The following is a 267,353-nucleotide window of genomic DNA, read 5'->3' as shown; positions in this document are numbered from 1 at the left end:
TGCCAAGAGCTTTCCGTCTCCGCAGCGCTATGGTGCTAGGCTGGGCCGTCGCGTCGGCTGCGTTGGTCGCCATCTTCTTCCGAGACCAGCCGACGCCCTACTTCCAGGACCGCAAACTGGTCGGTACGCCGCTTGTGGAGGTGTCAGCGCAGCAGATGAGCTCAATCAATTTGGATGCTCCGTCGCACGGCGCCTACTACGTCGTGCTCATGTGTGTGGCCTCCGTGGGTTATGTGCTAGCGGACGTAGCGGCGGACGAACTAAGTCGCGACGTGGCGACGCACCACTTTGGCGTGTCCGAGTCTCCGCAAGCTGAGGACGGCGTGTTTCAGCCAGTGATGACCAAGTATCGAGTCTTTGCAATGCTTTTCTGCTTTTTGCTCATGGGTGTTGGTATGAGCGGATGGGACTACGGTGGCGACTTCGACTTCTCGCTCGAGTACACGCAGGTGATGCTGCTGGTAGGGCTAGTGGCGCTTCTCCCCGTGCTGTTGCTGAGCTTTGGTGTGAGTGAGACAGCACGAGAGCGTCGGTCGCTGAGGCAGTCCCTGCGTGAGATCTGGTCGCTGGTGCACAAAGCGCGGCCTGAGCAACGTGCTCCTTTGCCGCTTTATGGGCGGCGTCTGTGCCGGCGTGAGCGCCACGGCAGTGAACCCCGTTGCGTTCTACTACGCTGGTGTGCAGCCTCTGAACGACACCGTCGTGTCCTTCGTGGCCATCTGCGTGGTACTGTGGGGCTTGAACTGGGTCGACAAGAAGGGTTGGGACGTGGACTACCGTACCGTGATCATCGTGGGCACAATCATCACGCTTGTACTGGATTGCGGCGCCACGCTGTTCACGATCTGGGGCCTCGTCCGCAGTCAATGGTTCTGGATCGGCTTGCCGGTCATGGAGGCCATCCCGTCGGCGCTGGACTACACCATTTCCACGGCGGTTTTGAGTGAGGTGGCAGACCCGAATGCACACACGACGATGAGCTCGTTGGTGACGAGTGTGTCCTTCTTGGCGGGCCCGCTCGGTCTCGCTGTGTCCAAGTGCATCGACGCGCAGTTTGACGTGACGAACGAGGACGTCATGACGGACACGACGCCCGTGCGAGAGCAGATTATGGCGACGTTTTTCATCGCGTACGGGATGCAGCTCGCATCGCTGCTGTGGTTGTTTGCGCTTCCGAAGCATGAAAAAGATGCACGGGAACTAAAGCTGCGCGATAGCACATCGGCTGCTCGTGGCGCGGGTCTATTGATTCTGCTAAGTGCAAGTCTGCTACTCGTGGTAGCAGTGCATTCACTCTCGGTGTTCGAGCCGACATCGTGTCTGGGCGTGTCCGGCGGCAAAGGGTGCTGAACAGTGACTCGGATGACCAGTGGAATATCCCGAATACTCGGTGGAGAGAGTGTGCACGGCTCCTGCGTTGCGGTGTCAGTGCTCCCCGTCCAATGCAGAACATTGCTGATAATACTCCGTCTTTCTTCACAGACGTTTCTAAGCGGTTCGTCATAGAAATCCAGCAAGACCGAGAAGAGGACGCTCATGAAGCTGCTAGCGGAGACCAACAGTACGCCCGTAGAGTGATTCCATTCAGCTTCTCATAACTTCCGATCCAATGCAATTTCGCCTGACGTCAGCGAGTATTTTACGCGGCCAACATCATACCCCAGTGACCACGAGGCGGACTTGCAGTAGAAGGTACTAGGTCGCGACAGGATGAAGTACAGCGGCAGCAGCCTTTGTTTGCGTCGTCTTGAGGCGTAGTCGGTCGCCCAGCGGCTCCGTCACCCGCCCGCGTGTCCGCCCTCACGTGCATGTAGCTGGCGATCAGCAGCTTGTTGCTTCCTTCAATAGGTCCGTTCGCACGGTAGCTGCCACGATGCACGAGCGCTTCTGTATCGTAGCTGTAGACCTTCTGCTTTCTTCCTTCAGCAAACTCGTTTTGGTGGTACCAGTTCAGCAGGTACAAAGCGCCGAGCGAACTCTTCATCACTGTGATCGCATCTCGTCGTTTCGTGAGTTCAGGCTGCGCCTCACGTTTGCTCAATGTGTGATCACCCACCAGGAACGGATCACTTGACCTTGCACTTGGTTTGAGAAGATCATGTGAGCGCGTTAGAGTAGCGAAAGCCGTCGCACAGTTGAAATTGCTCCCGCATCTTGTCATCTCGTGGAATGCGCTCAAATGTACCGACTCGGAAACCCAGGTCTCCTGCGTAGGCATCCACAAGTGCTGTGCCAAGCACCGACTCACGCAAATATGGCGTTGATGCAGCAACTCCCGCAGCTGCAAAACCTCCCGACGGTGACAAAAAGGCTCCAACAGCAGCATCGGCAATGTTCTGCATTAGACGGGTAACACTGACACCGCAACGCAGGAACCGTGCACACCACTCTCTCCACCGAGTATTCGGGATATTCCACTGGTCATCCGAGTCACTGTTCAGCACCCTTTGCCGCCGGACACGCCCAGACACGATGTCGGCTCGAACACCGAGAGTGAATGCACTGCTACCACGAGTAGCAGACTTGCACTTAGCAGAATCAATAGACCCGCGCCACGAGCAGCCGATGTGCTATCGCGCAGCTTTAGTTCCCGTGCATCTTTTTCATGCTTCGGAAGCGCAAACAACCACAGCAGCGATGCGAGCTGCATCCCGTACGCGATGAAAAACGTCGCCATAATCTGCTCTCGCACGGGCGTCGTGTCCGTCATGACGTCCTCGTTCGTCACGTCAAACTGCGCGTCGATGCACTTGGACACAGCGAGACCGAGCGGGCCCGCCAAGAAGGACACACTCGTCACCAACGAGCTCATCGTCGTGTGTGCATTCGGGTCTGCCACCTCACTCAAAACCGCCGTGGAAATGGTGTAGTCCAGCGCCGACGGGATGGCCTCCATGACCGGCAAGCCGATCCAGAACCATTGACTGCGGACGAGGCCCCAGATCGTGAACAGCGTGGCGCCGCAATCCAGTACAAGCGTGATGATTGTGCCCACGATGATCACGGTACGGTAGTCCACGTCCCAACCCTTCTTGTCGACCCAGTTCAAGCCCCACAGTACCACGCAGATGGCCACGAAGGACACGACGGTGTCGTTCAGAGGCTGCACACCAGCGTAGTAGAACGCAACGGGGTTCACTGCCGTGGCGCTCACGCCGGCACAGACGCCGCCCATAAAGCGGCAAAGGAGCACGTTGCTCAGGCCGCGCTTTGTGCACCAGCGACCAGATCTCACGCAGGGACTGCCTCAGCGACCGACGCTCTCGTGCTGTCTCACTCACACCAAAGCTCAGCAACAGCACGGGGAGAAGCGCCACTAGCCCTACCAGCAGCATCACCTGCGTGTACTCGAGCGAGAAGTCGAAGTCGCCACCGTAGTCCCATCCGCTCATACCAACACCCATGAGCAAAAAGCAGAAAAGCATTGCAAAGACTCGATACTTGGTCATCACTGGCTGAAACACGCCGTCCTCAGCTTGCGGAGACTCGGACACGCCAAAGTGGTGCGTCGCCACGTCGCGACTTAGTTCGTCCGCCGCTACGTCCGCTAGCACATAACCCACGGAGGCCACACACATGAGCACGACGTAGTAGGCGCCGTGCGACGGAGCATCCAAATTGATTGAGCTCATCTGCTGCGCTGACACCTCCACAAGCGGCGTACCGACCAGTTTGCGGTCCTGGAAGTAGGGCGTCGGCTGGTCTCGGAAGAAGATGGCGACCAACGCAGCCGACGCGACGGCCCAGCCTAGCACCATAGCGCTGCGGAGACGGAAAGCTCTTGGCAGCGGGGAGCAGTGGACGAACAACGCGAAGATCGGCTTGAGCGCCCACGGCAGTCCCAGTAGCGCGCGTGCCGAGAGTGTTTGGGTGCCTTCCATGTTGAGGTTGCATGTGAGGAAGGGGTAGACGCTTAGCGGCAGAACCGTGTCTTCGGCTAGATATGTAGTCGAAAAAGATTTATTTACAAATGCAACCACAGCTCGAGCATGTGATTGGATGGTTTAGATTCGACAGCTGCCACCCTCAACAGGCAGTTGTGTCGGTCGTAGGCCCGAGCTTGATGGGCTGCGATCACTCTGACGGCCATACTCAATTGGCATTCGCGGCGGAAGACACCATCGACCTGTGGACACCTCGACCCGACGCAGGTAATGCCTACAAGTCCCTCCGAGAGAAGCTCAAGCCTGCCATGTACGCGTGCGGACTGTAGCCATGTTTTGTGCATGTACAGCCAATTTGAGACGGGCCCTGCAACAATCAAGATCCGGTCAGCTCACGTGAGCAACCATCTCTGCGTGAGTAAAGAGTTCGCAGTCGCTGCTGGTTGCGGGATGAAGGGTGCGCGGCCACTTGTTCACGATGGCAGCCTTGAACGCTTCCAGAGGGACCTTGGGAGTTGGAATCGGCTGGCGCTCTCGTGCTCTCGTCCCTGTCCTATCCGAAGAGAAGGAGGGTCTGTGCCCGTAAGCTTCGGGCTCCGTAATCTGCTCCCTGAAAACCTCAGCTTTGGTGAGCCTGTGTGGTCTGAAGGAAGCAGCTGGACTCCATTCTATTCGCGGGTTACGCAGGCTATCGCAGCAGATTAGAGCCCATATGCGGCAGATATTCCTCTCACCATCTGGAGATTTATGGTTCATGGGCTGCGTTCGCAAAGGTTCCACCTGGCGTCGGCACTTGATAAAGCTTAACGCCTCTTTCATTTTGCGATTCATCGGCGGGAAGCGAAAACTGCCATTGCTGGCCAGTACTTCAAAGGCGCTACTGCAAACGTCATAGCAGGCCAAGCGCTCGGACAAGAACACGGAAGTCATGGGCCCATTTGTTGATCCGTCCGCGAAGGATCTCATGGAGAGAATATCGCCCTGGAGCCTGTCACAGCACGAACATACGAGGAGTTATCTCCACAATCCAGAGCAGGCGAAGCAAACACCTCCGGAGCAAGCCAAAATCACACCTGAAAGCGCATTCACTGTGTTAGGATCGCCACTCCATGCAGAGCAGCGTACTCGAAGCGAGCTTGATAAGTCCAAGAGCCTAGGAGACCAACCTGCCGTGAACATTTGGGACCGACGGTGGTGTGGACTTGCACTCCACAGCGTCGTCGTCGGTATTGTCAGCACCGCCTTGCCGCTAAGCGTCTACCCCTTCCTCACGTGCAACCTCAACATGGAAGGCACCCAAACACTCTCGGCACGCGCGCTACTGGGACTGCCGTGGGCGCTCAAGCCGATCTTCGCGTTGTTCGTCCACTGCTCCCCGCTGCCAAGAGCTTTCCGTCTCCGCAGCGCTATGGTGCTAGGCTGGGCCGTCGCGTCGGCTGCGTTGGATCGCCATCTTCTTCCGAGACCAGCCGACGCCCTACTTCCAGGACCGCAAACTGGTCGGTACGCCGCTTGTGGAGGTGTCAGCGCAGCAGATGAGCTCAATCAATTTGGATGCTCCGTCGCACGGCGCCTACTACGTCGTGCTCATGTGTGTGGCCTCCGTGGGTTATGTGCTAGCGGACGTAGCGGCGGACGAACTAAGTCGCGACGTGGCGACGCACCACTTTGGCGTGTCCGAGTCTCCGCAAGCTGAGGACGGCGTGTTTCAGCCAGTGATGACCAAGTATCGAGTCTTTGCAATGCTTTTCTGCTTTTTGCTCATGGGTGTTGGTATGAGCGGATGGGACTACGGTGGCGACTTCGACTTCTCGCTCGAGTACACGCAGGTGATGCTGCTGGTAGGGCTAGTGGCGCTTCTCCCCGTGCTGTTGCTGAGCTTTGGTGTGAGTGAGACAGCACGAGAGCGTCGGTCGCTGAGGCAGTCCCTGCGTGAGATCTGGTCGCTGGTGCACAAGCGCGGCCTGAGCAACGTGCTCCTTTGCCGCTTTATGGGCGGCGTCTGTGCCGGCGTGAGCGCCACGGCAGTGAACCCCGTTGCGTTCTACTACGCTGGTGTGCAGCCTCTGAACGACACCGTCGTGTCCTTCGTGGCCATCTGCGTGGTACTGTGGGGCTTGAACTGGGTCGACAAGAAGGGTTGGGACGTGGACTACCGTACCGTGATCATCGTGGGCACAATCATCACGCTTGTACTGGATTGCGGCGCCACGCTGTTCACGATCTGGGGCCTCGTCCGCAGTCAATGGTTCTGGATCGGCTTGCCGGTCATGGAGGCCATCCCGTCGGCGCTGGACTACACCATTTCCACGGCGGTTTTGAGTGAGGTGGCAGACCCGAATGCACACACGACGATGAGCTCGTTGGTGACGAGTGTGTCCTTCTTGGCGGGCCCGCTCGGTCTCGCTGTGTCCAAGTGCATCGACGCGCAGTTTGACGTGACGAACGAGGACGTCATGACGGACACGACGCCCGTGCGAGAGCAGATTATGGCGACGTTTTTCATCGCGTACGGGATGCAGCTCGCATCGCTGCTGTGGTTGTTTGCGCTTCCGAAGCATGAAAAAGATGCACGGGAACTAAAGCTGCGCGATAGCACATCGGCTGCTCGTGGCGCGGGTCTATTGATTCTGCTAAGTGCAAGTCTGCTACTCGTGGTAGCAGTGCATTCACTCTCGGTGTTCGAGCCGACATCGTGTCTGGGCGTGTCCGGCGGCAAAGGGTGCTGAACAGTGACTCGGATGACCAGTGGAATATCCCGAATACTCGGTGGAGAGAGTGTGCACGGCTCCTGCGTTGCGGTGTCAGTGCTCCCCGTCCAATGCAGAACATTGCTGATAATACTCCGTCTTTCTTCACAGACGTTTCTAAGCGGTTCGTCATAGAAATCCAGCAAGACCGAGAAGAGGACGCTCATGAAGCTGCTAGCGGAGACCAACAGTACGCCCGTAGAGTGATTCCATTCAGCTTCTCATAACTTCCGATCCAATGCAATTTCGCCTGACGTCAGCGAGTATTTTACGCGGCCAACATCATACCCCAGTGACCACGAGGCGGACTTGCAGTAGAAGGTACTAGGTCGCGACAGGATGAAGTACAGCGGCAGCAGCCTTTGTTTGCGTCGTCTTGAGGCGTAGTCGGTCGCCCAGCGGCTCCGTCACCCGCCCGCGTGTCCGCCCTCACGTGCATGTAGCTGGCGATCAGCAGCTTGTTGCTTCCTTCAATAGGTCCGTTCGCACGGTAGCTGCCACGATGCACGAGCGCTTCTGTATCGTAGCTGTAGACCTTCTGCTTTCTTCCTTCAGCAAACTCGTTTTGGTGGTACCAGTTCAGCAGGTACAAAGCGCCGAGCGAACTCTTCATCACTGTGATCGCATCTCGTCGTTTCGTGAGTTCAGGCTGCGCCTCACGTTTGCTCAATGTGTGATCACCCACCAGGAACGGATCACTTGACCTTGCACTTGGTTTGAGAAGATCATGTGAGCGCGTTAGAGTAGCGAAAGCCGTCGCACAGTTGAAATTGCTCCCGCATCTTGTCATCTCGTGGAATGCGCTCAAATGTACCGACTCGGAAACCCAGGTCTCCTGCGTAGGCATCCACAAGTGCTGTGCCAAGCACCGACTCACGCAAATATGGCGTTGATGCAGCAACTCCCGCAGCTGCAAACCCTCCCGACGGTGACGAAAAGGCTCCAATAGCAGCATCGGCAATACTCTGTATTGGACGGGGAGCACTGACACCGCAACGCAGGAGCCGTGCACACTCTCTCCACCGAGTATTCGGGATATTCCACTGGTCATCCGAGTCACTGTTCAGCACCCTTTGCCGCCGGACACGCCCAGACACGATGTCGGCTCGAACACCGAGAGTGAATGCACTGCTACCACGAGTAGCAGACTTGCACTTAGCAGAATCAATAGACCCGCGCCACGAGCAGCCGATGTGCTATCGCGCAGCTTTAGTTCCCGTGCATCTTTTTCATGCTTCGGAAGCGCAAACAACCACAGCAGCGATGCGAGCTGCATCCCGTACGCGATGAAAAACGTCGCCATAATCTGCTCTCGCACGGGCGTCGTGTCCGTCATGACGTCCTCGTTCGTCACGTCAAACTGCGCGTCGATGCACTTGGACACAGCGAGACCGAGCGGGCCCGCCAAGAAGGACACACTCGTCACCAACGAGCTCATCGTCGTGTGTGCATTCGGGTCTGCCACCTCACTCAAAACCGCCGTGGAAATGGTGTAGTCCAGCGCCGACGGGATGGCCTCCATGACCGGCAAGCCGATCCAGAACCATTGACTGCGGACGAGGCCCCAGATCGTGAACAGCGTGGCGCCGCAATCCAGTACAAGCGTGATGATTGTGCCCACGATGATCACGGTACGGTAGTCCACGTCCCAACCCTTCTTGTCGACCCAGTTCAAGCCCCACAGTACCACGCAGATGGCCACGAAGGACACGACGGTGTCGTTCAGAGGCTGCACACCAGCGTAGTAGAACGCAACGGGGTTCACTGCCGTGGCGCTCACGCCGGCACAGACGCCGCCCATAAAGCGGCAAAGGAGCACGTTGCTCAGGCCGCGCTTGTGCACCAGCGACCAGATCTCACGCAGGGACTGCCTCAGCGACCGACGCTCTCGTGCTGTCTCACTCACACCAAAGCTCAGCAACAGCACGGGGAGAAGCGCCACTAGCCCTACCAGCAGCATCACCTGCGTGTACTCGAGCGAGAAGTCGAAGTCGCCACCGTAGTCCCATCCGCTCATACCAACACCCATGAGCAAAAAGCAGAAAAGCATTGCAAAGACTCGATACTTGGTCATCACTGGCTGAAACACGCCGTCCTCAGCTTGCGGAGACTCGGACACGCCAAAGTGGTGCGTCGCCACGTCGCGACTTAGTTCGTCCGCCGCTACGTCCGCTAGCACATAACCCACGGAGGCCACACACATGAGCACGACGTAGTAGGCGCCGTGCGACGGAGCATCCAAATTGATTGAGCTCATCTGCTGCGCTGACACCTCCACAAGCGGCGTACCGACCAGTTTGCGGTCCTGGAAGTAGGGCGTCGGCTGGTCTCGGAAGAAGATGGCGATCAACTCAGCCGACGCGACGGCCCAGCCTAGCACCATAGCGCTGCGGAGACGGAAAGCTCTTGGCAGCGGGGAGCAGTGGACGAACAACGCGAAGATCGGCTTGAGCGCCCACGGCAGTCCCAGTAGCGCGCGTGCCGAGAGTGTTTGGGTGCCTTCCATGTTGAGGTTGCACGTGAGGAAGAGGTAGACGCATAGCGGCAGAACCGTGTCTTCGGCTAGATATGTAGTCGAAAAAGATTTATTTACAAATGCAACCACAGCTCGAGCATGTGATTGGATGGTTTAGATTCCACCCTCAACAGGCAGTTGTGTCGGTCGTAGGCCCGAGCTTGATGGGATCGACGCTGCTGCGATCACTCTGACGGTCATACTCAATTGGCATTCGCGGCGGAAGACACACATCGACCTGTAGACACCTCGACCCGACGCAGGTAATGCCTACAAGTCCCTCCGAGAGAAGCTCAAGCCTGCCATGTACGCGTGCGGACTGTAGCCATGTTTTGTGCATGTACAGCCAATTTGAGACGGGCCCTGCAACAATCAAGATCCGGTCAACTCACGTGAGCAACCATCTCTGCGTGAGTAAAGAGTTCGCAGTCGCTGCTGGTTGCGGGATGAAGGGTGCGCGGCCACTTGTTCACGATGGCAGCCTTGAACGCTTCCAGAGGGACCTTGGGAGTTGGAATCGGCTGGCGCTCTCGTGCTCTCGTCCCTGTCCTATCCGAAGAGAAGGAGGGTCTGTGCCCGTAAGCTTCGGGCTCCGTAATCTGCTCCCTGAAAACCTCAGCTTTGGTGAGCCTGTGTGGTCTGAAGGAAGCAGCTGGACTCCATTCTATTCGCGGGTTACGCAGGCTATCGCAGCAGATTAGAGCCCATATGCGGCAGATATTCCTCTCACCATCTGGAGATTTATGGTTCATGGGCTGCGTTCGCAAAGGTTCCACCTGGCGTCGGCACTTGATAAAGCTTAACGCCTCTTTCATTTTGCGATTCATCGGCGGGAAGCGAAAACTGCCATTGCTGGCCAATACTTCGAAGGCGCTACTGCAAACGTCATAGCAGGCCAAGCGCTCGGACAAGAACACGGAAGTCATGGGCCCATTTGTTGATCCGTCCGCGAAGGATCTCATGGAGAGAATATCGCACTGGAGCCTGTCACAGCACGAACATACGAGGAGTTATCTCCACAATCCAGAGCAGGCGAAGCAAACACCTCCGGAGCAAGCCAAAATCACACCTGAAAGCGCATTCACTGTGTTAGGATCGCCACTCCATGCAGAGCAGCGTACTCGAAGCGAGCTTGATAAGTCCAAGAGCCTAGGAGACCAACCTGCCGTGAACATTTGGGACCGACGGTGGTGTGGACTTGCACTCCACAGCGTCGTCGTCGGTATTGTCAGCACCGCCTTGCCGCTAAGCGTCTACCCCTTCCTCACGTGCAACCTCAACATGGAAGGCACCCAAACACTCTCGGCACGCGCGCTACTGGGACTGCCGTGGGCGCTCAAGCCGATCTTCGCGTTGTTCGTCCACTGCTCCCCGCTGCCAAGAGCTTTCCGTCTCCGCAGCGCTATGGTGCTAGGCTGGGCCGTCGCGTCGGCTGCGTTGATCGCCATCTTCTTCCGAGACCAGCCGACGCCCTACTTCCAGGACCGCAAACTGGTCGGTACGCCGCTTGTGGAGGTGTCAGCGCAGCAGATGAGCTCAATCAATTTGGATGCTCCGTCGCACGGCGCCTACTACGTCGTGCTCATGTGTGTGGCCTCCGTGGGTTATGTGCTAGCGGACGTAGCGGCGGACGAACTAAGTCGCGACGTGGCGACGCACCACTTTGGCGTGTCCGAGTCTCCGCAAGCTGAGGACGGCGTGTTTCAGCCAGTGATGACCAAGTATCGAGTCTTTGCAATGCTTTTCTGCTTTTTGCTCATGGGTGTTGGTATGAGCGGATGGGACTACGGTGGCGACTTCGACTTCTCGCTCGAGTACACGCAGGTGATGCTGCTGGTAGGGCTAGTGGCGCTTCTCCCCGTGCTGTTGCTGAGCTTTGGTGTGAGTGAGACAGCACGAGAGCGTCGGTCGCTGAGGCAGTCCCTGCGTGAGATCTGGTCGCTGGTGCACAAGCGCGGCCTGAGCAACGTGCTCCTTTGCCGCTTTATGGGCGGCGTCTGTGCCGGCGTGAGCGCCACGGCAGTGAACCCCGTTGCGTTCTACTACGCTGGTGTGCAGCCTCTGAACGACACCGTCGTGTCCTTCGTGGCCATCTGCGTGGTACTGTGGGGCTTGAACTGGGTCGACAAGAAGGGTTGGGACGTGGACTACCGTACCGTGATCATCGTGGGCACAATCATCACGCTTGTACTGGATTGCGGCGCCACGCTGTTCACGATCTGGGGCCTCGTCCGCAGTCAATGGTTCTGGATCGGCTTGCCGGTCATGGAGGCCATCCCGTCGGCGCTGGACTACACCATTTCCACGGCGGTTTTGAGTGAGGTGGCAGACCCGAATGCACACACGACGATGAGCTCGTTGGTGACGAGTGTGTCCTTCTTGGCGGGCCCGCTCGGTCTCGCTGTGTCCAAGTGCATCGACGCGCAGTTTGACGTGACGAACGAGGACGTCATGACGGACACGACGCCCGTGCGAGAGCAGATTATGGCGACGTTTTTCATCGCGTACGGGATGCAGCTCGCATCGCTGCTGTGGTTGCTAGCTCTGCCTAGGAATGCTAGCGAAACCCACGCCATCAGAGTTCGGAGCGACGCGTCGGTAGTACGGGGCATGGGTCTGCTAGCGTTGATGGCTTTGAGTATGCTGTTCGTAGTGGTAGTGCACACGTTGTCGGTCTACCAACCGACATCATGTCTTGCTGTGTCCGGCGGCAAAGGGTGCTAAGGTATGCAAATTGATATACTCGCGTTGAAATTGCCTTGAGGCTGCGGTACGCTGACGGGATCAAGTGCCGATCGCAACAGCTGAAGCCATGTCAACCTTAGAAACGCAGGCAATGGTCTTCAATATGGATCGTGCATTCAACTTTCAAAACACTGACGCTAATTACCACCGGAAAGAGCGAACGCAGCAACTGAGTCGACTCCCTCACGGTGTCGCTGTGCTGCGAACTACTGCAACGCAAGTCCTGAGCGCTTAGGGGTTGTACATGAACTCGCTCAGGAACTGGGTCAGGTTCTCCGGCTTGGGGACCGTGGCAAAGCCCTTCTCGTAGGCGTACTCGGCCACAGCCTCAGCAATCTTGAGCGAGACGTTGCGGATCGTGGAGAGCGGCGGGTAGACGCAGCCAGTCTCCAGGTCGGCGGGGGTGGTCAGGCTCGCGAGTGTCTTGGCGGCGATGATCATGATCTCATCGTCGACATGGGTCAGACCGGCCGCTACAATGCCGAGGCCAATGCCCGGGAACACGTACGAGTTGTTGCCTTGACCAGGCACGAAGCGCTTGCCGTTGTACACAACAGGGTCGAACGGGCTGCCACTGGCGAAGATGCACTTGCCGTCCGTGAACGTGTAAGCCTCCTCGGCCGTGCACTCGGCCTTGGACGTGGGGTTGCTCAGGGCGAAGATGATCGGGCGCTCGTTGATCTCGCACATCTTCTGGCAGACCTCCTTGCTGAAGGCCTTGGCGATGGTGCACACACCGATGAGGGCCGTGGGCTTGATCTGGTCAATAGCCGACGAGAGGTCCGGGCACGCGGGGGCGTCGTGGGCGAACAGCAGCTTGTGGTGCTGCAGGGACTCCTTACGGGACTCGACAATGAGACCGCGCGAGTCTACGAGCCAAATCTGCTTGCGAGACTCCTCCACGGTCTTGCCAGTCTCCTGGGCGATGGCCTGGGCGATCAGCTCAGCGATGCCCGTACCGGCCTCACCGGCGCCGAGGAACAGGAAGGTCTGCTCGGAGATGGGCTTGCCCGAGAGGGGCACAGCAGCCATTAGGCCACCGAGCACAACTGAGGCCGTGCCCTGGATGTCGTCGTTGAACGTGCAGTGCGTGTTCTGGTACTTGCGTAGCAGTTGGAAGGCGGTCGAGTTGCCGAAGTCCTCGAACTGCAGCAGCACCTTGTCGCCGTACTTGGCCTTGGCAGCGTTCATGAACTCGTCCACGAGTTGCTCGAACTTTTCTCCACGGACGCGCTTCTGGCGCAGTCCGATGTAGAACGGGTCGGCCAGGTACTCCTCGTTGTTGGTGCCGCAGTCCAGCACGACGGGGAGGCACATCTGGGGCGGAACACCGGCGCAGGCCGTGTACAGCGACAGCTTACCGACAGGAATGCCCATACCGTTGGCGCCCTGGTCACCGAGGCCAAGAATGCGCTCGCCGTCCGTGAAGCAAATGGCGCGGATGTCCTTCTCCGGCCAGTTGTCGAGGATCTCGGCGACGTGGCCGATGTCGTTCACTGAGATGAAGAGGCCACGCGGCTGCTGTGAGTAGTTGTGGCTGAACTCCTGGCAGCCCTGGCCGACCGTGGGTGTGTACACAATGGGCATGAGCTCGGGCGTGTGCTCGATGAGCATGCGGTAGTACACGTCCTCGTTGGCGTTCTGCATGTTCTGCATGAAGATGTACTTCTCGATGGGCGACGTCTTGCGGCGGATCTGGGCCATGGCGCGCTCCGTCTCGAACTCGATGGAGGAGACGGCGACCGGCACCAGGCCGCGCAGGCCAAGGGTCTTGCGCTCCTCCTCGGAGAAGGCCAGGCCCTTGTTGGCGATGGGCGTGCGCATGGCGGTGTATCCGGGCGTGGACATCTTGACGGCGGGAGGTGGTTGGAGCGGTGGTAGCTTGGTAGAGACGAAGTACGCGCGAGCCGGCAAATGCAAGAATGAAGCTGACCTCGAGGCCACGTCAGTTTGGCTCGCCGTGTGAAGGGGCGCGACAGGAACGACTTGGGCATTGTATGCCATAATATCGGTGAATCTCGACCTGTAATACCTTGTTTTAGCCGATGGCATGTAGCGGGTGTGCCGTGCACTTTCAGACGCTGACATACTGCCAGAGTTAATACCCTAACCCAACACCGTCACATGATTGCGCAAAGAAAGGATTTCCCCGTAAAACCCACGGTTTAGTCTGGGTTTTCACGTTCGAATTGTACATAGTCGCGCGGAGGGTTTTGGGACATGAACGGGGGCTGCTTGGTCTTGATAATCGTGCCGCGTTTCCAAGGCGCGCCGGCCACCATCCGTCCGCTCTTTTGCATGCTAGCCGCGTTCACGCGCGTCAAGCTGCTTGGCCTTGCATTCCCGCCTCACAGTGCCGGCAACGTCAGGGGTTCGCGCAGCGTAAACTAGACAGCCAACTCAGGTCTGCTGCCGGCATTGCCTCGCGGTTTTTGCTGCCGTTGCCGATTAAAACGCTCCGGAATGGTTGGCGCAGGGCCGGCTATCAGAACGGTGAGCCTTGATGGTCGCCACCTCGACGCCTACGCAGTGCAGCAAAGCAACTTGCCCCGGAGTGACGTCGAGGCTAGCATCTCTCCACGACACGTGGAGCTCCGTGGCAGCCGAAGCGCAAAAGACGGACAGCGGCATGCTGGCTGACTGCGCAAAGGAAGCTGGGCTCGGACTGCTTTGCTGCTTGGGCAGCTTTACTTCAACAAACAAGTCTTTTCACCCAGTCTGGGTGGCTTAAATAACCCGTATATGTACAGATTATGTGACTGTGTTGTTTCGCGAAACCACATTCGTGACACTGTCTACGTGGCAATGGCCCGCTTATGGTCCGAACAAAGAGAGCAGTGAACATGTCGTTTACGGGTTGGTTGGCCGGCCAGCAGTTTGCTCGCTCGGCTTGAGCCGCGCTGCCTGCCAATTCTGATGGCGCGAATGCAATGGTAAATTAGAATTCCCGGCGGAATGCGTCGTGCGGCCAGAATGGGGTTCCACCATGGTGCGTCTGCAAGTATCGAAACGCAAGCAGAACAAGACGCGCTCAGGGCTGTTTGCGTGTGTCATAGTTGAAGCGCTCGTCCGTAAAGCGCTCTTGCAGACGATATCCTCGAGTATTTTGTTAGTCGAGTGCAACAGCTCGAGACAGCAAACGTTCGAGCAGCATGAAGGCGCGCCGCAGCTAGCGCTCGATCTCGATGCAGGCTTTCATGGACGTTGGCATTACCGTCACAAAATAAGCGGCAGTACTTGACGCGAAGCAGAGATCGCTTTCCACACTGGGCCTGACTACAGTAGCTGAGTCTCGTACGTGGCAGGTTGAAGCACGTTGGTTTAACAAATGGGGCTGCTGGTTCCGCCCAAGACGTCGGCGTCAAACGCGAGTCACAACGGCAGCATTTTCATTGCTCTGCACCGCACCTCCATCGACGAGGCGTTGTCACGGAGCTCGCTTCGAGCAAAAGCCAAGCCGGTCCGCGTTGCACAGCAGCAGGTCATGGCCAAATCACGTGAGCAGTGTCGAAAGCTTTGAAGGAGCCTTCGGGTCGAAGTGCCCAAGCAGCCTGCTTACATGTAGCAGGTGCCGCTAGTTGCCTCTTGTGTGAATCGGGATGTCTTGCGCAACCCTCACGGCTTCATCGCCTTCGCCTACCAGCCGCACGAGTGTAAGATGTATGAGCTCCCAGCCTCATGAATTCGGTATACATATAGAACTGTAATGCCGCTGGGGCGCGGCAACTAAGCTGCCTGTTCAAAGGACACGAGAGCATCGGAGCGCGCTGTCCCGGAGGTGTTTTACTTCTGTGTTCGTTGCAAGTATTGACACCACCCAACGAAACTTTCCAGCTCGGTTATTCAAATCGAAAGTGGCCATTCACTTGATTAAATTATGGTGTCCGCAGCAGGCATTTTCGCCAATTTCGACAATGGTGCAGGTGTCCAAGGCGCTCGCCGGCACGGGTGCGGCGCTGTCGCCGCGGGTGTTGGTCAAACTGCAGGCGCAAGTACAGGCCATGGTGCGCTGCCTCAACTGCCCCGGAGGTCCCTGGTACGAGCAGCAACCGACAAGAATTGGCCGCGGTCTACGCTGGACATGCCCATTGACTGGCTGTGCTGCTCTCTGTGCTATGCCAATTGTTACCGTAGGGACGTGGGCGTGATGCTTACAACGGAAAACCACGTTCAGAAGCTCAATCGTCGGTACCGCAAGAAGGACAAACCCACCGACATTTTGTCCTTCCCGTTCCACAAAGTAGGCTCTAGCTTTCGTAGACTTCCGATCGACTGGCGAAGAGCTCACTGGAGTTTGGTTGTATGCTATGGGGGCTTTAGGTGATATCACCCGGACGATTTCCGCGTGTCAAGACGAGGGAGGAGCGCTACCTGGGCGACATCTACATCAGTCCGGCGTACGTGCGACGCCAGTGTGAAGACCCGCAGCTTGAAGAGATCACGACGCTGGAGGAGCGACTGCCAGTGCTCATGGCCCACGGACTCTGCCACTTGATGGGGTGAGAACACTTGGGTGTCGTGTTATCAAAGTGTTGCTATTCGACTGACAAAATACTTGTTGGAATGGCTGTAGATACGACCACGAGCAGGACGATGACTACGAGCGTATGCAGGAGGTCGAGACCTACATTCTCAGTCGCTACCCACAGTTTCTCCCGCCTGCATTTGCCCCCGACAGCACCTCAACGCCACCAACTGATGAAGAGCCATCGCAAAATTCATCGTAGGCAGGTGCAACTTCAATGCAGAACGCAACAATAGTTTGATTATTGGCAAGTAGTGGGGTCTCCTTCTATCGGGTGCACCAAGCTCTCGTGCCAGGGTAGAGCTCGGGCACTCGCTGGGATACGTAAGTTGATGACGCTCTAAGTCCGGTTCTCGATCATATCGTACACCACGCTCGTCCCCGTCTTCATGATCATGGTCGTGAAACTCGCATGGATGAGACGTGCCACGAAGCCCGTGGTGCCGAACGATAGCATCTGGTTCATTCCGCCGGCGCGGTACTGTTGTCGGAAGAGCTCCACCACCGACACCTTGACGCCGGCCTTGGACGCCTGCTGGATCTGCGCCACCATGACGTCCATGGGCAGCGTGAGCGCCGCGCTGAACACGCCGCCGAGCAGCGACGAAATGATCTGCTGGCCAGTCGTGAGCTTGCGGTCCGGATCCTTGCGCTTGTACACGATGTTCTCGGCCTGCACGGAGAAGAAGAAGCGCGTGGACCAGTCGGCCACCCGCTTGAGCGAGAACATGCCCGAGCCCTTCATGAGCGCGGACACGCCTTCCTTGTGGATGACCTTGACACCGATGCGCATGGAGCGCGACATGGTCTCGAGGGGCGTCATGTGCTGGCGGAAGACGGGGTCCGTCATCACGCGTGTCTTGAGCAGCAGCGTGGGGCTGAGCACGAAGCCCTGGAAGCCGCCACCGATGCCGCCGGCGATGACCTCGGACGTGCCTTTGCTGAGCCTTTTGCTCTCGACCATGGGGGTGAGCGCCGTGCGGGCGATGGAATGGCCCCAGGCGAAGACGGATCCCTTGGCCACGCCCTGCAGTGCGCCCCAGGGGAAGAATCCGTCCCAGATGCCCACGAGGCCCTTGGCGTGCATGATCTCCTTGGTCAGGTGCACGTACGAGAACTGCGGCTTGGTCTGCTTCATGATCTTGATGAACTCGAGGTAGTGGCCCAACGCGAACTCGTACGAGAGGCACACACCGGCGCCCACGAGCAGCTTGACGCCTGCCTTCTCGGGCTTGGACTCCTTCTTGGTGCTGAGCGCCAGCGCGGGGCTGCGGTACGCACTCAGCGCCAGCGGGTGGAACGTGGAGGTCGAGCGGTTCTTCGGCCACGCAGCGGAACCGGTCACGGCGCTGGTTAGCGAGGGAGAAAGCATGGGGCGAGGGGGGGCGAGAGGCTTCTGGGCAGGTTTGGCAATGGGGGTACGTAGCGCTTCGTTTGGATTCGTGCTGAAATCGAAGAGGATGGGGAAGCGATCCACAATAAGTGGGGTTGTCTTGCTTTATGTATGTAAAGTGGTGTACACGTGGTGTGGCAGGCCACGTGTGTTTCTCTGGTACGGTGCGAGTGAGCAATCGCTTGAAGTGCGTCTTTGGGACCAGGCAGATCTTTGCATTCCATCAGCGCCGGGTGCCGTCAACCTCGGGCTTTAGCCGCATGGAGAGAGCTGCTGCCAGCATCTCTCTCCATCTGCTGCTTGGCGCCGAGTGGTGCACTTATTGCGGGGCGCAGACTTTTGATTTGCGCAATGCTTCAGCTTCAAGTACCACGAGCTTGAACTCACGCGGGAGCTCCACGCACACTTGATGTCCTTCCAACAGCGCGCGGGGCTGGTGGTCGAACAAGGAGGCCATGCGCACGGTAACTTACATTTTGTAAGACACCACGTCTCAGTTGGAGAGCAGTCGGCGGTCTTGCATGTACATTGCAGAGAATCGGTGCATTATTCTGAAGGTCTGTCGACGGTTACGGCGCCCCAAGCAGAAAAAAAGATACGGAACGGATGGTCCTCCGCACGGCTGAAGGGCGCTGCTTCAAGCGGTTCTACATGTACTTCGTAGTCCAGTGTAGTGGCGTCTAGCAATTGCAGGCAAGACCGCTGGGGTTTGAGGTCCGCCACCACCGCAAAATCGTCGACACATGGCTTCTAGCCCACTTATTCCGGTCTTCGCCGCTGCAGATCGCGCCGGAGTTTGCAACGACGAGTGCAACGAGTGCCCCACATGCCCAAGCAGCGCGAGACGACCAAGCAACCGGTTCGTATCTTTGCTTCAAGTCGCCGAGCGCTCGGGGCGACGCAAATCCTGCGTGCAAGAACAGCACCCAAAAACGTCCCCAACGAGCAGTATGCAGCGGTCGAGGCTCGAGCGTCCATCGGACCAGTCTGGCTGCTATGAGCGCAGCAAATCCTGCCAAGCTAGGGAGTTGACCGTGATGACTCGGCACTTGATCGTGCTCGCTTGCGGTTGTCAACTTCACGAAGCTGCTGTGATCCGGATGTTCCTGCGTCGAAGCACTCGCATGCGAGACTTCCCCGCATTTCTCGCCTTCGCTATGGCAAATTGTGGCCCATCCATTGCCAAAATTGCCAGCCCGCCTGCGTGTCTCCGGTAAGTTCTTCCATTCACCCAAGCTGGTGCCACCAGCACGTTGCTTGCTTACGCCAGCCGCATCAAATCTAATCTAGTTCGGTACCCCGAATTGTACTGGAACCTGCAGCTAGAGGGGCAAATCTCGAGCTGCAGTGGCTCAGGGTTGGGCAGTCTCGGAACCCCCACAGTATAGAGCTGTTTAGCGGTGTTTGGCGAGGTTACCCCAAACGCGTTTAACGCAAGTGAAGGCAGCGTTCCAAACCGAAATAGCTTAGTGTGATTGTATCGTTAACGGCACCTCTTATACTGCAGTCGCTGTGGCGAATCTGCAAACCTGGTTGCATGACAAAGCGAGACCTCATTTTCCAGCGTGGTTGTTCTCCCAAGTGTCAGCAACGTCGTAGGGACAAGTTCTCGATGGGAGCTAAACAATGACACACAAACATCAATCGTATACTAAACACCGGAGTGTACTAAGTGAGCCAGGTCTACTTAGCACACACCGCTTGGCTCGTTGGAAGAGGTCCGACGCTAAAGTATTCAACGAGTCGGCAAAGACTTCGTCCTACTCGATGTACCGCAGCTGTCTACCACATCTCGGACGCTGGTCTGCGCCGTCGTTAAACAATTAAACAACCGAGTCAACAGCACGGGATCACAACGCTGTCTACATGCTCATGTTGAAGTTGACATGCTATTGTAGTGCGCTAGTCGCGAGATTTGGTTCGGAGATCTATCTGCAGCTCTCCGCTTTCAGAGTTGGACCGATACCAGGAAATACATGTCCATACCGGCATTCCGCACACGTGCGGAGTTGCTTAAGCAGCTGGGTCTCCTGGCAACCGGTCAATGCGATCTGGTACACCGGCATTGAGCCTTCCTGGCCGCACTGCTTCACACATATTACAAAAAAAGGATGCATATCGATACATTTTACGGTGATGAATGCCAGCAGAAACAACGCTACGACTGAAGCAGGCGCTGCGACTCGTCGCGCCAGAACGTTTTCGTGGCGACTGATGCTCGCGGGGAATCATGACGTTTGCTACGTGCATTGCTGACTGCTGCGTGACGAGAATATCACGCCAAGGTTCGGCGGTGCCGACGAGAACGATGGAAACGGACAAACGGTGATGACGAGCGGAATCCGCCGCCTCGCTTGAAGTCGGGGCTTCACTCCGCCACGCGGCCGGGTCACAGGCTCCGGATCGGGAACGACAGGTGGAGGCACGCCGGTGTCCGTGGACGGTTGGCGTTCTGTCCCCATGGCGATCGCTTCAACGGGCTGCCTACCACGAGCTTTTTCCCCTGATGCCGCGGGCGAACGCGCAAACAGCGCGGCACCGCCAAAGCCCGGGCTGTGCGCCTCCCCACCAAGCAGAAGTCGTCCTTGTTTCTGCCGCTGCACTTTCGATGGCGCGTGCCGATCATCGAAAGAGCACGAGCACGAGTCCATGCCGCAGAGATTGGTCCCCAACGAGTCTGTCTCACGTCGCTCGGCACGTCGAAGCCGGGATCCGCCTCGGCGATTTCTGTACGTTGCGCCGACTCGGGGCCCAACACACCGCTCACTTTTCGATTCGACCCGCGCCAGCCACGATGATCTCCACCCTCCGCTCCTTCGTCTTCCGGCGAAATCAAGCGCTCGCCGCCCGCGCTGCCATCTCGTACATCACATCCGAAAGACCGTCGACGGCGCTCAAGAAGCTCACCAACAAGCGGCCAGCGAGCTCCGCGGCGGCCGAAGCTGCGTTGGCGCACGACGATGTCGAAGCTGAAGATCTATCCGTGGTACGTCACGATGACGGTCTCACCTCTCTGTCGGATCGACTAACGTGGTCTAATCAATGCAGTCGCAGCCTGGCTTCGCGCTCATGCGAACGCCCATCACTAACAAGGGCCAAGCCTTCTCCGAGGAAGAGCGCACGGCGTTCAAACTTCGGGGACTTCTGCCTGTGGCCATCACCTCCATCGAGCTCGAGACGGAGCGCGCCATGATGCAGCTGCGTCGCAAGACGTCGCCCATCGAGAAGTACATCTTCCTACAAAACATGCAGGACACCAACGAGGACGTGTACTACCGCATGCTCATCGAGCACACGCCCGAGCTCATGCCCATTGTGTACACGCCCACGGTCGGCCAAGCCTGCCAGGAGTTCAGCCACATCTACCGCCAGACCCCGCGCGGCTTGTACATTTCCATCAACGACATCGGCCACGTCGCCGAGATCCTCGACAACTGGCCGGAGAAGGACATCCGCGCCATTTGCTTCACGGACGGCGAGCGCATTCTTGGCCTCGGTGACCAGGGCGCCAACGGTATGGGCATTCCTGTCGGTAAGCTGTCGCTGTACACGGCCTGCGCCGGTGTTCCGCCCCAGATGTGCCTCCCCGTCGTGCTGGACTGCGGCACCAACAACGAGGAGTACCTGGCCGACCCGTTCTACATCGGACTGCGCCAGAAGCGCGTCCGTGGAGAAAAGTTCGAGCAACTCGTGGACGAGTTCATGAACGCCGCCAAGGCCAAGTACGGCGACAAGGTGCTGCTGCAGTTCGAGGACTTCGGCAACTCGACCGCCTTCCAACTGCTACGCAAGTACCAGAACACGCACTGCACGTTCAACGACGACATCCAGGGCACGGCCTCAGTTGTGCTTGCCGGTCTGCTGGCGGCCGTCCCGCTCTCGGGCAAGCCCATCTCTGAGCAGAAGTTCGTTTTCCTGGGTGCTGGTACTGCCGGCACGGGCATCGCCGACCTTATTGCGATGGCTATCTCGCGCGAGACTGGCAAGACGGTCGAGGAATCCCGCAAGCAGATTTGGCTCGTAGACTCGCGCGGTCTGGTTGTGGAGTCCCGTAAGGACTCACTGCAGTCGCATAAGCTTCCGTACGCGCATGATGCCCCTGCAAGCCCGAATCTTGTGGAGACTCTCGACCGTATCAAGCCCACGGCCCTCATCGGTGTGTGCACCATCGCCAAGGCCTTCAACGAGGAGGTCTGCCAGAAGATGTGCGAGATCAACGAGCGCCCGATCATCTTCGCCCTGAGCAACCCCACGTCCAAGGCCGAGTGCACGGCCGAGGAGGCTTACACGTTCACGGACGGCAAGTGCATCTTCGCCAGTGGCAGCCCGTTCGACCCTTTGGAGATCAATGGCAAGCTCTGCGTTCCTGGCCAGGGCAACAACTCGTACATCTTCCCCGGTGTTGGCCTGGGTGTAGTCGCCGCTGGCCTGGCCCACGTGAACGATGACATCATGATTATCGCTGCCAAGACGCTCGCGAGCCTGACCACCCCCGCCGACCTGGAGACTGGCTGCGTCTACCCGCCACTGTCTAACATCCGGGAAGTATCGCTCAAGATTGCTGAGGCTGTGGCTGAGTACGGCTATGAGCAGGGCTTTGCCACCGTCCCTAAGCCGGAGGACCTGACCCAGTACCTTCGCGACTTCATGTACAACCCGTGAGCACTTTGCCAAGGGAGCGGAAGTACTGCACGTAAAGTCAAGTTGAAGCTGCTGCTAAAAGTGCAGCGTGTATTGTATCCTAAAAAAATGCACTCGTACAACACTTGGTATAATATCAACTTGCTCCCTTTTCGCTTTCGCTCTTGCTAGGGGATCTCCACGTAGCTGCGATTTATGTTATCGTGTTGTAATAAGCATATTTGCAAACTGATTTACCCTCGAACTTTACTCGGCAGTCATTGCTACCCCAGTAAACTCTGGTGCACCGCCTGCATCCGAGATCCGCACCTGAATGTCCAGGAAATAGGAAGGTACCTGACAGAACTCTGCAAAGCGAGCAACGATTGCTTTCACGTCTTCAAGCCCGGCATTTTGACGTAACCGAGCCATCGCAGTTCGAACGGAGACATAATAGGTTTCTTCCGAAAGTCCTTTGACGGCACTCAATTGCACTTCTTCGCTTCTTCCGCTGGATCCCAGCACTATTAGTGGTGGCACTGTCGTCGAGTGCCCAGGTTTGTCATTGAGGTTAGTGTGGGCTTCTGCGTCCTCGCCTTGACTCGCTGTCATGTATCGCAGCTTTCGTGCTCGTAATTCTTCTTGCGCATTCTGAGCCGCTGCTAGCAAGAACACCATAGCATTACGTCGAGATACGATGTGTGCTCTAGCTCGTGTCGCAATGTCTCGTAGAGATTTCATACAGTGCTGCTGCCTCCTAGCGAGGACTCGAGCCTTTTCTGCCGTAAAGATCCATTCCTCACGCGCTCGATCCTTCCTACCGCGTGTGCGGGGCGTGACAATGTCCTCCTCGGTGTTAAGTACATCTGAAGCGCTGCAAGTTCCTGCGCTACTTTCCAGCGTGAATTGCTTATGGGAATCAGGTGTTCCAGTAGCTTCACGTCCACAAGAGCTAAGCCCCCCAGACGAAGAAGAGGTTCTGAGCAGTTCTACAGCAGCTCGGTCAGTTCCTATGCACACCCACTCGGAGACGCTGTGATGCGAAAAATGTGCCAAATCGTGTCGAATAAGGTCACCGATCAGTTGTTTTACCCGTACGACTTCGCCTGAGCTCAGAAGTGTTGCTTCGACTTGATGCTGCTCACTGTACGCCTCCACGAATCCACTATACCTCAAAAAGACTTGGTTCTCGCTCGATATCCAGTCGGCTGGGGAAATGTTGAGAGTCACTTGGGCATCATCGTCTAAATCCATAACGCCGGTGACAATATGAAGAAAGTTGATGAAACTCTCCCTGTGGACCAAACCGTGCTGTTGAGGGTCTAGTTGTTGCAGCACTTCCAGCATGTTAATACGAGCCTCATGGCAACGCCTTGCCAGTAGCTCCAGCAGACTCAGTGGCGAAAAATGATCGTCTGTCAGTGTGGCAATAGTAGCTGTCTTGTGAGGAAGCACTATTTCAGTTGGGGTGGTAACAACACAGGGTTCTTCCCCATCATCCTTTTCAGTCGGACGAATTCTTGACGTGGCTCGCTCCTGTCTTGTTGCGGGGGCTTTCGTTCGATGTGGAGCTGGAGGTTGCACTACCGGTGTGGATGGAGCAACAGGTTCTCGGGGAGTCATATATCTTGGAGATACAAATTTTGATGGAGAGCGACGTTCTTTAGCAGCGGCAATCACAGCCTTTCTCACCTCTTCTCCTTGCTTGTGAGCCTCGATCAATTTCTCGAGATTGCTCAAGCCATCAGCAGCTAGAGGGTATTCGTTCAGAATCGATTCAAAACGCATTCGTGCTTCATCAAACGCACCAACCAAGGTGAGCACGCATCCAAGCTTGTAATTTGCGTAGAGATCGTTGGGGTTTAGCTCCAGCGCGAGGCTAAACTCGTCTATACTCGACTGGAGGTCTTCGGCTGCTTCATAGGCGCAAGCAAGATTGATTCGTAACCTGAAGCTCACCTCGTCATTTGTCTCGGACGACAATGCCAGCAAATACAACTCGATAGCACGCTGCAGTTCTCCTTTCGAGTGTAAGCGTACGGCAGCCTTCGTGACCATTTTCAGCTTCTGGGTTGGTTCTAGATTAGCGTGGTTTTGCGGAAGTGAGCGCCACCACCACTCGAATCCGCTCACAGAGTTGATACATTCCGGATTCCACGAGTATTTCTCGGAGACGATACCCCGAGGTTTGCTGGGACTGTTGGCGCTTGGGCTTTGCGGGGGTGACCCGAAAAGTGGGTCCAGAGTTCGGCTGGTTTCGATGCCAATACTTCGCTCAATTCGAGATTGCGGAGCGTTGGGTGTGTTGCAGCGGTACTGCCGCTGCCCTTCAACAGCAGCAAGCTTTGGCATGCTAAAAACCTTTGAACGCCGACTCTGCTCAACTGGAGAAGTCGGTGGACGTGTCAATGGAAGCCTCATAGTTGAGCAGTAAGGAGAAGGTGCTTCCTGGTACAGCGTGGATATCGTCGTTGTTGGTGAAAAGAGTGGACGATGCGGGCTTCGCATTCGGTGATTCCTTGTCAACAGCGGAAGTGCCGAGCTATCAGTGCCCCGCAACGGCGACGTGGCAATTCGTAGAGGACTGGTTTCTCCTGCAAGACCCGCATACAGTTGCCGGTTTCCTTCATACGATTGATCCAGAACGACCGGCGGCGGGATTGGCATTTCCTCCGAAAAGCACTCCAGCAATCTCGTGGCAAGCTCACATAGCGTCGAATTGTGTTGGTGGCGCTTCTGTAGAGAAAACACAAACATATTGGGCTGCCAAAATTGCCCTTGAGCAGCAAGTTTGCATGCATTCACCACCGCGGAGCTGTTCTCTTCAGCGAGCAGCACCAGGAGACGTAAACACGGGATCTACAGACGAACAACAAACAGGTATCGCGACTTGTCAGTGGTAAGTAAGTATGCACCTCGACAGACGGTGTAGCATCATACACGCTTCTGAGTCTCCGTGAACCCTGTCAGGAACCGAAAAATGCAACTGGCAAAGCCTGCCAAAAAGCGCGTCAGCCACGCGTGTAGCGGCACAAAGCAGGGAGAGACTCGTACCTGACCGAAGTGCGTGGGTGCGGATCGACGCACACTGCAGCAGCTCCCAGGCTTCAGCTAGCAGATCCTCCTACCGAAACACAACAATGAGTAACAGGATCTTTAATGTTTTTGACCCTCTGACTGACCCGTACCAGGTTGTTGTGTGGGCATCGGTCGACGGACGCGGCGAACATGAGCGCGGCCATGGGGTCCACAACGCACGTGGAGAAGGGCGACTCGGAGTGGGGCAGTGGGGCCGAGCGTAGCCTCTCCACGATCGTCTCTCGGTGCTTTTTGACGAGGTCCTTGGCCTGTGGAGACGCGGCCGACGTGGTCATGCGGCTCTTCTGGAAGAAGGCGTTCATCCAGAGACTGTTGCGCTCCAGCAGCGCCAGCTCCACGCTGAAGCTCGGGTGCAGCCGCGCGTAGCGGCCCAGCCAGCGGTGGTTTACGGCAACCAGCGCCTCGAACGCGCCGTCCCCTTCGACCTCCGCGTCCGGCAACTCCAGTTGCAGCAGGGCGTCCATGTTTGGCGCTCCACCAACGTGAGAGTGAATGTGTCAACGGCCCACTTCAATGACGGCTGGCGTAGGTGAGCTAAAAATAAAGAGCGAGTAGGGTTATTAGCTGAATTACGGGTTTATGCATTTGCGGATAGATGAGACACCATATGCCACATTGAAGCGACTATATGTGGCGGAAGTCGCCACAAACTACACCTTGGTAAGACGCATTTGATCTATGACACATCAACATTAGCTGGCGAGCGTGTGATAAGAGCTATTTCCAGCTGCAATACCGTCAGGAAGGATGTTCGAGCCTCGATTCCGCACACACCAACTGACCTCGTGGAGCTCCCTTCACACAACAAAAATAAGAGCTACCCCGATTGTCTTTGTCAGAGTTCCGTGGCCTCGACTCAGCTACAACATATCAGCTATCAAGCCGACTCGCTACGGTCGATTCGATCGGCGCCGCACCGCCGCAGCACATGTACTAGTAATACATGCTGGTCGGGTGCGCTCAAAAGCGCGCATTGTGGCAAAGTGGCGGCGCTCACACACGCCTTTTGGTCATTTCTGTTTCCCTTGCGTTCTACCGCCATAGTGAATGCCAGTCATGCGCGCTGGAAAGACAGCACCTTTCGGGATTGTGGCGTCGTGAGCTATTTATAGCACGGCAGTCCACAGCCGGGAAGAAACGGGGAGGAGTTCGATTCAGTCCGTCAGTCAAGCAGGCGAGCGAGCGAGGAGGAAGCCCTCGACGCTGCCCGACAATCCCTCTCACCCGCACGCGATGGAGGGTTCCGCATCCTCCGTGTCCGCGGTGGAGCTTCCAGCGCAAGGGCGCGACCTGCTGCTCGGAGCTCTCTCGAGCGGCAGCAGCAACGGCCACAGCCACACCCACAATATGGACGACCTGCTCGTGGACTCGTCGGCGTCAACGCCCGCCGCCATCGCCCATGAGGTCCACTGGGAGGGCTATGTGCGCAAGAAAGGCGACTGGCTGCCGCGCTGGGAGGAGCGCTACCTCATCCTGGACGGGGCCACGCTCACGTACTACAACTCGAAGGAGGAGGCTCGCAGTGCGCGCAACCTGCGCGGCCGCATGATCATCAGCAAAGTGCGGCCCGAGAACTACGGCAAAGCCCACGGATTCCTCCTCGAGACGCAGGGCCACAAGCACTTCCACCTGTGCTGCGCCACGGAACTGGAGAAGGACATGTGGGTGGAGATGATGCAGGCCGCCATCGAGGAGGGCGTGCGCCACACGCAGAGCAGCATGTCTATGGAGGGTATGGAGGCGCTGCAGATGCAGTCATCGCCCACGCAGGTGGATCTCCGAGGCTTCTACTTGGCCTTCCGCCAGCTGCTCATCTCGCACTCATCGTCGCCCCAGTTCTTCCCCAAGCTATCGAGGGATGTGGTGCTCACGTCCAACTACGCACCCACAGTGCCCTTCTGGGGCGAGTATCACGGCTTGGATGGTGTGCTGCACTTCTTCTCCATCCTGTACGAGACGGTAGAGATCACGGCCTTCTTCGTGACGGACATCGCGCAGGCCAAGGAGGGGTGCACCGCCGTCGTAGCTGGGAGAGAGACTATGAAGAACCGAGACAACGGACGCAAGTTCACGCAGCAGTGGCAGCACACGATCGAGTTCGCGCCCGACGGCCGAGTCAAGAGTCTCACGATTTGTGCCGACCCGATCGCTGCTTCCGCGGTGTTTGGCTGCAGCGCCACGTCCAGTTTGTCCCTCCCTATGGCCGCCGTTGTGGGCAACACTGTTCACGACAACCCGGCAGGAAAACTTCATGTTGTGGTGTTCCGCGGCGAACAGATTTCGGACCAGGGCTTCATCGACGAAGAACAGGAAGGATCGGAAGGAGACGATGAAAAGCGACCGTCGAACCGGCGTGTGTTTTTGGGGCTGCGCTTGGTCACGGACGGGAAGACGAATGTGTATGCGCCTACGTCGTCCACAAACTGCGTGGCACGGACTCGCACCTGCGATCCAGATGAGGCGCGGGACCCCAAGTGGAACTCAAAGCATGAGATTCCGTTTGCTGGGTCGTCGCGAGGCAAGCCGTGTTTTATCCTCATTGAAGCGTGGGAAGTCAAGGACAACGACGGCACTGGCGAGGCCTCGGAGCGTGTTGTTGGTGTGGCCAAGGTCAACCTTGCGCCTTTCCTGGCTCTGGCCAGTACATCACGAACGGTCCGAGAGAGTGTTATCCACTCTGACATCGCTCGTGGTGCCGTGCCGCAGTGGTACACGCTGCTGTCTGCTAGCGAGACAAAGTTTACGTGCGGACGAGTGCAGCTCAGCATCAGTTTCGAAGCCTCAATGTCCTCGTTCACTGCGATGTCGCGGTCTAACCTTGCAAGTGCCAGAAATGGCATCGATGAAAATTCGCCCAGCCTCGACCCCAACGCTCCGACACCGCAGGTCCGCCCGTCGGGAGCAATGGTGCAGTCGATGAGCCATCGTGTGGCATTGGCTCGTGGTTGCTCGTTCCGCGATACTAAGCGGGATAACCACCAGTTCCGCGTTGGGAACACTAACTTCGACGTTCCGAAGCGCTACCAGATGATCAAGGCTGTCGGGCAAGGTGCATACGGCTGCGTGATTGCTGCTAGCGACACTGAGACGGGCCAAGCTCTTGCCATCAAGAATATCCCGAACGCTTTCAACGATCTCATTGATGCCAAGCGCATTCTTCGTGAAATCCGCCTCATGCGCCACCTGAATCACCCGAACTTGGTGAATCTGCTGGACTTGCTTCGCCCACCAACTCTGCAAGAGTTTAATGACGTGTACATTGTGACGGATCTCATGGAGACTGACCTTCATCGTGTCATTCACTCGAACCAATCGATCAGCGATGATCACGTGCAATACTTCTTGTATCAGATGCTGGTGGCTATCAACTACGTGCATTCCGCTGAAGTGTTGCACCGCGACTTAAAGCCGTCCAACATTCTGGTGAACTCGGACTGCGATTTGAAGCTGTGCGATTTTGGCCTTGCGCGTGGTATCCAGGGCATGGACTCGGGCCTAACTGAGTACGTCGTCACACGGTGGTACCGCGCTCCGGAGCTGCTGCTTTCGTCCAAATATGACAAGCAAATGGACGTGTGGGCCATTGGATGCATTCTTGCTGAGATGCTGGGACGGCGACCACTTTTCCCAGGACACGACTACTTGCACCAACTGAAGATTATTATGGACGTTGTGGGGTCGCCGTCAGAGGACTCGCTGGATTTCATTACCAATCCGAAGGCGAAGCGGTTCATTTTGCGTCAGCCCAAGAAGCCGAAGGTGCCGCTTTCGTCGGTGTACCCTCGCGCGACGCCACAGTGCCTGGATTTGCTAGAGAAGATGCTGGTGTTTGATCCGCGTAAGCGAATCACGATTCAAGAGGCTCTCGCACACCCATACCTGAGCCTGGTGCGTGACCGATCTGTGGAGAAGACTTGTCCTACGCCGTTCGACTTTGCATTTGAGAATACCGATCTGACGAAGCAAAAGCTGCAGGAGCTCATATTCGAGGATGTATGTGCGTTCCACCCGGACGCGCGCATTCCCGACCCGGTAGCACCGACTGCTTCTGCTGTCGTGAATAGTGCTCCGAGCCGATCTCATGGCCTGTCTAGAGCTGATTCCGCTTCGACATCAACTTTCAGTAGAATCAACGCACCAGTCTCGGCCCCTGCGTCAGCACCGTCTGCTACAGCTGCATCGGTGGCCGTACCCCCTGCGCCAGTTTCTCTTGTTGCCCCGGCCAGTCTGGCACCCTCAACACAGAAGGCTCCAGTTGTTGACGAGCCCATCCACGCTCAGCAGCCCCCAGTCCAAGCAAGACCCTCGCCGGTTGTATTGTTACCCCCGAGTGCAGTAGCGCGTCTTTCAGAGACAATTCCCAACGACTTGCCATCCCCAATGACTCCGGAAGCAAGAGCAGCTCCAATGACGGCGCCGGCGTCATTGCTTGTTGCAATGCCACCGATGCCAAGCGTATCGGTTGAACCGATGGAACAAGTGCCGACGTCAGCGCCTGTGCACGAACGAAGTGCCCAAGCGGAATTTGCTATCGAGATCATGCAGACGCCTGCACACACTGCGGAGGAACCAGCAGCTGAGGTATCTCTCGACGACATCGGAAGCACTCCCATTCACAATGTATCAGTAACAGAAGCCGCACCGGTCGATGAAAATGGTGCCACCGACCGTGACGCGCCAGACAGCACAAGCACCAGCAGTAGTGGCAGCGATGGTGAGCGTGAGATCGCAGATGCAGAGGAGTCGGAGAGAGAAATTGATCTGTCGAGTTCACCGAAGAAGCAATCGTTGCAGCAGCCCAAGTCTCTCCTTACGCCATCGTCCGTGGTGTGAGAGTCCAAGTCCAAGCAGGTGAAACCGCTGCCGTAGTCGAAGTAAGAGCGCTGCTCTTACTTTGCCATCCTTTCCACGCGTGGGATGGCGTTGGCCACTAGAGCATGAAGTACACGGAACCGCGCCAACTACGGGTTGTTTCACCACGCGCACCTCCGTACATGCACGACCTTGACCTTCGGGCTTGTGAGACGATGTGTTAAGAGCGCACGCTCGACGATGGCGATAAGAAGCCTTAGTGGAAGTCGGGAGAACTGAATAAACTGAACTGAATGCTTGCGAACGTAGTTTCAAGACGAACTTGCACATTGACATTTGCTGAAGTCCGTCGTATACAGATCTGATTAGTCCGTCAGTGGTTTACGATCGCAAGCTTCGTCGACTGTTGTCGCCAGCAGCACAAACTACAACTCGCCGTTTATCAATTCGATGTGGTCGAGACAAGGCGAGTCGTCTGCACTTCGGGCAAGGCTATACTAGCTCACTGAGCCCATGAGACAGCACAAAGTTGAGACTGCGCTAAGCGGTGCAATCCCGCAGACGGAGGCACGCTTCAAGCTCGTCGCTCTCTCAACATACCTGGTCACTCTGGTGGAGAAGGATGAAAAGAAGACCAACTCGCAGAAGACTGTCACGTCCCAGTTGTCCAATAGAACTCCCCACGTTGGCCGGTTCACTCGGACGTAAAACAAACTATAATGTTTGTACTGCGATCTATCTGTCCGCCGTACAAGACGCCCTAAAGGTTCTGGTGGTTCTTCACACGATCATAAATGCATTGATGGCTTAATGTGCTCAAGCGTCGACTCGTGGTTCCTGGCCGACTTTATGGATGCTGCCACAAGTCCCCATGGACCGCAAGGAGGATGCAACTGACCTAAAGCGACTGAAAGGATCAGAGCAAGGCTCTAGTTACAAGTATCCTGGAGATCTTTCGCGAAAATGCCCGCAGTTCTCCCGTTGCTGTGATTATTACGTGCTTGATCGATCGCACTGATGCTGTAGGTCACAGAGACGTATCATCGCAACGAACTACATGTTTATTTGACGAAACACAAGACGGCATTCGTTTATGAACTAGTGTTTCGCTTACTCATCGTTTTCGACCTAGTGCCCCACAGATTAACTGCGACTACAACGCCAACCTGCGCAGAGCCTTCGCAGTGCCAGCAGCATTCACACGGGGCACAAGATGCGCCTGTCGAATGATGTCAGCATACAAGTGAATAAGCTTGAGGCTCGTCGGGATCCGCTGCAGCCCTTGCATGAGCACGATTTCCTGTCGGATCTGAGCTTCTCGAGGTCGAAGGAGCACCGTGCAGACCTTCTGGTGGTAAACGTGTAGCACGTCGCTCTCCTGCAGTGTCACAGTCGCCAGTGCCGACGAATCCTCCCAAGATGCAACAAACACCGCTTCCCATCTGATACTCGGCGTCTCGGCTTTCTCCTTGTTGTCACTGTTGCTTCCAGTCCGTCGGGTCAACGGTGGCTTGTTCACGTAGCCGAAGTGCCTGGTCACCAGCGCCTCCCACAGCTCCGAGCACTGGGGGATTTCCTTCTGCAGACAGTGATTAACCAGACTGAGTTGTATAACACTCACCACGTCCAGATACTGACACACTCGATGCTCCAGCAGCTCCGACGGCAGCTCCAGCAACGATGACATTCTCGGCTGCAATTCTGACACTGGGAACGCATTCAGACACTCAATTGACCTGGCAGAGTCGACCAAGGAATAGGAAGTACCCACCCACCACATGACAAAAGCTAAAACCAAACGAGGCGGACGTCTATTCCGACCGCCGACTCTTGTCAGCCTGCTGTCAATAAGGCATCTAGGCGTGCGGGTTCCGCATGACGATGATGACCGAGTCTCCGCGCAGGAACATTTTGCTCACGAAACGGTCCTTGTTGACGGGCTTGGCCGCCTTCTTGCCCTTTCCGGACTTGGGCACCTCGGTCCACATCTCCTTGACGTTCTCCAGCACCATGTTGCAGTGGCGGTCGAAGGCCTTGACGCGGGCCAGCAGCTTGTGGTTGTTGCGCACGTTGATGAGCACCTGCGAGTTGTTCTTGACGCTGTGCATGAGCACCGACAGCGGGCCCTTTTGGAACTCCTCCTCGTCCTCCTGCACGCGCTTGAACTCGCCCTCTCCAGTGCTGCACAAGGCGGTTACAAGGCAAACATACACGGTTGCATAGATCAGTCAAGTGGCCATCAGGCCGGCACGACGGCCGCCTACAGCAGTGTTCTATACAGACAGCAGCAGCGACGCAAGACGGCGTACCTGGCCATGGTGTCCGTCCTATAGAATGTATTGAGCTCCCCGCTTTATGAATGGAGCTTTGAATTCGTACTTACAAGGAAATACGGACCTCGACGATAACGACATGATGGAGCTGCTGTGACAGCTGCCTCGAGATAGTGTCAACGAAAAAGATTGTGTTTGTATGGATGGTTCTACCGGAAGGACTACGCGGTGCTGCCTGCCTAACTTGCTGGGCTCCGTGCGCGTCTACTTCGAGCGCAAGGCCACGAGCAGCACCTGTCATATGCAAAATGCCTGTTTCTCTGCTGTCTCCGTCGCTCGACGGACCGCTTAGTCCAGGTCCATCTTCTCGGCCTCGTCCTTCTCGTCAGCAGGGGCGGTCTCAGCCTGAGCCGGCTCAGGCGTCTCCACCTTGGGGAGCGGCTTGGGCTTCGTCGTGATTGGCAGAGCCACGGCGCGCACGGCCACTATCTTGGCGCGGATGGAGGCCGAGGTGATCACCGGGGCGTCCGTCGGGCTCAGGTCCGCCTGCTTCGTCAGGCCGTCAAACAACCATGTCTCGCCGTCCACGCACGCCTGGCGGAGCTTGGTCTTCTCCTCCTCAGTCCAGTGCGAGTACGCGTCGTCGCCAGAGTTCACCATGCGCTTGTACTCCTCGAGCACGGCCGTCAGTTCAGCCTGGGCCACGCCACGCTCCGTGTTCTCCGTCAGACGGAACTCCACGGGCGAAGACAGCTTGCGCATGTCGTCCAGCTTCTGCTGGTACACCGACTTGGTGCTGTCGAAGCCCTCGTCCGTGTACAGCCAGTCCTCCGTATCGTTGAGCTTGGTCTCAAGGTTTCCCTTCTCCTCGCTTGTGATGAAACCAGCCAGCTTGTCCGAAATCTGGTTGCGCATCTCGTACACGAAGCTCTCCAGCTCGTTACGCTTGTTGAACGTTTCCTCGATCACGCGGTCCTGCTGGGCCATCTTCAGCTCCTGCTCCGAGGCCGTAGACACGTCAGCGGTCGACAAACCGCCAACCTGCGACTGCACCGTTAGCTCGATCTTGCGGAAACGCTTCTTCTTGGGCTCGACGGGCTTGTCCTCCTTCTTCTCCTCGCCCTCCTTCTTCTCCTCGCCCTCGGTCTCAGCGGGCTTCTCCTCTTCCTTAATCTCCTGCATCAGCTGCGACGACGCCACCGAGAACAAGCCGTTCATGTCCTGCTGCACGTTCACGCGGATCTTAGGCACCTCCGCGCCGGCCTCCTGGGCGGGCATGCCCGAGATCGTGTACTTGCCGACCTCCATCACGTAGTCAGGCGGCAGATAGGCCTTAGCAGACTCGTCGTACACGGCGTCGATCGAGAACGCCTTGTCACGACGGAAGGTGATGCGCTTAGTCTTCGGGTACTCGTCCTTGCGCTTGAAGATCACCAGCGAACTGTCCTCCGAGGCGGGCGCCTCCATGTTGACATCCTCGTCGTCGTCAGCGGCGTCCGTAGCCGTCGAGGCGCTGCCGTCCCACGACACACGCACAGGCAGGTGCACGCTGTCCGTGACGCTGAACTCCTTCACCTTGAACATGGGCGATAGGATAGCGCAGTTCAGGGCGCAACCGCGAGCCACCGACTCGTCGGCGTTCAGCGTCGAGCTCAGGCCGAAGTTCTGCTGCTCCTTGTCCAGGCCCAGCACCTCCGCGAGGTGGCGCTTGACGCTGGTGACGCGAGTGCCGCCGCCAACAATCTCGACGTTCGTGAGCTGGGACTTGTCAATGCCAGCGTCCTTGAGGGCTCGCTCAACGGGGTCGTCCAGGCGCTCCAGAAGCGGCGCAATGAGCGTCTCGAACTCCTCCAGCGTCACCTGCGCGTTGTAGTCGCGGTCGTCGGCCAGGCACTCGATGTTGAGGTGCGTGGCAGTCACGCCGTACGGGCTGAGGTTCTTCTTGGCCTTCTCGCAGGCCGAGAGCAGCTTAATGCGCGACTTGGGGTTCTCGAGCGGGTTCGTCTTGTATTTGTCGGCGAACTTGGTGGCCACGTCCTTGGCGATGACCATGTCGAAGTCGCGGCCGCCGAGGAAGCGGTCGAAGGCGGCCGACTTGACCGTGAGGCGGCCCTGCACGAAGGCCACGACGGACACCGTGTAGCTGGCGTGGCCCAGGTCGATGAACATGACGTGCTGGGGCTCCGTCTCGTGGAAGAGGTTGCGCGCCGACTTGTAGATGCCGAAGGCCAGCGCGATGGCCGTGTGCTCGTTGATGAGTCGCAGGCAGTTGAGGCCCGCGATCTTGGTGGCGTTGAGCAGGGCACGGCGCTGCACGTCCGTGTAGAAGCCGGGGCACGAGAGCACGCAGTAGGCGGGGTTCACGCCCTCGTTGGCGGCGGCCGCGATGTTCTGCATCTTGTTGAGGATCATGGCCACCACCTGCTCGCACGAAAAGGTCACGGGCTCGTCGTTGTAGTTGAGCACGACGCCCACGTCACCGCTGGCCAGCTCCACGCACTTGTACGCGAGCTGCGCGAGCTCCTGCTGCACCTCCGGGTGCTTGAACTTGCGGCCGATGAGGCGCTTGATGTCCGTGGCCGTGTTCTTGTAGTGCATGCGGGCCATGCTGATGGCCGCCTCGCCGATGAAGCGCTGCTTGCCCTGGACGCACACCATGTTGCTGCAGCGTACAGAGTTAGTCCAGACATGCATACACTGCTGCCAAACGACTAGCCGACACGTACGGGTTCTTTCTGTTGGAGTTCTCATTGAGGATGATGTCGATGCCGCCGCGCTTGGCCTGGCCGATGACGCAATCCACGTTGCCAAAGTCCACGCCGATCACCGACATGGTCAACTACAAAAAGGGGAGGAAGAGAGGAGGCTTGCTTCTGCCGGAGCCGACGAAACGAAAGTGGCTCGCGTTTGGGCTGGGGGGGGAGCCATACAACGACCAGGCGATTCGAGAGCGCACCTAGTCGGAGTCACTGTCAGTTCGCATACACTGTTACATGGCATGCTATTCTATTGACTTGTTGGTGCACAAATGACCTGTTATAACTAATATACTTATCATACGTAAACCTCAGGCGCCAGCCCGATCTTACCGATTGGCAGCCACTCAATCTCTCCGACGATGGAGGCTTCCCGTTTATTCGGCGGGGCGGGTCTAAGCATGCCCAGGTGCTGGGGCCGAAGAGCGTGTGCGTTGTGGACGGCTGCATGAGGCTCAAGGAGGTTGAGACTCTGCTGCAGCAGTCGCAAGCAGTGTGCTGCGAGGAGGTGGCTACGTGTCGAGAAGGTTCTCGAACGGAGTCTGCGGGTCGCCGTTACTGGTTCAGAGCCCCAATCGCGATGACGTCGCCTTTCGTGCACAAGACGGGGCGTCGATCTATTGCCGTCCAAAGAGCTTCTTGGCCCAGGCCTCTGTGGACACGTCTCGGTGGTGGAGCTGCTCGTCCAGCTGCTTGTTCTCGGCGTGCAGCTTCTCCACCACCGCCCTGAGCTGCTCTACACGCTGCTTGAGACGCTGCGTCTGCCGCTTGAGCGAGACCTCCGTGGTCTTCTGTAGCTCCAGACGCGTCCGCAGATTCTGAACTAGCGTCTGCAACAGGCGGGGGTTAGAACAGCAACAAGTGCGTCCCACCTCGCAATGGGGTGCCGTTACCTGGTGCTGGAGCTGCGTCTTGTCCATCCGAGCGCAAGCGTCTTTGGCTGTCTGCGTCTCCTGCTGCAGAGCCTTCTGCAGCGTCTCCACCTCTTTGTGAAGCTGCTTGCGCTCAGTTGCGTGGTGTTCGGCGCTCAGTGTTCCCTTGGCTGTGAGCTCCACCTCGGTGCACTGCTGCCGTTGCACTTGCTCGCGCAGGTCAACAACCTCGCTCTAGAGCACGAAAGCACTAGTCGTCAGTCCTTTTACTAACGTTACTTGACAGCAGAGCTTGCTCACCTGGAGTTTACAGGTGTTGACCTTCTCATCTGCCACTGTGCGCTGCGCGTGGGCCAGCTCCTTGTCCAGACTGGATATGTCGCCCTTGAGTTCTGCGTACGCTAACTTGCACCTCATGACCTCGTCGCGCGTTTCGATCGTTTTCTCTCGCTGCGACTCCAAGTCGCGCGCGTGGTGACGCACGCGGGTCTTCAAAGCGATTATGATGCGGCAGGCGTCTCCAAGGCGCTTCTTCCCGTCTTCAACTCGTTTCTCCACAACTTCTTTCGCTCTTCCAGCCGCCTCCAGTTTCTCGCTCCACCGCAGCTCCGACAGCTCGCGCTCCTTCGCTCCCGCTGCTGCTTCGCTCTTTTGCAGCGCGAGCTGTTCGATCCGTTGCAACAGGGCGGACTTGTCCTGCTCGCGCTGCTCCTTCACTGCAGTCTCCCTGGCCTCCCACTTTTGCTCGCACCGCTGTTCGAGTTCGCGCACCTCGGACTGATGCCGTCGTCCGATCTCCTCAAGCTGGCGCTGCTGCTCCTTCGCTGTCATAGCTAGAATCTGCTCGTGCTCCGCGAGGGACACACAGGAACCCACCACTTCTCGCAGTTGACGTTGCAGGCTCTGTACTTTCCGCTCGTGCTGCGCTTCCTGGCGCTCGATCTTCTGCTCGTACTGCTCGCGCGTCTCGTCACAGAGCTCTTGCGTCTTGCGCTTGAAGGCGTTCAGCAGGTCGTCGCTGTAGGATGCCGTGGTGTCCGTGGCTCGAGTATTGTTGTCTTGAACAGGGTCGTCGGCATCGTCGTCGAGCTTCCGAAACTCCCTAGTGCCATTTGCCAACGCCGTCGCCCGAGACTGCGACTGCTTCAGGGTAGAGGGGTATACTGCCGACGAAGGCGCGGGGGTATGCCGTACTGCTGTCGGCCGACTTCTGCGCTTCATCGCTGGACGGGGACAGATGAAGTGACGATGCCGGCGGTTGCACACTCAACGACCAACATTCCAAAAAAAGGCAACTTTGCTAGCAAACACTAACACGCGTTGTTCACATTTTGATTTGACTGCTACATGTACTACATTGAATGGTAGGAAACGTATCGCTGGTAGCGATTGGGAAAGCATTGTGGCTCTCTAGTTGACAGCAGCAGAGTATGACGACACAGTCATCTTGGCGTTCGAGCCTGTGAACGGTTCCGTGCCGGCCTCCAGGGTGGTCAGGTACTGGCTGGAAGGCAGCCCCTGATTCTTGACAAGGTAGCTCAGGAACTTCTGCAGGTCGGCCGAGAAATTGGTGATGGTCTTGGAGGCGACGAACGAGAAGACGGTCGTGCTGCCGTTCGGGCCCTTGTACAGCTTGAAGCTGTTACTGCCGATGGTGACCGTGGCGATGGCCTTGCCGGTGCTGGAGATGGGGCCGGCGCCACCGTAGGCTGCCAGCCAGATCATGATCTCGTACTCGTTGCTGCCGGTGGCGCTGGAGCTCGTGAACAGGTCGTACGACACGTCAGCGACGGCCGTGTCCGAGTACGAGTACGAGTATTTCATCTTGGTCGGGATGGTCGAAATGCTGCCGACCTTCTTCGGAGTGAAGATCAACGCGGCGTTCGAGTAAGACTTGACCTGGGTGGGGGCGCCGGCCCAGTTCCACGAGGTGTGCCAGGCGATGGTGGAGCCGCTGATCTTGTCAACGCCCGTGCACTGGCTGCCAGAGGTGGCCGAGTTCTTGTTCCACATGTTGTTGTAGATGATGTAGTTGGTGCTCTTGGCCCAGTCCCACTGGCCGCAGTACTCTCCGGCAGAAGCAACCGCGAAGGCAGCAGCAGCGATGACACCAGCGAAGAGGCCCTTCATGGTCGAAGACTTGAAATTGGACGGAGGTGGAGGAGTTCTTGAGCTTGGCGAAGCAAGTTGCAGAATGAATCGTCTAGCCATTGGTATGACTGCGAGCAGAACGGCGTCGTGAAAGCTCCCTCGCGGCCTGTCACGCACTTAGTTGTCCAGCCGCTTGAGTCGGTGTTGCAACAGAAACACACGTTTCCCCACAGAGTGTCCTTGCGTGCAGCGACGACGTCGTCGATTGCAGGATTCCAGGACGCACAGAAGGCAGGGTCAACGAGTTGACGGGCAGCATATGGTGGTGCGGCAATGGTGGCGGACGGCAGCATTTTCCATCTGCAGCGAGCAGAGCAAGCACGCTTCGCTACATCACGTCACCATCCGATCGAGATCCGATAACGTCGTTCGATGCAAGCTTGGATAGGCGCGACCGACTCAAGCTTTCGCAAGAAGATACTTGCAGTACTGTATCCCCGTGCGACGTTGTTGGGAAGGTAACCGGAGTGAAAAAGCTTCTCTACTCGCCGCTTTGCTGTCGTCCGAGGACGGCGTATACTTGAGCGTTCGTTGAGCTCCGTTCAAGCTTCCAGCCAGCAGGGTGGTGTCGTGGCTTTGGCAGGACGCGAACTTCGGGCTCGAGTGGAGATCTCGGCGTCGATTTTGCAATGTGTGACCCCTCTCAAAGGAGACGGACAACCAGGAACACCACCAGCAATGACGACATTTGAGGACACTCCGAGAAACCAAACTATTCCATGCGTACGAGTCGTGTCGATTGCTTGCGCGGTCGAACCGATGCCGGACAAGCGAGGCCATGTCTCTCATTGGCCGCGGAAAAATATGAAGCCCATACAAATCGGGTGTCTTCTACATGTACCAGTCCAATCTTCACTGCATCGTTGCCATCTCTGTGCAATTGTTTGTGTCGTCCTGAAGACAGCCGTCGAGCGCGTTTCCGCCAATCTCTATGCTGTTGACCATGTAATATGGTCCATGTTGCAGTGGAATTGCACGTCAAGATGTCATGGAGCAGGTTACACACGTTAGTTCCCTGCAACTTACAGGATGTGCCAAGCAGATGGCAGGACGGACCAAGTGATGCGGGTACTCTAAGCTTTGTTTGATTGAGCTGGGCGCGCTGAGCTGGGCTGCGGTGTTGCTGGCCGAGCTGGCAGCAGAGCAGAGCTAGGCAGAGCTAATTGAACGATGAGATCTCACGACAGACTAACCGATGCCGTGCTGTTGAGGTAGCGCTGAGAGGAGGCAACAGCGCCCTCAGCTCGGGCATCACTCTAACCAAGTGTACATCTTACCTGAGCCCTGCAATACATGCAGACAAGGAACGGCGGCGACGACCCCCACAACTTTTCTGTGCCCGACAAGCCAGGCTGCGTTCCAAACCCACGATCGATGCAACTCGCGCACGAAATGTTGCCTTCCGGTAACGCCGCTGGGTGAGGCCACCATAGGGCAGTGCTACGAGCATCTGAAAGCGTCAAGCGATCCGTCACGTCGAGCGATGAAAAGGATGCGCGTCTGCTGCGCCATGCTCGACTCATGAAACCAGCTGGGTGTAGACGTATGAGTCACCGTAAAGGACCTAGAGTATCAGGCCACCGTCGTGTCAATGGCCCATACCGCGGCCGTCACTGCAGCCCAGCGAGGATGCACCTGGTCTCATCGATGCAAGGCCTGCCTCCTTCGCGCTTGAACAGCTCATTCCGCCATTTCCCTTGAGCTCAACAAGTCTTCTAGTCGCGCCTTCGAACACCAAAACATGAGGGGTTTCCTCGCGGTCGTCATGGCCACCTTGCTATCCGTGTCCTCCGCCGACTTCTGCAGTCAATGGCGTCTGTCCAAGGCTGGCAACTACATCATCTACAACAACCTTTGGAACAAGAACTCGGCCACCTCTGGCAGCCAGTGCACGGGCGTCGACAAGGTAAGCGGCTCCACTGTCGCCTGGCACACCTCGTACAGTTGGGCGGGTGCTCCCACCGAGGTCAAGTCCTACTCGAACGCTGCGCTGGTCTTCTCCAAGAAGCAGATCAAGAGCATCAAGTCGATCCCGACCACCATCGAGTACTCGTACTCGTACTCCGGTACCCTCATCGCTGACGTGTCGTACGACCTGTTCACGAGCTCCAGCGCCACCGGCAGCAACGAGTACGAGATCATGATCTGGCTGGCAGCCTACGGTGGCGCCGGCCCCATCTCCAGCACCGGCAAGGCCATCGCCACGGTCACCATCGGCAGTAACAGCTTCAAGCTGTACAAGGGCCCGAACGGCAGCACGACCGTCTTCTCGTTCGTCGCCACCAAGACCATCACCAGTTTCTCGGCCGACCTGCTCAGCTTCTTCACCTACTTGGTCAACAGCCAGGGCTTCCCTTCCAGCCAGTACCTGACCACCCTGGAGGCCGGCACGGAACCGTTCACAGGCTCGAACGCCAAGATGACTGTGTCGTCATACTCTGCTGCTGTCAACTAGAGGCCGCACCCAGATCAAAGTGTAAATGGAATTGCTTAATGAATGGACAAATTGGATCAGTTCAACGACTACATTTGCCCAACCAAGCCTTATGGCGTCTATCCTGCGGCCTTCCTCGCGCTATGGCTTAAATGCTGAGAGTGCTGGTCGTGGCGCAACTACGACGCAGCAACTCAGCTACAAGCTCAGAGCGCGGCACAGTCACTTCGTCCTTCGACGCCATTTCCTTCACCTTCACGACGCCCTTGGCCAGCTCGTCCTCGCCGATCACGACCATGTACGGCGTGCCACGCTCCAGAGCGTAGTGCAGCTGCTTAATGAACTTGGGGTTTTCCGTCTGCATCACCTCAGCTGAGATGTTGGCGAGCCACAGCTGCTTGCACAGCTCCAGGCGCGGCATCATCAAGTCGCTACTGGTGGAGGCAACCAGAACCTGCGATGGAGGTGCAGCATTCGCTGAATCCTTCTCGGCGTGGGTCTGAAGGATACCGAAGATGCGCTCGATACCAAGACTGACACCCACGCACGGGATCTGCTGGTCTGTGGCGGAGAACATGCCCACGAGGTTGTCGTAGCGACCACCAGCGGCGATGGAGCCTACGTGGTGCTCCGGGCTCGTCAGCACGAACTCGTAAATAAGGCCCGTGTAGTAGTCCAGTCCGCGAGCGAGACTCAGGTCGAACGAAATGAAGTCCAGGACACCCATAGCTTCCAGGTAGTTGAAGAGCAGAGCCAAGTCGTTCATGGCGCGACCCGCGTTGGCATTGTCGCCGAACATGTCCTCCTTCACGAGCTGCGCGTGCAGCTCGCGTGGTGATCCCACCTTGCATACGAACGGCTCGATGCGGTCGGCCACTTCCTCGGGAATGTCCTTCTCCTCCACCATCTCGCGACGCACCTCACTCCACGGTTCCTTGTCGAGCTTGTCAATAGCACTGCACGTCGTGCGGAATTTGTCAGCAGGCACGCCACAGATAGCGAGGATGGCATCCAGCAAGAGTCGATGGCTGAGTTTTACCTTCACGGGGCCAAGCTCCGGGAATTGCTGCAGCACTTCAATGCCGATGGACAACACCTCGGCGTCTGGAAGCATGGGCGCGTACGTACCGGCGATATCAAAGTCGCACTGGTAGAACTCGCGGAAACGACCGCGCGCCATCTGCGGGTTGTCACGGCGGTACACACGTGCAATATGGTAGCGCTTAATGTTGCCGGGGCTGTGAAGGGCCATAAATCGAGCGAACGGCACTGTCAGGTCGTAACGCAGGGCCAGCAGCTCACCACCCTGGTCGGCAAGGTCGTAGATGAGCTTGCTGTCCTCACCGTATTTGCCGGTAAGCGTTTCCTTCAGCTCGAAGACGGGGGTCTCGATCTCGACACCAGCGTGGCGCTTGAACACCATGCGGATCTTATTGAAAATCTTCTCGCGGAGTGCCATTTGGTGCGGCAGGAAGTCCTGCGAACCCTTGGCGATCTTGGGCTTGCGACGAGCACCGCCGCTGCCGAGACGCACGAACAGCTCCTCCAAGAAGAGTGAGAAGCTGGAGGCACGCAGGTCAAACGCTGACTTCTCCACACCAGCCTGCCAGCCGTCTCCGAGGGCCAGAAAGTGCTGGCGCACCGCCTGACTACCCAGACCAATCTTCAGTTCATCCTTGGAGCTCTTCTTGGCGCTCTCCTTGTCCTTTTGCTTCTCGAGTTTCTTGCGACGCTTCTCCAGGATCTTGTTGCGCTGCGCCTCCGACATAGCGGCGAGCTTCTCGTCCTCCTTCGCAGCCGCGGCCGCAGCCTTGGCAGCCGCCTCCTGGGCCTTGGCGTTCTTCTCCGCCATGCGGGCCTTGAGCTGGGCCTCCTCATCCTCGAAGAATTGGAAGGACGGCACAAGCTCACGCGAGAGCGCCGCCGCCGTGGCCTCCACCAGCTTCACAGCGTCCGTGGTCTTGGGCGCGTCCGTCGCCTTGCTGTCAAGCACGTGGAGACGGTCGACGCTTCCCTGCAGCAGCACGTAGAGCGCCTCCTTCGTAGCCGACAGCGCCGTCTTGAGCGCCTGCGGGTGAATTCCCGCTCCCGCACGCTTGGCGGCGGCGCTGTCCCCGACGGCGCCGTTGATTTCGGCCTCCACGGCCTTGTAGGCCACTAGCACGGCGTCGCGCGCAGGACCGTGGTACTGCGGGATGCAGCGCACGGCCGCCACGTCAGTGGCCTCCTCCTTCTGGCTGTTGATGAACTTGGATCCGTCCAGCATGAGGCGCAGGTTCTGCGCGGACGTGACGATGCCGCGGTGCGGGCGGGTCGCGTCCACGAACTCGGCCTCGAACGCGGCCGCGTCGGCGCGCAGCGTCTCGCACGTGACGGCGGCCACGGCGTCGGCCACAGGTAGCAGCGCGCGGGCGCCGCCCACGGTCAGCGTCGTCTCAGCCAGGAGCTCGAGCGGCGCGCCGGCGATGGCTGCGTGCTCGACTGGCGAGAGAGTCACGGGGAGATCAATGGAGGACGCTAGGGCGGACGTTTGGTCCTGCTGGTTGAGCAGCGCCGCCACGTGGTGGGCGTTCTCGAGCGAGCGGAGACGCAGCAGACGGTGCAGCAGCACCACGAGGACGGCGCGGCGCACGGCCAACGAGGAGGCGGAGAGCTGCAGCGTAAAGGACGCAGCGGCGGAGGACGTCTCGGCCGCCGCGTCCACGACGACAGACGCGCCCAGCGCAGCCACAGAACACACGTCCACCACCGAGAGACGGCCGGCACCGATCGTCACGCGCGCAGACGCCATGGCCACTACAGAAATGAAGGAGCTTGGGGCGGATTTTCTAGTGGCCAACGTCACGTATCATTTCTAGCAGGTCCGTCGACCTTTCATATTTTATACGACACTACTGGCATCATGGCGAGCGTCCGCCGGCGGCTGGCGTCGCGCGTGCTGTACGTGGTGTCGTTCCTGGACATGCTGGGCGTTTCCATGATCATCCCTTCGCTGCCGCAGTACGTCAAGAGTCTGGACGGGGGTGCGCTGGTCTTCGGTCTGCTCATGTCGCTCTACGGCTTCATCCAGTTCTTCGCTGCGCCCGTCGTGGGCAGCCTGAGCGACCATTACGGCCGCAAGCGCGTGCTGCTCGCGTGCTTCGTGGGCTCTTCGGCTGGCTACCTGCTGCTTGGGCTCTCGTGGAACATCTACGTGGTTCTACTCTCGCGCGTGCCGGCCGCGCTCTTCAAGCACACACTGGACATCATCAAGGTGGCCGCCACAGACGGAGAACAGGCCGATAGACGCTCGGCTGCCATCGGACGCCTCAATGCGGCGGCCAATGCAGGTTTCATTGTGGGCCCCATAGTCGGAGGCTACGTGAGCTCCATCCCCAATGGTTTCAACTACACGACGCTGCTGACCACGGCGCTCTTCGGAGTCAACTACTGCCTCGTGTCGCTCTTCTATCAAGACCCGCTCATCCCCATGGTGGCCACTGCAGAGGACAAGAGAGAGCACCATCAGGTGGACTGGAGACACTTGCTGCACAACGCGTGGACCAAACTGATCGGCTTCAGGGACATCGTCAACGAGTCCAAGCCGGCGCAGACGCTACTGGTGGCCAGGTTGCTGCTGTCCATGGCGGCGATTCTGTACCGGACGCACTTTTCGGTGCTGCTGGAGGACAAGTTTGCCATGGACTCGAAAGACCGCGGGTTCGTACTGAGCTACATGGGGCTGCTGGGGTTCTGCGGGAGCTTTTCCGTGGGCTTTGTGACCAAACACATGAAGTCGGAGAGACTCGTGCTGCAGTTGGCGGCTGTCATCTACGTGATGACCTTCTTCGCGCTTTCGGGCGCCACGACCATCACGACAGTCTACGTGACGCTTGTACCGCAAGTCCTCGCCATTAGGTGAGATGAAAGGCTGTCAGGTGTTGCAATTGTTGGAGCTAACTCGCGTGTCCATTGCTTTGCAGCATCATTCGTGCGAGCTCTGTGGCGCTGCAGACGACGTTCGTGTCGCAGGAGCACGTCGGCGCCTTCATGGGTATCTCCTCCTCTTTGACGGTGAGTCCGCATCATGAGCGACATAGTACACGTTATCTTGCTCGCTCACCATCGTGTCTTGTTCTGCATCTACTGATACTACAGTCCATTTCCAGAACTGTCGGGCCAAGTACGTGCTTAGGCTGTTTTCCTTTCAATTTACCAGCCAGCTCCTTATTCGGTGTGACTTTCAGTTTTGTCGGGATGGACGTACATTGCATCGATCGACGGACCAGCGTACGGCGCAGCGTGCCTTGCTGCTGTCAGTGCAGGACTCTTCTTCTCGCCGCACTTCGCGGAAGTGGGCGATTCGCATGCTGCTGACGTCGAAGGCAAGAGCACCAGGAGATCGATGAAGAAGAAAGCCATTGATTAGAGGGAGATTACCGAGCACCCGCCGCACGTGTCAGTACCGCTGGCGTTGCCGTCTGGAAGCTGTGACTCCACTCGCCTTTCCCCGCGGCGTTCCAGGACCGGAGCATAAATTCATAGATTGTGTTGAACTGCAGCCCTTCTATCAGAGCACCTTGCTGCCGTGACTTGCGGTTGTGCGCTACCCGCTCTGAATGCCACGTGACGGTATCTGCCGTTGCTTTCTTCTCACTTACTCCTTCCTTGTCTCGATCCTGGTCCGTGCTCGCCTCGCCTTCATCCTCTGTAACGAGCCGCCGATATCGCAGCTCGTACTTGTCGATGATAGCGCCGTTGGACAGCGGAGTCTGCCACGATGCGCGCAGAAGACACTTGTACACGGTCTGCTGGATCGAGCTCGAATTGAACCCGGTGCGAGCGATGACAACCTCTGACGAGTAGCTACTGGAAAAGGCAACGTCCTTCGTCGGTGGCAGCGGAAGCGTTGGAGGTTCATCCAGCAGCCTCACGCAGTTTGCACTGTCAGCGACAATTCTTTTGCCATCGCGATTCCTGTCCGGCAGTGCTGCATGTGCACAGCACTCGCCAACAACTTTGAGTGGGGGCTGCTTCAGGTAGCAAGGAGTCAATCGATCCGCGCCATTGATTAGCAACCAGTTCACAATCTCCGGTCGTGAGTACGCGCTTGCAACGAACAAGGGAGTCGCGTCTTGCAGCATCCACCAGTGCATCCCCTCCCACTGAAGTGCCCAAGGCGGCATGGCAGTCGTAAATGGAGCTGAGATCACCTCGATATGCGCAAGAATCACACGCTCCACATCTACAAGGGGACGTCATGAAAACTTCGCATTTGAATCGAGGAGTACATTTCAAAACGACTTACTGGCCAAGTCCGCAGTGATCAATGCTCTCAGGAGCTCCACACGCCACGCGAGATCAATGCTTTCTTCCTCTGCGACATCGTCTGCCTTCACCATCGTTCACGCTGTGAGCTCGAGAAACGAATGCGCTGTAACGCATGGACTATTGTCGGATACAGACTTGAACAGCGCTCTAGCTGGGCCCAGCTTGCAACTCTGCTTCCAACTCGGCCAGGCCATCACTATCACTGTCGAAAGCAACTGAGCTGGATCGGGTAGATCGTCGAGAACTGGACAAATGAACTGGTGCAACCGGTGGAGGCTTTGTCGCTGATGCCGAACGATTCGTAGTTGCTTGTATTCGCCGAGTTGTACGGGGTGTACGAGTGACATGTGAGGTAGCGGAGCCAACAGGCACCTTCGTCTTCGTGCTTTCCGTCACTTGATTCGGCTTTCCCTTCGCTTTCGTCTCCGTTGCTTGTGAACGAGCAGGCTGTTGTTTAGCTGCCACCACCCGTGCCCTTGGCTTCTTGGTACTTACCGCAGGTGGTTTGAAAGCTGTCGCGGAGCCAGGAGCGGTATCAAGTTCTGCCATTAGATCATCCAAGCCATCGCTCTCAGTGTCTGACGCCAGTGAACTCAAGCGAGCAGACCGTCGAGCTACAACGGGTGCTGCTACACGAGACGGAGCTTTCGCGTGGATCAAGGCTAGATGTGGTGTCTCGACCGTGGACGAAGCAGGCAATTTCCTCCGAGCTGCAGGACGTGTGCTAGCTTTCTTAGACGGTGCGTTCCGCTTTTTCTGCATCGCGGTGGAAGTGTTCGCCGTGACAGGAGCCTCGAGCTCTGCCACCAGTTCTGCCAAGCCGTCACTCTCAGTACCCGACGACACGGAGCTTATCCGAGACGATTCTCGTGCAACAATCGGACTAGGTGCCGCTACTTGCTGCTTGCCACTTGGGTTGGAGGATGTCTGCTCTGCTAGCGGCCGATGCACAGCAGTCACAGCAGGAGAGCCTCCACGGTTGAGACGTGCCTTCTTCACACTACTCCGAGCAGTGGTCGTACGTTGGACAGGCCCCTTTGAAGTCACTGCTCCTCTTTTTCTAGGCGGCTTGATTGGTTCTGCTTGAGGTTGGACTGGCGCTAATGTTGCAGCAGTAGCTTGTAGTTCCTTCTCCAGCTCTTCGAGCGCATTACTGTCAGCTTCGGACGCCACAGAACTAAACCGAGACGATCGTCGCAGTCTGGGCTGGACTGCTTGGATAGATGTTCGGGCGCTAGCCGTCCTGGGCGTTGTCTTTCCTAGAGGGGCAGCAGAAAAATCAAGTTCTGCTTGGAGCTGAGCCATCAAGTCACTGCTATCGGACACGACCGACAAGGTTCTTGGTCTGCTTTCTTTGTGCTGGACGGGGATATGAGCTTGGTGTTTGTGATTGTCACGCTCAACGACACCTGGGGCGGCTTTCCGCTTTCTACTCGCAGCCTGCCGAGTTGGTTGTTTTGCTTTTGCTGTCGGGAGGTTTGATAAACTTCTTCTGACCTCGAACGGTTGCGGCTGATTAGTGCTTACACGGGAAATGGACTCGGGGGCAGCTTGCGCTGGGCCCCCCAGAGAGGGAATCGAGTCCAGCTCAGCTTGTATCTCGGCAAGTCCATCACTGTCAGCGACTGAAGAAGTAGCCCACGACTCAGCAAACGAAATACGGCTCGCCACCGAGCCACTCCTTGCTCGGTTTGCTGCTGGGCGAGGCTTTTCAATCTTAGAAGTGTCAACAGGCTTTTGTGTTGAAGCTTGTGTTGTGCGAGAGGCCTTATTCGCGGTTGTAGGAGGGTTTCGGCCACGCTTGCGCTGGGCAGGAGGTGATACCTTCGTTTGGCCCTTTGTTGTTGGCCGAGGTGGAGCGATCCTCACACTGTGCTCCAATTCTCGCTCGAGATCTGCGAGAGCATCGCTGTCTACCTCGCTAATTTCACTGAATGCTGACGATTGCTTGTCTCGGTGTTCTGTTGGAGCTCGTTGAGGAGTCTGAGTCGTTGCTGGTTCAACTTGATCGGTCGAGATGTCCGCATGCAGTTCGGACTCGAGCTCTGCGAGGAATGCGTCGCTACCCCCACTATCGATTCGTCGGCGAGATTCACTGCGACGAGAGGCGACAGATCTAGCCATTGGACTAGTTGGCACAGAGATGGCACTGCCTCGATCAGTCAGAGCCACGGTACTGCTGCCATCGTCACGCTCACTCTTGTCCGTTTCGACCATGCTTCTGCTTTCATACTCACGAGCAGCAGCTGCTCGCGCAACACGATCAATCTTACGAGCATCATCATTCGCCTTATACTCCATGAAAGTAGTCAAAGCGCGAGCGAGCTCTTGCCCGTCAGTTCCTGTTCCAGGAGACGGCACGCTGGACAGAAGTGACGCAGACACTGCGGGTTGAGTTCGACGACCACCTAATCGGGCACTCGAGGCAGACACGGACGGACCAGCAGAGCGAGTTCGGTTCATTAGCTCCTGGTAGCGATCGTTGAGCGCCTTGAGTTGGTCCACTTTGCTCTGCTTGACCTAAAATGGCAATTGCCATGCAACAATCAAGTAAGTACAAGCTGTTTCAAACCAATACGAGAGTCGAAGCATCGCCACTGACCGGTGCGTCCTCCTCAGACCTAGAGCGTGAATCCAGCAATGAGTCTTGGCGAGCATCTCCGCCCTGGGATCTCGGCGCACGCTCCTGAAGACGAATACTCGGCCCAAATCCCTGCAAACACCGAAGAAATGCACTCTCCTGAATCACAAGTCGGTGCATCATCGCTCTCACTTCCCGCGCTGCCGACGGGAACAGCGCAGCGCCCACGCCGCACATGACGCAGTTGATCGTAAGCAACGCGGTCCAAGCCTGCGGGTCCACGTCAATTTTGTGCTTCGGAGAGCTCAGTTGCACGGAATATGCGCAGTACATTGCAAACACGCGACCAGTAAGGGCCGCAACGTCCGCAGCGTTGTCAAACTCGCCGTTGCGCTCTTCGATGCACCAGACCAGTCCATCTGCCACGTTAATCACAGCGTCAGTGAAGCTCAATTGTCCCAGCCATCCAGTGCATCCTCCTACACACCCAGAGCTTGCTGCAGTATCGTCTTGTGTGTGCTCGTGGGCGAACTCTCCCAGAATTCCACGTGGAAGGCGGCGCTCATCTTGGCATCAGTCCACAGCCGCTTCCAGGCAGCGAAAGAGATGGCGTTCTGCTCCATGAAGCGCCTGTGCAGCGCGTCCAGTTCGGCGCTGATGCACGCGGCGAAGTGCTGCAGAGAGTGCTCCCAGTCCACGTGTGGAACCTCTCGCTCGCGCTGCTTGAGGTTGCGACTCGAGCCGGGCGGCCGGTGCGGCAGCGGCGGCTTCGAAGCGGCGCCATTCATCAGCTCACTTTGAAAAGTACCAACAATTGTCTCTATGGGTTTATGTGACAAAATGCCAAATTGTGGTACTTACTTAATCAACATGTTCAACTGCCTCGTCACATTTGCCTAGAAGTCGACGCACTCGCCTCCGTCCATGGCCTCCTCCTCGTCGAAGCACACGAACTGGCCGTACTCGGACGGCTGCCGCATGAGCGGCACGCGTTTCTTTTTCTGGCACAGCAGCTCGGCGGTGGCTTCGCTCGTGGGCAAGTGGCCGGCCACGAAGGCGAAGAGACCGAGCGTCAGGAGCGAGTACACGGTGAAGGCCCAGGGCAAGGACGAGTCGCACGAGACGATGGTGCTCAGCGGGTTGTCTTGGGTCGAGGTGCAGTTGAGCGAGTGCGTGGCCGGCAGAATCTGCATGAGGATGAACGACACGAACGGACCGAGCGCCTGACCGAGGTAGATGGCCGCTGCGAACAGGCCGATGACGAGGTTCGACCCGTGCGCCCCCTTGTCCTGCACGCTTGCGAGGGCCAACGGGAGACCTGGTGCAATGGCCAACGCAGCGCCGCATCCTGTCAGCATCAGGGACACGTACTGGGCGAGCCACAAACTGTTGGTGTGCTGGAAGACGCCGTTCAGGAACGGCGGCGGCCCGAGGAAGAAAAAGCCGACGGAAAGCAGCATCAGGCCTAGCAATGTCACTTGCTTTGAGCCGCAGTTGCGACTGAGCCATGCATACGCCAGTCCACCAAGGAAGTAGACGAACGCGCTCAGAGCGAAGCCCAGACCAATCGCCACATGCTCGGCGCCCAAGACCTTGTGCAGGTGCATGCCCAGATACGGCTCGATGAACCCGAACGACGCCATGGCGAAGCTTGTCACCACGAGGCAGATTACACAGGTGGGTGTTAGCACATCCTTATATCGCACGATGCTGAATGACGGCGTTCTGTACAGCGATCTGGATGCTGACCGTGTCCTCGGTGTGGCGTAGATGCCGTCTGGGAGCGAGTACTCGATAAAGACGAATGGTAGGATGATCACGACCACAATCTGCGCAACTCCCGACAGCAAGAACGGCATCTCGAATCCTTGCGTCTCGTATAGGTAGCTCCCAAGCGGTGGCGCAGTGACGAACGCCGCCGCGACGACAAATTCCTGGATGGCCAGAATCTGTCCGACGTGGGAAGAAAACTCCTCCGAGATCATGGAGAACGACCCGACTACTGCAACAACAATACAATAACACAGTCAGCACCCAAGAACGAGCAACGCGAAGGTGCTCAAAAGATCCTGGCCACCTGCTGCGCCCGAGCCAAAGCCCTGGATTATCCGCAGCAGAAACGCCGCCGCCGTCCCCGTGGCGTATCCGAACGCGATGGTGCTAGAGCCGCTGAGCATCAGGCCCATACACATGAGCATCTGCCGTCCGACTGTGGGGCTCACGGACGCCGCCAAGGGGCTGCTGAGCATGATGCAGAGCGGATAGACGGAGAAGAAGACGCTGAGCTCTGCGGGCGTCATGAGGCCTCTCTTGGTGGCGTAGGACGGGTAGAAGCCCACGGGGAGCGTCGTGAGTTGGTTGGTGAGGAACAAGACGCAGGACGTCACGAGCCAGATGGCCAGCGACCGGATCTTGGCGTGCTGCAGCGGGTTGAGCGGCTGCGAGAGGTGCATCATGGCGTCGTACGCGTCGCTGTCGGCGCTGTGGACGCTCTTGTCGATGTTGTCCACGCTCTGTTCGAAGATCTGCGGGCTTTGCGCCACCGAGGCCGCGGAAGGCCGGCGGTCATGCCGCGGCGGCAGCAGCGGGCGTCTCTCCTCCATACGCGAGCACTTGGTCGTTATGAGATGAACATTCATCTGAGAATAGGACCAGCGAAATAAGCGCTGCAATTGGTCGAAAAAAGGGTCTGATATTGGCTCTGGTTGGTGGAAAACATTATGCAAGTTGAAGCTGTCCAAATCTGCTGCAATGCTGCAAACCGCTCGTCAAGCGTCGCTGCTCGCCACACGTGCCGCCATCTGACGAAATTGCTCCATGCGCCCATTGCTGCCATTGCTGGCCCTGCGTTCTCTTAGGAAGCCTCCTCTAGTCCGCGGCATGAAGGTGTACACCAAGACTGGCGACAAAGGCACGTCGCAGCTCTTCTCGGGCGAGCGCCGCCCCAAGAATGACGCCGTGTTCCAGGCGCTGGGCGACACGGACGAGCTGAACGCGCACGTGGGGGTGGCTGTGGAGCAGGCGCGCGTGGCGGCCAACACTTTCCTGCCGCCCCGACTGGAGCAGATCCAGAGCCGCCTCTTCGACCTCGGGGCCTGCGTGGCCACACCGCTCACGTCCGCGTCGCAGCCCAAACAGCGCCGCGCGGGTGTCTTCGACGAGGCAAACGTGGCGCAACTGGAGCGCTGGATCGATGAGATGGACGAGCAGCTGCCGCCTCTCACGAGCTTCATCCTGCCGTCCGGGGGCGGCCTGGCCTCCACGCAGCTGCACGTGGCCCGTGCCGTGTGTCGCCGCGCTGAGCGGAGCGTCGTGCCGCTCGTGGCCGCTGGGGACGTGGACGGCGTCGTGCAGAGATTCCTCAACCGCCTGAGCGACTTTTTGTTCGTGGCCGCCCGCTTTGCGGCCTTGAAAGAAGGCAAAGAGGAGACCAAGTGGGTGAACCAGAACCTCAAGTCGAACAAGGAGAAGGACAACGAGTAGGGAGTTGGCAACTGGCATAACTTTTTTACTCTGCTCCTTCGGCTGCACCGTCAGTGTCGCCCTCGGCTCTGCTGTACTTTGCCCCATACTCTTTCAACTCCTCGCAGAGACCTGACAGCCACGTGGCGTGGCTTGTGGCGGCGTGTTGCACCTTCTCGCGGCCTTTTGCCCAGCGCGAAATCTTCTGCTGAAACACTTGCTCCGTGCGACTGGCGCTGCTTGGGGTGACAGCGAACCGATCACCGCTGCAATGTGAGGACCGCATCGTTAGTTTCCAATCCCTGGACAGGAGCTCAAGTACCGACGCAGTCTTACCGTAGCCCAAAGGCAGTGCGCTGGGAACGGACCCACCGCGTGTCGTCTGCACTGTGAAGCGCTCGTCGAGGTGCAAAAGACGACGACGGCAGCGGATACCGATAGGCTGCTTCACGTTGAAGTGCATGCGACTGAGGCATTTGATATACTGCACGGAACTCGTTGCCATGCACAGCATCAACGTCGCGGGGAAACGCGTCCACGAAGCTCCCAGCGTCAGACGCAAGCTCGTCTTCCAGCCTCTCCAACTTTTCCAGCGTCGATGCAAGCTCAGATTCATTCGAGTAATCGGACCAGACAGTGCGGGTTTCTTGGTCGGCATCATCGCTGCTGCTTTCGCTTCGGCTCGATAGGTTGTTGTCGCGCTCGTAGGCGTCTTTGTGTCTTCGCTTCAACCGGCCCACTACAGCATCAAGTGAGTACGCGCAGGGGTCAATCGTAGACTAGAGATGTCTTCGTACCGGTGCGTTTCATTTTTGATAGTTTCTGCTCTCGCTGCTTGATCCACGCTTCCTGCTTGCGCAACTTCCTCATGCCTTCCCCCCAGTTCGCCAGGTTCTACATGCAGTCATCCACAATTCGCAAACGTCAGCAAATGTGCATCACCAATACCTTGTGGCAATTGGACAGAAATTACCTCGTCAAGCATGCGCTTCACCTCGCGCTGGATAGGATTTGTTTGCGACGAACGCGAGTTTCGCTTCCACTCGTTCTTGCTTGCTTTCAGTTGATGCGCTTGCTTCGTGAGGCCTTGTCGTTGGTTAGCCACTAGAGTTCGCGCATTGACAAGTAGCTTAACCTCCTCTTGGAGTCGCTGCTTCCACTTTTGATACGTTTTCGTGCTTCTCTTCTGACGACGACCAGGGCGCTCCTGCTGGTTACTCGACTTCGTTCGCTTCCCTGCAGCTGGGGCGTGAAAGCCGTCGTCAACGTCTTCATCGAGGCTCTCAGGTCCACCTCGTAAGGTACTTCGCCGGTGAAGAGGTTGACCTGGAGATGCAAGTGCCAGCCGATCACGTGACGTCTCAGCTTCACCCTCATGACCAGGCAATTTGTGCTGCTTCGCAAGCTCCTCTTCACGCGACACCTGACGAATCTCGCGCAACCTCGCGCCTAATTCGTCCTCTTCCTTTTCGATAGCTTTCGAGATGATCTCGATATCGCGGGCTTTGCGCTCATGCAGCTCTTGCTCAAACTGCTTCATTTCTTCTCGTACCTGCCGTTTAGCCTCCGTTCGCTTCACAGTCCGCTCCTGTCGTATTTGCTCAATCGTTTGCACTGACAATGCTTCCTCTTGTTCCACACGCTGCTGCCGCACCTTCTCCAGTTCAGCCACTAGATCCTCCAGGTGCCTCTCGTATTGAGCCCGCAGCCGAGCTTTATGCCGAACAAGTGCTTGCTCTTCTCTCTCCTGGAAGTCTCGCAGCTGGTTCAGGAAGTCACTCCGCAGGGTGCGTTTCTTGTGTTCGTATTCGAGTCTCTCCACAAGAGCCAGAGATTCTAGCGCGGACAGGTGCATTTTCTGAGATGCCGAGCGAAGCGATGCCACTTCGACGTGCAGCGACTCGATGTCGACCGATTGGGCTCGGCATCGCGCTTCCAGAGCAGCGCACCGACGAGTTGAGTTTTCAAGCTGCGAAGAAATGTCAGCCAGATGAAGCTCCAGTTCGTTCCTGTTGGCGTCTGCAAGCTGGAGCTTCACAAGCATCACGTCGGTGCTAGCACTGACAGACTCGGCTGATTCACGATTTGCAGAAGCTGACGCTGCGTTCGCCATATTGGCACTCAGCAGAGCAGCTTGGACTTCTTCCTTGTCACTCAGTAGAGACTTGACGCGGGCTTGTAGTGACTCAATTTCATTCTCCCTCCTGGTAATTTCGTCTTTCGCAGAAGCCAGCTCCTTCTCCCTTGTTTGTAGCTGCAGCTCAGCTCTCTCCTTCGCGTGAAGACTGTTTTCGTGCTTCACTTGAGCCTGCTGCAGCTTCATTTTCGCTGCGAAGTCGTCGCGTTCTTTCTGCTGCTCTATCTGACGAACCTTCTGGGTAATCTGTTCTACCTTGCTTGAGGAGGCTTGCTCGTTTGCCTTTGCCTTGCTGAGCAGACCCTGTAGCTCCGAGACTTCGGTGCTGAGTGTACGGGATTTGCGCTGACTCGTTTCGAGCTCATCAACCAAACTTTGTTGCTTCTGCGACGCTGCATCTCGTTCTTTCTCGATCGTTCGGCATCGAGCATGCTCGCTTTCATACTCCGCCTCCAGTCGATGTGTCTTTGCAAGCAGTTGCTCGAGATCTTGGTTCAGCACTTTCAAACGAGCTTCGAAGTGTTCCTTATCCGATTCCACAACCTTCAAGTTTGCTCGCAACTGTTCTGCCTCCATCTTCTTGTCTGCCAGAGCCTCCTCCACAGACACAACTGACTTCTCGTCGCGCTTGCGAGACATGCTCATTTCATCTAAGCGCATGGTTAGTATTGCCTTTTCCGACTCCAGATGACGCTTGTCACTCTCCAGCTGACCCAATTCTGCATCGCCTTTGCGTTTTGCTTGCTCCAACGCGTTGACTTCTTTGCGCAGTGCATCACACGCGTCCTCCCGTTCTTTTCGCGCCTGAGACTCGTCCTCAAGTTGTTGCTGCAATGACAGTATCTGCTGCTGGTGCTTGTCAGCTCTAGTCGTGAGGCGCTGTACGGCTTCCGCTGCTTTGGCATCCAATTGCTCACGAAGTAGCTTCTTGTCATTGGACTCTGTCGTGAGCTGATCCTTCATCTGTGTATTTGCCGCCAGTATCGTTGCATGTTGGTTTTGCAGATCATTGAGCTCAACCTTCGCTCTGGCGACCTCAGCTTGCGCAGCTGCGAGTTGGCACTCTAGCGATTTCAATTGGTCTTGTGCTGCAGATGCTGAAGAAGACAAATCCGATTGACGTCGATCGGCAGTATCCTTTTCGCTTTGAAGAGAACCACATGTCGCTCGCAGCGTGCTAGTGTCTGTCTCAAGTGCAACGATTTTTTCCTGTAGGACCGCAATCTCTCGTTTCGAAAGCGATTCTTGGTCATGTAAAGCTTCTAACGCGTCATTCTTCTCTCTTTGTAAGATAGAGGCGACTGCGCTGGCACTTTCATGATCCGCTGCAACTCGAGCGTCAGCGTCTTCCTTTATTGTCACGAGCTCCTTTCGCAGTTTTTCCACTTCACTTTGAGCCGCGGCATTCTCGCTCTCCAGTGAGGATACCCGGTCCGCCCGAGCAGAACACTTTGTACACTCTTGAGAAAATGCTACCGACGAGTCTGACCGGTTAGCTTCTGATAGCTGTTGTCGAAGTTCCCCTACGTCACGTTGGGCTTTAATAAGCTCCGTCTCCGCAGCACTTCTATTCTGTTGAAGGGCGTCCTTCTCACTGCGAATCGTATTCATTTCTTCTTCCAGGCTTCGCCGCTGGTCATGTAGTCGGCCAACCTCCTTTTCAAGGCGCGTTTTCTCTTCATTGCTGCCGTCTAATAGCTCGGAATTGGGATTACGCCTCTCACTTTCCAGCTCACCCAGTTTGGTTTCAACCTTCGCCTTTGCTTGCTCTAAGTCATGGACAGCTTTCCGCAGTGCAGCGCAAGAGTCCTCCTGCTCTCGTCGCCTTCTCAACTCGCTCTCGAGTTGCTGCTGACACTTTGCCATTTCTGCAGTAAGCTGTGTGACGTCTTCAGCTTTCGAATCCAATTGTTCCCGAAGAGCCTTCCCTTCGTTTAGTTCTTTCATCAACTGCTCTTTGATCTGAGCATTGGTCGTTTGTATCACCGCGTGCTGATCTTGCAGATCACTGAGCTCGCTCTTCGTATTGGCTACGTCAGCCCGGGCAGATGATAGTTGCTTCTGTAGTGCTTCGAATTGTTGACTTTCACCTGCTGCTAAAGAAATCTGGAGTTGACCCACCGTATCCTTTCCAGATTGAAGAGCAGCACACTTGAATCTCAATTCATTCGTCTCCGCTTCAAGTGAAGCTAGCTGTTGCTTCTGGATGACGATCTCCTGCTTCAGAATGCCTTCTTGGTTTCGGAAAGTTTTTACTGCGTCGTTCTTCTCTCCTTCTGAAGCAGCTCGGGATTCGAGCTCTTGCTTTAGCACCGCAAGCTCTTTACGTACGTTTTCCAGCTGCCCTTGGGACTCCTTGCACTCAGTCTTGAGAGATGATGCCTGATACGTCCATGCACTGCACATAGCGCACTCTTGCGAAGCAGCTGCGGACACTTCCAAGCATTTCGCTTCTGAGAGCTGCCTTCGAAGGTCTTCAGCATCGCAGTGAGCCTTGTCGCGTTCTTTCTCCGCAACCTCCTTATTTTGAAGAAGAGTATTCTTTTCAGCACGAATATCACTCAGCTCTTGGGCGAGGCTTTTCTGGTGATCGTGCAGTCGCTCAACTTCCGCTTTCAATTCCGTGGCGAGCTGCGCGGCTTCTTTCTTGACTCCAAACATGGCTTTCATTTTTTCTGTCAGCTTTACTGCTTCCTGATCATAGTCCTGTTGGACCTCCCGCTGCTGTGCCTCGTGCTTGAGCCGCAGCTTCTCGATTTCTGACTTGAACTCCCGATCCAGATCCTGCTTCTTGCGACTGAGAGCATTTTCAGTCTCTGTTTCGAGCCGTTTCAGCTGGTCTTTGCGATTGCGTTGCTGCGCATTTTCGTCTCGATCAAATTGGTTCTCCAAATCATTTTTCTTCTTGTCGAGCTCGCGCTTTAGCTGTTTGAGCTTCACCTCCTCTGCATCTTGAACATCTTCCATTTGCGCTTTCAACTTCTTTCGCAGAGACTCGAGTTCGCTTTCATGTGCCTCCTGAGTCTCTCGGAGTTTTTCAACATGATTCTGGGCAAGCCTTTCACGCTTTTCTTCAAAATCGGATGTCATGTCAGCATTCGACTTGGTCTCACTCATTGCCACCGACGTGGCCGAAGGTGACGACCGCAGAGGCTTTTTACCCAGCACGGTGCCGAGAGGGCCTCTCGGCATTGGTTTGGACAGATCGTCGCTCTTAAAATCATCGGCACTATCCAAACCAATACCAGACCCTCCAAGCTCTTTTGCCTCGCTCTTCAGAGGCTGCACCAAACCATTCACCATAGCATGAATGAGCAAGTATACTGCACCTCAATAACACACAAACGCACTCACCCCAAGGCCTGCAACAGGTTTGAGCCCGCCGCTGAAGCCACTTGAGCCAAGAGACCCCAACCTCCCGGACAATCCAGGGAGTGGTTTCTTCTCCAACGCGTTTGTCTTCCCAAGTGAAGGGCCTCCCAGCAGCTCGGCCTTCGCTAGAGAACCTTTTTTCTTCTTGCCGCTCTTCCGGCCCAACAGCTCTGCCACGTCCTCTTTCACTTTCTTTTTCTTCTCGTCCGTTTCCTGTTATGGTTTCCACGGCGAGTACGAGGTCACTTAGTTCCAGCTAAAACGGCACTGAAAGCAAGAGCCACCATCTACCTGCACATCGTTCGTCTGTTGCTTCTTCTTGTGCTCCTCGTACAGGTTGCGATAAAACTGAAGCGGCGAGTTAGTATTTAACAACTTAGCAAAGCCACGTATCGCTTGCATCGCACCTCGTCGCAGGGGTGATCCCAAGTGCTTTGGCCAGTACCAAAGTTGAAATAGTAGATCTCTTCCGTGTCGGTCGTCTTGCACGGTTTCCAGTTCTCTGGTAATGGCGCCTGTGAATTGAACAACCCGACGCCTCGTCAGCATTTCCCACGAAGGAGAAGAGAATGCAAGAGGCACTCGCCTTGAGCCCCTCTCGAGCGATCCAGAACAGATCACGTTCAGCCTCTAAATCCATCCCAAGCCACGTGGCGTACTCCAGTACTTCCTTCTCCGTCGGCTCATAGTTCGGGTCGATCTCCTCCTCCAGCACGATGCTGTCGCTCTGTCCCTCCATCGCTGCCGCCGCGCCTTCTTCTCAGCTCCAGCAACTGAGAAGTCGCTACAGTAGCAGGAGGATTTTGCTAAGGGCGCGCACCCCTTCGCTGCGTGTTACACATTTCTGTCAGCGAAACAGTCTCCCGCCGCTCAAGCTCGAGTTTAAAGCAGGCAAGTTAGCTTGTGGAGGGCCTCGGTGGAGTCTTTTGGGCCATGGCCTTGTAGTAGTGCAACGTCTCCACCCAATAGCGCAGCGATTCTTCGTCCTCACAGCGCAACTCGTACGTACGCGAGCCTTGAGGATTCAAGCGCGTGCTCAGGTCCACCACCACATCAAAGTGGAAGTGGCTACCACGTGCGTGACGCTGGACAAGAATGTTTGAAATTCGAGAGACTGCGAAACCTCCGCGAGGCGTAAACCCTCGTGCGTAGTCGTCCTTGCTGAAGTGGTAGCTCAGGATGAACGTCTTCGGGTCCACCTTGAACCATCTTTTCTCCCAACCACGGAAGATCGATGCACTCTTCTTCTCCAGCATCCCTTCCAATACGGGCAATTGCTGCTGCGTCAGGTCTGTGCGTATACAAAGTCTGTTCATCTCGCGGACCAGCGTGACCATTGTTGAGCCCACTTCCCGTAGCTCTCGTGCTTTGATGCGGCCCACGTCTGCTGCTAGTCGTGCAACGTCGGCATTTACATCCGGGTACCCAGCCAAGATGCGGCGCTTTAATGACTCTACGCGTTGCTGCAACGTTGGGAAATCGCGAATGCTCTGTGAAATGGACATCGCCGACGACAAACGCAAGGAGACACCGTCATCCATAGGAGGTAGCACGGCACTGTTACTGACTGACGCATCTCGACGCTGTCGGAGTGCTCGTGAACTTTGACTCAAGGGTAAGTTGATCCTTGACTGGGTTAGAGGATCGGAGTCGGCGTCTTGAACGTCATCGATGACCCCAGCAGCACTGTCCGTGTTGGATAGAGGAAACCGGTCACTGGTGGCACTGGTATGCAAGCCACGTGTGGCATTCATCGTTGACTCTGAGTGAGATCGCAGGACGCGTCTTCGATCCGCGTCCACCCCACACACACTACCCACCTTTGATCCAAGTGGTTTCTCCTTCAAGCCACTAGTCTCCCCCTTATCGATTTTTCCCGACTCCTCAGTTGGACTCAGCGCGCCGGAAGACTTGTAGACAACGTCCATGACACTCTTGCGCATATTACCCTTCAGTAGCGTGATGCTGTTGGCAGCAGTAGACGGGCCGCGTTGCTGCTTGAGCCGCTTGTAGACCTCCCACGGGATGTCCTCGCTCTCGATGTCTTCCGGCTCGGCGCTGTCGTACAGGACTTGAAGACTGCGCAGTTGGTATTTCTCCGCCTGCTCCAGCTCCCCTTGTCTACAACGAAAGTCTCCTGTTAAAAACAGACTCCACCTCCGTCATCAGCTCAGATGCTCTCACATTTGACTCACGAGCGCGAGGCTGTTGAGTGTCTCCGCCACTTTGAGGCTGTTCTGTCCGTGGCACTTTTCACGCAGCGTCAGAGACCGCAGCAGGTGCTGCACCGCGATGTCCGCCATCCCGTGGAGTCTGTAGACCGTCCCCAGCTCCTGCAGCACCTCCGCCGTCAAATCGTCTGCAGTGCACAGCAACCAGTGAGTGAGAATGTCAGTCACTTGTTCATTGGCTGGGCAATGGACGTCTCCGTACCAGGCCCGAACTTCTCGTGGATGACGAGGCGCCGGTGCAGCAGAGGAAGCGCCTTGTCGTGTTCGCCGTTCATAACGAAGAGCAGCGCCAGCTGCTTCAGGTCATCCGACACCTTCGCGTGGACTGGCAGATGCCATACATGTGTCAGTTTAGAGTTTAACAGGCAAAATGCTAGTGGAGAAGATGACGCCGAGAGGCAGCTCACACTCTCCGTGGGTCCGTTGCGCCGCTCGCAGTCGCTCCGCCTGTTCCGTGATGGCCTGTGGGTGATGCAAGTGAGAGGGCGACACAGAAGATTATAATAGGGACCTAGCGACACGGGACCTTGAGCAGCACGTTGACGTCGCCGCCGCCTGTGGACGGGCCGCTGGCAGTTGACATGGCGGTCGATCAATGTTGCCAAATAAAATCGCATTTAAGCGCGACTTCCCGCTCTCAAATTGTCAGCATGCCGCCCAAGGCTGTGGCGAGCAGCGAACGAATGGGCCGCTTCAACGTCACCCAGTCGCGGTGGTGATGGCGACGTTACCGTTATCTCTCTAGCACGGTGAAAATGTTGCAAAGCCCGCTAAAGTCATTCTTGGCATCTTGTGCCACCATTTTTTTCAATCCAATGAAGTTGTCCTAATGGCCATGTCCGTTTACCAGGACAGCTCGGGACCTTGGAAGTCGTAGAACTTGGCGGTGTCCTGGAGCGTGACGCCGGAGAGGACCTTGGTCGGAGTCCTCGGGCTCCACGGCGCCGCGGCCATGGTTCAGGTCGGTTGACATCTCTCTTCGCACCCATCGTCACCTGCGCCTGTCTTCAATGGCGCAAGGATGACTTAGGTGCAAATCAGAAGTCTAGTGAAGGTCGGAGGGTACGTAGGTACACAGACTCCTAAAGGCGGCCTCCTTCAGATCACTACGTGTTAGATTGCTAAGCCAGGATCAATCTCAGTTCGCATTTTACCTCTTACTACACAAGCGGGCTTGGCACATTGAAATATTTCAAATCAGCATCATCGACCTGGAACACCCGTCGGCCGCCAACCCTCAACAATGAGCCGCCCCGCGCTCAAGGATGACAAGGAACGCTACCTCACGTATTCGATCACCTTACGTGCAGCGAACAAGGAACAAGGGATCGAAGAAGAAGTGGTGACGAAGAAAATGCCGAAGTTCATCGACGGAGGACCAAAGGACTTCTTGGAATGGGTGTATCATTTCAACCAACTCGCCACGCTCAAGTCCTGGAATGTCGAGGACAAGTTTCTGAACACCACCATCTTGCTGGAAGGCGACCTGCATGAGGCCTTCGTTGACGCCTCTCTCACAGATGATGACACTCGCATGGACGAAGAATTCACACGCTCGCTCCGCAAGGCGTCGATCTTGGTCCTGCCCGCGGACTACAGCGAGAAAATACAAGAAGAACTCTGGGAGATCAGGAAGGCTCGCAGTGAGTCGCTCACCGAATACAGCAAGCGGTTCCGGGCGTTAGTGCGCATGGAGAACACACTGGCCCGTCTCAACGAGAACTCACCGATGTGCGAGGACGCGCTGTGTCGACTTTACAAGCGCGGACTACCCTACGAGTGGCAGAACAAGTATGACGCCAGCGGCCAAGTCTACTCCACCGTGGCTGCCCTTGTGACCTTTTTCGAGCGGATTGAACAGGGAGAGCAGCGCCTTCATCGTCAAGACAAGAAGAACAACAACCACGAAAGCTCGCGAGGTCAGGGACATCGCAGCAGCAACAATTATCGTAATCGTGGTGGCAACAATAACAGCAGCTGTGGTCGTCAGCCGCTCAACAGAGGTGCTCATGCTGGCCGAGGCAACAACAACGCCAATAGCAACCACACTACCAGCAACAAGTACTGCATCTTTCACCGAACGACCACTCACAACACAGCAGACTGTCGCGCCCTTCGCCACGACAACCATCAAGAAGAACACCAGCAAGCTGATCAGAGACGTGGGTATCGCACAGGCCAACCGCGCCAACAACGACAGCAAACGCGAGTAGAGCACCGACAGCAGGGAGCTGGGAGCTCTAGCGACGAAGAGTACATGTTCGTCGGGCTCAACGCGCCACCGACCGCTACAACACCACCAATGAGAGTCATGATCAAGTTGGAATCGGGCAAAGAGCGCTACCAATCCCTCCTGGACAGTGGCTGTTCACGCAGCGTGATCAGCAATGCGTTCTTGCAGCAATTGCAGCAGCAGGGAGCCCAGCTCAAAGGCTCCGCAGTTTCCTTCAAGTTGGTCAAGGGAAACACAAAAAGTGAAGGCTCAATGATGGTGCGCTTTCGGATTCCCAAGCTGAAGCGAGACTCGATTATCATTCATGAATTTGAAGTATTGGCTTCGCTTCCGGATGATATGGCCATCGGCCATGATTTAATGAGTGCTCTCGGACTTGCCATTGACTTCAAGAACGGTCGTGTCACTTGGGATGGAAGCGAGTTGACTGTTCGCACCACAGAGAGCGGTTCCGCAGCGCAGGAAACAGCAGAAGACGAGGTCACACTCGATGCCAGTGACGAAATGTATGCCGGAGAGGATTGTGCTGTAACTATGGCGAAGCGGGATCACGAAATTGCTGTCGTGACCTCCGGCTTACCAGCGGTACGCCCGGACTGCCGACTATCGGAGGGGTACTCCGTTGATCTGGCGTGATCGGAACCTTGTATTCACCTTGTGTACCCGACGGCGGGGCGGGTTACGCTCTTCCGGTGTTCACTGAAGGCGTCGGTGGTTACCAGGATGGGGTGGGGAGCTGGACGGCTCCTTCCGGGGAACTGGGTGGTGACGGCCACGCGGGTATTCTTCACGCGGTCGTCGGTGGTCTGCCGATCGGGGCCTGGTGGGGCTTGATCGGCGTGGGGGGTGTCCTTGGGTGTGTTCCTTTACGTGCTTGCCGCCTCCTATGGCGGGGTCTTCTGGGGGGGGGGGGGGGGGGGGGGTTAAGTGGTTGCGCACCTGGCCAAGCGATCCAGGGGCTCCCGTGTAGTTACCGTGCGCGACGAGGTGAGTCCGAAGTCGTCAGGAGGGCCAATATACTTCCCAGCCTGGAATGAACGAACGCCACTTGTGTTGCAAGGGAAAGCTTCTTCTTAACAAATTAAACAATGACCTCAGCTTCCTATCCCCCCCCCTTACTGGATTCTTTCACCCATCTTCCGAGGTACCTTCCACAGATCTTTACTCCGGAATGATTGCGGGTGTACCACCAAAGTGGTACGCCCCGATCGCCATTTGCGATCGGGATCGCGATCGCAGTTGTGGCCACGATCGCATATCGAAATGATCGCACCATACCGCATACCGGTATACACCGATGACTGATGGCGCCACTGTACCCATTGGGTCTCCATACCCCTACCCCTCAGGTCCAACCTAATCCCTCCAAAGTCGGTCTTCATCAACCTCCGATCGTACGTCCGGTCCCGTCCGATCCTAGCCCATCGTTGGTCCATCACGAAATTTCCAACATCCACTTCACCACAATCGCCCCCTGTACATGCCGGGGCTGCCCAACAGTCTTGGCGTGCACACTCGTCACTTCTTCTTCTTCTCGCTCCTCGCCACCACACCTCCACAGCACCATGTCAGGCAACTCCTCGCCGGATCAGAGTGATCCCACAAGCGATCCTTCTCCTCATTCGCCCACGTCAGCTTCCTCTCGATCTCCTTCGTCGCAGCAGAGGGCTACGACCTCGGATTCGTCCGCCGCAGTACCTGTGTCTTCCGAAGCCACCGTCCCAACTCTCGCAGCTTTCTCCGGACCTGTACGACGAATCGAAGGTCAACCTGGCGATCTCCCGACCGAGTCGTTGCCTCAAGCTGGTTCCTCGTTGCCGCCCTTAGACCAGACCACCATCCGGAGATCGCTGGCTGCGGTAGAAGCCGCTCTGGATCACGAGGATGCGTTTCAAGCACTCCAGCGCAGCTACGACGATCTGTTACGATCTTACTTCGCTTTGCGACAGCGTGTGGCGGACCTGGAGCACACAATTCGATCAGCAGCTCAGTCGGCGTCTCCATTCGTCTGCTTCGTCCAGCAGAAGTACGACCAGCTATCTCATCGTCTCGCGCAGTCCACCCTGGACTTAGCGGAAATGTGGTGAAGTGCTCTCCGGAAATGTGAGCGGAAAAGAGTGAAGTGGCCACAGTTCCGGAACAGTGACAGAAGAACGGGTCCGATTGACGGATCCGAACTAAGAAGACGATACGACCAAGAAAGGTGACAGAAAGTGCGAGATGAGAGATGGGTCCCGCCAGGGACGCCAGATCCAACAGATAGCCCAGACGAGCACCCATGTCCAGATCAAGATCGGAATCTGTGGAGTGTAGATTGGGGGAGTGACGGCGCACCTGGATCAGGCGTCACCGAGATAGCGGATGCCTTGGAAACCGAGCCGACCAGATCGGGATCTGGCCCCACAGTAAGTTTTGCCCAGATCACGATCTGACTCCGTGGGGAAGCAGAAACGGATTCCGGATCCTGGATCTCGGATCCTGCCCAGATCATGATCTGGCTCGGCAGATCCCGGATCTCGGATCCCGGATCTCGGATCTTGGATCTCGGATCTTGGATCTTGGATCCGGCCCAATAGTGGAGCATGGGATGGTGAGGTATCGCAATCAGGTGATTACATCAAGGTACCCCGTACAGAGGACGACGGAAAGGATGGGGAGATGGTAGAAAAGACGCATAGTCAGTCGTACACCGTGGATGAGTGGATGCAGGATAGGATCAAGGATGTGATAGGACTTAACCATAAATCAGAATCGAATTTGCCCTGAACTACAAGAGTGCTTCGCCTCCGCCAAGAAACGGGAACTACATTGGCCCTACAAGGTGTTGGCAAGTCAAGGAGTAGCTGATCTAGTGGTTGTGTAAGTCTGGATAATATATTGGCCAGATCTTACCTACTCTAGTGATCTATTATCAAGTGCAGATCCCAGATCCGACGGAGTTATTACTTGGCCCGAAGATCTCTCGATTTCTCAAACCCCCAGAGCCCCCGCTATAGGAAGCGGCAAGTAACGCAAAGGAAGGAGACATCCACACCCCAAAGGCAACCCCCGGCCCCGGATCAAGTCCAGGCCGCCAGATCAGAGCTTGATTGAATCGCTCTGGATCTGGATCCATAACCGGCAGCAGAGCGAAGACTTCCGCGCTGCTCCACCCCATCCCCGCGTCCCGCCAGGACGGTCAAGAGACACATAACCACATCTCTTCGGAGCGCCGAGAGAGCAGATCCAGCCCACCAACGGGTACACAAGGTGAGAAGTTCAGCAGATCACGGATCATCGGGGGACCCCCTCCGTTAGTTGGTGTCTGGGCATTGTTGGGAAGCCGGATCCAGTCTTAACCAGATTTTGACGGATCCCGCTACACCACAATGGTGCGCGTGCCCGGATCTCTTGGCGACTCAGGATTTCACCGTGAGTTCGCAGAAGAAGATGTTCAAGTGAAGAAAGAACCAGGGGACCAAGCGTCATCGGAGATCGGATCGACGACGACGCTGCTGAATGAAGCAAGATCCGCAGATCGACAGAGCCCTGGGAGGAGCTCTGCCGACAGACAAGAAGAGGGAGATCCGGACCCGGATCTAGAAGAAAAACCTCGATTTCCTCCCCAGGTCCCTTCGGGGACCCCCGCAGATCTCGATGCGAATCGAGATCTGCCGAACGATGAGGTGAAGGCAAAGCCTGAACCATATTCGTTCACAAACCCGCCAGCACCAAGATCCACCACGAAGAAGAAAAAGAGCAAGGCTACGCGGAAGAAACTGAAAGCTCCAGAGTCGGATGCCGAAGATCGTGGTGCATCTGCGCTACTATGGAACGAAGACTCACTGGAATATGCATACCATCGCAAGAACCTAGGTGAGTTCTTACGCCGGGATCCGATGATGAAGATCCTGATCCCGAAGCAGATCGGAGTTCTGAAAGGACCGGTGTCAGTACCACGAGTCCGCTCCAACAAGCTGGACGCTGTGAAGGAGCAGTTTCGGTTACTGGACGACTCAGGCTTGGTGGCGGGAGCGTTCGAAGCGAACGAGCTGTTCGATCTGGATCTAGACACGATTCACTATGCGAACCGAGGCCTCTTTGATTGCCTGAAGTTTCTGGTAGGCGAAAGACCTCAGATCCAAGATCCCGAGCCATCGCCTCAGGTCAGCACTGCAGAGTGCCAGACTGGGTCTTCGCACTACGCATCAGCTACTTCGGAGCCAGACTCGGACAGCTCTGCAGATCCACGACGTATGCCTCTTGGCCCATCCGGAATGGCCCTGATCGGATCCCGCGCGAAGATGGCGGATATAAAACCACTAGATCCGTGGGACCAGCCGGCCACGTCGGCTATCCCGATCTCAAAGCCACGTTCGAGAAACGAGCCAAGGATGCCCGTGGCTACGATCGCAGCGCAAAGCCCATGGACAAAACCAACGATGCCCACAGCTACGATCCCGATCACCTCTACGACAGATTCAACGACAAGCAGTTTGGAATCCTACTTCCAAGCTGCGATGAGTCGCTTCCTCAAAGAACAACAGGTGATCAATACACCTCGAGTGCCCGCGGAACCTAAGTACGAAGATGTGGACATGGAGTCAGTCGGATCCCACCATCCCTCACCATGGGATTATGATCCCGACGATCTCGAAGCTCCATGCTCAGGACGGGTCACCGTGGCCACCGCAGCCGCCGGATCCAATGGAACTTCCATGATTCAGAGGGTTCGGATCTCGGCGATCTCGGATCTGAAGGAATTCTTGGGTAAAGATCAGGATGAAGATCGCGCTCGATCTTGGATCAGCAAGGTCAAGTCAGCATTTCTCCGAGACCAAGCTTCGGATGAAGAGAAGTGTCTGACCTTTGCGGATCTACTTGCTGGCCCAGCCAAGAATTGGTACCGCCAGCTAAGCCGAACCACTCGAAGCAAGTGGAGTGATCTGCTGCGCTGTTTCCAGGTGCAATACTGTGGATTAGGTGTTTCGGTTGCCTGGCAGTATTATCACGCACGTAAGCGGTCGGATGAATCACCACTAGAGTATCTCCACCGTCTGAACGTTGCTGCTCTACGTACCCGCCTCAAGATCAAGGACGGGGAACCGAAAGATCGCCGGAAACATGTGGATCACTTTATCGAGACCCTCGGAGATCAAGATCTGGCTGATCAATTGACGCTACTACGGCTCCCAGATGCCGATGCACTAGAAGAAGTCCTCCGAGCGAGGGAACGTGCGAAAAGCCGGCAGAAGCGGTCAGCATTTGGGTCGAAATACCGACAGAAGGCGGCAGCGACAGCTCCGGCAGCTCCAGCCAAGCGAGCGGTACATGCGATCCAGATCCAGGGCTCAGATCCGGAATCCGACCTCGGATCAGATGGATCGGATGCAGAAGGCGATCTGCGCCGGATCTACTTGGCCTCGGGCGAGGAGAAGTCACGCGAGGTAACGAATGCCCCGCCCCCGACAGACCCACTACGGACGAATTCGAATTCGCCGGAGAAATCACCACGTGATCCAAGATCTCAAGGTAGATTCGACGGATCGGATCACAACCGGTGTTCGCATTGTGGATCCCGTAAGCATACGGATCTCGGTTGTTGGAGACGCCTTACGTGCCAGAAGTGTGGCAAGCGAGGGCACCCTGCGGATCATTGCCTGTTTGTCTGCCGTGGATGTGGCGAGCTTCATGATATGGGCAAATGTCCGATGGAGGAGTTCTACAACCAGATCCGCCAGTGGTACAACCCGACCAAGCATGCCGGGATGTTACCAGCGATGGCAGAGAAGATGTTAAACTAGGACGCTCGTCGGTTTGGAAAGCGATACGAGCCGAGCGTTCTAGGTATTGCATTTATGCATTTGTGAACAAGCTATCGCTAGATCAAGGTAGTCAACGACCAGATCTATGCGGTAATACATGTGATCTGCACGAGGAACAAGTTGCCAAGATCTCCAGCCTGCGATCAGATGAATTTGACCGATCGGAGATTGAAGTGTCGCTAGATCTACAGTCTGGGGAATTTCGCGGATATTGGGGCCAGCGTGACCAAGAGGAATGGTTTCGACCAACCGATGGAGAAGCTGTCACTGCGACCTCAGATCTGGATCTACCCCACGTCAGTGAATTCCGCAGATCTGGCGCCAGACCCTCTATGGACCTCCTACCCGGGGAGTCGAGGGGGTATTGGAAACACCATGCGCCGGGGAAATGGTTTCGCCAAGCGAAGCTGACTGGCAAGATCAACAATGAGAAGGCGATCTTACTCCTAGATACAGGTGCCGAGGTGTCCATTGTGGACACCACCTTTGCTCGTAAGGTTGGGTGCTATATCGACACGAGTAAGAGCCAAGAATGCGTTGGAATTGGCGAGAACGTATACACTACGGAGGGGAGAACTCGGATCAAGATCACGTTAGCCGGAGTGTTCGTGTACTTTTTCGACATCTGGGTTGGAGATTTGTCCGGACAAGAAGCCATTCTAGGCATGGATTTCATGGTCCCAGCCGGGATCAGACTGGATCTGGCCGACGGATCGATTTGTCTGCCAGATGAGGTCCAGATCCAGCTTAGCGGACGACGCCAGCTCTATAATGACAAGGTAAAGATGCTACGGCTGGATCAGCACATGCAGATCGGAGTAGGAGAAACAGTGGAGCTGCCTATACGACTGCGACTGTCCGATCGAGAGAAGCTATGGATCACTCGCGGAGATCGCTGGGTTCCGACCGTGGTCAAAGGACCAGGAAGGACACGGTACTTGCAGATCACCAACATCAGTGAAAAGGTCCTAATTCTACAAGGCGATGAGAAGGTCGGCATGTGGCTGGCTGGAGACCGCGTTCACCGCCTGCCAGGTTTCGTTTCGATCGGATCTCGTCGTTACATGGAGTGGCAGAATCTAGTACTCGAGTCTACCGTGGAGTCGAAACCGATGCAAGCAGATTCACCGGAACTCGATCAGGGGCCCGCCGTGGAGCGTCCAACATATGTGACCCCACGAGCGATACTTCGGAGGAACCCGATCGCCCAGGTCACCCTTGATCTGAGCAAGTCCGCCACTAGAGACTCGGATCCGGATGTTATAAGATCGCAGGAAGGAGTGGAGATTGCCCAGGATAGTGCGGCAGGACATGATCAAGAAGACCCAGGTGCAGAGCATGCAACGGAGTCGACATCGGAAAGGCCAGATCAAGATCAAAGTACCCCTGATCCGGATCTAACCGCTGACCCAGCTCAAGAGGAGGAGGACAGGATAATTGATGTGGATGCACAACTAGGCATGGTTGGCCAAGATAAAGGTAGACGCAATCCCGCCGATCAACCGGATCCTGAGCGCCGAACCGAGCGACATGGTTTACCTGCTCCACCAAAACTGCCGGAGCAACAGGACGTCGAGATCCCCGCCGAAACCGACCAGATGCGGAATGTCCCGTCTGGTTGCGTTTCCAGCGATTGTGCCGATCCGACGGCGCCCATCCCGACAGATCAGCTGGACACATCAAGTGTCGGCCAGAGACGGCACGAAGATCTAGATCCAGATCGGTCGATTCCGGTGGTGGAGTCGGAACGGAGCCAAAAACAGGTCGCGGAGCCGCTGGAAGATGAACATATTTATCACCACGAAGCTGGTGATCTGCTTGCTGAAGATGTGGAAGGCGAGATGGCAGTATTGCCAGAGATCACGGCTATGACGAGCGAAGTGACCATTGACGATATCCAGGTGGGTGATCCAGGTCGCAGCACTCCAGATGAGATCGATCGTCTGCGGCAGATCATCTGGCGGAAACGACACTTGCTGATAGGCAAAGGTAATGCCTTACCGCCAGCTGCCCGAGGAGTCGTGTGTGATATCGATGTAGGAGGTGCGAAGCCGATCGTGCAGCGGGTGCGGAAGATAGCACCGCAGTTCCGGGAGAAGGTGTCAGATCTGATCAAGGGGTTGCTGTCAGCAAAGATGATTCGACATTCGACATCGCCGTGGGCATCACCGATCGTGGTGATCATCAAAAAGAACGGGATCGACATCAGGCTATGTATAGACTACCGACTGGTGAACGGTCTCACTCGACTAATGATCTACCCCATGCCTCTGATCAATGATCTATTAGAGGATCTGAACAAGGTGTTATGGTACTGTTCGCTGGACATGGCAAGCGGATTTTGGGTCGTGTCGATGACGGACCGAGCTCGCGCGATCTCGGCTTTTATAACTCCATTCGGCTTGTTCGAGTGGAACCGGATGCCTTTCGGACTCAAGAACGCGCCTCAGATCTATCAGCGGCTTTTGGATAATGCGTTATATGGGTTTACACGGATTCCGCCTACTGACGAGCCAGGACTTGCTCCAGATCCCTTTGAGGCTGGAGAACCGGAAGATCCAGGTCGTCCGTCAGTGTTAGGACGCAGATCCTACATCGATGACATCTTGGTAACAGCTGGATCTTGGGATCAACTGTGCCACCGAGTGGAGAATCTGCTCGAAGCGTGTGATAAATGGAACCTATCTATAAGTGTGGTGAAGAGTTTCTGGGGTCTTCCCCGGGTGGAATACCTGGGACACCGAGTGTCCGACGATGGCATCGAAGCTAATCCGAAGGACTTGAAGACTTTGACGGATCTACCTTTTCCGGGATCACTCAGATCCATGCAGTCGTTTTTGGGCAGCCTGAACTATTACAGCCGATTTATCGAGGACTATGCGATCTATGCTGCCGTTCTATATGAATTACGCGAAATGGAGTTCGCTGAGTTGAAGAAGCGCCCAGATCTTCGTCGGATCCTGGATCACAATTCGTCTGAACCCGATCCCGAGATCTCCCACTCAACTACTGCAATCCCGGTAATGTCAGGTGTGGATGCAGCGGACGAGAGATGGATCAGAGCATATAGGTCGTTTGCAGCGTTGAAGGACAAGATCGCCACCGCTCCAATTCTGCGCCACTTCGATCCCGATTTACTCCCAGTAGTAGTTGTCTTCGCTAGCGAATGGGCTATTTCCGCCGCCTTGATGCAAAGTCACGATCAGATCTACTATCCGGTCACTTTCGCCAGTCGGACACTGAAATCGAACGAGCTGAATTATAATGTGGTCGAGAAGGAAGTGCTGGCGTTGCTACGGATCTTGGATCTGAATTACAACCTTCTGGTAGGACGTGAGATCCGGATCCTGACTCGACATTCGACGTTAGCATGGTTGTTCCGATCACCGGGGCTACAGGGACGTCTGGGTCAATGGGCAGCTCTTCTGTCGCCATGGACACTTGAAATTATGAAGTGCACCAAAGGTGAAGACGAAATCCTAGGGGCGATGGCTGCCAGTATTACACCTAGGTCCGATGTGGAAGAGGCGTTGATCGCGATCGCGCCTAAGAAAGAGCCCCGACGGCAGATCCAAGCTCCTGTACCCACGGTGAAAGCTGATGAAGAATTGTACGTGGTAAGCTTTGACGGATCGGCCCGAGTAAAACGAGGAGGAGGCGCGTACAGCGCGATCCTGTGGAAACTACCAGAATGGACCGTGCTGAAAGCCCGATCGGGTTATGCAGAAGGAATGACGGTGAATGAAGCGGAGTATAATGGTCTCTTGTTGTGTTTCGACCTCCTGGCTGAAGTGAGGCGTGGACGTCTAGTGATCTGTGGGGATTCCAACTTGGTGATCCGGCAAGTGAGAGGAGAAATTGATTGTAAGGCCCCAGGTTTGGTTCTGTTGAAACAGAAAGCTCTAGATCGAGTGCGAGAGTGGCCAGATCACGAACTGCTACATGTTAAGCGAGACTGGAATGGTTCCGCTGACAGCCTCGCCGGAGCTGCCCTTCAGCGACAGGCGGGGATCCTAGTGGACGAGGAAGACTATCCGGATTTGGTGACCCTAAACCGGTTGGACGAGATTCTAACCGTACAGTCCGAAGAATCCGTGGTCCGGGTTTCGCCGGTGATCACCCGATCTGGAGTCAGATCCGGATCTAGTCCGAAGGTAATGCAGGAAGAATTGGTGAGGGAGCTCAGGATAGAGCGAATTCGTCGGGCCCAAGATGAAGAGTCATGGATCGCCGGAATGAAGAAGTGTCTGGCTGGCGATGTAGCTACGTTGGCCCAGGAAGAAGCTCGATCCTACAGCAATCTGGCAATGGATTACGAGATGGATCTGGACGGATTACTCTTCTACTGTCCACCAAACCGGAAGTCTGACGAAGATCGAGATCTCGCGATGCGGTTGGTTGCGCCCGAAACCCTCCATCAGGATATCCTGTACCACTACCATGCTAGTGTAGAGGGAGGCCACCAAGGGATCGGCCGCACTTACCAGCGGATCCGAGATCACTTCCACTGGAGAGGCCTGTACCGGAGTGTCCAACGGTATGTTGGGGAATGTGTAGACTGCGAGACCGGAAAAGGTCGGCCAACTATCCGAGGCGAGTCGCCAGGGAATATCCAAGCCACCTATCCGTTCCAGATCATAGCCATGGATCACATACCTTCGCTGCCGAAATCGCATAGAGGCAACACGGAGTTGCTGATCTGGGTTGATCTGTTCACTGGCTATGTGATGGCCAAGGCCAGCTCATCCAGGACGGCTCAAACGATAGCGGAATCCTACGAAGAATGTGTGTTCCGCCGATTTGGCGCAAGCGAGGTAATTCGGCACGATCGGGAGCCAGGATTTATGTCCGACTTCTTCCGAGCGTTCAACAAGATCCTAGGACAGCGTCAGAGGGCCACTATGGCTTACCGACCGCAAGCGAATGGGACGGCGGAGCGCATGGTTCAGACGATCACGCGCGCACTCAAGATGCATGTCCAGGATCTGGATCAACAGGATTGGGACGAGTACGCCGAGCGACTTACGTTTGCCCTTAACACATCCCAAGATCGGATCCGAGGTGACACGCCTTTCTATTTGGTACATGGGTGGGATCCTAGATCTACATTAGAGGCCACGATCCCGGTGGGTAGTACCCGACGTCAAGATCGTGATCCACGCCGATGGCGCTACCGGATCCAGCGTTATTACACGCGGGTCCGAGAACAAGTCAACGAAAAGCTCCGTGAGGCGATCGCAGATCGAGCAGATTCGCATAATGACGACGTCCGACCCCACCCGATAGAAGCTGGATCTCGCGTCTGGCTATACCTGGATCGCGTGAAAGAAGGTTACACCCGTAAGTTGGCGCACTTGTGGCACGGGCCATTTCGAGTGGCAGAGAAAATCCATGAGTACGCGGTCAAGCTCGAAACTGCCGGAACGGATTACCGTTTGTTCCCGGTGGTACATGTATCGAAATTGAAGTTGGTGAAGGAATTCCCAGATCGCCCGCTCGTTCAGCTGGTTGTGGACAATGTAGATCGGCTAGATTTCGATGAAGCGCTATTACCGGAAGATAGTTGGATCTCGGATCTCGGATCCGATGAATACGAAGTCGAGAAGATCACGGATCTGAGGTCCGGTAAACGTACGAGATATGGACGGATCTATCGTGAATTCTTAGTACACTGGCGTGGATATGAGGAGCCCAGCTGGATCGACGAAGCGGATCTCAACTGTGGTGCGTTGTTGCACGAGTTCCTACGGGATCGCGTGAATCACAACCGATTTGGTGTGATGCAGTCTCACGAGGAATAGTGAGGCGGGACCCGTTGGTGTGGGTTGGCCACGCCAGCGGGAAATTGAAGAAGGAACTGCAGGAAGGCTGCAGTTTTGGAGGAGTGGAATGTATATGGGTCAATGAGTATGCAATCGAAGAAGAACAAACTGGTGAGCCCCAGATCTGGATCCGGAATAATCCACCCGGGAGATCCAATGTCCTGTCGCCGAGTGAATATGTGTACGAACGTGCAAGTGTAACCAAGAGACGCGACGTGTTAAAAAGGAGTGGCTTATTACGGACCGGAAAATTACGTGGCGATGGTGGAGGACTAGATCCGATTTTCTGCAGAGATCATGGAGTAGCGGCCGGAGCTGGCTGCACGCCGAAAAATTTGCCTGCGAGGCGGGGAAGGCGATGCGCCGGATGAGCCGCCGGCGAATCACGGTAATGGTTGCGCCAAGGGTCTGCCTCATTACATTCGTCGAGCGCCTCTAAGAGGGTGGTGGGCTCGACGCTTGGTCGGAGAGGGTTTGCCAAATTCGCGAGACGCGAGACTACGCCGGGATACCACGTAACCTTCTCGGATCTTGTGGGAAAGTGAAGAAAATAGAGATCCAGCAGGATATCCAGATCGCACCAACCATCTCGCATAGCCAAGATCAGGATCCAGAGTAGTTGTTTCCAACGATTCCCCGCATGGCCGCGGCGATTACTACGGCTCTTGCGGTAACGAGCCAACCATGGGCTAGCCAAGCATTTGGCTCGAGAAATCGGAAACGGATGCGTACTTTCCCAGTAGGCCTGCAGATCCCGTGTCTCGTGAACGAGATACTGTCGGGCGAACTCACCCAACCGACCTGCCGTAGCCGGATCAAAACTGATCGCATCTCCAGGATTTTCCAGAACCTCCCAGGGACGAGTGTCCAACAAGTCGCGGACGTTCGTCTCCGTGATCAGATCCTCACAATATTGGTTCTCACGTAACGCTGGCATCGCGGTTTCATCCGTCGGAAACATCCACCCAGGCGTGATGGGGAGTGTCGGGAACAACGCGGAAATCGCTATGTTCATGATCGAGATCTGATTGAGACCTCGAACAATCCAGGGTTCAACATCTTGCATGTACATAACTCGAGGTTGAGTACGGCCCGGGATGCAAACGGAGTCCGGCCCGAAAGGTGCCGCCGGCAAGGTGGTGTCTGCCGAGCGTGGGGGACGCGGAGTGGCTGGATCAGCGTCACGATTTGGATCCGGGGATCTAGGGGGAGGAGAACTTCCTCCGTGAGATGATCCACCCGGCGAGCCAGACGGATCCCCAGATCCACCAGTTGTCCGGCCCGAGGATGGTCGGTGAGGAGGCGTGGCATGTTTTTGACGACGGTCCTCCGAACGTGACCGAGCCAACGCTCGCAAAGTGTCTTGATCGAAAGCGTCGTCCGCAGCCTCCGCCTCTGCCGAATCCTCTTCCTCCTCCTCCTCTTCTCCTTCCTCGCCAGTCTCTGGAGGCGAACTGTGCCCCCCAGATCCTGATGCACCGGATAAAGGGGACCGCGAAGGGCTTCGAGTGGAATGGGCGGAGTGGGACTCAGATCCAGGATCCGGAGATCCCCCAGGGACCTCGAAGGCGTTCTCGGACGGATCCCCATCAGGATCCCCATGGTTATCGGCGTCAAGGAGATCTCCGTCTTGACCACCGTCGTCGTCGATCTCGGAGAGGTCACCAGGCGCTTCATTGTCCTCGATCTCGATTGGACGATTGCGCTTTGGCGGACGTTGGGGGGAAGATCCACGGGAAGAAGATGGGCTACGAAGACGTTTCGAAGAGTCGCAGTTTGGAGAATCGAGAGGACTCCTCGCCCCGCCTCCGAGGTCATCAGCATGACCACTAGAACCCGGAGATATCGGCGATCCCGACGGGGGAGGACTATGGCGGTCGTGCTCTGACGCCGGATGCTCTTCAAGGGAGCCCGGATCCGGCCCCTCCTGACCCTCATTGGGCCCCCCAGGAGGGAGATCAGCTGCTGACCCATCGGATTCCGCCGGCGGTTGCTGATCTGGGATTGGAGACAAAGTCGCGTGCGCCCGCGCGAGACGCGGAAGCGATGCCCCCACCGCGGTAGCCACTATGGCAAGGCGCTGAAGGGCAACATCGCGTTCGATTGTCACCGCATTATTGTCGCGCGCGAGAACTGCTTGTCGGGTCTCCAGATCCGCCATCTCCCGTTGTAGTCGCGCCACAGTATCACGAGCGACATTGAGGTTGCCTCCTGCGGAAGCAAGTTGTGTGAGTTCATGGTCAACCAGCCGCAAACTGAGACGGCTGAACGTACCAAGATCTGCCAGGTGGCTTTGGAGCCCGACGATTTCATTTTGGGCACGTGTAAGATCTTGAGTTTTCTGATCCAACTCCGCCCGCAGTCGAGCCCGATCGTCCGATGCGACAGACAGATCCGCCTGTGCCAGATCCCGATCCGCGTCGACCCGTGCCAGTGCGTCACGGAGGCGTTGAAGCTCCCCATCAGCGGAAGTGTGCGCCGCCGCCGCGGCTAGCGCATGGTCTCGCTCGGCTGTCAAGGCCATCAGAGCGGCGGACGGGGAGGACGCACTGCGAACAGCCAGCTGGTTTTCGACGTCGTGCAGGTCGTCTCGCAGACGTTCCAGAGTGTCTCCAGTAACTCGCAGATCATGATATGCGCTCTCAAGGGCGATCTCAGCCTCACGGCGATCGTCCTGAGCCGCCTCGGTCTCATCACCGGCCAGCTGTGCCTCCCTTGCGAGCCGATCACTGTTTTCCAACTGTTCGTCGCGCTGGCGGGATACGCAGTCGAGTTGACATTCGAGACGGTAGATCTCAGCAGCTTGCCGATCGGTGAACTGGCGAAGCTGTCGGATCGGATCCGATGGTGCCCCACCCGGATCGGAGTGCACTTGCAGGCGGACGACTTCATCGTGGAGACGGGATATCTCTTCCTGTTGGCGGTCGCAGACTCGTTCGCAGGCTCGGAGGTCTTGAGTAGAGCGGAGAAGGGCCGTCTGCACGTGCTCCTCGTTACGGAGAGCCGCATCCCGAGCCTCCCTAGCATCGCGAAGCTGAGACGACAACCGGGAAATGCGGTCGGCGAGACCACCAATCTGACGACGGAGTTGATCTGGGGTCGGAGCAGCGGCCGCCGGGGAGGTCGGCCGAGAAAGGATGATCGAGGTCGGTGGGGACCGATCCCCGTCAGGACTGCCAGGCGAGGCCTGATCGGGAGCAGACATCAGGACCACCCTAGTCCACACCGGAGTCAGCGGAGAACACTGGGAGCTTGCTCGCAGTGATGCCGTTGGGCGGCAACGACTACGCGCAGGAGGCGGTTGTGGTGAAGTGCTCTCCGGAAATGTGAGCGGAAAAGAGTGAAGTGGCCACAGTTCCGGAACAGTGACAGAAGAACGGGTCCGATTGACGGATCCGAACTAAGAAGACGATACGACCAAGAAAGGTGACAGAAAGTGCGAGATGAGAGATGGGTCCCGCCAGGGACGCCAGATCCAACAGATAGCCCAGACGAGCACCCATGTCCAGATCAAGATCGGAATCTGTGGAGTGTAGATTGGGGGAGTGACGGCGCACCTGGATCAGGCGTCACCGAGATAGCGGATGCCTTGGAAACCGAGCCGACCAGATCGGGATCTGGCCCCACAGTAAGTTTTGCCCAGATCACGATCTGACTCCGTGGGGAAGCAGAAACGGATTCCGGATCCTGGATCTCGGATCCTGCCCAGATCATGATCTGGCTCGGCAGATCCCGGATCTCGGATCCCGGATCTCGGATCTTGGATCTCGGATCTTGGATCTTGGATCCGGCCCAATAGTGGAGCATGGGATGGTGAGGTATCGCAATCAGGTGATTACATCAAGGTACCCCGTACAGAGGACGACGGAAAGGATGGGGAGATGGTAGAAAAGACGCATAGTCAGTCGTACACCGTGGATGAGTGGATGCAGGATAGGATCAAGGATGTGATAGGACTTAACCATAAATCAGAATCGAATTTGCCCTGAACTACAAGAGTGCTTCGCCTCCGCCAAGAAACGGGAACTACATTGGCCCTACAAGGTGTTGGCAAGTCAAGGAGTAGCTGATCTAGTGGTTGTGTAAGTCTGGATAATATATTGGCCAGATCTTACCTACTCTAGTGATCTATTATCAAGTGCAGATCCCAGATCCGACGGAGTTATTACTTGGCCCGAAGATCTCTCGATTTCTCAAACCCCCAGAGCCCCCGCTATAGGAAGCGGCAAGTAACGCAAAGGAAGGAGACATCCACACCCCAAAGGCAACCCCCGGCCCCGGATCAAGTCCAGGCCGCCAGATCAGAGCTTGATTGAATCGCTCTGGATCTGGATCCATAACCGGCAGCAGAGCGAAGACTTCCGCGCTGCTCCACCCCATCCCCGCGTCCCGCCAGGACGGTCAAGAGACACATAACCACATCTCTTCGGAGCGCCGAGAGAGCAGATCCAGCCCACCAACGGGTACACAAGGTGAGAAGTTCAGCAGATCACGGATCATCGGGGGACCCCCTCCGTTAGTTGGTGTCTGGGCATTGTTGGGAAGCCGGATCCAGTCTTAACCAGATTTTGACGGATCCCGCTACACCACAGAAACCCGAGAAGCTCTGGCCCAGAGGCTCGACAATGCAACTGATCTCACCAACCTCCGTGATCGTACGCGCTTCCAAGATCGTGTACACGCAGAAGCTGTCGCTGACTTCCAAAGGGAAATCGACGATTTGGAGCGGCGTCTAACAGCCGCACTGGCAGTCACCAGCACGACTTCCGGTGGCACCGCTCTACCTTCGCCCGGGGCCAACCCGAACACCCTTCAACTCCAATCACAGCTGAACGTGGCGATCGCAGCCCAAGGCATAGCAAACCGCGATCTGGATCAGGCCCGCGACTCAATTCGCGATCTCGAGACCTCCCAGAAGGCTCTCGAGGGATCGGCGCAGATCCTCCGGCAACAGGTGGCGCTACCCGAGCGTCGTGCGTCCGAATTGCGCGACCAGTTGGCGCAAGCCCGACACGGTTCCCGGCGTGCCCTCGACCAGAGTCTTCAGGAACGACAACGGCTGCAGGACCTACTGGACAAGTCCGACCAAGATCTGCACGATCAAGCGGCGAAACTACAACGGGTGACCCAAGAACGTGATCGCGCTCGGAACGAGCTTTCACAAGCACGTACGTAATCGTGTCGATCCTTCAGTGTCCATTGATCTAATCGCGTTCTCTTTCTTGCAGGTAACCAAGTCACGTCCGCCCGGCTCTCCATCGCTCGGCTGGAGCAGCGAGCAAGCAACCTCCAGTCTTCGGTAGCCGCCAACCACCAGCTGAGCAGCACCAATGCCGTGTTGCGTACCGACCTCGCGACCGCCCGTAAATCCCAACAAGATCTGGAGAGCGTGCGTGATCAGCTGATCACAGAGCGAGACGGTGCTTTGCGGCGCCTTTCGGACATCACCAGCATACTTCAACCTGGCTCGATCGTTCCTCCGGCGACTCCTGTTCCCACGCCAGCCAGCGATCCTTCCCTGCTCAAAAAGACTCCATCACGGAAACGTCTCGCCAGCCGCTCTCCATCCCGTCGCTCTCCATCAAGTCCGTCGTCTCGTCGCAAGCGGCCTCACAAGTCTCGACGTCGCCGATCTCCTTCACCCGGCGACAGCGACGATAATGACGCTCTGAACGCCGGTCTCGCTCGATCGCGTTCTTCTGGTAGACGATCACATTTGTCCCGATCGAAGCGTCGCGCAGCAGGTACCCCCAGCAAGCCGATCAACGTCGACTCCTCTAGCGATCGTGGATCGGATGGCCAAGCCAGCGACGACGGCGATAACGACGATGGCGGTAATGACGGTGACGGCGACCGCAATGATGACGGTAACGACGGCGACGGCGACCGCAATGATGACGGTAACGACGGCGATGATGACGGTAACGACGGCGACGGCGACGGCGACCGCAATGATGACGGTAACGACGGCGATAACAAAGACAGCGACCACGACGGCGACAACGACGATGACGGCGGCGGTGACGGCGGCGGTGATGGCGGTGACTCGTCCGGAGGCAGCTCCGCTGGCGACCACCACTCGGACGATTCCGATAGCAGCGATTCAGCGAACTCTGTCTTGTCCGATGCCGAGCTCGATCAGCTCGATCCCACCACCATCTCCCGGGACTGTTGGATCCCAGGGTACCGGAGTCCTGTAAGGTTCGCAGGTACGGACGTGGACCCTTGGCCTCTTTCTCCGGTTCGTCAACTCAGCGTCCGCCATTTGACGGTCGCCATGTTATTTCGTCAGTGGAGTCGTCCGCCATCTTGGCTATTCCCGCGCCGGACCCGCACTCCTTCTGCTGGCACCTGGAACCCCGACCTGATCACCCAGGCTAATATCCTGGCGTTGTATAAACTGCGACCATGGATTGTGTTGGGTCGGGCAGTTCCGCCGCGATCGTTTGACGCGACAGGATGGTTCGCGGAGTTCGTACAGCTGTACGCGGCATTCGAAGAGGAGTTTCGTCAAGCGTGCTGGGAGTCTACCCACAAGCTACCGATCACCAAGGCCATGAAGTTGGCCAACCCTTTTCTGGCTAAGTTTTGACTCGGGTGCAAACAGCGTCGATCTCGAGCTGGCCCCCGGTGGCAGACCATCCTCAAGCATTTACTGGCTGGGATGATCGCCGGACACTGCGATCTCGACCTGCTTCTGGATCCCTTCTTCCTTCATTTTCCGCGCCAAAACGAACGGTGCTTTTGGTACCCTGGTTTTGGAGCCACGCGGGCGCCCCCTGACTTAATCAACGCTCTTCCTACCGCCGATTCTGCCGACCCGTGGCGCAACCAATATCGCACACAACTGAGCGATCATCCCGGGTCCCGCATCGCACGCCTAGACGGTAAGTTTCGGTCCATCGTCGATTCTGAGCGAAGTAACCCTCTCCGAGGTCTTGATAAGCTTCTGCAATACATTCTTTCTCCTCTCTTTCCCTCTTTATTGGGTCACACGACCCCGATCGGCCTCTTCCCTCCCCGATCGCAAACTCACAATTCACAAATTACCCCTTCCTCCGATGTGCGGCCATCCCGCACATCCTTCATTCTCCTCCTCCCCTACAGTGCCTGTTACTGCAGGGGGTCTTCCGCTTCCCCTTCATGGGACTGCATCACCTCAAATCTGTTCCGGCTGGCCAGTCCTCGTTCAAAATCGCGCAACATAGCGCCGCAATTAAGGTCCGCCTCATCGACCCAAGTTGGATCGTCGTAACCCTTCCAGAACACCAGAAAATCTCGGTGGACTCGTCCGTAGCGCGTCCGGCGGCCGGTTCTTACATCCGCGATCTTCTCCACTTCAAACTCGCCTTCGTCGAGTAGCTGTCCTCCGGCAGGAGGGCTTCATCGAAATCCAGGCGATCGCTCTCGGCCACAAGCAACGACGCGTCAGGACGATCGGGAAACCTCCGGACCAACTTCAATTTGGGCACATGCACGATCGGGAAGATCCTATACTCCGAACCCGCGATCTCAAGACGTGCGGCGTGATCGTCGATCATCTCGGCGACACGAAAAGGTCCATGCCACAGGTGTGCGAGCTTCCGTGCATACCCCTCCTTGACTCGATCGAGGTGTAGCCATACCTGAGCGCCTACCGCGATGTTGTGGGACCGTAGATCTTCGTTGTGCCGGTTGGCTCTACCTCTAATCGCCTCGCGCAGTCGCTCGCGAACCTGTTCCCGCGCTCGCTGGTAGTGTTCTTGTACGTGGTACCTCCATCGACGGGGCTCCTGATCGCGTCGGCGCGTGCTGCCTAACGGTAGCGCTGCCTCCAGTGTCGATCGTGGGTCCCACCCATGGGCCAGGTAGAATGGCGTGTCACCACGAACTCGATCCTGGGCCGTGTTTAGAGCGAACGTGAGTCGCTCCGCGTACTCGTCCCAGTCTCTCTGGTTCACGTCTGACACGTACATCTTCAGCGATCGCGTGAGAGTCTGCACCATTCGTTCGGCAGTTCCGTTGGCTTGCGGCCGGTACGCCATCGTAGCTCTCTGTTTCTGACCCACTATCCGGCTAAAAGCACGGAAGAAATCTGACATAAAACCGGGCTCTCGATCATGGCGGATGACCTCACTTGCGCCGAAACGTCGAAAGACGCATTCTTCGTAACTCTCGGCGATCGTTTGGGCAGTGCGAGAGGCGCTAGCCTTCGCGATCACGTATCCGGTGAAAAGGTCAACCCAGATTAACAGCTCTGTGTTTCCTTTGTACGACTTCGGTAGAGACGGAATGTGGTCCATGGCGATCATTTGGAATGGGTACGTAGCTTGTACATTCCCTGGCGATTCTCCCTGAATGAGGGGGCGCCCTTTCCCAGTTTCACAATCCACACATTCTCCCACGAACCGCTGAACACTCCTGAACAGCCCTCTCCAGTGGAAGTGCGCCTTGACACGCTGGTAAGTCCTCCCGATCCCTTGGTGCCCGCCTTCCAGGCTAGCGTGGTAATGATGCAGAACGTCTTGTTGTAGCGTCTCCGGGATGACCAGCCGCGCGAGGGAGTCTCGGTCTTCGTCCGATTGAGGTTTTGTCGGGCAGTACAGCAGGAGTCCGCTCTCGTCCAGCTCGTAATCGCAAGCGGTCTTGGCGCAGGCCTTAGCATCGTTCGACGACAGGTCGGTCACCTCGCCCCGCAGGTACGATTTCATGTTCGCGATCCACTGCTCTTCGTCTTGGGCTTGCGTGATCCGTTCACTTCTGATGCGTTGCACGATCGCTTCTTGCAGAACTTCCGGCGTTCGTCTCGACCGTCGTGCCGATCGCGTCACCGCTGATACACGAGTTACAGCGTTATTATCCTTCGGCTTCAGGAGCTCGTCCAGCCGATTGAGTGTGATCAGGTCCTGCCGATCAGCTTCCAAGGTAACTACGGTTCCTTCGCCCCGTTGAAGAGCTTCGCTAGCTAACTTGTCTGCGCTCTGGTTCCAATCTCGTTTCATATGTAGGAACTCGTGTCTTGGCCACGATCGGAGCCGATCCATCGCTTTCTCGCGCAATAACAACAGGCCAGGGGCCTTGCATGCGATCTCACCACGCATTTGCCGGATCACTAAATTGGAGTCACCGCAGATCACGACCCGCCCCCTGTCCATAGTGGACAGGAGATCGAAACACAACAACAGTCCGCGGTATTCAGCTTCGTTCAGGCATGTACTCCGATGTGGCCGTGACGATCGTCCATTCCGGCAGCTTCCACACGATCGCGCTATAAGCGCCACCACTGCGTTTGACACGCGCTGATCCGTCGAAACTCGCGACCAGCAAGGTTTCATCCGCCTCGACCGTAGGGGGTGGCATGGTGATCGTCTGTCGGGGCTGCTTCACTGGGGCAATCGCGATCAACGCCTCGTCTACTTCTGCGCGAGGTGTGATGCTTGCTGCGATCGCTCCCAGAATTTCATCCTCCCCTTTCGTGCACTTCCTGATCTCTAACGTCCATTCTGACAACAAAGCTGCCCAATTACCCAGTCTCCCCTGAAGCCAGCCGAGTTGACCAGCCACGCCAGCGTCGATTGTCTGGACAGCACCAAGATCGACCTCGTCGCCAACAGTGTGTAATTCACGTCTAGCATCCGCAGGAGTGCCAAGACTTCCTTGTCGACCATCCCGTAGTTGATCTCGTTGGGCTTCAGAGTACGACTGGTGAAGGTTACTGGCCAGTACACGCCATCATGCTCTTGTACGAGTGCCGCGGAGATCGCCCACTGGCTCGCATAGACTACGATCACCGGGGTGCGATCTGGATCGAAATGTTTCAGTACCGGGGTAGACACGATCTTGGCCTTCAGCATCGTGAATGCGATTTTCGCTCGGGCCCAACGGTCAGCATCTGCTGCTCGCGTGACAACGCCCCCAGCTACTTGTTCGCCGGGGATGGACCTGTTCTGCTGAATCATCTCGTGGAAATCCGCTTCGCGCAGCTCGTACAGGACAGCGGCGTAGACCGCGAAGTCTTCGATGAAACGACTGTAGTAGTTCAAACTTCCAAGGAAGGATTGCATCGATCGCAGAGTCTGCGGGAAGGGAAGGTTGCCTAACACTTCAAGATATTTCGGATGGGCTTCCAAACCGTCGACGGACACTCGGTGTCCCAAGTAGTCTACTTTTCGTCGGCCCCAGAAACTTTTGACCACACTGATGGACAAATTCCATCGTTCGCAAGCATCGAGCAGTGCTTCAACCTTCTCACACAGCATATCCCACGTGATCGCAGTCACCAGAATATCATCGATGTACGATCGCCTTCCCAACACTGACGATCTCGGCTCTGGTTCTGGCTCGCCTGAATCGAACACGTCGATCGGTTCCGACGGATCGTGACCGGCGCAGATTCGGAAATGTCCATACAGCGCGTTATCAATCAATCGCTGGTAGATCTGTGGCGCATTCTTTAACCCGAACGGCATACGCGTCCACTCGAACAACCCGAACGGTGTGATGAACGCAGAGATCCTCCGTGCGCGTTCTGTCATGGAGACTACCCAGAAGCCACTTGCCATATCGAGTGAGCAATACCAGAGCACTTTGTCCAAGTCTTCCAAGAGATCGCTAATCAGCGGCATGGGATACACCATCAGTCTCGTCAAACTATTCACCAGCCTGTAGTCGATACAGAGCCGGATGTCAACGCCGTTCGTCTTGATGATGATTACGATCGGAGAGGCCCACGGTGAAGTCGACGGCGTGATCATCTTCGCCGATAACAGGCTCTTGATCAGATCCGACAGCTTCTCACGGAACTGTGGAGCGACTTTTCGGACACGTTGTGCAACAGGAGCTGCTCCTCCCACATCGATGTCGCAGACTGCGCCAACGGCAGCTGGTGGTAACGCGTTTCCTTTCCCGATCAGGAGATGTTTCCGCCTCCAAATTATCTGTCGCAGGCGATCGATTTCTTCCGGGGTGTTTGACTCAGGATCGCCCACCTGGATATCCTCGATCGTGACTTCATCGGTGGTGGTCACTACTTCCGGCAAGATTGCCATCTGTCTCTCCACATCTTCCGCGAACAGGTCGCCACCTTCGTGGTAACATACTTCTTCGTCATCCAGCGGTTCCGGATCAACGATCGGAGGCGTTTCGGCCTGGGGCATAGACTCCTTCTGGTCCGCAGTCATCTCGTTTCGTGTGGCCTGCTCCATTCGCGGAGACTCTCTCGCGTCCTGATCGCCGGTGCCACCTTCCTGATCCCTTGGAGACCCCTCCGTTTCTGGTTTCATCTCGGCGGGTCGAGGCACGGTTAGTTGTGCGACGACCGATCTCGAGGTTCCGCGGTCACGACGCAGGATTTTCATCGGTGTGTCGTACTGAGGTCGATCTACCATGGGTCCGGTAGGAGCGAGTTCATGCTCTTCTACCTCCACACGGTCTGTAGTAGACTGGAAAGCTAGATTCTGCCACTCGGCATACCTGCGCGATCCAAGTAACACGAAACCGGGAGTGCGAGGTACGCGTCCTCCTTCAAGCCACATGCCGACGTGGGTGTCGTCTTGCAATACTAACTTTCGATCGCTGATGTTCGTGATCTTCAGATAGCGAGTTTTCCCCAACCCGGTCACCAGACTCGGCACCCATCTATCTCCTCGAGTAACCCAAAGCTTCCGGTGGTTCGACAAGATGAAACCCTTCCGAATCTCGATCGACTCTCCGACTTCCAACTGGCAATGTTCTTCGAGCTTAACCTGCGTGACCTTCTCTCCGTAGAGCTGACGTCGGCCGGCTAGCTGAATCCGCACCTCGTCTGGAAGATTTATCGATCCGTCAGCCAGATCAAGGCGAATGCCAGCTGGCACCATGAAGTCCATTCCCAGGATCAGGTCTTGGCCGCCTGTGGGCGGACCGACCCACGCGTCGAAGTAGTACACCAGCGATCCAGCGAGCGTGATCTTGATTCTGGTACGCCCATCTACCATATAGGGATTCTTACCAACTCCTTCACATTCCAACTCTTGACTGTTGTCTATGTAGCACCCAACCTTACGAGCAAAGGCGGCATCCAGAATGGACACCTCGGCGCCGCTGTCGAACAGCAATGTGGCTCTTTCGTTGTTGATCTTCCCCATGGCTTTCGCCTGCCGGAATTTCTTGTCTGGCACATGGTACTTCCAATATCCTCGCGACTCTCCGTGCAGGAGATCCAGAGCCATCGTCACTTCTGATCGCGAATACTCGTCGACTTGGTGGAGGCTGGAGATCGCCATGGTACGTTTGTCATGAAGGTCACCTGTATTGTCCGTCGGCCGAATCAGCTTACTCACCTCTGACTTCGACTGTTTTTCGACATATGCATAGATGCAGAACTGAGAACGCTCGTCTCGTACCGGATTCAAACCCGGCGAGCGTTCTAGTTTAACATCTTCTCGGCCGCTTGCGAGAGCATTCCACCGTGCTTGGTGGGGTTGTACCATTGACGGATCAAGTTATAGAACTCCTCCATCGGGCATTCTCCGGCTCCGTGGATCTCGCCGCAGGCCTTGCAGATGAAGAGGCAGCGATCGGTCGGGTGGCCCTTTTTGCCACGTCAGACGCTTCCAGCAACCAAGATCGGTGTGCTTCGACGATCCACAGTGGGAACATGGCTTCCGCGGGACTTCCCCCTCGAGAGGTCCGGCTGGACGATCGAGGCGACGGTCGTTGGAGTCTCGACTAGGACGGCGTTGCTCCTGATCCGAATGCGATCTGGTCGGCTGATCGGACGTTGCCGCGAAGTACACCTTGCATAGGTCTCCTTCTCCCTCCGATCTGCTGGTTTCCAATTCGGAGTCGCTCGAGTTGACTGTTGCGCGGATTGCGCGGATTGCGCGGACTGCGCGAGCATTAGCGGATGGGGTGATCCCCGTGGGTGATTTCTGCTTGGGTTTGATGGACCCATACACCGTCTTTCCTTGTCTCGCCTTCGCACGTTGTCGGGATCGCAGTGTCTCTTCGAGAGTGTCTGCGTCCGGGATTCTTAGCAGTGCCAGTTGGCTGGCTAGATCGCGATCGTCGAGCGTTTCGATGAAGTGATCGACATGTTCACGGCGGACCTCAATCGATCCATCCTTGATCGATAGCTGAGCTCGCAGACCGGCGACATTCAGACGGTGCAGATATTCCAGCGGCGATTCATCCGATCGCTTTCGCGCATGGTAGTATTGTCTCGCGACAGACACGCCACGTCCGCAGTATTGAGTCTGGAAGTTCTTAGACAAGCTCTTCCAGTTGCCGCGCGTCGTTCGACTCAGCTGTCGGTACCAATTACGTGCGGGCCCAGTGAGCAGATCTCCAAACACCAGACACTTCTCGCCATCAGGAGCTTGATCGCGGACAAAAGTAGACTTCAGTTTGCCGAACCAGCTTCTGGCACGATCTTCGTCGTTGTCCTTCCCCGAAAATTCCTTCAGTTCTGAGATCGCGGAGACTCGGATCCTTGTGGCTGAGAGTGTTCCGCCGCCTGTAGTCCCAGCAGATGCGACTGCGGCACGAGGGGCAGCATCGACACCCAGGTCATCCGGATCGTATTCGCTCGGGTGCGAATGGTCCCGGCGATTCGACTCCACGGACTCCATGTCAACGTCTTGCGCTCCAGGTGGCTTGGCTTGGTCGACGACTGGCGTGGTCGAGACCGCTTGCTGTTCCTTCAGGAAACACTCCATTGCTGCATTGAAGAACGATTGCATGCGTTCAGGGGGAGCTTGGGCTGGATCGCTCGACGCGATCACTGTCGGCTTGGTTTCCGATCTCTCCTTTCGCGACTGTAGCGTGGCTGCTCCGGCCGGCCCAAGTGTCATCCGCTGCAGCTCGATCGAGCTGTCCGATCTCGCTTCGGACGTGGCTGAGGCATATTGCGACGATCCAGTTTGGCTGCGAGTCGGTGTTGGTCTTTCACGTTGAACCGGGACGACGCTGCCGACAAGGGCGTCAGCTTCGCGAACAGGCTCAGCGTTGATTCCCTGATGATTGGCAATTCCAAGTCGAATAGCTCGTTCGCGTCGAAGGAGCCGAGCACGATTCCCGCTTCTTTCAGCATGCGCATCAGCAGTTTCACCGCCTCGAGTTGGCTGGTTACTTCCTTCGGTGCCTTCACTGGACCTTGCAGTTCCCCAATTGGCTTCGGGCGCACGATCTTCATTACGGAATCTGTAATGGGTCTGCTTAGACCCACTACTTAAGCTTACACGTGTGCGCACGTGTATGAGGAAGCGTAGGAGTAATTTACTTAAGTTCAGTATACTGGTATCCGCAATTATACTGAAACCTAGATAAAGGAACCGAACGATAGCTTTGGTGCCAAATGAGACTGTATTGATTGTAAATGGGGTTTCCTCCTAAAACTGATATTTCTAATGAGAGGTTCTGCCATTGGATGGCTGGCAGAACCCCTATCTATTGAATGACTCTCATTGGTAGAAAGGTGTTACTTTCTACCAGTCATATGCCTTTTGCTATGAATGTGGACCACCCTGTGGTGGTCACCTGAATGTATTCCTTAGTGCATGTTGCACTAAGGTAGGAGGTGAACCGAATGTGTAGCCCCGCTACACCATCCCCCCGTTAGGATTTGACGTGCCGGTCTCGACACGTCAATCCGTATTTTCTTCGGGAGAACACGTGCTCATTCCCAATGAGCACGCCAACGACGTCTTCGTCTAAGTTGCCGGCCGCTTCGGCAACAGCTAGTGCTGTTGTCGCCTCCAAGGCGACGACGGCCGCTGCCTCAGCCACGACCGCTACTGACATCGCCTCGACGGCGATGTCGACAAGCGTGGCAACAGAGAGTCGCCTCTCTGTTGCTGGATACCACTCGAGATGGCATGAGAAACATGCCATCCGAAACAAGACAGGCAAGATCATTGCTGTCGAAACCGGAGTGGGTATCTACTCTCCGGGAGGAGAGGGGGTTCCCCTCGACTACGGAAGCGAAGTCGAGGAGGGGGAACTCGAAGGAGACAAGGACACCTTGTCTCCGGGTCATACTGACCCCAATGTGGGTCTGCGTCGTCCACACGAGGACGACTCGAACGCTTCGAGCCCGAAGCGTTCGCGCAGCGGCAGTGGAACACCGCTCGCTACCGCTGGAGCCTTGACGACTCCGCGGGATGGAGATGACTCTGCTCCATCCGCTGTTGTTGCGGCCTCGCGCACTGAGCCAGTGCGCGAGCCGTGGATGCCGTCTCAGTTTGAGATCAGCAGCCGATTCGGTGCGACCGCGCCACCGAATCTGTACGCGCTGTATTCGTGCAACGCCATCGTTGACGATGACGTCGCGAAGCGATTGCACTTTGATCCGCTGACGAATCAAAGGCGCAACTATTACATCGGGCTCTTCCATGAGCTCCGATGGTTTGCGAGCAAGAAGACTTCTCGCAGAAGCAAAGTGCCCGAGTGGCAGGCACTTTGTCAAAGTTGGAGTGCCTTTGTTGAAAACTTCAACAAGAACCCCGCTGGCTATCGTGACCGGATTAGCCAGGCGCGGGAGCGCTACGAGAAGTTCTCGAAGCGTGGTAAACTTGAACGACTGCACCATGGTGCAGTCGGTATCGGACTTCCTTGCGCAGTGCCTTACGACACTGCTTGTGAGTACTGCTACCCCGGAGCAGTACGCATCACCGAGCGGGACGTCAACGGGTACACGTCCATGTGTGTACCTGACGACCTCAAGACCCTGCGCGCCAGTTTTCAGGCGCAGGCGTCTTCTAGTGCTGCGGATAATCGCAGCACTTATCCGAGTGCTGTAGGCGACTACAGCGCTCGTCCAAGTTTTACGCCCTTCGGCGGAGGTGGTGGTGGCGGCCTTCGTACGCCGTCACCATTTCCGGAATGTCCTCCGTCAGGACATTCCGTGATTCCCACGTATCGTGTTGGGGAGGAAATCCTCTCCAACGAATTCGAAAATGAACCGGACCTTGGGTCTGGTTCCGATGACAAACAATTCGCTGGACGATCCAGCGAGTTGCCCCGCGTGCGTCTCGCAACGGGGGTGGGGGGTGGGCGGGAAGACGCCCCGGGTTTGGTGAAACAAACCTTGAGTCTCGCTTGGAGGCTGTTGAGCGTCTCCAAGCGTCGCAGTTCGCTGCTCTGCGTCAGGAGCTGAGCTTGTTGAAGGCTCAGCTCGCGGAGGTTGCGCAGACGACCTCGAACGTAAAGGTCGAGGTCGGGACGAGGCTCTCTGGCGCCTTGAAGCGCGTTGCCGCGCTCGAGAGCGCTTTGGCGAGTCACCAGACATAGGTGACTCGTGCTGCACGTACGGCTTCAGTCGCCCAACGTAAAACGTTGGGTGCAAGCGCATGCTGGACGGTATGTCCAGTGTGTACGCGTTGCCATGCTTCGCCAACACGGTGAATGGCCCAATGAAGCGTGGAGCAAGCTTGCTTGCTCCGAAATCGGAAACTGCATGTTTAGCTAGGTTCTGCGTAGCTAACAGAACTAATGAACCAATTTTGAATTCATTTGTGTTTTCCCTGCCGGTGTTATCGGCATTCAGCTTCTGTCGATCGACAGAAGCTGCTATTGCATCTTGGACAAACCGAATTACGGCTTGTCGGCGCTGGACAAAGTCCATTGCATCCGAGCTGAACCCCTGGTTCAGTTCGTGCTCCTTGTTCGCAGCAGGCCCGGCCTGCGCGTGATGTTCGTTGTCGTTTGAAGTGTCTACGCCCGTCGTAGACACTGTCTTGTCGTCGCCATGACTGCGCGCAGTACGTGCGCGAGTCGTCACAGCTGATACATTGCTCGTATCAGCGTGCTTATCCGGTTGTTTTGAATTAATCGGATATCCTCCCCCACTTAAGGAAGGAGCTACCGCACCGAGTACGCTCGGTACGCGTGGGTGCCTCATGGCATTCACGTAGAACGGTGTGTGTCCTGTCGAGACATGCACCGAGTTGTTGATGGCGAACTCCGCCATCGGCAAGCAGTCGCTCCATTGATGGAACGAGTGCGCGTAGCTCTTCATGGTGTCAACCAACACGCGGTTGACACGCTCTGTTTGTCCGTCGGTCTGCGGGTGATCCGCAGTCGACATGGACAACTGCGTCCCAAGAAGTGTAAACACTTCTTGCCAGAATCGCGCTGTAAAGCGCGGATCCCGATCCGACACGATGTCGAGTGGCATGCCATGGTGTCTAAACACCATGTCGACAAACAGACATGCCGTCTGTTTGGCTGTCACCTCGGCTGGTACTGCAGCAAGATGCACCATCTTGCTGAAGCGGTCAACAAAGACCACAATACCAGTCCTCCGCTTGTTGTCTTGCGGAAGACCAAAAACAAAGTCCATTGAAATGGACTGCCAGCACTCCGACGGAGTCGGTAGTGATTGAAGCGGAGCCTGCGAGTTGGGCGCAGGCTTCACGCGCTGGCATACCTCGCAAGCACGAACGTACTTGCGTACCCACTTGTACTGGTGACTCCAATAGAAGTCACGCGTGAGAAGCAAGTATGTCTTCTCACGGCCAGGATGTCCCGATGTCGGGACATCGTGGTACTCATACGTGATCTTGAGCTTCAGCTCATGATCATCCGGCACGACAATGCGATCTGCGTTGTCGTCGACTGCGCTGTAAAGCAGCAGACCATTGTGTACACGATAACGGTGTACACGGGCACGAAGGTGTTTGGCCAGCTTCTGACGAGACTTGTCAGAAGGTGTGGAGAAGTACTCCAACAATTGCTTCGCATCCGCATCATGTGCGTATGCGGCCTTCACTTCGTCCAGCAAGGACGACGAGGGTGTAGTCGTCCTGACGACGCCAACTGCGTTGGCGTCGGCCTCTTGCACCGCATAATCTGGTCGACGCGAAAGCGCGTCGGCCACGACATTCAACCTTCCAGGTTTGTACTCAACCTGGAAGTTGTATTCAGCAAAGAATGACAGCCACCGTGCCATTCTTTGCGATATGTGCGGCGACTTGATCGCCGTACGCAACGATGCGTGGTCGGTGTAGACCACGAATGGTCTACTCTCAAGTAGATACACTCGAAACTTTGCGAGTGCATACTTCATGGCAAGGAGTTCCTTGTCATGTACCGGGTAATTGCTCTCAGCTGGCTTCAGCTGACGCGATTGGTAGTAAACCACACGATCACGACCTTCGTGATCGAGTTGCATCAGTGCGCATCCGATCGCGAAATCGGATGCATCGCACACAACGTGGAATGGGCGATCTTGGTCGGTCACCGCCAAGATCGGCGCCTCAGTCAAGCCCTGCTTGACTGCTTCGAAGGCCTGCTGACAATCAGCAGTCCATTCCCATGCAGCCTCTTTCTTTAAGAGCTGCGACAGCGGGCGAATCTCGCCCGCGTAGTTGCTCACGTACTTGCACAAGTACGTGGCGAGTCCAAGGAACTGCCGCAGTTCCTTTACGTTTGAAGGCGTAGGCCATTCATTGATTACTCTGACCTTTCCTGGGTCAGGGCGTACGCCGTTCTTCCCCACGAGACACCCAAATACGGGTATCTCGGTCGCCCCGAAGATACACTTCTTCAGGTTCGCGTAGAGCTTGTGCTTTCGCATGAGCTCAAGCAACTTGCGGAGATGCTCTGTATGCATCTCCACATCCGATTTCCCATTCACAGCCCGGCTGTGAATGAACACGTCGTCGAAATAGCTCGGTGCGAAGTCGCGCACCGAGCGCAACAAGTGCGTGACGCACCTGTTGAACGTCGCTGGGGCGTTCTTTAGCCCCTGTGGCATTACGAGCCACTCCCAGAGCATGCCGCTCGGAGTGCTTACCGCTGTGAGAGGGATATCACTCTCACGCATGAGGATCTGATAGAACCCGTCTCTCAGATCCAGAGTACTGAAGATAGTACTCGAGGTCATCGAATCGATGATCACATCTTTTCGAGGTATCGGCGTTTGCGCCGGCACCGTCGCATCGTTCAGCTTGTTGTACGCATGAACGATGCGCCACCCGCCCTGTGGTTTCTTCACACAGAACGTAGGTGCGCTATGCGGGGACTTCGATTCCCGCACTTGTCCTGCATTGCGACGACTTTCAAAGAAGTCGTCGATTGCCTTGACTTGCTCACGCGGCAGTGGCCACTGTCGCGTGACGCAATACTTCGTTCCCGGCACGAGATCAATCTCGTGCTGACAACCCTTGTCCTGCGGTAACTCCGCAGGAATGTTGTAGCGGGGCTACACATTCGGTTCACCTCCTACCTTAGTGCAACATGCACTAAGGCATACATTCAGGTGACCACCACAGGGTGGTCCACATTCATAGCAAAAGGCATATGACTGGTAGAAAGTAACACCTTTCTACCAATGAGAGTCATTCAATAGATAGGGGTTCTGCCAGCCATCCAATGGTAGAACCTCTCATTAGAAATATCAGTTTTAGGAGGAAACCCCATTTACAATCAATACAGTTCTCATTTACCACCAAAGCTTTCGTTTGGTTCATTTATCTAGGTTTCAGTATACTTGCGGATACAAGTATACTAAACTTAAGTAAATTACTCCTACGCTTCCTCCTACACGTGCGCACACGTGTAAGCTTAAGTAGTGGGTCTAAGCAGACCCATTACACCTGGTAGCACTTTGTAGTCCGTCCAACGACCGACTAACACGTTCGTATGGAATACGAACGCGGGGCTGAGAACCTGCCCTCGGACAGTAACATGTCCGTGGGTAGCCCAAACACGTCTGCAACGCATGTTGCGCGTGCAGACTGCCCCCACCTGTCGGAACCAGAGTGGGAGGCCCTCCAACGACTGTCAACAGTCATTAGGGAAGCGGCGGTAGCAACGATGTTGCGAACGCTATCACCGACGGAGCAACACGGTGTTGCTCTGGGTTTCATCGTGAAGGAACAGCGTGAAACCGCTGCTCGAACTTCGGTGTCGCCATCGGCCACACCGCGCGTGGAGTCATTGAAACTCCACGTAAGCAGCTACGTTGGAAGAGAGGGCGAGCCTCTCCTCCGTTGGCTTGTCGAGGTCGACACTGCCATTACGGCTCGACGTATCGTCGACCCGTTGTCGAAGGTTGCGTTCGCCATGTCATGTCTTGGCGGACGAGCGAGGAGTTGGGCGTACGGACGCCGACTCACAGATCCTACGTGCTTTAGCACGCACGAAGAGTTCAAGGAGGAGCTCAAACTAGCGTTTGAGCCCCCGCAAAACGAGTTCCGATCGAGGGCGGAGTTCCTCGATCTGCAACAGGGCAAGCATGACGTGCATGCTTACGCCCAAAGAGCACGGTACTTGGTCTCGAACATCGTGACCAACCCGATTGACGAGGCGACAAAGGTCGTCACGTTCATGAAGGGCCTTAGAGATGGGCCTGTGAAGACCTATCTCTTCCGAGAGTATCCAAATACTCTCGAGGCTGCAATTGCGCTTGCAATGCAAGAAGAGTTTAGCCTGCGGCAGGCTAAACTGCATGTGAACGCCCCACGGCTAATGCCACGACCGGTGGCAAGGCCGTCGGGAGGTCCCGAACCAATGGACCTCTCGAGTGCGACCGCTGCTGGTTCCCAGCAGCGTCGTGGATCAACGAATGTGCGTTGTTTCCGCTGCGGAAACATCGGTCACTATGCTCGCGGGTGCACAGCACCAGTGCACGCGGCGAAGAGCCGTCGTGGCGATACTGAGTATCGTCACGGGCTAACAAAAAATTAGAGGGACCAGCAGGCGCGGGGCGCCCTGCTGGTGATGCGATCGAGCGTGTCGACATCGGACACGCTGCAATGAAGATCGCTGCCCCCAGTGAGAGTCAATCTCACTGCAAGAAGCAAGATGACAAGCCGAACCTTGTCATCCTGAAGGTAAGCTCGAAGAGAGAGAAGTCTCTTCGTGCTCTAGTGGACTGTGGTGCGTCGAACAACTTTGTTCGACTGCAAAGCCTTCCAAGGCTTGACTTCAAGGAGGTGGAAACACCTCGAAGTCTATTGGAAGTGAGGCTAGCAACGGCTGTCGTTGTTAGAACCGAGAAGCGTATCGTACGCGTACGCTTCTCTTATCAAGAGAAGGAGTTCGTCGACGAGCTTATCGTCCTGGAACTGGACGATAAGTTCGATATGGTGTTGGGCATGCCGTGGCTTGCACGGCATGATCCGGTGATCGACTGGATGAAGCGCACGATCGTGCGCTTCGGGAGCAGCAGCAGCGCGACAGAGAGCGATGGCCCTGTCAGCGCAGCACATGCACCACGTGGTGCATGCGGCCCTCCATCAGAGACAGCGCGGAATGCGGCTGTCTCCGGTCACCGCAAGCGAACGCCAACGACTGCGAGAGTCGTTGGGAGAAGATGTGAACCGAATCAGCAGGGCCTGGTTCAATTCGATTCGAGAGGGTCTCGAAGCGTCCGGGGCGACGCGGTAATGTCGACAGGTAATGTCGACACACAATTGGTCGAAAGACACTCCGCCGTTAGGCGTAGAGGTAAAGAAGACGCGTCGGCTCTGGGAGCCGACGCTGCAAGCAGTGCGGACGGTTGCAAACGTCCCGCACCGGAAATGCTTGCGAGCTCGCGTGCAGCCGGGATGCACGACGAAGCGGTGCGCGATCAAGCCGGGCTTGAACGCGTTCGCCCGCGGGTAAAACCCGCCGGCGAATACAAGGAACAACTGTCCACGGCCGGGCCTGGACAAGAAGAAACTCGCGGAGCCGGCCTCCGCACGAGAAGTGAACGGCGCAAGCGAGAAAAGCTGCGCAAGTCTCGGTCAGGGACCGAGACGCTACAAGCAGTGTCTGCCGGGCAGACACAGGAATTGGAGACGACCGTCGAGACATTGAGTGTCTTGACGCGTACGAGTATTGGTCTCCAATACAAGAAGATGAGGCTGGATAATCCTCCGACGTCAGCGTCGGAGTTGATGTCGCTCCCAGTCACAAGCTGGAAGCGTTTCGCTCGCGACCTGCACGATGGACGCATCGAGCAGATCTGCATCCTCTCGGACGTCGAGAGGATGACGTGTGAAGCAGAAGAGCTGAATCAGCTCATCTCTGAGGGCGCGGACGCCCTCAGCGCGAAGTCGAAGAAGGAACGCTTCGACGAGCAAGGCTGGGACTCGCTCAAGGCGAGCCCCTTTTACAAGGTCTTGCGTGAGTACAAGGATGTACTCCCGGACGGCATTCCTGCGGAGTTACCGCAGGACAAGGGTTGTCAGCACGAGATTGATCTCGTGCCGGGAACGAAGTATTGCGTCACGCGACAGTGGCCACTGCCGCGTGAGCAAGTCAAGGCAATCGACGACTTCTTTGAAAGTCGTCGCAATGCAGGACAAGTGCGGGAATCTAAGTCCCCGCACAGCGCACCTACGTTCTGTGTGAAGAAACCACAGGGCGGGTGGCGCATCGTTCATGCGTACAACAAGCTGAACGATGCGACGGTACCGGCACAGACGCCGATACCTCGAAAAGATGTGATCATCGATTCGATGACCTCGAGTACTATCTTCAGTACTCTGGATCTGAGAGACGGGTTCTATCAGATCCTCATGCGTGAGAGTGATATCCCTCTCACAGCGGTAAGCACTCCGAGCGGCATGCTCTGGGAGTGGCTCGTAATGCCACAGGGGCTAAAGAACGCCCCAGCGACGTTCAACAGGTGCGTCACGCACTTGTTGCGCTCGGTGCGCGACTTCGCACCGAGCTATTTCGACGACGTGTTCATTCACAGCCGGGCTGTGAATGGGAAATCGGATGTGGAGATGCATACAGAGCATCTCCGCAAGTTGCTTGAGCTCATGCGAAAGCACAAGCTCTACGCGAACCTGAAGAAGTGTATCTTCGGGGCGACCGAGATACCCGTATTTGGGTGTCTCGTGGGGAAGAACGGCGTACGCCCTGACCCAGGAAAGGTCAGAGTAATCAATGAATGGCCTACGCCTTCAAACGTAAAGGAACTGCGGCAGTTCCTTGGACTCGCCACGTACTTGTGCAAGTACGTGAGCAACTACGCGGGCGAGATTCGCCCGCTGTCGCAGCTCTTAAAGAAAGAGGCTGCATGGGAATGGACTGCTGATTGTCAGCAGGCCTTCGAAGCAGTCAAGCAGGGCTTGACTGAGGCGCCGATCTTGGCGGTGACCGACCAAGATCGCCCATTCCACGTTGTGTGCGATGCATCCGATTTCGCGATCGGATGCGCACTGATGCAACTCGATCACGAAGGTCGTGATCGTGTGGTTTACTACCAATCGCGTCAGCTGAAGCCAGCTGAGAGCAATTACCCGGTACATGACAAGGAACTCCTTGCCATGAAGTATGCACTCGCAAAGTTTCGAGTGTATCTACTTGAGAGTAGACCATTCGTGGTCTACACCGACCACGCATCGTTGCGTACGGCGATCAAGTCGCCGCACATATCGCAAAGAATGGCACGGTGGCTGTCATTCTTTGCTGAATACAACTTCCAGGTTGAGTACAAACCTGGAAGGTTGAATGTCGTGGCCGACGCGCTTTCGCGTCGACCAGATTATGCGGTGCAAGAGGCCGACGCCAACGCAGTTGGCGTCGTCAGGACGACTACACCCTCGTCGTCCTTGCTGGACGAAGTGAAGGCCGCATACGCACATGATGCGGATGCGAAGCAATTGTTGGAGTACTTCTCCACACCTTCTGACAAGTCTCGTCAGAAGCTGGCCAAACACCTTCGTGCCCGTGTACACCGTTATCGTGTACACAATGGTCTGCTGCTTTACAGCGCAGTCGACGACAACGCAGATCGCATTGTCGTGCCGGATGATCATGAGCTGAAGCTCAAGATCACGTATGAGTACCACGATGTCCCGACATCGGGACATCCTGGCCGTGAGAAGACATACTTGCTTCTCACGCGTGACTTCTATTGGAGTCACCAGTACAAGTGGGTACGCAAGTACGTTCGTGCTTGCGAGGTATGCCAGCGCGTGAAGCCTGCGCCCAACTCGCAGGCTCCGCTTCAATCACTACCGACTCCGTCGGAGTGCTGGCAGTCCATTTCAATGGACTTTGTTTTTGGTCTTCCGCAAGACAACAAGCGGAGGACTGGTATTGTGGTCTTTGTTGACCGCTTCAGCAAGATGGTGCATCTTGCTGCAGTACCAGCCGAGGTGACAGCCAAACAGACGGCATGTCTGTTTGTCGACATGGTGTTTAGACACCATGGCATGCCACTCGACATCGTGTCGGATCGGGATCCGCGCTTTACAGCGCGATTCTGGCAAGAAGTGTTTACACTTCTTGGGACGCAGTTGTCCATGTCGACTGCGGATCACCCGCAGACCGACGGACAAACAGAGCGTGTCAACCGCGTGTTGGTTGACACCATGAAGAGCTACGCGCACTCGTTCCATCAATGGAGCGACTGCTTGCCGATGGCGGAGTTCGCCATCAACAACTCGGTGCATGTCTCGACAGGACACACACCGTTCTACGTGAATGCCATGAGGCACCCACGCGTACCGAGCGTACTCGGTGCGGTAGCTCCTTCCTTAAGTGGGGGAGGATATCCGATTAATTCAAAACAACCGGATAAGCACGCTGATACGAGCAATGTATCAGCTGTGACGACTCGCGCACGTACTGCGCGCAGTCATGGCGACGACAAGACAGTGTCTACGACGGGCGTAGACACTTCAAACGACAACGAACATCACGCGCAGGCCGGGCCTGCTGCGAACAAGGAGCACGAACTGAACCAGGGGTTCAGCTCGGATGCAATGGACTTTGTCCAGCGCCGACAAGCCGTAATTCGGTTTGTCCAAGATGCAATAGCAGCTTCTGTCGATCGACAGAAGCTGAATGCCGATAACACCGGCAGGGAAAACACAAATGAATTCAAAATTGGTTCATTAGTTCTGTTAGCTACGCAGAACCTAGCTAAACATGCAGTTTCCGATTTCGGAGCAAGCAAGCTTGCTCCACGCTTCATTGGGCCATTCACCGTGTTGGCGAAGCATGGCAACGCGTACACACTGGACATACCGTCCAGCATGCGCTTGCACCCAACGTTTTACGTTGGGCGACTGAAGCCGTACGTGCAGCACGAGTCACCTATGTCTGGTGACTCGCCAAAGCGCTCTCGAGCGCGGCAACGCGCTTCAAGGCGCCAGAGAGCCTCGTCCCGACCTCGACCTTTACGTTCGAGGTCGTCTGCGCAACCTCCGCGAGCTGAGCCTTCAACAAGCTCAGCTCCTGACGCAGAGCAGCGAACTGCGACGCTTGGAGACGCTCAACAGCCTCCAAGCGAGACTCAAGGTTTGTTTCACCAAACCCGGGGCGTCTTCCCGCCCACCCCCCACCCCCGTTGCGAGACGCACGCGGGGCAACTCGCTGGATCGTCCAGCGAATTGTTTGTCATCGGAACCAGACCCAAGGTCCGGTTCATTTTCGAATTCGTTGGAGAGGATTTCCTCCCCAACACGATACGTGGGAATCACGGAATGTCCTGACGGAGGACATTCCGGAAATGGTGACGGCGTACGAAGGCCGCCACCACCACCTCCGCCGAAGGGCGTAAAACTTGGACGAGCGCTGTAGTCGCCTACAGCACTCGGATAAGTGCTGCGATTATCCGCAGCACTAGAAGACGCCTGCGCCTGAAAACTGGCGCGCAGGGTCTTGAGGTCGTCAGGTACACACATGGACGTGTACCCGTTGACGTCCCGCTCGGTGATGCGTACTGCTCCGGGGTAGCAGTACTCACAAGCAGTGTCGTAAGGCACTGCGCAAGGAAGTCCGATACCGACTGCACCATGGTGCAGTCGTTCAAGTTTACCACGCTTCGAGAACTTCTCGTAGCGCTCCCGCGCCTGGCTAATCCGGTCACGATAGCCAGCGGGGTTCTTGTTGAAGTTTTCAACAAAGGCACTCCAACTTTGACAAAGTGCCTGCCACTCGGGCACTTTGCTTCTGCGAGAAGTCTTCTTGCTCGCAAACCATCGGAGCTCATGGAAGAGCCCGATGTAATAGTTGCGCCTTTGATTCGTCAGCGGATCAAAGTGCAATCGCTTCGCGACGTCATCGTCAACGATGGCGTTGCACGAGTACAGCGCGTACAGATTCGGTGGCGCGGTCGCACCGAATCGGCTGCCGATCTCAGACTGAGACGGCATCCACGGCTCGCGCACTGGCTCAGTGCGCGAGGCCGCAACAACAGCGGATGGAGCGGAGTCATCTCCATCCCGCGGAGTCGTCAAGGCTCCAGCGGCAGCGAGCGGTGTTCCACTGCCGCTGCGCGAACGCTTCGAGCTCGAAGCGTTCGAGTCGTCCTCGTGTGGACGACGTAGACCCACATTGGGGTCAGTATGACCCGGAGACAAGATGTCCTTGTCTCCTTCGAGTTCCCCCTCCTCGACTTCGCTTCCGTAGTCGAGGGGAACTCCCTCTCCACCCGGAGAGTAGATGCCCACTCCGGTTTCGACAGCAATGATCTTGCCTGTCTTGTTTCGGATGGCATGTTTCTCATGCCATCTCGAGTGGTATCCAGCAACAGAGAGGCGACTCTCTGTTGCCGCGCTTGTCGGCATCGCCGTCGAGGCGATGCCAGTAGCGGTCGTGGCTGAGGCAGCGGCCGTCGTCGCCTTGGAGGCGACAACAGCACTTGCTGTTGCCGAAGCGGCCGGCGTCTTGGACGAAGACGTCGTTGGCGTGCTCATTGGGAATGAGCACGTGTTCTCCCGAAGAAAATACGGATTGACGTGTCGAGACCGGCACGTCAAATCCTAACGGGGGGATGGTGTAGCGGGGCTACACATTCGGTTCACCTCCTACCTTAGTGCAACATGCACTAAGGCATACATTCAGGTGACCACCACAGGGTGGTCCACATTCATAGCAAAAGGCATATGACTGGTAGAAAGTAACACCTTTCTACCAATGAGAGTCATTCAATAGATAGGGGTTCTGCCAGCCATCCAATGGTAGAACCTCTCATTAGAAATATCAGTTTTAGGAGGAAACCCCATTTACAATCAATACAGTTCTCATTTACCACCAAAGCTTTCGTTTGGTTCATTTATCTAGGTTTCAGTATACTTGCGGATACAAGTATACTAAACTTAAGTAAATTACTCCTACGCTTCCTCCTACACGTGCGCACACGTGTAAGCTTAAGTAGTGGGTCTAAGCAGACCCATTACAAATGTCGTCCGGGAGTACATCCTTGTACTCACGCAAGACCTTGTAAAAGGGGCTCGCCTTGAGCGAGTCCCAGCCTTGCTCGTCGAAGCGTTCCTTCTTCGACTTCGCGCTGAGGGCGTCCGCGCCCTCAGAGATGAGCTGATTCAGCTCTTCTGCTTCACACGTCATCCTCTCGACGTCCGAGAGGATGCAGATCTGCTCGATGCGTCCATCGTGCAGGTCGCGAGCGAAACGCTTCCAGCTTGTGACTGGGAGCGACATCAACTCCGACGCTGACGTCGGAGGATTATCCAGCCTCATCTTCTTGTATTGGAGACCAATACTCGTACGCGTCAAGACACTCAATGTCTCGACGGTCGTCTCCAATTCCTGTGTCTGCCCGGCAGACACTGCTTGTAGCGTCTCGGTCCCTGACCGAGACTTGCGCAGCTTTTCTCGCTTGCGCCGTTCACTTCTCGTGCGGAGGCCGGCTCCGCGAGTTTCTTCTTGTCCAGGCCCGGCCGTGGACAGTTGTTCCTTGTATTCGCCGGCGGGTTTTACCCGCGGGCGAACGCGTTCAAGCCCGGCTTGATCGCGCACCGCTTCGTCGTGCATCCCGGCTGCACGCGAGCTCGCAAGCATTTCCGGTGCGGGACGTTTGCAACCGTCCGCACTGCTTGCAGCGTCGGCTCCCAGAGCCGACGCGTCTTCTTTACCTCTACGCCTAACGGCGGAGTGTCTTTCGACAAATTGTGTGTCGACATTATCTGTCGACACGACCGCGTCGCCTGATGGAAGGTATGGATCTCGGACACCGAAGCTTGACGGAGCGGAGGGAGGGCAGCACTCTGGGCGAGACCGGAGTGGAGACTGGAAACCACTTGAGGGGTAGAACGAAGATTCGAAAGTGATTGATTGAGGTCTTTAGCTCGCTAGCCTTCTCGCTACTCTAGACCTACTGGATACACACTACTTGATTCTTTACTGGATACTGAGTTACTTCAGCCAATGAGAGAGCGCCACGTCGAAGCCCATCTTGTACCTACAATCTTGTACCCACAGGTGGCGTAATCGACAGTGGCGTAATCCTTGGTGGCGTAATCGGCGTGGGTTCGGATTGAACCGGTTCGGGTTAACCGGTTCACGGTCAACAACCGATACCAAACCGGTAACCCTCCATACCCTCAATACCCTCAATACGCCCCCTCAATGCGAAGTCCCATGAATGCCGAGAGCCGCCGTCAGCTCCGTGTGGCGTGGTCCCGCAAGCGCCTTGGTCATGATGTCCGCCAGCATCACAGAAGTCTCGCAATACTCGAGCTTCACTTCACCGCGTTTCACTTCGTCGCGGATGTGGTGGTACTTGATGTCGATGTGCTTGGCGCGGCCGTGGTTCACCGGGTTCTTGGTCATCTTGATGCACGACTGGTTGTCTTCGCGGATCATGAGCTCGGGTCCCGTGTCGTTGGCAGCCGCCAGAATCTCGCACAGCAGGCGATGGATCCACTTGCCCTCTTGGATAGCCAGACTGAGCGCGATGTACTCCGCTTCGCTCGTGGACAGCGACACACTTGACTGCTTCTTGCTTCCCCAGCTCACAGGCGCACTCATCAGCATGAACGTGTAGCCTGAAGTGGACTTGCGGTCCGCGAGGTCGCCAGCCCAGTCCGCGTCCGAGTAGCCACGAAAGTCGATCTTGTCGCCCGGCTTGAAGCAGATGCCATGCGTCTTGGTGCCTTGCAGGTAGCGAAAGATGCGCTTGACCGCAACCCAGTGTTCCTCTTGGGGGTTCTCCATGAAGCGCGACACATAGCCAACGGCGTACGCGATGTCCGGGCGCGTGGCGGTCATCAGGTGCATCAGCGCACCAACAGCTTCGCGAAACGGAGCGTTCACCTTGGTCGCCGCGTCGCTTGGAACCAGTCGAGTGCTCATGTCCACCGGACTCACCACAGCCTTGCAGTCGTCCATGGCGAAGCGTTTCAGGATGTCGTCCACGTAGCGACGCTGGCACATGGTCACGCTGCCGTCCGGGCCGTCTACCAGCTCGATCCCAAGAACAAACGTGCACTTGCCGCTGTCGGTCATCTCGAAGCGCGTCTTCAGGTCCGTCTTCGTGCGCGAGATCAGCTCGGGCGAACTCCCGGTAATCAGCACGTCGTCCACGTACACCAGCACGAGCACGCAGTGACCGTCCACTGTTGTCAAGAAGGCGCCTCGGGCAGCTGCCGTATACCGGTAGGATACCGGTATGACCTTCACTCAGTGGGACCGCAATCATTCCTGTGTTGACGGGACACTGATGATGGGACGCGGGACACTGATGATGGGACGCTGTTTACGCTACGGGGATTACGGGACACGTGGGTACAAGATTGTGGGTACAAGATGGGCATCCACGTGGCAGTCGCTGATTGGCTGAAGCAACTCAGTATCCGGTAAGGAATCCAGTAGAGTGTATCCAGTAGAGAATCCAGTAGGCTTAGAGGTAGCAAGGGAGTTTGCGAACTAAGGACCTAAATCAATCACTTTGCATTTTCCCATCAAGCGACCAAAGCCTTTTGGTTATGAGCCCAAGCCCCGTCTTCCCTGCCCAAGACCCCGACTACGCCTTCGCCATGAACGCCACCCCGACCACGACCGCCCGCATCAACAAGTTCAACGGAACCAACTTCCACACGTGGAAGTTCAAGATGCAGATGGTGCTCGAGGAGCGCGAACTGTGGGAAGTGACGAGTGGGGAAGTGAAGCTGGAGCACTGCACGACCACGGCGGATCAAGCGACGTTCAAGAGGAAGTCGCGTAAGGCGCTGGCGATCATCTGTCTCGCGATGGAGGACTCGCAGCTGCCGCTGGTTCGCTCGGCCAAGGACGCGCATGATGCATGGTCAAGACTGGAAGGACACTTCGAGAAGAAGAGTTTGGCCAACAAGCTCTTTCTTCGTCGGCGTTTCTTCACGACGATGATGGACGAAGGTGATGATGTGCTGGAGCACATCAACAAGCTCAAGACGCTGGCGGAGCAGCTTGACGCGGTTGGCGCTCCGGTCAGCGAGGACGACTTGGTGATCACGCTTCTGGGCAGTCTGAGCGAGTCGTACCAGTTCCTGATCACGGCGTTGGAGTCGAGAGCCGACTCGCTGTCGTGGGAACTCGTGACGTCTCGACTGCTGCATAAGGACATGAAGCGCAAGGAACAAGGTGGCGGCGGCGTCGACGGAGCCGCGCACGGCCAAGGTCAAGCGTTCATGACGAGAGACAACAAGCGCAAGGGCCGACCGGTGAAGAAGACCGGGGCGTGCCACAACTGCGGCAAACAAGGACATTGGATCGCGGAGTGTCCCTCGCGGGTCCAGAACGACGCTGAGCGATATCGGTCGCAGCGTGCGAACGTCGCGCAGGACGAAGAAGATCCTGGCGACTACCTTTTCTCGGTTGGTCGTACGAGCAGTACCGCCAAGCCGAGTGACATGTGGCTGGTCGACTCGGGTGCGACGCAGCACATGACGAGTTCCAAGACGTACATGAGGAACTACAAGACGATGGCTCCGGTGGACGTGCATCTCGCGGACGACGGTGTGGTTCAGGCGGTGGGGACCGGCGACATTGTCATGTCGATGAAGACGCCGCGCGGCATGAAGAAGGGTGTGCTCACGAATGTGTGGCATATCCCGAAGCTGTCGCGCAACCTGTTTTCGGTCGGCCGCTTCACCAAGGACGTCGGGCCAGTGACCTTCGAGAGCGACGGGTGCTTCGCGGACAACAAGGGTCTCAAGTGGCAGCTCGGCGCTCGTGAGGGCAAAGGGCTGTTCAAGCTGTGCATGACTCCGATGATGCCTGACGAGGCCAATGCGGCAAGTTCGAAGGATCGCCAAGGGGACACCACGTCGTACCTCTGGCACCTCCGACTTGGTCACATTGGCCATGGCGGTCTAGACGCCATCGTCAAGAAGAGCTACGGTGTTGGCATCGACATGACGTCGGTGAAGCAGTGGGAGCTGTGCGACGGGTGTGCACTCGGCAAGCAAACGCGAGTGAGCTACATGAAGTCGTCGCCGAACCGTGCGAAGCACGTGCTGGAGGTGGTTCACAGCGATGTGTGCGGCCCCATGCAGACGCCAACGTTTGGGGGCAAGCGCTACTTCGTCACGTTCATCGACGACAAGTCGCATTTCTGCGTGGTGTACTTGCTGAGGAACAAGTCCGAGGTGGCTGCCAAGTTCGCGGAGTTTGTGGCGTTTGCTGAAACTCAGACCGGCAAGTGCGTGAAGACACTCCGGAGCGACAACGGTGGCGAGTACACTTCCGGTGCGATGGCCAAGTTCTGTGCGGACCGTGGTATCGTCCAGAAGTTCACTCCGCCGTACACGCCTCAGCTGAACGGAGTGGCCGAGCGGATGAACCGGACGTTGGTGGAGTGTGCGCGCTGCATGCTGGAACATGCCGGATTGCCCAAGACGTATTGGGGTGAAGCGGTGATGACGGCTACGTTCCTCCGTAATCGGTGTCCGACACGCGCCATCAGCCACGACAAGTCTCCGCACCAAGTTTGGACGGGCAAGAAGCCGCTGCTGGCGAACCTGAAAGTGTTCGGTTGCCACGCGTATGTGCACGTGCCGAAGGCGAAGCGCACCAAGTTCGACGCTCGGTCGGTGCGCTGTCGGTTCCTGGGGTACTCGGAGCACGAGAAAGCGTATCGATTCGAAGAACTGGAGAGCAGTCGCGTGCTGGTGAGCCGCGACGCGCAGTTCATGGAAGACATCTTCGACAGTGGGAGACGTGACTACCACCAGAGGGAGGTGGTGGTCATTCAAGATGAAGAGACGACGGATCAAAAGGCTTGGTCGCTTGATGGGAAAATGCAAAGTGATTGATTTAGGTCCTTAGTTCGCAAACTCCCTTGCTACCTCTAAGCCTACTGGATTCTCTACTGGATACACTCTACTGGATTCCTTACCGGATACTGAGTTGCTTCAGCCAGTCAGCGACTGCCACGTGGATGCCCATCTTGTACCCACAATCTTGTACCCACGTGTCCCGTAATCCCCGTAGCGTAAACAGCGTCCCATCATCAGTGTCCCGCGTCCCATCATCAGCGTCCCGTCAACACAGGAATGATTGCGGTCCCACTGAGTGAAGGTCATACCGGTATCCTACCGGTATACGGCAGCTGCCCGAGGCGCCTTCTTGACAACACTCCCACTCGACTCGACAGCGATTGCACCTTGGATCCCGAGCTTGCTCCGAAGAACTTGGAACTGCACCGCAGTGATCGCCTTCGTCATCATGTCCGCCAGCATGTCGGTTGTCGATACATACTGCAGGACCACTTGACCGTCTTCCACCTTCTCGCGCACGAAGTGGTAGCGAATGTCGATGTGCTTGGTGCGCTTGTGGAACTGCGGGTTCCTGGCCAACGCGATGGAGCCTTGGTTGTCCTCGTAGATCTTGACCGCTTCATCGCTTGCCATCTCGCCGAGCTCACACAGGAACACCTTGAGCCACACTGCCTCTTGTGTCGCCTCCGATAGCGCCATGTACTCTGCTTCCGTTGAAGACAGCGCCACGGTCCGCTGCTTCTTGCTCCTCCAGCTGATGCATCCGCCGTTCATCATGAACGCGTAGCCGCTTGTGCTCCGTCTTGACTCGATGTCGCCGGCCCAGTCCGCATCCGAATATCCACACATACCAAGGCTGTCTTCCCGTGAGAACTCGAGTCCATGCGTAGGCGTGGCTTGGAGGTACCGCAGCACACGCTTGAGGGCTTGCCAATGCGTCGGACACGGGTCGGCAGAGAACTGGCTCAGCACTCCCACTGCAGCAGCCAGGTCCGGACGCGTTGCCACCATCAAGTACATGAGAGCACCGACGGCACTCCGATACGGCACGTTCTTCATCGTGTCTTCATGCTGGCAGCCACCCTCACACATGTTCTTGGTCAGCTTGAGTCCGGGGTCTTGCGGCGTCTGATGGAAGGTATGGATCTTGGACACCGAAGCTTGACGGAGCGGAGGGAGGGCAGCACTCTGGGCGAGACCGGAGCGGAGACTGGAAACCACTTGAGGGGTAGAATGAAGATTCGAAAGTGATTGATTGAGGTCTTTAGCTCGCTAGCCTTCTCGCTACTCTAGACCTACTGGATACACACTACTTGATTCTTTACTGGATACTGAGTTACTTCAGCCAATGAGAGAGCGCCACGTCGAAGCCCATCTTGTACCTACAATCTTGTACCCACAGGTGGCGTAATCGACAGTGGCGTAATCCTTGGTGGCGTAATCGGCGTGGGTTCGGATTGGACCGGTTCGGGTTAACCGGTTCACGGTCAACAACCGATACCAAACCGGTAACCCTCCATACCCTCAATACCCTCAATACGCCCCCTCAATGCGAAGTCCCATGAATGCCGAGAGCCGCCGTCAGCTCCGTGTGGCGTGGTCCCGCAAGCGCCTTGGTCATGATGTCCGCCAGCATCACAGAAGTCTCGCAATACTCGAGCTTCACTTCACCGCGTTTCACTTCGTCGCGGATGTGGTGGTACTTGATGTCGATGTGCTTGGCGCGGCCGTGGTTCACCGGGTTCTTGGTCATCTTGATGCACGACTGGTTGTCTTCGCGGATCATGAGCTCGGGTCCCGTGTCGTTGGCAGCCGCCAGAATCTCGCACAGCAGGCGATGGATCCACTTGCCCTCTTGGATAGCCAGACTGAGCGCGATGTACTCCGCTTCGCTCGTGGACAGCGACACACTTGACTGCTTCTTGCTTCCCCAGCTCACAGGCGCACTCATCAGCATGAACGTGTAGCCTGAAGTGGACTTGCGGTCCGCGAGGTCGCCGGCCCAGTCCGCGTCCGAGTAGCCACGAAAGTCGATCTTGTCGCCCGGCTTGAAGCAGATGCCATGCGTCTTGGTGCCTTGCAGGTAGCGAAAGATGCGCTTGACCGCAACCCAGTGTTCCTCTTGGGGGTTCTCCATGAAGCGCGACACATAGCCAACGGCGTACGCGATGTCCGGGCGCGTGGCGGTCATCAGGTGCATCAGCGCACCAACAGCTTCGCGAAACGGAGTGTTCACCTTGGTCGCCGCGTCGCTTGGAACCAGTCGAGTGCTCATGTCCACCGGACTCACCACAGCCTTGCAGTCGTCCATGGCGAAGCGTTTCAGGATGTCGTCCACGTAGCGACGCTGGCACATGGTCACGCTGCCGTCCGGGCCGTCCACCAGCTCGATCCCAAGAACAAACGTGCACTTGCCGCTGTCGGTCATCTCGAAGCGCGTCTTCAGGTCCGTCAAAAGGCTTGGTCGCTTGATGGGAAAATGCAAAGTGATGGATTTAGGTCCTTAGTTCGCAAACTCCCTTGCTACCTCTAAGCCTACTGGATTCTCTACTGGATACACTCTACTGGATTCCTTACCGGATACTGAGTTGCTTCAGCCAGTCAGCGACTGCCACGTGGATGCCCATCTTGTACCCACAATCTTGTACCCACGTGTCCCGTAATCCCCGTAGCGTAAACAGCGTCCCATCATCAGTGTCCCGCGTCCCATCATCAGCGTCCCGTCAACACAGGAATGATTGCGGTCCCACTGAGTGAAGGTCATACCGGTATCCTACCGGTATACGGCAGCTGCCCGAGGCGCCTTCTTGACAACACTCCCACTCGACTCGACAGCGATTGCACCTTGGATCCCGAGCTTGCTCCGAAGAACTTGGAACTGCACCGCAGTGATCGCCTTCGTCATCATGTCCGCCAGCATGTCGGTTGTCGATACATACTGCAGGACCACTTGACCGTCTTCCACCTTCTCGCGCACGAAGTGGTAGCGAATGTCGATGTGCTTGGTGCGCTTGTGGAACTGCGGGTTCCTGGCCAACGCGATGGAGCCTTGGTTGTCCTCGTAGATCTTGACCGCTTCATCGCTTGCCATCTCGCCGAGCTCACACAGGAACACCTTGAGCCACACTGCCTCTTGTGTCGCCTCCGATAGCGCCATGTACTCTGCTTCCGTTGAAGACAGCGCCACGGTCCGCTGCTTCTTGCTCCTCCAGCTGATGCATCCGCCGTTCATCATGAACGCGTAGCCGCTTGTGCTCCGTCTTGACTCGATGTCGCCGGCCCAGTCCGCATCCGAATATCCACACATACCAAGGCTGTCTTCCCGTGAGAACTCGAGTCCATGCGTAGGCGTGGCTTGGAGGTACCGCAGCACACGCTTGAGGGCTTGCCAATGCGTCGGACACGGGTCGGCAGAGAACTGGCTCAGCACTCCCACTGCAGCAGCCAGGTCCGGACGCGTTGCCACCATCAAGTACATGAGAGCACCGACGGCACTCCGATACGGCACGTTCTTCATCGTGTCTTCATGCTGGCAGCCACCCTCACACATGTTCTTGGTCAGCTTGAGTCCGGGGTCTTGCGGCGTCTTCACAGGCTTGCTGTCTTGCATGCCGAACTTGGTCAGGATGGACTTGAGAAACTTGGTCTGCCGCACCGTCACTTTTCCGGAGTCGCGGTCGTTCTTGATCTCCATCCCGAGGAAGTACTCCAGCTCGCCGAGGTCCGTCATCTCAAACCGCTTGCTCAACGCGTGCTTGGTCGATTCCAACAGCTCGTCGTTGCTGCTAGCGAGGACCAAGTCGTCGACGTACAGCGCCACGAAGATCATGTCTTGGCCGTCACGCTTCAGGTAGACGCAGTGGTCGGACTCGCACTTCTTGAACCCCAGCTTGAGCATGAAGTCGTCGATGGTCTGGTTCCACATGCGCGGCGACTGCTTCAGTCCGTATAGCGACCGCTTGAGCTTGCACACGTGGTCCGGGTGGTCTTCGTCCACATAGCCATCCGGCTGTGCCATGTAGATGTCTTCGTCCAGCACACCGTTGAGGAACGCAGTCTTGACATCCATCTGGTGCAGCTTGAGACCATACTTGGCAGCCAGACTCAGTACGATCCGGATGGACGTGAACTTGGCCACGGGTGCGAAGGTCTCGTCGTAGTCGATGCCGTACTTCTGCGAAAACCCCTTGGCCACCAGTCGCGCCTTGAACCGCTCAATCTCTCCAGCTTGGTTCTCCTTCACGCGAAACACCCATCTGCAGCCGATCGCCTTGCGTCCCTTCGGCAGTGGTACGACATCCCACGTGTCGTTCTTGAGCAGCGAGTCACACTCCGAGTTGTTGTCAAGAAGGCGCCTCGGGCAGCTGCCGTATACCGGTAGGATACCGGTATGACCTTCACTCAGTGGGACCGCAATCATTCCTGTGTTGACGGGACGCTGATGATGGGACGCGGGACACTGATGATGGGACGCTGTTTACGCTGCGGGGATTACGGGACTCGTGGGTACAAGATTGTGGGTACAAGATGGGAATCCACGTGGCAGTCGCTGATTGGCTGAAGCAACTCAGTATCCGGTAAGGAATCCAGTAGAGTGTATCCAGTAGAGAATCCAGTAGGCTTAGAGGTAGCAAGGGAGTTTGCGAACTAAGGACCTAAATCAATCACTTTGCATTTTGCCATCAAGCGACCAATGACACGAAGTGTTCCTGGTTTTTCTGTGACGCACCGCCGTCGCGACTCTGGTCTAAAATTTCGAGCACGGATATTATTGGATGAAATGGAGGATGTGACTCGGCTGTACCCGTGCGACACGGGTGACGTATGGAGTGCGACTGATTTATGGAAAGATCTTACGCCTAACCACAGATGGGCCCAACTGGCTGGAAGTGTGTATCCTGGATGTGTACAAATCCACGATTGCAAACCCGCATTATGTCCAGCCCCCGGACTTTCCCTCACGATGAGTGCCTAAAGCCTGGCGGAAAGTGCAGTTGAGAACGTATCTCAGATTGTACCTCATCTTGCTGTGGTTCAGAGCGACTACTAAAGATACTGAACCAAGATCATCCACTACCAACACCCAAGTCGTGCGCTGGAAGCCCAAAGAGTCTGGATGTCAAGTACATCCTGAATCCTGAATCCTGACTCCAAAATCCTGACTCCAGAATACCAGAATCTTGACGGTTGACCACTGACTATTTGACTTCGAAGACAGTGGTACGTCATCAAGTGAAACGCAATTGAACTACCGCCAACGAACCCAACAGAACTGTCGAGTCGACACTTTTGAAGCTACGAAGACAATGTACCCAGACCATACTGAAGCGAAGACAATTTGACCCAAGACATAGTGAAATCAAGATAAATCACCCAGAGCCGAGATCTAGAAAGAATTGATAGCTTAAGGCTTACAGCCAACAACAGAGTTTGTTTTACCCCGTACTGCGCAAGTGAATTCGGCCAAGCCTGCCGACGGAAATCCGGAGGACCCGAGACTACGACCGCGGTACAACAAGGGGCGCTGCGACCATTAAGGACGGGTCGTCTGTGGCATCTCCACCTCATAACATCAAGTCCAGTTAGGTGGTGACCAGAGGCGCTCCGGCACCCTGGGTTGACCCACCTATTTCATATCCTAGTTGGGTCGCTAGCGTGCTGGTGTTTGCCCATTTCATATTCCCTTGCTATTCGAGGTGACTGACTAGCAGTTGTCCCCCGAAGTGATAGTTTAACTGCTGTGTGTATCGACTGACTATAGTATTTGATAGTTTCTCTCTTAATTGAGAGTGGTGCGCGTTTTATACGAGTGTTCAGACTGACTAGGTGTCTGAATTGTAAGACTCGAGTGAGCCTAGCGAGTGACCCACCGTCCAAGGGTCGAAAAGAATAAGTGACGGCTATTTGTATTGTATATAACTCTGTATTTGTTGGCTATTGGTGTTTGGGGTGCATCCTGGGTAAAGGTGCATCCTGAATTTCCGATACTCTGGGTGTGAAATCCAGACTACACTCTGCCATTCTGTCGTTGAGAGTGCATCCTGAAGTGGACGTACGCTCGGCACAACTTCAAGGCCACAAGCTCGGTGAAGTGCCGTTTCGTCAAAGACAAACGAGCCGACAGGGATTCCGCAAGGTACCCACGCCACCAAGAACCCAAGGTTTCGCTTCGCGGTGAGATCTTGGATACTTGTTGACTCCTACAAGTCTTCCCCCTTCAATCCTGGAGGAGGAATTCCTGGAGCGCGCTATACGAACCCCCCTGGGCGGTAAAGGTTTCATCGACCTCGCCACAGCTGGTGCGCGTGCCCGGATTTGATTATCGAGGATTTCAACGAGCCCAAGTGTTGAAGAACTGCTGAGTGCCCATCAACGTCTGGATTCATTCAGAATGCCGGAAGGACGAGGGCCGAAGAAGGCTGGACGCGGAGGTAGCGGACGCGGTGAGGCGTCACGTCAGTCGCGTCGTGTGCAAGGATTGCCGGCGGAGGAGCACAAGGATCTGGACACCATTTCCAGAGAGGCTCGGGCTGCGCGGAAGGCTGCTCGCGAGAGCGAGGCAGCGCAAGGTGGGGACGCCGCGGTGTTTCCAGTTCAAGATCAACCGGTTGCTGAACCGCAAACCCAGGATGACCAAGATTCGTCCAGGATGCGAGGTTCGACAAACGTGAGTCGAGGATTGGGGATGCCTGGCGTCCCGGAGGAGCACACCCGCGAGGGTGGTGCTCAGGCGTCTGAGGGAGGCGTCGAATTGGTTGAGCCCCCGGAGGTGGTTGACTTGGCTTCTGAGTCGTCAGCTTCGGATGATGTCGTGGAAGTGAAGCGGGAGTCCGTACGCGTGAAGGAGAAGGAGAAGACCCAGGATGCAGCTGTGTATCCTGACTCGCCACCACTCGCATCGGAGGCTCCTGCGCCAAATCCTGACGTCTTGCCCAAGTTGGAGTCGCGGACTGATGCTCAAGGTGTGAGTTCTGGAGCTCTGGCGGCCGTGGCAGAAGACGTGGTGCTGGATGGCGAGCGCGCAGTGATGTACGTTCGCCGGGAAGTTCGACGTTGGGAGGAGTTGCATTCTGGACGAATTGCACCTCCGAATGTGGATTTTGCGTGGCCAACACCGAGGCCGGATGTCAACACGTACTTCGAGGCGGCGTTCGCGACGGGAGACTACTTCAAGTGGCGTTCTTCGATGGAAAGTCAAGATGACGCCTGGATCTCCGAAGTGAATCCTGTCCGCTGGGGTGTTGGCACGGCCCAAGATCTCACCGCGATCCAGATCCCGCCGACGATGTTGACGTCACGCGAATGTGTCGTTGTCCTGCAGACACTGCTCTTTGAAGCCGGTTTCGAGTTCTCTAACTTGATTCCTGAATGGTCCAAGACGCATGTGTCCAGGATTCCGGATGACTTGGTACGCAGTGTGACGAGTGAAGTTCAGGCGTGCCTTGCTGTTGAACTCATGGAATGGAGGCAAGTCATCGCTGGAGTGCGCTTCAAGGTGATTCCCTTTCTTGAGGAGAAACCTGTATCCAGGATTCAAGAGCAATCGCCAAGACTGGAGTATCACACTCAAGATGCACAAGGCGATCTATTGATGACTGACTACGACACGGATGTGCTTGGACAAGAGTTTGTCTTGAGATTCAGGGCAACCGGACTCAGGGTAACCAGGAGTCCTCGGGGATCAAGCGACAGCGAACCTCGGTTGAAGCGCTCCCAGCATCGACCACCGCGACCGCTGGTACCTTCGACTCCGTCCGCACTGTCCACTCCGTCGCTGTCTTCATTGCCAGTGTACCAATCTTCGACGAGTCAATCGCGTCAAGATTCGAGTGTCCAGGATGTCGTAACCCAGGACGCCGAGAGTCAGGATGCTGAGGCCATGGACACAGTCTCTGCCACGCTACCTAGCGTCATTGGCACCTCAAGATCTTCGGATGAGAGTGTAACGTCAGGGGCGCAAACTTCACGAGGGAGTTCATCGTCTTCATCATTGATGTCGACCGGTCGGAGCGCGTCGTCACACATGCCGTACGCTGGAGGTGGTGCTTTAGCACTCGTAGCTCAAGATGGAGGCGGCGTTGCTGCTGCTGACGCTTCGATGGGGTTCTACGTAACCAGAACAGTGCTTCCACCTCGCCCCGCTCTTGTTAACCAGGATGACGTCGTGATGGCTGAGCCTGAGCAAGCTATCCAGCCTGCCATGTCCAAGCCGCACGTTGAATCCAGGATACCATCAGTGACATCCAGAGGTGCGGCAGTGAATCCTGATGAAGAAGACTCTGGCAGTGAGCGGCGAAGCAGACATCGGAGCTCGAAGGGCGACACGCGTTCACGACACTCGTCGAGATCCAAGTTACCGTCGGTATCCAGTCGTTCCTCCAGGAAATCATCTCGGCATTCCAGATCAGCGTCGTCCGTCAGCTCTGGGCCAGCCCAAATCGAGTTGAACGTCTTGCGACATCAGCAAGAGTGGCAGGCCCGAATGGAGAATGAGCAGAAGGAATTTCTCGCCAGAGAATGCTTGGAAGCCATGGAGCGAGAGCGACGTAGAGACCAGCGCGATCTGGATGCACGCCGACATGTCCAAGAACTCACAGACCGACTTGTACGTGCTGAGACTGCTCGTCTCGAAGCTGAACGCCGTGCGCAGGACTTGGAAGCGCGTCAGACCCAGGATGAACGACGAGCTCAGGAATCCGCCCAGGATGCAGCGCGAGCTGATGTCCTGGAGCAGGAACGTCTGGGTGCTGCCTACGCTGAGCGCATGCAGGCGGAGATTGACGCGGAACGCGCGCGTTGGGATGAAGGTGTGCAGCGGGAGCAAATGTCGGAAATGGAGAGCCTGAGGCAGAAAGTCCAGGATGCAGAGGCTGCACTGGGACAAGAACGTGAGACTTCCAAAAATATGCAGAAGTTTCAAGCTGGGCAGTTGCGCGACCTTCGTGCAACATTGGCCCAAGTTCAAGCGTTTCGTGCAACTCATCCCCCTCATTCAGCAACCCAAGTCAAGATTGAAGGGTCTCCTCCCCCTGATTCAGCAACGGTGTATCCAGAAATCAGTGGCGTCATCAGACATGTCGCAAATGTCGCAAATCAGGGAGATGGAAATCTGGGTTCAAAGAACATGACCGAAGTCGCAGCCGCACAATTGCTCGCGACTGTCCAGCGGCCATTCCCGCAGAATCAAGAGAAGCATGTGAAGAGGGATAATGGTGCTGAAGACGCCGCGGCGGCGCAAAGTGTCCAGGCGACGCAAGGGGCGACAACAAGGACGTCCGTATCCAGGGCGCAGTCCGCATCCAGGACACAGGGGACATCCAGGGCGCAAGGTGCATCCAGTGCAGAGCAAACTCCGCATTCTGGCTCCAGGCGCCCCGACGACAAGAGGAAGCCGCCCAAGAAGGAGAAGCGTCAGGACGCTAGCTCACCAGCGGATCCGGACCCAAGTGGCGACTCGAGCAGCGAGGATTCTAGCTCAAGTGAGTCCGACTACGACTTCGGACAAGATGCGGATAATAACTTGACCGCGGCGAAGACACCAGAAGGGACTACGTTGCTGACATTCCGGCCGTATATCAACTCGCACACGTTGAGCGAGTTCTGTTGTCAAGAAGGCGCCTCGGGCAGCTGCCGTATACCGGTAGGATACCGGTATGACCTTCACTCAGTGGGACCGCAATCATTCCTGTGTTGACGGGACGCTGATGATGGGACGCGGGACACTGATGATGGGACGCTGTTTACGCTACGGGGATTACGGGACACGTGGGTACAAGATTGTGGGTACAAGATGGGCATCCACGTGGGAGTCGCTGATTGGCTGAAGCAACTCAGTATCCGGTAAGGAATCCAGTAGAGTGTATCCAGTAGAGAATCCAGTAGGCTTAGAGGTAGCAAGGGAGTTTGCGAACTAAGGACCTAAATCAATCACTTTGCATTTTGCCATCAAGCGACCAAGCCTTTTGGTTATGAGCCCAAGCCCCGTCTTCCCTGCCCAAGACCCCGACTACGCCTTCGCCATGGACGCCACCCCGACCACGACCGCCCGCATCAACAAGTTCAACGGAACCAACTTCCACACGTGGAAGTTCAAGATGCAGATGGTGCTCGAGGAGCGCGAACTGTGGGAAGTGACGAGTGGGGAAGTGAAGCTGGAGCACTGCACGACCACGGCGGATCAAACGACGTTCAAGAGGAAGTCGCGTAAGGCGCTGGCGATCATCTGTCTCGCGATGGAGGACTCGCAGCTGCCGCTGGTTCGCTCGGCCAAGGACGCGCATGATGCATGGTCAAGACTGGAAGGACACTTCGAGAAGAAGAGTTTGGCCAACAAGCTCTTTCTTCGTCGGCGTTTCTTCACGACGATGATGGACGAAGGTGATGATGTGCTGGAGCACATCAACAAGCTCAAGACGCTGGCGGAGCAGCTCGACGCGGTTGGCGCTCCGGTCAGCGAGGACGACTTGGTGATCACGCTTCTGGGCAGTCTGAGCGAGTCGTACCAGTTCCTGATCACGGCGTTGGAGTCGAGAGCCGACTCGCTGTCGTGGGAACTCGTGACGTCTCGGCTGCTGCATGAGGACATGAAGCGCAAGGAACAAGGTGGCGGCGGCGTCGACGGAGCCGCGCACGGCCAAGGTCAAGCGTTCATGACGAGAGACAACAAGCGCAAGGGCCGACCGGTGAAGAAGACCGGGGCGTGCCACAACTGCGGCAAACAAGGACATTGGATCGCGGAGTGTCCCTCGCGGGTCCAGAACGACGCTGAGCGATATCGGTCGCAGCGTGCGAACGTCGCGCAGGACGAAGAAGATCCTGGCGACTACCTTTTCTCGGTTGGTCGTACGAGCAGTACCGCCAAGCCGAGTGACATGTGGATGGTTGACTCGGGTGCGACGCAGCACATGACGAGTTCCAACAAGTACATGAGGAACTACAAGAAGATGGCTCCGGTGGACGTGCATCTCGCGGACGACGGTGTGGTTCAGGCGGTGGGGACCGGCGACATTGTCATGTCGATGAAGACGCCGCGCGGCATGAAGAAGGGTGTGCTCACGAATGTGTGGCATATCCCGAAGCTGTCGCGCAACCTGTTTTCGGTCGGCCGCTTCACCAAGGACGTCGGGCCAGTGACCTTCGAGAGCGACGGGTGCTTCGCGGACAACAAGGGTCTCAAGTGGCAGCTCGGCGCTCGTGAGGGCAAAGGGCTGTTCAAGCTGTGCATGACTCCGATGATGCCTGACGAGGCCAATGCGGCAAGTTCGAAGGATCGCCAAGGGGACACCACGTCGTACCTCTGGCACCTCCGACTTGGTCACATTGGCCATGGCGGTCTAGACGCCATCGTCAAGAAGAGCTACGGTGTTGGCATCGACATGACGTCGGTGAAGCAGTGGGAGCTGTGCGACGGGTGTGCACTCGGCAAGCAAACGCGAGTGAGCTACATGAAGTCGTCCCCGAACCGTGCCAAGCACGTGCTGGAGGTGGTTCACAGCGATGTGTGCGGCCCCATGCAGACGCCAACGTTTGGGGGCAAGCGCTACTTCGTCACGTTCATCGACGACAAGTCGCACTTCTGCGTGGTGTACTTGCTGAGGAACAAGTCCGAGGTGGCTGCCAAGTTTGCGGAGTTTGTGGCGTTTGCTGAAACTCAGACCGGCAAGCGCGTGCAGACACTCCGGAGCGACAACGGTGGCGAGTACACTTCCGGCGCGATGGCCAAGTTCTGTGCGGACCGTGGTATCGTCCAGAAGTTCACTCCGCCGTACACGCCTCAGCTGAACGGAGTGGCCGAGCGGATGAACCGGACGTTGGTGGAGTGTGCGCGCTGCATGCTGGAACATGCCGGATTGCCCAAGACGTATTGGGGTGAAGCGGTGATGACGGCTACGTTCCTCCGCAATCGGTGTCCGACACGCGCCGTCAGCCACGACAAGTCTCCGCACCAAGTTTGGACGGGCAAGAAGCCGCTGCTGGCGAACCTGAAAGTGTTCGGTTGCCACGCGTATGTGCACGTGCCGAAGGCGAAGCGCACCAAGTTCGACGCTCGGTCGGTGCGCTGTCGGTTCCTGGGGTACTCGGAGCACGAGAAAGCGTATCGATTCGAAGAACTGGAGAGCAGTCGCGTGCTGGTGAGCCGCGACGCGCAGTTCATGGAAGACGTTTTCGACGGTGGGAGACGTGACTACCATCAGAGGGAGGTGGTGGTCATTCAAGATGAAGACAGGACGGATCAAGATTCGTCGCAGTCGGATGAAGACGACAACGAAGAAGAGGAAGAAGAGGAAGCTGCGCGGGACGAAGACTTCGGGCCCGGCAACAAGCGACACCCGCGGACGCAGTCACTGGAGGAAGCCACGGAGGTTCCAAGTGCCAAGCGGTATGCGTCGCAGAGTCGACACCAGACTCTGGACGAGATGTCTGCTGCGGCTCAAGAAAGTCAAGACTTCGAAGCTGCGTACGTCGTGGATTCAGTGGGAGAAATGCCGACCACGTTCAAGTCGGCGATGGAATCCAGCGACGCAGTCAAGTGGAAGGAGGCGTGCGACTCGGAGTGTGACTCGCTGCTCAAGAACGACACGTGGGATGTCGTACCACTGCCGAAGGGACGCAAGGCGATCGGCTGCAGATGGGTGTTTCGCGTGAAGGAGAACCAAGCTGGAGAGATTGAGCGGTTCAAGGCGCGATTGGTGGCCAAGGGGTTTTCACAGAAGTACGGCATCGACTACGACGAGACCTTCGCACCAGTGGCCAAGTTCACGTCCATCCGGATCGTACTGAGTCTAGCTGCCAAGTATGTGTTGTCAAGAAGGCGCCTCGGGCAGCTGCCATATACCGGTAGGATACCGGTATGACCTTCACTCAGTGGGACCGCAATCATTCCTGTGTTGACGGGACGCTGATGATGGGACGCGGGACACTGATGATGGGACGCTGTTTACGCTGCGGGGATTACGGGACTCGTGGGTACAAGATTGTGGGTACAAGATGGGAATCCACGTGGCAGTCGCTGATTGGCTGAAGCAACTCAGTATCCGGTAAGGAATCCAGTAGAGTGTATCCAGTAGAGAATCCAGTAGGCTTAGAGGTAGCAAGGGAGTTTGCGAACTAAGGACCTAAATCAATCACTTTGCATTTTGCCATCAAGCGACCAAAGCCTTTTGGTTATGAGCCCAAGCCCCGTCTTCCCTGCCCAAGACCCCGACTACGCCTTCGCCATGGACGCCACCCCGACCACGACCGCCCGCATCAACAAGTTCAACGGACACGTGGAAGTTCAAGATGCAGATGGTGCTCGAGGAGCGCGAACTGTGGGAAGTGACGAGTGGGGAAGTGAAGCTGGAGCACTGCACGACCACGGCGGATCAAGCGACGTTCAAGAGGAAGTCGCGTAAGGCGCTGGCGATCATCTGTCTCGCGATGGAGGACTCGCAGCTGCCGCTGGTTCGCTCGGCCAAGGACGCGCATGATGCATGGTCAAGACTGGAAGGACACTTCGAGAAGAAGAGTTTGGCCAACAAGCTCTTTCTTCGTCGGCGTTTCTTCACGACGATGATGGACGAAGGTGATGATGTGCTGGAGCACATCAACAAGCTCAAGACGCTGGCGGAGCAGCTCGACGCGGTTGGCGCTCCGGTCAGCGAGGATGTGGTGGAGCGGGATCACGAAATTGCTGACGCGATCGCAACTCACCAACGGTTGCCCGGACTGCCGACTGTCGGAGGGGGTACTCCGTTGATCCGGCGGATCTTGACCTTACAGCTCACCTTGTGTACCCGACGGCTTGGGCGGGTTACGCTCTTCCGGTAATCACGCGAGGGAAGTCAGTGGTGAGCAGGGCAGAACTGGGGCTTGAGGGCCCTTCAGGTATGGGGGGTGGTTGGCTGCCACGCGGATATGCTTCACGCAGCAGTCGGTTCGGGTGACGATCGTGTGTGATCGATCACGGGGTGTGTCCTTTACGGGGTCCTTTTCGATGCTTGCCGCCTCCTATGGCGGGGTCTTGATGAGTTGGAGGGAGAAGGGGAGCGCACCTGGCCAAGCTATCCAGGGGCTGCCGCGTTCTCGCTTGAGTCACTTCAGGTGGTTGTCCGGTCGTCGGGTAGGCCAATATACTTCCTTCCCCGGAATTCGGAAGACCACTTGCGTGCTACAAGGAAAATCTCTCTCTGTTTATCCATTTAGAACTACGTGCCTATCCCCCATCTCTCTTGCGTATCTCATGATTGCTGACCTTCTTGGACCTCCGATGTGCCAGTATTTGTGGTACGTGCTGATCTGATCGGCTGATTTGTACCCATGTCAATCTGGTCGGTCGATCGGAACCCATGTTGATCCGATCGGTTGATCTGAACTCATGTACCCAACTTGTGGTACCGCGACCAAATCTGCCAAGATCGGAATGATGGTCTTCACATTCACCGTCCGGTCGTCCGACCGTTGATGCCGCCCATCCCAGGTCCAAAGCCATCCATCCGTACCCATCAACCAATCACCTGGTCGGACACGATCAATCCATCTCCCGAAACTTCTGGTCACTTCTCCACAACCGCCCCCTGTGCGAGAGGCGATTGTACAGCACTCAACTCTCGCCACAGTCCCCAACTTGCCGCAGTGCACCTACTCCTCCGACCGGGTCTGCTCGTGCGCCGTTCACGGCCATCTGCCATCTGCCTCCGCCATGCCATCCAGCGACCGATCGTCGGCAACCCCTTCGCCTTCATCCGCTTCAAACACTGCTTCTCCTGATGTAATCGACGCCGAACCTGCGTTGCCTCCCGTCGTCCCCGACATTACGCGCGCTATCCCCCAGGCATTGCGCCATGGCACGCTGCGTGGGCTCAGTGCGTATGCTGCATCGCCTCCAGCCGGTATTACACCGGCTGCGCAAGCTCCGACAACCGCCCCCGTCCCGATGTCGATCACCACGTTGTCCCAAGCGGATCGCGACACACTGCAGGCGTCGCGCGCCACATTGGACCGGATACTCGGCCACCTGAGCGATCAAGATGCGGTCCAAGGAATATACGCCGATTTGGCGCAAGATCACGTCGCCCTGCAGGCCCGAGCCCACGAACTAGAGCAAGAGCTGGATCGTGTGTACTCGTCGTCGACGACCTTCGTGCAATCTGCTCAGGAGCAGTATTCGGCGCTGTTTCGCGATCATCAGGGTACGCGTCTCGCGTTAGCTGACGCTCACAATGCCTTGGCAAACCGACTCGACAACAGCCGCGCTCTCGACACGGCTCGCACGTTACTCGCCGCAGAACGTCGATCGCACGACGAGGATGTGGTATTCCTCCACGACCGGATCGGTGCTCTCGAGCGACAGGTCTCCGATCTGCAGGCGCGGGTCAACGCTCCATCGCCCCGAGCGCGATCAAATCGATCTTCTCGTCTCAGCCGTCACATAGTGGTCCAGCAGCGAAACTTGGTGGAGTTGGGTGCGTGTCGCGATCGGGTGCTTGCTGACCTACAGCGTTCCCGTGGCGATCTGCAAACATCCGAGTCGACTCGCCGCCAACTCGAGACGAGCGTACGAGACTATGAGACCCAAGTCAAGAGCCTCGAAGACCGCCTTGGTGACCTTCAACGCGACATGGACCGCCAACTTTCGGCCACGCATCGCCATGTGGCGCGTAGTAACACTGAACGCGACCAGTTTCGCCGTCAGGCCTCCGACGCCTCCACTCAGCTCCAAGCGGTCAGAGATCAACTCCAACGGACGATCACCGAACGCGACCAGGCCGCGACTTTGCTGTTGTCCTCCCGTACGTATGCGTTGCCTGCCTATGTCAACTTCCGTGCTAACTGTATGTCGTTTCGTTCTTTTCCAGGTTCCACTGTGGCTTCTCTGAGGGCTGCCATCGCTCGCTTGGAAGGTGAAGTGACTCGCCTCCAGGGCGATCGCAATCGCGTGCAAGTTTTACAGCGGGAGAATGTCACCCTGGCTGGAGATTTGACCGCTTCCCGTGCTGATCGCGCGGCACTGATTGATTCGCGTGATCGAGCTGTCCGTGAGTGTGATGCCATCCGCCAACGCGTGGCAGGGCTGATCTCCTTTGTCCAGCCCAGTGGCAATCCCCAAGATGAGAGTGCAGACAGACGCGAGGCCGACGACGGGGATGGTGCAGTCGATGAAGACGGCGATTATGACGGTGATGCCGACGACGATGAAGCCAGCATCGAGGATGGAAACGGTTCGCGGCGTTTGAATCTGCAACCTTCTCGTCGGCGGCGTACACGATCGTTTTCACAATCACCTCCTCCGCCATTACGGCGTTCTCGCCATGCGTCTTCTGGTCGTCACTCGCGATCTCCATCACACACTTCCTCACGCCATTCTGGACAGCGACTTCGGGGAGGCAGCGGTAGCAGAGCCACTTCCCCACAGGCTACTCCCGATCTGAGTGATGATGAAGAAGACACATTGGCTGCGCTTTCTCGATCTCGTGCATCTGATCGTCGGCGTCGACAATCCCGCGACTCTTCGCCCCGAGGGTCACCCCATCGGCCGATTAACGTTGGTTCTTCTGGTTCCGACACCGAGGGTTCGGCAGACGGCGCTGGTGGACCTCCTGGTGGTTCACCTGACTCTCCGGGTAGCCCTGCCGATTCTCCATCTGGTGGTGGCTCACCTGATTCTTCAAGTAGTGACGGCAGCGTACCCCGTCGCGATCGTACGCATCGGAATACTATACTGGGGCGTCAGGAGTACGATCGCTTGGAAGGCACAGCTGTGCCTCGTGATCAATGGATTCCTGGATATCGCGAGCGCGTGCGACGCCCCGCTGCGGATGTCGCCCCGTGGGACGCTCGATACATGCGTCGTATCAGTGTCCTCGAGTTGGATTTGGACTTGCTGTTCCATCACTTCTGTCGGCCACGTAATTGGTTGATTCCTGAGCGTGCAGCTCGTGCTCCACGTGATCATGCTTGGCGGTCAGATCTGATCACCGCGGCTCACGTCCGGGCGTTGTACGCGACGCGCCCCTGGGAGACTCTCCACACTGCCGTCACCCCGATTTCGTTCGTGCTCGTGGGTTGGTTTGCAACCATGGCTCGTCAATATGCGGACCTGATATACGAGCATGCACAGGCCGTGTGGGAGTCGTTGCACTACTTCTCCATCAGCACCAGCAGTCGTCGCGGGGACGTTTACCTGGATACTCTCGCCGCTACCCGAAAACAGCGGCAATCACGATTCGGTGCTCGCTGGAAGTTTTTTCTTCGGACGATCTTGCGTGGACTGGTCGAGGGTCGGTGTGATTTGGACATTCTGCTCGATCCTTTCTTCATGCACCGACCTCGGCCGGGTGAGGAGAAGATGTGGTATCCAGGGCAGCACGGCAACTCGCAGGCGACGAATCTGATCACCGCAGTCCAAGAGGCGGACTTGGCTGAGCCCTGGCGAGTCCAATACCGCCACGACATCCGATCGCATCCCGCGCAACGCATTGCGCGTCTTCGTAGCAAATTCGTCATCCCAGCTTCCCCTTAAGCGTACACTTGAGTGTTAGTCTGCATGTAATTCCATTTTCACCTCTTTTTCTCCAGTTGTCTTCCTTGATCGGGTCGATCGAACCTCGTAATCGGTTCTCTCCCCTTTCACGCCACTTGTTTTTGTACATATACCTCCCCCTTCTTTCTGAGTGCAGCCGCCCTGCACCCCATTCACTCTCAACTCGCAGCGATCGCCACGAGTTGCCCTCCTTCTTCCTAAGTGCAGCCACCCTGCACCCATTTCACTCCCAACTCGCAGCAATCACTACGAGTTGTCCTCCTCCGCCTCGTGCGATTGCATCACTCCGAAGCGATTCCGTCTAGTGCGCTCGCGCTCAAACTCGTGCATCAAAGCCCCGCAGTTGAGGTCAGCCTCGTCGACCCAAGACGGTTCGGTGTATCCCTTCCAGAAGACCTGGAATTCCCGATGGACGCGTCCATATCTGGTCTTACGGCCCGATCGGACATCTGTGATCCGCTCCACTTCAAACTCGTCATCACTCCGATCACCTTCCCAGCTGTCCTCCGGCAACAACGCCTCATCAAAATCAAATCGACCATCCTCGTCCGTTGCTAGCGTCACGTCAGGACGATCAGAGAAAACCTTCACGGCCTTAAGCTTCGAAACGTGTACAATTGGAAAAAGACGATACTCGGTGCCGGCCACCTCTAGCCGGGCCGCGTAGGGGCCAATCATCTCGCGCACCCGGAACGGTCCGTGCCACATGTGTGCCAGCTTTCGGGCATAGCCCTCCTTAACTCGATCCAAATATAGCCACACTTGTGACCCGGCCTCAATCTGGTGCGGCCTTATCCCGTCGTTGTGGCGATCGGCTCTCGTTTGGATCGCCTCCTTCAGGCGCGCGTTGACCTCCTCGCGAGCTCGCTGGTACTGTTGCTGGATACGATATCTCCATCTGCGCGGCTCGCGATCGCGACGTCGCGTGCTGCCTAACGGTAGCGACGCTTCCAAGGTCGATCGTGGGTCCCAGCCATGGACAAGGTAAAACGGCGTCTCTCCTCGTACTCGATCGTGAGCCGTGTTGATCGCGAAAGTCAGGCGTTCCGCGTATTCGTCCCAGTCTTGTTGGTTCACATCGGCGACATACATCTTCAAAGCGCGAGTAAGCGTTTGCACCATCCGCTCAGCGGTACCGTTTGCCTGTGGTCGATAGGCCATGGTGGCTCGTTGTCGTTGTCCCACTATACGGCTGAATGCGCGGAAGAAATCAGACATAAAACCGGGCTCCCGATCATGTCGGATCGCTTCGCTGGCTCCGAAGCGGCGGAAAACGCATTCCTCGTAGTTCTCCGCGATGGTCTGCGCTGTCCGAGACGCGCCGGCCTTAGCGATCACGTACCCTGAGAACAGGTCGACCCACACAAGAAGCTCCGTGTTGCCCTTGAACGATTTTGGCAGAGATGGGATGTGGTCCATCGCGATGATTTGGAAGGGGTAGGTGGCCCGTACATTCCCAGGTGATTCTCCTTGAACCACGGGGCGCCCCTTCCCTGTCTCGCAATCCACGCATTCACCCACAAACTGCTGGACACTCTTGAACAGGCCCCGCCAGTGAAAGTGCGCTTTGATCCGTTGGTACGTCCTCCCGATTCCCTGGTGCCCTCCTTCAAGGCTGGCGTGATAATGGTGAAGGAAATCTTGGTGCAACGTTGCAGGTACCACCAGCCGCGCGATCGAATCTCGGTCCTCGTCTAATCGGGCGGTGTTTACACAGTAGAACAGCAGGCCGTCTTCCCCCACTTCGTAATCTCCAGCGATCTTGGCGCACGCTTTTGCATCTCGGGCAGTCAAGGCTGCTGCGTCGCCCCGCAGGTACGACTTCAGGTCCACGATCCACTTCTAACCTCTCACTCCTCATGCGTTGGACGATCTCTTCTTGCATAGCTGCCGGCACTTGACGGTGCCGTCGGGCTGATCGGGTCACTGCTGATACTTGAACGACGGGGTCGTCATTACTCGGGCGGAGCAACTCGCCCAGGCGGTTGATCGTGACGAGATCGCCAATTTCGCCCTCATCAGTTATGATTACGCCTGCTTCTCGTTGCAGTGCAGCGCTTGCCAACCGATCGGCGCTCTGATTCCAATCGCGCTTCACATGAAGGAATTCGTGCTTCGGCCAGGCTTTCACTTGGTCCATCGCTTTCTGACGTAGCATCTGGAGACCCGGTGCCTTGCAATCGATTTCACCACGCATCTGTCGGATGATCAGGTTGGAATCTCCACAGATCACAACTCGTCCTCTGTTCTGATCGGACAGTAACTTGAAGCCTAGCAGCAGTCCGCGATATTCGGCTTCGTTGACAGTCAGATCATCGGCGAATTCGGATGCGGCAGATATGATCGACCACTCCGGGAGCTTCCAAACAATTGCACTATACGCTCCGGCGCTCCGCTTGACGCGTGCTGACCCATCAAAACTGACGACGAGCAGCTCTTCATCCAGCTCTACCGTCGGCGGGGCCATCACGATCGTTCGTTTGGGCTCTTTCACCGGTGCAATCGCGATCAAGGCCTCGTCCACTTCCGCTCGGGGTGTAATGCTGGCGGCGATCGCGCCCAGGATTTCGTCCTCTCCTTTCAAGCACTTCCTGATTTCCAAGGTCCACTCGGACAGCAGAGCTGCCCATCGTCCCAATCGTCCCTGGAAGCCCGACGAATTCAGCAACCAGGCGAGCGTCGAGTACCTCGACAGCACCTTGATCGATCGGTTGGTCAGGAGCGTGTAACACACATCCAAGATCCGGAGGAGCGCCAAAACTTCCTTGTCCACTATGCCGTAATTCAGTTCGTTCGACTTCAGCGTACGACTGGTGAAGATCACAGGCCAATACATGCCATCATGTTCCTGAACCAACGCAGCTGAAATAGCCCACTTGTTGGCGTAGACCACGATCACAGGCTGGCAATCGGAATCGAAGTGTCGCAAAATCGGGGTGGTCGCAAGCTTGGCCTTCAGTAGGTCGAACGCCGTCCTCGCTCTAGTCCACCGATCATCGGACTCCGTTGCTCGGTCCTCATGCTTCCCGTGGTGCATCTCGTAGAAGTCCACCTCTCGCAGTTCGTATAAGATTGCGGCGTAAACGGCGAAGTCTTCAATGAAGCGACTGTAATAATTCAGGCTTCCTAAGAAGGACTGCATCGATCGCAACGTCTTCGGAAACGGCAGCTTCTCCAGCGATTCCAGATCTTTCGGATTGGCTTCCAAACCATCGGCCGATACCCGATGACCCAAGTACTCTACCTTCCGATGTCCCCAGAAACTCTTGACCACGCTGATCGACAGGTTCCATCGTTCACAAGCGTCAAGCAGTGCCTCGACCTTCTCGCAGATCGAGTCCCAGGTGTCAGCGGTGATCAGGATATCGTCGATGTATGATCGCCTGCCCAGCACCGAAGGTCCCGGGTTTGCCTCGGGTTCCCCTTTCTCGAACACGTCGGTTGGTTCCGTGTGGTCTCGATCAGGGCTTATCCGGAGGTATCCGTACAGAGCATTATCGATGAGCCTCTGGTAGATTTGTGGGGCGTTCTTCAGCCCAAAAGGCATACGCGTCCACTCGAAGAGTCCGAAAGGCGTAACGAACGCGGAGATCTTTCGCGCACGTTCCGTCATTGAGACCACCCAAAACCCACTAGCCATATCCAAAGAGCAGTACCAGAGTACTTTGTCCAAGTCCTCCAAGAGATCGTTGATCAGCGGCATGGGATATACCATCAACCTGGTCAGGCTATTCACCAAACGGTAGTCGATGCACAGCCGGATGTCGACTCCATTCTTCTTAATGATGATCACGATTGGGGATGCCCATGGTGAGGTTGATGGCTCAATCATTTTCGCGGACAACAAACTCTTGATCAGTTCAGACAGTTTCTCTCGGAATTGAGGGGCCACCCTCCGCACGCGTTGGGCGATGGGAGCGGCTCCTCCAACGTCGATGTCGCACACCGCACCAATCGCAGCGGGTGGAAGGGCGTTCCCTTTACCGATCAGCAAGTGTCGTCGCCGCCAGATGATCTGGCGAAGTCGATCAATCTCCTCAGGTGTATTCGTTTCCGGATCACCTACTTGAATGTCTTCGATCGTGACTTCGTCGGTAGTGATCGGCACTTCGGGTAGGATAGCCATCTGGCTTTCCACGTCTTCCGCAAACAAGGCACCACCTTCATGGAAACACACCTCTTCGTCTTCTGGAGTCCTAGGCTCACCAATCTGCACTTCCCCAGCTGAGTCCGTACCAGTGATCGCCCCCGTTGAGGAGGACGGGATCACTGAAGCCACCACGGGTCTTGATCCTTCATGATCACGTCGCAGGATTTTGGTCGGCAGGTCATACCGAGGTCGATCCACCATTGGTCCTTCTGGCAAAGGTTCAGGTTCTTCGTTGCTGACCTGATCGGTTGTCGCTTGGAACGCTAAATTCTGCCATTCATTGTATCGACGTGAGCCGATCAGGACAAATCCTGGAATGCGAGGTACTTGACCACCAGAGAGCCACATGCCAATACGCGTATCGTCTTGGAGTATCAGCTTCTGATCGCTGACGTTCGTGACCTTCAAATAACGCGTCTTCCCTAGCCCAGCCACCAGGCTCGGCACCCAACGATCACCACGGGTGACCCAGAGTTTCCGATGGTCCGAGAGAATGAGTCCCTTCCGGAGCTCGACCGACCGTCCAACTTCGATCACACTGTGTTCGCCCAGATCGATCGGTTGCACCTTCTCTCCGAAGAGTTGCCGCCGTCCAGCTAACTGGATTCGCACCTCATCCGGGAGATTGATCGATCCGTCAGCTAGGTCAAGACGAATGCCTGCTGGCACCATGAAGTCCATACCAAGTATCAAATCCTGACCACCAGTGGGTGGTCCAACCCAAACATCGAAGTAATACACCAGCGATCCCGCGAGCGTGATCTTGATTCTGGTACGTCCTTCCGCCATATAGGGATTCTTGCCAACACCCTCACACTCCAACTCCTGATTGTTATCTATGTAGCACCCAACCTTACGAGCAAAGGCGGCATCCAAAATGGACACCTCGGCGCCACTGTCAAACAGCAGAGTGGCTTTTTCGTTGTTGATCTTCCCCACGGCTTTCGCCTGGCGAAACTTCTTGTCTGGCACGTGATACTTCCAATATCCTCTGGATTCTCCATGCAAGAGATCCAAGGCCATCGTCACTTCCGATCGCGAATATTCGTCGACTTGGTGGATGCTGGAGATCGCCACGGTACGCTTGTCATGAAGATCACGTGTATTGTCAGTCGGCCGAATCAGCTTACTCACCTCTGACTTCGACTGATTTTCGACATATGCATAGATGCAGAACTGAGAACGCTCGTCTCGTACCGGATTCAAACCCGGCGAGCGATCTAGTTTAACATCTTCTCAGCTGCTTGAGGGAGCATCCCGCCGTGCTTGTTCGGGTTATACCACTGACGGATCAAGTTGTAAAACTCTTCCATCGGGCACTCTCCGGCTCCGTGGATCTCGCCGCAGGCTTTGCAGGTGAAAAGACAGCGATCGGTCGGATGACCCTTCTTGCCACACTTCTCGCACGTCAATCGTTGCCAACAACCCAAGTCCGTATGCTTGGTCGACCCGCAGTGGGAACACGGCTTCCTCGGCAACTCTCCTTCCGGTACCCCAGTTGGCTTGTCGTGTCTGCGGCTATTCGCATCTCGGTTCGGGCGTCGCTGATCTTGCTCCTGCGTCGATCGCACCCCTTGATCAGCCGTAGCGGCCAGGTGGATCTTGCACAGATCGCTTTCTCCATCTGATCCGCTGACTTCTGGCTCGGAATCACTCGAACTCGCTGCTTTTCTGATCGTGCGAACTGCACGAGCATTTGCAGATGGAGCGACACCGGTTGGCGCCTTCGTTTTCGGCTTGATTGATCCATATACCGCTTTTCCTTGTCGGGCTTTGGCTCTCTGTCGCGCCCGTAGCGTCTCCTCCAAGGTGTCTGCGTCGGGAACCCTCAGCAGGGCTAGTTGGTTAGCCAAGTCGCGATCGTCGAGAGTCTCGATGAAGTGATCAACGTGTTCACGTCGAACTTCGATCGACCCATCCTTGATCGGAAGATGCGCTCTTAGACCGGCGACGTTCAGACGGTGCAGATATTCCAGCGGCGATTCTTCCGATCGCTTCCGTGCATGGTAGTATTGTCTCGCGACAGATACTCCCCTGCCACAGTATTGCGTCTGGAACGTTTGAGATAAACTCTTCCAGTCACTCCGTGTAGTCCTGCTTAGCTGTCGGTACCAGTTACGCGCTGGTCCCTTGAGCAGATCGCCGAACACCAAACATTTTTCGCTATCGGGTGCTTGGTCGCGGATGAAAGCAGACTTCATCTTGCTAAGCCAACCCCTGGCGCGGTCCTCGTCATTGTCCTTTCCGGAAAACTCCTTTAGTTCAGAGATCGCCGACACTTTGATTCGAGTAGCAGAGAGCGATCCGCCACCAGAATTTTCGGCGGACGCGACCGCTGCGCGAGTAGGAGTTCCTACGCTCAGATCATCCGGATCGTATTCGCTTGGATGAGAGTGGACCACGTGGTTTGATTCCACTGATTCCATCTCGACGTCTTGAGCTCCGGGCGATTTGGTCCGATCGATAACAGGACGATCGGCCGTCTGCGGGACTGCCGGCGTCTGTTGCTCCTTCAGGAAACGCTCCATCGCTGCATTGAAAAAGGTTTGCATGCGATCGGGTGTTGCCTGGGCTTGGCCAGATCTTGGGTCAGCTGATGTCTTGACTTCCGATCTATCTTTGTGTGATCGTAACATGGCTACTCCAGCTGGCCCGAGTGTCATTCGTTGCAGTTCAACCGAGCTGTCTGACCCCGCCTCTGACGTGGCAGACGCATATTGGGAAGATCCCGTCTGGCTGCGGACCGTAGGCAATCTTGCTTGCTGGATCGGGACCACGCTGCCCACCATAGGTGTCAGTTTGGCGAAGAGAGTTAGAGTTGCCTCTCTGATCGTTTCCAGTTCCAGATCAAACAGTTCGTTCGCATCGAACGCACCAAGAACTATTCCAGCCTCCTTGAGCATTCGCATCAGGGCTTTGACTGCGTCCAACTTATTCGACACTTCTCTGGGTGCCTTCACCGGACCTTGGAGATCGCCGATCAGCTTCAGCTGCATGATCTTCATCGTTCGATCTTCGGTCAGGAACTTGTACAGGTCTTTCCGATAGAAAACAGATTCCAACTGCTCTTCTGTCCAGCCGTCATTGTCCGTCTGGTCCTCAGCATCCGATTCTGGCGCTTTCATCTTCATGCGCGATGTCTTCGACTTCTTCTTCGGTGCCGATCGAGAGGTTGGAGGAGTAGTTGTGGATGAAAGTCCTTCGGTTTTCACCGTCGGACCTTCATCCGGCGGATCACGATTCGCATCGTGATCCGCGGGGGCCCCCGTAGGGGCCTGGGGAGGGGGGTAAGGCTTCTCTTCTAGGTCCATTTCTGAACCCGCCTCCTTCGCATCGTCAGAGCTCCTCCCGGCACTCTGTCGATCAGATGATCCTGGCGCTTTCAGCGCCGTCGACGGCGATCCATCTTCCGTCGACGACTCCATTCCTGGTTCTATCTTGCTCTTGACATCCTCTTGAGTAGACTCACGGTGAAATCCCTGTGAGTTACCAGAAGATCCGGGCACGCGCACCATTGTGGTGGAGCGGGATCACGAAATTGCTGACGCGATCGCAACTCACCAACGGTTGCCCGGACTGCCGACTGTCGGAGGGGGTACTCCGTTGATCCGGCGGATCTTGACCTTACAGCTCACCTTGTGTACCCGACGGCTTGGGCGGGTTACGCTCTTCCGGTAATCACGCGAGGGAAGTCAGTGGTGAGCAGGGCAGAACTGGGGCTTGAGGGCCCTTCAGGTATGGGGGGTGGTTGGCTGCCACGCGGATATGCTTCACGCAGCAGTCGGTTCGGGTGACGATCGTGTGTGATCGATCACGGGGTGTGTCCTTTACGGGGTCCTTTTCGATGCTTGCCGCCTCCTATGGCGGGGTCTTGATGAGTTGGAGGGAGAAGGGGAGCGCACCTGGCCAAGCTATCCAGGGGCTGCCGCGTTCTCGCTTGAGTCACTTCAGGTGGTTGTCCGGTCGTCGGGTAGGCCAATATACTTCCTTCCCCGGAATTCGGAAGACCACTTGCGTGCTACAAGGAAAATCTCTCTCTGTTTATCCATTTAGAACTACGTGCCTATCCCCCATCTCTCTTGCGTATCTCATGATTGCTGACCTTCTTGGACCTCCGATGTGCCAGTATTTGTGGTACGTGCTGATCTGATCGGCTGATTTGTACCCATGTCAATCTGGTCGGTCGATCGGAACCCATGTTGATCCGATCGGTTGATCTGAACTCATGTACCCAACTTGTGGTACCGCGACCAAATCTGCCAAGATCGGAATGATGGTCTTCACATTCACCGTCCGGTCGTCCGACCGTTGATGCCGCCCATCCCAGGTCCAAAGCCATCCATCCGTACCCATCAACCAATCACCTGGTCGGACACGATCAATCCATCTCCCGAAACTTCTGGTCACTTCTCCACAAGGACGACTTGGTGATCACGCTTCTGGGCAGTCTGAGCGAGTCGTACCAGTTCCTGATCACGGCGTTGGAGTCGAGAGCCGACTCGCTGTCGTGGGAACTCGTGACGTCTCGGCTGCTGCATGAGGACATGAAGCGCAAGGAACAAGGTGGCGGCGGCGTCGACGGAGCCGCGCACGGCCAAGGTCAAGCGTTCATGACGAGAGACAACAAGCGCAAGGGCCGACCGGTGAAGAAGACCGGCGCGTGCCACAACTGCGGCAAACAAGGACATTGGATCGCGGAGTGTCCCTCGCGGGTCCAGAACGACGCTGAGCGATATCGGTCGCAGCGTGCGAACGTCGCGCAGGACGAAGAAGATCCTGGCGACTACCTTTTCTCGGTTGGTCGTACGAGCAGTACCGCCAAGCCGAGTGACATGTGGCAAAAGGCTTGGTCGCTTGATGGCAAAATGCAAAGTGATTGATTTAGGTCCTTAGTTCGCAAACTCCCTTGCTACCTCTAAGCCTACTGGATTCTCTACTGGATACACTCTACTGGATTCCTTACCGGATACTGAGTTGCTTCAGCCAATCAGCGACTGCCACGTGGATGCCCATCTTGTACCCACAATCTTGTACCCACGTGTCCCGTAATCCCCGTAGCGTAAACAGCGTCCCATCATCAGCGTCCCGTCAACACAGGAATGATTGCGGTCCCACTGAGTGAAGGTCATACCGGTATCCTACCGGTATACGGCAGCTGCCCGAGGCGCCTTCTTGACAACACTCCCACTCGACTCGACAGCGATTGCACCTTGGATCCCGAGCTTGCTCCGAAGCACACTGAACTGCGTTGCAGGAATTGCCTTCGTCATCATGTCCGCCAGCATGTCCGTTGTCGAAACATACTGCAGCACCACTTGACCGTCTTCCACCTTCTCGCGCACGAAGTGGTAGCGAATGTCGATGTGCTTGGTGCGCTTGTGGAACTGCGGGTTCTTGGCCAACGCGATGGAGCCTTGGTTGTCCTCGTAGATCTTGACCGCTTCATCGCTTGCCATCTCGCCGAGCTCGCACAGGAACACCTTGAGCCACACTGCCTCTTGTGTCGCCTCCGATAGCGCCATGTACTCTGCTTCCGTCGAAGACAGCGCCACCGTCCGCTGCTTCTTGCTCCTCCAGCTGATGCATCCGCCGTTCATCATGAACGCGTAGCCGCTTGTGCTCCGTCGAGACTCGATGTCGCCGGCCCAGTCCGCATCCGAATAGCCTTGAAGTCCATCGTTGCAGCTTGCTTGAAATTCGATGCCGTGCGTCTTAGTGCCTTGAATGTACCTGAACACCCTCTTGAGCGCCTGCCAGTGCGTCGGACACGGGTCCGCTGCAAACTGGCTCAGCACTCCCACTGCAGCTGCCAGGTCCGGACGAGTGCCTACCATGAGGTACATGAGGCATCCCACCGCGTTCCGGTATGGCACGTTGACCATGGTCTCGTCGTGTTTGCAGCCGCCCTCGCACATGGCCTTCGTCAGCTTGAGACCCGGATCCTGTGGCGTCTTGACAGGGTTGCTCTTGTCCATGCTGAACTTCTGCAGGATGTCTTTGGCGAACTTGGTCTGCCGCATCGACATCTTCCCAGTCACCACGTCTTGCTCGATCTCCATCCCGAGGAAGTACTTGAGCTGACCCATGTCCGTCATCTCGAAGCGGTGACTGAGCGCCTGCTTGGTGTCGAGGAGCATCTTGTCGCTGCTGCTGGCGAGGACCAAGTCGTCGACGTACAGCGCCACGAAGATCATGTCTTGGCCGTCACGCTTCAGGTAGATGCAGTGGTCCGACTCGCACTTCTTGAACCCCAGCTTGAGCATGAAGTCGTCGATGGTCTGGTTCCACATGCGCGGCGACTGCTTCAGTCCGTACAGCGACCGCTTGAGCTTGCACACGTGGTCCGGGTGGTCTTCGTCCACATAGCCATCGGGCTGTGCCATGTAGATGTCTTCGTCCAGCACACCGTTGAGGAACGCAGTCTTGACATCCATCTGGTGCAGCTTGAGACCATACTTGGCAGCCAGACTCAGTACGATCCGGATGGACGTGAACTTGGCCACTGGTGCGAAGGTCTCGTCGTAGTCGATGCCGTACTTCTGCGAAAACCCCTTGGCCACCAGTCGCGCCTTGAACCGCTCAATCTCTCCAGCTTGGTTCTCCTTCACGCGAAACACCCATCTGCAGCCGATCGCCTTGCGTCCCTTCGGCAGTGGTACGACATCCCACGTGTCGTTCTTGAGCAGCGAGTCACACTCCGAGTCGCACGCCTCCTTCCACTTGACTGCGTCGCTGGATTCCATCGCCGACTTGAACGTGGTCGGCATTTCTCCCACTGAATCCACGACGTACGCAGCTTCGAAGTCTTGGCTTTCTTGAGCCGCAGCAGACATCTCGTCCAGCGTCTGGTGTCGACTCTGCGACGCATACCGCTTGGCACTTGGAACCTCCGTGGCTTCCTCCAGCGACTGCGTCCGCGGGTGTCGCTTGTTGCCGGGCCCGAAGTCTTCATCCCGCGCAGCTTCCTCTTCTTCCTCTTCTTCGTTGTCGTCTTCATCCGACTGCGACGAATCTTGATCCGTCGTCTCTTCATCTTGAATGACCACCACCTCCCTCTGATGGTAGTCGCGTCTCCCACTGTCGAAGACGTCTTCCATGAACTGCGCGTCGCGGCTCACCAGCACGCGACTGCTCTCCAGTTCTTCGAATCGATACGCTTTCTCGTGCTCCGAGTACCCCAGGAACCGACAGCGCACCGACCGAGCGTCGAACTTGGTGCGCTTCGCCTTCGGCACGTGCACATACGCGTGGCAACCGAACACTTTCAGGTTCGCCAGCAGCGGCTTCTTGCCCGTCCAAACTTGGTGCGGAGACTTGTCGTGGCTGACGGCGCGTGTCGGACACCGATTGCGGAGGAACGTAGCCGTCATCACCGCTTCGCCCCAATACGTCTTGGGCAAACCGGCATGTTCCAGCATGCAGCGCGCACACTCCACCAACGTCCGGTTCATCCGCTCGGCCACTCCGTTCAGCTGAGGCGTGTACGGCGGAGTGAACTTCTGCACGATACCGCGGTCCGCACAAAACTTGGCCATCGCACCGGAGGTGTACTCACCACCGTTGTCGCTCCGGAGTGTCTTCACGCGCTTGCCGGTCTGAGTTTCAGCAAACGCCACAAACTCCGCGAACTTGGCAGCCACCTCGGACTTGTTCCTCAGCAAATACACCACGCAGAAGTGCGACTTGTCGTCGATGAACGTGACGAAGTAGCGCTTGCCCCCAAACGTTGGCGTCTGCATGGGGCCGCACACATCGCTGTGAACCACCTCCAGCACGTGCTTGGCACGGTTCGGGGACGACTTCATGTAGCTCACTCGCGTTTGCTTGCCGAGTGCACACCCGTCGCACAGCTCCCACTGCTTCACCGACGTCATGTCGATGCCAACACCGTAGCTCTTCTTGACGATGGCGTCTAGACCGCCATGGCCAATGTGACCAAGTCGGAGGTGCCAGAGGTACGACGTGGTGTCCCCTTGGCGATCCTTCGAACTTGCCGCATTGGCCTCGTCAGGCATCATCGGAGTCATGCACAGCTTGAACAGCCCTTTGCCCTCACGAGCGCCGAGCTGCCACTTGAGACCCTTGTTGTCCGCGAAGCACCCGTCGCTCTCGAAGGTCACTGGCCCGACGTCCTTGGTGAAGCGGCCGACCGAAAACAGGTTGCTGTTGTCAAGAAGGCGCCTCGGGCAGCTGCCGTATACCGGTAGGATACCGGTATGACCTTCACTCAGTGGGACCGCAATCATTCCTGTGTTGACGGGACGCTGATGATGGGACGCGGGACACTGATGATGGGACGCTGTTTACGCTACGGGGATTACGGGACACGTGGGTACAAGATTGTGGGTACAAGATGGGCATCCACGTGGCAGTCGCTGACTGGCTGAAGCAACTCAGTATCCGGTAAGGAATCCAGTAGAGTGTATCCAGTAGAGAATCCAGTAGGCTTAGAGGTAGCAAGGGAGTTTGCGAACTAAGGACCTAAATCAATCACTTTGCATTTTGCCATCAAGCGACCAAGCCTTTTGGTTATGAGCCCAAGCCCCGTCTTCCCTGCCCAAGACCCCGACTACGCCTTCGCCATGGACGCCACCCCGACCGCGACCGCCCGCATCAACAAGTTCAACGGAACCAACTTCCACACGTGGAAGTTCAAGATGCAGATGGTGCTCGAGGAGCGCGAACTGTGGGAAGTGACGAGTGGGGAAGTGAAGCTGGAGCACTGCACGACCACGGCGGATCAAGCGACGTTCAAGAGGAAGTCGCGTAAGGCGCTGGCGATCATCTGTCTCGCGATGGAGGACTCGCAGCTGCCGCTGGTTCGCTCGGCCAAGGACGCGCATGATGCATGGTCAAGACTGGAAGGACACTTCGAGAAGAAGAGTTTGGCCAACAAGCTCTTTCTTCGTCGGCGTTTCTTCACGACGATGATGGACGAAGGTGATGATGTGCTGGAGCACATCAACAAGCTCAAGACGCTGGCGGAGCAGCTCGACGCGGTTGGCGCTCCGGTCAGCGAGGACGACTTGGTGATCACGCTTCTGGGCAGTCTGAGCGAGTCGTACCAGTTCCTGATCACGGCGTTGGAGTCGAGAGCCGACTCGCTGTCGTGGGAACTCGTGACGTCTCGGCTGCTGCATGAGGACATGAAGCGCAAGGAACAAGGTGGCGGCGGCGTCGACGGAGCCGCGCACGGTCAAGGTCAAGCGTTCATGACGAGAGACAGCAAGCGTAAGGGTCGACCGGTGAAGAAGACCGGGGCGTGCCACAACTGCGGCAAACAAGGACATTGGATCGCGGAGTGTCCCTCGCGGGTCCAGAATGACGCTGAGCGATATCGGTCGCAGCGTGCGAACGTCGCGCAGGACGAAGAAGATCCTGGCGACTACCTTTTCTCGGTTGGTCGTACGAGCAGTACCGCCAAGCCGAGTGACATGTGGCAAAAGGCTTGGTCGCTTGATGGCAAAATGCAAAGTGATTGATTTAGGTCCTTAGTTCGCAAACTCCCTTGCTACCTCTAAGCGTACTGGATTCTCTACTGGATACACTCTACTGGATTCCTTACCGGATACTGAGTTGCTTCAGCCAGTCAGCGACTGCCACGTGGATGCCCATCTTGTACCCACAATCTTGTACCCACGTGTCCCGTAATCCCCGTAGCGTAAACAGCGTCCCATCATCAGCGTCCCGTCAACACAGGAATGATTGCGGTCCCACTGAGTGAAGGTCATACCGGTATCCTACCGGTATACGGCAGCTGCCCGAGGCGCCTTCTTGACAACACTCCCACTCGACTCGACAGCGATTGCACCTTGGATCCCGAGCTTGCTCCGAAGCACACTGAACTGCGTTGCAGGAATTGCCTTCGTCATCATGTCCGCCAGCATGTCCGTTGTCGAAACATACTGCAGCACCACTTGACCGTCTTCCACCTTCTCGCGCACGAAGTGGTAGCGAATGTCGATGTGCTTGGTGCGCTTGTGGAACTGCGGGTTCTTGGCCAACGCGATGGAGCCTTGGTTGTCCTCGTAGATCTTGACCGCTTCATCGCTTGCCATCTCGCCGAGCTCGCACAGGAACACCTTGAGCCACACTGCCTCTTGTGTCGCCTCCGATAGCGCCATGTACTCGGCCTCCGTTGAAGACAGCGCCACCGTCCGCTGCTTCTTGCTCTTCCAGCTGATGCATCCGCCGTTCATCATGAACGCGTAGCCGCTTGTGCTCCGTCTTGACTCGATGTCGCCGGCCCAGTCCGCATCCGAATAGCCGCACATACCAAGGCTGTCTTCCCGTGAGAACTCGAGTCCATGCGTAGGCGTCGCTTGGAGGTACCGCAGCACACGCTTGAGGGCCTGCCAATGCGTCGGACACGGGTCGGCAGAGAACTGGCTCAGCACTCCCACTGCAGCAGCGAGGTCCGGACGCGTTGCCACCATCAAGTACATGAGAGCACCGACGGCACTCCGATACGGCACGTTCTTCATCGTGTCTTCATGCTGGCAGCCACCCTCACACATGTTCTTGGTCAGCTTGAGTCCGGGGTCTTGCGGCGTCTTCACAGGCTTGCTGTCTTGCATGCCGAACTTGGTCAGGATGGACTTGAGAAACTTGGTCTGCCGCACCGTCACTTTTCCGGAGTCGCGGTCGTTCTTGATCTCCATCCCGAGGAAGTACTCCAGCTCGCCGAGGTCCGTCATCTCAAACCGCTTGCTCAACGCGTGCTTGGTCGATTCCAACAGCTCGTCGTTGCTGCTAGCGAGGACCAAGTCGTCGACGTACAGCGCCACGAAGATCATGTCTTGGCCGTCACGCTTCAGGTAGACGCAGTGGTCGGACTCGCACTTCTTGAACCCCAGCTTGAGCATGAAGTCGTCGATGGTCTGGTTCCACATGCGCGGCGACTGCTTCAGTCCGTACAGCGACCGCTTGAGCTTGCACACGTGGTCCGGGTGGTCCTCGTCCACATAGCCATCGGCTGTGCCATGTAGATGTCTTCGTCCAGCACACCGTTGAGGAACGCAGTCTTGACATCCATCTGGTGCAGCTTGAGACCATACTTGGCAGCCAGACTCAGTACGATCCGGATGGACGTGAACTTGGCCACGGGTGCGAAGGTCTCGTCGTAGTCGATGCCGTACTTCTGCGAAAACCCCTTGGCCACCAGTCGCGCCTTGAACCGCTCAATCTCTCCAGCTTGGTTCTCCTTCACGCGAAACACCCATCTGCAGCCGATCGCCTTGCGTCCCTTCGGCAGTGGTACGACATCCCACGTGTCGTTCTTGAGCAGCGAGTCACACTCCGAGTCGCACGCCTCCTTCCACTTGACTGCGTCGCTGGATTCCATCGCCGACTTGAACGTGGTCGGCATTTCTCCCACTGAATCCACGACGTACGCAGCTTCGAAGTCTTGACTTTCTTGAGCCGCAGCAGACATCTCGTCCAGAGTCTGGTGTCGACTCTGCGACGCATACCGCTTGGCACTTGGAACCTCCGTGGCTTCCTCCAGTGACTGCGTCCGCGGGTGTCGCTTGTTGCCGGGCCCGAAGTCTTCGTCCCGCGCAGCTTCCTCTTCTTCCTCTTCTTCGTTGTCGTCTTCATCCGACTGCGACGAATCTTGATCCGTCCTGTCTTCATCTTGAATGACCACCACCTCCCTCTGATGGTAGTCACGTCTCCCACCGTCGAAAACGTCTTCCATGAACTGCGCGTCGCGGCTCACCAGCACGCGACTGCTCTCCAGTTCTTCGAATCGATACGCTTTCTCGTGCTCCGAGTACCCCAGGAACCGACAGCGCACCGACCGAGCGTCGAACTTGGTGCGCTTCGCCTTCGGCACGTGCACATACGCGTGGCAACCGAACACTTTCAGGTTCGCCAGCAGCGGCTTCTTGCCCGTCCAAACTTGGTGCGGAGACTTGTCGTGGCTGACGGCGCGTGTCGGACACCGATTGCGGAGGAACGTAGCCGTCATCACCGCTTCACCCCAATACGTCTTGGGCAATCCGGCATGTTCCAGCATGCAGCGCGCACACTCCACCAACGTCCGGTTCATCCGCTCGGCCACTCCGTTCAGCTGAGGCGTGTACGGCGGAGTGAATTTCTGCACGATACCACGGTCCGCACAGAACTTGGCCATCGCGCCGGAAGTGTACTCGCCACCGTTGTCGCTCCGGAGTGTCTGCACGCGCTTGCCGGTCTGAGTTTCAGCAAACGCCACAAACTCCGCGAACTTGGCAGCCACCTCGGACTTGTTCCTCAGCAAGTACACGACGCAGAAGTGCGACTTGTCGTCGATGAACGTGACGAAGTAGCGCTTGCCCCCAAACGTTGGCGTCTGCATGGGGCCGCACACATCGCTGTGAACCACCTCCAGCACGTGCTTGGCACGGTTCGGGGACGACTTCATGTAGCTCACTCGCGTTTGCTTGCCGAGTGCACACCCGTCGCACAGCTCCCACTGCTTCACCGACGTCATGTCGATGCCAACACCGTAGCTCTTCTTGACGATGGCGTCTAGACCGCCATGGCCAATGTGACCAAGTCGGAGGTGCCAGAGGTACGACGTGGTGTCCCCTTGGCGATCCTTCGAACTTGCCGCATTGGCCTCGTCAGGCATCATCGGAGTCATGCACAGCTTGAACAGCCCTTTGCCCTCACGAGCGCCGAGCTGCCACTTGAGACCCTTGTTGTCCGCGAAGCACCCGTCGCTCTCGAAGGTCACTGGCCCGACGTCCTTGGTGAAGCGGCCGACCGAAAACAGGTTGCGCGACAGCTTCGGGATATGCCACACATTCGTGAGCACACCCTTCTTCATGCCGCGCGGCGTCTTCATCGACATGACAATGTCGCCGGTCCCCACCGCCTGAACCACACCGTCGTCCGCGAGATGCACGTCCACCGGAGCCATCGTCTTGTAGTTCCTCATGTACGTCTTGGAACTCGTCATGTGCTGCGTCGCACCCGAGTCGACCAGCCACATGTCACTCGGCTTGGCGGTACTGCTCGTACGACCAACCGAGAAAAGGTAGTCGCCAGGATCTTCTTCGTCCTGCGCGACGTTCGCACGCTGCGACCGATATCGCTCAGCGTCGTTCTGGACCCGCGAGGGACACTCCGCGATCCAATGTCCTTGTTTGCCGCAGTTGTGGCACGCGCCGGTCTTCTTCACCGGTCGGCCCTTGCGCTTGTTGTCTCTCGTCATGAACGCTTGACCTTGGCCGTGCGCGGCTCCGTCGACGCCGCCGCCACCTTGTTCCTTGCGCTTCATGTCCTCATGCAGCAGCCGAGACGTCACGAGTTCCCACGACAGCGAGTCGGCTCTCGACTCCAACGCCGTGATCAGGAACTGGTACGACTCGCTCAGACTGCCCAGAAGCGTGATCACCAAGTCGTCCTCGCTGACCGGAGCGCCAACCGCGTCGAGCTGCTCCGCCAGTGTCTTGAGCTTGTTGATGTGCTCCAGCACATCATCACCTTCGTCCATCATCGTCGTGAAGAAACGCCGACGAAGAAAGAGCTTGTTGGCCAAACTCTTCTTCTCGAAGTGTCCTTCCAGTCTTGACCATGCATCATGCGCGTCCTTGGCCGAGCGAACCAGCGGCAGCTGCGAGTCCTCCATCGCGAGACAGATGATCGCCAGCGCCTTACGCGACTTCCTCTTGAACGTCGCTTGATCCGCCGTGGTCGTGCAGTGCTCCAGCTTCACTTCCCCACTCGTCACTTCCCACAGTTCGCGCTCCTCGAGCACCATCTGCATCTTGAACTTCCACGTGTGGAAGTTGGTTCCGTTGAACTTGTTGATGCGGGCGGTCGTGGTCGGGGTGGCGTCCATGGCGAAGGCGTAGTCGGGGTCTTGGGCAGGGAAGACGGGGCTTGGGCTCATAACCAAAAGGCTTGGTCGCTTGATGGCAAAATGCAAAGTGATTGATTTAGGTCCTTAGTTCGCAAACTCCCTTGCTACCTCTAAGCCTACTGGATTCTCTACTGGATACACTCTACTGGATTCCTTACCGGATACTGAGTTGCTTCAGCCAGTCAGCGACTGCCACGTGGATGCCCATCTTGTACCCACAATCTTGTACCCACGTGTCCCGTAATCCCCGTAGCGTAAACAGCGTCCCATCATCAGTGTCCCGCGTCCCATCATCAGCGTCCCGTCAACACAGGAATGATTGCGGTCCCACTGAGTGAAGGTCATACCGGTATCCTACCGGTATCCCGCAGCTGCCCGAGGCGCCTTCTTGACAACACGGCAGTGGTACGACATCCCACGTGTCGTTCTTGAGCAGCGAGTCACACTCCGAGTCGCACGCCTCCTTCCACTTGACTGCGTCGCTGGATTCCATCGCCGACTTGAACGTGGTCGGCATTTCTCCCACTGAATCCACGACGTACGCAGCTTCGAAGTCTTGACTTTCTTGAGCCGCAGCAGACATCTCGTCCAGAGTCTGGTGTCGACTCTGCGACGCATACCGCTTGGCACTTGGAACCTCCGTGGCTTCCTCCAGTGACTGCGTCCGCGGGTGTCGCTTGTTGCCGGGCCCGAAGTCTTCGTCCCGCGCAGCTTCCTCTTCTTCCTCTTCTTCGTTGTCGTCTTCATCCGACTGCGACGAATCTTGATCCGTCGTCTCTTCATCTTGAATGACCACCACCTCCCTCTGATGGTAGTCGCGTCTCCCACCGTCGAAGACGTCTTCCATGAACTGCGCGTCGCGGCTCACCAGCACGCGACTGCTCTCCAGTTCTTCGAATCGATACGCTTTCTCGTGCTCCGAGTACCCCAGGAACCGACAGCGCACCGACCGAGCGTCGAACTTGGTGCGCTTCGCCTTCGGCACGTGCACATACGCGTGGCAACCGAACACTTTCAGGTTCGCCAGCAGCGGCTTCTTGCCCGTCCAAACTTGGTGCGGAGACTTGTCGTGGCTGACGGCGCGTGTCGGACACCGATTACGGAGGAACGCAGCCGTCATCACCGCTTCACCCCAATACGTCTTGGGCAATCCGGCATGTTCCAGCATGCAGCGCGCACACTCCACCAACGTTCGGTTCATCCGCTCGGCGACTCTGTTCAGCTGAGGCGTGTACGGCGGAGTGAACTTCTGCACGATACCGCGGTCCGCACAGAACTTGGCCATCGCACCGGAGGTGTACTCGCCACCGTTGTCGCTTCGGAGTGTCTGCACGCGCTTGCCGGTCTGAGTTTCAGCAAACGCCACAAACTCCGCGAATTTGGCAGCCACCTCGGACTTGTTCCTCAGCAAGTACACGACGCAGAAGTGCGACTTGTCGTCGATGAACGTGACGAAGTAGCGCTTGCCCCCAAACGTTGGCGTCTGCATGGGGCCGCACACATCGCTGTGAACCACCTCCAGCACGTGCTTGGCACGGTTCGGGGACGACTTCATGTAGCTCACTCGCGTTTGCTTGCCGAGTGCACACCCGTCGCACAGCTCCCACTGCTTCACCGACGTCATGTCGATGCCAACACCGTAGCTCTTCTTGACGATGGCGTCTAGACCGCCATGGCCAATGTGACCAAGTCGGAGGTGCCAGAGGTACGACGTGGTGTCCCCTTGGCGATCCTTCGAACTTGCCGCATTGGCCTCGTCAGGCATCATCGGAGTCATGCACAGCTTGAACAGCCCTTTGCCCTCACGAGCGCCGAGCTGCCACTTGAGACCCTTGTTGTCCGCGAAGCACCCGTCGCTCTCGAAGGTCACTGGCCCGACGTCCTTGGTGAAGCGGCCGACCGAAAACAGGTTGCGCGACAGCTTCGGGATATGCCACACATTCGTGAGCACACCCTTCTTCATGCCGCGCGGCGTCTTCATCGACATGACAATGTCGCCGGTCCCCACCGCCTGAACCACACCGTCGTCCGCGAGATGCACGTCCACCGGAGCCATCGTCTTGTAGTTCCTCATGTACGTCTTGGAACTCGTCATGTGCTGCGTCGCACCCGAGTCGACCAGCCACATGTCACTCGGCTTGGCGGTACTGCTCGTACGACCAACCGAGAAAAGGTAGTCGCCAGGATCTTCTTCGTCCTGCGCGACGTTCGCACGCTGCGACCGATATCGCTCAGCGTCGTTCTGGACCCGCGAGGGACACTCCGCGATCCAATGTCCTTGTTTGCCGCAGTTGTGGCACGCGCCGGTCTTCTTCACCGGTCGGCCCTTGCGCTTGTTGTCTCTCGTCATGAACGCTTGACCTTGGCCGTGCGCGGCTCCGTCGACGCCGCCGCCACCTTGTTCCTTGCGCTTCATGTCCTCATGCAGCAGCCGAGACGTCACGAGTTCCCACGACAGCGAGTCGGCTCTCGACTCCAACGCCGTGATCAGGAACTGGTACGACTCGCTCAGACTGCCCAGAAGCGTGATCACCAAGTCGTCCTCGCTGACCGGAGCGCCAACCGCGTCGAGCTGCTCCGCCAGCGTCTTGAGCTTGTTGATGTGCTCCAGCACATCATCACCTTCGTCCATCATCGTCGTGAAGAAACGCCGACGAAGAAAGAGCTTGTTGGCCAAACTCTTCTTCTCGAAGTGTCCTTCCAGTCTTGACCATGCATCATGCGCGTCCTTGGCCGAGCGAACCAGCGGCAGCTGCGAGTCCTCCATCGCGAGACAGATGATCGCCAGCGCCTTACGCGACTTCCTCTTGAACGTCGCTTGATCCGCCGTGGTCGTGCAGTGCTCCAGCTTCACTTCCCCACTCGTCACTTCCCACAGTTCGCGCTCCTCGAGCACCATCTGCATCTTGAACTTCCACGTGTGGAAGTTGGTTCCGTTGAACTTGTTGATGCGGGCGGTCGTGGTCGGGGTGGCGTCCATGGCGAAGGCGTAGTCGGGGTCTTGGGCAGGGAAGACGGGGCTTGGGCTCATAACCAAAAGGCTTGGTCGCTTGATGGCAAAATGCAAAGTGATTGATTTAGGTCCTTAGTTCGCAAACTCCCTTGCTACCTCTAAGCCTACTGGATTCTCTACTGGATACACTCTACTGGATTCCTTACCGGATACTGAGTTGCTTCAGCCAATCAGCGACTGCCACGTGGATGCCCATCTTGTACCCACAATCTTGTACCCACGTGTCCCGTAATCCCCGTAGCGTAAACAGCGTCCCATCATCAGTGTCCCGCGTCCCATCATCAGCGTCCCGTCAACACAGGAATGATTGCGGTCCCACTGAGTGAAGGTCATACCGGTATCCTACCGGTATACGGCAGCTGCCCGAGGCGCCTTCTTGACAACAGTGGCTGGTCGACTCGGGTGCGACGCAGCACATGACGAGTTCCAAGACGTACATGAGGAACTACAAGACGATGGCTCCGGTGGACGTGCATCTCGCGGACGACGGTGTGGTTCAGGCGGTGGGGACCGGCGACATTGTCATGTCGATGAAGACGCCGCGCGGCATGAAGAAGGGTGTGCTCACGAATGTGTGGCATATCCCGAAGCTGTCGCGCAACCTGTTTTCGGTCGGCCGCTTCACCAAGGACGTCGGGCCAGTGACCTTCGAGAGCGACGGGTGCTTCGCGGACAACAAGGGTCTCAAGTGGCAGCTCGGCGCTCGTGAGGGCAAAGGGCTGTTCAAGCTGTGCATGACTCCGATGATGCCTGACGAGGCCAATGCGGCAAGTTCGAAGGATCGCCAAGGGGACACCACGTCATACCTCTGGCACCTCCGACTTGGTCACATTGGCCATGGCGGTCTAGACGCCATCGTCAAGAAGAGCTACGGTGTTGGCATCGACATGACGTCGGTGAAGCAGTGGGAGCTGTGCGACGGGTGTGCACTCGGCAAGCAAACGCGAGTGAGCTACATGAAGTCGTCCCCGAACCGTGCGAAGCACGTGCTGGAGGTGGTTCACAGCGATGTGTGCGGCCCCATGCAGACGCCAACGTTTGGGGGCAAGCGCTACTTCGTCACGTTCATCGACGACAAGTCGCACTTTTGCGTGGTGTACTTGCTGAGGAACAAGTCCGAGGTGGCTGCCAAGTTCGCGGAGTTTGTGGCGTTTGCTGAAACTCAGACCGGCAAGCGCGTGCAGACACTCCGGAGCGACAACGGTGGCGAGTACACTTCCGGCGCGATGGCCAAGTTCTGTGCGGACCGTGGTATCGTGCAGAAGTTCACTCCGCCGTACACGCCTCAGCTGAACGGAGTCGCCGAGCGGATGAACCGGACGTTGGTGGAGTGTGCGCGCTGCATGCTGGAACATGCCGGATTGCCCAAGACGTATTGGGGTGAAGCGGTGATGACGGCTACGTTCCTCCGTAATCGGTGTCCGACACGCGCCGTCAGCCACGACAAGTCTCCGCACCAAGTTTGGACGGGCAAGAAGCCGCTGCTGGCCAATCTCAAGGTGTTCGGTTGCCACGCGTATGTGCACGTGCCGAAGGCGAAGCGCACCAAGTTCGACGCTCGGTCGGTGCGCTGTCGGTTCCTGGGGTACTCGGAGCACGAGAAAGCGTATCGATTCGAAGAACTGGAGAGCAGTCGCGTGCTGGTGAGCCGCGACGCGCAGTTCATGGAAGACGTCTTCGACGGTGGGAGACGCGACTACCATCAGAGGGAGGTGGTGGTCATTCAAGATGAAGAGACGACGGATCAAGATTCGTCGCAGTCGGATGAAGACGACAACGAAGAAGAGGAAGAAGAGGAAGCTGCGCGGGACGAAGACTTCGGGCCCGGCAACAAGCGACACCCGCGGACGCAGTCACTGGAGGAAGCCACGGAGGTTCCAAGTGCCAAGCGGTATGCGTCGCAGAGTCGACACCAGACTCTGGACGAGATGTCTGCTGCGGCTCAAGAAAGTCAAGACTTCGAAGCTGCGTACGTCGTGGATTCAGTGGGAGAAATGCCGACCACGTTCAAGTCGGCGATGGAATCCAGCGACGCAGTCAAGTGGAAGGAGGCGTGCGACTCGGAGTGTGACTCGCTGCTCAAGAACGACACGTGGGATGTCGTACCACTACCGAAGGGACGCAAGGCGATCGGCTGCAGATGGGTGTTTCGCGTGAAGGAGAACCAAGCTGGAGAGATTGAGCGGTTCAAGGCGCGACTGGTGGCCAAGGGGTTTTCGCAGAAGTACGGCATCGACTACGACGAGACCTTCGCACCAGTGGCCAAGTTCACGTCCATCCGGATCGTACTGAGTCTAGCTGCCAAGTATGGTCTCAAGCTGCACCAGATGGATGTCAAGACTGCGTTCCTCAACGGTGTGCTGGACGAAGACATCTACATGGCACAGCCGGATGGCTATGTGGACGAAGACCACCCGGACCACGTGTGCAAGCTCAAGCGGTCGCTGTACGGACTGAAGCAGTCGCCGCGCATGTGGAACCAGACCATCGACGACTTCATGCTCAAGCTGGGGTTCAAGAAGTGCGAGTCCGACCACTGCGTCTACTTGAAGCGTGACGGCCAAGACATGATCTTCGTGGCGCTGTACGTCGACGACTTGGTCCTCGCTAGCAGCAACGACGAGCTGTTGGAATCGACCAAGCACGCGTTGAGCAAGCGGTTTGAGATGACGGACCTCGGCGAGCTGGAGTACTTCCTCGGGATGGAGATCAAGAACGACCGCGACTCCGGAAAAGTGACGGTGCGGCAGACCAAGTTTCTCAAGTCCATCCTGACCAAGTTTGGCATGCAAGACAGCAAGCCTGTGAAGACGCCGCAAGACCCCGGACTCAAGCTGACCAAGAACATGTGTGAGGGTGGCTGCCAGCATGAAGACACGATGAAGAACGTGCCGTATCGGAGTGCCGTCGGTGCTCTCATGTACTTGATGGTGGCAACGCGTCCGGACCTCGCTGCTGCAGTGGGAGTGCTGAGCCAGTTCTCTGCCGACCCGTGTCCGACGCATTGGCAGGCCCTCAAGCGTGTGCTGCGGTACCTCCAAGCGACGCCTACGCATGGACTCGAGTTCTCACGGGAAGACAGCCTTGGTATGTGCGGCTATTCGGATGCGGACTGGGCCGGCGACATCGAGTCAAGACGGAGCACAAGCGGCTACGCGTTCATGATGAACGGCGGATGCATCAGCTGGAGGAGCAAGAAGCAGCGGACGGTGGCGCTGTCTTCAACGGAGGCCGAGTACATGGCGCTATCGGAGGCGACACAAGAGGCAGTGTGGCTCAAGGTGTTCCTGTGCGAGCTCGGCGAGATGGCAAGCGATGAAGCGGTCAAGATCTACGAGGACAACCAAGGCTCCATCGCGTTGGCCAAGAACCCGCAGTTCCACAAGCGCACCAAGCACATCGACATTCGCTACCACTTCGTGCGCGAGAAGGTGGAAGACGGTCAAGTGGTGCTGCAGTATGTGTCGACAACGGACATGCTGGCGGACATGATGACGAAGGCGATCACTGCAGTGCAGTTCCAAGTTCTTCGGAGCAAGCTCGGGATCCAAGGTGCAATCGCTGTCGAGTCGAGTGGGAGTGTTGTCAAGAAGGCGCCTCGGGCAGCTGCCGTATACCGGTAGGATACCGGTATGACCTTCACTCAGTGGGACCGCAATCATTCCTGTGTTGACGGGACGCTGATGATGGGACGCGGGACACTGATGATGGGACGCTGTTTACGCTACGGGGATTACGGGACACGTGGGTACAAGATTGTGGGTACAAGATGGGCATCCACGTGGCAGTCGCTGATTGGCTGAAGCAACTCAGTATCCGGTAAGGAATCCAGTAGAGTGTATCCAGTAGAGAATCCAGTAGGCTTAGAGGTAGCAAGGGAGTTTGCGAACTAAGGACCTAAATCAATCACTTTGCATTTTGCCATCAAGCGACCAAGCCTTTTGTTGCGCGACAGCTTCGGGATATGCCACACATTCGTGAGCACACCCTTCTTCATGCCGCGCGGCGTCTTCATCGACATGACAATGTCGCCGGTCCCCACCGCCTGAACCACACCGTCGTCCGCGAGATGCACGTCCACCGGAGCCATCGTCTTGTAGTTCCTCATGTACGTCTTGGAACTCGTCATGTGCTGCGTCGCACCCGAGTCGACCAGCCACATGTCACTCGGCTTGGCGGTACTGCTCGTACGACCAACCGAGAAAAGGTAGTCGTCAGGATCTTCTTCGTCCTGCGCGACGTTCGCACGCTGCGACCGATATCGCTCAGCGTCGTTCTGGACCCGCGAGGGACACTCCGCGATCCAATGTCCTTGTTTGCCGCAGTTGTGGCACGCCCCGGTCTTCTTCACCGGTCGACCCTTACGCTTGCTGTCTCTCGTCATGAACGCTTGACCTTGACCGTGCGCGGCTCCGTCGACGCCGCCGCCACCTTGTTCCTTGCGCTTCATGTCCTCATGCAGCAGCCGAGACGTCACGAGTTCCCACGACAGCGAGTCGGCTCTCGACTCCAACGCCGTGATCAGGAACTGGTACGACTCGCTCAGACTGCCCAGAAGCGTGATCACCAAGTCGTCCTCGCTGACCGGAGCGCCAACCGCGTCGAGCTGCTCCGCCAGCGTCTTGAGCTTGTTGATGTGCTCCAGCACATCATCACCTTCGTCCATCATCGTCGTGAAGAAACGCCGACGAAGAAAGAGCTTGTTGGCCAAACTCTTCTTCTCGAAGTGTCCTTCCAGTCTTGACCATGCATCATGCGCGTCCTTGGCCGAGCGAACCAGCGGCAGCTGCGAGTCCTCCATCGCGAGACAGATGATCGCCAGCGCCTTACGCGACTTCCTCTTGAACGTCGCTTGATCCGCCGTGGTCGTGCAGTGCTCCAGCTTCACTTCCCCACTCGTCACTTCCCACAGTTCGCGCTCCTCGAGCACCATCTGCATCTTGAACTTCCACGTGTGGAAGTTGGTTCCGTTGAACTTGTTGATGCGGGCGGTCGTGGTCGGGGTGGCGTCCATGGCGAAGGCGTAGTCGGGGTCTTGGGCAGGGAAGACGGGGCTTGGGCTCATAACCAAAAGGCTTGGTCGCTTGATGGCAAAATGCAAAGTGATTGATTTAGGTCCTTAGTTCGCAAACTCCCTTGCTACCTCTAAGCCTACTGGATTCTCTACTGGATACACTCTACTGGATTCCTTACCGGATACTGAGTTGCTTCAGCCAATCAGCGACTGCCACGTGGATGCCCATCTTGTACCCACAATCTTGTACCCACGTGTCCCGTAATCCCCGTAGCGTAAACAGCGTCACATCATCAGTGTCCCGCGTCCCATCATCAGCGTCCCGTCAACACAGGAATGATTGCGGTCCCACTGAGTGAAGGTCATACCGGTATCCTACCGGTATACGGCAGCGGCCCGAGGCGCCTTCTTGACAACAGTTCAAGCTGTGCATGACTCCGATGATGCCTGACGAGGCCAATGCGGCAAGTTCGAAGGATCGCCAAGGGGACACCACGTCGTACCTCTGGCACCTCCGACTTGGTCACATTGGCCATGGCGGTCTAGACGCCATCGTCAAGAAGAGCTACGGTGTTGGCATCGACATGACGTCGGTGAAGCAGTGGGAGCTGTGCGACGGGTGTGCACTCGGCAAGCAAACGCGAGTGAGCTACATGAAGTCGTCCCCGAACCGTGCCAAGCAAGTGCTGGAGGTGGTTCACAGCGATGTGTGCGGCCCCATGCAGACGCCAACGTTTGGGGGCAAGCGCTACTTCGTCACGTTCATCGACGACAAGTCGCACTTCTGCGTCGTGTACTTGCTGAGGAACAAGTCCGAGGTGGCTGCCAAGTTCGCGGAGTTTGTGGCGTTTGCTGAAACTCAGACCGGCAAGCGCGTGAAGACACTCCGGAGCGACAACGGTGGTGAGTACACCTCCGGTGCGATGGCCAAGTTCTGTGCGGACCATGGTATCGTGCAGAAGTTCACTCCGCCGTACACGCCTCAGCTGAACGGAGTGGCCGAGCGGATGAACCGGACGTTGGTGGAGTGTGCGCGCTGCATGCTGGAACATGCCGGTTTGCCCAAGACGTATTGGGGCGAAGCGGTGATGACGGCTACGTTCCTCCGCAATCGGTGTCCGACACGCGCCGTCAGCCACGACAAGTCTCCGCACCAAGTTTGGACGGGCAAGAAGCCGCTGCTGGCCAATCTCAAGGTGTTCGGTTGCCACGCGTATGTGCACGTGCCGAAGGCGAAGCGCACCAAGTTCGACGCTCGGTCGGTGCGCTGTCGGTTCCTGGGGTACTCGGAGCACGAGAAAGCGTATCGATTCGAAGAACTCGAGAGCAGTCGCGTGCTGGTGAGCCGCGACGCGCAGTTCATGGAAGACGTCTTCGACAGTGGGAGACGCGACTACCATCAGAGGGAGGTGGTGGTCATTCAAGATGAAGAGACGACGGATCAAGATTCGTCGCAGTCGGATGAAGACGACAACGAAGAAGAGGAAGAGGAAGAAACTGCGCGGGACGAAGACCTCGGGCCCGGCAACAAGCGACACCCGCGGACGCAGTCACTGGAGGAAGCCACGGAGGTTCCAAGTGCCAAGCGGTATGCGTCGCAGAGTCGACACCAGACTCTGGACGAGATGTCTGCTGCGGCTCAAGAAAGTCAAGACTTCGAAGCTGCGTACGTCGTGGATTCAGTGGGAGAAATGCCGACCACGTTCAAGTCGGCGATGGAATCCAGCGACGCAGTCAAGTGGAAGGAGGCGTGCGACTCGGAGTGTGACTCGCTGCTCAAGAACGACACGTGGGATGTCGTACCACTGCCGAAGGGACGCAAGGCGATCGGCTGCAGATGGGTGTTTCGCGTGAAGGAGAACCAAGCTGGAGAGATTGAGCGGTTCAAGGCGCGACTGGTGGCCAAGGGGTTTTCGCAGAAGTACGGCATCGACTACGACGAGACCTTCGCACCCGTGGCCAAGTTCACGTCCATCCGGATCGTACTGAGTCTGGCTGCCAAGTATGGTCTCAAGCTGCACCAGATGGATGTCAAGACTGCGTTCCTCAACGGTGTGCTGGACGAAGACATCTACATGGCACAGCCCGATGGCTATGTGGACGAGGACCACCCGGACCACGTGTGCAAGCTCAAGCGGTCGCTGTACGGACTGAAGCAGTCGCCGCGCATGTGGAACCAGACCATCGACGACTTCATGCTCAAGCTGGGGTTCAAGAAGTGCGAGTCCGACCACTGCGTCTACCTGAAGCGTGACGGCCAAGACATGATCTTCGTGGCGCTGTACGTCGACGACTTGGTCCTCGCTAGCAGCAACGACGAGCTGTTGGAATCGACCAAGCACGCGTTGAGCAAGCGGTTTGAGATGACGGACCTCGGCGAGCTGGAGTACTTCCTCGGGATGGAGATCAAGAACGACCGCGACTCCGGAAAAGTGACGGTGCGGCAGACCAAGTTTCTCAAGTCCATCCTGACCAAGTTTGGCATGCAAGACAGCAAGCCTGTGAAGACGCCGCAAGACCCCGGACTCAAGCTGACCAAGAACATGTGTGAGGGTGGCTGCCAGCATGAAGACACGATGAAGAACGTGCCGTATCGGAGTGCCGTCGGTGCTCTCATGTACTTGATGGTGGCAACGCGTCCGGACCTCGCTGCTACAGTAGGAGTGCTGAGCCAGTTCTCTGCCGACCCGTGTCCGACGCATTGGCAAGCCCTCAAGCGTGTGCTGCGGTACCTCCAAGCGACGCCTACGCATGGACTCGAGTTCTCACGGGAAGACAGCCTTGGTATGTGCGGCTATTCGGATGCGGACTGGGCAGGCGACATCGAGTCAAGACGGAGTACAAGTGGCTACGCGTTCATGATGAACGGCGGATGCATCAGCTGGAGGAGCAAGAAGCAGCGGACGGTGGCGCTGTCTTCGACGGAAGCAGAGTACATGGCGCTATCGGAGGCGACACAAGAGGCAGTGTGGCTCAAGGTGTTCCTGTGCGAGCTCGGCGAGATGGCAAGCGATGAAGCGGTCAAGATCTACGAGGACAACCAAGGCTCCATCGCGTTGGCCAAGAACCCGCAGTTCCACAAGCGCACCAAGCACATCGACATTCGCTACCACTTCGTGCGCGAGAAGGTGGAAGACGGTCAAGTGGTGCTGCAGAATGTGTCGACAACGGACATGCTGGCGGACATGATGACGAAGGCGATCACTGCGGTGCAGTTCGGTGTGCTTCGGAGCAAGCTCGGGATCCAAGGTGCAATCGCTGTCGAGTCGAGTGGGAGTGTTGTCAAGAAGGCGCCTCGGGCAGCTGCCATATACCGGTAGGATACCGGTATGACCTTCACTCAGTGGGACCGCAATCATTCCTGTGTTGACGGGACGCTGATGATGGGACGCGGGACACTGATGATGGGACGCTGTTTACGCTACGGGGATTACGGGACACGTGGGTACAAGATTGTGGGTACAAGATGGGCATCCACGTGGCAGTCGCTGATTGGCTGAAGCAACTCAGTATCTGGTAAGGAATCCAGTAGAGTGTATCCAGTAGAGAATCCAGTAGGCTTAGAGGTAGCAAGGGAGTTTGCGAACTAAGGACCTAAATCAATCACTTTGCATTTTGCCATCAAGCGACCAAAGCCTTTTGTATGGTCTCAAGCTGCACCAGATGGATGTCAAGACTGCATTCCTCAACGGTGTGCTGGACGAAGACATCTACATGGCACAGCCCGATGGCTATGTGGACGAAGACCACCCGGACCACGTGTGCAAGCTCAAGCGGTCGCTGTACGGACTGAAGCAGTCGCCGCGCATGTGGAACCAGACCATCGACGACTTCATGCTCAAGCTGGGGTTCAAGAAGTGCGAGTCCGACCACTGCATCTACCTGAAGCGTGACGGCCAAGACATGATCTTCGTGGCGCTGTACGTTGACGACTTGGTCCTCGCCAGCAGCAACGACAAGATGCTCCTCGACACCAAGCAGGCGCTCAGTCACCGCTTCGAGATGACGGACATGGGTCAGCTCAAGTACTTCCTCGGGATGGAGATCGAGCAAGACGTGGTGACTGGGAAGATGTCGATGCGGCAGACCAAGTTCGCCAAAGACATCCTGCAGAAGTTCAGCATGGACAAGAGCAACCCTGTCAAGACGCCACAGGATCCGGGTCTCAAGCTGACGAAGGCCATGTGCGAGGGCGGCTGCAAGCACGACGAGACCATGGTCAACGTGCCATACCGGAACGCGGTGGGATGCCTCATGTACCTCATGGTAGGCACTCGTCCGGACCTGGCAGCTGCAGTGGGAGTGCTGAGCCAGTTTGCAGCGGACCCGTGCCCGACGCACTGGCAGGCGCTCAAGAGGGTGTTCAGGTACATTCAAGGCACCAAGACGCACGGCATCGAATTTCAAGCAAGCTGCAACGATGGACTTCAAGGCTATTCGGATGCGGACTGGGCCGGCGACATCGAGTCAAGACGGAGCACAAGCGGCTACGCGTTCATCATGAACGGCGGATGCATCAGCTGGAGGAGCAAGAAGCAGCGGACCGTGGCGCTGTCTTCAACGGAGGCCGAGTACATGGCGCTATCGGAGGCGACACAAGAGGCAGTGTGGCTCAAGGTGTTCCTGTGCGAGCTCGGCGAGATGGCAAGCGATGAAGCGGTCAAGATCTACGAGGACAACCAAGGCTCCATCGCGTTGGCCAAGAACCCGCAGTTCCACAAGCGCACCAAGCACATCGACATTCGCTACCACTTCGTGCGCGAGAAGGTGGAAGACGGTCAAGTGCTGCTGCAGTATATTTCGACAACGGACATGCTGGCGGACATGATGACGAAGGCAATTCCTGCAACGCAGTTCAGTGTGCTTCGGACCAAGCTCGGGATCCAAGGTGCAATCGCTGTCGAGTCGAGTAGGAGTGTTGTCAAGAAGGCGCCTCGGGCAGCTGCCGTATACCGGTAGGATACCGGTATGACCTTCACTCAGTGGGACCGCAATCATTCCTGTGTTGACGGGACGCTGATGATGGGACGCGGGACACTGATGATGGGACGCTGTTTACGCTACGGGGATTACGGGACACGTGGGTACAAGATTGTGGGTACAAGATGGGCATCCACGTGGCAGTCGCTGATTGGCTGAAGCAACTCAGTATCCGGTAAGGAATCCAGTAGAGTGTATCCAGTAGAGAATCCAGTAGGCTTAGAGGTAGCAAGGGAGTTTGCGAACTAAGGACCTAAATCAATCACTTTGCATTTTGCCATCAAGCGACCAAAGCCTTTTAGTTCGACACTAAGGCCGCGATCAGGGAGCGTGTGCACTGGTGGGAGCAGTTTGCTAACCTGGCTACCCAAGGTGCCTGGTCGAACAAGATGCGAATCCAGGAACTCAAGCTGAAGCTGTCCGGAGCAGCGCGTGACTGGTTCAACCAACTGCCGAAACACACGCAGCGAGATTGGAAGGAGCTGGCGACGGCATTCCGGAAGAAGTATTGCAAGGCCCGCGCGTCGTACTCTGAACGGTATTACACGATGGAGATGCGATCTTCTGAAAGTGCCCTAGATTTCTTCTATCGCCTGAATTCTGCTGCAGGCAAGGCTGACATTGATTTCAGGAAGTCAACCAAGCGTCTGGAGAAGCACATCCGCCGGTTCATCACTAAGCTGAAGGAGACACGCCTGAAGACGTCCCTGCAAGGCCAACGTTTCAAGAGTATTTCTGACTTGGAGTATGCTTTGGAGCAGGATGAAGAGGTGTGGACCCAGAACGAGCGTGATGCTGCTACGTCCAGGAATCGTGACTTCCGTGCTGGAAATCTTCCGAATCCAGGACGGCCTCGCCCCAAGCGCTTTGAGCGTGCGTACCTCACCCAGAACGCCGACTTTGGCGTGAAGATGAGTGAGTATCCAGAAGAGTATTGAGGGTATGGAGGGTTACCGGTTTGGTATCGGTTGTTGACCGTGAACCGGTTAACCCGAACCGGTCCAATCCGAACCCACGCCGATTACGCCACCGACGATTACGCCACTGTCGATTACGCCACCTGTGGGTACAAGATTGTAGGTACAAGATGGGCTTCGACGTGGCGCTCTCTCATTGGCTGAAGTAACTCAGTATCCAGTAAAGAATCAAGTAGTGTGTATCCAGTAGGTCTAGAGTAGCGAGAAGGCTAGCGAGCTAAAGACCTCAATCAATCACTTTCGAATCTTCGTTCTACCCCTCAAGTGGTTTCCAGTCTCCGCTCCGGTCTCGCCCAGAGTGCTGCCCTCCCTCCGCTCCGTCAAGCTTCCGGTGTCCAAGATCCATACCTTCCATCAGGTTATGAGCCCAAGCACCATGTCCTCTGCCCACGACGCCTCCACCAAGGTCTCCATCGACAAGTTCAACGGAGACAACTACGCGACGTGGAACCGCTACATGCGTGGCGTGTTCCTGACCAAGTCGGTGTGGCATGTCGTGAACCGAGAGACGACGCCGAGCTTCACGGACTCGCGGCCCAAGGACGAGTACGTCAAGTCGAGCAACATCGCGTTCGGACTGANCGAGGTCCTCAACATCAGCGCCAAGCTCAGCAGCATCGGCGCCAAGATGGAGGACGAGGACGTGGCGATCTGCCTGTTGCGCAGTCTCCCCAAGAGCTACGAGAACGTCGTGCTGAACTTGGAGATGAGCAGCGCGGAGCTGCGATCGCAAGACGTCGTGAAGGTGCTGACGAATGAGCACATCAAGCGGCAAGGCGAGAAGACGGCGACGGTGAAGACGGAGGACGCGGCCAAGGCGTTCAACACCGACCGAGAGTCTCGCCAGTGTACGTACTGCGGGAAATTGGGGCACACGGTTGACAAGTGCTGGACCAAGCAGAAGGACGAGAATCGGGGCCCAAGACGCGGCGGCAATGGCAATGGCAATGGCCGTGGACGCGGGGCCAACAATGCCCAGTGGAGGAACGACGACGCCAGCTACGACTACGGCTACGGCTACGATCGAGTGGCGTTCGCGGTCTCACTGGAGTGTGGCATTTCGACGGGCAAGGATATGCTCGGCATGTGGGCGGTCGACAGCGGCGCAACGCACCACATCTGCAACGACAAGGCCAAGTTCGCCCATTTGATTGAGCGAAACGAGGGCGAACTTTCGGTAGCCGACGGCAACAAGACGGCCATCATGGGTGTGGGGACCATCGTGGAACGAGTGGTTCTGCCCAACGGCGACGAGCGCGACATCGAGATCAAGAACGCGCTGTACGTGCCGAGCATGAGCAAGAATCTGCTCTCCGTGCCACAGATCAACAAGAGTGGTCTGTTCCAAGTCGTGTTCGACGGCACCCAGATGCGCGTTGCGCACAAGGCCTCCAAGCAAGTGGTGGCGGCGGCGAACCTCGTGGATGGCCTCTACTGGCTCCAGACGCCTCAGCGATCGGCGAATGCGGCGACCAGTGGGAAGACGGTCGACCTGCACGCGCGTATGGGTCACGCTCCGGTGGAGGTGCTTCGTGTTGTCAAGAAGGCGCCTCGGGCAGCTGCCGTATACCGGTAGGATACCGGTATGACCTTCACTCAGTGGGACCGCAATCATTCCTGTGTTGACGGGACGCTGATGATGGGACGCGGGACACTGATGATGGGACGCTGTTTACGCTACGGGGATTACGGGACACGTGGGTACAAGATTGTGGGTACAAGATGGGCATCCACGTGGCAGTCGCTGATTGGCTGAAGCAACTCAGTATCCGGTAAGGAATCCAGTAGAGTGTATCCAGTAGAGAATCCAGTAGGCTTAGAGGTAGCAAGGGAGTTTGCGAACTAAGGACCTAAATCAATCACTTTGCATTTTGCCATCAAGCGACCAAGCCTTTTGGTTATGAGCCCAAGCCCCGTCTTCCCTGCCCAAGACCCCGACTACGACTACGCCTTCGCCATGGACGCCACCCCGACCGCGACCGCCCGCATCAACAAGTTCAACGGAACCAACTTCCACACGTGGAAGTTCAAGATGCAGATGGTGCTCGAGGAGCGCGAACTGTGGGAAGTGACGAGTGGGGAAGTGAAGCTGGAGCACTGCACGACCACGGCGGATCAAGCGACGTTCAAGAGGAAGTCGCGTAAGGCGCTGGCGATCATCTGTCTCGCGATGGAGGACTCGCAAAAAGGCTTGGTCGCTTGATAGCAAAATGCAAAGTGATTGATTTAGGTCCTTAGTTCGCAAACTCCCTTGCTACCTCTAAGCCTACTGGATTCTCTAATGGATACACTCTACTGGATTCCTTACCGGATACTGAGTTGCTTCAGCCAATCAGCGACTGCCACGTGGATCCCATCTTGTACCCACAATCTTGTACCCACGTGTCCCGTAATCCCCGTAGCGTAAACAGCGTCCCATCATCAGTGTCCCGCGTCCCATCATCAGCGTCCCGTCAACACAGGAATGATTGCGGTCCCACTGAGTGAAGGTCATACCGGTATCCTACCGGTATACGGCAGCTGCCCGAGGCGCCTTCTTGACAACACTCCCACTCGACTCGACAGCGATTGCACCTTGGATCCCGAGCTTGCTCCGGAGCACATGGAACTGCGTTGCAGTGATCGCCTTCGTCATCATGTCCGCCAGCATGTCGGTTGTCGATACATACTGCAGCACCACTTGACCGTCTTCCACCTTCTCGCGCACGAAGTGGTAGCGAATGTCGATGTGCTTGGTGCGCTTGTGGAACTGCGGGTTCTTGGCCAACGCGATGGAGCCTTGGTTGTCCTCGTAGATCTTGACCGCTTCATCGCTTGCCATCTCGCCGAGCTCGCACAGGAACACCTTGAGCCACACTGCCTCTTGTGTCGCCTCCGATAGCGCCATGTACTCTGCCTCCGTTGAAGACAGCGCCACGGTCCGCTGCTTCTTGCTCCTCCAGCTGATGCATCCGCCGTTCATCATGAACGCGTAGCCGCTTGTGCTCCGTCGAGACTCGATGTCGCCGGCCCAGTCCGCATCCGAATATCCGCACATACCAAGGCTGTCTTCCCGTGAGAACTCGAGTCCATGCGTAGGCGTCGCTTGGAGGTACCGCAGCACACGCTTGAGGGCTTGCCAATGCGTCGGACACGGGTCGGCAGAGAACTGGCTCAGCACTCCCACTGCAGCAGCCAGGTCCGGACGCGTTGCCACCATCAAGTACATGAGAGCACCGACGGCACTCCGATACGGCACGTTCTTCATCGTGTCTTCATGCTGGCAGCCACCCTCACACATGTTCTTGGTCAGCTTGAGTCCGGGGTCTTGCGGCGTCTTCACAGGCTTGCTGTCTTGCATGCCGAACTTGGTCAGGATGGACTTGAGAAACTTGGTCTGCCGCACCGTCACTTTTCCGGAGTCGTGGCCGTTCTTGATCTCCATCCCGAGGAAGTACTCCAGCTCGCCGAGGTCCGTCATCTCAAACCGCTTGCTCAACGCGTGCTTGGTCGATTCCAACAGCTCGTCGTTGCTGCTGGCGAGGACCAAGTCGTCAACGTACAGCGCCACGAAGATCATGTCTTGGCCGTCACGCTTCAGGTAGACGCAGTGGTCGGACTCGCACTTCTTGAACCCTAGCTTGAGCATGAAGTCGTCGATGGTCTGGTTCCACATGCGCGGCGACTGCTTCAGTCCGTACAGCGACCGCTTGAGCTTGCATACGTGGTCCGGGTGGCCTTCGTCCACATAGCCATCCGGCTGTGCCATGTAGATGTCTTCGTCCAGCACACCGTTGAGGAACGCAGTCTTGACATCCATCTGGTGCAGCTTGAGACCATACTTGGCAGCTAGACTCAGTACGATCCGGATGGACGTGAACTTGGCCACTGGCGCGAAGGTCTCGTCGTAGTCGATGCCGTACTTCTGCGAAAACCCCTTGGCCACCAGTCGCGCCTTGAACCGCTCAATCTCTCCAGCTTGGTTCTCCTTCACGCGAAACACCCATCTGCAGCCGATCGCCTTGCGTCCCTTCGGCAGTGGTACGACATCCCACGTGTCGTTCTTGAGCAGCGAGTCACACTCCGAGTCGCACGCCTCCTTCCACTTGACTGCGTCGCTGGATTCCATCGCCGACTTGAACGTGGTCGGCATTTCTCCCACTGAATCCACGACGTACGCAGCTTCGAAGTCTTGACTTTCTTGAGCCGCAGCAGACATCTCGTCCAGAGTCTGGTGTCGACTCTGCGACGCATACCGCTTGGCACTTGGAACCTCCGTGACTTCCTCCAGCGACTGCGTCCGCGGGTGTCGCTTGTTGCCGGGCCCGAAGTCTTCGTCCCGCGCAGCTTCCTCTTCTTCTTCTTCTTCGTTGTCGTCGTCATCCGACTGCGACGAATCTTGATCCGTCGTCTCTTCATCTTGAATGACCACCACCTCCCTCTGATGGTAGTCGCGTCTCCCACTGTCGAAGACGTCTTCCATGAACTGCGCGTCGCGGCTCACCAGCACGCGACTGCTCTCCAGTTCTTCGAATCGATACGCTTTCTCGTGCTCCGAGTACCCCAGGAACCGACAGCGCACCGACCGAGCGTCGAACTTGGTGCGCTTCGCCTTCGGCACGTGCACATACGCGTGGCAACCGAACACTTTCAGGTTGGCCAGCAGCGGCTTCTTGCCCGTCCAAACTTGGTGCGGAGACTTGTCGTGGCTGACGGCGCGTGTCGGACACCGATTACGGAGGAACGTAGCCGTCATCACCGCTTCGCCCCAATACGTCTTGGGCAATCCGGCATGTTCCAGCATGCAGCGCGCACACTCCACCAACGTCCGGTTCATCCGCTCGGCCACTCCGTTCAGTTGAGGCGTGTACGGGGGAGTGAACTTCTGCACGATACCGCGGTCCGCACAGAACTTGGCCATCGCGCCGGAAGTGTACTCGCCACCGTTGTCGCTCCGGAGTGTCTGCACGCGCTTGCCGGTCTGAGTTTCAGCAAACGCCACAAACTCCGCGAACTTGGCAGCCACCTCGGACTTGTTCCTCAGCAAGTACACGACGCAGAAGTGCGACTTGTCGTCGATGAACGTGACGAAGTAGCGCTTGCCCCCAAACGTTGGCGTTTGCATGGGGCCGCACACATCGCTGTGAACCACCTCCAGCACTCGCTTCGCACGGTTCGGGGACGACTTCATGTAGCTCACTCGCGTTTGCTTGCCGAGTGCACACCCGTCGCACAGCTCCCACTGCTTCACCGACGTCATGTCGATGCCAACACCGTAGCTCTTCTTGACGATGGCGTCTAGACCGCCATGACCAATGTGACCAAGTCGGAGGTGCCAGAGGTACGACGTGGTGTCCCCTTGGCGATCCTTCGAACTTGCCGCATTGGCCTCGTCAGGCATCATCGGAGTCATGCACAGCTTGAACAGCCCTTTGCCCTCACGAGCACCGAGCTGCCACTTGAGACCCTTGTTGTCCGCGAAGCACCCGTCGCTCTCGAAGGTCACTGGCCCGACGTCCTTGGTGAAGCGGCCGACCGAAAACAGGTTGCGCGACAGCTTCGGGATATGCCACACATTCGTGAGCACACCCTTCTTCATGCCGCGCGGCGTCTTCATCGACATGACAATGTCGCCGGTCCCCACCGCCTGAACCACACCGTCGTCCGCGAGATGCACGTCCACCGGAGCCATCTTCTTGTAGTTCCTCATGTACTTGTTGGAACTCGTCATGTGCTGCGTCGCACCCGAGTCGACCAGCCACATGTCACTCGGCTTGGCGGCACTGCTCGTACGACCAACCGAGAAAAGGTAGTCGCCAGGATCTTCTTCGTCCTGCGCGACGTTCGCACGCTGCGACCGATATCGCTCAGCGTCGTTCTGGACCCGCGAGGGACACTCCGCGATCCAATGTCCTTGTTTGCCGCAGTTGTGGCACGCGCCGGTCTTCTTCACCGGTCGGCCCTTGCGCTTGTTGTCTCTCGTCATGAACGCTTGACCTTGGCCGTGCGCGGCTCCGTCGACGCCGCCGCCACCTTGTTCCTTGCGCTTCATGTCCTCATGCAGCAGCCGAGACGTCACGAGTTCCCACGACAGCGAGTCGGCTCTCGACTCCAACGCCGTGATCAGGAACTGGTACGACTCGCTCAGACTGCCCAGAAGCGTGATCACCAAGTCGTCCTCGCTGACCGGAGCGCCAACCGCGTCGAGCTGCTCCGCCAGCGTCTTGAGCTTGTTGATGTGCTCCAGCACATCATCATCTTCGTCCATCATCGTCGTGAAGAAACGCCGACGAAGAAAGAGCTTGTTGGCCAAACTCTTCTTCTCGAAGTGTCCTTCCAGTCTTGACCATGCATCATGCGCGTCCTTGGCCGAGCGAACCAGCGGCAGCTGCGAGTCCTCCATCGCGAGACAGATGATCGCCAGCGCCTTACGCGACTTCCTCTTGAACGTCGCTTGATCCGCCGTGGTCGTGCAGTGCTCCAGCTTCACTTCCCCACTCGTCACTTCCCACAGTTCGCGCTCCTCGAGCACCATCTGCATCTTGAACTTCCACGTGTGGAAGTTGGTTCCGTTGAACTTGTTGATGCGGGCGGTCGTGGTCGGGGTGGCGTCCATGGCGAAGGCGTAGTCGGGGTCTTGGGCAGGGAAGACGGGGCTTGGGCTCATAATCAAAAGGCTTGGTCGCTTGATAGCAAAATGCAAAGTGATTGATTTAGGTCCTTAGTTCGCAAACTCCCTTGCTACCTCTAAGCCTACTGGATTCTCTAATGGATACACTCTACTGGATTCCTTACCGGATACTGAGTTGCTTCAGCCAATCAGCGACTGCCACGTGGATCCCATCTTGTACCCACAATCTTGTACCCACGTGTCCCGTAATCCCCGTAGCGTAAACAGCGTCCCATCATCAGTGTCCCGCGTCCCATCATCAGTGTCCCGTCAACACAGGAATGATTGCGGTCCCACTGAGTGAAGGTCATACCGGTATCCTACCGGTATACGGCAGCTGCCCGAGGCGCCTTCTTGACAACATCGCAGCTGCCGCTGGTTCGCTCGGCCAAGGACGCGCATGATGCATGGTCAAGACTGGAAGGACACTTCGAGAAGAAGAGTTTGGCCAACAAGCTCTTTCTTCGTCGGCGTTTCTTCACCACGATGATGGACGAAGGTGATGATGTGCTGGAGCACATCAACAAGCTCAAGACGCTGGCGGAGCAGCTCGACGCGGTTGGCGCTCCGGTCAGCGAGGACAAAAGGCTTGGTCGCTTGATGGCAAAATGCAAAAGTGATTGATTTAGGTCCTTAGTTCGCAAACTCCTTTGCTACCTCTAAGCCTACTGGATTCTCTACTGGATACACTCTACTGGATTCCTTACCGGATACTGAGTTGCTTCAGCCAATCAGCGACTGCCACGTGGATCCCATCTTGTACCCACAATCTTGTACCCACGTGTCCCGTAATCCCCGTAGCGTAAACAGCGTCCCATCATCAGTGTCCCGCGTCCCATCATCAGTGTCCCGTCAACACAGGAATGATTGCGGTCCCACTGAGTGAAGGTCATACCGGTATCCTACCGGTATACGGCAGCTGCCCGAGGCGCCTTCTTGACAACATCGCAGCTGCCGCTGGTTCGCTCGGCCAAGGACGCGCATGATGCATGGTCAAGACTGGAAGGACACTTCGAGAAGAAGAGTTTGGCCAACAAGCTCTTTCTTCGTCGGCGTTTCTTCACCACGATGATGGACGAAGGTGATGATGTGCTGGAGCACATCAACAAGCTCAAGACGCTGGCGGAGCAGCTCGACGCGGTTGGCGCTCCGGTCAGCGAGGACAAAAGGCTTGGTCGCTTGATGGCAAAATGCAAAGTGATTGATTTAGGTCCTTAGTTCGCAAACTCCCTTGCTACCTCTAAGCCTACTGGATTCTCTACTGGATACACTCTACTGGATTCCTTACCGGATACTGAGTTGCTTCAGCCAATCAGCGACTGCCACGTGGATGCCCATCTTGTACCCACAATCTTGTACCCACGTGTCCCGTAATCCCCGTAGCGTAAACAGCGTCCCATCATCAGTGTCCCGCGTCCCATCATCAGCGTCCCGTCAACACAGGAATGATTGCGGTCCCACTGAGTGAAGGTCATACCGGTATCCTACCGGTATACGGCAGCTGCCCGAGGCGCCTTCTTGACAACACTCCCACTCGACTCGACAGCGATTGCACCTTGGATCCCGAGCTTGCTCCGAAGCACACTGAACTGCACTGCAGTGATCGCCTTCGTCATCATGTCCGCCAGCATGTCCGTTGTCGAAACATACTGCAGCACCACTTGACCGTCTTCCACCTTCTCGCGCACGAAGTGGTAGCGAATGTCGATGTGCTTGGTGCGCTTGTGGAACTGCGGGTTCTTGGCCAACGCGATGGAGCCTTGGTTGTCCTCGTAGATCTTGACCGCTTCATCGCTTGCCATCTCGCCGAGCTCGCACAGGAACACCTTGAGCCACACTGCTTCTTGTGTCGCCTCCGATAGCGCCATGTACTCTGCTTCCGTTGAGGACAGCGCCACCGTCCGCTGCTTCTTGCTCCTCCAGCTGATGCATCCGCCGTTCATCATGAACGCGTAGCCGCTTGTGCTCCGTCTTGACTCGATGTCGCCGGCCCAGTCCGCATCCGAATATCCGCACATACCAAGGCTGTCTTCCCGTGAGAACTCGAGTCCATGCGTAGGCGTCGCTTGGAGGTACCGCAGCACACGCTTGAGGGCTTGCCAATGCGTCGGACACGGGTCGGCAGAGAACTGGCTCAGCACTCCCACTGCAGCAGCCAGGTCCGGACGCGTTGCCACCATCAAGTACATGAGAGCACCGACGGCACTCCGATACGGCACGTTCTTCATCGTGTCTTCATGCTGGCAGCCACCCTCACACATGTTCTTGGTCAGCTTGAGTCCGGGGTCTTGCGGCGTCTTCACAGGCTTGCTGTCTTGCATGCCGAACTTGGTCAGGATGGACTTGAGAAACTTGGTCTGCCGCACCGTCACTTTTCCGGAGTCGCGGTCGTTCTTGATCTCCATCCCGAGGAAGTACTCAAGCTCGCCGAGGTCCGTCATCTCAAACCGCTTGCTCAACGCGTGCTTGGTCGATTCCAACAGCTCGTCGTTGCTGCTAGCGAGGACCAAGTCGTCGACGTAGAGCGCCACGAAGATCATGTCTTGGCCGTCACGCTTCAGGTAGACGCAGTGGTCGGACTCGCACTTCTTGAAAAAGGCTTGGTCGCTTGATGGCAAAATGCAAAGTGATTGATTTAGGTCCTTAGTTCGCAAACTCCCTTGCTACCTCTAAGCCTACTGGATTCTCTACTGGATACACTCTACTGAATTCCTTACCGGATACTGAGTTGCTTCAGCCAATCAGCGACTGCCACGTGGATGCCCATCTTGTACCCACAATCTTGTACCCACGTGTCCCGTAATCCCCGTAGCGTAAACAGCGTCCCATCATCAGTGTCCCGCGTCCCATCATCAGCGTCCCGTCAACACAGGAATGATTGCGGTCCCACTGAGTGAAGGTCATACCGGTATCCTACCGGTATACGGCAGCTGCCCGAGGCGCCTTCTTGACAACACTCCCACTCGACTCGACAGCGATTGCACCTTGGATCCCGAGCTTGCTCCGAAGCACACTGAACTGCACTGCAGTGATCGCCTTCGTCATCATGTCCGCCAGCATGTCCGTTGTCGAAACATACTGCAGCACCACTTGACCGTCTTCCACCTTCTCGCGCACGAAGTGGTAGCGAATGTCGATGTGCTTGGTGCGCTTGTGGAACTGCGGGTTCTTGGCCAACGCGATGGAGCCTTGGTTGTCCTCGTAGATCTTGACCGCTTCATCGCTTGCCATCTCGCCGAGCTCGCACAGGAACACCTTGAGCCACACTGCTTCTTGTGTCGCCTCCGATAGCGCCATGTACTCTGCTTCCGTTGAGGACAGCGCCACCGTCCGCTGCTTCTTGCTCCTCCAGCTGATGCATCCGCCGTTCATCATGAACGCGTAGCCGCTTGTGCTCCGTCTTGACTCGATGTCGCCGGCCCAGTCCGCATCCGAATATCCGCACATACCAAGGCTGTCTTCCCGTGAGAACTCGAGTCCATGCGTAGGCGTCGCTTGGAGGTACCGCAGCACACGCTTGAGGGCTTGCCAATGCGTCGGACACGGGTCGGCAGAGAACTGGCTCAGTACTCCCACTGCAGCAGCCAGGTCCGGACGCGTTGCCACCATCAAGTACATGAGAGCACCGACGGCACTCCGATACGGCACGTTCTTCATCGTGTCTTCATGCTGGCAGCCACCCTCACACATGTTCTTGGTCAGCTTGAGTCCGGGGTCTTGCGGCGTCTTCACAGGCTTGCTGTCTTGCATGCCGAACTTGGTCAGGATGGACTTGAGAAACTTGGTCTGCCGCACCGTCACTTTTCCGGAGTCGCGGTCGTTCTTGATCTCCATCCCGAGGAAGTACTCAAGCTCGCCGAGGTCCGTCATCTCAAACCGCTTGCTCAACGCGTGCTTGGTCGATTCCAACAGCTCGTCGTTGCTGCTAGCGAGGACCAAGTCGTCGACGTAGAGCGCCACGAAGATCATGTCTTGGCCGTCACGCTTCAGGTAGACGCAGTGGTCGGACTCGCACTTCTTGAAAAAGGCTTGGTCGCTTGATGGCAAAATGCAAAGTGATTGATTTAGGTCCTTAGTTCGCAAACTCCCTTGCTACCTCTAAGCCTACTGGATTCTCTACTGGATACACTCTACTGGATTCCTTACCGGATACTGAGTTGCTTCAGCCAATCAGCGACTGCCACGTGGATGCCCATCTTGTACCCACAATCTTGTACCCACGTGTCCCGTAATCCCCGTAGCGTAAACAGCGTCCCATCATCAGTGTCCCGCGTCCCATCATCAGCGTCCCGTCAACACAGGAATGATTGCGGTCCCACTGAGTGAAGGTCATACCGGTATCCTACCGGTATACGGCAGCTGCCCGAGGCGCCTTCTTGACAACACTCCCACTCGACTCGACAGCGATTGCACCTTGGATCCCGAGCTTGCTCCGAAGCACACTGAACTGCACTGCAGTGATCGCCTTCGTCATCATGTCCGCCAGCATGTCGGTTGTCGAAACATACTGCAGCACCACTTGACCGTCTTCCACCTTCTCGCGCACGAAGTGGTAGCGAATGTCGATGTGCTTGGTGCGCTTGTGGAACTGCGGGTTCTTGGCCAACGCGATGGAGCCTTGGTTGTCCTCGTAGATCTTGACCGCTTCATCGCTTGCCATCTCGCCGAGCTCGCACAGGAACACCTTGAGCCACACTGCTTCTTGTGTCGCCTCCGATAGCGCCATGTACTCTGCTTCCGTTGAGGACAGCGCCACCGTCCGCTGCTTCTTGCTCCTCCAGCTGATGCATCCGCCGTTCATCATGAACGCGTAGCCGCTTGTGCTCCGTCTTGACTCGATGTCGCCGGCCCAGTCCGCATCCGAATATCCGCACATACCAAGGCTGTCTTCCCGTGAGAACTCGAGTCCATGCGTAGGCGTCGCTTGGAGGTACCGCAGCACACGCTTGAGGGCTTGCCAATGCGTCGGACACGGGTCGGCAGAGAACTGGCTCAGTACTCCCACTGCAGCAGCCAGGTCCGGACGCGTTGCCACCATCAAGTACATGAGAGCACCGACGGCACTCCGATACGGCACGTTCTTCATCGTGTCTTCATGCTGGCAGCCACCCTCACACATGTTCTTGGTCAGCTTGAGTCCGGGGTCTTGCGGCGTCTTCACAGGCTTGCTGTCTTGCATGCCGAACTTGGTCAGGATGGACTTGAGAAACTTGGTCTGCCGCACCGTCACTTTTCCGGAGTCGCGGTTGTTCCTGATCTCCATCCCGAGGAAGTACTCCAGCTCGCCGAGGTCCGTCATCTCAAACCGCTTGCTCAACGCGTGCTTGGTCGATTCCAACAGCTCGTCGTTGCTGCTAGCGAGGACCAAGTCGTCAACGTACAGCGCCACGAAGATCATGTCTTGGCCGTCACGCTTGAGGTAGACGCAGTGGTCGGACTCGCACTTCTTGAACCCCAGCTTGAGCATGAAGTCGTCGATGGTCTGGTTCCACATGCGCGGCGACTGCTTCAGTCCGTACAGCGACCGCTTGAGCTTGCACACGTGGTCCGGGTGGTCTTCGTCCACATAGCCATCCGGCTGTGTCATGTAGATGTCTTCGTCCAGCACACCGTTGAGGAACGCAGTCTTGACATCCATCTGGTGCAGCTTGAGACCATACTTGGCAGCCAGACTCAGTACGATCCGGATGGACGTGAACTTGGCCACTGGTGCGAAGGTCTCGTCGTAGTCGATGCCGTACTTCTGCGAAAACCCCTTGGCAACCAGTCGCGCCTTGAACCGCTCAATCTCTCCAGCTTGGTTCTCCTTCACGCGAAATACCCATCTGCAGCCGATCGCCTTGCGTCCCTTCGGCAGTGGTACGACATCCCACGTGTCGTTCTTGAGCAGCGAGTCACACTCCGAGTCGCACGCCTCCTTCCACTTGACTGCGTCGCTGGATTCCATCGCCGACTTGAACGTGGTCGGCATTTCTCCCACTGAATCCACGACGTACGCAGCTTCGAAGTCTTGACTTTCTTGAGCCGCAGCCGACATCTCGTCCAGCGTCTGGTGTCGACTCTGCGATGCATACCGCTTGGCACTTGGAACGTCCGTGACTTCCTCCAGCGACTGCGTCCGCGGGTGTCGCTTGTTGCCGGGCCCGAAGTCTTCGTCCCGCGCAGCTTCTTCTTCTTCCTCTTCTTCGTTGTCGTCTTCATCCGACTGCGACGAATCTTGATCCGTCGTCTCTTCATCTTGAATGACCACCACCTCCCTCTGATGGTAGTCACGTCTCCCACTGTCGAAGACGTCTTCCATGAACTGCGCGTCGCGGCTCACCAGCACGCGACTGCTCTCCAGTTCTTCGAATCGATACGCTTTCTCGTGCTCCGAGTACCCCAGGAACCGACAGCGCACCGACCGAGCGTCGAACTTGGTGCGCTTCGCCTTCGGCACGTGCACATACGCGTGGCAACCGAACACTTTCAGGTTGGCCAGCAGCGGCTTCTTGCCCGTCCAAACTTGGTGCGGAGACTTGTCGTGGCTGACGGCGCGTGTCGGACACCGATTACGGAGGAACGTAGCCGTCATCACTGCTTCACCCCAATACGTCTTGGGCAATCCGGCATGTTCCAGCATGCAGCGCGCACACTCCACCAACGTCCGGTTCATCCGCTCGGCCACTCCGTTCAGTTGAGGCGTGTACGGCGGAGTGAACTTCTGCACGATACCGCGGTCCGCACAGAACTTGGCCATCGCGCCGGAAGTGTACTCGCCACCGTTGTCGCTCCGGAGTGTCTGCACGCGCTTGCCGGTCTGAGTTTCAGCAAACGCCACAAACTCCGCGAACTTGGCAGCCACCTCGGACTTGTTCCTCAGCAAATACACGACGCAGAAGTGCGACTTGTCGTCGATGAACGTGACGAAGTAGCGCTTGTTGTCAAGAAGGCGCCTCGGGCAGCTGCCGTATACCGGTAGGATACCGGTATGACCTTCACTCAGTGGGACCGCAATCATTCCTGTGTTGACGGGACGCTGATGATGGGACGCGGGACACTGATGATGGGACGCTGTTTACGCTATGGGGATTACGGGACACGTGGGTACAAGATTGTGGGTACAAGATGGGCATCCACGTGGCAGTCGCTGATTGGCTGAAGCAACTCAGTATCCGGTAAGGAATCCAGTAGAGTGTATCCAGTAGAGAATCCAGTAGGCTTAGAGGTAGCAAGGGAGTTTGCGAACTAAGGACCTAAATCAATCACTTTGCATTTTGCCATCAAGCGACCAAGCCTTTTGGTTATGAGCCCAAGCCCCGTCTTCCCTGCCCAAGACCCCGACTACGACTACGCCTTCGCCATGGACGCCACCCCGACCACGACCGCCCGCATCAACAAGTTCAACGGAACCAACTTCCACACGTGGAAGTTCAAGATGCAGATGGTGCTCGAGGAGCGCGAACTGTGGGAAGTGACGAGTGGGGAAGTGAAGCTGGAGCACTGCACGACCACGGCGGATCAAGCGACGTTCAAGAGGAAGTCGCGTAAGGCGCTGGCGATCATCTGTCTCGCGATGGAGGACTCGCAGCTGCCGCTGGTTCGCTCGGCCAAGGACGCGCATGATGCATGGTCAAGACTGGAAGGACACTTCGAGAAGAAGAGTTTGGCCAACAAGCTCTTTCTTCGTCGGCGTTTCTTCACGACGATGATGGACGAAGGTGATGATGTGCTGGAGCACATCAACAAGCTCAAGACGCTGGCGGAGCAGCTCGACGCGGTTGGCGCTCCGGTCAGCGAGGACGACTTGGTGATCACGCTTCTGGGCAGCCTGAGCGAGTCGTACCAGTTCCTGATCACGGCGTTGGAGTCGAGAGCCGACTCGCTGTCGTGGGAACTCGTGACGTCTCGGCTGCTGCATGAGGACATGAAGCGCAAGGAACAAGGTGGCGGCGGCGTCGACGGAGCCGCGCACGGCCAAGGTCAAGCGTTCATGGTCAACAACAACAAGCGCAAAGGACGTCCGGTGAAGAAGACCGGGGCGTGCCACAACTGCGGCAAACAAGGACATTGGATCGCGGAGTGTCCCTCGCGGGTCCAGAACGACGCTGAGCGATATCGGTCGCAGCGTGCGAACGTCGCGCAGGACGAAGAAGATCCTGGCGACTACCTTTTCTCGGTTGGTCGTACGAGCAGTGCCGCCAAGCCGAGTGACATGTGGCTGGTCGACTCGGGTGCGACGCAGCACATGACGAGTTCCAACAAGTACATGAGGAACTACAAGACGATGGCTCCGGTGGACGTGCATCTCGCGGACGACGGTGTGGTTCAGGCGGTGGGGACCGGCGACATTGTCATGTCGATGAAGACGCCGCGCGGCATGAAGAAGGGTGTGCTCACGAATGTGTGGCATATCCCGAAGCTGTCGCGCAACCTGTTTTCGGTCGGCCGCTTCACCAAGGACGTCGGGCCAGTGACCTTCGAGAGCGACGGGTGCTTCGCGGACAACAAGGGTCTCAAGTGGCAGCTCGGCGCTCGTGAGGGCAAAGGGCTGTTCAAGCTGTGCATGACTCCGATGATGCCTGACGAGGCCAATGCGGCAAGTTCGAAGGATCGCCAAGGGGACACCACGTCGTACCTCTGGCACCTCCGACTTGGTCACATTGGCCATGGCGGTCTAGACGCCATCGTCAAGAAGAGCTACGGTGTTGGCATCGACATGACGTCGGTGAAGCAGTGGGAGCTGTGCGACGGGTGTGCACTCGGCAAGCAAACGCGAGTGAGCTACATGAAGTCGTCCCCGAACCGTGCCAAGCACGTGCTGGAGGTGGTTCACAGCGATGTGTGCGGCCCCATGCAGACGCCAACGTTTGGGGGCAAGCGCTACTTCGTCACGTTCATCGACGACAAGTCGCACTTCTGCGTCGTGTATTTGCTGAGGAACAAGTCCGAGGTGGAAAAGGCTTTGGTCGGTTGATGGCAAAATGCAAAGTGATTGATTTAGGTCCTTAGTTCGCAAACTCCCTTGCTACCTCTAAGCCTACTGGATTCTCTACTGGATACACTCTACTGGATTCCTTACCGGATACTGAGTTGCTTCAGCCAATCAGCGACTGCCGCGTGGATGCCCATCTTGTACCCACAATCTTGTACCCACGTGTCCCGTAATCCCCGTAGCGTAAACAGCGTCCCATCATCAGTGTCCCGCGTCCCATCATCAGCGTCCCGTCAACACAGGAATGATTGCGGTCCCACTGAGTGAAGGTCATACAAAAGGCTTGGTCGCTTGATGGCAAAATGCAAAGTGATTGATTTAGGTCCTTAGTTCGCAAACTCCCTTGCTACCTCTAAGCCTACTGGATTCTCTACTGGATACACTCTACTGGATTCCTTACCGGATACTGAGTTGCTTCAGCCAATCAGCGACTGCCGCGTGGATGCCCATCTTGTACCCACAATCTTGTACCCACGTGTCCCGTAATCCCCGTAGCGTAAACAGCGTCCCATCATCAGCGTCCCGTCAACACAGGAATGATTGCGGTCCCACTGAGTGAAGGTCATACCGGTATCCTACCGGTATACGGCAGCTGCCCGAGGCGCCTTCTTGACAACACTCCCACTCGACTCGACAGCGATTGCACCTTGGATCCCGAGCTTGCTCCGAAGAACTTGGAACTGCACCGCAGTGATCGCCTTCGTCATCATGTCCGCCAGCATGTCGGTTGTCGAAACATACTGCAGCACCACTTGACCGTCTTCCACCTTCTCGCGCACGAAGTGGTAGCGAATGTCGATGTGCTTGGTGCGCTTGTGGAACTGCGGGTTCTTGGCCAACGCGATGGAGCCTTGGTTGTCCTCGTAGATCTTGACCGCTTCATCGCTTGCCATCTCGCCGAGCTCGCACAGGAACACCTTGAGCCACACTGCCTCTTGTGTCGCCTCCGATAGCGCCATGTACTCTGCTTCCGTTGAAGACAGCGCCACCGTCCGCTGCTTCTTGCTCCTCCAGCTGATGCATCCGCCGTTCATCATGAACGCGTAGCCGCTTGTGCTCCGTCTTGACTCGGTGTCGCCGGCCCAGTCCGCATCCGAATATCCGCACATACCAAGGCTGTCTTCCCGTGAGAACTCGAGTCCGTGCGTAGGCGTCGCTTGGAGGTACCGCAGCACACGCTTGAGGGCTTGCCAATGCGTCGGACACGGGTCGGCAGAGAACTGGCTCAGCACTCCCACTGCAGCAGCCAGGTCCGGACGCGTTGCCACCATCAAGTACATGAGAGCACCGACGGCACTCCGATACGGCACGTTCTTCATCGTGTCTTCATGCTGGCAGCCACCCTCACACATGTTCTTGGTCAGCTTGAGTCCGGGGTCTTGCGGCGTCTTCACAGGCTTGCTGTCTTGCATGCCGAACTTGGTCAGGATGGACTTGAGAAACTTGGTCTGCCGCACCGTCACTTTTCCGGAGCCGTGGTCGTTCTTGATCTCCATCCCGAGGAAGTACTCCAGCTCGCCGAGGTCCGTCATCTCAAACCGCTTGCTCAACGCGTGCTTGGTCGATTCCAACAGCTCGTCGTTGCTGCTGGCGAGGACCAAGTCGTCAACGTAGAGCGCCACGAAGATCATGTCTTGGCCGTCACGCTTCAGGTAGACACAGTGGTCCGACTCGCACTTCTTGAACCCCAGCTTGAGCATGAAGTCGTCGATGGTCTGGTTCCACATGCGCGGCGACTGCTTCAGTCCGTACAGCGACCGCTTGAGCTTGCATACGTGGTCCGGGTGGTCTTCGTCCACATAGCCATCGGGCTGTGCCATGTAGATGTCTTCGTCCAGCACACCGTTGAGGAACGCAGTCTTGACATCCATCTGGTGCAGCTTGAGACCATACTTGGCAGCCAGACTCAGTACGATCCGGATGGACGTGAACTTGGCCACTGGTGCGAAGGTCTCGTCGTAGTCGATGCCGTACTTCTGCGAAAACCCCTTGGCCACCAGTCGCGCCTTGAACCGCTCAATCTCTCCAGCTTGGTTCTCCTTCACGCGAAACACCCATCTGCAGCCGATCGCCTTGCGTCCCTTCGGCAGTGGTACGACATCCCACGTGTCGTTCTTGAGCAGCGAGTCACACTCCGAGTCGCACGCCTCCTTCCACTTGACTGCGTCGCTGGATTCCATCGCCGACTTGAACGTGGTCGGCATTTCTCCCACTGAATCCACGACGTACGCAGCTTCGAAGTCTTGACTTTCTTGAGCCGCAGCCGACATCTCGTCCAGCGTCTGGTGTCGACTCTGCGACGCATACCGCTTGGCACTTGGAACCTCCGTGACTTCCTCCAGCGACTGCGTCCGCGGGTGTCGCTTGTTGCCGGGCCCGAAGTCTTCGTCCCGCGCAGCTCCTTCTTCTTCCTCTTCTTCGTTGTCGTCATCCGACTGCGACGAATCTTGATCCGTCGTCTCTTCATCTTGAATGACCACCACCTCCCTCTGATGGTAGTCGCGTCTCCCACTGTCGAAGACGTCTTCCATGAACTGCGCGTCGCGGCTCACCAGCACGCGACTGCTCTCGAGTTCTTCGAATCGATACGCTTTCTCGTGCTCCGAGTACCCCAGGAACCGACAGCGCACCGACCGAGCGTCGAACTTGGTGCGCTTCGCCTTCGGCACGTGCACATACGCGTGGCAACCGAACACTTTCAGGTTCGCCAGCAGCGGCTTCTTGCCAGTCCAAACTTGGTGCGGAGACTTGTCGTGGCTGACGGCGCGTGTCGGACACCGATTGCGGAGAAACGTAGCCGTCATCACCGCTTCACCCCAATACGTCTTGGGCAATCCGGCATGTTCCAGCATGCAGCGCGCACACTCCACCAACGTCCGGTTCATCCGCTCGGCCACTCCATTCAGCTGAGGCGTGTACGGCGGAGTGAACTTCTGCACGATACCGCGGTCCGCGCAGAACTTGGCCATCGCGCCGGAAGTGTACTCGCCACCGTTGTCGCTCCGGAGTGTCTGCACGCGCTTGCCGGTCTGAGTTTCAGCAAACGCCACAAACTCCGCGAACTTGGCAGCCACCTCGGACTTGTTCCTCAGCAAATACACGACGCAGAAGTGCGACTTGTCATCGATGAACGTGACGAAGTAGCGCTTGCCCCCAAACGTTGGCGTCTGCATGGGGCCGCACACATCGCTGTGAACCACCTCCAGCACGTGCTTGGCACGGTTCGGGGACGACTTCATGTAGCTCACTCGCGTTTGCTTGCCGAGTGCACACCCGTCGCACAGCTCCCACTGCTTCACCGACGTCATGTCGATGCCAACACCGTAGCTCTTCTTGACGATGGCGTCTAGACCGCCATGGCCAATGTGACCAAGTCGGAGGTGCCAGAGGTACGACGTGGTGTCCCCTTGGCGATCCTTCGAACTTGCCGCATTGGCCTCGTCAGGCATCATCGGAGCCATGCACAGCTTGAACAGCCCTTTGCCCTCACGAGCGCCGAGCTGCCACTTGAGACCCTTGTTGTCCGCGAAGCACCCGTCGCTCTCGAAGGTCACTGGCCCGACGTCCTTGGTGAAGCGGCCGACCGAAAACAGGTTGCGCGACAGCTTCGGGATATGCCACACATTCGTGAGCACACCCTTCTTCATGCCGCGCGGCGTCTTCATCGACATGACAATGTCGCCGGTCCCCACCGCCTGAACCACTCCGTCGTCCGCGAGATGCACGTCCACCGGAGCCATCGTCTTGTAGTTCCGCATGTACTTGTTGGAACTCGTCATGTGCTGCGTCGCACCCGAGTCGACCAGCCACATGTCACTCGGCTTGGCGGCACTGCTCGTACGACCAACCGAGAAAAGGTAGTCGCCAGGATCTTCTTCGTCCTGCGCGACGTTCGCACGCTGCGACCGGTATCGCTCAGCGTCGTTCTGGACCCGCGAGGGACACTCCGCGATCCAATGTCCTTGTTTGCCGCAGTTGTGGCACGCGCCGGTCTTCTTCACCGGTCGGCCCTTGCGCTTGTTGTTGTTGACCATGAACGCTTGACCTTGGCCGTGCGCGGCTCCGTCGACGCCGCCGCCACCTTGTTCCTTGCGCTTCATGTCCTCATGCAGCAGCCGAGACGTCACGAGTTCCCACGACAGCGAGTCGGCTCTCGACTCCAACGCCGTGATCAGGAACTGGTACGACTCGCTCAGACTGCCCAGAAGCGTGATCACCAAGTCGTCCTCGCTGACCGGAGCGCCAACCGCGTCGAGCTGCTCCGCCAGCGTCTTGAGCTTGTTGATGTGCTCCAGCACATCATCACCTTCGTCCATCATCGTCGTGAAGAAACGCCGACGAAGAAAGAGCTTGTTGGCCAAACTCTTCTTCTCGAAGTGTCCTTCCAGTCTTGACCATGCATCATGCGCGTCCTTGGCCGAGCGAACCAGCGGCAGCTGCGAGTCCTCCATCGCGAGACAGATGATCGCCAGCGCCTTACGCGACTTCCTCTTGAACGTCGCTTGATCCGCCGTGGTCGTGCAGTGCTCCAGCTTCACTTCCCCACTCGTCACTTCCCACAGTTCGCGCTCCTCGAGCACCATCTGCATCTTGAACTTCCACGTGTGGAAGTTGGTTCCGTTGAACTTGTTGATGCGGGCGGTCGTGGTCGGGGTGGCGTCCATGGCGAAGGCGTAGTCGGGGTCTTGGGCAGGGAAGACGGGGCTTGGGCTCATAACCAAAAGGCTTGGTCGCTTGATGGCAAAATGCAAAGTGATTGATTTAGGTCCTTAGTTCGCAAACTCCCTTGCTACCTCTAAGCCTACTGGATTCTCTACTGGATACACTCTACTGGATTCCTTACCGGATACTGAGTTGCTTCAGCCAATCAGCGACTGCCGCGTGGATGCCCATCTTGTACCCACAATCTTGTACCCACGTGTCCCGTAATCCCCGTAGCGTAAACAGCGTCCCATCATCAGTGTCCCGCGTCCCATCATCAGCGTCCCGTCAACACAGGAATGATTGCGGTCCCACTGAGTGAAGGTCATACCGGTATCCTACCGGTATACGGCAGCTGCCCGAGGCGCCTTCTTGACAACACATACCGGTATCCTACCGGTATACGGCAGCTGCCCGAGGCGCCTTCTTGACAACACTCCCACTCGACTCGACAGCGATTGCACCTTGGATCCCGAGCTTGGTCCGAAGAACTTGGAACTGCACCGCAGTGATCGCCTTCGTCATCATGTCCGCCAGCATGTCCGTTGTCGAAACATACTGCAGCACCACTTGACCGTCTTCCACCTTCTCGCGCACGAAGTGGTAGCGAATGTCGATGTGCTTGGTGCGCTTGTGGAACTGCGGGTTCTTGGCCAACGCGATGGAGCCTTGGTTGTCCTCGTAGATCTTGACCGCTTCATCGCTTGCCATCTCGCCGAGCTCGCACAGGAACACCTTGAGCCACACTGCCTCTTGTGTCGCCTCCGATAGCGCCATGTACTCGGCCTCCGTTGAAGACAGCGCCACCGTCCGCTGCTTCTTGCTCCTCCAGCTGATGCATCCGCCGTTCATCATGAACGCGTAGCCGCTTGTGCTCCGTCTTGACTCGATGTCGCCGGCCCAGTCCGCATCCGAATATCCGCACATACCAACGCTGTCTTCCCGTGAGAACTCGAGTCCATGCGTAGGCGTCGCTTGGAGGTACCGCAGCACACGCTTGAGGGCTTGCCAATGCGTCGGACACGGGTCGGCAGAGAACTGGCTCAGTACTCCCACTGCAGCAGCCAGGTCCGGACGCGTTGCCACCATCAAGTACATGAGAGCACCGACGGCACTCCGATACGGCACGTTCTTCATCGTGTCTTCATGCTGGCAGCCACCCTCACACATGTTCTTGGTCAGCTTGAGTCCGGGGTCTTGCGGCGTCTTCACAGGCTTGCTGTCTTGCATGCCGAACTTGGTCAGGATGGACTTGAGAAACTTGGTCTGCCGCACCGTCACTTTTCCGGAGTCGCGGTCGTTCTTGATCTCCATCCCGAGGAAGTACTCCAGCTCGCCGAGGTCCGTCATCTCAAACCGCTTGCTCAACGCGTGCTTGGTCGATTCCAACAGCTCGTCGTTGCTGCTGGCGAGGATCAGGTCGTCGACGTAGAGCGCCACGAAGATCATGTCTTGGCCGTCACGCTTCAGGTAGATGCAGTGGTCGGACTCGCACTTCTTGAACCCCAGCTTGAGCATGAAGTCGTCGATGGTCTGGTTCCACATGCGCGGCGACTGCTTCAGTCCGTACAGCGACCGCTTGAGCTTGCACACGTGGTCCGGGTGGTCTTCGTCCACATAGCCATCCGGTTGTGCCATGTAGATGTCTTCGTCCAGCACACCGTTGAGGAACGCAGTCTTGACATCCATCTGGTGCAGCTTGAGACCATACTTGGCAGCCAGACTCAGTACGATCCGGATGGACGTGAACTTGGCCACTGGTGCGAAGGTCTCGTCGTAGTCGATGCCGTACTTCTGCGAAAACCCCTTGGCCACCAGTCGCGCCTTGAACCGCTCGATCTCTCCAGCTTGGTTCTCCTTCACGCGAAACACCCATCTGCAGCCGATCGCCTTGCGTCCCTTCGGCAGTGGTACGACATCCCACGTGTCGTTCTTGTTGTCAAGAAGGCGCCTCGGGCAGCTGCCGTATACCGGTAGGATACCGGTATGACCTTCACTCAGTGGGACCGCAATCATTCCTGTGTTGACGGGACGCTGATGATGGGACGCGGGACACTGATGATGGGACGCTGTTTACGCTACGGGGATTACGGGACGCGTGGGTACAAGATTGTGGGTACAAGATGGGCATCCACGCGGCAGTCGCTGATTGGCTGAAGCAACTCAGTATTCGGTAAGGAATCCAGTAGAGTGTATCCAGTAGAGAATCCAGTAGGCTTAGAGGTAGCAAGGGAGTTTGCGAACTAAGGACCTAAATCAATCACTTTGCATTTTGCCATCAAGCGACCAAGCCTTTTGGTTATGAGCCCAAGCCCCGTCTTCCCTGCCCAAGACCCCGACTACGCCTTCGCCATGGACGCCACCCCGACCACGACCGCCCGCATCAACAAGTTCAACGGAACCAACTTCCACACGTGGAAGTTCAAGATGCAGATGGTGCTCGAGGAGCGCGAACTGTGGGAAGTGACGAGTGGGGAAGTGAAGCTGGAGCACTGCACGACCACGGCGGATCAAGCGACGTTCAAGAGGAAGTCGCGTAAGGCGCTGGCGATCATCTGTCTCGCGATGGAGGACTCGCAGCTGCCGCTGGTTCGCTCGGCCAAGGACGCGCATGATGCATGGTCAAGACTGGAAGGACACTTCGAGAAGAAGAGTTTGGCCAACAAGCTCTTTCTTCGTCGGCGTTTCTTCACGACGATGATGGACGAAGGTGATGATGTGCTGGAGCACATCAACAAGCTCAAGACGCTGGCGGAGCAGCTCGACGCGGTTGGCGCTCCGGTCAGCGAGGACGACTTGGTGATCACGCTTCTGGGCAGTCTGAGCGAGTCGTACCAGTTCCTGATCACGGCGTTGGAGTCGAGAGCCGACTCGCTGTCGTGGGAACTCGTGACGTCTCGGCTGCTGCATGAGGACATGAAGCGCAAGGAACAAGGTGGCGGCGGCGTCGACGGAGCCGCGCACGGCCAAGGTCAAGCGTTCATGACGAGAGACAACAAGCGCAAGGGCCGACCGGTGAAGAAGACCGGCGCGTGCCACAACTGCGGCAAACAAGGACATTGGATCGCGGAGTGTCCCTCGCGGGTCCAGAACGACGCTGAGCGATATCGGTCGCAGCGTGCGAACGTCGCGCAGGACGAAGAAGATCCTGGCGACTACCTTTTCTCGGTTGGTCGTACGAGCAGTACCGCCAAGCCGAGTGACATGTGGCTGGTCGACTCGGGTGCGACGCAGCACATGACGAGTTCCAACAAGTACATGAGGAACTACAAGACGATGGCTCCGGTGGACGTGCATCTCGCGGACGACGGTGTGGTTCAGGCGGTGGGGACCGGCGACATTGTCATGTCGATGAAGACGCCGCGCGGCATGAAGAAGGGTGTGCTCACGAATGTGTGGCATATCCCGAAGCTGTCGCGCAACCTGTTTTCGGTCGGCCGCTTCACCAAGGACGTCGGGCCAGTGACCTTCGAGAGCGACGGGTGCTTCGCGGACAACAAGGGTCTCAAGTGGCAGCTCGGCGCTCGTGAGGGCAAAGGGCTGTTCAAGCTGTGCATGACTCCGATGATGCCTGACGAGGCCAATGCGGCAAGTTCGAAGGATCGCCAAGGGGACACCACGTCGTACCTCTGGCACCTCCGACTTGGTCACATTGGCCATGGCGGTCTAGACGCCATCGTCAAGAAGAGCTACGGTGTTGGCATCGACATGACGTCGGTGAAGCAGTGGGAGCTGTGCGACGGGTGTGCACTCGGCAAGCAAACGCGAGTGAGCTACATGAAGTCGTCCCCGAACTGTGCGAAGCAAGTGCTGGAGGTGGTTCACAGCGATGTGTGCGGCCCCATGCAGACGCCAACGTTTGGGGGCAAACGCTACTTCGTCACGTTCATCGATGACAAGTCGCACTTCTGCGTCGTGTACTTGCTGAGGAACAAGTCCGAGGTGGCTGCCAAGTTCGCGGAGTTTGTGGCGTTTGCTGAAACTCAGACCGGCAAGCGCGTGCAGACACTCCGGAGCGACAACGGTGGCGAGTACACTTCCGGCGCGATGGCCAAGTTCTGTGCGGACCGCGGTATCGTGCAGAAGTTCACTCCGCCGTACACGCCTCAACTGAACGGAGTGGCCGAGCGGATGAACCGGACGTTGGTGGAGTGTGCGCGCTGCATGCTGGAACATGCCGGATTGCCCAAGACGTATTGGGGCGAAGCGGTGATGACAGCTGCGTTTCTCCGTAATCGGTGTCCGACACGCGCCATCAGCCACGACAAGTCTCCGCACCAAGTTTGGACTGGCAAGAAGCCGCTGCTGGCGAACCTGAAAGTGTTCGGTTGCCACGCGTATGTGCACGTGCCGAAGGCGAAGCGCACCAAGTTCGACGCTCGGTCGGTGCGCTGTCGGTTCCTGGGGTACTCGGAGCACGAGAAAGCGTATCGATTCGAAGAACTGGAGAGCAGTCGCGTGCTGGTGAGCCGCGATGCGCAGTTCATGGAAGACGTCTTCGACAGTGGGAGACGCGACTACCATCAGAGGGAGGTGGTGGTCATTCAAGATGAAGAGACGACGGATCAAGATTCGTCGCAGTCGGATGAAGACGACAACGAAGAAGAGGAAGAAGAGGAAGCTGCGCGGGACGAAGACTTCGGGCCCGGCAACAAGCGACACCCGCGGACGCAGTCACTGGAGGAAGCTACGGAGGTTCCAAGTGCCAAGCGGTATGCGTCGCAGAGTCGACACCAGACTCTGGACGAGATGTCGGCTGCGGCTCAGGAAAGTCAGGACTTCGAAGCTGCGTACGTCGTGGATTCAGTGGGAGAAATGCCGACCACGTTCAAGTCGGCGATGGAATCCAGCGACGCAGTCAAGTGGAAGGAGGCGTGCGACTCGGAGTGTGACTCGCTGCTCAAGAACGACACGTGGGATGTCGTACCACTGCCGAAGGGACGCAAGGCGATCGGCTGCAGATGGGTGTTTCGCGTGAAGGAGAACCAAGCTGGAGAGATTGAGCGGTTCAAGGCGCGACTGGTGGCCAAGGGGTTTTCGCAGAAGTACGGCATCGACTACGACGAGACCTTCGCACCCGTGGCCAAGTTCACGTCCATCCGGATCGTACTGAGTCTGGCTGCCAAGTATGGTCTCAAGCTGCACCAGATGGATGTCAAGACTGCGTTCCTCAACGGTGTGCTGGACGAAGACATCTACATGGCACAGCCGGATGGCTATGTGGACGAAGACCACCCGGACCACGTGTGCAAGCTCAAGCGGTCGCTGTACGGACTGAAGCAGTCGCCGCGCATGTGGAACCAGACCATCGACGACTTCATGCTCAAGCTGGGGTTCAAGAAGTGCGAGTCCGACCACTGCGTCTACCTGAAGCGTGACGGCCAAGACATGATCTTCGTGGCGCTGTACGTTGACGACTTGGTCCTCGCTAGCAGCAGCGACGAGCTGTTGGAATCGACCAAGCACGCGTTGAGCAAGCGGTTTGAGATGACGGACCTCGGCGAGCTGGAGTACTTCCTCGGGATGGAGATCAAGAACGACCACGACTCCGGAAAAGTGACGGTGCGGCAGACTAAGTTTCTCAAGTCCATCCTGACCAAGTTCGGCATGCAAGACAGCAAGCCTGTGAAGACGCCGCAAGACCCCGGACTCAAGCTGACCAAGAACATGTGTGAGGGTGGCTGCCAGCATGAAGACACGATGAAGAACGTGCCGTATCGGAGTGCCGTCGGTGCTCTCATGTACTTGATGGTGGCAACGCGTCCGGACCTCGCTGCTGCAGTGGGAGTGCTGAGCCAGTTCTCTGCCGACCCGTGTCCGACGCATTGGCAAGCCCTCAAGCGTGTGCTGCGGTACCTCCAAGCGACGCCTACGCATGGACTCGAGTTCTCACGGGAAGACAGCCTTGGTATGTGCGGCTATTCGGATGCGGACTGGGCCGGCGACATCGAGTCAAGACGGAGCACAAGCGGCTACGCGTTCATGATGAACGGCGGATGCATCAGCTGGAGGAGCAAGAAGCAGCGGACGGTGGCGCTGTCTTCAACGGAGGCCGAGTACATGGCGCTATCGGAGGCGACACAAGAGGCAGTGTGGCTCAAGGTGTTCCTGTGCGAGCTCGGCGAGATGGCAAGCGATGAAGCAGTCAAGATCTACGAGGACAACCAAGGCTCCATCGCGTTGGCCAAGAACCCGCAGTTCCACAAGCGCACCAAGCACATCGACATTCGCTACCACTTCGTGCGCGAGAAGGTGGAAGACGGTCAAGTGGTGCTGCAGTATGTGTCGACAACGGACATGCTGGCGGACATGATGACGAAGGCAATTCCTGCAACGCAGTTCAGTGTGCTTCGGACCAAGCTCGGGATCCAAGGTGCAATCGCTGTCGAGTCGAGTGGGAGTGTTGTCAAGAAGGCGCCTCGGGCAGCTGCCGTATACCGGTAGGATACCGGTATGACCTTCACTCAGTGGGACCGCAATCATTCCTGTGTTGACGGGACGCTGATGATGGGACGCGGGACACTGATGATGGGACGCTGTTTACGCTACGGGGATTACGGGACACGTGGGTACAAGATTGTGGGTACAAGATGGGCATCCACGTGGCAGTCGCTGATTGGCTGAAGCAACTCAGTATCCGGTAAGGAATCCAGTAGAGTGTATCCAGTAGAGAATCCAGTAGGCTTAGAGGTAGCAAGGGAGTTTGCGAACTAAGGACCTAAATCAATCACTTTGCATTTTGCCATCAAGCGACCAAGCCTTTTGTTCTTGAGCAGCGAGTCACACTCCGAGTCGCACGCCTCCTTCCACTTGACTGCGTCGCTGGATTCCATCGCCGACTTGAACGTGGTCGGCATTTCTCCCACTGAATCCACGACGTACGCAGCTTCGAAGTCTTGGCTTTCTTGAGCCGCAGCAGACATCTCGTCCAGCGTCTGGTGTCGACTCTGCGACGCATACCGCTTGGCACTTGGAACCTCCGTAGCTTCCTCCAGTGACTGCGTCCGCGGGTGTCGCTTGTTGCCGGGCCCGAAGTCTTCGTCCCGCGCAGCTTCCTCTTCTTCCTCTTCTTCGTTGTCGTCTTCATCCGACTGCGACGAATCTTGATCCGTCGTCTCTTCATCTTGAATGACCACCACCTCCCTCTGGTGGTAGTCGCGTCTCCCACTGTCGAAGACGTCTTCCATGAACTGCGCGTCGCGGCTCACCAGCACGCAACTGCTCTCCAGTTCTTCGAATCGATACGCTTTCTCGTGCTCCGAGTACCCCAGGAACCGACAGCGCACCGACCGAGCGTCGAACTTGGTGCGCTTCGCCTTCGGCACGTGCACATACGCGTGGCAACCGAAAACTTTCAGGTTGGCCAGCAGCGGTTTCTTGCCAGTCCAAACTTGGTGCGGAGACTTGTCGTGGCTGACGGCGCGTGTCGGACACCGATTACGGAGGAACGTAGCCGTCATCACTGCTTCACCCCAATACGTCTTGGGCAATCCGGCATGTTCCAGCATGCAGCGCGCACACTCCACCAACGTCCGGTTCATCCGCTCGGCCACTCCGTTCAGCTGAGGCGTGTACGGCGGAGTGAACTTCTGCACGATACCGCGGTCCGCACAGAACTTGGCCATCGCGCCGGAAGTGTACTCGCCACCGTTGTCGCTCCGGAGTGTCTTCACGCGCTTGCCGGTCTGAGTTTCAGCAAACGCCACAAACTCCGCGAACTTGGCAGCCACCTCGGACTTGTTCCTCAGTAAGTACACGACGCAGAAGTGCGACTTGTCGTCGATGAACGTGACGAAGTAGCGCTTGCCCCCAAACGTTGGCGTCTGCATGGGGCCGCACACATCGCTGTGAACCACCTCCAGCACGTGCTTCGCACGGTTCGGGGACGACTTCATGTAGCTCACTCGCGTTTGCTTGCCGAGTGCACACCCGTCGCACAGCTCCCACTGCTTCACCGACGTCATGTCGATGCCAACACCGTAGCTCTTCTTGACGATGGCGTCTAGACCGCCATGGCCAATGTGACCAAGTCGGAGGTGCCAGAGGTACGACGTGGTGTCCCCTTGGCGATCCTTCGAACTTGCCGCATTGGCCTCGTCAGGCATCATCGGAGTCATGCACAGCTTGAACAGCCCTTTGCCCTCACGAGCGCCGAGCTGCCACTTGAGACCCTTGTTGTCCGCGAAGCACCCGTCGCTCTCGAAGGTCACTGGCCCCACGTCCTTGGTGAAGCGGCCGACCGAAAACAGGTTGCGCGACAGCTTCGGGATATGCCACACATTCGTGAGCACACCCTTCTTCATGCCGCGCGGCGTCTTCATCGACATGACAATAAAAGGCTTGGTCGCTTGATGGCAAAATGCAAAGTGATTGATTTAGGTCCTTAGTTCGCAAACTCCTTTGCTACCTCTAAGCCTACTGGATTCTCTACTGGATACACTCTACTGGATTCCTTACCGGATACTGAGTTGCTTCAGCCAATCAGCGACTCCCACGTGGATGCCCATCTTGTACCCACAATCTTGTACCCACGTGTCCCGTAATCCCCGTAGCGTAAACAGCGTCCCATCATCAGTGTCCCGCGTCCCATCATCAGCGTCCCGTCAACACAGGAATGATTGCGGTCCCACTGAGTGAAGGTCATACCGGTATCCTACCGGTATACGGCAGCTGCCCGAGGCGCCTTCTTGACAACACTCCCACTCGACTCGACAGCGATTGCACCTTGGATCCCGAGCTTGCTCCGAAGCACTTGGAACTGCACTGCAGTGATCGCCTTCGTCATCATGTCCGCCAGCATGTCGGTTGTCGAAACATACTGCAGCACCACTTGACCGTCTTCCACCTTCTCGCGCACGAAGTGGTAGCGAATGTCGATGTGCTTGGTGCGTTTGTGGAACTGCGGGTTCTTGGCCAACGCGATGGAGCCTTGGTTGTCCTCGTAGATCTTGACCGCTTCATCGCTTGCCATCTCGCCGAGCTCGCACAGGAACACCTTGAGCCACACTGCCTCTTGTGTCGCCTCCGATAGCGCCATGTACTCTGCTTCCGTCGAAGACAGCGCCACCGTCCGCTGCTTCTTGCTCCTCCAGCTGATGCATCCGCCGTTCATCATGAACGCGTAGCCGCTTGTGCTTCGTCGAGACTCGATATCGCCGGCCCAGTCCGCATCCGAATAGCCGCACATACCAACGCTGTCTTCCCGTGAGAACTCGAGTCCATGCGTAGGCGTCGCTTGGAGGTACCGCAGCACACGCTTGAGGGCTTGCCAATGCGTCGGACACGGGTCGGCAGAGAACTGGCTCAGCACTCCCACTGCAGCAGCCAGGTCCGGACGCGTTGCCACCATCAAGTACATGAGAGCACCGACGGCACTCCGATACGGCACGTTCTTCATCGTGTCTTCATGCTGGCAGCCACCTTCACACATGTTCTTGGTCAGCTTGAGTCCGGGGTCTTGCGGCGTCTTCACAGGCTTGCTGTCTTGCATGCCGAACTTGGTCAGGATGGACTTGAGAAACTTGGTCTGCCGCACCGTCACTTTTCCGGAGCCGTGGTCGTTCTTGATCTCCATCCCGAGGAAGTACTCCAGCTCGCCGAGGTCCGTCATCTCAAACCGCTTGCTCAACGCGTGCTTGGTCGATTCCAACAGCTCGTCGTTGCTACTAGCGAGGACCAAGTCGTCAACGTAGAGCGCCACGAAGATCATGTCTTGGCCGTCACGCTTCAGGTAGACGCAGTGGTCGGACTCGCACTTCTTGAACCCCAGCTTGAGCATGAAGTCGTCGATGGTCTGGTTCCACATGCGCGGCGACTGCTTCAGTCCGTACAGCGACCGCTTGAGCTTGCACACGTGGTCCGGGTGGTCTTCGTCCACATAGCCATCCGGCTGTGCCATGTAGATGTCTTCGTCCAGCACACCGTTGAGGAACGCAGTCTTGACATCCATCTGGTGCAGCTTGAGACCGTACTTGGCAGCCAGACTCAGTACGATCCGGATGGACGTGAACTTGGCCACGGGCGCGAAGGTCTCGTCGTAGTCGATGCCGTACTTCTGCGAAAACCCCTTGGCCACCAGTCGCGCCTTGAACCGCTCAATCTCTCCAGCTTGGTTCTCCTTCACGCGAAACACCCATCTGCAGCCGATCGCCTTGCGTCCCTTCGGCAGTGGTACGACATCCCACGTGTCGTTCTTGAGCAGCGAGTCACACTCCGAGTCGCACGCCTCCTTCCACTTGACTGCGTCGCTGGATTCCATCGCCGACTTGAACGTGGTCGGCATTTCTCCCACTGAATCCACGACGTACGCAGCTTCGAAGTCCTGACTTTCCTGAGCCGCAGCCGACATCTCGTCCAGAGTCTGGTGTCGACTCTGCGACGCATACCGCTTGGCACTTGGAACCTCCGTAGCTTCCTCCAGTGACTGCGTCCGCGGGTGTCGCTTGTTGCCGGGCCCGAAGTCTTCGTCCCGCGCAGCTTCTTCCTCTTCTTCGTTGTCGTCTTCATCCGACTGCGACGAATCTTGATCCGTCGTCTCTTCATCTTGAATGACCACCACCTCCCTCTGATGGTAGTCGCGTCTCCCACTGTCGAAGACGTCTTCCATGAACTGCGCATCGCGGCTCACCAGCACGCGACTGCTCTCGAGTTCTTCGAATCGATACGCTTTCTCGTGCTCCGAGTACCCCAGGAACCGACAGCGCACCGACCGAGCGTCGAACTTGGTGCGCTTCGCCTTCGGCACGTGCACATACGCGTGGCAACCGAACACTTTCAGGTTGGCCAGCAGCGGCTTCTTGCCCGTCCAGACTTGGTGCGGAGACTTGTCGTGGCTGACGGCGCGTGTCGGACACCGATTACGGAGGAACGTAGCCGTCATCACCGCTTCACCCCAATACGTCTTGGGCAATCCGGCATGTTCCAGCATGCAGCGCGCACACTCCACCAACGTCCGGTTCATCCGCTCGGCCACTCCGTTCAGCTGAGGCGTGTACGGCGGAGTGAACTTCTGCACGATACCGCGGTCCGCACAGAACTTGGCCATCGCACCGGAGGTGTACTCGCCACCGTTGTCGCTCCGGAGTGTCTGCACGCGCTTGCCGGTCTGAGTTTCAGCAAACGCCACAAACTCCGCGAACTTGGCAGCCACCTCGGACTTGTTCCTCAGCAAGTACACGACGCAGAAGTGCGACTTGTCGTCGATGAACGTGACGAAGTAGCGCTTGCCCCCAAACGTTGGCGTCTGCATGGGGCCGCACACATCGCTGTGAACCACCTCCAGCACTTGCTTCGCACGGTTCGGGGACGACTTCATGTAGCTCACTCGCGTTTGCTTGCCGAGTGCACACCCGTCGCACAGCTCCCACTGCTTCACCGACGTCATGTCGATGCCAACACCGTAGCTCTTCTTGACGATGGCGTCTAGACCGCCATGGCCAATGTGACCAAGTCGGAGGTGCCAGAGGTACGACGTGGTGTCCCCTTGGCGATCCTTCGAACTTGCCGCATTGGCCTCGTCAGGCATCATCGGAGTCATGCACAGCTTGAACAGCCCTTTGCCCTCACGAGCGCCGAGCTGCCACTTGAGACCCTTGTTGTCCGCGAAGCACCCGTCGCTCTCGAAGGTCACTGGCCCGACGTCCTTGGTGAAACGGCCGACCGAAAACAGGTTGCGCGACAGCTTCGGGATATGCCACACATTCGTGAGCACACCCTTCTTCATGCCGCGCGGCGTCTTCATCGACATGACAATGTCGCCGGTCCCCACCGCCTGAACCACACCGTCGTCCGCGAGATGCACGTCCACCGGAGTCATCTTCTTGTAGTTCCTCATGTACTTGTTGGAACTCGTCATGTGCTGCGTCGCACCCGAGTCGACCAGCCACATGTCACTCGGCTTGGCGGCACTGCTCGTACGACCAACCGAGAAAAGGTAGTCGCCAGAATCTTCTTCGTCCTGCGCGACGTTCGCACGCTGCGACCGATATCGCTCAGCGTCGTTCTGGACCCGCGAGGGACACTCCGCGATCCAATGTCCTTGTTTGCCGCAGTTGTGGCACGCCCCGGTCTTCTTCACCGGACGTCCTTTGCGCTTGTTGTCTCTCGTCATGAACGCTTGACCTTGGCCGTGCGCGGCTCCGTCGACGCCGCCGCCACCTTGTTCCTTGCGCTTCATGTCCTCATGCAGCAGCCGAGACGTCACGAGTTCCCACGACAGCGAGTCGGCTCTCGACTCCAACGCCGTGATCAGGAACTGGTACGACTCGCTCAGACTGCCCAGAAGCGTGATCACCAAGTCGTCCTCGCTGACCGGAGCGCCAACCGCGTCGAGCTGCTCCGCCAGCGTCTTGAGCTTGTTGATGTGCTCCAGCACATCATCACCTTCGTCCATCATCGTGGTGAAGAAACGCCGACGAAGAAAGAGCTTGTTGGCCAAACTCTTCTTCTCGAAGTGTCCTTCCAGTCTTGACCATGCATCATGCGCGTCCTTGGCCGAGCGAACCAGCGGCAGCTGCGAGTCCTCCATCGCGAGACAGATGATCGCCAGCGCCTTACGCGACTTCCTCTTGAACGTCGCTTGATCCGCCGTGGTCGTGCAGTGCTCCAGCTTCACTTCCCCACTCGTCACTTCCCACAGTTCGCGCTCCTCGAGCACCATCTGCATCTTGAACTTCCACGTGTGGAAGTTGGTTCCGTTGAACTTGTTGATGCGGGCGGTCGTGGTCGGGGTGGCGTCCATGGCGAAGGCGTAGTCGGGGTCTTGGTCTTGGGCAGGGAAGACGGGGCTTGGGCTCATAACCAAAAGGCTTGGTCGCTTGATGGCAAAATGCAAAGTGATTGATTTAGGTCCTTAGTTCGCAAACTCCTTTGCTACCTCTAAGCCTACTGGATTCTCTACTGGATACACTCTACTGGATTCCTTACCGGATACTGAGTTGCTTCAGCCAATCAGCGACTCCCACGTGGATGCCCATCTTGTACCCACAATCTTGTACCCACGTGTCCCGTAATCCCCGTAGCGTAAACAGCGTCCCATCATCAGTGTCCCGCGTCCCATCATCAGCGTCCCGTCAACACAGGAATGATTGCGGTCCCACTGAGTGAAGGTCATACCGGTATCCTACCGGTATACGGCAGCTGCCCGAGGCGCCTTCTTGACAACAACAATGTCGCCGGTCCCCACCGCCTGAACCACACCGTCGTCCGCGAGATGCACGTCCACCGGAGCCATCGTCTTGTAGTTCCTCATGTACGTCTTGGAACTCGTCATGTGCTGCGTCGCACCCGAGTCGACCAGCCACATGTCACTCGGCTTGGCGGCACTGCTCGTACGACCAACCGAGAAAAGGTAGTCGCCAGAATCTTCTTCGTCCTGCGCGACGTTCGCACGCTGCGACCGATATCGCTCAGCGTCGTTCTGGACCCGCGAGGGACACTCCGCGATCCAATGTCCTTGTTTGCCGCAGTTGTGGCACGCCCCGGTCTTCTTCACCGGACGTCCTTTGCGCTTGTTGTCTCTCGTCATGAACGCTTGACCTTGGCCGTGCGCGGCTCCGTCGACGCCGCCGCCACCTTGTTCCTTGCGCTTCATGTCCTCATGCAGCAGCCGAGACGTCACGAGTTCCCACGACAGCGAGTCGGCTCTCGACTCCAACGCCGTGATCAGGAACTGGTACGACTCGCTCAGACTGCCCAGAAGCGTGATCACCAAGTCGTCCTCGCTGACCGGAGCGCCAACCGCGTCGAGCTGCTCCGCCAGCGTCTTGAGCTTGTTGATGTGCTCCAGCACATCATCACCTTCGTCCATCATCGTCGTGAAGAAACGCCGACGAAGAAAGAGCTTGTTGGCCAAACTCTTCTTCTCGAAGTGTCCTTCCAGTCTTGACCATGCATCATGCGCGTCCTTGGCCGAGCGAACCAGCGGCAGCTGCGAGTCCTCCATCGCGAGACAGATGATCGCCAGCGCCTTACGCGACTTCCTCTTGAACGTCGCTTGATCCGCCGTGGTCGTGCAGTGCTCCAGCTTCACTTCCCCACTCGTCACTTCCCACAGTTCGCGCTCCTCGAGCACCATCTGCATCTTGAACTTCCACGTGTGGAAGTTGGTTCCGTTGAACTTGTTGATGCGGGCGGTCGTGGTCGGGGTGGCGTCCATGGCGAAGGCGTAGTCGGGGTCTTGGTCTTGGGCAGGGAAGACGGGGCTTGGGCTCATAACCAAAAGGCTTGGTCGCTTGATGGCAAAATGCAAAGTGATTGATTTAGGTCCTTAGTTCGCAAACTCCTTTGCTACCTCTAAGCCTACTGGATTCTCTACTGGATACACTCTACTGGATTCCTTACCGGATACTGAGTTGCTTCAGCCAATCAGCGACTCCCACGTGGATGCCCATCTTGTACCCACAATCTTGTACCCACGTGTCCCGTAATCCCCGTAGCGTAAACAGCGTCCCATCATCAGTGTCCCGCGTCCCATCATCAGCGTCCCGTCAACACAGGAATGATTGCGGTCCCACTGAGTGAAGGTCATACCGGTATCCTACCGGTATACGGCAGCTGCCCGAGGCGCCTTCTTGACAACAACAATGTCGCCGGTCCCCACCGCCTGAACCACACCGTCGTCCGCGAGATGCACGTCCACCGGAGCCATCGTCTTGTAGTTCCTCATGTACGTCTTGGAACTCGTCATGTGCTGCGTCGCACCCGAGTCGACCAGCCACATGTCACTCGGCTTGGCGGTACTGCTCGTACGACCAACCGAGAAAAGGTAGTCGCCAGGATCTTCTTCGTCCTGCGCGACGTTCGCACGTTGCGACCGATATCGCTCAGCGTCGTTCTGGACCCGCGAGGGACACTCCGCGATCCAATGTCCTTGTTTGCCGCAGTTGTGGCACGCCCCGGTCTTCTTCACCGGTCGGCCCTTGCGCTTGTTGTCTCTCGTCATGAACGCTTGACCTTGGCCGTGCGCGGCTCCGTCGACGCCGCCACCACCTTGTTCCTTGCGCTTCATGTCCTCATGCAGCAGCCGAGACGTCACGAGTTCCCACGACAGCGAGTCGGCTCTCGACTCCAACGCCGTGATCAGGAACTGGTACGACTCGCTCAGACTGCCCAGAAGCGTGATCACCAAGTCGTCCTCGCTGACCGGAGCGCCAACCGCGTCGAGCTGCTCCGCCAGCGTCTTGAGCTTGTTGATGTGCTCCAGCACATCATCACCTTCGTCCATCATCGTCGTGAAGAAACGCCGACGAAGAAAGAGCTTGTTGGCCAAACTCTTCTTCTCGAAGTGTCCTTCCAGTCTTGACCATGCATCATGCGCGTCCTTGGCCGAGCGAACCAGCGGCAGCTGCGAGTCCTCCATCGCGAGACAGATGATCGCCAGCGCCTTACGCGACTTCCTCTTGAACGTCGCTTGATCCGCCGTGGTCGTGCAGTGCTCCAGCTTCACTTCCCCACTCGTCACTTCCCACAGTTCGCGCTCCTCGAGCACCATCTGCATCTTGAACTTCCACGTGTGGAAGTTGGTTCCGTTGAACTTGTTGATGCGGGCGGTCGTGGTCGGGGTGGCGTCCATGGCGAAGGCGTAGTCGGGGTCTTGGTCTTGGGCAGGGAAGACGGGGCTTGGGCTCATAACCAAAAGGCTTGGTCGCTTGATGGCAAAATGCAAAGTGATTGATTTAGGTCCTTAGTTCGCAAACTCCTTTGCTACCTCTAAGCCTACTGGATTCTCTACTGGATACACTCTACTGGATTCCTTACCGGATACTGAGTTGCTTCAGCCAATCAGCGACTCCCACGTGGATGCCCATCTTGTACCCACAATCTTGTACCCACGTGTCCCGTAATCCCCGTAGCGTAAACAGCGTCCCATCATCAGTGTCCCGCGTCCCATCATCAGCGTCCCGTCAACACAGGAATGATTGCGGTCCCACTGAGTGAAGGTCATACCGGTATCCTACCGGTATACGGCAGCTGCCCGAGGCGCCTTCTTGACAACAACAATGTCGCCGGTCCCCACCGCCTGAACCACACCGTCGTCCGCGAGATGCACGTCCACCGGAGCCATCGTCTTGTAGTTCCTCATGTACGTCTTGGAACTCGTCATGTGCTGCGTCGCACCCGAGTCGACCAGCCACATGTCACTCGGCTTGGCGGTACTGCTCGTACGACCAACCGAGAAAAGGTAGTCGCCAGGATCTTCTTCGTCCTGCGCGACGTTCGCACGTTGCGACCGATATCGCTCAGCGTCGTTCTGGACCCGCGAGGGACACTCCGCGATCCAATGTCCTTGTTTGCCGCAGTTGTGGCACGCCCCGGTCTTCTTCACCGGTCGGCCCTTGCGCTTGTTGTCTCTCGTCATGAACGCTTGACCTTGGCCGTGCGCGGCTCCGTCGACGCCGCCACCACCTTGTTCCTTGCGCTTCATGTCCTCATGCAGCAGCCGAGACGTCACGAGTTCCCACGACAGCGAGTCGGCTCTCGACTCCAACGCCGTGATCAGGAACTGGTACGACTCGCTCAGACTGCCCAGAAGCGTGATCACCAAGTCGTCCTCGCTGACCGGAGCGCCAACCGCGTCGAGCTGCTCCGCCAGCGTCTTGAGCTTGTTGATGTGCTCCAGCACATCATCACCTTCGTCCATCATCGTGGTGAAGAAACGCCGACGAAGAAAGAGCTTGTTGGCCAAACTCTTCTTCTCGAAGTGTCCTTCCAGTCTTGACCATGCATCATGCGCGTCCTTGGCCGAGCGAACCAGCGGCAGCTGCGAGTCCTCCATCGCGAGACAGATGATCGCCAGCGCCTTACGCGACTTCCTCTTGAACGTCGCTTGATCCGCCGTGGTCGTGCAGTGCTCCAGCTTCACTTCCCCACTCGTCACTTCCCACAGTTCGCGCTCCTCGAGCACCATCTGCATCTTGAACTTCCACGTGTGGAAGTTGGTTCCGTTGAACTTGTTGATGCGGGCGGTCGTGGTCGGGGTGGCGTCCATGGCGAAGGCGTAGTCGGGGTCTTGGGCAGGGAAGACGGGGCTTGGGCTCATAACCAAAAGGCTTTGGTCGGTTGATGGCAAAATGCAAAGTGATTGATTTAGGTCCTTAGTTCGCAAACTCCCTTGCTACCTCTAAGCCTACTGGATTCTCTACTGGATACACTCTACTGGATTCCTTACCGGATACTGAGTTGCTTCAGCCAATCAGCGACTGCCGCGTGGATGCCCATCTTGTACCCACAATCTTGTACCCACGTGTCCCGTAATCCCCGTAGCGTAAACAGCGTCCCATCATCAGTGTCCCGCGTCCCATCATCAGCGTCCCGTCAACACAGGAATGATTGCGGTCCCACTGAGTGAAGGTCATACCGGTATCCTACCGGTATACGGCAGCTGCCCGAGGCGCCTTCTTGACAACAGGTGGCTGCCAAGTTCGCGGAGTTTGTGGCGTTTGCTGAAACTCAGACCGGCAAGCGCGTGCAGACACTCCGGAGCGACAACGGTGGCGAGTACACTTCCGGCGCGATGGCCAAGTTCTGTGCGGACCGCGGTATCGTGCAGAAGTTCACTCCGCCGTACACGCCTCAGCTGAACGGAGTGGCCGAGCGGATGAACCGGACGTTGGTGGAGTGTGCGCGCTGCATGCTGGAACATGCCGGATTGCCCAAGACGTATTGGGGTGAAGCAGTGATGACGGCTACGTTCCTCCGTAATCGGTGTCCGACACGCGCCGTCAGCCACGACAAGTCTCCGCACCAAGTTTGGACGGGCAAGAAGCCGCTGCTGGCCAACCTGAAAGTGTTCGGTTGCCACGCGTATGTGCACGTGCCGAAGGCGAAGCGCACCAAGTTCGACGCTCGGTCGGTGCGCTGTCGGTTCCTGGGGTACTCGGAGCACGAGAAAGCGTATCGATTCGAAGAACTGGAGAGCAGTCGCGTGCTGGTGAGCCGCGACGCGCAGTTCATGGAAGACGTCTTCGACAGTGGGAGACGTGACTACCATCAGAGGGAGGTGGTGGTCATTCAAGATGAAGAGACGACGGATCAAGATTCGTCGCAGTCGGATGAAGACGACAACGAAGAAGAGGAAGAAGAAGAAGCTGCGCGGGACGAAGACTTCGGGCCCGGCAACAAGCGACACCCGCGGACGCAGTCGCTGGAGGAAGTCACGGACGTTCCAAGTGCCAAGCGGTATGCATCGCAGAGTCGACACCAGACGCTGGACGAGATGTCGGCTGCGGCTCAAGAAAGTCAAGACTTCGAAGCTGCGTACGTCGTGGATTCAGTGGGAGAAATGCCGACCACGTTCAAGTCGGCGATGGAATCCAGCGACGCAGTCAAGTGGAAGGAGGCGTGCGACTCGGAGTGTGACTCGCTGCTCAAGAACGACACGTGGGATGTCGTACCACTGCCGAAGGGACGCAAGGCGATCGGCTGCAGATGGGTGTTTCGCGTGAAGGAGAACCAAGCTGGAGAGATTGAGCGGTTCAAGGCGCGACTGGTTGCCAAGGGGTTTTCGCAGAAGTACGGCATCGACTACGACGAGACCTTCGCACCAGTGGCCAAGTTCACGTCCATCCGGATCGTACTGAGTCTGGCTGCCAAGTATGGTCTCAAGCTGCACCAGATGGATGTCAAGACTGCGTTCCTCAACGGTGTGCTGGACGAAGACATCTACATGACACAGCCGGATGGCTATGTGGACGAAGACCACCCGGACCACGTGTGCAAGCTCAAGCGGTCGCTGTACGGACTGAAGCAGTCGCCGCGCATGTGGAACCAGACCATCGACGACTTCATGCTCAAGCTGGGGTTCAAGAAGTGCGAGTCCGACCACTGCGTCTACCTGAAGCGTGACGGCCAAGACATGATCTTCGTGGCGCTGTACGAAAAGGCTTGGTCGCTTGATGGCAAAATGCAAAGTGATTGATTTAGGTCCTTAGTTCGCAAACTCCCTTGCTACCTCTAAGCCTACTGGATTCTCTACTGGATACACTCTACTGGATTCCTTACCGGATACTGAGTTGCTTCAGCCAATCAGCGACTGCCACGTGGATGCCCATCTTGTACCCACAATCTTGTACCCACGTGTCCCGTAATCCCCGTAGCGTAAACAGCGTCCCATCATCAGTGTCCCGCGTCCCATCATCAGCGTCCCGTCAACACAGGAATGATTGCGGTCCCACTGAGTGAAGGTCATACCGGTATCCTACCGGTATACGGCAGCTGCCCGAGGCGCCTTCTTGACAACACTCCCACTCGACTCGACAGCGATTGCACCTTGGATCCCGAGCTTGCTCCGAAGCACACTGAACTGCACTGCAGTGATCGCCTTCGTCATCATGTCCGCCAGCATGTCCGTTGTCGAAACATACTGCAGCACCACTTGACCGTCTTCCACCTTCTCGCGCACGAAGTGGTAGCGAATGTCGATGTGCTTGGTGCGCTTGTGGAACTGCGGGTTCTTGGCCAACGCGATGGAGCCTTGGTTGTCCTCGTAGATCTTGACCGCTTCATCGCTTGCCATCTCGCCGAGCTCGCACAGGAACACCTTGAGCCACACTGCTTCTTGTGTCGCCTCCGATAGCGCCATGTACTCTGCTTCCGTCGAAGACAGCGCCACCGTCCGCTGCTTCTTGCTCCTCCAGCTGATGCATCCGCCGTTCATCATGAACGCGTAGCCGCTTGTGCTCCGTCTTGACTCGATGTCGCCGGCCCAGTCCGCATCCGAATATCCGCACATACCAAGGCTGTCTTCCCGTGAGAACTCGAGTCCATGCGTAGGCGTCGCTTGGAGGTACCGCAGCACACGCTTGAGGGCTTGCCAATGCGTCGGACACGGGTCGGCAGAGAACTGGCTCAGTACTCCCACTGCAGCAGCCAGGTCCGGACGCGTTGCCACCATCAAGTACATGAGAGCACCGACGGCACTCCGATACGGCACGTTCTTCATCGTGTCTTCATGCTGGCAGCCACCTTCACACATGTTCTTGGTCAGCTTGAGTCCGGGGTCTTGCGGCGTCTTCACAGGCTTGCTGTCTTGCATGCCGAACTTGGTCAGGATGGACTTGAGAAACTTGGTCTGCCGCACCGTCACTTTTCCGGAGTCGCGGTTGTTCCTGATCTCCATCCCGAGGAAGTACTCCAGCTCGCCGAGGTCCGTCATCTCAAACCGCTTGCTCAACGCGTGCTTGGTCGATTCCAACAGCTCGTCGTTGCTGCTAGCGAGGACCAAGTCGTCAACGTACAGCGCCACGAAGATCATGTCTTGGCCGTCACGCTTGAGGTAGACGCAGTGGTCGGACTCGCACTTCTTGAACCCCAGCTTGAGCATGAAGTCGTCGATGGTCTGGTTCCACATGCGCGGCGACTGCTTCAGTCCGTACAGCGACCGCTTGAGCTTGCACACGTGGTCCGGGTGGTCTTCGTCCACATAGCCATCCGGCTGTGTCATGTAGATGTCTTCGTCCAGCACACCGTTGAGGAACGCAGTCTTGACATCCATCTGGTGCAGCTTGAGACCATACTTGGCAGCCAGACTCAGTACGATCCGGATGGACGTGAACTTGGCCACTGGTGCGAAGGTCTCGTCGTAGTCGATGCCGTACTTCTGCGAAAACCCCTTGGCAACCAGTCGCGCCTTGAACCGCTCAATCTCTCCAGCTTGGTTCTCCTTCACGCGAAACACCCATCTGCAGCCGATCGCCTTGCGTCCCTTCGGCAGTGGTACGACATCCCACGTGTCGTTCTTGAGCAGCGAGTCACACTCCGAGTCGCACGCCTCCTTCCACTTGACTGCGTCGCTGGATTCCATCGCCGACTTGAACGTGGTCGGCATTTCTCCCACTGAATCCACGACGTACGCAGCTTCGAAGTCTTGACTTTCTTGAGCCGCAGCCGACATCTCGTCCAGCGTCTGGTGTCGACTCTGCGATGCATACCGCTTGGCACTTGGAACGTCCGTGACTTCCTCCAGCGACTGCGTCCGCGGGTGTCGCTTGTTGCCGGGCCCGAAGTCTTCGTCCCGCGCAGCTTCTTCTTCTTCCTCTTCTTCGTTGTCGTCTTCATCCGACTGCGACGAATCTTGATCCGTCGTCTCTTCATCTTGAATGACCACCACCTCCCTCTGATGGTAGTCACGTCTCCCACTGTCGAAGACGTCTTCCATGAACTGCGCGTCGCGGCTCACCAGCACGCGACTGCTCTCGAGTTCTTCGAATCGATACGCTTTCTCGTGCTCCGAGTACCCCAGGAACCGACAGCGCACCGACCGAGCGTCGAACTTGGTGCGCTTCGCCTTCGGCACGTGCACATACGCGTGGCAACCGAACACTTTCAGGTTGGCCAGCAGCGGCTTCTTGCCCGTCCAAACTTGGTGCGGAGACTTGTCGTGGCTGACGGCGCGTGTCGGACACCGATTACGGAGGAACGTAGCCGTCATCACTGCTTCACCCCAATACGTCTTGGGCAATCCGGCATGTTCCAGCATGCAGCGCGCACACTCCACCAACGTCCGGTTCATCCGCTCGGCCACTCCGTTCAGCTGAGGCGTGTACGGCGGAGTGAACTTCTGCACGATACCGCGGTCCGCGCAGAACTTGGCCATCGCGCCGGAAGTGTACTCGCCACCGTTGTCGCTCCGGAGTGTCTGCACGCGCTTGCCGGTCTGAGTTTCAGCAAACGCCACAAACTCCGCGAACTTGGCAGCCACCTCGGACTTGTTCCTCAGCAAATACACGACGCAGAAGTGCGACTTGTCGTCGATGAACGTGACGAAGTAGCGCTTGCCCCCAAACGTTGGCGTCTGCATGGGGCCGCACACATCGCTGTGAACCACCTCCAGCACGTGCTTGGCACGGTTCGGGGACGACTTCATGTAGCTCACTCGCGTTTGCTTGCCGAGTGCACACCCGTCGCACAGCTCCCACTGCTTCACCGACGTCATGTCGATACCAACACCGTAGCTCTTCTTGACGATGGCGTCTAGACCGCCATGGCCAATGTGACCAAGTCGGAGGTGCCAGAGGTACGACGTGGTGTCCCCTTGGCGATCCTTCGAACTTGCCGCATTGGCCTCGTCAGGCATCATCGGAGTCATGCACAGCTTGAACAGCCCTTTGCCCTCACGAGCGCCGAGCTGCCACTTGAGACCCTTGTTGTCCGCGAAGCACCCGTCGCTCTCGAAGGTCACTGGCCCGACGTCCTTGGTGAAGCGGCCGACCGAAAACAGGTTGCGCGACAGCTTCGGGATATGCCACACATTCGTGAGCACACCCTTCTTCATGCCGCGCGGCGTCTTCATCGACATGACAATGTCGCCGGTCCCCACCGCCTGAACCACACCGTCGTCCGCGAGATGCACGTCCACCGGAGCCATCTTCTTGTAGTTCCTCATGTACTTGTTGGAACTCGTCATGTGCTGCGTCGCACCCGAGTCGACCAGCCACATGTCACTCGGCTTGGCGGCACTGCTCGTACGACCAACCGAGAAAAGGTAGTCGCCAGGATCTTCTTCGTCCTGCGCGACGTTCGCACGCTGCGACCGATATCGCTCAGCGTCGTTCTGGACCCGCGAGGGACACTCCGCGATCCAATGTCCTTGTTTGCCGCAGTTGTGGCACGCCCCGGTCTTCTTCACCGGACGTCCTTTGCGCTTGTTGTTGTTGACCATGAACGCTTGACCTTGGCCGTGCGCGGCTCCGTCGACGCCGCCGCCACCTTGTTCCTTGCGCTTCATGTCCTCATGCAGCAGCCGAGACGTCACGAGTTCCCACGACAGCGAGTCGGCTCTCGACTCCAACGCCGTGATCAGGAACTGGTACGACTCGCTCAGGCTGCCCAGAAGCGTGATCACCAAGTCGTCCTCGCTGACCGGAGCGCCAACCGCGTCGAGCTGCTCCGCCAGCGTCTTGAGCTTGTTGATGTGCTCCAGCACATCATCACCTTCGTCCATCATCGTCGTGAAGAAACGCCGACGAAGAAAGAGCTTGTTGGCCAAACTCTTCTTCTCGAAGTGTCCTTCCAGTCTTGACCATGCATCATGCGCGTCCTTGGCCGAGCGAACCAGCGGCAGCTGCGAGTCCTCCATCGCGAGACAGATGATCGCCAGCGCCTTACGCGACTTCCTCTTGAACGTCGCTTGATCCGCCGTGGTCGTGCAGTGCTCCAGCTTCACTTCCCCACTCGTCACTTCCCACAGTTCGCGCTCCTCGAGCACCATCTGCATCTTGAACTTCCACGTGTGGAAGTTGGTTCCGTTGAACTTGTTGATGCGGGCGGTCGTGGTCGGGGTGGCGTCCATGGCGAAGGCGTAGTCGGGGTCTTGGGCAGGGAAGACGGGGCTTGGGCTCATAACCAAAAGGCTTGGTCGCTTGATGGCAAAATGCAAAGTGATTGATTTAGGTCCTTAGTTCGCAAACTCCCTTGCTACCTCTAAGCCTACTGGATTCTCTACTGGATACACTCTACTGGATTCCTTACCGGATACTGAGTTGCTTCAGCCAATCAGCGACTGCCACGTGGATGCCCATCTTGTACCCACAATCTTGTACCCACGTGTCCCGTAATCCCCGTAGCGTAAACAGCGTCCCATCATCAGTGTCCCGCGTCCCATCATCAGCGTCCCGTCAACACAGGAATGATTGCGGTCCCACTGAGTGAAGGTCATACCGGTATCCTACCGGTATACGGCAGCTGCCCGAGGCGCCTTCTTGACAACAGTACGTTGACGACTTGGTCCTCGCTAGCAGCAACGACGAGCTGTTGGAATCGACCAAGCACGCGTTGAGCAAGCGGTTTGAGATGACGGACCTCGGCGAGCTGGAGTACTTCCTCGGGATGGAGATCAGGAACAACCGCGACTCCGGAAAAGTGACGGTGCGGCAGACCAAGTTTCTCAAGTCCATCCTGACCAAGTTCGGCATGCAAGACAGCAAGCCTGTGAAGACGCCGCAAGACCCCGGACTCAAGCTGACCAAGAACATGTGTGAAGGTGGCTGCCAGCATGAAGACACGATGAAGAACGTGCCGTATCGGAGTGCCGTCGGTGCTCTCATGTACTTGATGGTGGCAACGCGTCCGGACCTGGCTGCTGCAGTGGGAGTACTGAGCCAGTTCTCTGCCGACCCGTGTCCGACGCATTGGCAAGCCCTCAAGCGTGTGCTGCGGTACCTCCAAGCGACGCCTACGCATGGACTCGAGTTCTCACGGGAAGACAGCCTTGGTATGTGCGGATATTCGGATGCGGACTGGGCCGGCGACATCGAGTCAAGACGGAGCACAAGCGGCTACGCGTTCATGATGAACGGCGGATGCATCAGCTGGAGGAGCAAGAAGCAGCGGACGGTGGCGCTGTCCTCAACGGAAGCAGAGTACATGGCGCTATCGGAGGCGACACAAGAAGCAGTGTGGCTCAAGGTGTTCCTGTGCGAGCTCGGCGAGATGGCAAGCGATGAAGCGGTCAAGATCTACGAGGACAACCAAGGCTCCATCGCGTTGGCCAAGAACCCGCAGTTCCACAAGCGCACCAAGCACATCGACATTCGCTACCACTTCGTGCGCGAGAAGGTGGAAGACGGTCAAGTGGTGCTGCAGTATGTTTCGACAACGGACATGCTGGCGGACATGATGACGAAGGCGATCACTGCAGTGCAGTTCAGTGTGCTTCGGAGCAAGCTCGGGATCCAAGGTGCAATCGCTGTCGAGTCGAGTGGGAGTGTTGTCAAGAAGGCGCCTCGGGCAGCTGCCGTATACCGGTAGGATACCGGTATGACCTTCACTCAGTGGGACCGCAATCATTCCTGTGTTGACGGGACGCTGATGATGGGACGCGGGACACTGATGATGGGACGCTGTTTACGCTACGGGGATTACGGGACACGTGGGTACAAGATTGTGGGTACAAGATGGGCATCCACGTGGCAGTCGCTGATTGGCTGAAGCAACTCAGTATCCGGTAAGGAATCCAGTAGAGTGTATCCAGTAGAGAATCCAGTAGGCTTAGAGGTAGCAAGGGAGTTTGCGAACTAAGGACCTAAATCAATCACTTTGCATTTTGCCATCAAGCGACCAAGCCTTTTGCGCTTGCCCCCAAACGTTGGCGTCTGCATGGGGCCGCACACATCGCTGTGAACCACCTCCAGCACGTGCTTGGCACGGTTCGGGGACGACTTCATGTAGCTCACTCGCGTTTGCTTGCCGAGTGCACACCCGTCGCACAGCTCCCACTGCTTCACCGACGTCATGTCGATGCCAACACCGTAGCTCTTCTTGACGATGGCGTCTAGACCGCCATGGCCAATGTGACCAAGTCGGAGGTGCCAGAGGTACGACGTGGTGTCCCCTTGGCGATCCTTCGAACTTGCCGCATTGGCCTCGTCAGGCATCATCGGAGTCATGCACAGCTTGAACAGCCCTTTGCCCTCACGAGCGCCGAGCTGCCACTTGAGACCCTTGTTGTCCGCGAAGCACCCGTCGCTCTCGAAGGTCACTGGCCCGACGTCCTTGGTGAAGCGGCCGACCGAAAACAGGTTGCGCGACAGCTTCGGGATATGCCACACATTCGTGAGCACACCCTTCTTCATGCCGCGCGGCGTCTTCATCGACATGACAATGTCGCCGGTCCCCACCGCCTGAACCACACCGTCGTCCGCGAGATGCACGTCCACCGGAGCCATCGTCTTGTAGTTCCTCATGTACTTGTTGGAACTCGTCATGTGCTGCGTCGCACCCGAGTCGACCAGCCACATGTCACTCGGCTTGGCGGCACTGCTCGTACGACCAACCGAGAAAAGGTAGTCGCCAGGATCTTCTTCGTCCTGCGCGACGTTCGCACGCTGCGACCGATATCGCTCAGCGTCGTTGTGGACCCGCGAGGGACACTCCGCGATCCAATGTCCTTGTTTGCCGCAGTTGTGGCACGCCCCGGTCTTCTTCACCGGTCGGCCCTTGCGCTTGTTGTCTCTCGTCATGAACGCTTGACCTTGGCCGTGCGCGGCTCCGTCCACGCCGCCGCCACCTTGTTCCTTGCGCTTCATGTCCTCATGCAGCAGCCGAGACGTCACGAGTTCCCACGACAGCGAGTCGGCTCTCGACTCCAACGCCGTGATCAGGAACTGGTACGACTCGCTCAGGCTGCCCAGAAGCGTGATCACCAAGTCGTCCTCGCTGACCGGAGCGCCAACCGCGTCGAGCTGCTCCGCCAGCGTCTTGAGCTTGTTGATGTGCTCCAGCACATCATCACCTTCGTCCATCATCGTCGTGAAGAAACGCCGACGAAGAAAGAGCTTGTTGGCCAAACTCTTCTTCTCGAAGTGTCCTTCCAGTCTTGACCATGCATCATGCGCGTCCTTGGCCGAGCGAACCAGCGGCAGCTGCGAGTCCTCCATCGCGAGACAGATGATCGCCAGCGCCTTACGCGACTTCCTCTTGAACGTCGCTTGATCCGCCGTGGTCGTGCAGTGCTCCAGCTTCACTTCCCCACTCGTCACTTCCCACAGTTCGCGCTCCTCGAGCACCATCTGCATCTTGAACTTCCACGTGTGGAAGTTGGTTCCGTTGAACTTGTTGATGCGGGCGGTCGCGGTCGGGGTGGCGTCCATGGCGAAGGCGTAGTCGGGGTCTTGGGCAGGGAAGACGGGGCTTGGGCTCATAACCAAAAGGCTTGGTCGCTTGATGGCAAAATGCAAAGTGATTGATTTAGGTCCTTAGTTCGCAAACTCCCTTGCTACCTCTAAGCCTACTGGATTCTCTACTGGATACACTCTACTGGATTCCTTACCGGATACTGAGTTGCTTCAGCCAATCAGCGACTGCCACGTGGATGCCCATCTTGTACCCACAATCTTGTACCCACGTGTCCCGTAATCCCCGTAGCGTAAACAGCGTCCCATCATCAGTGTCCCGCGTCCCATCATCAGCGTCCCGTCAACACAGGAATGATTGCGGTCCCACCGAGTGAAGGTCATACCGGTATCCTACCGGTATACGGCAGCTGCCCGAGGCGCCTTCTTGACAACACTTGAACCCCAGCTTGAGCATGAAGTCGTCGATGGTCTGGTTCCACATGCGCGGCGACTGCTTCAGTCCGTACAGCGACCGCTTGAGCTTGCACACGTGGTCCGGGTGGTCTTCGTCCACATAGCCATCCGGCTGTGCCATGTAGATGTCTTCGTCCAGCACACCGTTGAGGAACGCAGTCTTGACATCCATCTGGTGCAGCTTGAGACCGTACTTGGCAGCCACACTCAGTACGATCCGGATGGACGTGAACTTGGCCACGGGTGCGAAGGTCTCGTCGTAGTCGATGCCGTACTTCTGCGAAAACCCCTTGGCCACCAGTCGCGCCTTGAACCGCTCAATCTCTCCAGCTTGGTTCTCCTTCACGCGAAACACCCATCTGCAGCCAATCGCCTTGCGTCCCTTCGGCAGTGGTACGACATCCCACGTGTCGTTCTTGAGCAGCGAGTCACACTCCGAGTCGCACGCCTCCTTCCACTTGACTGCGTCGCTGGATTCCATCGCCGACTTGAACGTGGTCGGCATTTCTCCCACTGAATCCACGACGTACGCAGCTTCGAAGTCTTGACTTTCTTGAGCCGCAGCCGACATCTCGTCCAGAGTCTGGTGTCGACTCTGCGACGCATACCGCTTGGCACTTGGAACCTCCGTGACTTCCTCCAGCGACTGCGTCCGCGGGTGTCGCTTGTTGCCGGGCCCGAAGTCTTCGTCCCGCGCAGCTTCTTCCTCTTCTTCGTTGTCGTCTTCATCCGACTGCGACGAATCTTGATCCGTCGTCTCTTCATCTTGAATGACCACCACCTCCCTCTGATGGTAGTCGCGTCTCCCACTGTCGAAGACGTCTTCCATGAACTGCGCGTCGCGGCTCACCAGCACGCGACTGCTCTCGAGTTCTTCGAATCGATACGCTTTCTCGTGCTCCGAGTACCCCAGGAACCGACAGCGCACCGACCGAGCGTCGAACTTGGTGCGCTTCGCCTTCGGCACGTGCACATACGCGTGGCAACCGAACACTTTCAGGTTCGCCAGCAGCGGCTTCTTGCCCGTCCAGACTTGGTGCGGAGACTTGTCGTGGCTGACGGCGCGTGTCGGACACCGATTACGAAGGAACGTAGCCGTCATCACCGCTTCACCCCAATACGTCTTGGGCAAGCCGGCATGTTCCAGCATGCAGCGCGCACACTCCACCAACGTCCGGTTCATCCGCTCGGCCACTCCATTCAGCTGAGGCGTGTACGGCGGAGTGAACTTCTGCACGATACCGCGGTCCGCACAGAACTTGGCCATCGCACCGGAAGTGTACTCGCCACCGTTGTCGCTCCGGAGTGTCTTCACGCGCTTGCCGGTCTGAGTTTCAGCAAACGCCACAAACTCCGCGAGCTTGGCAGCCACCTCGGACTTCTTCCTCAGCAAATACACCACACAGAAGTGCGACTTGTCATCGATGAACGTGACGAAGTAGCGCTTGCCCCCAAACGTTGGCGTCTGCATGGGGCCGCACACATCGCTGTGAACCACCTCCAGCACGTGCTTGGCACGGTTCGGGGACGACTTCATGTAGCTCACTCGCGTTTGCTTGCCGAGTGCACACCCGTCGCACAGCTCCCACTGCTTCACCGACGTCATGTCGATGCCAACACCGTAGCTCTTCTTGACGATGGCGTCTAGACCGCCATGGCCAATGTGACCAAGTCGGAGGTGCCAGAGGTACGACGTGGTGTCCCCTTGGCGATCCTTCGAACTTGCCGCATTGGCCTCGTCAGGCATCATCGGAGTCATGCACAGCTTGAACAGCCCTTTGCCCTCACTATTGAGGGTATGGAGGGTTACCGGTTTGGTATCGGTTGTTGACCGTGAACCGGTTAACCCGAACCGGTCCAATCCGAACCCACGCCGATTACGCCACCGACGATTACGCCACTGTCGATTACGCCACCTGTGGGTACAAGATTGTAGGTACAAGATGGGCTTCGACGTGGCGCTCTCTCATTGGCTGAAGTAACTCAGTATCCAGTAAAGAATCAAGTAGTGTGTATCCAGTAGGTCTAGAGTAGCGAGAAGGCTAGCGAGCTAAAGACCTCAATCAATCACTTTCGAATCTTCGTTCTACCCCTCAAGTGGTTTCCAGTCTCCGCTCCGGTCTCGCCCCGAGTGCTGCCCTCCCTCCGCTCCGTCAAGCTTCGGTGTCCAAGATCCATACCTTCCATCAGGTTATGAGCCCAAGCACCATGTCCTCTGCCTACGACGCCTCCACCAAGGTCTCCATCGACAAGTTCAACGGAGACAACTACGCGACGTGGAACCGCTACATGCGTGGCGTGTTCCTGACCAAGTCGGTGTGGCATGTCGTGAACCGAGAGACGACGCCGAGCTTCACGGACTCGCGGCCCAAGGACGAGTACGTCAAGTCGAGCAACATCGCGTTCGGACTGATGTTGCTCCACATGGACGCGGACTACCACCATGTGGTCGACGACTGCGAGGAAGCGTGGGTTGCGTGGACGCGCCTGAAGACGCTGTACGGTGGTTCGCAGAAGGCTGGTCGCATCTACCTGAAGCGCCAACTCTTCAGCATGGAGATGTCGGAAGGCGGGAACGTGTTGCATCACTGCAACGAGGTCCTCAACATCAGCGCCAAGCTCAGCAGCATCGGCGCCAAGATGGAGGACGAGGACGTGGCGATCTGCCTGTTGCGCAGTCTCCCCAAGAGCTACGAGAACTGTAATGGGTCTGCTTAGACCCACTACTTAGGCTTACACGTGTGCGCACGTGTAGGAGGAAGCGTAGGAGTAAATTACTTAAGTTCAGTATACTTGTATCAACAAGTATGCTTAAACCTAGATAAATGAACCAAACGGAAGCTTTGGTGGTAAATGAGAACTGTATTGATTGTAAATGGGGTTTCCTCCTAAAACTGATATTTCTAATGAGAGGTTCTGCCATTGGATGGCTGGCAGAACCCCTATCTATTGAATGACTCTCATTGGTAGAAAGGTGTTACTTTCTACCAGTCATATGCCTTTTGCTATGAATGTGGACCACCCTGTGGTGGTCACCTGAATGTATGCCTTAGTGCATGTTGCACTAAGGTGGGAGGTGAACCGAATGTGTAGCCCCGCTACACCATCCCCCCGTTAGGATTTGACGTGCCGGTCTCGACACGTCAATCCGTATTTTCTTCGGGAGAACACGTGCTCATTCCCAATGAGCACGCCAACGACGTCTTCGTCCAAGACGCCGGCCGCTTCGGCAACAGCAAGTGCTGTCGTCGCCTCCAAGGCGACGACGGCCGCTGCCTTAGCCACGACCGCTACTGGCATCGCCTCGATGGCGATGCCGACAAGCGCGGCAACAGAGAGTCGCCTCTCTGTTGCTGGATACCACTCGAGATGGCATGAGAAACATGCCATCCGAAACAAGACAGGCAAGATCATTGCTGTCGAAACCGGAGTGGGCATCTACTCTCCGGGTGGAGAGGGAGTTCCCCTCGACTACGGTAGCGAAGTCGAGGAGGGGGAACTCGAAGGAGACAAGGACATCTTGTCTCCGGGCCACACTGACCCCAATGTGGGTCTACGTCGTCCACGCGAGGACGACCCGAACGCTTCGAGCTCGAAGCGTTCGCGCAGCGGCAGTGGAACACCGCTCGCTGCCGCTGGAGCCTTAACGACTCCGCGGGATGGAGATGACTCTGCTCCATCCGCTATTGTTGCGGCCTCGCGCACTGAGCCAGTGCGCGAGCCGTGGATGCCGTCTCAGTCTGAGATCGGCAGCCGATTCGGTGCGACCGCGCCACCGAATCTGTACGCGCTGTACTCGTGCAACGCCATCGTTGACGATGACGTCGCGAAGCGAGTACACTTTGATCCGTTAACGAATCAAAGGCGCGACTACTACATCGGGCTCTTCCATGAGCTCCGATGGTTTGCGAGCAAGAAGACTTCTCGCAGAAGCAAAGTGCCCGAGTGGCAGGCACTTTGTCAAAGTTGGAGTGCCTTTGTTGAAAACTTCAACAAGAACCCCGCTGGCTATCGCGACCGGATTAGCCAGGCGCGGGAGCGCTACGAGAAGTTCTCGAAGCGTGGTAAACTTGAACGACTGCACCATGGTGCAGTCGGTATTGGACTTCCTTGCGCAGTGCCTTATGACACTGCTTGTGAGTACTGCTACCCTGGAGCAGTACGCATCACCGAGCGGGACGTCAACGGGTACACGTCCATGTGTGTACCTGACGACCTCAAGACCCTGCGCGCCAGTTTTCAGGCGCAGGCGTCTTCTAGTGCTGCGGATAATCGCAGCACTTATCCGAGTGCTGTAGGCGACTACAGCGCTCGCCCAAGTTTTACGCCCTTCGGCGGAGGTGGCGGTGGCGGCCTTCGTACGCCGTCACCATTTCCGGAATGTCCTCCATCAGGACATTCCGTGATTCCCACGTATCGTGTTGGGGAGGAAATCCTCTCCAACGAATACGAAAATGAACCGGACCTCGGGTCTGGTTCCGATGACCAACAATTCGCTGGACGATCCAGCGAGTTGCCCCGCGTGCGTCTCGCAACGGGGGTGGGGGGGGGCGGGAAGACGCCCCGGGTTTGGTCAACCAAACCTTGAGTCTCGCTTGGAGGCTGTTGAGCGTCTCCAAGCGTCGCAGTTCGCTGCTCTGCGTCAGGAGCTGAGCTTGTTGAAGGCTCAGCTCGCGGAGGTTGCGCAGACGACCTCGAACGTAAAGGTCGAGGTCGGGACGAGACTCTCTGGCGTCTCGAAGCGCGTCGCCGCGCTCGAGAGCGCTTTGGCGAGTCACCAGACGTAGGTGACTCGTGCTGCACGTACGGCTTCAGTCGCCCAACGTAAAACGTTGGGTGCAAGCGCATGCTGGACGGTATGTCCAGTGTGTACGCGTTGCCATGCTTCGCCAACACGGTGAATGGCCCAATGAAGCGCGGAGCAAGCTTGCTTGCTCCGAAATCGGAAACTGCATGTTTAGCTAGGTTCTGAGTAGCTAACAGAACTAATGAACCAACTTTGAATTCATTTGTGTTTCCCCTGCCGATGTTATCGGCATTCAGCTTCTGTCGATCGACAGAAGCTGCTATTGCATCTTGGACAAACCGAATTACGGCTTGTCGACGCTGGACAAAGTCCATTGCATCCGAGCTGAACCCCTGGTTCAGTTCGTGCTCCTTGTTCGCAGCAGGCCCGGCCTGCGCGTGATGTCCGTTTTGGTTTAAAGTGTCTACGCCCGTCGTAGACACTGCGTTGTCGACGCCATGACTGCGCGCAGTACGTGCGCGAGTCGTCACAGCTGATACATTGCTTGTATCAGCGTGCTTATCCGGTTGTTTTGAATTAACCGGATATCCTCCCCCACTTAAGGAAGGAGCTACCGCACCGAGTACGCTCGGTACGCGTGGGTGCCTCATGGCATTCACGTAGAACGGTGTGTGTCCTGTCGAGACATGCACCGAGTTGTTGATGGCGAACTCCGCCATCGGCAAGCAGTCGCTCCATTGATGGAACGAGTGTGCGTAGCTCTTCATGGTGTCAACCAGCACGCGGTTGACACGCTCTGTTTGTCCGTCGGTCTGCGGATGATCCGCAGTCGACATGGACAACTGCGTCCCAAGAAGTGTAAACACTTCTTGCCAGAATCGCGCTGTAAAGCGCGGATCCCGATCCGACACGATGTCGAGTGGCATACCATGGTGTCTAAACACCATGTCGACAAACAGACATGCCGTCTGTTTGGCTGTCACCTCGGCTGGTACTGCAGCAAGATGCACCATCTTGCTGAAGCGGTCAACAAAGACCACAATACCAGTCCTCCGCTTGTTGTCTTGCGGAAGACCAAAAACAAAGTCCATTGAAATGGACTGCCAGCACTCCGACGGAGTCGGTAGTGATTGAAGCGGAGCCTGCGAGTTGGGCGCAGGCTTCACGCGCTGGCATACCTCGCAAGCACGAACGTACTTGCGTACCCACTTGTACTGGTGACTCCAATAGAAGTCACGCGTGAGAAGCAAATATGTCTTCTCACGGCCAGGATGTCCCGATGTCGGGGCATCGTGGTACTCATACGTGATCTTGAGCTTCAGCTCATGATCATCCGGCACGACAATGCGATCTGCGTTGTCGTCGACTGCGCTGTAAAGCAGCAGACCGTTGTGTACACGATAACGGTGTACACGGGCACGAAGGTGTTTGGCCAGCTTCTGACGAGACTTGTCAGAAGGTGTGGAGAAATACTCCACCAATTGCTTCGCATCCGCATCATGTGCGTATGCGGCCTTCACTTCGTCCAGCAAGGACGACGAGGGTGTAGTCGTCCTGACGACGCCAACTGCGTTGGCGTCGGCCTCTTGCACCGCATAATCTGGTCGACGCGAAAGCGCGTCGGCCACGACATTCAACCTTCCAGGTTTGTACTCAACCTGGAAGTTGTATTCAGCAAAGAATGACAGCCACCGTGCCATTCTTTGTGATATGTGCGGCGACTTGATCGCCGTACGCAACGATGCGTGGTCGGTGTAGACCACGAATGGTCTACTCCCAAGTAGATACACTCGAAACTTTGCGAGTGCATACTTCATGGCAAGGAGTTCCTTGTCATGTACCGGGTAATTGCGCTCAGCTGGCTTCAGCTGACGCGATTGGTAGTAAACCACACGATCACGACCTTCGTGATCGAGTTGCATCAGTGCGCATCCGATCGCGAAATCGGATGCATCGCACACCACGTGGAATGGGCGATCTTGGTCGGCCACCGCCAAGATCGGCGCCTCAGTCAAGCCCTGCTTGACTGCTTCGAAGGCCTGCTGACAATCAGCAGTCCATTCCCATGCAGCCTCTTTCTTTAAGAGCTGCGACAGCGGGCGAATCTTGCCCGCGTAGTTGCTCACGTACTTGCACAAGTACGTGGCGAGTCCAAGGAACTGCCGCAGTTCCTTTACGTTTGAAGGCGTAGGCCATTCATTGATCACTCTGACCTTTCCTGGGTCAGGGCGTACGCCGTTCTTCCCCACGAGACACCCAAGTACGGGTATCTCGGTCGCCCCGAAGATACACTTCTTCAGGTTCGCGTAGAGCTTGTGCTTTCGCATGAGCTCAAGCAACTTGCGGAGATGCTCTGTATGCATCTCCACATCCGATTTCCCATTCACAGCCCGGCTGTGAATGAACACGTCGTCGAAATAGCTCGGTGCGAAGTCGCGCACCGAGCGCAACAAGTGCGTGACGCACCTGTTGAACGTCGCTGGGGCGTTCTTCAGCCCCTGCGGCATTACGAGCCACTCCCAGAGCATGCCGCTCGGAGTGCTTACCGCTGTGAGAGGGATATCACTCTCACGCATGAGGATCTGATAGAACCCGTCTCTCAGATCCAGAGTACTGAAGATAGTACTCGAGGTCATCGAATCGATGATCACATCTTTTCGAGGTATCGGCGTCTGCGCCGGTACCGTCGCATCGTTCAGCTTGTTATACGCATGAACGATGCGCCACCCGCCCTGTGGTTTCTTCACACAGAACGTAGGCGCGCTGTGCGGGGACTTCGATTCCCGCACTTGTCCTGCATTGCGACGACTTTCAAAGAAGTCGTCGATTGCCTTGACTTGCTCACGCGGCAGTGGCCACTGTCGCGTGACGCAGTACTTCGTTCCCGGCACGAGATCAATCTCGTGCTGAACACCCTTGTCCTGCGGTAACTCCGCAGGAATGTCGTCCGGGAGTACATCCTTGTACTCACGCAAGACCTTGTAAAAGGGGCTCGCCTTGAGCGAGTCCCAGCCTTGCTCGTCGAAGCGTTCCTTCTTCGACTTCGCGCTGAGGGCGTCCGCGCCCTCAGAGATGAGCTGATTCAGCTCTTCTGCTTCACACGTCATCCTCTCGACGTCCGAGAGGATGCAGATCTGCTCGATGCGTCCATCGTGCAGTTCGCGAGCGAAACGCTTCCAGCTTGTGACTGGGAGCGACATCAACTCCGACGCTAACGTCGGAGGATTATTCAGCCTCATCTTCTTGTATTGGAGACCAATACTCGTACGCGTCAAGACATTCAATGTCTCGACGGTCGTCTCCAACTCCTGTGTCTGCCCGGCAGACACTGCTTGTAGCGTCTCGGTCCCTGACCGAGACTTGCGCAGCTTTTCTCGCTTGCGCCGTTCACTTCTCGTGCGGAGCCCGGCTCCGCGAGTTTCTTCTTGTCCAGGCCCGGCCGTGGACAGTTGTTCCTTGTATTCGCCGGCGGGTTTTACCCGCGGGCGCACGCGTTCAAGCCCGGCTTGATCGCGCACCGCTTCGTCGTGCAGCCCGGCTGCACGCGAGCTCGCAAGCATTTCCGGTGCGGGACGTTTGCAACCGTCCGCACTGCTTGCAGCGTCGGCTCCCAGAGCCGATGCGTCTTCTTTACCTCTACGCCTAACGGCGGAGTGTCTTTCGACCAATTGTGTGTCGACATTATCTGTCGACACGACCGCGTCGCCCCGGACGCTTCGAGACCCTCTCGAATCGGATTGAACCAGGCCCTGCTGATTCATTTCACATCTTCTTCCAACGACTCTCGCAGTCGTTGGCGTTCGCTTCGGGTGACCGGAGACAGCCGCATTCCGCGCTGCCTCTGATGGAGGGCCGCATGCACCACGTGGTGCATGTGCTGCGCCGACAGGGCCATCGCTCTCTGTCGCGCTGCTGCTGCTCCCGAAGCGCACGATCGTGCGCTTCATCCAGTCGATCACCGGATCATGCCGTGCAAGCCACGGCATGCCCAACACCATATCGAACTTATCGTCCAGTTCCAGGACGATAAGCTCGTCGACGAACTCCTTCTCTTGGTAAGAGAAGCGTACGCGTACGATACGCTTCTCGGTTCTAACAACGACACCCGTTGCTAGCCTCACTTCCAATAGACTTCGAGGTGTTTCCACCTCCTCGAAGTCAAGCCTTGGAAGGCTCTGCAGTCGAACAAAGTTGTTCGACGCTCCACAGTCCACTAGAGCACGAAGAGACTTCTCTCTCTTCGAGCTTACCTTCAGGATGACAAGGTTCGGCTTGTCATCTTGCTTCTTGCAGTGAGATTGACTCTCACTGGGGGCAGCGATCTTCATTGCAGCGTGTCCGATGTCGACACGCTCGATCGCATCACCAGCAGGGCGCCCCGCGCCTGCTGGTCCCTTTAGTTTTTTGATTGCCCGTGACGATACCCAGTATCGCCACGACGGCTTCTCGCCGCGTGCACAGGTGCTGTGCACTCGCGGGCGTAGTGACCGATGTTTCCGCAGCGGAAACAACGCACATTCGTTGATCCACGACGCTGCTGGGAACCAGCAGCTGTCGCACTCGAGAGGTCCATTGGTTCGGGACCTCCCGACGGCCTTGCCACCGGTCGTGGCATTAGCCGTGGGGCGTTCACATGCAGTTTAGCCTGCCGCAGGCTAAACTCTTCTTGCATTGCAAGCGCAATTGCAGCCTCGAGAGTATTTGGATACTCTCGGAAGAGATAGGTCTTCACAGGCCCATCTCTAAGGCCCTTCATGAACGTGACGACCTTTGTCGCCTCGTCAATCGGGTTGGTCACGATGTTCGAGACCAAGTACCGTGCCCTTTGGGCGTAAGCATGCACGTCATGCTTGCCCTGTTGCAGATCGAGGAACTCCGCCCTCGATCGGAACTTGTAGCGGGGCTACACATTCGGTTCACCTCCCACCTTAGTGCAACATGCACTAAGGCATACATTCAGGTGACCACCACAGGGTGGTCCACATTCATAGCAAAAGGCATATGACTGGTAGAAAGTAACACCTTTCTACCAATGAGAGTCATTCAATAGATAGGGGTTCTGCCAGCCATCCAATGGCAGAACCTCTCATTAGAAATATCAGTTTTAGGAGGAAACCCCATTTACAATCAATACAGTTCTCATTTACCACCAAAGCTTCCGTTTGGTTCATTTATCTAGGTTTAAGCATACTTGTTGATACAAGTATACTGAACTTAAGTAATTTACTCCTACGCTTCCTCCTACACGTGCGCACACGTGTAAGCCTAAGTAGTGGGTCTAAGCAGACCCATTACACCTGGTAGCACTTTGTAGTCCGTCCAACGACCGACTAACACGTTCGTATGGAATACGAACGCGGGGCTGAGAACCTGCCCTCGGACAGTAACATGTCCGTGGGTAGCCCAAACACGTCTGCAACGCATGTTGCGCGTGCAGACTGCCCCCACCTGTCGGAACCAGAGTGGGAGGCCCTCCAACGACTGTCAACAGTCATTGGGGAAGCGGCGGTAGCAACGATGTTGCGAACGCTATCACCGACAGAGCAACACGGTGTTGCTCTGGGTTTCATCGTGAAGGAACAGCGTGAAACCGCTGCTCGAACTTCGGTGTCGCCATCGGCCACACCGCGCGTGGAGTCATTAAAACTCCACGTAAGCAGCTACGTTGGAAGAGAGGGCGAACCTCTCCTCCGTTGGCTTGTCGAGGTCGACACTGCCATTACGGCTCGACGTATCGTCGACCCGTTGTCGAAGGTTGCGTTCGCCATGTCATGTCTTGGCGGACGAGCGAGGAGTTGGGCGTACGGACGCCGACTCACAGATCCTACGTGCTTTAGCACGTACGAAGAGTTCAAGGAGGAGCTCAAACTAGCGTTTGAGCCCCCGCAAAACGAGTTCCGATCGAGGGCGGAGTTCCTCGATCTGCAACAGGGCAAGCATGACGTGCATGCTTACGCCCAAAGGGCACGGTACTTGGTCTCGAACATCGTGACCAACCCGATTGACGAGGCGACAAAGGTCGTCACGTTCATGAAGGGCCTTAGAGATGGGCCTGTGAAGACCTATCTCTTCCGAGAGTATCCAAATACTCTCGAGGCTGCAATTGCGCTTGCAATGCAAGAAGAGTTTAGCCTGCGGCAGGCTAAACTGCATGTGAACGCCCCACGGCTAATGCCACGACCGGTGGCAAGGCCGTCGGGAGGTCCCGAACCAATGGACCTCTCGAGTGCGACAGCTGCTGGTTCCCAGCAGCGTCGTGGATCAACGAATGTGCGTTGTTTCCGCTGCGGAAACATCGGTCACTACGCCCGCGAGTGCACAGCACCTGTGCACGCGGCGAGAAGCCGTCGTGGCGATACTGGGTATCGTCACGGGCAATCAAAAAACTAAAGGGACCAGCAGGCGCGGGGCGCCCTGCTGGTGATGCGATCGAGCGTGTCGACATCGGACACGCTGCAATGAAGATCGCTGCCCCCAGTGAGAGTCAATCTCACTGCAAGAAGCAAGATGACAAGCCGAACCTTGTCATCCTGAAGGTAAGCTCGAAGAGAGAGAAGTCTCTTCGTGCTCTAGTGGACTGTGGAGCGTCGAACAACTTTGTTCGACTGCAGAGCCTTCCAAGGCTTGACTTCGAGGAGGTGGAAACACCTCGAAGTCTATTGGAAGTGAGGCTAGCAACGGGTGTCGTTGTTAGAACCGAGAAGCGTATCGTACGCGTACGCTTCTCTTACCAAGAGAAGGAGTTCGTCGACGAGCTTATCGTCCTGGAACTGGACGATAAGTTCGATATGGTGTTGGGCATGCCGTGGCTTGCACGGCATGATCCGGTGATCGACTGGATGAAGCGCACGATCGTGCGCTTCGGGAGCAGCAGCAGCGCGACAGAGAGCGATGGCCCTGTCGGCGCAGCACATGCACCACGTGGTGCATGCGGCCCTCCATCAGAGGCAGCGCGGAATGCGGCTGTCTCCGGTCACCCGAAGCGAACGCCAACGACTGCGAGAGTCGTTGGAAGAAGATGTGAAATGAATCAGCAGGGCCTGGTTCAATCCGATTCGAGAGGGTCTCGAAGCGTCCGGGGCGACGCGGTCGTGTCGACAGATAATGTCGACACACAATTGGTCGAAAGACACTCCGCCGTTAGGCGTAGAGGTAAAGAAGACGCATCGGCTCTGGGAGCCGACGCTGCAAGCAGTGCGGACGGTTGCAAACGTCCCGCACCGGAAATGCTTGCGAGCTCGCGTGCAGCCGGGCTGCACGACGAAGCGGTGCGCGATCAAGCCGGGCTTGAACGCGTGCGCCCGCGGGTAAAACCCGCCGGCGAATACAAGGAACAACTGTCCACGGCCGGGCCTGGACAAGAAGAAACTCGCGGAGCCGGGCTCCGCACGAGAAGTGAACGGCGCAAGCGAGAAAAGCTGCGCAAGTCTCGGTCAGGGACCGAGACGCTACAAGCAGTGTCTGCCGGGCAGACACAGGAGTTGGAGACGACCGTCGAGACATTGAATGTCTTGACGCGTACGAGTATTGGTCTCCAATACAAGAAGATGAGGCTGAATAATCCTCCGACGTTAGCGTCGGAGTTGATGTCGCTCCCAGTCACAAGCTGGAAGCGTTTCGCTCGCGAACTGCACGATGGACGCATCGAGCAGATCTGCATCCTCTCGGACGTCGAGAGGATGACGTGTGAAGCAGAAGAGCTGAATCAGCTCATCTCTGAGGGCGCGGACGCCCTCAGCGCGAAGTCGAAGAAGGAACGCTTCGACGAGCAAGGCTGGGACTCGCTCAAGGCGAGCCCCTTTTACAAGGTCTTGCGTGAGTACAAGGATGTACTCCCGGACGACATTCCTGCGGAGTTACCGCAGGACAAGGGTGTTCAGCACGAGATTGATCTCGTGCCGGGAACGAAGTACTGCGTCACGCGACAGTGGCCACTGCCGCGTGAGCAAGTCAAGGCAATCGACGACTTCTTTGAAAGTCGTCGCAATGCAGGACAAGTGCGGGAATCGAAGTCCCCGCACAGCGCGCCTACGTTCTGTGTGAAGAAACCACAGGGCGGGTGGCGCATCGTTCATGCGTATAACAAGCTGAACGATGCGACGGTACCGGCGCAGACGCCGATACCTCGAAAAGATGTGATCATCGATTCGATGACCTCGAGTACTATCTTCAGTACTCTGGATCTGAGAGACGGGTTCTATCAGATCCTCATGCGTGAGAGTGATATCCCTCTCACAGCGGTAAGCACTCCGAGCGGCATGCTCTGGGAGTGGCTCGTAATGCCGCAGGGGCTGAAGAACGCCCCAGCGACGTTCAACAGGTGCGTCACGCACTTGTTGCGCTCGGTGCGCGACTTCGCACCGAGCTATTTCGACGACGTGTTCATTCACAGCCGGGCTGTGAATGGGAAATCGGATGTGGAGATGCATACAGAGCATCTCCGCAAGTTGCTTGAGCTCATGCGAAAGCACAAGCTCTACGCGAACCTGAAGAAGTGTATCTTCGGGGCGACCGAGATACCCGTACTTGGGTGTCTCGTGGGGAAGAACGGCGTACGCCCTGACCCAGGAAAGGTCAGAGTGATCAATGAATGGCCTACGCCTTCAAACGTAAAGGAACTGCGGCAGTTCCTTGGACTCGCCACGTACTTGTGCAAGTACGTGAGCAACTACGCGGGCAAGATTCGCCCGCTGTCGCAGCTCTTAAAGAAAGAGGCTGCATGGGAATGGACTGCTGATTGTCAGCAGGCCTTCGAAGCAGTCAAGCAGGGCTTGACTGAGGCGCCGATCTTGGCGGTGGCCGACCAAGATCGCCCATTCCACGTGGTGTGCGATGCATCCGATTTCGCGATCGGATGCGCACTGATGCAACTCGATCACGAAGGTCGTGATCGTGTGGTTTACTACCAATCGCGTCAGCTGAAGCCAGCTGAGCGCAATTACCCGGTACATGACAAGGAACTCCTTGCCATGAAGTATGCACTCGCAAAGTTTCGAGTGTATCTACTTGGGAGTAGACCATTCGTGGTCTACACCGACCACGCATCGTTGCGTACGGCGATCAAGTCGCCGCACATATCACAAAGAATGGCACGGTGGCTGTCATTCTTTGCTGAATACAACTTCCAGGTTGAGTACAAACCTGGAAGGTTGAATGTCGTGGCCGACGCGCTTTCGCGTCGACCAGATTATGCGGTGCAAGAGGCCGACGCCAACGCAGTTGGCGTCGTCAGGACGACTACACCCTCGTCGTCCTTGCTGGACGAAGTGAAGGCCGCATACGCACATGATGCGGATGCGAAGCAATTGGTGGAGTATTTCTCCACACCTTCTGACAAGTCTCGTCAGAAGCTGGCCAAACACCTTCGTGCCCGTGTACACCGTTATCGTGTACACAACGGTCTGCTGCTTTACAGCGCAGTCGACGACAACGCAGATCGCATTGTCGTGCCGGATGATCATGAGCTGAAGCTCAAGATCACGTATGAGTACCACGATGCCCCGACATCGGGACATCCTGGCCGTGAGAAGACATATTTGCTTCTCACGCGTGACTTCTATTGGAGTCACCAGTACAAGTGGGTACGCAAGTACGTTCGTGCTTGCGAGGTATGCCAGCGCGTGAAGCCTGCGCCCAACTCGCAGGCTCCGCTTCAATCACTACCGACTCCGTCGGAGTGCTGGCAGTCCATTTCAATGGACTTTGTTTTTGGTCTTCCGCAAGACAACAAGCGGAGGACTGGTATTGTGGTCTTTGTTGACCGCTTCAGCAAGATGGTGCATCTTGCTGCAGTACCAGCCGAGGTGACAGCCAAACAGACGGCATGTCTGTTTGTCGACATGGTGTTTAGACACCATGGTATGCCACTCGACATCGTGTCGGATCGGGATCCGCGCTTTACAGCGCGATTCTGGCAAGAAGTGTTTACACTTCTTGGGACGCAGTTGTCCATGTCGACTGCGGATCATCCGCAGACCGACGGACAAACAGAGCGTGTCAACCGCGTGCTGGTTGACACCATGAAGAGCTACGCACACTCGTTCCATCAATGGAGCGACTGCTTGCCGATGGCGGAGTTCGCCATCAACAACTCGGTGCATGTCTCGACAGGACACACACCGTTCTACGTGAATGCCATGAGGCACCCACGCGTACCGAGCGTACTCGGTGCGGTAGCTCCTTCCTTAAGTGGGGGAGGATATCCGGTTAATTCAAAACAACCGGATAAGCACGCTGATACAAGCAATGTATCAGCTGTGACGACTCGCGCACGTACTGCGCGCAGTCATGGCGTCGACAACGCAGTGTCTACGACGGGCGTAGACACTTTAAACCAAAACGGACATCACGCGCAGGCCGGGCCTGCTGCGAACAAGGAGCACGAACTGAACCAGGGGTTCAGCTCGGATGCAATGGACTTTGTCCAGCGTCGACAAGCCGTAATTCGGTTTGTCCAAGATGCAATAGCAGCTTCTGTCGATCGACAGAAGCTGAATGCCGATAACATCGGCAGGGGAAACACAAATGAATTCAAAGTTGGTTCATTAGTTCTGTTAGCTACTCAGAACCTAGCTAAACATGCAGTTTCCGATTTCGGAGCAAGCAAGCTTGCTCCGCGCTTCATTGGGCCATTCACCGTGTTGGCGAAGCATGGCAACGCGTACACACTGGACATACCGTCCAGCATGCGCTTGCACCCAACGTTTTACGTTGGGCGACTGAAGCCGTACGTGCAGCACGAGTCACCTACGTCTGGTGACTCGCCAAAGCGCTCTCGAGCGCGGCGACGCGCTTCGAGACGCCAGAGAGTCTCGTCCCGACCTCGACCTTTACGTTCGAGGTCGTCTGCGCAACCTCCGCGAGCTGAGCCTTCAACAAGCTCAGCTCCTGACGCAGAGCAGCGAACTGCGACGCTTGGAGACGCTCAACAGCCTCCAAGCGAGACTCAAGGTTTGGTTGACCAAACCCGGGGCGTCTTCCCGCCCCCCCCACCCCCGTTGCGAGACGCACGCGGGGCAACTCGCTGGATCGTCCAGCGAATTGTTGGTCATCGGAACCAGACCCGAGGTCCGGTTCATTTTCGTATTCGTTGGAGAGGATTTCCTCCCCAACACGATACGTGGGAATCACGGAATGTCCTGATGGAGGACATTCCGGAAATGGTGACGGCGTACGAAGGCCGCCACCGCCACCTCCGCCGAAGGGCGTAAAACTTGGGCGAGCGCTGTAGTCGCCTACAGCACTCGGATAAGTGCTGCGATTATCCGCAGCACTAGAAGACGCCTGCGCCTGAAAACTGGCGCGCAGGGTCTTGAGGTCGTCAGGTACACACATGGACGTGTACCCGTTGACGTCCCGCTCGGTGATGCGTACTGCTCCAGGGTAGCAGTACTCACAAGCAGTGTCATAAGGCACTGCGCAAGGAAGTCCAATACCGACTGCACCATGGTGCAGTCGTTCAAGTTTACCACGCTTCGAGAACTTCTCGTAGCGCTCCCGCGCCTGGCTAATCCGGTCGCGATAGCCAGCGGGGTTCTTGTTGAAGTTTTCAACAAAGGCACTCCAACTTTGACAAAGTGCCTGCCACTCGGGCACTTTGCTTCTGCGAGAAGTCTTCTTGCTCGCAAACCATCGGAGCTCATGGAAGAGCCCGATGTAGTAGTCGCGCCTTTGATTCGTTAACGGATCAAAGTGTACTCGCTTCGCGACGTCATCGTCAACGATGGCGTTGCACGAGTACAGCGCGTACAGATTCGGTGGCGCGGTCGCACCGAATCGGCTGCCGATCTCAGACTGAGACGGCATCCACGGCTCGCGCACTGGCTCAGTGCGCGAGGCCGCAACAATAGCGGATGGAGCAGAGTCATCTCCATCCCGCGGAGTCGTTAAGGCTCCAGCGGCAGCGAGCGGTGTTCCACTGCCGCTGCGCGAACGCTTCGAGCTCGAAGCGTTCGGGTCGTCCTCGCGTGGACGACGTAGACCCACATTGGGGTCAGTGTGGCCCGGAGACAAGATGTCCTTGTCTCCTTCGAGTTCCCCCTCCTCGACTTCGCTACCGTAGTCGAGGGGAACTCCCTCTCCACCCGGAGAGTAGATGCCCACTCCGGTTTCGACAGCAATGATCTTGCCTGTCTTGTTTCGGATGGCATGTTTCTCATGCCATCTCGAGTGGTATCCAGCAACAGAGAGGCGACTCTCTGTTGCCGCGCTTGTCGGCATCGCCATCGAGGCGATGCCAGTAGCGGTCGTGGCTAAGGCAGCGGCCGTCGTCGCCTTGGAGGCGACGACAGCACTTGCTGTTGCCGAAGCGGCCGGCGTCTTGGACGAAGACGTCGTTGGCGTGCTCATTGGGAATGAGCACGTGTTCTCCCGAAGAAAATACGGATTGACGTGTCGAGACCGGCACGTCAAATCCTAACGGGGGGATGGTGTAGCGGGGCTACACATTCGGTTCACCTCCCACCTTAGTGCAACATGCACTAAGGCATACATTCAGGTGACCACCACAGGGTGGTCCACATTCATAGCAAAAGGCATATGACTGGTAGAAAGTAACACCTTTCTACCAATGAGAGTCATTCAATAGATAGGGGTTCTGCCAGCCATCCAATGGCAGAACCTCTCATTAGAAATATCAGTTTTAGGAGGAAACCCCATTTACAATCAATACAGTTCTCATTTACCACCAAAGCTTCCGTTTGGTTCATTTATCTAGGTTTAAGCATACTTGTTGATACAAGTATACTGAACTTAAGTAATTTACTCCTACGCTTCCTCCTACACGTGCGCACACGTGTAAGCCTAAGTAGTGGGTCTAAGCAGACCCATTACAGAACTCGTTTTGCGGGGGCTCAAACGCTAGTTTGAGCTCCTCCTTGAACTCTTCGTACGTGCTAAAGCACGTAGGATCTGTGAGTCGGCGTCCGTACGCCCAACTCCTCGCTCGTCCGCCAAGACATGACATGGCGAACGCAACCTTCGACAACGGGTCGACGATACGTCGAGCCGTAATGGCAGTGTCGACCTCGACAAGCCAACGGAGGAGAGGTTCGCCCTCTCTTCCAACGTAGCTGCTTACGTGGAGTTTTAATGACTCCACGCGCGGTGTGGCCGATGGCGACACCGAAGTTCGAGCAGCGGTTTCACGCTGTTCCTTCACGATGAAACCCAGAGCAACACCGTGTTGCTCTGTCGGTGATAGCGTTCGCAACATCGTTGCTACCGCCGCTTCCCCAATGACTGTTGACAGTCGTTGGAGGGCCTCCCACTCTGGTTCCGACAGGTGGGGGCAGTCTGCACGCGCAACATGCGTTGCAGACGTGTTTGGGCTACCCACGGACATGTTACTGTCCGAGGGCAGGTTCTCAGCCCCGCGTTCGTATTCCATACGAACGTGTTAGTCGGTCGTTGGACGGACTACAAAGTGCTACCAGGTGTAATGGGTCTGCTTAGACCCACTACTTAGGCTTACACGTGTGCGCACGTGTAGGAGGAAGCGTAGGAGTAAATTACTTAAGTTCAGTATACTTGTATCAACAAGTATGCTTAAACCTAGATAAATGAACCAAACGGAAGCTTTGGTGGTAAATGAGAACTGTATTGATTGTAAATGGGGTTTCCTCCTAAAACTGATATTTCTAATGAGAGGTTCTGCCATTGGATGGCTGGCAGAACCCCTATCTATTGAATGACTCTCATTGGTAGAAAGGTGTTACTTTCTACCAGTCATATGCCTTTTGCTATGAATGTGGACCACCCTGTGGTGGTCACCTGAATGTATGCCTTAGTGCATGTTGCACTAAGGTGGGAGGTGAACCGAATGTGTAGCCCCGCTACAAGAACGTCGTGCTGAACTTGGAGATGAGCAGCGCTGAGCTGCGATCGCAAGACGTCGTGAAGGTGCTGACGAATGAGCACATCAAGCGGCAAGGCGAGAAGACGGCGACGGTGAAAACGGAGGACGCGGCCAAGGCGTTCAACACCGACCGAGAGTCTCGCCAGTGCACGTACTGCGGGAAATTGGGGCACACGGTTGACAAGTGCTGGACCAAGCAGAAGGACGAGAATCGGGGCCCAAGACGCGGCGGCAATGGCAATGGCCGTGGACGCGGGGCCAACAATGCCCAGTGGAGGAACGACGACGCCAGCTACGACTACGGCTACGGCTATGATCGAGTGGCGTTCGCGGTCTCACTGGAGTGTGGCATTTCGACGGGCAAGGATATGCTCGGCATGTGGGCGGTCGACAGCGGCGCAACGCACCACATCTGCAACGACAAGGCCAAGTTCGCCCATTTGATTGAGCGAAACGAGGGCGAACTTTCGGTGGCCGACGGCAACAAGGCGGCCATCATGGGTGTGGGAACCATCGTGGAACGAGTGGTTCTGCCCAACGGCGACGAGCGCGACATCGAGATCAAGAACGCGCTGTACGTGCCGAGCATGAGCAAGAATCTGCTCTCCGTGCCACAGATCAACAAGAGTGGTCTGTTCCAAGTCGTGTTCGACGGCGCCCAGATGCGCGTTGCGCACAAGGCCTCCAAGCAAGTGGTGGCGGCGGCGAACCTCGTGGATGGCCTCTACTGGCTCCAGACGCCTCAGCGATCGGCGAATGCGGCGACTAGTGGGAAGACGGTCGACCTGCACGCGCGTATGGGTCACGCTCCGGTGGAGGTGCTTCGCAAGATGATCGACAACGACATGATCAAGGACGCGAAGGCACCTTCCAAGTCGAGTGGACCAAGCGTGTGTCGCGGCTGTCAGCAAGGGAAAATGGTCCAGAAGCCGTTCCCAAGCAACCGTGACAAGCGCCGCTACGACACGTTCGAGCTGCTCCACTTCGACATCTGCGGCCCCATGGAAGAAGAGTCACTGGGTGGCAGCAAGTATCTGCTGCTGATCGTGGACGAAGCCAGCGGATGCATGAAGGGGTTCTGCCTGCGTGCCAAGTCGGAGAGCGAAGACTGCATCAAGACGTACGTCACGAAGGTGCAGACGCAGTTCGGCAAGAAGGTCAAGTTTGTGCGGCACGACGGAGCTCGTGAGTTCGCGACCAACTCGCTCAAGGCCTTCTACGAAGTCGAAGGCATCGAGCAGCAAACCACGGTTCCGTACGCGCACCAGACCAACGGCACGGCAGAACGCGCCATCCGGACCATCGTCACGATCGGCCGCAGCATGCTGCATCACGCCAAGTTGGACAAGTGTTTCTGGGCTGAGGCGGCCATGACGGCCATCTACGTGAAGAACCGCCTGCCGTCACCCAAGGTGGAGCACAAGACTCCATTCGAGATCGTGTACAAGTCCAAGCCAAGTGTCAAGCACATGCGTGTGTTTGGATGCCAGACGTACATCCTGACGCCGAAGGAAAAGCGGCGCAAGTGGGACCCCAAGGCTCGCGCCGGGTTGTTCCTCGGCTACGAACAAGTGTCCAAGGCGTATCGACTTTATGACATCGAGGCGGGGCAGGTGGTTGTCAGTCGCGATGTCAACTTCGATGAGTCGGCCTTTGGACTTTCGACGCATACTTCGGATGAAGACGTCGATGATGCTGCGCTGGACCTGGACGCGCTGGACCTGGACGACAACGATGGACCGCGCCAAACGAGCTTCAAGCAGGCGGGGAAGCGCAAGAGCCGACCGAGTGGCGACGACGACACTGCCAGAAGATCGCGCCCCGTTCGCCACCGAGCTGGCTTAGAAGAAGCAAGTGCGCCGGACGCATCCTCGTCGCGCCGAGCTGAACCCGACGAAGAAGAAAAGTCTGGGGACCAAGATGAAGATGACGACTCGACGCCTCCAGTGTTTTGGCGTGCCAGTGCCAACGCTGTGGAAGCAGCAGCCGATCTATCGGAGCCGACGACGTTCCAAGAGGCTGTGAACGGTCCTGATCAAGTGCACTGGCGCAAGGCGATCCGCGCGGAGCTCAAGTCGATGCGACTGCGTGGTGTGTTTCGAGCTGCCAAGTTGCCCAGCGGCCAGCGCGCCATCGGCACCAAGTGGGTGTTCAAGATCAAGCGCAAAGCGGACGGCTCGATCGAGAAGTACAAGGCGCGCCTCGTGGCCAAGGGCTTCAAGCAGAAGTACGGCATCGACTACACGGAGACGTTCTCGCCCGTGGTCAAGTACGTGACGCTGCGCATGATCATCGCGATCGCCAAGTACTTCGGCTGGCCTCTCGACCAACTCGACGTCGTGACAGCGTTCCTGTACGGGGTCATGAAGGAGGTGGTGTTCTGCGTGGTTCCCGAAGGCGTCGAACTGGATGGTGGCTTCGACTGCCTGGAATTGGTGAAGGCCATCTACGGTCTCAAGCAAGCTTCGCGCGTGTGGAATGAGACCTTCGTATTGAGGGTATGGAGGGTTACCGGTTTGGTATCGGTTGTTGACCGTGAACCGGTTAACCCGAACCGGTCCAATCCGAACCCACGCCGATTACGCCACCGACGATTACGCCACTGTCGATTACGCCACCTGTGGGTACAAGATTGTAGGTACAAGATGGGCTTCGACGTGGCGCTCTCTCATTGGCTGAAGTAACTCAGTATCCAGTAAAGAATCAAGTAGTGTGTATCCAGTAGGTCTAGAGTAGCGAGAAGGCTAGCGAGCTAAAGACCTCAATCAATCACTTTCGAATCTTCGTTCTACCCCTCAAGTGGTTTCCAGTCTCCGCTCCGGTCTCGCCCCGAGTGCTGCCCTCCCTCCGCTCCGTCAAGCTTCACGGTGTCAAGATCCATACCTTCCATCAGGTTATGAGCCCAAGCACCATGTCCTCTGCCCACGACGCCTCCACCAAGGTCTCCATCGACAAGTTCAACGGAGACAACTACGCGACGTGGAACCGCTACATGCGTGGCGTGTTCCTGACCAAGTCGGTGTGGCATGTCGTGAACCGAGAGACGACGCCGAGCTTCACGGACTCGCGGCCCAAGGACGAGTACGTCAAGTCGAGCAACATCGCGTTCGGACTGATGTTGCTCCACATGGACGCGGACTACCACCATGTGGTCGACGACTGCGAGGAAGCGTGGGTTGCGTGGACGCGCCTGAAGACGCTGTACGGTGGTTCGCAGAAGGCTGGTCGCATCTACCTGAAGCGCCAACTCTTCAGCATGGAGATGTCGGAAGGCGGGAACGTGTTGCATCACTGCAACGAGGTCCTCAACATCAGCGCCAAGCTCAGCAGCATCGGCGCCAAGGTGGAGGACGAGGACGTGGCGATCTGCCTGTTGCGCAGTCTCCCCAAGAGCTACGAGAACGTCGTGCTGAACTTGGAGATGAGCAGCGCTGAGCTGCGATCGCAAGACGTCGTGAAGGTGCTGACGAATGAGCACATCAAGCGGCAAGGCGAGAAGACGGCGACGGTGAAGACGGAGGACGCGGCCAAGGCGTTCAACACCGACCGAGAGTCTCGCCAGTGCACGTACTGCGGGAAATTGGGGCACACGGTTGACAAGTGCTGGACCAAGCAGAAGGACGAGAATCGGGGCCCAAGACGCGGCGGCAATGGCAATGGCCGTGGACGCGGGGCCAACAATGCCCAGTGGAGGAACGACGACGCCAGCTACGACTACGGCTACGGCTATGATCGAGTGGCGTTCGCGGTCTCACTGGAGTGTGGCATTTCGACGGGCAAGGATATGCTCGGCATGTGGGCGGTCGACAGCGGCGCAACGCACCACATCTGCAACGACAAGGCCAAGTTCGCCCATTTGATTGAGCGAAACGAGGGCGAACTTTCGGTGGCCGACGGCAACAAGGCGGCCATCATGGGTGTGGGGACCATCGTGGAACGAGTGGTTCTGCCCAACGGCGACGAGCGCGACATCGAGATCAAGAACGCGCTGTACGTGCCGAGCATGAGCAAGAATCTGCTCTCCGTGCCACAGATCAACAAGAGTGGTCTGTTCCAAGTCGTGTTCGACGGCACCCAGATGCGCGTTGCGCACAAGGCCTCCAAGCAAGTGGTGGCGGCGGCGAACCTCGTGGATGGCCTCTACTGGCTCCAGACGCCTCAGCGATCGGCGAATGCGGCGACTAGTGGGAAGACGGTCGACCTGCACGCGCGTATGGGTCACGCTCCGGTGGAGGTGCTTCGCAAGATGATCGACAACGACATGATCAAGGACGCGAAGGCACCTTCCAAGTCGAGTGGACCAAGCGTGTGTCGCGGCTGTCAGCAAGGCAAGATGGTCCAGAAGCCGTTCCCAAGCAACCGTGACAAGCGTCGCTACGACACGTTCGAGCTGCTCCACTTCGACATCTGCGGCCCCATGGAAGAAGAGTCACTGGGTGGCAGCAAGTATCTGCTGCTGATCGTGGACGAAGCCAGCGGATGCATGAAGGGGTTCTGCCTGCGTGCCAAGTCGGAGAGCGAAGACTGCATCAAGACGTACGTCACGAAGGTGCAGACGCAGTTCGGCAAGAAGGTCAAGTTTGTGCGGCACGACGGAGCTCGTGAGTTCGCGACCAACTCGCTCAAGGCCTTCTACGAAGTCGAAGGCATCGAGCAGCAAACCACGGTTCCATACGCGCACCAGACCAACGGCACGGCAGAACGCGCCATCCGGACCATCGTCACGATCGGCCGCAGCATGCTGCATCACGCCAAGTTGGACAAGTGTTTCTGGGCTGAGGCGGCCATGACGGCCATCTACGTGAAGAACCGCCTGCCGTCACCCAAGGTGGAGCACAAGACTCCATTCGAGATCGTGTACAAGGCCAAGCCAAGTGTGAAGCACATGCGTGTGTTCGGATGCCAGACGTACATCCTGACGCCGAAGGAAAAGCGACGCAAGTGGGACCCCAAGGCTCGCGCCGGGTTGTTCCTCGGCTACGAACAAGTGTCCAAGGCGTATCGACTTTATGACATCGAGGCGGGGCAGGTGGTTGTCAGTCGCGATGTCAACTTCGATGAGTCGGCCTTTGGACTTTCGGCGCATACTTCGGATGAAGACGTCGATGATGCTGCGCTGGACCTGGACGCGCTGGACCTGGACGACAACGATGGACCGCGCCAAATGAGCTTCAAGCAGGCGGGGAAGCGCAAGAGCCGACCGAGTGGCGACGATGACACTGCCAGAAGATCGCGCCCCGTTCGCCACCGAGCTGGCTTAGAAGAAGCAAGTGCGCCGGACGTATCCTCCTCGCGCCGAGCTGAACCCGACGAAGAAGAAAAGTCTGGGGACCAAGATGAAGACGACGACTCGACGCCTCCAGTGTTTTGGCGTGCCAGTGCCAACGCTGTGGAAGCAGCAGCCGATCTATCGGAGCCGACGACGTTCCAAGAGGCTGTGAACGGCCCTGATCAAGTGCACTGGCGCAAGGCGATCCGCGCGGAGCTCAAGTCGATGCGACTGCGTGGTGTGTTTCGAGCTGCCAAGTTGCCCAGCGGCCAGCGCGCCATCGGCACCAAGTGGGTGTTCAAGATCAAGCGCAAAGCGGACGGCTCGATCGAGAAGTACAAGGCGCGCCTCGTGGCCAAGGGCTTCAAGCAGAAGTACGGCATCGACTACACGGAGACGTTCTCGCCCGTGGTCAAGTACGTGACGCTGCGCATGATCATCGCGATCGCCAAGTACTTCGGCTGGCCCCTCGACCAACTCGACGTCGTGACAGCGTTCCTGTACGGGGTCATGAAGGAGGTGGTGTTCTGTGTGGTTCCCGAAGGCGTCGAACTGGATGGTGGCTTCGACTGCCTGGAACTGGTGAAGGCCATCTACGGTCTCAAGCAAGCTTCGCGCGTGTGGAACGAGACCTTCGACGAGTTCATGTGCTCTATCGGCTTCCAAGTGTCGGCCTTCGATCCGTGCCTCTACATCAAGGTGGTGGACGGTCACTGCGTGCTCGTGCTGGTGTACGTGGACGACGTGCTGATTACCGGGAGTTCGCTCGAGCTGATCGCACGCACGAAGACGGACCTGAAGACGCGCTTCGAGATGACCGACAGCGGCAAGTGCGCGTTTGTTCTTGGGATCGAGCTGGTGGACGGCCCGGACGGCAGCGTGACCATGTGCCAGCGTCGCTACGTGGACGACATCCTGAAGCGCTTCGCCATGGACGAGTGCAAGGCCGTGGTGAGTCCGGTGGACATGAGCACTCGACTGGTTCCAAGCGACGCGGCGACCAAGGTGAACGCTCCGTTTCGCGAAGCTGTTGGTGCGCTGATGCACCTGATGACCGCCACGCGCCCGGACATCGCGTACGCCGTTGGCTATGTGTCGCGCTTCATGGAGAACCCCCAAGAGGAACACTGGGTTGCGGTCAAGCGCATCTTTCGCTACCTGCAAGGCACCAAGACGCATGGCATCTGCTTCAAGCCGGGCGACAAGGTCGACTTTCGTGGCTACTCGGACGCGGACTGGGCCGGCGACCTCGCGGACCGCAAGTCCACTTCAGGCTACACGTTCATGCTGATGAGTGCGCCTGTGAGCTGGGGAAGCAAGAAGCAGTCAAGCGTGTCGCTGTCCACGAGCGAAGCGGAGTACATCGCGCTCAGTCTGGCTATCCAAGAAGGCAAGTGGATCCATCGCCTGCTGTGCGAGATTCTGGCGGCTGCCAACGAGACGGGACCCGAGCTCATGATCCGCGAAGACAACCAGTCGTGCATCAAGATGACCAAGAACCCGGTGAACCACGGCCGCGCCAAGCACATCGACATCAAGTACCACCACATCCGCGACGAAGTGAAACGCGGTGAAGTGAACCTCGAGTATTGCGAGACTTCTGTGATGCTGGCGGACATCATGACCAAGGCGCTTGCGGGACCACGCCACACGGAGCTGACGGCGGCTCTCGGCATTCATGGGACTTCGCATTGAGGGGGCGTATTGAGGGTATGGAGGGTTACCGGTTTGGTATCGGTTGTTGACCGTGAACCGGTTAACCCGAACCGGTCCAATCCGAACCCACGCCGATTACGCCACCGACGATTACGCCACTGTCGATTACGCCACCTGTGGGTACAAGATTGTAGATACAAGATGGGCTTCGACGTGGCGCTCTCTCATTGGCTGAAGTAACTCAGTATCCAGTAAAGAATCAAGTAGTGTGTATCCAGTAGGTCTAGAGTAGCGAGAAGGCTAGCGAGCTAAAGACCTCAATCAATCACTTTCGAATCTTCGTTCTACCCCTCAAGTGGTTTCCAGTCTCCGCTCCGGTCTCGCCCCGAGTGCTGCCCTCCCTCCGCTCCGTCAAGCTTCACGGTGTCAAGATCCATACCTTCCATCACTTCGACGAGTTCATGTGCTCTATCGGCTTCCAAGTGTCGGCCTTTGATCCGTGCCTCTACATCAAGGTGGTGGACGGTCACTGCGTGCTCGTGCTGGTGTACGTGGACGACGTGCTGATTAGCGGGAGTTCGCCCGAGCTGCTCGCACGCACGAAGACGGACCTGAAGACGCGCTTCGAGATGACCGACAGCGGCAAGTGCGCGTTTGTTCTTGGAATCGAGCTGGTGGACGGCCCGGACGGCAGCGTGACCATGTGCCAGCGTCGCTACGTGGACGACATCCTGAAACGCTTCGCCATGGACGAGTGCAAGGCAGTGGTGAGTCCGGTGGACATGAGCACTCGACTGGTTCCAAGCGACGCGGCGACCAAGGTGAACGCTCCGTTTCGCGAAGCTGTTGGTGCGCTGATGCACCTGATGACCGCCACGCGCCCGGACATCGCGTACGCCGTTGGCTATGTGTCGCGCTTCATGGAGAACCCCCAAGAGGAACACTGGGTTGCGGTCAAGCGCATCTTTCGCTACCTGCAAGGCACCAAGACGCATGGCATCTGCTTCAAGCCGGGCGACAAGGTCGACTTTCGTGGCTACTCGGACGCGGACTGGGCCGGCGACCTCGCGGACCGCAAGTCCACTTCAGGCTACACGTTCATGCTGATGAGTGCGCCTGTGAGCTGGGGAAGCAAGAAGCAGTCAAGCGTGTCGCTGTCCACGAGCGAAGCGGAGTACATCGCGCTCAGTCTGGCTATCCAAGAGGGCAAGTGGATCCATCGCCTGCTGTGCGAGATTCTGGCGGCTGCCAACGAGACGGGACCCGAGCTCATGATCCGCGAAGACAACCAGTCGTGCATCAAGATGACCAAGAACCCGGTGAACCACGGCCGCGCCAAGCACATCGACATCAAGTACCACCACATCCGCGACGAAGTGAAACGCGGTGAAGTGAACCTCGAGTATTGCGAGACTTCTGTGATGCTGGCGGACATCATGACCAAGGCGCTTGCGGGACCACGCCACACGGAGCTGACGGCGGCTCTCGGCATTCATGGGACTTCGCATTGAGGGGGCGTATTGAGGGTATGGAGGGTTACCGGTTTGGTATCGGTTGTTGACCGTGAACCGGTTAACCCGAACCGGTCCAATCCGAACCCACGCCGATTACGCCACCGACGATTACGCCACTGTCGATTACGCCACCTGTGGGTACAAGATTGTAGGTACAAGATGGGCTTCGACGTGGCGCTCTCTCATTGGCTGAAGTAACTCAGTATCCAGTAAAGAATCAAGTAGTGTGTATCCAGTAGGTCTAGAGTAGCGAGAAGGCTAGCGAGCTAAAGACCTCAATCAATCACTTTCGAATCTTCGTTCTACCCCTCAAGTGGTTTCCAGTCTCCGCTCCGGTCTCGCCCAGAGTGCTGCCCTCCCTCCGCTCCGTCAAGCTTCGGTGTCCAAGATCCATACCTTCCATCACTCACGAGCGCCGAGCTGCCACTTGAGACCCTTGTTGTCCGCGAAGCACCCGTCGCTCTCGAAGGTCACTGGCCCGACGTCCTTGGTGAAGCGGCCGACCGAAAACAGGTTGCGCGACAGCTTCGGGATATGCCACACATTCGTGAGCACACCCTTCTTCATGCCGCGCGGCGTCTTCATCGACATGACAATGTCGCCGGTCCCCACCGCCTGAACCACACCGTCGTCCGCGAGATGCACGTCCACCGGAGCCATCGTCTTGTAGTTCCTCATGTACGTCTTGGAACTCGTCATGTGCTGCGTCGCACCCGAGTCGACCAGCCACATGTCACTCGGCTTGGCGGTACTGCTCGTACGACCAACCGAGAAAAGGTAGTCGCCAGGATCTTCTTCGTCCTGCGCGACGTTCGCACGCTGCGACCGATATCGCTCAGCGTCGTTCTGGACACGCGAGGGACACTCCGCGATCCAATGTCCTTGCTTGCCGCAGTTGTGGCACGCCCCGGTCTTCTTCACCGGTCGGCCCTTGCGCTTGTTGTTGTTGACCATGAACGCTTGACCTTGGCCGTGCGCGGCTCCGTCCACGCCGCCGCCACCTTGTTCCTTGCGCTTCATGTCCTCATGCAGCAGCCGAGACGTCACGAGTTCCCACGACAGCGAGTCGGCTCTCGACTCCAACGCCGTGATCAGGAACTGGTACGACTCGCTCAGACTGCCCAGAAGCGTGATCACCAAGTCGTCCTCGCTGACCGGAGCGCCAACCGCGTCGAGCTGCTCCGCCAGCGTCTTGAGCTTGTTGATGTGCTCCAGCACATCATCACCTTCGTCCATCATCGTCGTGAAGAAACGCCGACGAAGAAAGAGCTTGTTGGCCAAACTCTTCTTCTCGAAGTGTCCTTCCAGTCTTGACCATGCATCATGCGCGTCCTTGGCCGAGCGAACCAGCGGCAGCTGCGAGTCCTCCATCGCGAGACAGATGATCGCCAGCGCCTTACGCGACTTCCTCTTGAACGTCGCTTGATCCGCCGTGGTCGTGCAGTGCTCCAGCTTCACTTCCCCACTCGTCACTTCCCACAGTTCGCGCTCCTCGAGCACCATCTGCATCTTGAACTTCCACGTGTGGAAGTTGGTTCCGTTGAACTTGTTGATGCGGGCGGTCGTGGTCGGGGTGGCGTCCATGGCGAAGGCGTAGTCGGGGTCTTGGGCAGGGAAGACGGGGCTTGGGCTCATAACCAAAAGGCTTTGGTCGGTTGATGGCAAAATGCAAAGTGATTGATTTAGGTCCTTAGTTCGCAAACTCCCTTGCTACCTCTAAGCCTACTGGATTCTCTACTGGATACACTCTACTGGATTCCTTACCGGATACTGAGTTGCTTCAGCCAATCAGCGACTCCCACGTGGATCCCATCTTGTACCCACAATCTTGTACCCACGTGTCCCGTAATCCCCGTAGCGTAAACAGCGTCCCATCATCAGCGTTCCGTCAACACAAGAATGATTGCGGTCCCACTGAGTGAAGGTCATACCGGTATCCTACCGGTATACGGCAGCTGCCCGAGGCGCCTTCTTGACAACAAGGACGACTTGGTGATCACGCTTCTGGGCAGTCTGAGCGAGTCGTACCAGTTCCTGATCACGGCGTTGGAGTCGAGAGCCGACTCGCTGTCGTGGGAACTCGTGACGTCTCGGCTGCTGCATGAGGACATGAAGCGCAAGGAACAAGGTGGCGGCGGCGTGGACGGAGCCGCGCACGGCCAAGGTCAAGCGTTCATGACGAGAGACAACAAGCGCAAGGGCCGACCGGTGAAGAAGACCGGCGCGTGCCACAACTGCGGCAAACAAGGACATTGGATCGCGGAGTGTCCCTCGCGGGTCCAGAACGACGCTGAGCGATATCGGTCGCAGCGTGCGAACGTCGCGCAGGACGAAGAAGATCCTGGCGACTACCTTTTCTCGGTTGGTCGTACGAGCAGTACCGCCAAGCCGAGTGATATGTGGCTGGTCGACTCGGGTGCGACGCAGCACATGACGAGTTCCAAGACGTACATGAGGAACTACAAGACGATGGCTCCGGTGGACGTGCATCTCGCGGACGACGGTGTGGTTCAGGCGGTGGGGACCGGCGACATTGTCATGTCGATGAAGACGCCGCGCGGCATGAAGAAGGGTGTGCTCACGAATGTGTGGCATATCCCGAAGCTGTCGCGCAACCTGTTTTCGGTCGGCCGCTTCACCAAGGACGTCGGGCCAGTGACCTTCGAGAGCGACGGGTGCTTCGCGGACAACAAGGGTCTCAAGTGGCAGCTCGGCGCTCGTGAGGGCAAAGGGCTGTTCAAGCTGTGCATGACTCCGATGATGCCTGACGAGGCCAATGCGGCAAGTTCGAAGGATCGCCAAGGGGACACCACGTCGTACCTCTGGCACCTCCGACTTGGTCACATTGGCCATGGCGGTCTAGACGCCATCGTCAAGAAGAGCTACGGTATTGGCATCGACATGACGTCGGTGAAGCAGTGGGAGCTGTGCGACGGGTGTGCACTCGGCAAGCAAACGCGAGTGAGCTACATGAAGTCGTCCCCGAACCGTGCCAAGCACGTGCTGGAGGTGGTTCACAGCGATGTGTGCGGCCCCATGCAGACGCCAACGTTTGGGGGCAAGCGCTACTTCGTCACGTTCATCGATGACAAGTCGCACTTCTGTGTGGTGTATTTGCTGAGGAACAAGTCCGAGGTGGCTGCCAAGCTCGCGGAGTTTGTGGCGTTTGCTGAAACTCAGACCGGCAAGCGCGTGAAGACACTCCGGAGCGACAACGGTGGCGAGTACACTTCCGGTGCGATGGCCAAGTTCTGTGCGGACCGCGGTATCGTGCAGAAGTTCACTCCGCCGTACACGCCTCAGCTGAATGGAGTGGCCGAGCGGATGAACCGGACGTTGGTGGAGTGTGCGCGCTGCATGCTGGAACATGCCGGCTTGCCCAAGACGTATTGGGGTGAAGCGGTGATGACGGCTACGTTCCTTCGTAATCGGTGTCCGACACGCGCCATCAGCCACGACAAGTCTCCGCACCAAGTCTGGACGGGCAAGAAGCCGCTGCTGGCGAACCTGAAAGTGTTCGGTTGCCACGCGTATGTGCACGTGCCGAAGGCGAAGCGCACCAAGTTCGACGCTCGGTCGGTGCGCTGTCGGTTCCTGGGGTACTCGGAGCACGAGAAAGCGTATCGATTCGAAGAACTGGAGAGCAGTCGCGTGCTGGTGAGCCGCGACGCGCAGTTCATGGAAGACGTCTTCGACAGTGGGAGGCGTGACTACCATCAGAGGGAGGTGGTGGTCATCCAAGATGAAGAGACGACGGATCAAGATTCGTCGCAGTCGGATGAAGACGACAACGAAGAAGAGGAAGAAGAGGAAGCTGCGCGGGACGAAGACTTCGGGCCCGGCAACAAGCGACACCCGCGGACGCAGTCACTGGAGGAAGCCACGGAGGTTCCAAGTGCCAAGCGGTATGCGTCGCAGAGTCGACACCAGACGCTGGACGAGATGTCTGCTGCGGCTCAAGAAAGTCAAGACTTCGAAGCTGCGTACGTCGTGGATTCAGTGGGAGAAATGCCGACCACGTTCAAGTCGGCGATGGAATCCAGCGACGCAGTCAAGTGGAAGGAGGCGTGCGACTCGGAGTGTGACTCGCTGCTCAAGAACGACACGTGGGATGTCGTACCACTGCCGAAGGGACGCAAGGCGATTGGCTGCAGATGGGTGTTTCGCGTGAAGGAGAACCAAGCTGGAGAGATTGAGCGGTTCAAGACGCGACTGGTGGCCAAGGGGTTTTCGCAGAAGTACGGCATCGACTACGACGAGACCTTCGCACCAGTGGCCAAGTTCACGTCCATCCGGATCGTACTGAGTCTGGCTGCCAAGTATGGTCTCAAGCTGCACCAGATGGATGTCAAGACTGCGTTCCTCAACGGTGTGCTGGACGAAGACATCTACATGGCACAGCCGGATGGCTATGTGGACGAAGACCACCCGGACCACGTGTGCAAGCTCAAGCGGTCGCTGTACGGACTGAAGCAGTCGCCGCGCATGTGGAACCAGACCATCGACGACTTCATGCTCAAGCTGGGGTTCAAGAAGTGCGAGTCCGACCACTGCGTCTACCTGAAGCGTGACGGCCAAGACATGATCTTCGTGGCGCTCTACGTCGACGACTTGGTCCTCGCTAGCAGCAACGACGAGCTGTTGGAATCGACCAAGCACGCGTTGAGCAAGCGGTTTGAGATGACGGACCTCGGCGAGCTGGAGTACTTCCTCGGGATGGAGATCAAGAACGACCACGGCTCCGGAAAAGTGACGGTGCGGCAGACCAAGTTTCTCAAGTCCATCCTGACCAAGTTCGGCATGCAAGACAGCAAGCCTGTGAAGACGCCGCAAGACGCCGGACTCAAGCTGACCAAGAACATGTGTGAGGGTGGCTGCCAGCATGAAGACACGATGAAGAACGTGCCGTATCGGAGTGCCGTCGGTGCTCTCATGTACTTGATGGTGGCAACGCGTCCGGACCTGGCAGCTGCAGTGGGACTGCTGAGCCAATTTTCTGCCGACCCGTGTCCGACGCATTGGCAAGCCCTCAAGCGTGTGCTGCGGTACCTCCAAGCGACGCCTACGCATGGACTCGAGTTCTCACGAGAAGACAGCCTTGGTATGTGCGGCTATTCGGATGCGGACTGGGCCGGCGACATCGAGTCAAGACGGAGCACAAGCGGCTATGCGTTCATGATGAACGGCGGATGCATCAGCTGGAGGAGCAAGAAGCAGCGGACGGTGGCGCTGTCTTCGACGGAAGCAGAGTACATGGCGCTATCGGAGGCGACACAAGAGGCAGTGTGGCTCAAGGTGTTCCTGTGCGAGCTCGGCGAGATGGCAAGCGATGAAGCGGTCAAGATCTACGAGGACAACCAAGGCTCCATCGCGTTGGCCAAGAACCCGCAGTTCCACAAGCGCACCAAGCACATCGACATTCGCTACCACTTCGTGCGCGAGAAGGTGGAAGACGGTCAAGTGGTGCTGCAGTATGTATCGACAACCGACATGCTGGCGGACATGATGACGAAGGCAATTCCTGCAACGCAGTTCCATGTGCTCCGGACCAAGCTCGGGATCCAAGGTGCAATCGCTGTCGAGTCGAGTGGGAGTGTTGTCAAGAAGGCGCCTCGGGCAGCTGCCGTATACCGGTAGGATACCGGTATGACCTTCACTCAGTGGGACCGCAATCATTCCTGTGTTGACGGGACGCTGATTGTTGTCAAGAAGGCGCCTCGGGCAGCTGCCGTATACCGGTAGGATACCGGTATGACCTTCACTCAGTGGGACCGCAATCATTCCTGTGTTGACGGGACGCTGATGATGGGACGCGGGACACTGATGATGGGACGCTGTTTACGCTACGGGGATTACGGGACACGTGGGTACAAGATTGTGGGTACAAGATGGGCATCCACGTGGGAGTCGCTGATTGGCTGAAGCAACTCAGTATCCGGTAAGGAATCCAGTAGAGTGTATCCAGTAGAGAATCCAGTAGGCTTAGAGGTAGCAAAGGAGTTTGCGAACTAAGGACCTAAATCAATCACTTTGCATTTTGCCATCAAGCGACCAAGCCTTTTGGTTATGAGCCCAAGCCCCGTCTTCCCTGCCCAAGACCCCGACTACGCCTTCGCCATGGACGCCACCCCGACCACGACCGCCCGCATCAACAAGTTCAACGGAACCAACTTCCACACGTGGAAGTTCAAGATGCAGATGGTGCTCGAGGAGCGCGAACTGTGGGAAGTGACGAGTGGGGAAGTGAAGCTGGAGCACTGCACGACCACGGCGGATCAAGCGACGTTCAAGAGGAAGTCGCGTAAGGCGCTGGCGATCATCTGTCTCGCGATGGAGGACTCGCAGCTGCCGCTGGTTCGCTCGGCCAAGGACGCGCATGATGCATGGTCAAGACTGGAAGGACACTTCGAGAAGAAGAGTTTGGCCAACAAGCTCTTTCTTCGTCGGCGTTTCTTCACGACGATGATGGACGAAGGTGATGATGTGCTGGAGCACATCAACAAGCTCAAGACGCTGGCGGAGCAGCTCGACGCGGTTGGCGCTCCGGTCAGCGAGGACGACTTGGTGATCACGCTTCTGGGCAGTCTGAGCGAGTCGTACCAGTTCCTGATCACGGCGTTGGAGTCGAGAGCCGACTCGCTGTCGTGGGAACTCGTGACGTCTCGGCTGCTGCATGAGGACATGAAGCGCAAGGAACAAGGTGGCGGCGGCGTGGACGGAGCCGCGCACGGCCAAGGTCAAGCGTTCATGGTCAACAACAACAAGCGCAAGGGCCGACCGGTGAAGAAGACCGGCGCGTGCCACAACTGCGGCAAGCAAGGACATTGGATCGCGGAGTGTCCCTCGCGGGTCCAGAACGACGCTGAGCGATATCGGTCGCAGCGTGCGAACGTCGCGCAGGACGAAGAAGATCCTGGCGACTACCTTTTCTCGGTTGGTCGTACGAGCAGTACCGCCAAGCCGAGTGACATGTGGCTGGTCGACTCGGGTGCGACGCAGCACATGACGAGTTCCAAGACGTACATGAGGAACTACAAGACGATGGCTCCGGTGGACGTGCATCTCGCGGACGACGGTGTGGTTCAGGCGGTGGGGACCGGCGACATTGTCATGTCGATGAAGACGCCGCGCGGCATGAAGAAGGGTGTGCTCACGAATGTGTGGCATATCCCGAAGCTGTCGCGCAACCTGTTTTCGGTCGGCCGCTTCACCAAGGACGTCGGGCCAGTGACCTTCGAGAGCGACGGGTGCTTCGCGGACAACAAGGGTCTCAAGTGGCAGCTCGGCGCTCGTGAGGGCAAAGGGCTGTTCAAGCTGTGCATGACTCCGATGATGCCTGACGAGGCCAATGCGGCAAGTTCGAAGGATCGCCAAGGGGACACCACGTCGTACCTCTGGCACCTCCGACTTGGTCACATTGGCCATGGCGGTCTAGACGCCATCGTCAAGAAGAGCTACGGTGTTGGCATCGACATGACGTCGGTGAAGCAGTGGGAGCTGTGCGACGGGTGTGCACTCGGCAAGCAAACGCGAGTGAGCTACATGAAGTCGTCCCCGAACCGTGCCAAGCACGTGCTGGAGGTGGTTCACAGCGATGTGTGTGGCCCCATGCAGACGCCAACGTTTGGGGGCAAGCGCTACTTCGTCACGTTCATCGACGACAAGTCGCACTTCTGCGTGGTGTACTTGCTGAGGAACAAGTCCGAGGTGGCTGCCAAGTTCGCGGAGTTTGTGGCGTTTGCTGAAACTCAGACCGGCAAGCGCGTGCAGACACTCCGGAGCGACAACGGTGGCGAGTACACTTCCGGTGCGATGGCCAAGTTCTGCGCGGACCGCGGTATCGTGCAGAAGTTCACTCCGCCGTACACGCCTCAGTTGAACGGAGTGGCCGAGCGGATGAACCGGACGTTGGTGGAGTGTGCGCGCTGCATGCTGGAACATGCCGGATTGCCCAAGACGTATTGGGGTGAAGCCGTAGTGACGGCTACGTTCCTCCGTAATCGGTGTCCGACACGCGCCGTCAGCCACGACAAGTCTCCGCACCAAGTCTGGACGGGCAAGAAGCCGCTGCTGGCGAACCTGAAAGTGTTCGGTTGCCACGCGTATGTGCACGTGCCGAAGGCGAAGCGCACCAAGTTCGACGCTCGGTCGGTGCGCTGTCGGTTCCTGGAGGAAGTCACGGAGGTTCCAAGTGCCAAGCGGTATGCGTCGCAGAGTCGACACCAGACTCTGGACGAGATGTCGGCTGCGGCTCAAGAAAGTCAAGACTTCGAAGCTGCGTACGTCGTGGATTCAGTGGGAGAAATGCCGACCACGTTCAAGTCGGCGATGGAATCCAGCGACGCAGTCAAGTGGAAGGAGGCGTGCGACTCGGAGTGTGACTCGCTGCTCAAGAACGACACGTGGGATGTCGTACCACTGCCGAAGGGACGCAAGGCGATCGGCTGCAGATGGGTGTTTCGCGTGAAGGAGAACCAAGCTGGAGAGATTGAGCGGTTCAAGGCGCGACTGGTGGCCAAGGGGTTTTCGCAGAAGTACGGCATCGACTACGACGAGATCTTCGCACCCGTGGCCAAGTTCACGTCCATCCGGATCGTACTGAGTCTGGCTGCCAAGTACGGTCTCAAGCGGCACCAGATGGATGTCAAGACTGCGTTCCTCAACGGTGTGCTGGACGAAGACATCTACATGGCACAGCCCGATGGCTATGTGGACGAAGACCACCCGGACCACGTGTGCAAGCTCAAGCGGTCGCTGTACGGACTGAAGCAGTCGCCGCGCATGTGGAACCAGACCATCGACGACTTCATGCTCAAGCTGGGGTTCAAGAAGTGCGAGTCCGACCACTGCGTCTACCTGAAGCGTGACGGCCAAGACATGATCTTCGTGGCGCTCTACGTCGACGACTTGGTCCTCGCTAGCAGCAACGACGAGCTGTTGGAATCGACCAAGCACGCGTTGAGCAAGCGGTTTGAGATGACGGACCTCGGCGAGCTGGAGTACTTCCTCGGGATGGAGATCAAGAACGACCGCGGCTCCGGAAAAGTGACGGTGCGGCAGACCAAGTTTCTCAAGTCCATCCTGACCAAGTTCGGCATGCAAGACAGCAAGCCTGTGAAGACGCCGCAAGACCCCGGACTCAAGCTGACCAAGAACATGTGTGAGGGTGGCTGCCAGCATGAAGACACGATGAAGAACGTGCCGTATCGGAGTGCCGTCGGTGCTCTCATGTACTTGATGGTGGCAACGCGTCCGGACCTGGCTGCTGCAGTGGGAGTGCTGAGCCAGTTCTCTGCCGACCCGTGTCCGACGCATTGGCAAGCCCTCAAGCGTGTGCTGCGGTACCTCCAAGCGACGCCTACGCATGGACTCGAGTTCTCACGGGAAGACAGCCTTGGTATGTGCGGCTATTCGGATGCGGACTGGGCCGGCGACATCGAGTCTCGACGGAGCACAAGCGGCTACGCGTTCATGATGAACGGCGGATGCATCAGCTGGAGGAGCAAGAAGCAGCGGACGGTGGCGCTGTCTTCGACGGAGGCCGAGTACATGGCGCTATCGGAGGCGACACAAGAGGCAGTGTGGCTCAAGGTGTTCCTGTGCGAGCTCGGCGAGATGGCAAGCGATGAAGCGGTCAAGATCTACGAGGACAACCAAGGCTCCATCGCGTTGGCCAAGAACCCGCAGTTCCACAAGCGCACCAAGCACATCGACATTCGCTACCACTTCGTGCGCGAGAAGGTGGAAGACGGTCAAGTGGTGCTGCAGTATGTTTCGACAACCGACATGCTGGCGGACATGATGACGAAGGCGATCACTGCGGTGCAGTTCAGTGTGCTTCGGAGCAAGCTCGGGATCCAAGGTGCAATCGCTGTCGAGTCGAGTGGGAGTGTTGTCAAGAAGGCGCCTCGGGCAGCTGCCGTATACCGGTAGGATACCGGTATGACCTTCACTCAGTGGGACCGCAATCATTCCTGTGTTGACGGGACGCTGATGATGGGACGCGGGACACTGATGATGGGACGCTGTTTACGCTACGGGGATTACGGGACACGTGGGTACAAGATTGTGGGTACAAGATGGGCATCCACGTGGGAGTCGCTGATTGGCTGAAGCAACTCAGTATCCGGTAAGGAATCCAGTAGAGTGTATCCAGTAGAGAATCCAGTAGGCTTAGAGGTAGCAAAGGAGTTTGCGAACTAAGGACCTAAATCAATCACTTTGCATTTTGCCATCAAGCGACCAAGCCTTTTCTGATGATGGGACGCGGGACACTGATGATGGGACGCTGTTTACGCTACGGGGATTACGGGACACGTGGGTACAAGATTGTGGGTACAAGATGGGCATCCACGTGGCAGTCGCTGATTGGCTGAAGCAACTCAGTATCCGGTAAGGAATCCAGTAGAGTGTATCCAGTAGAGAATCCAGTAGGCTTAGAGGTAGCAAGGGAGTTTGCGAACTAAGGACCTAAATCAATCACTTTGCATTTTGCCATCAAGCGACCAAGCCTTTTCTTCGCAAGATGGTCGACAACGACATGATCAAGGACGCGAAGGCACCTTCCAAGTCGAGTGGACCAAGCGTGTGTCGCGGCTGTCAGCAAGGCAAGATGGCCCAGAAGCCGTTCCCAAGCAACCGTGACAAGCGTCGCTACGACACGTTCGAGCTGCTCCACTTCGACATCTGCGGCCCCATGGAAGAAGAGTCACTGGGTGGCAGCAAGTATCTGCTGCTGATCGTGGACGAAGCCAGCGGATGCATGAAGGGGTTCTGCCGGCGTGCCAAGTCGGTGAGCGAAGACTGCATCAAGACGTACGTCACGAAGGTGCAGACGCAGTTCGGCAAGAAGGTCAAGTTTGTGCGGCACGACGGAGCTCGTGAGTTCGCGACCAACTCGCTCAAGGCCTTCTACGAAGTCGAAGGCATCGAGCAGCAAACCACGGTTCCATACGCGCACCAGACCAACGGCACGGCAGAACGCGCCATCCGGACCATCGTCACGATCGGCCGCAGCATGCTGCATCACGCCAAGTTGGACAAGTGTTTCTGGGCTGAGGCGGCCATGACGGCCATCTACGTGAAGAACCGCCTGCCGTCACCCAAGGTGGAGCACAAGACTCCATTCGAGATCGTGTACAAGGCCAAGCCAAGTGTGAAGCACATGCGTGTGTTCGGATGCCAGACGTACATCCTGACGCCGAAGGAAAAGCGACGCAAGTGGGACCCCAAGGCTCGCGCCGGGTTGTTCCTCGGCTACGAAGAAGTGTCCAAGGCGTATCGACTTTATGACATCGAGGCGGGGCAGGTGGTTGTCAGTCGCGATGTCAACTTCGATGAGTCGGCCTTTGGACTTTCGGCGCATACTTCGGATGAAGACGTCGATGATGCTGCGCTGGACCTGGACGCGCTGGACCTGGACGACAACGATGGACCGCGCCAAACGAGCTTCAAGCAGGCGGGGAAGCGCAAGAGCCGACCGAGTGGCGACGATGACACTGCCAGAAGATCGCGCCCCGTTCGCCACCGAGCTGGCTTAGAAGAAGCAAGTGCGCCGGATGTATCCTCCTCGCGCCGAGCTGAACCCGACGAAGAAGAAAAGTCTGGGGACCAAGATGAAGACGACGACTCGACGCCTCCAGTGTTTTGGCGTGCCAGTGCCAACGCTGTGGAAGCAGCAGCCGATCTATCGGAGCCGACGACGTTCCAAGAGGCTGTGAACGGCCCTGATCAAGTGCACTGGCGCAAGGCGATCCGCGCGGAGCTCAAGTCGATGCGACTGCGTGGTGTGTTTCGAGCTGCCAAGTTGCCCAGCGGCCAGCGCGCCATCGGCACCAAGTGGGTGTTCAAGATCAAGCGCAAAGCGGACGGCTCGATCGAGAAGTACAAGGCACGCCTCGTGGCCAAGGGCTTCAAGCAGAAGTACGGCATCGACTACACGGAGACGTTCTCGCCCGTGGTCAAGTACGTGACGCTGCGCATGATCATCGCGATCGCCAAGTACTTCGGCTGGCCCCTCGACCAACTCGACGTCGTGACAGCGTTCCTGTACGGGGTCATGAAGGAGGTGGTGTTCTGCGTGGTTCCCGAAGGCGTTGAGCTGGATGATGGCTTCGACTGCCTGGAATTGGTGAAGGCCATCTACGGTCTCAAGCAAGCTTCGCGCGTGTGGAACGAGACCTTCGACGAGTTCATGTGCTCTATCAGTTTCCAAGTGTCGGCCTTCGATCCGTGCCTCTACATCAAGGTGGTGGACGGTCAGTGCGTGCTCGTGCTGGTGTACGTGGACGACGTGCTGATTACCGGGAGTTCGCTCGAGCTGATCGCACGCACGAAGACGGACCTGAAGACGCGCTTCGAGATGACCGACAGCGGCAAGTGCGCGTTTGTTCTTGGGATCGAGCTGGTGGACGGCCCGGACGGCAGCGTGACCATGTGCCAGCGTCGCTACGTGGACGACATCCTGAAACGCTTCGCCATGGACGAGTGCAAGGCTGTGGTGAGTCCGGTGGACATGAGCACTCGACTGGTTCCAAGCGACGCGGCGACCAAGGTGAACGCTCCGTTTCGCGAAGCTGTTGGTGCGCTGATGCACCTGATGACCGCCACGCGCCCGGACATCGCGTACGCCGTTGGCTATGTGTCTATTGAGGGTATGGAGGGTTACCGGTTTGGTATCGGTTGTTGACCGTGAACCGGTTAACCCGAACCGGTCCAATCCGAACCCACGCCGATTACGCCACCGACGATTACGCCACTGTCGATTACGCCACCTGTGGGTACAAGATTGTAGGTACAAGATGGGCTTCGACGTGGCGCTCTCTCATTGGCTGAAGTAACTCAGTATCCAGTAAAGAATCAAGTAGTGTGTATCCAGTAGGTCTAGAGTAGCGAGAAGGCTAGCGAGCTAAAGACCTCAATCAATCACTTTCGAATCTTCGTTCTACCCCTCAAGTGGTTTCCAGTCTCCGCTCCGGTCTCGCCCAGAGTGCTGCCCTCCCTCCGCTCCGTCAAGCTTCACGGTGTCCAAGATCCATACCTTCCATCAGGTTATGAGCCCAAGCACCATGTCCTCTGCCCACGACGCCTCCACCAAGGTCTCCATCGACAAGTTCAACGGAGACAACTACGCGACGTGGAACCGCTACATGCGTGGCGTGTTCCTGACCAAGTCGGTGTGGCATGTCGTGAACCGAGAGACGACGCCGAGCTTCACGGACTCGCGGCCCAAGGACGAGTACGTCAAGTCGAGCAACATCGCGTTCGGACTGATGTTGCTCCACATGGACGCGGACTACCACCATGTGGTCGACGACTGCGAGGAAGCGTGGGTTGCGTGGACGCGCCTGAAGACGCTGTACGGTGGTTCGCAGAAGGCTGGTCGCATCTACCTGAAGCGCCAACTCTTCAGCATGGAGATGTCGGAAGGCGGGAACGTGTTGCATCACTGCAACGAGGTCCTCAACATCAGCGCCAAGCTCAGCAGCATCGGCGCCAAGATGGAGGACGAGGACGTGGCGATCTGCCTGTTGCGCAGTCTCCCCAAGAGCTACGAGAACGTCGTGCTGAACTTGGAGATGAGCAGCGCTGAGCTGCGATCGCAAGACGTCGTGAAGGTGCTGACGAATGAGCACATCAAGCGGCAAGGCGAGAAGACGGCGACGGTGAAGACGGAGGACGCGGCCAAGGCGTTCAACACCGACCGAGAGTCTCGCCAGTGCACGTACTGCGGGAAATTGGGGCACACCATCGACAAGTGCTGGACCAAGCAGAAGGACGAGAATCGGGGCCCAAGACGCGGCGGCAATGGCAATGGCCGTGGACGCGGGGCCAACAATGCCCAGTGGAGGAACGACGACGCCAGCTACGACTACGGCTACGGCTATGATCGAGTGGCGTTCGCGGTCTCACTGGAGTGTGGCATTTCGACGGGCAAGGATATGCTCGGCATGTGGGCGGTCGACAGCGGCGCAACGCACCACATCTGCAACGACAAGGCCAAGTTCGCCCATTTGATTGAGCGAAACGAGGGCGAACTTTCGGTAGCCGACGGCAACAAGACGGCCATCATGGGTGTGGGGACCATCGAAAAGGCTTGGTCGCTTGATGGCAAAATGCAAAGTGATTGATTTAGGTCCTTAGTTCGCAAACTCCCTTGCTACCTCTAAGCCTACTGGATTCTCTACTGGATACACTCTACTGGATTCCTTACCGGATACTGAGTTGCTTCAGCCAATCAGCGACTCCCACGTGGATCCCATCTTGTACCCACAATCTTGTACCCACGTGTCCCGTAATCCCCGTAGCGTAAACAGCGTCCCATCATCAGTGTCCCGCGTCCCATCATCAGCGTCCCGTCAACACAGGAATGATTGCGGTCCCACTGAGTGAAGGTCATACCGGTATCCTACCGGTATACGGCAGCTGCCCGAGGCGCCTTCTTGACAACACTCCCACTCGACTCGACAGCGATTGCACCTTGGATCCCGAGCTTGCTCCGAAGAACTTGGAACTGCACCGCAGGAATTGCCTTCGTCATCATGTCCGCCAGCATGTCCGTTGTCGAAACATACTGCAGCACCACTTGACCGTCTTGCACCTTCTCGCGCACGAAGTGGTAGCGAATGTCGATGTGCTTGGTGCGCTTGTGGAACTGCGGGTTCTTGGCCAGCGCGATGGAGCCTTGGTTGTCCTCGTAGATCTTGATCGCTTCATCGCTTGCCATCTCGCCGAGCTCGCACAGGAACACCTTGAGCCACACTGCCTCTTGTGTCGCCTCCGATAGCGCCATGTACTCTGCTTCCGTTGAAGACAGCGCCACCGTCCGCTGCTTCTTGCTCCTCCAGCTGATGCATCCGCCGTTCATCATGAACGCGTAGCCGCTTGTGCTCCGTCTTGACTCGATGTCGCCGGCCCAGTCCGCATCCGAATAGCCGCACATACCCAGGCTGTCTTCCAGTGAGAATTCGAGTCCATGCGTAGGCGTCGCTTGGAGGTACCGCAGCACACGCTTGAGGGCTTGCCAATGCGTCGGACACGGGTCGGCAGAAAACTGGCTCAGCACTCCCACTGCAGCAGCGAGGTCCGGACGCGTTGCCACCATCAAGTACATGAGAGCACCGACGGCACTCCGATACGGCACGTTCTTCATCGTGTCTTCATGCTGGCAGCCACCCTCACACATGTTCTTGGTCAGCTTGAGTCCGGGGTCTTGCGGCGTCTTCACAGGCTTGCTGTCTTGCATGCCGAACTTGGTCAGGATGGACTTGAGAAACTTGGTCTGCCGCACCGTCACTTTTCCGGAGCCGTGGTCGTTCTTGATCTCCATCCCGAGGAAGTACTCCAGCTCGCCGAGGTCCGTCATCTCAAACCGCTTGCTCAACGCGTGCTTGGTCGATTCCAACAGCTCGTCGTTGCTGCTAGCGAGGACCAAGTCGTCGACGTAGAGCGCCACGAAGATCATGTCTTGGCCGTCACGCTTCAGGTAGACGCAGTGGTCGGACTCGCACTTCTTGAACCCCAGCTTGAGCATGAAGTCGTCGATGGTCTGGTTCCACATGCGCGGCGACTGCTTCAGTCCGTACAGCGACCGCTTGAGCTTGCACACGTGGTCCGGGTGGTCTTCGTCCACATAGCCATCGGGCTGTGCCATGTAGATGTCTTCGTCCAGCACACCGTTGAGGAACGCAGTCTTGACATCCATCTGGTGCAGCTTGAGACCATACTTGGCAGCTAGACTCAGTACGATCCGGATGGACGTGAACTTGGCCACTGGCGCGAAGGTCTCGTCGTAGTCGATGCCGTACTTCTGCGAAAACCCCTTGGCCACCAGTCGCGCCTTGAACCGCTCAATCTCTCCAGCTTGGTTCTCCTTCACGCGAAACACCCATCTGCAGCCGATCGCCTTGCGTCCCTTCGGCAGTGGTACGACATCCCACGTGTCGTTCTTGAGCAGCGAGTCACACTCCGAGTCGCACGCCTCCTTCCACTTGACTGCGTCGCTGGATTCCATCGCCGACTTGAACGTGGTCGGCATTTCTCCCACTGAATCCACGACGTACGCAGCTTCGAAGTCTTGACTTTCTTGAGCCGCAGCCGACATCTCGTCTAGAGTCTGGTGTCGACTCTGCGACGCATACCGCTTGGCACTTGGAACCTCCGTGACTTCCTCCAGCGACTGCGTCCGCGGGTGTCGCTTGTTGCCGGGCCCGAAGTCTTCGTCCCGCGCAGCTTCCTCTTCTTCCTCTTCTTCGTTGTCGTCTTCATCCGACTGCGACGAATCTTGATCCGTCGTCTCTTCATCTTGAATGACCACCACCTCCCTCTGATGGTAGTCGCGTCTCCCACTGTCGAAGACGTCTTCCATGAACTGCGCGTCGCGGCTCACCAGCACGCGACTGCTCTCCAGTTCTTCGAATCGATACGCTTTCCCGTGCTCCGAGTACCCCAGGAACCGACAGCGCACCGACCGAGCGTCGAACTTGGTGCGCTTCGCCTTCGGCACGTGCACATACGCGTGGCAACCGAACACTTTCAGGTTCGCCAGCAGCGGCTTCTTGCCAGTCCAGACTTGGTGCGGAGACTTGTCGTGGCTGACGGCGCGTGTCGGACACCGATTACGGAGGAACGTAGCCGTCATCACCGCTTCACCCCAATACGTCTTGGGCAAGCCGGCATGTTCCAGCATGCAGCGCGCACACTCCACCAACGTCCGGTTCATCCGCTCGGCCACTCCGTTCAGCTGAGGCGTGTACGGCGGAGTGAACTTCTGCACGATACCGCGGTCCGCACAGAACTTGGCCATCGCGCCGGAAGTGTACTCGCCACCGTTGTCGCTCCGGAGTGTCTTCACGCGCTTGCCGGTCTGAGTTTCAGCAAACGCCACAAACTCCGCGAACTTGGCAGCCACCTCGGACTTGTTCCTCAGCAAGTACACCACGCAGAAGTGCGACTTGTCGTCGATGAACGTGACGAAGTAGCGCTTGCCCCCAAACGTTGGCGTCTGCATGGGGCCACACACATCGCTGTGAACCACCTCCAGCACGTGCTTGGCACGGTTCGGGGACGACTTCATGTAGCTCACTCGCGTTTGCTTGCCGAGTGCACACCCGTCGCACAGCTCCCACTGCTTCACCGACGTCATGTCGATGCCAACACCGTAGCTCTTCTTGACGATGGCGTCTAGACCGCCATGGCCAATGTGACCAAGTCGGAGGTGCCAGAGGTACGACGTGGTGTCCCCTTGGCGATCCTTCGAACTTGCCGCATTGGCCTCGTCAGGCATCATCGGAGTCATGCACAGCTTGAACAGCCCTTTGCCCTCACGAGCGCCGAGCTGCCACTTGAGACCCTTGTTGTCCGCGAAGCACCCGTCGCTCTCGAAGGTCACTGGCCCGACGTCCTTGGTGAAGCGGCCGACCGAAAACAGGTTGCGCGACAGCTTCGGGATATGCCACACATTCGTGAGCACACCCTTCTTCATGCCGCGCGGCGTCTTCATCGACATGACAATGTCGCCGGTCCCCACCGCCTGAACCACACCGTCGTCCGCGAGATGCACGTCCACCGGAGCCATCATCTTGTAGTTCCTCATGTACGTCTTGGAACTCGTCATGTGCTGCGTCGCACCCGAGTCGACCAGCCACATGTCACTCGGCTTGGCGGCACTGCTCGTACGACCAACCGAGAAAAGGTAGTCGCCAGGATCTTCTTCGTCCTGCGCGACGTTCGCACGCTGCGACCGATATCGCTCAGCGTCGTTCTGGACCCGCGAGGGACACTCCGCGATCCAATGTCCTTGTTTGCCGCAGTTGTGGCACGCGCCGGTCTTCTTCACCGGTCGGCCCTTGCGCTTGTTGTTGTTGACCATGAACGCTTGACCTTGGCCGTGCGCGGCTCCGTCGACGCCGCCGCCACCTTGTTCCTTGCGCTTCATGTCCTCATGCAGCAGCCGAGACGTCACGAGTTCCCACGACAGCGAGTCGGCTCTCGACTCCAACGCCGTGATCAGGAACTGGTACGACTCGCTCAGACTGCCCAGAAGCGTGATCACCAAGTCGTCCTCGCTGACCGGAGCGCCAACCGCGTCGAGCTGCTCCGCCAGCGTCTTGAGCTTGTTGATGTGCTCCAGCACATCATCACCTTCGTCCATCATCGTCGTGAAGAAACGCCGACGAAGAAAGAGCTTGTTGGCCAAACTCTTCTTCTCGAAGTGTCCTTCCAGTCTTGACCATGCATCATGCGCGTCCTTGGCCGAGCGAACCAGCGGCAGCTGCGAGTCCTCCATCGCGAGACAGATGATCGCCAGCGCCTTACGCGACTTCCTCTTGAACGTCGCTTGATCCGCCGTGGTCGTGCAGTGCTCCAGCTTCACTTCCCCACTCGTCACTTCCCACAGTTCGCGCTCCTCGAGCACCATCTGCATCTTGAACTTCCACGTGTGGAAGTTGGTTCCGTTGAACTTGTTGATGCGGGCGGTCGTGGTCGGGGTGGCGTCCATGGCGAAGGCGTAGTCGGGGTCTTGGGCAGGGAAGACGGGGCTTGGGCTCATAACCAAAAGGCTTGGTCGGTTGATGGCAAAATGCAAAGTGATTGATTTAGGTCCTTAGTTCGCAAACTCCCTTGCTACCTCTAAGCCTACTGGATTCTCTACTGGATACACTCTACTGGATTCCTTACCGGATACTGAGTTGCTTCAGCCAATCAGCGACTCCCACGTGGATCCCATCTTGTACCCACAATCTTGTACCCACGTGTCCCGTAATCCCCGTAGCGTAAACAGCGTCCCATCATCAGTGTCCCGCGTCCCATCATCAGCGTCCCGTCAACACAGGAATGATTGCGGTCCCACTGAGTGAAGGTCATACCGGTATCCTACCGGTATACGGCAGCTGCCCGAGGCGCCTTCTTGACAACACATCGTGGAACGAGTGGTTCTGCCCAACGGCGACGAGCGCGACATCGAGATCAAGAACGCGCTGTACGTGCCGAGCATGAGCAAGAATCTGCTCTCCGTGCCACAGATCAACAAGAGTGGTCTGTTCCAAGTCGTGTTCGACGGCACCCAGATGTGCGTTGCGCACAAGGCCTCCAAGCAAGTGGTGGCGGCGGCGAACCTCGTGGATGGCCTCTACTGGCTCCAGACGCCTCAGCGATCGGCGAATGCGGCGACCAGTGGGAAGACGGTCGACCTGCACGCGCGTATGGGTCACGCTCCGGTGGAGGTGCTTCGCAAGATGGTCGACAACGACATGATCAAGGACGCGAAGGCACCTTCCAAGTCGAGTGGACCAAGCGTGTGTCGCGGCTGTCAGCAAGGCAAGATGGCCCAGAAGCCGTTCCCAAGCAACCGTGACAAGCGTCGCTACGACACGTTCGAGCTGCTCCACTTCGACATCTGCGGCCCCATGGAAGAAGAGTCACTGGGTGGCAGCAAGTATCTGCTGCTGATCGTGGACGAAGCCAGCGGATGCATGAAGGGGTTCTGCCGGCGTGCCAAGTCGGTGAGCGAAGACTGCATCAAGACGTACGTCACGAAGGTGCAGACGCAGTTCGGCAAGAAGGTCAAGTTTGTGCGGCACGACGGAGCTCGTGAGTTCGCGACCAACTCGCTCAAGGCCTTCTACGAAGTCGAAGGCATCGAGCAGCAAACCACGGTTCCATACGCGCACCAGACCAACGGCACGGCAGAACGCGCCATCCGGACCATCGTCACGATCGGCCGCAGCATGCTGCATCACGCCAAGTTGGACAAGTGTTTCTGGGCTGAGGCGGCCATGACGGCCATCTACGTGAAGAACCGCCTGCCGTCACCCAAGGTGGAGCACAAGACTCCATTCGAGATCGTGTACAAGGCCAAGCCAAGTGTGAAGCACATGCGTGTGTTCGGATGCCAGACGTACATCCTGACGCCGAAGGAAAAGCGACGCAAGTGGGACCCCAAGGCTCGCGCCGGGTTGTTCCTCGGCTACGAAGAAGTGTCCAAGGCGTATCGACTTTATGACATCGAGGCGGGGCAGGTGGTTGTCAGTCGCGATGTCAACTTCGATGAGTCGGCCTTTGGACTTTCGGCGCATACTTCGGATGAAGACGTCGATGATGCTGCCCTGGACCTGGACGCGCTGGACCTGGACGACAACGATGGACCGCGCCAAACGAGCTTCAAGCAGGCGGGGAAGCGCAAGAGCCGACCGAGTGGCGACGATGACACTGCCAGAAGATCGCGCCCCGTTCGCCACCGAGCTGGCTTAGAAGAAGCAAGTGCGCCGGATGTATCCTCCTCGCGCCGAGCTGAACCCGACGAAGAAGAAAAGTCTGGGGACCAAGATGAAGACGACGACTCGACGCCTCCAGTGTTTTGGCGTGCCAGTGCCAACGCTGTGGAAGCAGCAGCCGATCTATCGGAGCCGACGACGTTCCAAGAGGCTGTGAACGGCCCTGATCAAGTGCACTGGCGCAAGGCGATCCGCGCGGAGCTCAAGTCGATGCGACTGCGTGGTGTGTTTCGAGCTGCCAAGTTGCCCAGCGGCCAGCGCGCCATCGGCACCAAGTGGGTGTTCAAGATCAAGCGCAAAGCGGACGGCTCGATCGAGAAGTACAAGGCACGCCTCGTGGCCAAGGGCTTCAAGCAGAAGTACGGCATCGACTACACGGAGACGTTCTCGCCCGTGGTCAAGTACGTGACGCTGCGCATGATCATCGCGATCGCCAAGTACTTCGGCTGGCCCCTCGACCAACTCGACGTCGTGACAGCGTTCCTGTACGGGGTCATGAAGGAGGTGGTGTTCTGCGTGGTTCCCGAAGGCGTCGAACTGGATGGTGACTTTGACTGCCTGGAACTGGTGAAGGCCATCTACGGTCTCAAGCAAGCTTCGCGCGTGTGGAACGAGACCTTCGACGAGTTCATGTGCTCTATCGGCTTCCAAGTGTCGGCCTTCGATCCGTGCCTCTACATCAAGGTGGTGGACGGTCACTGCGTGCTCGTGCTGGTGTACGTGGACGACGTGCTGATTACCGGGAGTTCGCTCGAGCTGATCGCACGCACGAAGACGGACCTGAAGACGCGCTTCGAGATGACCGACAGCGGCAAGTGCGCGTTTGTTCTTGGGATCGAGCTGGTGGACGGCCCGGACGGCAGCGTGACCATGTGCCAGCGTCGCTACGTGGACGACATCCTGAAACGCTTCGCCATGGACGAGTGCAAGGCTGTGGTGCGTCCGGTGGACATGAGCACTCGACTGGTTCCAAGCGACGCGGCGACCAAGGTGAACGCTCCGTTTCGCGAAGCTGTTGGTGCGCTGATGCACCTGATGACCGCCACGCGCCCGGACATCGCGTACGCCGTTGGCTATGTGTCGCGCTTCATGGAGAACCCCCAAGAGGAACACTGGGTTGCGGTCAAGCGCATCTTTCGCTACCTGCAAGGCACCAAGACGCATGGCATCTGCTTCAAGCCGGGTGACAACATCGACTTTCGTGGCTACTCGGACGCGGACTGGGCCGGCGACCTCGCGGACCGCAAGTCCACTTCAGGCTACACGTTCATGCTCATGAGTGCGCCTGTGAGCTGGGGAAGCAAGAAGCAGTCAAGCGTGTCGCTGTCCACGAGCGAAGCGGAGTACATCGCGCTCAGTCTGGCTATCCAAGAAGGCAAGTGGATCCATCGCCTGCTGTGCGAGATTCTGGCGGCTGCCAACGAGACGGGGCCCGAGCTCATGATCCGTGAAGACAACCAGTCGTGCATCAAGATGACCAAGAACCCGGTGAACCACGGCCGCGCCAAGCACATCGACATCAAGTACCACCACATCCGCGACGAAGTGAAACGCGGTGAAGTGAAGCTCGAGTATTGCGAGACTTCTGTGATGCTGGCGGACATCATGACGAAGGCGCTTGCGGGACCACGCCACACGGAGCTGACGGCGGCTCTCGGCATTCATGGGACTTCGCATTGAGGGGGCGTATTGAGGGTATGGAGGGTTACCGGTTTGGTATCGGTTGTTGACCGTGAACCGGTTAACCCGAACCGGTCCAATCCGAACCCACGCCGATTACGCCACCGACGATTACGCCACTGTCGATTACGCCACCTGTGGGTACAAGATTGTAGGTACAAGATGGGCTTCGACGTGGCGCTCTCTCATTGGCTGAAGTAACTCAGTATCCAGTAAAGAATCAAGTAGTGTGTATCCAGTAGGTCTAGAGTAGCGAGAAGGCTAGCGAGCTAAAGACCTCAATCAATCACTTTCGAATCTTCGTTCTACCCCTCAAGTGGTTTCCAGTCTCCGCTCCGGTCTCGCCCAGAGTGCTGCCCCTCCCTCCGCTCCGTCAAGCTTCGGTGTCAAGATCCATACCTTCCATCATTCCTGTACGGGGTCATGAAGGAGGTGGTGTTCTGCGTGGTTCCCGAAGGCGTCGAACTGGATGGTGGCTTCGACTGCCTGGAACTGGTGAAGGCCATCTACGGTCTCAAGCAAGCTTCGCGCGTGTGGAACGAGACCTTCGACGAGTTCATGTGCTCTATCGGCTTCCAAGTGTCGGCCTTCGATCCGTGCCTCTACATCAAGGTGGTGGACGGTCACTGCGTGCTAGTGCTGGTGTACGTGGACGACGTGCTGATTACCGGGAGTTCGCCCGAGCTGATCGCACGCACGAAGACGGACCTGAAAACGCGTTTCGAGATGACCGACAGCGGCAAGTGCGCGTTTGTTCTTGGGATCGAGCTGGTGGACGGCCCGGACGGCAGCGTGACCATGTGCCAGCGTCGCTACGTGGACGACATCCTGAAGCGCTTCGCCATGGACGAGTGCAAGGCTGTGGTGCGTCCGGTGGACATGAGCACTCGACTGGTTCCAAGCGACGCGGCGACCAAGGTGAACGCTCCGTTTCGCGAAGCTGTTGGTGCGCTGATGCACCTGATGACCGCCACGCGCCCGGACATCGCGTACGCCGTTGGCTATGTGTCGCGCTTCATGGAGAACCCCCAAGAGGAACACTGGGTTGCGGTCAAGCGCATCTTTCGCTACCTGCAAGGCACCAAGACGCATGGCATCTGCTTCAAGCCGGGTGACAACATCGACTTTCGTGGCTACTCGGACGCGGACTGGGCCGGCGACCTCGCGGACCGCAAGTCCACTTCAGGCTACACGTTCATGCTCATGAGTGCGCCTGTGAGCTGGGGAAGCAAGAAGCAGTCAAGCGTGTCGCTGTCCACGAGCGAAGCGGAGTACATCGCGCTCAGTCTGGCTATCCAAGAAGGCAAGTGGATCCATCGCCTGCTGTGCGAGATTCTGGCGGCTGCCAACGAGACGGGGCCCGAGCTCATGATCCGTGAAGACAACCAGTCGTGCATCAAGATGACCAAGAACCCGGTGAACCACGGCCGCGCCAAGCACATCGACATCAAGTACCACCACATCCGCGACGAAGTGAAACGCGGTGAAGTGAAGCTCGAGTATTGCGAGACTTCTGTGATGCTGGCGGACATCATGACGAAGGCGCTTGCGGGACCACGCCACACGGAGCTGACGGCGGCTCTCGGCATTCATGGGACTTCGCATTGAGGGGGCGTATTGAGGGTATGGAGGGTTACCGGTTTGGTATCGGTTGTTGACCGTGAACCGGTTAACCCGAACCGGTCCAATCCGAACCCACGCCGATTACGCCACCGACGATTACGCCACTGTCGATTACGCCACCTGTGGGTACAAGATTGTAGGTACAAGATGGGCTTCGACGTGGCGCTCTCTCATTGGCTGAAGTAACTCAGTATCCAGTAAAGAATCAAGTAGTGTGTATCCAGTAGGTCTAGAGTAGCGAGAAGGCTAGCGAGCTAAAGACCTCAATCAATCACTTTCGAATCTTCGTTCTACCCCTCAAGTGGTTTCCAGTCTCCGCTCCGGTCTCGCCCAGAGTGCTGCCCCTCCCTCCGCTCCGTCAAGCTTCGGTGTCAAGATCCATACCTTCCATCATTCCTGTACGGGGTCATGAAGGAGGTGGTGTTCTACGTGGTTCCCGAAGGCGTCGAACTGGATGGTGGCTTCGACTGCCTGGAACTGGTGAAGGCCATCTACGGTCTCAAGCAAGCTTCGCGCGTGTGGAACGAGACCTTCGACGAGTTCATGTGCTCTATCGGCTTCCAAGTGTCGGCCTTCGATCCGTGCCTCTACATCAAGGTGGTGGACGGTCAGTGCGTGCTCGTGCTGGTGTACGTGGACGACGTGCTGATTACCGGGAGTTCGCCCGAGCTGATCGCACGCACGAAGACGGACCTGAAAACGCGTTTCGAGATGACCGACAGCGGCAAGTGCGCGTTTGTTCTTGGGATCGAGCTGGTGGACGGCCCGGACGGCAGCGTGACCATGTGCCAGCGTCGCTACGTGGACGACATCCTGAAGCGCTTCGCCATGGACGAGTGCAAGGCTGTGGTGCGTCCGGTGGACATGAGCACTCGACTGGTTCCAAGCGACGCGGCGACCAAGGTGAACGCTCCGTTTCGCGAAGCTGTTGGTGCGCTGATGCACCTGATGACCGCCACGCGCCCGGACATCGCGTACGCCGTTGGCTATGTGTCGCGCTTCATGGAGAACCCCCAAGAGGAACACTGGGTTGCGGTCAAGCGCATCTTTCGCTACCTGCAAGGCACCAAGACGCATGGCATCTGCTTCAAGCCGGGTGACAACATCGACTTTCGTGGCTACTCGGACGCGGACTGGGCCGGCGACCTCGCGGACCGCAAGTCCACTTCAGGCTACACGTTCATGCTCATGAGTGCGCCTGTGAGCTGGGGAAGCAAGAAGCAGTCAAGCGTGTCGCTGTCCACGAGCGAAGCGGAGTACATCGCGCTCAGTCTGGCTATCCAAGAAGGCAAGTGGATCCATCGCCTGCTGTGCGAGATTCTGGCGGCTGCCAACGAGACGGGGCCCGAGCTCATGATCCGTGAAGACAACCAGTCGTGCATCAAGATGACCAAGAACCCGGTGAACCACGGCCGCGCCAAGCACATCGACATCAAGTACCACCACATCCGCGACGAAGTGAAACGCGGTGAAGTGAAGCTCGAGTATTGCGAGACTTCTGTGATGCTGGCGGACATCATGACGAAGGCGCTTGCGGGACCACGCCACACGGAGCTGACGGCGGCTCTCGGCATTCATGGGACTTCGCATTGAGGGGGCGTATTGAGGGTATGGAGGGTTACCGGTTTGGTATCGGTTGTTGACCGTGAACCGGTTAACCCGAACCGGTCCAATCCGAACCCACGCCGATTACGCCACCGACGATTACGCCACTGTCGATTACGCCACCTGTGGGTACAAGATTGTAGGTACAAGATGGGCTTCGACGTGGCGCTCTCTCATTGGCTGAAGTAACTCAGTATCCAGTAAAGAATCAAGTAGTGTGTATCCAGTAGGTCTAGAGTAGCGAGAAGGCTAGCGAGCTAAAGACCTCAATCAATCACTTTCGAATCTTCGTTCTACCCCTCAAGTGGTTTCCAGTCTCCGCTCCGGTCTCGCCCAGAGTGCTGCCCCTCCCTCCGCTCCGTCAAGCTTCGGTGTCAAGATCCATACCTTCCATCATTCCTGTACGGGGTCATGAAGGAGGTGGTGTTCTGCGTGGTTCCCGAAGGCGTCGAACTGGATGGTGGCTTCGACTGCCTGGAACTGGTGAAGGCCATCTACGGTCTCAAGCAAGCTTCGCGCGTGTGGAACGAGACCTTCGACGAGTTCATGTGCTCTATCGGCTTGCAAGTGTCGGCCTTCGATCCGTGCCTCTACATCAAGGTGGTGGACGGTCACTGCGTGCTAGTGCTGGTGTACGTGGACGACGTGCTGATTACCGGGAGTTCGCCCGAGCTGATCGCACGCACGAAGACGGACCTGAAAACGCGTTTCGAGATGACCGACAGCGGCAAGTGCGCGTTTGTTCTTGGGATCGAGCTGGTGGACGGCCCGGACGGCAGCGTGACCATGTGCCAGCGTCGCTACGTGGACGACATCCTGAAGCGCTTCGCCATGGACGAGTGCAAGGCTGTGGTGCGTCCGGTGGACATGAGCACTCGACTGGTTCCAAGCGACGCGGCGACCAAGGTGAACGCTCCGTTTCGCGAAGCTGTTGGTGCGCTGATGCACCTGATGACCGCCACGCGCCCGGACATCGCGTACGCCGTTGGCTATGTGTCGCGCTTCATGGAGAACCCCCAAGAGGAACACTGGGTTGCGGTCAAGCGCATCTTTCGCTACCTGCAAGGCACCAAGACGCATGGCATCTGCTTCAAGCCGGGTGACAACATCGACTTTCGTGGCTACTCGGACGCGGACTGGGCCGGCGACCTCGCGGACCGCAAGTCCACTTCAGGCTACACGTTCATGCTCATGAGTGCGCCTGTGAGCTGGGGAAGCAAGAAGCAGTCAAGCGTGTCGCTGTCCACGAGCGAAGCGGAGTACATCGCGCTCAGTCTGGCTATCCAAGAAGGCAAGTGGATCCATCGCCTGCTGTGCGAGATTCTGGCGGCTGCCAACGAGACGGGGCCCGAGCTCATGATCCGTGAAGACAACCAGTCGTGCATCAAGATGACCAAGAACCCGGTGAACCACGGCCGCGCCAAGCACATCGACATCAAGTACCACCACATCCGCGACGAAGTGAAACGCGGTGAAGTGAAGCTCGAGTATTGCGAGACTTCTGTGATGCTGGCGGACATCATGACGAAGGCGCTTGCGGGACCACGCCACACGGAGCTGACGGCGGCTCTCGGCATTCATGGGACTTCGCATTGAGGGGGCGTATTGAGGGTATGGAGGGTTACCGGTTTGGTATCGGTTGTTGACCGTGAACCGGTTAACCCGAACCGGTCCAATCCGAACCCACGCCGATTACGCCACCGACGATTACGCCACTGTCGATTACGCCACCTGTGGGTACAAGATTGTAGGTACAAGATGGGCTTCGACGTGGCGCTCTCTCATTGGCTGAAGTAACTCAGTATCCAGTAAAGAATCAAGTAGTGTGTATCCAGTAGGTCTAGAGTAGCGAGAAGGCTAGCGAGCTAAAGACCTCAATCAATCACTTTCGAATCTTCGTTCTACCCCTCAAGTGGTTTCCAGTCTCCGCTCCGGTCTCGCCCAGAGTGCTGCCCCTCCCTCCGCTCCGTCAAGCTTCGGTGTCAAGATCCATACCTTCCATCATTCCTGTACGGGGTCATGAAGGAGGTGGTGTTCTGCGTGGTTCCCGAAGGCGTCGAACTGGATGGTGGCTTCGACTGCCTGGAACTGGTGAAGGCCATCTACGGTCTCAAGCAAGCTTCGCGCGTGTGGAACGAGACCTTCGACGAGTTCATGTGCTCTATCGGCTTCCAAGTGTCGGCCTTCGATCCGTGCCTCTACATCAAGGTGGTGGACGGTCACTGCGTGCTAGTGCTGGTGTACGTGGACGACGTGCTGATTACCGGGAGTTCGCCCGAGCTGATCGCACGCACGAAGACGGACCTGAAAACGCGTTTCGAGATGACCGACAGCGGCAAGTGCGCGTTTGTTCTTGGGATCGAGCTGGTGGACGGCCCGGACGGCAGCGTGACCATGTGCCAGCGTCGCTACGTGGACGACATCCTGAAGCGCTTCGCCATGGACGAGTGCAAGGCTGTGGTGCGTCCGGTGGACATGAGCACTCGACTGGTTCCAAGCGACGCGGCGACCAAGGTGAACGCTCCGTTTCGCGAAGCTGTTGGTGCGCTGATGCACCTGATGACCGCCACGCGCCCGGACATCGCGTACGCCGTTGGCTATGTGTCGCGCTTCATGGAGAACCCCCAAGAGGAACACTGGGTTGCGGTCAAGCGCATCTTTCGCTACCTGCAAGGCACCAAGACGCATGGCATCTGCTTCAAGCCGGGTGACAACATCGACTTTCGTGGCTACTCGGACGCGGACTGGGCCGGCGACCTCGCGGACCGCAAGTCCACTTCAGGCTACACGTTCATGCTCATGAGTGCGCCTGTGAGCTGGGGAAGCAAGAAGCAGTCAAGCGTGTCGCTGTCCACGAGCGAAGCGGAGTACATCGCGCTCAGTCTGGCTATCCAAGAAGGCAAGTGGATCCATCGCCTGCTGTGCGAGATTCTGGCGGCTGCCAACGAGACGGGGCCCGAGCTCATGATCCGTGAAGACAACCAGTCGTGCATCAAGATGACCAAGAACCCGGTGAACCACGGCCGCGCCAAGCACATCGACATCAAGTACCACCACATCCGCGACGAAGTGAAACGCGGTGAAGTGAAGCTCGAGTATTGCGAGACTTCTGTGATGCTGGCGGACATCATGACGAAGGCGCTTGCGGGACCACGCCACACGGAGCTGACGGCGGCTCTCGGCATTCATGGGACTTCGCATTGAGGGGGCGTATTGAGGGTATGGAGGGTTACCGGTTTGGTATCGGTTGTTGACCGTGAACCGGTTAACCCGAACCGGTCCAATCCGAACCCACGCCGATTACGCCACCGACGATTACGCCACTGTCGATTACGCCACCTGTGGGTACAAGATTGTAGGTACAAGATGGGCTTCGACGTGGCGCTCTCTCATTGGCTGAAGTAACTCAGTATCCAGTAAAGAATCAAGTAGTGTGTATCCAGTAGGTCTAGAGTAGCGAGAAGGCTAGCGAGCTAAAGACCTCAATCAATCACTTTCGAATCTTCGTTCTACCCCTCAAGTGGTTTCCAGTCTCCGCTCCGGTCTCGCCCAGAGTGCTGCCCTCCCTCCGCTCCGTCAAGCTTCGGTGTCCAAGATCCATACCTTCCATCAGAAACGCGGTGAAGTGAAGCTCGAGTATTGCGAGACTTCTGTGATGCTGGCGGACATCATGACGAAGGCGCTTGCGGGACCACGCCACACGGAGCTGACGGCGGCTCTCGGCATTCATGGGACTTCGCATTGAGGGGGCGTATTGAGGGTATGGAGGGTTACCGGTTTGGTATCGGTTGTTGACCGTGAACCGGTTAACCCGAACCGGTCCAATCCGAACCCACGCCGATTACGCCACCGACGATTACGCCACTGTCGATTACGCCACCTGTGGGTACAAGATTGTAGGTACAAGATGGGCTTCGACGTGGCGCTCTCTCATTGGCTGAAGTAACTCAGTATCCAGTAAAGAATCAAGTAGTGTGTATCCAGTAGGTCTAGAGTAGCGAGAAGGCTAGCGAGCTAAAGACCTCAATCAATCACTTTCGAATCTTCGTTCTACCCCTCAAGTGGTTTCCAGTCTCCGCTCCGGTCTCGCCCAGAGTGCTGCCCTCCCTCCGCTCCGTCAAGCTTCGGTGTCCAAGATCCATACCTTCCATCAGAAACGCGGTGAAGTGAAGCTCGAGTATTGCGAGACTTCTGTGATGCTGGCGGACATCATGACCAAGGCGCTTGCGGGACCACGCCACACGGAGCTGACGGCGGCTCTCGGCATTCATGGGACTTCGCATTGAGGGGGCGTATTGAGGGTATGGAGGGTTACCGGTTTGGTATCGGTTGTTGACCGTGAACCGGTTAACCCGAACCGGTCCAATCCGAACCCACGCCGATTACGCCACCGACGATTACGCCACTGTCGATTACGCCACCTGTGGGTACAAGATTGTAGGTACAAGATGGGCTTCGACGTGGCGCTCTCTCATTGGCTGAAGTAACTCAGTATCCAGTAAAGAATCAAGTAGTGTGTATCCAGTAGGTCTAGAGTAGCGAGAAGGCTAGCGAGCTAAAGACCTCAATCAATCACTTTCGAATCTTCGTTCTACCCCTCAAGTGGTTTCCAGTCTCCGCTCCGGTCTCGCCCAGAGTGCTGCCCTCCCTCCGCTCCGTCAAGCTTCGGTGTCAAGATCCATACCTTCCATCGATCGCGGCTCACCAGCACGCGACTGCTCTCCAGTTCTTCGAATCGATATGCTTTCTCGTGCTCCGAGTACCCCAGGAACCGACAGCGCACCGACCGAGCGTCGAACTTGGTGCGCTTCGCCTTCGGCACGTGCACATACGCGTGGCAACCGAACACTTTCAGGTTCGCCAGCAGCGGCTTCTTGCCAGTCCAGACTTGGTGCGGAGACTTGTCGTGGCTGACGGCGCGTGTCGGACACCGATTGCGGAGGAACGTAGCCGTCATCACCGCTTCGCCCCAATACGTCTTGGGCAAACCGGCATGTTCCAGCATGCAGCGCGCACACTCCACCAACGTCCGGTTCATCCGCTCGGCCACTCCGTTCAGCTGAGGCGTGTACGGCGGAGTGAACTTCTGCACGATACCGCGGTCCGCACAGAACTTGGCCATCGCGCCGGAAGTGTACTCGCCACCGTTGTCGCTCCGGAGTGTCTGCACGCGCTTGCCGGTCTGAGTTTCAGCAAACGCCACAAACTCCGCGAACTTGGCAGCCACCTCAGACTTGTTCCTCAGCAAGTACACGACGCAGAAGTGCGACTTGTCGTCGATGAACGTGACGAAGTAGCGCTTGCCCCCAAACGTTGGCGTCTGCATGGGGCCGCACACATCGCTGTGAACCACCTCCAGCACGTGCTTCGCACGGTTCGGGGACGACTTCATGTAACTCACTCGCGTTTGCTTGCCGAGTGCACACCCGTCGCACAGCTCCCACTGCTTCACCGACGTCATGTCGATGCCAACACCGTAGCTCTTCTTGACGATGGCGTCTAGACCGCCATGGCCAATGTGACCAAGTCGGAGGTGCCAGAGGTACGACGTGGTGTCCCCTTGGCGATCCTTCGAACTTGCCGCATTGGCCTCGTCAGGCATCATCGGAGTCATGCACAGCTTGAACAGCCCTTTGCCCTCACGAGCGCCGAGCTGCCACTTGAGACCCTTGTTGTCCGCGAAGCACCCGTCGCTCTCGAAGGTCACTGGCCCGACGTCCTTGGTGAAGCGGCCGACCGAAAACAGGTTGCGCGACAGCTTCGGGATATGCCACACATTCGTGAGCACACCCTTCTTCATGCCGCGCGGCGTCTTCATCGACATGACAATGTCGCCGGTCCCCACCGCCTGAACCACACCGTCGTCCGCGAGATGCACGTCCACCGGAGCCATCGTCTTGTAGTTCCTCATGTACGTCTTGGAACTCGTCATGTGCTGCGTCGCACCCGAGTCGACCAGCCACATATCACTCGGCTTGGCGACACTGCTCGTACGACCAACCGAGAAAAGGTAGTCACCAGGATCTTCTTCGTCCTGCGCGACGTTCGCACGCTGCGACCGATATCGCTCAGCGTCGTTGTGGACCCGCGAGGGACACTCCGCGATCCAATGTCCTTGTTTGCCGCAGTTGTGGCACGCGCCGGTCTTCTTCACCGGTCGGCCCTTGCGCTTGTTGTTGTTGACCATGAACGCTTGACCTTGGCCGTGCGCGGCTCCGTCGCCGCCGCCGCCACCTTGTTCCTTGCGCTTCATGTCCTCATGCAGCAGCCGAGACGTCACGAGTTCCCACGACAGCGAGTCGGCTCTCGACTCCAACGCCGTGATCAGGAACTGGTACGACTCGCTCAGACTGCCCAGAAGCGTGATCACCAAGTCGTCCTCGCTGACCGGAGCGCCAACCGCGTCGAGCTGCTCCGCCAGCGTCTTGAGCTTGTTGATGTGCTCCAGCACGTCATCACCTTCCTCCATCATCGTCGTGAAGAAACGCCGACGAAGAAAGAGCTTGTTGGCCAAACTCTTCTTCTCGAAGTGTCCTTCCAGTCTTGACCATGCATCATGCGCGTCCTTGGCCGAGCGAACCAGCGGCAGCTGCGAGTCCTCCATCGCGAGACAGATGATCGCCAGCGCCTTACGCGACTTCCTCTTGAACGTCGCTTGATCCGCCGTGGTCGTGCAGTGCTCCAGCTTCACTTCCCCACTCGTCACTTCCCACAGTTCGCGCTCCTCGAGCACCATCTGCATCTTGAACTTCCACGTGTGGAAGTTGGTTCCGTTGAACTTGTTGATGCGGGCGGTCGTGGTCGGGGTGGCGTCCATGGCGAAGGCGTAGTCGGGGTCTTGGTCTTGGGCAGGGAAGACGGGGCTTGGGCTCATAACCAAAAGGCTTGGTCGGTTGATGGCAAAATGCAAAGTGATTGATTTAGGTCCTTAGTTCGCAAACTCCCTTGCTACCTCTAAGCCTACTGGATTCTCTACTGGATACACTCTACTGGATTCCTTACCGGATACTGAGTTGCTTCAGCCAATCAGCGACTGCCACGTGGATGCCCATCTTGTACCCACAATCTTGTACCCACGTGTCCCGTAATCCCGTAGCGTAAACAGCGTCCCATCATCAGTGTCCCGCGTCCCATCATCAGCGTCCCGTAAACACAGGAATGATTGCGGTCCCACTGAGTGAAGGTCATACCGGTATCCTACCGGTATACGGCAGCTGCCCGAGACGCCTTCTTGACAACACTCCGACTCGACTCTGATGGAAGGTATGGATCTTGACACCGAAGCTTGACGGAGCGGAGGGAGGGCAGCACTCTGGGCGAGACCGGAGCGGAGACTGGAAACCACTTGAGGGGTAGAATGAAGATTCGAAAGTGATTGATTGAGGTCTTTAGCTCGCTAGCCTTCTCGCTACTCTAGACCTACTGGATACACACTACTTGATTCTTTACTGGATACTGAGTTACTTCAGCCAATGAGAGAGCGCCACGTCGAAGCCCATCTTGTACCTACAATCTTGTACCCACAGGTGGCGTAATCGACAGTGGCGTAATCGTCGGTGGCGTAATCGGCGTGGGTTCGGATTGGACCGGTTCGGGTTAACCGGTTCACGGTCAACAACCGATACCAAACCGGTAACCCTCCAAACCCTCAATACGCCCCCTCAATGCGAAGTCCCATGAATGCCGAGAGCCGCCGTCAGCTCCGTGTGGCGTGGTCCCGCAAGCGCCTTCGTCATGATGTCCGCCAGCATCACAGAAGTCTCGCAATACTCGAGCTTCACTTCATCGCGTTTCACTTCGTCGCGGATGTGGTGGTACTTGATGTCGATGTGCTTGGCGCGGCCGTGGTTCACCGGGTTCTTGGTCATCTTGATGCACGACTGGTTGTCTTCACGGATCATGAGCTCGGGCCCCGTTTCGTTGGCAGCCGCCAGAATCTCGCACAGCAGGCGATGGATCCACTTGCCTTCTTGGATAGCCAGACTGAGCGCGATGTACTCCGCTTCGCTCGTGGACAGCGACACGCTTGACTGCTTCTTGCTTCCCCAGCTCACAGGCGCACTCATGAGCATGAACGTGTAGCCTGAAGTGGACTTGCGGTCCGCGAGGTCGCCGGCCCAGTCCGCGTCCGAGTAGCCACGAAAGTCGATCTTGTCTCCCGGCTTGAAGCAGATGCCATGCGTCTTGGTGCCTTGCAGGTAGCGAAAGATGCGCTTGACCGCAACCCAGTGTTCCTCTTGGGGGTTCTCCATGAAGCGCGACACATAGCCAACGGCGTACGCGATGTCCGGGCGCGTGGCGGTCATCAGGTGCATCAGCGCACCAACAGCTTCGCGAAACGGAGCGTTCAACTTGGTCGCCGCGTCGCTTGGAACCAGTCGAGTGCTCATGTCCACCGGACTCACCACGGCCTTGCACTCGTCCATGGCGAAGCGCTTCAGGATGTCGTCCACGTAGCGACGCTGGCACATGGTCACGCTGCCGTCCGGGCCGTCCACCAGCTCGATCCCAAGAACAAACGCGCACTTGCCGCTGTCGGTCATCTCGAAACGCGTTTTCAGGTCCGTCTTCGTGCGTGCGATCAGCTCGGGCGAACTCCCGGTAATCAGCACGTCGTCCACGTACACCAGCACGAGCACGCACTGACCGTCCACCACCTTGATGTAGAGGCACGGATCGAAGGCCGACACTTGCAAGCCGATAGAGCACATGAACTCGTCGAAGGTCTCGTTCCACACGCGCGAAGCTTGCTTGAGACCGTAGATGGCCTTCACCAGTTCCAGGCAGTCGAAGCCATCATCCAGTTCGACGCCTTCGGGAACCACGCAGAACACCACCTCCTTCATGACCCCGTACAGGAACGCTGTCACGACGTCGAGTTGGTCGAGGGGCCAGTCGAAGTACTTGGCGATCGCGATGATCATGCGCAGCGTCACGTACTTGACCACGGGCGAGAACGTCTCCGTGTAGTCGATGCCGTACTTCTGCTTGAAGCCCTTGGCCACGAGGCGCGCCTTGTACTTCTCGATCGAGCCGTCCGCTTTGCGCTTGATCTTGAACACCCACTTGGTGCCAATGGCGCGCTGGCCGCTGGGCAACTTGGCAACTCGAAACACACCACGCAGTCGCATCGACTTGAGCTCCGCGCGGATCGCCTTGCGCCAGTGCACTTGATCCGGACCGTTCACAGCCTCTTGGAACGTCGTCGGCTCCGATAGATCGGCTGCTGCTTCCACAGCGTTGGCACTGGCACGCCAAAACACTGGAGGCGTCGAGTCGTCGTCTTCATCTTGGTCCCCAGACTTTTCTTCTTCGTCGGGTTCAGCTCGGCGCGACGAGGATACATCCGGCGCACTTGCTTCTTCTAAGCCAGCTCGGTGGCGAACGGGGCGCGATCTTCTGGCAGTGTCGTCGTCGCCACTCGGTCGGCTCTTGCGCTTCCCCGCCTGCTTGAAGCTCGTTTGGCGCGGTCCATCGTTGTCGTCCAGGTCCAGCGCGTCCAGGTCCAGCGCAGCATCATCGACGTCTTCATCCGAAGTATGCGCCGAAAGTCCAAAGGCCGACTCATCGAAGTTGACATCGCGACTGACAACCACCTGCCCCGCCTCGATGTCATAAAGTCGATACGCCTTGGACACTTCTTCGTAGCCGAGGAACAACCCGGCGCGAGCCTTGGGGTCCCACTTGCGCCGCTTTTCCTTCGGCGTCAAGATGTACGTCTGGCATCCGAACACACGCATGTGCTTCACACTTGGCTTGGACTTGTACACGATCTCGAATGGAGTCTTGTGCTCCACCTTGGGTGACGGCAGGCGGTTCTTCACGTAGATGGCCGTCATGGCCGCCTCAGCCCAGAAACACTTGTCCAACTTGGCGTGATGCAGCATGCTGCGGCCGATCGTGACGATGGTCCGGATGGCGCGTTCTGCCGTGCCGTTGGTCTGGTGCGCGTACGGAACCGTGGTTTGCTGCTCGATGCCTTCGACTTCGTAGAAGGCCTTGAGCGAGTTGGTCGCGAACTCACGAGCTCCGTCGTGCCGCACAAACTTGACCTTCTTGCCGAACTGCGTCTGCACCTTCGTGACGTACGTCTTGATGCAGTCTTCGCTCTCCGACTTGGCACGCAGGCAGAACCCCTTCATGCATCCGCTGGCTTCGTCCACGATCAGCAGCAGATACTTGCTGCCACCCAGTGACTCTTCTTCCATGGGGCCGCACATGTCGAAGTGGAGCAGCTCGAACGTGTCGTAGCGACGCTTGTCACGGTTGCTTGGGAACGGCTTCTGGACCATTTTGCCTTGCTGGCAGCCGCGACACACGCTTGGTCCACTCGACTTGGAAGGTGCCTTCGCGTCCTTGATCATGCCGTTGTCGATCATCTTGCGAAGCACCTCCACCGGAGCGTGACCCATACGCGCGTGCAGGTCGACCGTCTTCCCACTGGTCGCCGCATTCGCCGATCGCTGAGGCGTCTGGAGCCAGTAGAGACCATCCACGAGGTTCGCCGCCGCCACCACTTGCTTGGAGGCCTTGTGCGCAACGCGCATCTGGGTGCCGTCGAACACGACTTGGAACAGACCACTCTTGTTGATCTGTGGCACGGAGAGCAGATTCTTGCTCATGATCGGCACGTACAACGCGTTCTTGATCTCGATGTCGCGCTCGTCGCCGTTGGGCAGAACCACTCGTTCCACGATGGTCCCCACACCCATGATGGCCGCCTTGTTGCCGTCGGCCACCGAAAGTTCGCCCTCGTTTCGCTCAACCAAATGGGCGAACTTGGCCTTGTCGTTGCAGATGTGGTGCGTTGCGCCGCTGTCGACCGCCCACATGCCGAGCATATCCTTGCCCGTCGAAATGCCACACTCCAGTGAGACCGCGAACGCCACTCGATCATAGCCGTAGCCGTAGTCGTAGCTGGCGTCGTCGTTCCTCCACTGGGCATTGTTGGCCCCGCGTCCACGGCCATTGCCATTGCCGCCGCGTCTTGGGCCCCGATTCTCGTCCTTCTGCTTGGTCCAGCACTTGTCGATGGTGTGCCCCAATTTCCCGCAGTACGTGCACTGGCGAGACTCTCGGTCGGTGTTGAACGCCTTGGCCGCGTCCTCCGTCTTCACCGTCGCCGTCTTCTCGCCTTGCCGCTTGATGTGCTCATTCGTCAGCACCTTCACGACGTCTTGCGATCGCAGCTCAGCGCTGCTCATCTCCAAGTTCAGCACGACGTTCTCGTAGCTCTTGGGGAGACTGCGCAACAGGCAGATCGCCACGTCCTCGTCCTCCATCTTGGCGCCGATGCTGCTGAGCTTGGCGCTGATGTTGAGGACCTCGTTGCAGTGATGCAACACGTTCCCGCCTTCCGACATCTCCATGCTGAAGAGTTGGCGCTTCAGGTAGATGCGACCAGCCTTCTGCGAACCACCGTACAGCGTCTTCAGGCGCGTCCACGCAACCCACGCTTCCTCGCAGTCGTCGACCACATGGTGGTAGTCCGCGTCCATGTGGAGCAACATCAGTCCGAACGCGATGTTGCTCGACTTGACGTACTCGTCCTTGGGCCGCGAGTCCGTGAAGCTCGGCGTCGTCTCTCGGTTCACGACATGCCACACCGACTTGGTCAGGAACACGCCACGCATGTAGCGGTTCCACGTCGCGTAGTTGTCTCCGTTGAACTTGTCGATGGAGACCTTGGTGGAGGCGTCGTGGGCAGAGGACATGGTGCTTGGGCTCATAACCTGATGGAAGGTATGGATCTTGACACCGTAAGCTTGACGGAGCGGAGGGAGGGCAGCACTCTGGGCGAGACCGGAGCGGAGACTGGAAACCACTTGAGGGGTAGAATGAAGATTCGAAAGTGATTGATTGAGGTCTTTAGCTCGCTAGCCTTCTCGCTACTCTAGACCTACTGGATACACACTACTTGATTCTTTACTGGATACTGAGTTACTTCAGCCAATGAGAGAGCGCCACGTCGAAGCCCATCTTGTACCTACAATCTTGTACCCACAGGTGGCGTAATCGACAGTGGCATAATCCTTGGTGGCGTAATCGGCGTGGGTTCGGATTGGACCGGTTCGGGTTAACCGGTTCACGGTCAACAACCGATACCAAACCGGTAACCCTCCATATCCTCAATAGACTCGACAGCGATTGCACCTTGGATCCCGAGCTTGGTCCGGAGCACACTGAACTGCGTTGCAGGAATTGCCTTCGTCATCATGTCCGCCAGCATGTCGGTTGTCGACACATACTGCAGCACCACTTGACCGTCTTCCACCTTCTCGCGCACGAAGTGGTAGCGAATGTCGATGTGCTTGGTGCGCTTGTGGAACTGCGGGTTCTTGGCCAACGCGATGGAGCCTTGGTTGTCCTCGTAGATCTTGACCGCTTCATCGCTTGCCATCTCGCCGAGCTCGCACAGGAACACCTTGAGCCACACTGCCTCTTGTGTCGCCTCCGATAGCGCCATGTACTCGGCTTCCGTTGAAGACAGCGCCACCGTCCGCTGCTTCTTGCTCCTCCAGCTGATGCATCCGCCGTTCATCATGAACGCGTAGCCACTTGTACTCCGTCGAGACTCGATGTCGCC

The 267,353-nt window shown here is 57.2% G+C and overlaps 87 protein-coding genes across 91 annotated transcripts in view; 43 read left to right on the top strand and 44 right to left on the bottom strand.

The window, feature by feature from the left end:
• The window catches only part of KRP23_14781 (uncharacterized protein), a gene marked incomplete at both ends in the record, with an annotated part of 997 nt that extends 457 nt beyond the window's left edge, over positions 1-540 (top strand). Inside the window, 2 exons of the mRNA XM_067885645.1 lie at positions 1-449; positions 520-540. The exon at positions 1-449 is cut by the window's left edge and continues 457 nt beyond it. Coding sequence (XP_067737294.1) covers positions 1-449; positions 520-540 — 470 coding nt within the window. The remainder of the gene's footprint in view (positions 450-519) is intronic.
• Positions 541-891: 351 nt separating this feature from the next.
• Positions 892-1,350, top strand: KRP23_14780 (uncharacterized protein; the record flags this gene model as incomplete). The annotated part of the gene is made up of 1 exon (XM_067885644.1): positions 892-1,350. The coding sequence occupies one exon, from the start codon at positions 892-894 to the stop codon at positions 1,348-1,350; it is 459 nt and encodes a 152-aa protein (XP_067737293.1).
• Positions 1,351-1,639: 289 nt separating this feature from the next.
• KRP23_14779 (uncharacterized protein) lies at positions 1,640-2,161 on the bottom strand (the record flags this gene model as incomplete). The annotated part of the gene is made up of 1 exon (XM_067885643.1): positions 1,640-2,161. One exon carries the CDS (start codon positions 2,159-2,161, stop codon positions 1,640-1,642), a length of 522 nt encoding a protein of 173 aa, XP_067737292.1.
• A 276-nt stretch (positions 2,162-2,437) lies between these two features.
• KRP23_14778 (uncharacterized protein) lies at positions 2,438-2,896 on the bottom strand (the record flags this gene model as incomplete). The annotated part of the gene is made up of 1 exon (XM_067885642.1): positions 2,438-2,896. The coding sequence occupies one exon, from the start codon at positions 2,894-2,896 to the stop codon at positions 2,438-2,440; it is 459 nt and encodes a 152-aa protein (XP_067737291.1).
• Positions 2,897-3,247: 351 nt separating this feature from the next.
• KRP23_14777 (uncharacterized protein) lies at positions 3,248-5,063 on the bottom strand (the record flags this gene model as incomplete). The annotated part of the gene is made up of 4 exons (XM_067885641.1): positions 3,248-3,268; positions 3,339-3,937; positions 4,934-4,957; positions 5,051-5,063. 4 exons carry the CDS (start codon positions 5,061-5,063, stop codon positions 3,248-3,250), a joined length of 657 nt encoding a protein of 218 aa, XP_067737290.1.
• Positions 4,813-5,804, top strand: KRP23_14776 (uncharacterized protein; the record flags this gene model as incomplete). Of its 2 annotated transcripts, none has more annotated exons than XM_067885640.1 (3): positions 4,813-5,247; positions 5,303-5,713; positions 5,784-5,804. In XM_067885640.1, the coding sequence occupies 3 exons, from the start codon at positions 4,813-4,815 to the stop codon at positions 5,802-5,804; spliced, it is 867 nt and encodes a 288-aa protein (XP_067737289.1). The 2 variants fall into 2 exon arrangements, with proteins under 2 accessions (XP_067737289.1, XP_067737288.1); XM_067885639.1 differs by having other exon boundaries at positions 5,170-5,247.
• A 350-nt stretch (positions 5,805-6,154) lies between these two features.
• Positions 6,155-6,613, top strand: KRP23_14775 (uncharacterized protein; the record flags this gene model as incomplete). The annotated part of the gene is made up of 1 exon (XM_067885638.1): positions 6,155-6,613. The coding sequence occupies one exon, from the start codon at positions 6,155-6,157 to the stop codon at positions 6,611-6,613; it is 459 nt and encodes a 152-aa protein (XP_067737287.1).
• A 289-nt stretch (positions 6,614-6,902) lies between these two features.
• On the bottom strand, positions 6,903-7,424 carry KRP23_14774 (uncharacterized protein; the record flags this gene model as incomplete). The annotated part of the gene is made up of 1 exon (XM_067885637.1): positions 6,903-7,424. One exon carries the CDS (start codon positions 7,422-7,424, stop codon positions 6,903-6,905), a length of 522 nt encoding a protein of 173 aa, XP_067737286.1.
• Positions 7,425-7,697: 273 nt separating this feature from the next.
• On the bottom strand, positions 7,698-8,156 carry KRP23_14773 (uncharacterized protein; the record flags this gene model as incomplete). The annotated part of the gene is made up of 1 exon (XM_067885636.1): positions 7,698-8,156. The coding sequence occupies one exon, from the start codon at positions 8,154-8,156 to the stop codon at positions 7,698-7,700; it is 459 nt and encodes a 152-aa protein (XP_067737285.1).
• A 350-nt stretch (positions 8,157-8,506) lies between these two features.
• KRP23_14772 (uncharacterized protein) lies at positions 8,507-10,324 on the bottom strand (the record flags this gene model as incomplete). The annotated part of the gene is made up of 4 exons (XM_067885634.1): positions 8,507-8,527; positions 8,598-9,196; positions 10,195-10,218; positions 10,312-10,324. 4 exons carry the CDS (start codon positions 10,322-10,324, stop codon positions 8,507-8,509), a joined length of 657 nt encoding a protein of 218 aa, XP_067737284.1.
• On the top strand, positions 10,074-11,064 carry KRP23_14771 (uncharacterized protein; the record flags this gene model as incomplete). Of its 2 annotated transcripts, none has more annotated exons than XM_067885633.1 (2): positions 10,074-10,973; positions 11,044-11,064. In XM_067885633.1, the coding sequence occupies 2 exons, from the start codon at positions 10,074-10,076 to the stop codon at positions 11,062-11,064; spliced, it is 921 nt and encodes a 306-aa protein (XP_067737283.1). The 2 variants fall into 2 exon arrangements, with proteins under 2 accessions (XP_067737283.1, XP_067737282.1); XM_067885632.1 differs by having other exon boundaries at positions 10,431-10,973.
• A 350-nt stretch (positions 11,065-11,414) lies between these two features.
• KRP23_14770 (uncharacterized protein) lies at positions 11,415-11,873 on the top strand (the record flags this gene model as incomplete). Its single annotated transcript, XM_067885631.1, has 1 exon — positions 11,415-11,873. One exon carries the CDS (start codon positions 11,415-11,417, stop codon positions 11,871-11,873), a length of 459 nt encoding a protein of 152 aa, XP_067737281.1.
• Positions 11,874-12,125: 252 nt separating this feature from the next.
• On the bottom strand, positions 12,126-13,742 carry KRP23_14769 (the record flags this gene model as incomplete). 2 transcript variants are annotated; one of them, XM_067885629.1, is made up of 1 exon in its annotated part: positions 12,126-13,742. In XM_067885629.1, the coding sequence occupies one exon, from the start codon at positions 13,740-13,742 to the stop codon at positions 12,126-12,128; it is 1,617 nt and encodes a 538-aa protein (XP_067737279.1). The 2 variants fall into 2 exon arrangements, with proteins under 2 accessions (XP_067737279.1, XP_067737280.1); XM_067885630.1 differs by having other exon boundaries at positions 12,126-13,271.
• A 2,066-nt stretch (positions 13,743-15,808) lies between these two features.
• On the top strand, positions 15,809-16,621 carry KRP23_14768 (Endoribonuclease YbeY; the record flags this gene model as incomplete). Its single annotated transcript, XM_067885628.1, has 4 exons — positions 15,809-15,930; positions 16,029-16,134; positions 16,215-16,393; positions 16,468-16,621. 4 exons carry the CDS (start codon positions 15,809-15,811, stop codon positions 16,619-16,621), a joined length of 561 nt encoding a protein of 186 aa, XP_067737278.1.
• Positions 16,622-16,759: 138 nt separating this feature from the next.
• KRP23_14767 (Citrate/oxoglutarate carrier protein) lies at positions 16,760-17,791 on the bottom strand (the record flags this gene model as incomplete). The annotated part of the gene is made up of 1 exon (XM_067885627.1): positions 16,760-17,791. One exon carries the CDS (start codon positions 17,789-17,791, stop codon positions 16,760-16,762), a length of 1,032 nt encoding a protein of 343 aa, XP_067737277.1.
• A 2,815-nt stretch (positions 17,792-20,606) lies between these two features.
• On the top strand, positions 20,607-22,474 carry KRP23_14766 (NADP-dependent malic enzyme, chloroplastic; the record flags this gene model as incomplete). The annotated part of the gene is made up of 2 exons (XM_067885626.1): positions 20,607-20,798; positions 20,861-22,474. The coding sequence occupies 2 exons, from the start codon at positions 20,607-20,609 to the stop codon at positions 22,472-22,474; spliced, it is 1,806 nt and encodes a 601-aa protein (XP_067737276.1).
• A 2,892-nt stretch (positions 22,475-25,366) lies between these two features.
• Positions 25,367-25,995, bottom strand: KRP23_14765 (uncharacterized protein; the record flags this gene model as incomplete). The annotated part of the gene is made up of 3 exons (XM_067885625.1): positions 25,367-25,428; positions 25,487-25,556; positions 25,621-25,995. 3 exons carry the CDS (start codon positions 25,993-25,995, stop codon positions 25,367-25,369), a joined length of 507 nt encoding a protein of 168 aa, XP_067737275.1.
• A 769-nt stretch (positions 25,996-26,764) lies between these two features.
• KRP23_14764 (Extracellular signal-regulated kinase 1) lies at positions 26,765-30,364 on the top strand (the record flags this gene model as incomplete). Its single annotated transcript, XM_067885624.1, has 1 exon — positions 26,765-30,364. The coding sequence occupies one exon, from the start codon at positions 26,765-26,767 to the stop codon at positions 30,362-30,364; it is 3,600 nt and encodes a 1,199-aa protein (XP_067737274.1).
• A 1,132-nt stretch (positions 30,365-31,496) lies between these two features.
• On the bottom strand, positions 31,497-32,030 carry KRP23_14763 (uncharacterized protein; the record flags this gene model as incomplete). The annotated part of the gene is made up of 1 exon (XM_067885623.1): positions 31,497-32,030. One exon carries the CDS (start codon positions 32,028-32,030, stop codon positions 31,497-31,499), a length of 534 nt encoding a protein of 177 aa, XP_067737273.1.
• Positions 32,031-32,199: 169 nt separating this feature from the next.
• Positions 32,200-32,660, bottom strand: KRP23_14762 (putative small nuclear ribonucleoprotein Sm D2; the record flags this gene model as incomplete). Its single annotated transcript, XM_067885621.1, has 2 exons — positions 32,200-32,524; positions 32,653-32,660. 2 exons carry the CDS (start codon positions 32,658-32,660, stop codon positions 32,200-32,202), a joined length of 333 nt encoding a protein of 110 aa, XP_067737272.1.
• Positions 32,661-32,964: 304 nt separating this feature from the next.
• Positions 32,965-35,449, bottom strand: KRP23_14761 (Heat shock 70 kDa protein 14; the record flags this gene model as incomplete). The annotated part of the gene is made up of 2 exons (XM_067885620.1): positions 32,965-35,278; positions 35,343-35,449. 2 exons carry the CDS (start codon positions 35,447-35,449, stop codon positions 32,965-32,967), a joined length of 2,421 nt encoding a protein of 806 aa, XP_067737271.1.
• A 540-nt stretch (positions 35,450-35,989) lies between these two features.
• KRP23_14760 (uncharacterized protein) lies at positions 35,990-37,465 on the bottom strand (the record flags this gene model as incomplete). Its single annotated transcript, XM_067885619.1, has 3 exons — positions 35,990-36,202; positions 36,266-36,478; positions 36,545-37,465. The coding sequence occupies 3 exons, from the start codon at positions 37,463-37,465 to the stop codon at positions 35,990-35,992; spliced, it is 1,347 nt and encodes a 448-aa protein (XP_067737270.1).
• Positions 37,466-37,654: 189 nt separating this feature from the next.
• On the bottom strand, positions 37,655-38,374 carry KRP23_14759 (Xyloglucan-specific endo-beta-1,4-glucanase 1; the record flags this gene model as incomplete). The annotated part of the gene is made up of 1 exon (XM_067885618.1): positions 37,655-38,374. The coding sequence occupies one exon, from the start codon at positions 38,372-38,374 to the stop codon at positions 37,655-37,657; it is 720 nt and encodes a 239-aa protein (XP_067737269.1).
• Positions 38,375-40,136: 1,762 nt separating this feature from the next.
• KRP23_14758 (Inactive glycoside hydrolase XLP1) lies at positions 40,137-40,850 on the top strand (the record flags this gene model as incomplete). Its single annotated transcript, XM_067885617.1, has 1 exon — positions 40,137-40,850. The coding sequence occupies one exon, from the start codon at positions 40,137-40,139 to the stop codon at positions 40,848-40,850; it is 714 nt and encodes a 237-aa protein (XP_067737268.1).
• Positions 40,851-40,977: 127 nt separating this feature from the next.
• Positions 40,978-43,620, bottom strand: KRP23_14757 (Histidine--tRNA ligase; the record flags this gene model as incomplete). The annotated part of the gene is made up of 1 exon (XM_067885616.1): positions 40,978-43,620. One exon carries the CDS (start codon positions 43,618-43,620, stop codon positions 40,978-40,980), a length of 2,643 nt encoding a protein of 880 aa, XP_067737267.1.
• A 111-nt stretch (positions 43,621-43,731) lies between these two features.
• KRP23_14756 (Major facilitator superfamily domain-containing protein 9) lies at positions 43,732-45,237 on the top strand (the record flags this gene model as incomplete). Its single annotated transcript, XM_067885615.1, has 4 exons — positions 43,732-44,726; positions 44,792-44,882; positions 44,967-44,991; positions 45,056-45,237. 4 exons carry the CDS (start codon positions 43,732-43,734, stop codon positions 45,235-45,237), a joined length of 1,293 nt encoding a protein of 430 aa, XP_067737266.1.
• Positions 45,238-45,244: 7 nt separating this feature from the next.
• Positions 45,245-49,508, bottom strand: KRP23_14755 (uncharacterized protein; the record flags this gene model as incomplete). Its single annotated transcript, XM_067885614.1, has 7 exons — positions 45,245-46,053; positions 46,117-46,197; positions 47,162-47,398; positions 48,377-48,659; positions 48,742-48,852; positions 48,913-49,139; positions 49,208-49,508. 7 exons carry the CDS (start codon positions 49,506-49,508, stop codon positions 45,245-45,247), a joined length of 2,049 nt encoding a protein of 682 aa, XP_067737265.1.
• A 108-nt stretch (positions 49,509-49,616) lies between these two features.
• KRP23_14754 (MFS-type transporter SLC18B1) lies at positions 49,617-51,323 on the bottom strand (the record flags this gene model as incomplete). 2 transcript variants are annotated; one of them, XM_067885612.1, is made up of 2 exons in its annotated part: positions 49,617-50,722; positions 50,798-51,323. In XM_067885612.1, the coding sequence occupies 2 exons, from the start codon at positions 51,321-51,323 to the stop codon at positions 49,617-49,619; spliced, it is 1,632 nt and encodes a 543-aa protein (XP_067737263.1). The 2 variants fall into 2 exon arrangements, with proteins under 2 accessions (XP_067737263.1, XP_067737264.1); XM_067885613.1 differs by having other exon boundaries at positions 49,617-50,719.
• Positions 51,324-51,600: 277 nt separating this feature from the next.
• On the top strand, positions 51,601-52,203 carry KRP23_14753 (Corrinoid adenosyltransferase; the record flags this gene model as incomplete). Its single annotated transcript, XM_067885611.1, has 1 exon — positions 51,601-52,203. The coding sequence occupies one exon, from the start codon at positions 51,601-51,603 to the stop codon at positions 52,201-52,203; it is 603 nt and encodes a 200-aa protein (XP_067737262.1).
• Positions 52,204-52,228: 25 nt separating this feature from the next.
• On the bottom strand, positions 52,229-58,430 carry KRP23_14752 (Centrosomal protein of 164 kDa; the record flags this gene model as incomplete). Its single annotated transcript, XM_067885609.1, has 8 exons — positions 52,229-52,448; positions 52,519-52,921; positions 52,980-53,076; positions 53,156-57,601; positions 57,674-57,904; positions 57,983-58,039; positions 58,099-58,206; positions 58,278-58,430. The coding sequence occupies 8 exons, from the start codon at positions 58,428-58,430 to the stop codon at positions 52,229-52,231; spliced, it is 5,715 nt and encodes a 1,904-aa protein (XP_067737261.1).
• Positions 58,431-58,587: 157 nt separating this feature from the next.
• On the bottom strand, positions 58,588-60,505 carry KRP23_14751 (Kinesin light chain; the record flags this gene model as incomplete). The annotated part of the gene is made up of 5 exons (XM_067885608.1): positions 58,588-59,812; positions 59,876-60,050; positions 60,125-60,247; positions 60,330-60,384; positions 60,449-60,505. The coding sequence occupies 5 exons, from the start codon at positions 60,503-60,505 to the stop codon at positions 58,588-58,590; spliced, it is 1,635 nt and encodes a 544-aa protein (XP_067737260.1).
• A 55,154-nt stretch (positions 60,506-115,659) lies between these two features.
• KRP23_14750 (Retrovirus-related Pol polyprotein from transposon TNT 1-94) lies at positions 115,660-118,545 on the top strand (the record flags this gene model as incomplete). The annotated part of the gene is made up of 1 exon (XM_067885607.1): positions 115,660-118,545. One exon carries the CDS (start codon positions 115,660-115,662, stop codon positions 118,543-118,545), a length of 2,886 nt encoding a protein of 961 aa, XP_067737259.1.
• A 427-nt stretch (positions 118,546-118,972) lies between these two features.
• KRP23_14749 (Retrovirus-related Pol polyprotein from transposon TNT 1-94) lies at positions 118,973-119,500 on the top strand (the record flags this gene model as incomplete). Its single annotated transcript, XM_067885606.1, has 1 exon — positions 118,973-119,500. One exon carries the CDS (start codon positions 118,973-118,975, stop codon positions 119,498-119,500), a length of 528 nt encoding a protein of 175 aa, XP_067737258.1.
• An 871-nt stretch (positions 119,501-120,371) lies between these two features.
• KRP23_14748 (uncharacterized protein) lies at positions 120,372-123,191 on the top strand (the record flags this gene model as incomplete). The annotated part of the gene is made up of 2 exons (XM_067885605.1): positions 120,372-121,461; positions 121,528-123,191. The coding sequence occupies 2 exons, from the start codon at positions 120,372-120,374 to the stop codon at positions 123,189-123,191; spliced, it is 2,754 nt and encodes a 917-aa protein (XP_067737257.1).
• A 267-nt stretch (positions 123,192-123,458) lies between these two features.
• On the bottom strand, positions 123,459-128,385 carry KRP23_14747 (Retrovirus-related Pol polyprotein from transposon opus; the record flags this gene model as incomplete). The annotated part of the gene is made up of 2 exons (XM_067885604.1): positions 123,459-125,011; positions 125,067-128,385. 2 exons carry the CDS (start codon positions 128,383-128,385, stop codon positions 123,459-123,461), a joined length of 4,872 nt encoding a protein of 1,623 aa, XP_067737256.1.
• Positions 128,386-128,582: 197 nt separating this feature from the next.
• Positions 128,583-130,877, bottom strand: KRP23_14746 (uncharacterized protein; the record flags this gene model as incomplete). The annotated part of the gene is made up of 1 exon (XM_067885603.1): positions 128,583-130,877. The coding sequence occupies one exon, from the start codon at positions 130,875-130,877 to the stop codon at positions 128,583-128,585; it is 2,295 nt and encodes a 764-aa protein (XP_067737255.1).
• A 575-nt stretch (positions 130,878-131,452) lies between these two features.
• KRP23_14745 (uncharacterized protein) lies at positions 131,453-132,242 on the top strand (the record flags this gene model as incomplete). The annotated part of the gene is made up of 2 exons (XM_067885602.1): positions 131,453-131,496; positions 131,810-132,242. The coding sequence occupies 2 exons, from the start codon at positions 131,453-131,455 to the stop codon at positions 132,240-132,242; spliced, it is 477 nt and encodes a 158-aa protein (XP_067737254.1).
• A 258-nt stretch (positions 132,243-132,500) lies between these two features.
• KRP23_14744 (Retrovirus-related Pol polyprotein from transposon TNT 1-94) lies at positions 132,501-135,608 on the bottom strand (the record flags this gene model as incomplete). The annotated part of the gene is made up of 1 exon (XM_067885601.1): positions 132,501-135,608. One exon carries the CDS (start codon positions 135,606-135,608, stop codon positions 132,501-132,503), a length of 3,108 nt encoding a protein of 1,035 aa, XP_067737253.1.
• A 285-nt stretch (positions 135,609-135,893) lies between these two features.
• Positions 135,894-136,844, top strand: KRP23_14743 (Retrovirus-related Pol polyprotein from transposon TNT 1-94; the record flags this gene model as incomplete). Its single annotated transcript, XM_067885600.1, has 1 exon — positions 135,894-136,844. One exon carries the CDS (start codon positions 135,894-135,896, stop codon positions 136,842-136,844), a length of 951 nt encoding a protein of 316 aa, XP_067737252.1.
• A 258-nt stretch (positions 136,845-137,102) lies between these two features.
• KRP23_14742 (Retrovirus-related Pol polyprotein from transposon TNT 1-94) lies at positions 137,103-141,244 on the bottom strand (the record flags this gene model as incomplete). Its single annotated transcript, XM_067885597.1, has 2 exons — positions 137,103-138,337; positions 138,415-141,244. The coding sequence occupies 2 exons, from the start codon at positions 141,242-141,244 to the stop codon at positions 137,103-137,105; spliced, it is 4,065 nt and encodes a 1,354-aa protein (XP_067737251.1).
• Positions 141,245-141,518: 274 nt separating this feature from the next.
• Positions 141,519-144,245, bottom strand: KRP23_14741 (Retrovirus-related Pol polyprotein from transposon TNT 1-94; the record flags this gene model as incomplete). Its single annotated transcript, XM_067885596.1, has 1 exon — positions 141,519-144,245. The coding sequence occupies one exon, from the start codon at positions 144,243-144,245 to the stop codon at positions 141,519-141,521; it is 2,727 nt and encodes a 908-aa protein (XP_067737250.1).
• A 398-nt stretch (positions 144,246-144,643) lies between these two features.
• Positions 144,644-147,850, top strand: KRP23_14740 (Retrovirus-related Pol polyprotein from transposon TNT 1-94; the record flags this gene model as incomplete). Its single annotated transcript, XM_067885595.1, has 1 exon — positions 144,644-147,850. One exon carries the CDS (start codon positions 144,644-144,646, stop codon positions 147,848-147,850), a length of 3,207 nt encoding a protein of 1,068 aa, XP_067737249.1.
• Positions 147,851-148,116: 266 nt separating this feature from the next.
• Positions 148,117-149,292, bottom strand: KRP23_14739 (Retrovirus-related Pol polyprotein from transposon TNT 1-94; the record flags this gene model as incomplete). The annotated part of the gene is made up of 1 exon (XM_067885594.1): positions 148,117-149,292. The coding sequence occupies one exon, from the start codon at positions 149,290-149,292 to the stop codon at positions 148,117-148,119; it is 1,176 nt and encodes a 391-aa protein (XP_067737248.1).
• A 380-nt stretch (positions 149,293-149,672) lies between these two features.
• KRP23_14738 (Retrovirus-related Pol polyprotein from transposon TNT 1-94) lies at positions 149,673-152,561 on the top strand (the record flags this gene model as incomplete). The annotated part of the gene is made up of 1 exon (XM_067885593.1): positions 149,673-152,561. One exon carries the CDS (start codon positions 149,673-149,675, stop codon positions 152,559-152,561), a length of 2,889 nt encoding a protein of 962 aa, XP_067737247.1.
• A 343-nt stretch (positions 152,562-152,904) lies between these two features.
• KRP23_14737 (Retrovirus-related Pol polyprotein from transposon TNT 1-94) lies at positions 152,905-154,200 on the top strand (the record flags this gene model as incomplete). The annotated part of the gene is made up of 1 exon (XM_067885592.1): positions 152,905-154,200. The coding sequence occupies one exon, from the start codon at positions 152,905-152,907 to the stop codon at positions 154,198-154,200; it is 1,296 nt and encodes a 431-aa protein (XP_067737246.1).
• A 410-nt stretch (positions 154,201-154,610) lies between these two features.
• Positions 154,611-155,159, top strand: KRP23_14736 (uncharacterized protein; the record flags this gene model as incomplete). Its single annotated transcript, XM_067885591.1, has 1 exon — positions 154,611-155,159. One exon carries the CDS (start codon positions 154,611-154,613, stop codon positions 155,157-155,159), a length of 549 nt encoding a protein of 182 aa, XP_067737245.1.
• A 400-nt stretch (positions 155,160-155,559) lies between these two features.
• On the top strand, positions 155,560-156,774 carry KRP23_14735 (Retrovirus-related Pol polyprotein from transposon TNT 1-94; the record flags this gene model as incomplete). Its single annotated transcript, XM_067885590.1, has 1 exon — positions 155,560-156,774. The coding sequence occupies one exon, from the start codon at positions 155,560-155,562 to the stop codon at positions 156,772-156,774; it is 1,215 nt and encodes a 404-aa protein (XP_067737244.1).
• Positions 156,775-157,098: 324 nt separating this feature from the next.
• KRP23_14734 (uncharacterized protein) lies at positions 157,099-157,401 on the top strand (the record flags this gene model as incomplete). The annotated part of the gene is made up of 1 exon (XM_067885589.1): positions 157,099-157,401. One exon carries the CDS (start codon positions 157,099-157,101, stop codon positions 157,399-157,401), a length of 303 nt encoding a protein of 100 aa, XP_067737243.1.
• Positions 157,402-157,701: 300 nt separating this feature from the next.
• On the bottom strand, positions 157,702-161,844 carry KRP23_14733 (Retrovirus-related Pol polyprotein from transposon TNT 1-94; the record flags this gene model as incomplete). Its single annotated transcript, XM_067885588.1, has 1 exon — positions 157,702-161,844. One exon carries the CDS (start codon positions 161,842-161,844, stop codon positions 157,702-157,704), a length of 4,143 nt encoding a protein of 1,380 aa, XP_067737242.1.
• Positions 161,845-162,333: 489 nt separating this feature from the next.
• On the top strand, positions 162,334-163,065 carry KRP23_14732 (Retrovirus-related Pol polyprotein from transposon TNT 1-94; the record flags this gene model as incomplete). Its single annotated transcript, XM_067885586.1, has 2 exons — positions 162,334-162,417; positions 162,799-163,065. The coding sequence occupies 2 exons, from the start codon at positions 162,334-162,336 to the stop codon at positions 163,063-163,065; spliced, it is 351 nt and encodes a 116-aa protein (XP_067737241.1).
• Positions 163,066-163,331: 266 nt separating this feature from the next.
• KRP23_14731 (Retrovirus-related Pol polyprotein from transposon TNT 1-94) lies at positions 163,332-164,387 on the bottom strand (the record flags this gene model as incomplete). Its single annotated transcript, XM_067885585.1, has 1 exon — positions 163,332-164,387. One exon carries the CDS (start codon positions 164,385-164,387, stop codon positions 163,332-163,334), a length of 1,056 nt encoding a protein of 351 aa, XP_067737240.1.
• Positions 164,388-164,760: 373 nt separating this feature from the next.
• KRP23_14730 (Retrovirus-related Pol polyprotein from transposon TNT 1-94) lies at positions 164,761-165,816 on the bottom strand (the record flags this gene model as incomplete). Its single annotated transcript, XM_067885584.1, has 1 exon — positions 164,761-165,816. The coding sequence occupies one exon, from the start codon at positions 165,814-165,816 to the stop codon at positions 164,761-164,763; it is 1,056 nt and encodes a 351-aa protein (XP_067737239.1).
• A 373-nt stretch (positions 165,817-166,189) lies between these two features.
• Positions 166,190-168,847, bottom strand: KRP23_14729 (Retrovirus-related Pol polyprotein from transposon TNT 1-94; the record flags this gene model as incomplete). Its single annotated transcript, XM_067885583.1, has 1 exon — positions 166,190-168,847. One exon carries the CDS (start codon positions 168,845-168,847, stop codon positions 166,190-166,192), a length of 2,658 nt encoding a protein of 885 aa, XP_067737238.1.
• A 285-nt stretch (positions 168,848-169,132) lies between these two features.
• On the top strand, positions 169,133-170,803 carry KRP23_14728 (Retrovirus-related Pol polyprotein from transposon TNT 1-94; the record flags this gene model as incomplete). The annotated part of the gene is made up of 1 exon (XM_067885582.1): positions 169,133-170,803. One exon carries the CDS (start codon positions 169,133-169,135, stop codon positions 170,801-170,803), a length of 1,671 nt encoding a protein of 556 aa, XP_067737237.1.
• A 593-nt stretch (positions 170,804-171,396) lies between these two features.
• KRP23_14727 (Retrovirus-related Pol polyprotein from transposon TNT 1-94) lies at positions 171,397-175,536 on the bottom strand (the record flags this gene model as incomplete). Its single annotated transcript, XM_067885581.1, has 1 exon — positions 171,397-175,536. One exon carries the CDS (start codon positions 175,534-175,536, stop codon positions 171,397-171,399), a length of 4,140 nt encoding a protein of 1,379 aa, XP_067737236.1.
• Positions 175,537-175,915: 379 nt separating this feature from the next.
• KRP23_14726 (Retrovirus-related Pol polyprotein from transposon TNT 1-94) lies at positions 175,916-177,538 on the bottom strand (the record flags this gene model as incomplete). The annotated part of the gene is made up of 1 exon (XM_067885580.1): positions 175,916-177,538. The coding sequence occupies one exon, from the start codon at positions 177,536-177,538 to the stop codon at positions 175,916-175,918; it is 1,623 nt and encodes a 540-aa protein (XP_067737235.1).
• A 285-nt stretch (positions 177,539-177,823) lies between these two features.
• On the top strand, positions 177,824-181,966 carry KRP23_14725 (Retrovirus-related Pol polyprotein from transposon TNT 1-94; the record flags this gene model as incomplete). The annotated part of the gene is made up of 1 exon (XM_067885579.1): positions 177,824-181,966. The coding sequence occupies one exon, from the start codon at positions 177,824-177,826 to the stop codon at positions 181,964-181,966; it is 4,143 nt and encodes a 1,380-aa protein (XP_067737234.1).
• A 266-nt stretch (positions 181,967-182,232) lies between these two features.
• On the bottom strand, positions 182,233-183,849 carry KRP23_14724 (Retrovirus-related Pol polyprotein from transposon TNT 1-94; the record flags this gene model as incomplete). The annotated part of the gene is made up of 1 exon (XM_067885578.1): positions 182,233-183,849. One exon carries the CDS (start codon positions 183,847-183,849, stop codon positions 182,233-182,235), a length of 1,617 nt encoding a protein of 538 aa, XP_067737233.1.
• A 326-nt stretch (positions 183,850-184,175) lies between these two features.
• Positions 184,176-188,318, bottom strand: KRP23_14723 (Retrovirus-related Pol polyprotein from transposon TNT 1-94; the record flags this gene model as incomplete). The annotated part of the gene is made up of 1 exon (XM_067885577.1): positions 184,176-188,318. One exon carries the CDS (start codon positions 188,316-188,318, stop codon positions 184,176-184,178), a length of 4,143 nt encoding a protein of 1,380 aa, XP_067737232.1.
• Positions 188,319-188,642: 324 nt separating this feature from the next.
• KRP23_14722 (Retrovirus-related Pol polyprotein from transposon TNT 1-94) lies at positions 188,643-189,734 on the bottom strand (the record flags this gene model as incomplete). The annotated part of the gene is made up of 1 exon (XM_067885575.1): positions 188,643-189,734. One exon carries the CDS (start codon positions 189,732-189,734, stop codon positions 188,643-188,645), a length of 1,092 nt encoding a protein of 363 aa, XP_067737231.1.
• A 324-nt stretch (positions 189,735-190,058) lies between these two features.
• On the bottom strand, positions 190,059-191,150 carry KRP23_14721 (Retrovirus-related Pol polyprotein from transposon TNT 1-94; the record flags this gene model as incomplete). Its single annotated transcript, XM_067885574.1, has 1 exon — positions 190,059-191,150. One exon carries the CDS (start codon positions 191,148-191,150, stop codon positions 190,059-190,061), a length of 1,092 nt encoding a protein of 363 aa, XP_067737230.1.
• A 324-nt stretch (positions 191,151-191,474) lies between these two features.
• KRP23_14720 (Retrovirus-related Pol polyprotein from transposon TNT 1-94) lies at positions 191,475-192,560 on the bottom strand (the record flags this gene model as incomplete). Its single annotated transcript, XM_067885573.1, has 1 exon — positions 191,475-192,560. One exon carries the CDS (start codon positions 192,558-192,560, stop codon positions 191,475-191,477), a length of 1,086 nt encoding a protein of 361 aa, XP_067737229.1.
• Positions 192,561-193,034: 474 nt separating this feature from the next.
• On the top strand, positions 193,035-194,438 carry KRP23_14719 (Retrovirus-related Pol polyprotein from transposon TNT 1-94; the record flags this gene model as incomplete). The annotated part of the gene is made up of 1 exon (XM_067885572.1): positions 193,035-194,438. One exon carries the CDS (start codon positions 193,035-193,037, stop codon positions 194,436-194,438), a length of 1,404 nt encoding a protein of 467 aa, XP_067737228.1.
• A 279-nt stretch (positions 194,439-194,717) lies between these two features.
• KRP23_14718 (Retrovirus-related Pol polyprotein from transposon TNT 1-94) lies at positions 194,718-198,860 on the bottom strand (the record flags this gene model as incomplete). Its single annotated transcript, XM_067885571.1, has 1 exon — positions 194,718-198,860. One exon carries the CDS (start codon positions 198,858-198,860, stop codon positions 194,718-194,720), a length of 4,143 nt encoding a protein of 1,380 aa, XP_067737227.1.
• A 449-nt stretch (positions 198,861-199,309) lies between these two features.
• On the top strand, positions 199,310-200,266 carry KRP23_14717 (Retrovirus-related Pol polyprotein from transposon TNT 1-94; the record flags this gene model as incomplete). The annotated part of the gene is made up of 1 exon (XM_067885570.1): positions 199,310-200,266. One exon carries the CDS (start codon positions 199,310-199,312, stop codon positions 200,264-200,266), a length of 957 nt encoding a protein of 318 aa, XP_067737226.1.
• A 266-nt stretch (positions 200,267-200,532) lies between these two features.
• KRP23_14716 (Retrovirus-related Pol polyprotein from transposon TNT 1-94) lies at positions 200,533-202,158 on the bottom strand (the record flags this gene model as incomplete). Its single annotated transcript, XM_067885569.1, has 1 exon — positions 200,533-202,158. One exon carries the CDS (start codon positions 202,156-202,158, stop codon positions 200,533-200,535), a length of 1,626 nt encoding a protein of 541 aa, XP_067737225.1.
• Positions 202,159-202,432: 274 nt separating this feature from the next.
• KRP23_14715 (Retrovirus-related Pol polyprotein from transposon TNT 1-94) lies at positions 202,433-204,295 on the bottom strand (the record flags this gene model as incomplete). Its single annotated transcript, XM_067885568.1, has 1 exon — positions 202,433-204,295. One exon carries the CDS (start codon positions 204,293-204,295, stop codon positions 202,433-202,435), a length of 1,863 nt encoding a protein of 620 aa, XP_067737224.1.
• A 443-nt stretch (positions 204,296-204,738) lies between these two features.
• Positions 204,739-205,263, top strand: KRP23_14714 (Retrovirus-related Pol polyprotein from transposon TNT 1-94; the record flags this gene model as incomplete). The annotated part of the gene is made up of 1 exon (XM_067885567.1): positions 204,739-205,263. The coding sequence occupies one exon, from the start codon at positions 204,739-204,741 to the stop codon at positions 205,261-205,263; it is 525 nt and encodes a 174-aa protein (XP_067737223.1).
• A 466-nt stretch (positions 205,264-205,729) lies between these two features.
• Positions 205,730-207,133, top strand: KRP23_14713 (uncharacterized protein; the record flags this gene model as incomplete). The annotated part of the gene is made up of 1 exon (XM_067885566.1): positions 205,730-207,133. The coding sequence occupies one exon, from the start codon at positions 205,730-205,732 to the stop codon at positions 207,131-207,133; it is 1,404 nt and encodes a 467-aa protein (XP_067737222.1).
• A 622-nt stretch (positions 207,134-207,755) lies between these two features.
• KRP23_14712 (Transposon Tf2-9 polyprotein) lies at positions 207,756-211,620 on the bottom strand (the record flags this gene model as incomplete). Its single annotated transcript, XM_067885564.1, has 2 exons — positions 207,756-207,793; positions 207,912-211,620. The coding sequence occupies 2 exons, from the start codon at positions 211,618-211,620 to the stop codon at positions 207,756-207,758; spliced, it is 3,747 nt and encodes a 1,248-aa protein (XP_067737221.1).
• A 1,015-nt stretch (positions 211,621-212,635) lies between these two features.
• Positions 212,636-217,615, top strand: KRP23_14711 (Transposon Tf2-6 polyprotein; the record flags this gene model as incomplete). The annotated part of the gene is made up of 3 exons (XM_067885563.1): positions 212,636-213,562; positions 213,685-217,459; positions 217,578-217,615. 3 exons carry the CDS (start codon positions 212,636-212,638, stop codon positions 217,613-217,615), a joined length of 4,740 nt encoding a protein of 1,579 aa, XP_067737220.1.
• A 423-nt stretch (positions 217,616-218,038) lies between these two features.
• KRP23_14710 (uncharacterized protein) lies at positions 218,039-219,640 on the bottom strand (the record flags this gene model as incomplete). Its single annotated transcript, XM_067885562.1, has 1 exon — positions 218,039-219,640. The coding sequence occupies one exon, from the start codon at positions 219,638-219,640 to the stop codon at positions 218,039-218,041; it is 1,602 nt and encodes a 533-aa protein (XP_067737219.1).
• A 466-nt stretch (positions 219,641-220,106) lies between these two features.
• Positions 220,107-220,679, bottom strand: KRP23_14709 (uncharacterized protein; the record flags this gene model as incomplete). Its single annotated transcript, XM_067885561.1, has 1 exon — positions 220,107-220,679. One exon carries the CDS (start codon positions 220,677-220,679, stop codon positions 220,107-220,109), a length of 573 nt encoding a protein of 190 aa, XP_067737218.1.
• A 473-nt stretch (positions 220,680-221,152) lies between these two features.
• On the top strand, positions 221,153-223,831 carry KRP23_14708 (Retrovirus-related Pol polyprotein from transposon TNT 1-94; the record flags this gene model as incomplete). The annotated part of the gene is made up of 1 exon (XM_067885560.1): positions 221,153-223,831. One exon carries the CDS (start codon positions 221,153-221,155, stop codon positions 223,829-223,831), a length of 2,679 nt encoding a protein of 892 aa, XP_067737217.1.
• A 212-nt stretch (positions 223,832-224,043) lies between these two features.
• Positions 224,044-228,111, top strand: KRP23_14707 (Retrovirus-related Pol polyprotein from transposon TNT 1-94; the record flags this gene model as incomplete). The annotated part of the gene is made up of 1 exon (XM_067885559.1): positions 224,044-228,111. The coding sequence occupies one exon, from the start codon at positions 224,044-224,046 to the stop codon at positions 228,109-228,111; it is 4,068 nt and encodes a 1,355-aa protein (XP_067737216.1).
• Positions 228,112-228,533: 422 nt separating this feature from the next.
• On the top strand, positions 228,534-229,583 carry KRP23_14706 (Retrovirus-related Pol polyprotein from transposon TNT 1-94; the record flags this gene model as incomplete). Its single annotated transcript, XM_067885558.1, has 1 exon — positions 228,534-229,583. One exon carries the CDS (start codon positions 228,534-228,536, stop codon positions 229,581-229,583), a length of 1,050 nt encoding a protein of 349 aa, XP_067737215.1.
• Positions 229,584-229,988: 405 nt separating this feature from the next.
• On the bottom strand, positions 229,989-231,221 carry KRP23_14705 (Retrovirus-related Pol polyprotein from transposon TNT 1-94; the record flags this gene model as incomplete). Its single annotated transcript, XM_067885557.1, has 1 exon — positions 229,989-231,221. One exon carries the CDS (start codon positions 231,219-231,221, stop codon positions 229,989-229,991), a length of 1,233 nt encoding a protein of 410 aa, XP_067737214.1.
• A 264-nt stretch (positions 231,222-231,485) lies between these two features.
• On the top strand, positions 231,486-235,223 carry KRP23_14704 (Retrovirus-related Pol polyprotein from transposon TNT 1-94; the record flags this gene model as incomplete). Its single annotated transcript, XM_067885556.1, has 1 exon — positions 231,486-235,223. The coding sequence occupies one exon, from the start codon at positions 231,486-231,488 to the stop codon at positions 235,221-235,223; it is 3,738 nt and encodes a 1,245-aa protein (XP_067737213.1).
• Positions 235,224-235,652: 429 nt separating this feature from the next.
• Positions 235,653-239,519, top strand: KRP23_14703 (Retrovirus-related Pol polyprotein from transposon TNT 1-94; the record flags this gene model as incomplete). The annotated part of the gene is made up of 1 exon (XM_067885555.1): positions 235,653-239,519. One exon carries the CDS (start codon positions 235,653-235,655, stop codon positions 239,517-239,519), a length of 3,867 nt encoding a protein of 1,288 aa, XP_067737212.1.
• Positions 239,520-240,111: 592 nt separating this feature from the next.
• KRP23_14702 (Retrovirus-related Pol polyprotein from transposon TNT 1-94) lies at positions 240,112-242,274 on the top strand (the record flags this gene model as incomplete). The annotated part of the gene is made up of 1 exon (XM_067885553.1): positions 240,112-242,274. One exon carries the CDS (start codon positions 240,112-240,114, stop codon positions 242,272-242,274), a length of 2,163 nt encoding a protein of 720 aa, XP_067737211.1.
• Positions 242,275-242,638: 364 nt separating this feature from the next.
• On the top strand, positions 242,639-243,715 carry KRP23_14701 (Retrovirus-related Pol polyprotein from transposon TNT 1-94; the record flags this gene model as incomplete). The annotated part of the gene is made up of 1 exon (XM_067885552.1): positions 242,639-243,715. One exon carries the CDS (start codon positions 242,639-242,641, stop codon positions 243,713-243,715), a length of 1,077 nt encoding a protein of 358 aa, XP_067737210.1.
• A 278-nt stretch (positions 243,716-243,993) lies between these two features.
• On the bottom strand, positions 243,994-248,136 carry KRP23_14700 (Retrovirus-related Pol polyprotein from transposon TNT 1-94; the record flags this gene model as incomplete). The annotated part of the gene is made up of 1 exon (XM_067885551.1): positions 243,994-248,136. One exon carries the CDS (start codon positions 248,134-248,136, stop codon positions 243,994-243,996), a length of 4,143 nt encoding a protein of 1,380 aa, XP_067737209.1.
• A 442-nt stretch (positions 248,137-248,578) lies between these two features.
• Positions 248,579-251,539, top strand: KRP23_14699 (Retrovirus-related Pol polyprotein from transposon TNT 1-94; the record flags this gene model as incomplete). Its single annotated transcript, XM_067885550.1, has 1 exon — positions 248,579-251,539. One exon carries the CDS (start codon positions 248,579-248,581, stop codon positions 251,537-251,539), a length of 2,961 nt encoding a protein of 986 aa, XP_067737208.1.
• A 423-nt stretch (positions 251,540-251,962) lies between these two features.
• KRP23_14698 (Retrovirus-related Pol polyprotein from transposon TNT 1-94) lies at positions 251,963-253,147 on the top strand (the record flags this gene model as incomplete). Its single annotated transcript, XM_067885549.1, has 1 exon — positions 251,963-253,147. One exon carries the CDS (start codon positions 251,963-251,965, stop codon positions 253,145-253,147), a length of 1,185 nt encoding a protein of 394 aa, XP_067737207.1.
• Positions 253,148-253,570: 423 nt separating this feature from the next.
• Positions 253,571-254,755, top strand: KRP23_14697 (Retrovirus-related Pol polyprotein from transposon TNT 1-94; the record flags this gene model as incomplete). The annotated part of the gene is made up of 1 exon (XM_067885548.1): positions 253,571-254,755. The coding sequence occupies one exon, from the start codon at positions 253,571-253,573 to the stop codon at positions 254,753-254,755; it is 1,185 nt and encodes a 394-aa protein (XP_067737206.1).
• Positions 254,756-255,178: 423 nt separating this feature from the next.
• On the top strand, positions 255,179-256,363 carry KRP23_14696 (Retrovirus-related Pol polyprotein from transposon TNT 1-94; the record flags this gene model as incomplete). The annotated part of the gene is made up of 1 exon (XM_067885547.1): positions 255,179-256,363. The coding sequence occupies one exon, from the start codon at positions 255,179-255,181 to the stop codon at positions 256,361-256,363; it is 1,185 nt and encodes a 394-aa protein (XP_067737205.1).
• A 423-nt stretch (positions 256,364-256,786) lies between these two features.
• KRP23_14695 (Retrovirus-related Pol polyprotein from transposon TNT 1-94) lies at positions 256,787-257,971 on the top strand (the record flags this gene model as incomplete). The annotated part of the gene is made up of 1 exon (XM_067885546.1): positions 256,787-257,971. The coding sequence occupies one exon, from the start codon at positions 256,787-256,789 to the stop codon at positions 257,969-257,971; it is 1,185 nt and encodes a 394-aa protein (XP_067737204.1).
• Between the last annotated feature and the right edge of the window lie 9,382 nt (positions 257,972-267,353).

This window comes from Phytophthora ramorum (genome assembly GCF_020800215.1).
Source record: "Phytophthora ramorum isolate Pr-102 chromosome Unknown Phyram_PR-102_s0022, whole genome shotgun sequence".
NCBI classification, from domain to species: domain Eukaryota; phylum Oomycota; class Peronosporomycetes; order Peronosporales; family Peronosporaceae; genus Phytophthora; species Phytophthora ramorum.
The sequence above is the reverse complement of the archived record's forward strand: the minus strand, read 5'-3'. Positions and strand labels throughout refer to the sequence as shown.